At 38.4% G+C, this 281,017-nt stretch overlaps 5 protein-coding genes across 13 annotated transcripts; 2 read left to right on the forward strand and 3 right to left on the reverse strand.

Annotated features, from left to right (window-relative positions):
• Positions 1 to 16,164: 16,164 nt before the first annotated feature.
• PURG (purine rich element binding protein G) lies at positions 16,165 to 25,496 on the reverse strand. Of its 2 annotated transcripts, none has more exons than XM_039333744.1 (2): positions 25,161 to 25,496; positions 16,165 to 24,223 (listed from the first exon to the last, which is right to left on the reverse strand). In XM_039333744.1, exon 2 carries the CDS (start codon positions 24,208 to 24,210, stop codon positions 23,197 to 23,199), a length of 1,014 nt encoding a protein of 337 aa, XP_039189678.1. In that variant the 5' UTR covers positions 24,211 to 24,223; positions 25,161 to 25,496; the 3' UTR covers positions 16,165 to 23,196. The 2 variants fall into 2 exon arrangements, with proteins under 2 accessions (XP_039189678.1, XP_039189679.1); XM_039333745.1 differs by having other exon boundaries at positions 16,165 to 24,096; positions 25,161 to 25,494.
• A 160-nt stretch (positions 25,497 to 25,656) lies between these two features.
• WRN (WRN RecQ like helicase) lies at positions 25,657 to 83,824 on the forward strand. 6 transcript variants are annotated; one of them, XM_039333737.1, is made up of 35 exons: positions 25,657 to 25,758; positions 26,640 to 26,750; positions 27,390 to 27,505; positions 30,364 to 30,509; positions 30,743 to 30,891; positions 32,797 to 32,946; positions 34,839 to 34,911; positions 35,908 to 36,022; positions 37,952 to 38,309; positions 38,788 to 38,862; positions 40,422 to 40,542; positions 44,627 to 44,702; positions 45,916 to 45,983; positions 47,276 to 47,384; positions 51,359 to 51,427; positions 51,631 to 51,713; positions 53,041 to 53,147; positions 53,871 to 54,058; positions 56,716 to 56,890; positions 57,457 to 57,638; positions 59,534 to 59,635; positions 59,919 to 60,011; positions 62,074 to 62,215; positions 64,667 to 64,837; positions 64,922 to 65,016; positions 65,569 to 65,641; positions 67,345 to 67,421; positions 67,884 to 67,968; positions 68,776 to 68,888; positions 70,389 to 70,503; positions 71,766 to 71,900; positions 77,609 to 77,701; positions 80,914 to 81,051; positions 81,745 to 81,909; positions 83,805 to 83,824. In XM_039333737.1, the coding sequence occupies exons 2-34, from the start codon at positions 26,676 to 26,678 to the stop codon at positions 81,862 to 81,864; spliced, it is 3,987 nt and encodes a 1,328-aa protein (XP_039189671.1). In that variant the 5' UTR covers positions 25,657 to 25,758; positions 26,640 to 26,675; the 3' UTR covers positions 81,865 to 81,909; positions 83,805 to 83,824. The 6 variants fall into 6 exon arrangements, with proteins under 6 accessions (XP_039189671.1, XP_039189669.1, XP_039189672.1 ...); XM_039333735.1 differs by lacking the exon at positions 83,805 to 83,824 and having other exon boundaries at positions 81,745 to 82,441; XM_039333738.1 differs by lacking the exon at positions 83,805 to 83,824 and having other exon boundaries at positions 67,887 to 67,968; positions 81,745 to 82,441.
• Positions 83,825 to 83,833: 9 nt separating this feature from the next.
• GTF2E2 (general transcription factor IIE subunit 2) lies at positions 83,834 to 128,748 on the forward strand. 2 transcript variants are annotated; one of them, XM_039333741.1, is made up of 8 exons: positions 83,834 to 83,977; positions 86,981 to 87,147; positions 101,050 to 101,141; positions 102,120 to 102,227; positions 103,148 to 103,330; positions 105,890 to 105,983; positions 125,854 to 125,969; positions 128,251 to 128,748. In XM_039333741.1, exons 2-8 carry the CDS (start codon positions 86,985 to 86,987, stop codon positions 128,365 to 128,367), a joined length of 873 nt encoding a protein of 290 aa, XP_039189675.1. In that variant the 5' UTR covers positions 83,834 to 83,977; positions 86,981 to 86,984; the 3' UTR covers positions 128,368 to 128,748. The 2 variants fall into 2 exon arrangements, with proteins under 2 accessions (XP_039189675.1, XP_039189677.1); XM_039333743.1 differs by lacking the exon at positions 83,834 to 83,977 and adding an exon at positions 84,009 to 84,236.
• Positions 90,614 to 98,711, reverse strand: SMIM18 (small integral membrane protein 18). 2 transcript variants are annotated; one of them, XM_039333747.1, is made up of 3 exons: positions 98,576 to 98,631; positions 93,034 to 93,084; positions 90,614 to 91,204 (listed from the first exon to the last, which is right to left on the reverse strand). In XM_039333747.1, the coding sequence occupies exon 3, from the start codon at positions 91,175 to 91,177 to the stop codon at positions 90,884 to 90,886; it is 294 nt and encodes a 97-aa protein (XP_039189681.1). In that variant the 5' UTR covers positions 91,178 to 91,204; positions 93,034 to 93,084; positions 98,576 to 98,631; the 3' UTR covers positions 90,614 to 90,883. The 2 variants fall into 2 exon arrangements, with proteins under 2 accessions (XP_039189681.1, XP_039189680.1); XM_039333746.1 differs by lacking the exon at positions 93,034 to 93,084 and having other exon boundaries at positions 98,576 to 98,711.
• A 4,173-nt stretch (positions 128,749 to 132,921) lies between the features above and the next one.
• RBPMS (RNA binding protein, mRNA processing factor) lies at positions 132,922 to 216,273 on the reverse strand. The gene is made up of 10 exons (XM_039333537.1): positions 216,021 to 216,273; positions 215,642 to 215,721; positions 197,968 to 198,045; positions 194,507 to 194,545; positions 188,496 to 188,558; positions 168,142 to 168,295; positions 158,096 to 158,226; positions 141,584 to 141,653; positions 136,029 to 136,135; positions 132,922 to 135,394 (listed from the first exon to the last, which is right to left on the reverse strand). Exons 1-8 carry the CDS (start codon positions 216,271 to 216,273, stop codon positions 141,591 to 141,593), a joined length of 861 nt encoding a protein of 286 aa, XP_039189471.1. The 3' UTR covers positions 132,922 to 135,394; positions 136,029 to 136,135; positions 141,584 to 141,590.
• Between the last annotated feature and the right edge of the window lie 64,744 nt (positions 216,274 to 281,017).

Here is a 281,017-nt window from a genome sequence, read left to right on the forward strand (position 1 = left end):
CTAGCCTTCAAAGAGGGTACATTCATGCTCAGTCCACAACAAAGGAGCCAGATTTCTAGTTATCCTGAATGACTGTGCCATAGAATAGTTGGTCTTAGAAGCAATTACAGCAACGGCAATGTTAAATTTACTCCTAAATTTTGACTGTGATAGAATGAGAGAGTAAATATTATGAACCAACTACAAAGCAGTGACTATAATGTTATTAGTTTTAGAATATATGCAAATGGAAATTATCAATAGGATTCAACATAGTCACATAGAGAACTAGTAAAGATTACTAGGACCAATTTTTTTCATAATGCATTTAAAAATCACAATAACTGAAGCTCACCTGGAAAATATTCCACAACATGGGAATGGCTTGTATGTCCTACCAAAGAAAACACGGATTTTTAGAAATATATATGAAACTCCTGCTAAAGCATGTAGAAATAAAATTCAGCAAAGGTTAAATTGCCTCTTTTGAGAGTGCTGACAGGTATAAGGATGGAGATGACTCTCTTGAAATGGTATAATTTAAATTTTTAAAAAAGCCCTTTTCAAAGTACCTCATCAAAGGTTCTTGATTAACCAATATGATCACATGATAAAAGCATATGTTCTTTTATAGATAACTGGTTAAACAACAAAGCAGCAACAATTGTAGGAATAAATCAATAGTATTCTCAATGAAAAAAAGAAGTGAAGGCCTTCAGGAATCTGTATTGAGACTGATTTTTTTTTTAACTTGCCTATCTTATCTAAGCACAAGGGAAGCAGTGATTTTACACTGGTAATAACTGGACTATATCAATTCAAGTTTATGAACACCAACAGTAATTGTGAAAATGGTCACCAGGCTCTGTTTAAAAAGAGTGAACAGTTAACAGCTAACAAAATGATAAATGCAGTTTAAGTAAGTTTAAAAGCAAAACAACTTTTAACTTTGCAGACTGTACATTTATGGGATCTGAGCTGTCCAGCTAACCCGAAAAAAGATCTTGGAATCATAGCAGCTCAATAAAAGTGTCAACTGGGTGGGCACCAGCTGTGAAAACAGCTAATTCCATATTAGGGATTATTAGAAAAGAATGCTGTGTATCATTCTGGTCATGTTTGAGAAAGACATAATAGAACTGGAGAAACGAGAGGAGAGCAGCCAAAGCAAATTGCAAGCTTGAAGAACTTCCTATAAGAAAAGCAAAGTAAGAATCACTAACTGTGATTTATTTTAAAAGGGGTTTGGGTAAATTTCTGGAAGACTGTTATATCAAGAGCTATTAATCTTAAAGATATAATGTTACTTCCAGTCTGGGGACAACATGTTTTCAAATTCCAGCTGCAGGGGAGCAACCAGAGACAGGTAGGTCTCCATCTTCTACTTGTAAGAATTTCAGAGGAATTCTGGTTGACCACAGATAAAAAAACAAAATGCTGAATTAAAATGAGTCTTGGCTTAACCAGCAGAATTTTTTTATGTTCTCATACATTTTTTCAAATCACTACATTAACATACCCAATTAGGTATTTTTCAACAGATATTTTGCTTATTCTGAAAGTTAGCTTTTTGTCTTACAGAGCACAAGATGTTTCCTTCCCATTCTGGACTCAGGATACGTTTGCACAGCAAGAATTAAATTTCCCCAGAATTCTTCACTTTGAGCACAATTTAAAAGTAGTGTTAAAATCCTTCTATGTAGTACAATGGGGAAAAGAGTTAGCAAAGTCACAATTTCACAGTGGCTAAGGTGTCTATACAGTGGTGGGATTCAGTCAGTTCAGGCAGAACTGGTAGCTAATTTTTTGTTGCCCAGGCCCAGAATAGACTTCCGGAAGCAGCATCCACACAGAGAACCAGTTGTTCACATATCTGAATCTCACCACTGTGTCTATAACATAAAAATTAAAAGAACCTCTGTACCGTTTGATTTGTAATGCACTTTCCATACTTGCCTCTATGTAGAATTCTTTCTTTAAAAAAAAAAAAAAAGTCTTCATCGGCCCTTAGAATACATATCTTTCAAAATACTTTGCACTGATGATTCACCGGTTCTCAAATCTCTTTTACTTTGAACAGTTCTGAGCCTTTCCTGTTGAGGAGAAAATGGGAGCTCCTATTGTATAAATTCTCTAAATGCAATTGTAATTTTGGTGCAAATAATTTTATTAAGATTTCTGCCTTGTTACATATTCCTCTGTGTAATGTGGATGGCCATGATATCCTGAAGGTTTCCTTCTGCCAATTTTTCCATTTCCCTTTGTTACCATTGGTTGTTACAGTAGTAGCATAATAACATTGCATTCAGAAGTGAAGTGTCCTTGATATTTTGCATTTGTTCTGTATATTAGTATTAGTGAAGGACTAAGAAGCAATCATTCTTTTGCATTTCAGGTTTAGAAGGAGAATTGCCCTTCTTGTCTGCAGGAATATAGCTATGCAGGTATCGTAAAATTCTGTGGAACTCAAAAACAAACAAACAAAAAAGAAACAACAGACAATGCAGTACCACCTTTGGTAACCCATGTAGATACTTACAGATCTACCAGCATGGCTCAGACAGTTACATGAAAAAACTCTAGGCACGTTATCATTTTTTTCTCTTCCCTGGGCAAGCCAGCTAGACATCACAAGGCCATGCTGTGATTTAGAACTATTTGTTGGTATATAATGTGTGAAGTTAAAAGATTTGCTAACGTTAAGATTGTGTCCTTGGAAATTCTTTACTCAATAAGTAACAGTTATATCAGAAATTCCTGAACTTAGATTCAATTTTTTTTTTATTATCAGGACAACACAATTCTTCTATTGGCTTCACAGTATAATAAGATTACTTTGAAATAAGAAAGAAGGTAAAGAATACTGGATAATTCCAATATGACTTTTTTCCCCCAAAAGAAATACTGTAAGTAAATGCTTAGATAAGACTCTCAGTTTAAACTGAAATTCTATCAGTTGGGAAAAGTAAGTGTGCACTTTTACAATCAGCAGTAAAATCTCTCTGTTCAAACTTAGGCTAAAATAAAAGCTTAAGACTACACAAGTAAGCCATTTATTGTAAGACAGAACAAAGAGTGGCAAATAACAGTAAATTCAGTCAATAATGGGGAAAATAAGCTTCTTGAAGTAACAAATATGCATTATACGAATTCTTGCAAAAAGCAGCTCATTTTTTTAAAAAACAGTAAGATAAATAGGAATTGTTAAAAATCCCAGAGGGCCAGAAGAGACATGAAATGCTATTTTTTAAAGTGCTGAGATTTATTCAAATTTACATGTACACATTTTATTGTATTACACTTATTCATTCTTTCCTCTGTTTTATTTGTTAACTCTGGAGTTCTTGAAGATACGTTCGTTCATAGAATAAAGAATACCGGTATGTGGAAAAATGTAGTTTTGAAATAGTTTCACATAAAGTAGGAAAAACAAGCTTTCACCAAGTACACCAGGAAGAAAGTGTATTCCTGAAATGTTAATCGCTATTGTATACTCAGGGCTTTCTTGATACGAAGTAATATTCAAAAATATTCATGCCAGCTGTATCCAAAATGATACAATGAATAACCTCAGGTATACCATAAGTAAAATGGTTTCTATACCTAGACAGATTCAATTTGTTTGAAGAACATGTTACTTCTTTTCTTTCCTGGAACATGGACCAATCATTTCTTTGCCTCTTCCCTAATTTACTACTGAAAAACTTTGAAATTTCCTTCAATTTTCAGAAATAAATATTTCAGCTATTGAGATAACTATCATACAGAAAAGTTGATGTAGACCATATAATCCACCTAAACAATTGAGATAACATGAATTTATTTATGAGACTTATTTTATTTATGAGACTTATATACCGCTTTAAGTGCAAGCACTCTCTAAGCGGTGTACACCAGTAAGCAATGTATATATATATTTACATTGCCCCAACAATCTGGGTCCTCATTTTACCTACCTCGGAAGGATGGAAGGCTGAGTCAACCTTGAGCCGGTGAGATTTGAACCGCTGACCTGCTGAACACAGTCAGCTAAAGTGGCCTGCAGTATAACAAGCATAAATATGCTTTTTATAAAATAAACTGACAACTAAGGAGTATTTCGGTTTCTTTCATATGCTGGTGAACAATTTCCTTCTTATTCATCACCAAAAGAAAATAATTACCATGTTTCCTTTTTCTCTACTTTGCTGAAATAAGATGAGAAAAATAGAACCATTTTTTTTCTTAGACTACAGCAATTATATTTTGTAGCATTTCCCAAATGAAGAGAAAAACAAACATTAAAGCACTGTTTTATTTTAAATGAATTGAACATTATTTTGTCTCAGACATGTAGTTCTCTGTTCAGTAAAATATCATCTTTGGCTGCATGAAACAGTGATTTTATCTTGATCAGCTTTTCATGTTCTACTGTGAACTTCTTTACATAGCACTTTTTAGATGTGCACTTTAAATTATTGTTAAGCACGAGTACAAGGTAAAACACAATAAGCTATGATTGGACGTAGTTCCCGTGGCTTATTATTAGGTAATAAAGCTACATTTGATTGTATCCTATGAATGTACTTAATTATACAAAAGATTATCAGAATTATGGATACTAGAATACGCGAGATCTTGCTTTCATAAAGACTTTTCTTATAGCCTCCAGGTCTCTTCCAGTTATGACTATGTAAATCAAAGCCCTAAATTCTGAGACATATTTTTTGTACAAAAGCAAGTCCATCATTCAAAAATAAATTTATAGGAAGAAATTATTACAGCAGGAGAGCTGCTTTTTGAAGAAATCAGCTAAAAACTTCAATTAAAAAGTACAACACATAAAACACTGAATCTTTGATGATACAGTAAAACAATTCAAGTTTGTTTGTTTTTCTTCTTTGAAATGAAACACTTCTTAACTTCCCCACATACCCACAGCATGTCAGCAGTTAGCATCTGCAAAAGCACCATTAAATATGGAAGAGTTAGCACCATATAGTTTCAGGATCTAACTGGCAACATGCATTGCTGACAATCTGAAACATGGAAACCTGGGGGGTACAGTCATTATAAACAATACATGGCAATTTATGATTATCCATACAGTACAATACAGTCACTGATCAATGAACCTTTGAATACAGAACAAGTCACATCTGAACACCCTGTTAATACTAGAGCATGCTGTAGATGTTAGAAGCATGGGAGTACCACAATGACCTCATTGTTCGGGTGATTTTCATCCCTCTTTGAAATTCAGGGTCTGATATTTATATGGCCTTGATAGGAACCTTTGTATGGCTGGTTGAAAGCAATGCCAAATAGTCAACCACCTCTAAAACATATATTGATAAAGAAGAAAACAATGGCTACGGAATACAGAATGTCAGATACCCAAGTTCAGGCTTTTATCAATTTTTTCCTTCTTCCCTGTGAAACTGAAGAAATGTGGAAGAATTTAAGAGATGTCTGAACAGTACATAATCAGTTTGATAGCAGTCAACAGAATAGTTTAATATTTAGGAGCTAGCAGTTTTTACAAGAGTAAATATAAAATTGACATATCAGCCTACATATTATCAAAAGGGAGATGGAAATTTACCCTACTTTTCTATTACAGGAAATGGATGAAAATCTATGCATTTAGGATTTAAACGCAAAAACAAAAGCCACAATTTTGGAGTTCATTTTTTTTTTCATTGCAGGAGCCCTGCCAATTTTGCAGACAAATCTATTGTTGAAAGGGGGAGCACAGGAGACCCAAAAATTATTTTGTGTCTCCTTAATATATATTCTGGATGTTAATTGCAGGACTCTCCAGAACAAAGTGGAATATAGCAATTGACCTTCCGCTTTCATCACCAGGATCTTCAAAGAAGGAACACATAAATTTATTAAAGAAGCTTGCCTCCAACCCATATGTTCTACCTTAGTGACTACTGCTAGTATCATAATTCTAATCTTCTGGTTTCTTTCATCACATATTAGTCCCATGCAACCCTCTTCAATTTTCCTATTCCTCTTTATCCTAGGATGTGCACTAGTTCTACTTTTCTTTTAATCTTGTCACTGAACTGAAATGGGAAGCCAAAGGCCAGTATGTTCTTTTTCATTTAATGTTTTTTTTCAACCTTTAATTATATCCATATAATGTAAATAACTCATTGCCACTACTTACAACCCCTTATCTGTTTTGCCTTTAATGTGACACTTGTCGAGCAATAACTTTGCAGAAGATTGGCAGTAAGAGTAGACTATTTTTTCACTTCTACCTTGCTATTGTTTTGCCCCTAATTTCTTCTGAAGATAGCCTAGTAATAGCCTCATATGTTCTGACTGGTATTTCATTTTCCTGATTCCCAGATAAAAATTAATTTGCCTTCAAGTTCCATATTTTACCACACTTATTATTATAATACACCGTTACTGTTCTGACGGTAGATAATTTCTTTGATTTTTCCTAACAACTTTTTAACTGATGTTAATTACATATCAACTCAAGCAATAATCAGTGTATCTGGAAATCAGTAAAGTACTTCTATTTTCAGCAGAAGCAATTCACACTGTATATCATTGCAGTGATTTACTGGGGTCTCATTCAGGAAAAGTACATAATATAGCTATTTGGGGATCAAGGAAGGCAGAATCTCCACACAAGAACATAGTTTAACTGCTTGCAATTTGTAAATACCGATCACTTTTAAGATAATACTAAATGCATGGATGTGTGAGTACATGCTTAAAACTATTTTTATTGCAATATAACCCAAATTGATACAGTTGAATATAAATCTGTCGTGTGTCCTATTCACTTTTATCTTGTTCTGTGGGCAATACATTCCTCTTCTAGTCAGTAGGATCTTCAAAATATTTACTTATTTGCACATGCCTGCTGTTCCATTTTTATAACTGTCAGCACTGAAAATATCTTGAATCCAGTTCTTTCTTGAGAAAACGGAGATAGCAAAATGTAGAATTTACTCATTGGCTTCATTGTTGCTATTACTATTTTTTATTTACATCATTTCCCTCATTATGTCACTTCAATATAAATTTGTTTTGATACATTCAAATATACTTTAATAAGTGCATCTATTGGTTTTTTTTTGAGATTGAGAAACCTTCTCTTGAATGTAGGCCAATTAGCAATGTGGTTGTTCTTGGTAATGCAGTTAGGATACTTTGAATTAATATGATCTGTTTTATATAATAAGGGGCCCCTTTCAAATAGAGACACCACATAAGTAGAATTCCTGTATATTACCATGTTAAAGGGATAATGAATAATCCATCATGAATAAAGAATATAATGACTCAAACTTGTGCCTTAACTTGAACTTTGTGGTGTCTGTTCTTGAACTGCAATTATGTAAAGCAATCATGTAAAGAGACCCTGAATTTTTAAAATAATTCAAAAATAATTCTGGCATTCTATAAGAAAATAATATAAGCCAATAGATAGAGAGGGCTTTCCACTTAAAATGATGTCTATAGAGACAAATCTTGCACATCAAGGAAAGTATATACCCTAAGTATTCATGCAGGCATGATTACATATTCCACACCTATGCCATTTCATATCTCTAGTATATTGAGAGAACAGGGCACATAGGAAAAAAGTGCTAAATTACAGTACATTTGCTTTTGAAATATATATCAACAATAAAACAGCAAAACAGATTGTTTGAAAACAAAGTCAGTATTGTACAGTAAGTTCACATTTAATTCTTTACCATGTCTACAATTGTAACACATGCATTTTATTTCCATTATTTTATTCCATAGGACCAACATTCTTCAGAACACTGATCTACCTTTAAAACAAAACTTTCTAAGGAAAATATTAAGCATCATATAAGTTTAAGAAAATTCCTTTAATTAGTATTACATGTACTCAATTACATTTACAATTTCATGCCATGACTTTAACACATCTTTTGGTTAAGAATATCTACTGAAAAATAGTACCATTCGGGAAGAACACACACAGAGGATAAACTGCTACCTGTTATGATTGATTTTCATTAACTTGATGAATTTGTAATGCTGTACTCTGATTATAGATGTAGTTATGAAAATACCTTTACACATCTATGGAAGAATACTAAAATTATGATTAAAATGACTCCACATGCTGTTAAAAAAACCCAAAAAACCACATCACTGACTATTGTTAAACACTGCCTGTGTGCCACTATATATTTTTTTGAATGTATAAAGGAAAAGCAGCACATTAGTTTTTAGAAATACTTTTACAAGAAAATGTTAACTTGTTTTGAAAAAAAAAAGGATGTAATACCTACTTGAATAAGACTTCCAAAACGTTTAGTTCATCTTCTACTAACACTCTAAAGTGAAATACAATCTGAAGATAATTTAGCTTAACTATAGAAATTACAAAAAATAAGTTGGCAAATTTGTCCTGGATTAAGTTATTTTTGATTGGATCCCCAAAAGCCCATACATGCATTTTTCTGGGTGCAGTACTATGGCATCTTCCAATCCCAGGAACAGCTCTTTACAGGAGCTGTAGTAAGATGATACTATAGGGCAGACAGTCGTATGACTGCTACCATGATTGGCCCTTTGAATTCTGCTCTTTTAATGTGTCATCTTTGTAAAACATATTTTCATGTTTTTATTGTACATTTATGGGCGAAGGAGATGGCTAGTTTTCTAATAGATTTTATGTTTATACTGTTTCACTCAAGAAGCAGCTCTTCATGTATGTGCACGCATCCACATCCACACCCACACACATACATTTGCCACCACAATTAGCAAAGGGACTAAATATGCTATTATGATTAAATATATTTAGCTTAATTCTATGTTGGTAGACACTGATATCCTTATTAATAGAATGTTTAGAAGTTGGAAAAAATATACAGAATTGAGGATTGTTCAGAAAGATATCACTGCTGCAGCTATTCTATGCAACTGGAATATATTTAAATTGAAAAGAAACATTTTGATTTTGAAAGTTGTTTAACTGGGATTATTTCAGTTAAGATAATGGGTTCATTCAAACAGAATGCAAAACGTAAGATCTAGTATATAACAGTAAGCCTCCAATGAACATTTCCTTATCCCTGAAAAATCAGTGCAGGAACATCGATTATTTAACTGGGTCTGCACTCATATTATTTGATACAGGGAAGGTGGCTAAAAAGGCTAAAAAGCTGGATGTTGCCATGCTGCTGTTTGTATGTACATTTCTTAATTCAACAAAGGATGCACACACAGAAGCTAGCTTCAGTATATGCATGGTAATTAGCTAGATCCAGAATATATTAAAGACTAAAAATATTTTGGGGTTCTTAGAAAAAAAACATAATTAGCATTTATAGACTGATATCTAGACAGCATGTGTATTCAGAGGTAAAAGTTATGTCCATAAATTATTTTATTATTTGAAAATTGCTCTGACCTTGATATTTAATTTTTTCTGTGGAATTTAGCAACATGAAGTAAACATTGAACACCATATTAAGATCTTCTAGTCAGGTAGAGCTAGTATACTGATGCCTAATGGCAAGAGTCAACATTAGATAAAACATCTATCAAATTAATTTCTCTTGTAGCCAACTAATAGTTAATGTTAACATTCTCCAGAAACCTCTTCCCTGCCCTCTGAATTTTTCACAGAACAGCATTCTGTAACTGGAGGAGTATATGTAGTGAATATTATACCTGTTCTTCTAAAAGCATTTCAGCTCTTTCCCACTTTAATATGGTTAAGACTACAATAAGTTAAACTAATTTACACGTGTAAATACTATATTATATTGATCTGGCTGAAGCAAGTTTTGTGTATATGCAATTGGATTGCAGCATAAGTTAGAGGAATGACAGTTTTTTACTTTCTTATCTACCTGTATTGACACATTTTATCCATCGTGGTTAAAAAAAACATATCAACACATGATATACACAAAAGTCTACCGCTTAAATCACATTAATTACTTCATCCTCTGTTGCGAATTTAACACAAACCTAAAAACAACCTCTTGTGCTGTTCTGGCCCATTTTAAATGTCCAATGTCTTTGGTGTTTTTCGAAGCCTGTGGATATATGGATTATATATGCACATATTTGTCTTAAAAAACTGTCCAGATGTCAACAATTTAGTATTTTTTAAAGTTAAAAATGGTTCAGATCTATCCCTACCCTGCCATCTTTTCATCAACTTATGTAATTCTTTAGCATATGACTAAATACAAGTTAGGCACCAGGCAGTGGCCACATTCATGAAAATGTATCTTCATACAGCCACCACTTATTTTAAACAAACACCCTGTAAGGACTACACAAAAATGGGGGTCAGGGAACTATATGTTGAAAACTCAGTGCTAATAGTATTTATAAAAGTGCGGTGCTCCATATAGTAAGAAGAAAAGTGACTACAGGTACTTAAAGTGCTAGCTTTCAATCACAATTTAGATTAGTATCCCAAACTTAAACTGTCATGGGACTTAAAGAGAATAAAAATAAAATTCAAGAGCACAGATGCTGCACATGCCATGGCAGAAGTGCTCCACATTACATTTTGCTATGTTTAAATAAATATGTAATGTCATTGTTCAGACTGCAATTATGTACACGCTTACATTACAATATAATACAGATCCATAAACCATCACAGAAGACAGAAAATAAAAGTATGAGGATTTATTACCTTTCTCATATCTGTGCTATTATGAAGACAGACCTCTAGCTGAAAAGTCCTTGCAGTCTGCCAAACATTAGCAAGAGACTATTTACTGGCTTTATCATGTTGTTTGCAGAAAAGCCATTATAAGACTATATGCTATTTAAAGAACAGTCTCCTTACAAAACACTTATTTGCTTATACATTAAGGTTCTTCGTGATGACTAGAATAATGAATAGCTAATTATCACATTACAGGTAGTCCTCGTCTTAGAACCATTTGTTTAGTGACCATTCAGAGTTACGACTGGTCCTCGCACTTGCAACCATTGCAATATCCTCGCAGACATGTGACTGATTCAGACATTTGCATTTACAATAGTTGCAACGTCACACACTCATGTGATTGCCATTTGTGATCTCCCAGCTGGTTTCGGACAATCAACATCAATGAGAAGCTGGGAGAGAATGTTGCAAGTCACAGTCATGTGACATCTAAATGACCACACTGTTTAACAACAAATTATCTGGTCCCTCTTGTGGTTATTAAGTTGAGACTCCTTTCATGAGTGCCCTCTTACTGAACCTAATGCATTTTCGTTCATGTTATATATATATATATATATATATATATATATATATATATATATATATATATGTAGGTCTTTGGTTGTTCGGGTTTTCTCCCGCGTAAAATTGGAAGTGTCTTGGCGACGTTTCGACGAAGTCCCATTCGTCATATTCAGGCTGGTGTTTTCAGCTTCGTGCTTTGCTGCTCGAAGCACGAAGCTGAAAACACCAGCCTGAAGATGACGAATGGGACTTCGTCGAAACGTCGCCAAGACACTTCCAATTTTACGCGGGAGAAAACCCGAACAACCAAAGACCTACATACAAACACCCGCGAAAACCTCAGAAAATATATATATATATATATATATATATATATAGAAACAATACTTTCTTGTAAGCAGATATTTTCTTTATATTTCCTGTCCTTTACTCCATAAATGTATTAGAAGCTGAGCCAGCAAGCACAAGAAATTCTATCAAGATGTTAGTATGTCTCTTTGCTTCTACACACTTCATATCAACATTTTTATTTCTTTTGGAAGGGTTAAATCAGGATGTTATTTCAAATGTAAAAGAAACAAGAGGCCTGTTACTGGAAATGCCAAGTACAATACAAGAAACATCTTGTTGCTCTATGGGCAAATAGATGGATCGTGACATTACCTGTCTATTTTTTCGATAGTACAGAGTACCAGTTACTCATTCAGGTTTTAATCAATATATTAAATTTAATCAATCTAGAGAAATTAAAATCTAAGAATTTCTTGTGTATTTTGTACACCCAAAATGACCACTCCCTACACTGAGCACTCTAAGAATCAAGGCAAGTAGAGTGAGTCTATAAAGACTAGTAACAATTACATCCTTAGAAAATAATTTATGCAGTTTTTCAAATTGCAACAGCTGGGCTCTGCATGCTAAAATTACAGAAATTGTATCTTAAAATGTTTATTTAAGGGTTACTTTAATCATTTTTTTCTTACATCAAACCTGCTATGCTATAAAAGGAAATATTGAAAAAGACTGAGGTTTGCTTTACAAAATGGCCTGATGCTTTAGTCTTATTTGAAAATAAATAATATCTTTAATGTGTGAATGGTCACTGTTTAACACTGTTAAATTTTCAGATTCCTACTAGCTTTTCCATGAAATAGATTTTTCAATTTACACATTCAGCCACTAGTCTTGCAAGGGAGGACACTGTGCCATAGCTGAAGGTGAGGTGCATAGCGGCAGGCCATTTTATTTATTTTTTGTTATCTTTTTATATGTACTTGGCATTTCTGGGTACTAATTTATGCTGACATTTTTATTATTCCCTTTAGGAATGAACAGCATATCAGCCAAGTATAATAAATAGTTTCTTAATTTTTTCTAAAAATTAAAAAAAATTGATGTCATTTATATCATAGCACTCTAGCTTTGATACTTCAATGATCTAGGTAGTACAGTACTACTTTTTATAATCATGGCTCAAGTGTTCTATTTTAAAATTTAAAATATCTCCACATTACAGTGCCCAACTATTTCCCCATTTCTTTTGCAATCGTCTGTTATAGAATAAGATGTCGGAAGAAGGGATTAAGCAGAGGAATTATGTAAAATATAGCATCCTGTACTGGAGTCAGATGTTATGGCTCATGTTTATTTCCTTTTGTCGGGTAAGTTGTTACTCTTCCAGTGCTTAGTTGATGGAATATTAGTTCATTTTTAATTTTTTTCTGATAAAAGATATATTTCTGCATAGAAAACTGAAACCTATGATTTCTGATGGCAGAAACATTTGTTATACTGCCAGTAATAGCAATGATTGTAAATCTTTTTGTCTGCCAGGGTATTCAGTTTCCCAGAAAGGTAGTTAATGAAGGACTGGAAGGAAGATTGTTCAATTACAGTCCATCTCTAACAAAAGAGGCCTAATCTTGGTAGAGGTTTGGTGGCTATTTTATCTTGAAGCATAAACAAAGATTTTCATGAAGAATTGCTGTGGGTGAGAACTTTCAGAAATGGAAATTTTCCATCTGTTGAATAATCTGTTACTGGGCAATTGCTTTTCCAGAGTATTTGTGAATTAATTTGTTTAATCTGCTAAGTACAGCAATAAGCCAACTCTATTTAAACTCAACCAAGCTTACTGTGACAAAGATTTGTGCAGAATAAGTAAGTACTGAATGGTTACAACTCCTTCTGCAGACTTGGTAACTCTCAGAAAAAGAATGTGCAGGGCAAACTGCAAAAATAAACAACTGCATTGTGAATATGATTCTTCCTATATTCTGAAGAAACTTCCAGAAAGGGAATATTGTTATGTTTATAAAAGGTATATGGGGTGAATGTTTTGCTGCACCTCCCCTAAGCAATCTGAAAAAATCTTCTATCAATGCAGCTACCTATTCCAAGTCTTTCTATAGTTGCTATAGAACCATCTTTTATTAGCCTAATGCACATCTAGAGCCATGACAGCCAATATTTTGGAAAGTGGGAAGATTTAAATGTATTGCACGTTGTGTAAAAGAACATACTCTCCTTGGAAAGCCATGACTTAGATTTAAGTATGTTCCTAGTTTCTTTTGCTTCCCATAGTAGCCTGAACCAATATTTTGGAATAAATGGCAATGCTGCAGGGTTAACACATACTCTCTCTTCCCATTCATTTCTTTTCCATAAAGGCTGGATTTTATCTTATTATTACATGTAGCCTTATTTAAACTGGCAAGTTTACCAACTCCCTTTAAGAATATTCTGAAAGTTCCAAAAATTTATTCTGCCTTAAAGGTATTTATCTAGTGATATCTATCTATATATCTAAACTATTCTGATACTGACATAGCTGCTTTTGAGATTATTAATCAAGCGATAGTATAGCAGGCTCTGATGCAAGAACAGCCAATCTCTTCTATGTCCCCAATTACAGACACAGCACTATCATACAGGTAGAAGATACCTTGCAATCTTTGCAATTATTTTGATTATCTATTGACAAGCACAATAACTTTCTACTGTAAGAAAGGTATGTGCACAGTACTGACTACCAAGGAAGAGAATGAATTTTCTCTTTCACTAGGCCTTTTGCCTCATTGCAGCTTTTCTTTAACAGACATTCCTGCACTTTTCCCAAGTGCTACATCAGACCTATTTATGTATTAAATAAGGGGAACTGAATCTGACTTAACACTTGTAAAATCTTGTACACCCTTTTGAAAAATTAAAAATTACTATACTTTTTCAGTACAAACTGAAAAATAAACAGCCGTCTTTCCTAGTCCTGATTGTGTTTCACTGCACTCAAGCGCCTTGCAATATACATTAAAGAAATCCAACAAGGAAAATGTAACGATATTAGTTAACATGTATTCAGTTTACCCAGAAGCAATTGATTTACATGCAAAAGGTACAACCTAGCAAACCTTTCTGTAAATGTCTACTTTTACTGCAAGATTCTTCAAGTAGCAATAATTCACCAATGGTCACTGAAAACCACACAATTGTGGGCATCAACTACTCTTTGTTAAGAGTATTAGCCATGGATTATGAAAGGGCCTCCCTGTTGGAAGCAGTACGATGTTCATGTTTTGTTTTGGTCAGCATAGCCTATGCTGACTCAGGAATTCTGGGAGTTGAAGTCCATGAGTCATAAAAGAGCCGAGGTTGCCTACCCCTGTCCTAGGCTATGCTTATGGTACTTTAATACTTCATACCATATAGAGCAGGAGTGTCCAACTCAATTTCACTGAGGGTCGCATCAGCACTGCGGTTGCCCTTGGGGGGCCAGGTGGGTGTGGCCAGAGTGGGTGCAGCCTACTGGGTGGGCGTGGATGGAGTGGGTGTGGCCTATTGGGTGGGTGTGGCCAGTTCTACATCATTCGCATCAAGGGTGCCTGTGGGGGCCTGGGCAGGAGTGGGACAGATCTGAGGGTCTCTGGCAGAAGGGGGTGGGACCGGGGCAAGTGCCAAGGCATGGTCCACCTGGGCAAGTGCCAAGATGGCCACCACAAAATTGTACATTGGCTCCCGGCTGGCCTGGGCCAGGGCCAAAGCAGCAGGGGCCGTTTCCTCACTGTTTCCAGGATGGCTTCGCGGGCCACATGAAACCACTTCGCGGGCCGCATCTGGCCCCCGGGCCTTGTGTTTGACATGTCTGATATAGAGTGAGCAAATATAGCTTAATCTTTCTTTATAACGAATCTAAGATTATCTAGTTTAAGAGAACTCAAATACTAATTGTGACCAATTATTTTCATTTTCTTTCAGGAAACCTCCACTTTCCTTCCTTATAGCATCACCGTATCTTTTTATAAAGTTACTGATTCTTCTGTACTTCTAATTTTGTGTTTTTTGTTTTTTTGGACCACACACTCTCCTGCTCCCTCATTCCACCTTCTTTCCTTCTGTCAGTTCTAGGTCTTCTATGATACTTTCTTCACTGCTTTTTTTCATGCAACTTTTCCATGTGCTTTTCTCCTCATAAGGTTTATCCCCTTTCCTCCGATCTCAGTTATAGCCTGCTGCTTTTTCTCTCCCCAACTCTTCAGTGAATTAACCAAAAGCTCCTTCTTGCTAAGGCCTTCTCTGCTGCTCAGCGGGAAATATCCTGGTGCTCAGCCTCTTCATCACCATCACTACAGCTCAGCAAATCAGGGTTAGATTTTATCAATGCGGGGGGGGGGGGGACCACCCTCATTAAAAACAAAACTACTGCAATCCAAGGCCTTGGCTGTTATCATATGCTTTGGATCTGAAGCCAAGTTCACTTTATCTTGGTTCTGCTTCGTTAAAACCAACCATTGTTTTTTCTGAAATAAAAGAAATTGAGATGAGAAGCTAAATATTTTGTTTCAAAGACAATTTTTAAATAATTGTGCAGCTGTAACTTAATACAAAGTCCCATCTTTCATTTCTAAATTATCTGTTATCTTGAGTTGCTTTTCATGTTTCCTATGAAAAATACAAATGCTTTCTCAAGATTTGTACTTGCATCCTTTTTTTTTTTAAGTGAATATTTAATACAGGTAGCCCTCGTTTAGTGACCACAATTGGGACTGGCAATTCAGTCATTAAGCCAAATAGTTCCCAAGTGAAAGTGCAACGGTGTTTATGATCTTACTTCAGCTTTCCTTTGCTTTACAGACTTGCAAAGGTAATAAATGTGGGGACTGGTCATGAAGTTATTTTTTTCACCACTGTCTTAACTGCAGATGAGCACTAAACAAAGCAAATGACTAAATGAGGATTAGCTGCCCATGAAACTGTTTTCGAAAGGGCATATATTATTAGTGAAGGAGTTAATGTCTAGAGTTCATCGTCTCCTAGAAATCCCAGTAGATGTTTTAAAGGATTACATGTTTTATTATTAAACTAATATTAAATTAGTTTGTGGCTAAAGCTTAAGATTCAGAAATCTGTAAGAAAAGCTATAACATTTCTGAATCCCTAAAAATCCTATAAAGTTATGGTCCCCATATATTACCAAACAACTCTCAACATCCTTTTCTCTTGGCCAAAATGACTGGGGCTGTCAGGAGTTGCATTCAGCAGCATCTGAAAGGCACTAGGTATCTCAGGTATCACTAGGTCAGGGGTAGGCAACCTTGGCTCTTTTATGACTCGTGGACATGCTGGCTCAGGAATTCTGGAAGTTGAAGTCCACGAGTCATAAAAGAGCCAAGGTTGTCTACCCCTGCCCAAGATTGATTCATCAATATTCCACGTGTTTGTTCCTCAGTTCTTTTGGTACTTGGTTTGGTTTTGGAAAATTACATTGTTTTATACCCCATCCAGTAAGATACAATCTCGTATCTTCAAACCAAGCTCATACCCTTTGCCAGAAATAAGAATTTTGAATAATCAAGCTGCGTTATGATAGAATACTAGCATACTTAGAAGGCTTTTTACTAACCTTTTTTACTAGAACCCTTTTTATTAATTAAATATTAAACAAATTAGTCAAAGAGAAGCAAAATAGCATCTCACTGAATTTTTAGACTTAATCCAACATGGCTTGTCCCCAGTCATTATGGACAAAAGCAGTAATGGGAATTGTGAGCCAAGGTATCTGAACTTATCAGGTTGCCTATTCTTGTTTAAATTATGATTTGAAAGACAGGGAATATTGGCTAAATCCCCAACACACTAAATCCCCAATACACTAAACCATGATTTATTTTTACCATAATGCGATCAAATAATGTGAAGCTATATCATAATTTATAAACCATAATGACACTACATAATTATACTAAGTCAAAATCAAACAAACTACATTATGAATTATTGGAAGGAGGAAATCTGCCCATGATTATATTTAAATCAAGCTTATCTTCTAGCTAAGAGCACTTTAGCTAAAAAGAACAGTAAACTAGCAAAGTCATACTGTTGCTAGATGGGCAACTTTTCAGTTCTGAAAATAGAAATTTGGCATAGAGCCTTCCCAAATGATTTCCACGTTATATAAATAGCATATTTCATTTTATAATAATTTGAACACATTTATAAAATAGAGTTGATGATGAAAATTATGAGATGGAAAAACTGATTTCATTTAATAGTTTTAATAAAACTATTATAATAGCTTTTAAAGTTATGATTTGGGAGTGGGTATATCATATACAATATAGTCATACACATTGCTCCTACCAATTTGCCTAGCTGCCACAAACATCTAGATCCTTAAAATATATTTTTGGAGGGATTATACAGGAACATTGCAAAAGATATGAGAGATATTTTACCAATATCTATACAGGTTACAGGAATCTTTAAAAATATGAAGTATTTAAGTTTCAGCCATGTTGATAATGTAATTCTACTTATCAGTAGAAAACATGAAAAACATTTAAATGTTACATGCTATGTACATGACCAGTCATAAAAGTATGGTGGGACAATACAGAAGTACATTCATTTATCCAAATTGATGGTTTATAATGAAGTTAATTAATAGCCCTAAACTATGCTAGTTATTTTTTTGTGGGGAAATACAATTTTACTACCAAGGACATATTGTGTAATTCCCATTCCAAATGGATATTTAAAAAGGGCTGTTTTATTCTCTATCTATTTGGGGGATTATATTTATTTCACATAACCCAGTATAATTTAACTCTGCAATTAAAGCATTAAAGAAATTGTTTTATCCATCGTTATATGCAAAATAAACTAATGCTTTAGAAACTGAAGGCAGCTGAAGGTTCAGCAGGACTGTTTCAAGGACTTTCCCATGTGTAGACACAGCCATTTTGCTTTGTCTTTTAAGTGAAAAGAGCTGCTTCAATACTTTGTGGAGATACTTTGTCAATGCACTTGGTAAAGCCTGTATAATGTCAAATATTCAGTCTTCATACTGCCCTTTCTATTTTAAGACCACTTTAATTTTTTCTTGCTATTGTATTTTTCAGTTCCACTGAGACTATGGACTCCATGTTTTGTACCAAAATCCAATCATATTTTTAAAAAAACACATTAAAGTCTCAAACAACAGACCACATAGCTCAGTGAACTAAATCTCATAGTTTTGTTTAATAGCAGCCGTTTCAAACATGCCTTTTTGAAACTAAAGGATATGAACTTCATGGAAACTTCTTGAATATATGCGACACGTTTATAATACAGTCAACAATGTTTGTACAAACAAATGTATTAAGGCTTCTGACCAAGTTCACACTGTCCTTTGCTAGATGCAAGCAGGTATAATGACGCATACAGATCAAATTGGCTATTGATGCTAGTTACTGACACATCTAGAAAAACATGCATGAATAGGTATATGTAGGACCAGCTAGCGGTGATTTTAATGATTGGAAAAAAGGATGTTATGACTAAAACAATTATAAGCATGCACTGTATCTTGTATATAGTTTTTTTTTTCCATTTGTGGAACTGAGCAAATATCTCGACAAAGATGGTTCAAGCCGGTCTGTTTGCTAAGCCCTCTCTCAGCCAAAAAGAATTAAAAAAAACCAAAAACTATGGATCTGTTTTACAGATAAATTGAGGTTAAAATTATCTAGGAGCATTGTCCTAAGAATAATTAAGGTACGAATTGCAAATCTACATACCTAGAAGGCATATACTAAACATATTTAATAATTGCTTTTATAAGTGAAATAATATAGGGCTTAGATTGCAGTTCTTACAAATTTCTTTATGGAAAAAGTCAAGAAATTATGTTTCCAATCTTGGACAATCTTTGTCAGAGCAGACTTCAACAATAGCAGAAAAGGAAGTCAAGGGACATAGGCTGTCTTCTGTTAACTTAAGATGGAGTAGTTTCTTCCTACTTCATCTTAAGTTAAGAAAAGGAATTAATAGCACTTCCTATCTACCTGATGCCAAAGGTGAAACTATTAGTGCATAAAAGAAAATAATTGAATGGTATTTTAATAAAAAACATGAAGAAAAAGCTATGTTAACACTAGCAACAATTGTGTATTTTATTAAGGTGAAATAATACCTATGAAGCACTGGTATATTTGCTTCCCATATTTATGAACCTAAATAGTTCATAACCCAATGAACCTAAATGGTTCATAAATAATCTAAATAATCCTTCTGCAAATTTTTCATTTCCTGATAGCTGAATTTATACTATGGAAATTTCTTATAATACGGTAGTAGTCTGTCATAATAGCCTTTAGGTTATGTTATGTTTTAACTGAAGTTTGGGGGAAAGGCTACATTATATGAAGTACAGTCATACACATCGCCTCCTACCAACTTGCTTAGCTGCCACAAAAATCTAGAGCCCTAAAATAATCTTTTTAGGAAGAGAGGAATTATGCAGCAACAGTTTAAAAGATAAGACGGAGTTATTTAACCAATAACTACGTAGGCTGCAGGAATCTTTAAAAATATGTTGAAGTATTTGAGTTTCAGGAATGTTGATTATGTAAATCCAGAGAGAGCAGGACTAAACTATTCTAAAAAAAATACCTGACCTTGATATCATAATTGGTTGTAGTGTAGTGCCTATTCTTCTTGATCACGCCCTTATAATTTGATCTAGTCCTTGTAACAAATCACTGACAGACATGCATGCAGAAGACCATTTTATATTATACTGAAACACACTGTACCAGACCAGTATCAGAAATGTGCTTCTATTACTTTTAAAGTATAAAGTGCATCATTATGAAATCACAAAACTGACAGACTTTCTGTCTGGACCATACAGTTTTAAAAGAGAGGTCAGGGCTTTAACATAAAAATTCTCTTAAGAGAGAAGAAATAATTCAAGAGGTACAAATTGATTATGTCCACCCTGCCCTCCTAGAATTGTTTTTGGCCACGCTTTTTTAGTGCAAATAAGCTAAAGTTTTTTCTCAAGTTTAAGGGATATGGCATTTTTGGGATGCAAAGAATATTTTTTTACATCATAACAGATCCTTCTGCAAGCTTTTAACATGTTATTGCCACTTTCCAAAGAAATGCATGTACTGTCAGATGTAAAGAGAAACTTTTTCCCAAATGACCATTTCAACTATTACCAATATAAATTGGATCATATAATCCTTGGGTTTAAAGATATAAACACATCCAGTTATGTCCAATAATAAGATAAATATGTATATGTATGTATACACACACATGCACACACACACACACACACACTCACGTATATATATATGTGTGTGTGTAATTTTAAGGCTCATGTGTAATCCCTCTCAGATGCTCACATCTGTTTTTAAGTCATTAGTTGATTTGAAAAACATGGCAATCTGTGCCTATATACAGAAGAAAACAAGAATTTAGTGGCACAAGAATACACAAATTTGGGATGGGGAAGACAGCAATATAAGCAGGAACTGCTGATTATCTGGCTCAATACAAAAACAAGATAAAGTAGTGCAAACTTGTACAGGCCAGTGTATTAACTAATACACATTTTTACTGTAGTGGTAAATAACCCTTTATCTATTTGCTAAACAAAAAGATGCAGAAGAAATGCATTTCTGAAACACCAAACATAGAACATGAATATGTTTGTTTCTATTAAATTTGATAAGGTAAAGTTTCCATAAAAATATTTCAATTGATAATTAAAAAAAAACCTGTTACATATGATGAAATAGGGAAAATAGAAGGGCAAGAGATGGGAAAATGTGAGCATCAGGAATTCATACATTCATGGATTCTATGTTGTATAACTGGATGTCACTATTACTACAGGTATTGGGATGTGCATCAGCAAATCAGAAGAATGATAATTTAGGCTTAGATAATTTACTACAAGTCTGTTATCAAATCAACAATAGCACATTAGACCTCTAATTTTCCTCCTTAGAACATATACTTTCATGCCAGTATTTACTTAGAATCTTTCATGACTTGCTCTGGCCCATAGACCATTAGTAATTGAAAAATTAAAACTAGATTTGAGTTTGAAGTTAAACATTATTAGTTATTTCTGAAACAGCCAAACACTCATTAGATCAAATTTCTAAAACAGTGATATTAATTTTCTTTTTCTTTGTCACAATTAGAGCACACATTTCTAATGTTCCTTTGATGATTTTGGTGCAATCTTTTTTTTCTTTCTAAATAAAAGTATTAGGGCAACTTTTCACACCAAATTAAATGCAAGGCTATGATCTCCACTTTCACTAATAATCTTTGAGAAAGGAGGTCACAGCATAATTTTAAAATGGTGCTGAAATGGAAATACCAAGAAGAATACAACTGAAACTAGAAAACCACGCTCCTTAGCTAGCAGGATATGAAAAAGAAATGAATATTGAGCCTGAATCAACCAATGCAGTTCTTTTAAAGAAAAAGTATTAGGTTTCAACATAGAAATAGCTACACAGTTATCAAGGTCAAAAGCAAAAGCTTTGGCACTCTGAACTCCAATTGAAAATGTGATTTACAGCACAATTCTTGCCATGTTGATGCAATATTATACTACATTTCACTGTATTCAGTTGCTTATATTCCCATTTAAATATAGATAATTGAAGTCTTAAATTATGCCAAACAAAATGTATATTACATTTCTGTTTCACGATAAATCTCCTATTATCACATGTTTCTCCAGTCATTATCTTGGTTTTTTTAAAACATGGGTTAATGTTTGGCAAAATAAAAATACAATTATAATTTGGAATAAATATGTAAGAGCCAAAATTTCAAAATAAGATCGATAGCTATTACTGAATATTTCAATTGCACCAATGTGAAATCTGATCTGCGGGATACCAACTAACTGATGCACCAAAATCTCTCAAAGTGTTTTTTTAAGTTAAATCAGAAATTATTCTAATGTTTTTCACACTGTAGACATTTAATCTTCCTGTTTAGAATTTTAATTCCAACCATTGTTCATCTACCAAATTCCCACATCACAGTAACTTGCTAGAACCACTTAACCCCACAAATATAAAAATAGTTTTGAAATTTGTACTATTTAAATAAGCTCTCCTCACAAGATGTCAACAGTCCATTTAGAAGGGATGACATGATCAACATTAAACATAGATATATCTTTTGGAGGGGATCACTTAAATTACTGGATTATCCTACAATTAGGTACCCATGAAATTAATCACTGGCCAATTCTTCCTCCCTTAAAAATACTTTTATCGTAACATAACAAACAGATTTACTTAGTTAAATATACCTTTCCCAGTATAATCATTTAAAATTTAAAGGTCAGTTTTGGTCAAAAATGCTCTTGGTTACTATTACAACACATCAATTCCATCTGGCTTATTTGCATCATGTTACACTGCAACACAAACCTTATACATATTCTTTAAAGATTACAACAGAGTTAGTGGTATTATACATATTTGATAAACTTGTGAGGTTAAGAATCAGAATCACAGGGTAATTAATTGTTCCTATGAGAAACCAGAGAAGTTGCTGGGTGTAATTTAACATGAAAACCAGACCCACATATTGGAATTATCTAATAACAGGGAAGAACTTACAAAAAGAAAGGCAACTTCTTCCAGCCATTACATATCAGTACCTCCTGGCATTTCTCTGCTTTGATTCTTGGCCCATTGAAAAACATTCTAATCAAGACCCTCTTGTTCTTCTCCACTGTCCCCTCTGATATCCATTCTTTTCTCTTTATGGCCGTTGTAAATTCTCCTCATTTCCTCTTCATACTTGATAAAGTTTTCCCCAAATCTTGTCCATGCTTTGTATGGGACAGTTATGGTGTTACGGTATGGAGGCCTCACTTCACTTACCTTCAAAAAAATACCATACCTGTTAGATCCCACATCAAAGTAGAACCTTTTGTTGTCCACCCTGAAGGAAGTCCCCTCTGGCAGTTCAGGAGGATCATCCCCTCCACTCCTCCTTTCTTCTATATCTCCTTCCCCATATTCTTCAATAAGTTGGACCAAAGCATCCCTGAATTCAATCATTCCCTGTGCTGGAAGGACAATAGTCTGTTCCTGCCCCAAACTGTGACCAAAATATCCTATCATGCCAGGTCCTCTAATCAAGGTTTGTCTAATCCTTAAGAAACGTCCACGTTGATTTTCCTTTAGGTCTAGGTAATATTTCCTGTTATCTCTTTCAATATATTCAGTTTTTAAGACGCTGTGAAGATGTTCCTCAGATCCCACTGAAGCTGGAGGTGAGGGTAGCTGATGGTGTTGCCGCCTTCTTGGATCTTGTTCTTTGCCATTAGCATGGTCATTCCTGTGACTCTGGCTGCTTTTCAAGCCCAAATGGGCATAGTGTTCTATGAAATCACCCAGGCAATCTTTCAGCTCAGAAGCCACTGATAAAGATAGAGTCAGCTTGCTTTTTCTGATATTGTCCTGCCTGCCTCTTCCTATCCAGACTTCAGCTATCTTCAGAAAACGACCTCGGGAACTTTGCTTCACATCCAGATAAAATCTCTTTTTTTGGATGTCCACTCTTTTGGATGCCAGCTCCTGGATTTCCATGCAGCCCGCCTGAGAAGAGGAGGCAGGATAATGATACTGCTGCTGGGATTGGGAGTAAATGCTCCTGTGTAGGCCAGAGCCCCCCACACTCCTTCCTCCTCCTCCTCCTCTGCCTCTCTCCATCTTTAACCATCAACTGAAAATAACAAATATATAACAAAGATGCATAACACCATAGACATCCAGGAGATCCATTTTGCTTTCCCGGCAATGGCTCTCTGTGCATAATTAATTTCCCTAGAAAGTTATTTCACTAACACTTTCTAGTTTCTTAGCCTGGTACATAGAAATGGGGGGGGGGGGGGAGGAAGAGGAACGGGGAGGAGTTCTTGTAGAAAATCATGTGCTGAATTGCTGAATGTCTGGCATACGTTAAAGGCACAGAATACATTTTTAAAAGAAACAGGCTTTGCCTTTTCCCACCCTTACTAACCCTGCTCCTGGGTACCCCAAATATAATACCAGCAATATTAAACCGTTGTCAGGGAAAGCTTCTCCTGCCAGGAAAACACAGCTCGAGTATAGGCGACTTATTTCACCAGGTAATGTTTAACACGTCCGTATCCTGCATTACAGTATCAATCCTGTGCCTGGGGATTCGCTTGACAAGCCCCGATTCCACGTTGGAAGCCTTTTCTCAGTCAGTTGCTGAACGTCAGGCTTTCTGCTGGAGCCCAAGCTGCCTTTCGCGGGCGTTACATGCCCTCGCGTGGAAGTGTGAGAGGGGAAAAGAGGCAAGACCTGTCAGAGAAACAGGACAGCACCGACCTTTTCCAAACGGGCCTTCGCGCCACCACAAAGCCTGATCGGGTCAAAAGACCTCTCGCCTTACTCCTGCCGTGAAGAGCATCTCCTGCCCCATTAAACTGACAGCCTAATTCTAAGGGGAGTCCTCCCGTTCTCCACCCATGGCTCCCCCCCTCCCCCCGCACCCTATGATCGCCCGTACAAATTGCAGCGACGGCCCCTCCAGGCGCCATGACACGCAATTGAGCCGGGGCGGGGGGGGGGGAGTTAGCCAGAAGGAAACAAAACAAAACAAAACCCCACAGCGGAGGGCGGTCGACACTTACTCCATTCCTTCCACTGTCTTTCGCCGACTTGCTTCTCAACCAGCCGCGGCCGCTCTCCGCCCTGGCCCCTGCAGCGCTCGCCTTCCCCGCGCGGCCGCCTCCGAGAGAGGGATGAGCGCTCCGCGATCGGGCGGGTCCTATTGCCGCCCGCTTCTTCGCCCTCCTCCGAGGCGCTGGTTCATGTTCGACGCGCGTCAGCCAACCTCAACCGCCCCACCCGCAAGAGAACGAGAAAAAACAGCGTGCCGCGCGGGCTGAGAACAGGAATCCCTTTCTCCCTCCAACTTTGAAGCGACCCGTCTCCCCCCACCTTTCTTCCAAAAATTATAAACTACATCCCCCAGAATGTCCTGCGTTGCCGGCAACTGGCGGGCGCGGAAGCTTTTCTGCGCATGCACTTCACCTCATTTCACCTTCTACAGTTGACAGCAGCCGGAAAGAAAGGCGGGGGGGAGGAGTATGGCGGCTCGTGACGTATTTTCATTGCGACGATAAGTGTTGACTGTGGGTGATGATTTTCTCGTGCGTCTGGCGGGAAAGCGATTGAGAGAGAACTTTTTTCTTGGGGTACTGGGCAGTGGGAGAATTTCGGGGTGAGGTGAGTTTCTTTTACTTCCAGCGCCACTATTAGGATAGTTAGCTTTTGTTTAAACGCTTATATTTGCACGTGAAATTATCTGGCATCACTAGCCATCCATACTCACGTTACATATTCTAAAGTAGCACTTGTTTGTCATTTTCAATGTATTTGTTCAACCAAAAGCAAGAGAAGAAGCTCTTCTGAACAGATTTGTTTTCTTTTTCCTTAGCCACGCTGGCCTAGAAACCAGGAGAATGAGTTCTAGCTTGGCCTTAAATATGAAAGCTGGCTGAATGACTTTGGGCCAGTCACTCCCTCTCTGCCCAACCCACCTCACAGGGTTGTTGTTGTGGGGAAAATAGGAGGAAGGAGTATTTGGTAAATTTGCTGCCTTTAGTTATATATAAAAAAGGCAGGATAAAAATATAATAATAGCAACCAGAACACTCTTTTTTTCCTCAAAGTAGACCAATTTATACCATACCCAGTATTCTGGATGACAGGTCAATAGGTGATTGACCTACTATATATAGCTGCATTCTTTACTTTCTTATCCTTTCCTATTTTTCTCATTCTTGCTTATCGGAAGTGAAAGAGAATATTCAAATAGACGTCCTTCTGCCGAAAATGAATTTACAGTTAGAATAGGATAGAGTAGAGTAGAATAGAGACTGGAATGGACCTTGGAAGTCTTCTAGTCCAGCCCCCTGCTCGAGCAGGAGAACAGGTGGACGTCCAGTCTCTTAAAAATTTCCAGTGTGATGGAGCGGCCATGATTTCTGGGGGTAAGAAAACATGAACGAATTTACAATAAGAAAAATGATTACGAATGGTATATTTTAGCATTTAAGGTATTTTTATTGTTCCAAGAAAGGTAATAAAAATGTCTCTTGTTCCAGATCATGTGCATTTGCAGAGGAATAAATTGATAAAACATGGATTCTCCACCAAATAAACTTCCCCTATGGATGACAGAACCAAACAGAGAAGATACTGTGGATGACAAAAAGGTAGAAAATTAGAATATAAGCTCGGCTCTTATAATAATTTAAAGCATGGGAAATGATAACTCCTCTGGGCAAATTTCCAGTTTGCATGGACATTTTCAGAACTACTAGTTTGGCTCTTTGCAGTTCTGTTTTTAGCTTGATGACATTAAACAGGAATACTTTGAGTTGTAGGAATATCCAAGAGGCCACTTATAATTGGGTTACTGATTTTTGCAGGGACGTTTCAATCATTATGTTTTCAGACTGATTTTTAAATTGTCCTTATGGGGGTATTTGCTCTAGTAATTTCTTTTTTAGCTAAGATAGATTTTATTAGCAATATTTTTACAGTGTCCTTCACTTTCTGATAAATTGAGAACTTGTCTTGGTAGAATGTGTGTGGATCCATTCTATTTGTTAATCTCCTAATCTATACAAGCAACATTCAAAAGACTAATATGCTTTAAAAATAGAATTGTACCCTTTTCATATTAAAATTACTCTCTTATCAACTCTCACTTGGCTACCATTAACTTAACAATCAAGTTGATATTTTCTACTAAGTTGGAAAGGACTAATATGTTGCATGCTAATATTAGCAACCCATTATATATTCTTCAAATTATAAACCAAGTTGTCTTTCACATTTTTATGAAACAGAAAAAGTCATTCCAACCGAGTGTCCTGGAAGATAAGCTTCCATTCTTAGAATACAACGGCTCTATCATCTACAGCTATAATAATAATGATTGTTCCTTGCTCTCAGAAGACATTCTGTAAGATAATGAAAACTTTCATCTTTCCTTTTTTAGTGTAATCTTTTGAAGTAATATATATAGCAGCTTTTTTATATGTATGTTTTCATTTGATTATTTGAATATTTCATTATTCATAGTAATTCATAGCATTTTTATAGCAATTGGTCCATTTATATTTACATTTATGTTCTCGGGGTTATCTACAACCAGGTTTATATTAGGTGATTGGAAGAAGAAATTAACTGTAACTTGTCAACAAGATGGGGTCAACAGCAAATTGTTGACCATGCCCAGGCCAGACAAAAATGTAGAGCTATAAGTACAATTTGTTAAGTAAAAATAAGCTGTGATTTTGATTATTATTATTTATTAAATACATTTATATGGCTGTCTATCTTATGTTGATTCTGGGCAGCTTATAAAATTTAAAATCCACAGTCAAAAGCCCATAAACCCCCAGCCCATACCCCCTGGCAGTAACATGATCCCACTAGATGTATTTCTCTAGAGTATATGGGACCAATAACACACCCTGCTTTCCCGCTCTGATGGCAGATGTAACTGGGGAGGGCAGACCTTCAAATATTTGTTGCTGAGGTTGTACTGATCTCTGAATGACATGCTAAACCTAATCACAAAGTGATTTAGTGTAGCAATATCAAGCAATAGCATTTAGATTTATATACCTCCCCATAGTGCTTTACAGCATTCTCTGGGCGGTTTACAATGTCAGCATATCACCCTCAACAATCTGGGTCTTCCTCATATTGGCAAATACAGTTTGGAGACATTTTTTTATTTAAAAATTATATATTTAATCAGCAACCAAGAGTTCATTAGATCAAATTGTTAAATTAATCTTAGTGCCCCAAATTATGCAGGTTTATTTAAAAGCAAATCACATTGTCTATATTCATATATAATATGTCAGGACCTGTTTGTTTTAAAAAATCTTTACAACTTGCAGAGTCTTGGTTAAATTTAGTAGATGGGTTTTTCTTAAATGTGGTTGTAAGGTCTCCATTCTGACTTGTGTCATATTCCATATGACCCAGGCCAAAATACCATATCAGGATTGTTTTGTTTACTTATACTTTATTTGAAGCTGATTTTCATACTTTAAACTATATTTTAGCATCAAACTACAATTTGAAGCCATAGTTGGATATTAGTTTATATATTTTGTCTTATTTTCACCAGGGCTTATTGCCTCCTAATATGTAATTCTAGTTCATTCCTAGTTTGTATTTATATACCACTCTATAGTGTGGAAATCTAAAGCAGTTTTTTAAAAAAATCCCCAAAGACTGCTTTTTTGCTTTTTCCAGAAATTCTTAATTCTTTTCAACTACGATTTTCTTTCTGTACCTAACTTTTCCCTGAATATAAAGCAGAGGTAACTAAATACATAGAAGAAATTCCAAATCTCATACCCCTCCTGACAGCAAATTTTAATTTAATAAAAGAGATTAAAATAAATGAGAAGAGATGGCCAAAGAAATATATTCAGACATATATGTCACTTCCTGCATAAAAATCGTAACAGTCTCCCCAAATCTCACAAACATATAGGCCAGGCGTGTTCAACTTTTCAGCTTGCCTGGGCCATAGTGAGTGAAGAGGAATTATCTTGGGCTGCATATAAAAGATATAGTTTGTGTATGTATGCATGCGTGTATAAATAATGTTAAAAATTTACAATCTTGTGAAACCATGTTACTAGCTGTGTAGGGCTCCGTGTGGTCTGTGGGCTGCAGGTTGGACACACCTGATATAGGCTAAATATAAACCACAAACAGATTGGGTTGTCTTCACATTTTATTTTCACATACAACCATATCTCCTATCCCAATTCACCACATCAAAAAACCCAGTATAAAAACAGGTAAAACAAAAAGTGCTATGATTTTTGCTTCAGAAAGATATATCACCCCACAGAATATCTACAGCCCACTGACACTATTGAAAATGTACCCTACATACCGATACATACATACATAAAATTTTGGTATTGCTATCTGAGTGTTGGCAAAATAAATGAATGGGGGAAGTTACCCTAACACGTGTTGAAAAAAACATGACTAATTTGCTTGCATGTAAGGGTTAAGCTCTAATTGAATTTCATTTTATTCTTTATGATGAAAACAATAGCTAGAGTGCCATGGCTCATTTATAACAGTAAATCGTTATAGGTTGATTTACACATTCTAAAATATGGTATATGGATGGGTACTTGCAGTACTTGGGAATTAAAACTCATCTACTGCGCTTCCCCAGAGAAGCTTTTGGAATTTCTCATGCATTTGCAATGGTCAGCTACTTTTTAGTTTAAATATTTACATAAATTTATATTACATAACCTTGAAGATCATTAAAAAGTGCATAGAGGAACAGACTTTACAAATCACTGAGTTAAACAAAAATATTGCTTTTTTGACTATAAGATTTCTATTTTAGATTTTTGTTTTATAATCACTAGAGCTGTACCTTTCTACTTATTGCTCTTTATCTAATAATTTGTGATGCATTCTGGGGGGCTATACATGTAAAAATTATTATTTACAAATGGGATTCCAGTCTTAGTCACATTTATTTTCCTTTCCCTTGTTTTACTCTCTAGTCCTTCTTTTCCTTATTTGTCTTAATCTTGATTATTTCATCAGTATTAATTGAAAGTGATAATGTAATTTTAAATAATAGTGGGAGAAAAGAAAGGAAGAGAGAACATGATTATTCAAAAGGAGAGAAAGGAAGAAAATGCATGTTCTTTAATTTAGTTTCTCATTTGACAATGATGGTTTGTAAGAAGCCATTGTTCTGTATTATTGTTTTGTATTAATATATCACTATGCCTCAGATACAATTATGTCTTGCAGCATTACCTTGCCTGTTGGAGCTGTGTTAGGATTTGACATTGAATGGCCAGCCGTTTATGCTAAAGAGAAGGAAGGAAAAGTTGCCTTAGTCCAGTTATGCGAATCTGAAACCAAGTGCTACTTATTTCATATCTCTTCTATGACAGGTCAGTACTATTCTGTTTTATCTCTAAGCGTGATAGATGTTAGGATGCCTTTTTGCATTAATTTGCCTTTGTTTTCAAGTATTTATTTTATAATAAGGAGAAAGCAGATTCCAGGGAGCAAGAGTGGGTTAGGGCTATAAAGTCCTGAGTGCTAAGATCGATATAAAATTAGCCTAGAAGCTGTAAGATTCATTATATGAATAATTTCTGTGCTCGTATTTTATCCCCTGCAGGTTTTCCTGTGGGACTGAAAAGGTTGCTTGAAGACAACGCTATTAGAAAAGCTGGAGTTGGTATTGAAGGGGATAAATGGAAGCTGATGCGAGATTTTGAAATCAAACTGGAGAATCTTGTCGATTTGGCTGACCTTGCTAATGAAAAGGTAATTAGAGGAATAGAATAGAAATAAAATAGAAATAATAGAAATAGAATAATTGGCCAAGTGTGATTGTACGCACAAGGAATTTGTCTCCAGTGCATAAGCTCTCAGGGTACATGCAAACAACCAAGTAATATAATCATAAGATACCATAAGAGAAGGTAGTAGTAAAGATGAGAAGGATAATTTTAATACAGCTTTACTACCTTGTTTCTCCGAAAGTAAGACCCGGTCTTATTTTCTTTTGGGCTCTGAAGTAAGCACTAGGATTTACTATCAGGGAGGACTTTTTGCCGGTACCAGTAGGCCACGAGCGTGCAGGGGTGTGGTGGGGCCTATGCATGAGGTGAAGAAGCAACACAGCAGCAAGAGCATGGTGGTGGACCAGGTACAGTACCAGTGTAGGCAGGGCGTGTGCCCTTCCCGTGCCAGGCCAGCACCTGCAGCCCCGGGGTGGCTATGCTGGGCAGCCAGGCCAACCAAAGTGGCAGGTGGAGCGCCAGAGGCTCGGGGAGGGAGGGAGCGGGCGGGCGTCCTGTCAGCACCCATGCCAGCTGCCCCTTCCCCGTGGAGCTGGAGAGCTTGCCACAGCACCGCCCAGATGCCCTCGCTTCCCCCAGGAATTGCATTTCTTTCCTTACCTGACTTCCAGCCCCATGCCATTTCTCCTTCACGATCCGCCGCCGCTGGGTGCAGGGAAAACAACAGAAGTTTGTGGGGGTGAAAAAAAAGGTCAATCAATTCCAACTTCTCACAAAGTTCTGCCCTCACCCCAAACTAGGCTTACTTTTGGGGGGGGGGCTTATATTAGGCCCACCCCCGAAAATCAAGCTGGGGCTTACTTTCTGGGAGGAGTTACTTTCAGGGAAACATGGTATATGGGTAAATATCCTTAGACATAAGACAGTGCTGTGCGAATTAGGTGCTCAGCAGAGTGATGGCAGAGGGGAAAAAAACTGTTTAGTTGTTTTGACGTGCAGTGCATCTGAGGGGAGGAGTTGAAACAGTTTATGTCCAGGGTGTGAGGGGTCTGTAATATTTTCTCAGCCTTCTTTCTGACTTGTGCAGTATACAGGCTGGTTGAATTGTTTTTCTGCAGTCCTAGCTATCCGTTGAAGTCTGTTCTGTCCTGTTTGGGCAGTCTGGACTTTCTGAGCTGATGCAGTAAGAATGTTCTTTGTTGTGCCTTTTTAATGATGGTTCTAATGTTAGGTGTCCATATCAAGTCCTGGGAGATTACAGAACCCAGAAACTTGAATGTCTCTGGGTTCCAGAAACTTCAGTATGGGGAGAATGCAAAATAGTCAGTTACGCAAGAGAGCAAATGTTTGTTAATCAGAAAAATACATTATATAATGGTAGCAGTATACTGGAAAAGGGAACTAAATATCCCATAGTAAAATATCCTAGATCTGTGTTTTTACTGTGACACACAACATTGATTAATTTTCAATCTGATTATTGCATTCCTTATTTTTTATTTTTGTAATATGTTTTATGATTTTTGAATAGTAAGATAACTTGAATTTGTAGCAAGTACTGTATTGTATGTTCCACCAAATTGAATGGCCTTTATCTAAAACAAGATGTACCTAGATTTAGGTTCTCAACATGATAGTTTTTTGAAAGTTACATTTATATGCTACCGAATTTAGAGGTATGTCACATATTGGTGGACCTTTGCTTGGTATTGCTAATGGACTTTTTGGTGCCAACATTATTATGGAAGCTGTTACTGTAACCATTTAGCAAAATAAAAAAAATGGCTTAAAGACTTATTCTGTGCCCTGAATATAGACTTACTTTTACCAATAAAATGATCTTATTTTGTCAGTTTTATTAGAAATGGGTCAGTATTACTAGGTTTCAGAAGTAATTTATGCTTTATTGTTGCAATTTCATTTTTAGCTAAAATGTAAGGAGATATGGAGTTTAAATGGCCTTGTCAAACACCTATTCCACAAACAGCTTGTGAAAGACAAGTTGGTCCGCTGTGGTAACTGGGAATGCTTTCCATTAACTGAGGAGCAAAAACTATATGCAGCTACAGATGCATATGTATGTATAAAGAAGCTTGTATTTTACTAGGCTATATTAAATTTGAAAATTTGCTTTGGCCTATTTATTTGATTATATCTCAATGTTATAAACCAGTGATGGCGAACTTTTTAGAGACCGAGTGCTGAAAAACCGCCCTGCCCCCGCCAACAGGGCCACCCGCCGCCTATCGCCCAAGCAGCCCTACAGCGCCATGGCAGCCATGCCCTCTGCCCGTGCCCCGCAGATCATTTGCACACGATGGGGCGTGAGGGCGGAGTCTTGTCCCTACTGCCCGGCTGCCATGTCCTTGGCTGCACTGCTCTGCGTGGGCTGCACCTGGGGGCAACTCTTCTCCGGGGGGGCTGCTGGTGAGGAGGGGGCCACGGGGGGAGGCGGGGCTGGGGCAATGGTGCATGTGCCCACAGAGAGGGCTCTGAGTGCCACCTCTGGCACGCATGCCATAGGTTCGCCACCACTGTTATAAACTAAGATATGGAATGTATATTGTATGTATAATTGTAAGTATAATCTGATTGTATGTATAATCTACTTAGTTTTCCATATTTAATATACAAATAATCCCAGAATCTGTCTAAACCAGTAAAGTATAGTTACCAGAAAGAGAAAAACCTGGGGTTTTAAGCAAATGGTTCAAGGTCCAGGCTTGCTTATTTTAGATCAAATACAATAGAGTTTGGGGTTTAATTATAACATATGAACAAAGCTAGACTGTGATATAGGCAATGGCTAATTTAGTTTCTGTTAGACAAAATGCCACTGTTTATAACTTTCTAAGTTTAAAATCTTATTTGGCTTTTTGTTCTTTATTTCAAATTCTTTAAATTTTTATGATTAAAATTTTCTTTCATTCAGGACTGAAGGCAGTCTTACCTCGTGTTGTCAAAGTTGCTGCTCTAAACCAGAGTTCCCCAACCTTTCCGGTTGGCGGCTTGGAGGGAAAGGGAAGAGCAGGGAAATATTTGCCTGCACATGCACAAATGGGCGCATGCATGGTGGCGCTAGCACTTGCATGCATGTGCAAGCGGGCTGCTAGTGCCTATGCAAACGGGCTGCTAGCTCCCGCTCATGTGCGCAAATTGGTCACTAGTGCTCACACGCATGCGCAAACAGGGCTGCTAGTGTTTGCACGGTGGTGCTAGCACGAGTGGGGTGTGTGGGCACACGTGCGCATACTCGCCAGCCATTCCCGCAGCCCAGTGGCCAAGAGGCCGCAGCCCGGTATTGGGCCATAAACCACAGGTTGGAGATCCCTGCTCTAAAGTCAAAGTTGTTGCTCTAATATTTTAGGAGTAGTGAATGAGCAATTTCAAGAACTGATTAGAAAGTGAGGTTTGTCTTTTAATAATCTTTGCCATGGTTGCCCGGCAAAATGGGTAATCTTGTCATCTTCTGGTGTCACCTTAAACCTATGAGGAGCAGCCATCCGGAGCACATGTAGGTGATCTCCCATCCTCTTCTTATCCAGAGAGGTTCCAAGGAATCAGTCTGCTTACCAGTTCCTCAGTCTTTGGAACAGTTGTGGGCTCTGCTTTCACAGAGCTATCTCCAGTTTGCCATGCCTTTCCTGGAAATTCCATGTTTGTGCCATTTTATACTGATTCTCTACTGTGTATATTAGGTAATTTTTTCCCCTGTGTTTATAACTTTGAGGATGTTTTGTCTTTCTTTTAAATAATCAGGATTGATGACCTCAGATTCCCCAGATTTCCCCAGCTATGTTGGGACCATAGTTCCCAGATTTCAGCCATTTTTGTTGGGAATTTGGGAACTGAGGTCGCCAGCACATCTGGAGATTAGAAAATATTGTTCTGGATCTTTTAAGTTGAAAAGAAGATGTCCTTATTGCCCCTATATTAAAACTTATCCTTTTTCTTTTTTTCTTTTTATAGGCGGGCTTCGTTATTTACCAAAACCTAATAAATCTGAGTAATGATAAGCAGATGGATATTTGTTTAAAAACAGGTGAGCTAAATTTGAGAACAGCAACTTTTTCATATAGCAGGCACAATTGCACAGTATTATGGGGAGTAGATGCATATATGCATGTACACATCCATTCAGATGTCTATATGCACACACTATTGAAGCCACATGATGTAGGTGTTCTTGTGCTGAACTAGGAGTGGAGAAATTCAAATTCTTTCCCTCTTTTAAGCATTAGGGGTTGGCTAGGTGGGTCAGTCATTCTTTCTCAGCTCTAGATAGGGTAGATTACAGTCCATAACTTTTGTGAAGAGGTCTTCATCCTGCCATGAATTGATTCCGATGATGAAAATAAACTTTTTGAAAATTAAAGTATGGCAGAAATATTACAGACACATGAGACTGCCTAAATCTTTGAAGACATGATTCTCTCATGAGTTTAGGATTATTTTGCATCTTGTTTTATATGAATTTTCACTGAATTTTCTGAATAATGGAGTAATCCATCACAGAGGTTATTATGACTATTTTTTTAAATCTTCCATTCAGTCGTATCCAGTTCTCAAAGACTGTCTAGATAAGTCCCTGTAGCTTTCTTGTCAAAATTTTGCAGATGTTATTTGCCATTGCTTCCTTTTTAGACCTGAGAAGAAAATGACTAGCCAGAGGTCAGCCAACTGGCTTTGTGCCCGAGGTGGGCCTAGAACTCAGTCTCTTGGTTTCTAGTCTGATGCCTTAACTACTACATCAGACCGGCTCTCGTTATGAATGTACTAATGAATAAATAGAGCAGATGGTGTATAGAGTTCAATGGTAATTACAGTAGCATCTGCAGAAAACACGATAGAAATCCCCTAAAAATCCAAAGGTTGTATAGTCCCATTTAACAACACATAAATTAACTTGAATTTAGGGAGCCAGATGAAAATTTAAAGACAAGTGGACTGATTTAATTCCTTAATTAAGTGCCATTTCAATATTTAAAACCCAGATGAATTATAGTAGTTGGTGAAATGTTCTGTCTTTTTTAAACAGAAGGAATGTTGCTGTCGAGTAAAATTAAAAATGAATTGACCTCTTTGTCTAAGGAGGTGCTAGATTTGGCTCATTGTGTTCCTGCCACTTTTGACCAATCTACGCACATTCAAAGGTTAGATACCGCTTATTTTAATTTATCAGTACCAATGAATAAGAATATTTAATTCAGTACATTCTTGCAGTAACAGAACTGTATTATTTCAGTGGGTATAACCAAACGAATAGTATACAGAGTTTCCATATTTGTAGTGACTTCTGTGCTTGGACTTGAGCCTGGAGCTCTAAATATGTTAAGGGTCCCATCTCTTGGTTTTACTGTTAAATTGGATAATTATCTTTTTTGCTGTATATATGTATCTGTTTTTGTACGTTTTTTATTGGTTTTAAACGTTTTACAGTATTGTTTTAGAATTATAGGCCACCCAAAGTTACCCAGTGAAATGGGCAACCATAGAAATAATAAATCAATGTTTAGGCCTTTCTTTATACTATATTCTATTGTACTTTCAGCCACCCTCTTAAACTCCCAGTCCCTTCTTTTGTACTCTTTTAGAATTGGCTGAAAGTCATGGATAGAGAATGAATGGGAACAGTGGTATTTATCTGAGGGAAGTAGTCCGTCTGTGGAGATTTGGTGTATTTGCTTGCTTTCTGATTTGAGGTTACGACAGAGATCAGCAAACAAGTAAACAAGAATAGGAGTTTAGTGTGATCTCTTGCTTTAAAGACTAAGTTTGAGGTGAGTGAAATAATAGTATGAACTCTTGACTCTCACTGAGCAAGTCCATTCTCCTGAATCCAAAGTGACTGAGGTGGAGATGGTTACAGACCCATAAAGATTTTCGCCAAGTCTTCTGGGATAAAATAGTTTAAATTATTGTTTTAAACAGGGTGAATGGACAAACAAATAATAGATGTTCAGTTTAAGTAAGAATGAAATGGTGCATATTAAGAGAACCCCTGCCCCAATTTCAAATATACACTGATGAGATCTGAACTATCTGAAACTAACCAAAAGTGGGATCTTGGGGTCAGAATGGATAGTTCAGTGGAAATAACAATTTGGATTATGGTAGCTGTGAAAAAGCCAAAATTTATGTTAGGAAACATTAAGAAAGGGGTTGACATGAAAACTTAAATGTTGTACAAATCAGTGGTATGTCTTCATCTGGAATACAGAGTTCAGTTCTGGGTTCTGCATGTGAAAAAGAACTGGAAAAGTGAAAGAGGGCAGATAAATGTGATCAGGAAACCTGAAGAGCTTTGAGCCTCTGCTTAGAAAATGGATACAAGTGTACAATGCAGTACCATTACTGAATGGAGAAAGTAAACAGGGGAAAACTTTCCTTCCTTTCAAAAGGATGGATGGACTAAAGGTCATCCAGTGAAGCCAATTGGACAGTGCTTTAGAAAAGACAAAAATAAGTTATTATAAAAACATATCTTGTTCATCAAAATATTAATTATTATTTGAGCTTTAATTCTACTAATTTTAGTTTTTTAATTGTGGCATTCTTCTTTTGAATATTGTAAATTATCTTGAGTGCTTATATAAGAAATAGAATAGAGCTGGAAGGGACCTTGGAGGTCTTCTAATCCAGCCCCCTGCTCAAGCAGGAGAACTTATACGATCTCAGACAAGTGACTGTCTAGCTTCTTTTTAAAAATCTCCAGTAATGGAGTGCCCACGATTTTGGGGGGCAAGCTATTCCACTTGTTAATTGTCCTCACTGTCAGGAGTTTTCTCCTTAATTTCAGGTTGCTTCTCTTTTTGATCAGTTTCCAACTATTGTTTCTTGTCCTGCCCTCTGGTGCTTTGGTGAATAACGTGACCCCCTCTTCTTTGTGTCAGCCCCTCAAATACCGGAATACTGCTATCATGTGTCCCGTATTTCTTCTTTTCTTTAGATTAGCTAAACCCAAGTTCTGCAGCCATTCTTTGTATGTTTTGGTCCCCAGGCCTTTGATCATCTTAGTTGCTCTTCTCTGAATTTTTTCCAAACTCTCAAATAAAATAACTCATTTCATATTTTTTCTATAGTGCAACAGAACTATTGGCTGATATTTCAAAAAACATTAAGGCTCTAAGGAATATATTACTTACTGAATCTAATTGCCAAATGGAGCTGGAAAAAGCTGCTGATGGAGTATCTAAATTAAATTCCAAAATAATTTGTAATGATATTGATGATAAAATAGCTGGTGTTCAAAACCCCCATATAAAAGATGAAGAAGAACTTGGTAAGAAAGAGCATTCAGAGGATGCTTCAGACGCAATATTTAAAAAATCTACAGAAAAAGAATTCTTAATGTCACTAGACGTAACTGATTATGAACTTCAAATGATGGAACGTCAGGCCGAGGAAGAAATGCTACATGAAGCAACTTATATATCTGAGGTAAATCTGTATAGGTAATTGCTTTTTGTGGAAAAATGTGATGTTTAATTCATCCATAAACTGGTCTTTTTGCAGATTTTGGCTGTGAAACAACAGCTAAGAAAATATTGTATGTTAGGATTGCCAAGACTAGAGAAAGTCAGTTTTCTTCCAGCAGTGAAGAAACAGGTTGTTTCTCCTATCCTAAGAATGTGCTAGGATCAGATAGGCTTTGTAATCCTATTTCTCAAGCTGCTCATCTGCAAAACAGAAGTTTTCCTGTCACAAATATTAATATAGTTTTATACATTATTGTGGTTTTACACGTTTTTATTATGCATAGAAATGTTAATGGTTTATATAGGCTAGAAGGCAAGCTCAGATTACTTGTTAGTTTTTTTCCACTGAAAAGTTATGTTTTCCTGTATTAGAAAATAGGGAACAGAACATTGGGATTAAAAAAGAAGGAAAAAAAACCAATTTGAACTGTTCTGTTTAGGATTTACAATCTGTAGAAGGTGATCATCATGATGCCATGGAAAGTGATGATGAACTTGAAATGGAAATGCTTAAGGTAAATTAAATCCTTCCTCCCTCCTTCCTTTCTTGGTAGTTTCTTGCTATTTATTTATTTATCAAATTTATATAGTCATCAATCTCGAAATAATGGTGGTATACAACAATGAAATAAAACAATGAATTTTATTTATTTTTAAATTAAATTTACATCTCGTATAGGCAGCTTACAAACAAGTAAAAACAAGAAGGAAATTAAAATAATAAATATTGATATTAACATTGATTAAAAATCATCAAAAGTTGGAAAGGGAGGGAAAATGCTCACAGGATGGAGGTGGAATATTATCTCAGTCCATTAACTACCTCCAGTATGACATGTCCCTATCAGGCCCCGGCCAATTGACAGAACCATGTTTTCAAGCCCTTCCAGGAGGCCAAAAGGGTGGACATAGTGTTCCAGAGGTTGGGAATCACAGCAGAAAAGGCTCTTCTGGATCCCATCAGCCAGAATTCTTTGACTGATATGGTCTGCAGCATGCCCCTTCTGCTAGCACGAAAGGGATGGTCCAATCCCATCGGAATGAGACAATTTCTCGGGTAACCTGGTCCTATGCCATATATAAATATGTATAAACAATCATTATTAAAAATATAAGCCATCAGGCACAGGAGAGAATAGATATTAACAATGATGAAAGCATCCTAGCCAGGTCTTAAGGGGGTTACAGAATATTGAAGAGATGGAGCTGACCTCGCTTCGAAAGGTATAAAATATTCCATAAGGCAGGGGCCACAACAGGGAAAGCCTGAAAAGAAAAAGCTAGGAGAGCAGACTTGTATGTTAGAAATAAAAACTGGACTTGTTATAATAAGCTAACACTGTTCACGAGATTCAATAAAAATAGATATTAATACTGTTGTCAGTGCTGCTAACATTGGATGTTCTTGCTTTGACAACAGATGGAAATGCAGCCATTTTTCACTATTGCTTTTAGAGTTAGTTGATGCTGGGAGGGGGAATGTGGATGAGGTCCAGCTAGTCATAACAATAATAACTCAGTCGTGGGAACCCAAGGTCATGGGGTCCAGAGTTGATAGAGTTTTGGCCGGCTGGAGAGCTGGGGAGAAAGCCCGCGCTTCAAGCTAATTGGGGAATGTGATTTATGACTGTTTATTGGAGGAGGGAATTGTCCTTTGATACTTTGTATCCAGGAGAGGGGAATTTAGTTTTTGGTTTCCACTATGTAGTGCCGATACTTTGTTTCTTGAATAAAAGATTCTTTAAGGTAAACAATGCCTTGAAGTTCTTTTGAAGAGTTTCATCTGTCAGAACCATGACAACTGTTTTTAATAAATGCCTGAAATAAAATGCCTTCCAATCAAGGGGGATTACTGTGTAGCTTTGCTTCTCACTCTCCCATGCTTTTTACAGTAATATGGAAAACCTATCGGAGCTATGAGGTCTTCACAAATTATATTCATAAAGTAATTTTACCTTGATGTAGCTAATGTAGGTAGGATCTCTCTCTGTTAAAAATAAAAAGAACTTTTGTCTACCCCTGATTCTTTTAGATTAGAAGATGCAAATATGTTAACTCATTTTCTCTGCTCCAGTCTTTAGAAGACACAGACAAGTGCAATTTGAATTCTAACCTGGGGAGTTTAAAGAATCAAAGTGACCATGTTGCAGAGGATGAAGGAGAAGAGGGCATTGAGGAGGAAGAGGAAAGTTGGGGTAAATATTAAATTGTGATCCGAAGTTCCATATCACCACACTAGAGTATCTGTACTTCTTTATGTTCACATATATGCATACAGATGAAAAAGCATACCTCTAAAGATCCTCTCAAGTAGTTCTCATTGTTGAAGGAGACTTTAAAATTTAGTGGCCAAGGGGAATATTTTAAAAGCAATGTTTTGTAAGAAATGAGGAATCTGCTGTATAGAATTTAAGAGAAAGATAAGCAACCATTGCTAAGCTTGCTATGGCTTGGTTCACAATAAAGTTAACCTGAATGTTTTTTGGGATTTGTGTAATCCGAATCCACTCGTAATGTTTTAAAATAGTTGGTGAAACAGGATGCTGTGTTTTCAACAACCAGAGTTCAAAAAATATTCCAGCTTAGCATTATACACTAACTCAGCCTCTGATTTATTTGTTAATTCTGTTTGCAAATGAGCCTTAGCCAAAACAATATTGTGAGTTAACACTATGGCTTAATGTAATATATGATCCCAGTCACTGTTGATGCTCAATTTTTTTAAAGCAAGTTATGGGTTTGATGCACTCAAGTTAAACCAGTTTTAAATTTCATTTTGTCAGTGAGAAAATTAAGCATGTATGTTGACTTTCTGAGGAAATAATTTTTTTAGTATATTTTATTGATTTTTTTAACATAGTCACCTTAATATTTGGTAAACAGCGTGTTGTCTGAGTTTATATTTAAAAACAATCAATAACAGTTAATTTCTATAATTCCACATAGTAGCTTTCTTTGATTTTCCCTTCTTCCAATAATATTCTCTTTTACCAACCTTAAATTAGTACATTTCTTAGTATTTTGATAGATAACAATTGAATATAAACAGTTTTCTAATATTTAACAACCACATCAATATAAAGCTTCTTTTCTAATTAATAATCTTAATTACCTCATCATAGATCCTGTTTTCAAAGTTCTTTTTTAAAAAAAAACAAATTTTATTGGTTTTTTAATTCTTAAGACAAAGTGTTCGAGACACACCGTGGTGCTGGGGTAATCAAAAGTCCAAAGACAAAACATACAAATAACTCAATCAGTACATCAAATATTCCCTCTCTATTTCCCTCAAATAGCTTAATATATTTAAAATAGCCTATTTCTAACTTAAATTTCTATTAACCGCATACTAGAACCGGAAGTCTCAAAGTTCTTATTTAGATTTGTTTTCCCCGCAATGTTCAAAACATTCTTACCAGTTAAGATTTTCTCAGTTAATTACTCTTAAATATTTAAGTCTTTTTCCTCATACAAGACATCCGAACAATTTTACATTTCTCATATCTTTAAAAAAAAACACCAAAAAATAGAAGAAAAAAAGGAAGGAAACAGTATACTACTTGAGAAACATGTCCTTCTTAAGCTAAAATACATTTATATCCAGAATTTTTCTATTCTTTAATCATATTCAAACAAATGTTTAATCTTTAAATATTCCATCTAATAAATCCAATCATCTAATCTTTTGAATCTATTCAGAACATTTTTATCAATTTTCTCAAGATCAATTACACTTCAGTATCTAAGCATTTCCCTCATATAAACCATCCCAACATCTTTATATTTGTCATATCATAAAAAAAGAAAAAAATGCTATGTTACTTGAGGGGCCCATCCCTTTTAAACTAAAATACATTTATATCCAAACATTTCCTATTTTTTAACCATATTCAAACAAGTATTTAATCTTTAGATGTTCCATCTGATAAATCCCATCATCTAATTTCTTAATTCCAACTTTAGCCTTTTTTTTTTTTTGCCAAACATCTTTCCTAATCAGTATGCTCCGCTGGACCAAAAAGTCTTCCCATAGTCTTGTGGATGTTGTTGTAGGTACAGGAGACAAATCCAGTAAGATGTTTTTGTGTTCATTGAAAATATTTTTCTTTCTTTCTCTCTTAATTTCTCTTATCATTTTTTGTCTCTCAAGTTCTCGTAGTTCTCCTGAAAGCTCTATAATACATTTTGTTGAATCTTTTTTCTTGTTCTCAGACTTATTTTACAGTCTTGAAGTATAGGTTATCTTTTCCATGTCCAATTTTTCCAGCAAGTTTTTCTCTGCCTGGGTTAAGTCATAATTCTTTCCATTGTTGGGTTCCATCTTTAAATCTCTTTCCTCTGGTTCGTGTTCCATTCTCTGCTTTATCTGATTGCTCTCTATTTTTATTTTCTGAGAGTTTTTTGTTGTAAGGTTAAATTGAAGATGTGTTCATTTATATTTTCAAAGTTGTTTTTAATTTCCTCTTGGTTTGAAATCATTGTCGTTTGAATCAGTTGCAACATAGCATACATTTCCTCCTGGAAAGTATTTGTTTTTTCATCATATGTTCTTTCTGCAGATCTCTGATGTTCCATGATAGCCAAAAGTCAAAGTTTTCCTTTTTCTGCAAACAGCTTTAGACTAACAGTTCAATAAGTATTTATAATCCAGGAAGGTCAAGTTTTTAAAGGTTTATAATTCTCACCTTTTAGGTAGCCCAAAATGTTTTCTTTGTTACAGCTGTTCTCTGTTTAGTTAAGACATTGAAGGACACAAAAATAAGTTATCTTTTTCTGGGCTTTCTGCCAATTCCTATATTAGAGCAACTATAGTTGTATATTTTCATTTACCACTAGATGTCAGCATCAGTTCGTTTTTTCAGTTTTCAAAACAATTACTTTCTTTTGTTTTCATCAATCATCTTTTGAAACGAAAATCTTAACAAATTCCACCAGTTTCAAACTTACCCAGATTTAAGTCTTATATTCATTTCATTTCAATATATTTCTGTCCCTCATAAAAGTTTAATTTGCCACTTCCTTCTGTGGGAGGGTGGGGCAAGAGTCCCCTTCCTTCTCACTTTCAGAGGATTTTTGCTTCTTGGGTTTTTTTTTTTTCTCCAGGAAATCAGTTATTAAGTAGAAGAGAGAGAATCGATATTCTTACCCAGTTCCAAACACGTTATTTATGATCAAGCTTGAATTAGTGCTTTTTGGCTTTGGATGCTTGTAGCTTGTGCTAGACTCTAGAGTGAAGCTAGCCTTTCTTCTGCTGGTTTCTGGAAGGCTTTCCCTCAATGATTGGATCAACCGCCATCTCTCCACGGTTGGCGGGGCTCCTCTCCTTTGTTGCCTCTCCGGGGCAATTTTAGGTCCATTTAGGGTCCCCTAACAGAAAAAAATCGGCCATAGGATATGGAGCCCCACAATCCCTCGGTTGCTGTGCTACTGCTTAAAACAAGAAGCCCTCTCTGATGAAAGAATTTAAAAATCTTTAGTTATATTCTTGTATTATAAGTACTGTATCTGGTATTCTTACATACCGTATATTCCGGCGTATAAGATGACTGGGCATATAAGACGACCCCCAACTTTTGAGAAGATTTTCAGGGTTTAGAAAGTCATCTTATACGCCGGAAAATACGGTACAATATTGAATTTTTGTTTGTAGATGAGCACAATAGGAGCTCCATTCCTTTGCTGCTAGAAAGCGAGTATTGCCCACCACTGCTTCCCTAATGCTTCCTGAACTCAGCTGGTATTTTTTTCCCCATATATTTTATTGATTTTTTTTAAACATAAATCACTTAATAGTTGGTAAACAGTGTGTTTTCTGGGTTTACATTTGTAAAAAAAAATTTAAAAATTTAAATGGGATTTTTGAATGCTTTGTCCTGCTGGCTGTAGAATTCTGGGAGTTGAAGTCCACATGCCTTAAAATTGTCAAGGTTGAGAAACACTGTGTTAGTGCTTATTTCTGTAAAAAAATTAGGGCTGGCCACTAGGGGGCAGATTGGTTTTAAATTCAGAGAACAGCTACCCGGTGTATAAGACGACCCTCGACTTTTGAGAAGATTTTCAGGGTTTAGAAAGTCATCTTATACGCCGGAAAATATGGTAATATCCCTGTGAGAGGAAGCTAATATTTTAGTATGCATAACATTTAAAAAAAATAGTTATTTTTTTTTAAATTTAAATCTTTAATACCCTCTTTACATGAACTGTTTTTATAGCAATCTTTTTTTTGGAGGGGGGGATATTTTCTCTATCTCAATATTTTTGTTTTTTGTTTTCCCAAAGATTCCAGCTTGCCTAAACCCAGCAATGAGCAAATTGCTTGTCTCAAGATGTATTTTGGTCACTCAAGTTTTAAACCGTAAGTTGTATGGTTTGTTGTTTTTTTAAAAAAAAATAGGCTAAAAGGCTATTCCAAAAAGAAGACAACTGTGAATTTAAGATAATCCCTTTCATAAAGAAAAACCAAAAAATCTTATCTGCCTCCGTTCTCATTTCATTTTTCAGCTTATTTAAGATATGCTTCTCATTTTAAAGAGAAAATAATAAACATGTCTTTCTTCTAAATAAAATATGGGGGGGGGTTGCCTAAGAGATGTTGATTCTTCTAGCAGATGTATAAATTGCATGGCATAAAACAAAATATATTAATATTCAGGATATATATAGTAGTTCTCACTTAATTGGAAATGCTAGGCAAAGCAGTCATTAAGTGGGAAATCACATGACCACGACAGTGCTTTCCTACTGGAAACAAACAAGAGCATTCAGTTTTACACTTTTCATCTTTGCTTCCTAACCACTTCCAACCCTTTGGAGTGCTCAAGTGCCTACTTACTATCTTGTACCCATGGAAAGCAATGCAATCACAATGCAGCCTGGCATTTGCAGCCACAAGTGCGCTACAAAAGAGCTTATAGTACTGTCTTAAAGTCTCTTTCTCTCCAATCTCTCCACTTTGTGGCGATATCAAAAGCTTTCACAGACTTCTCTTCTGTAAGTCCTTTGTGTAACATGATGCTGGCATGATTGTGTAGGAGAGAAAACTACTTTCTTGCAGTCCTTTTCTCTCCAATCTCTGTTCTGCAAGGGGAAAGGGAGAAAAAACAATAGGTCAGTCATACAACAACACATACTAACTGCAATGGTGATCACATGACTGAGGTACACTGTAGAACAGATGCCCCTAACCTTTTGGGCACCAGGGACCGGTTCCGTGGACAAAGGTTTTTCTGCGAACTAGAGGGGGTCTGGTTTCGCATGCTGCCTGCATCCCACAGATGGGGCTTCACTTGTTTGCGTGACCCAGTTTCATGGACTGGGGGTTGGAGACCCCTGCTGTAGAGATTGTAAATGGGCCCTAATGTTATTTTTTAAATCATTGTAACATTGTAACTTTCATCACTGAATGAAAGGTCAGTAAGTGAGGATTACCTCTATGTGGAAAAGGAATTCAACAATTAATCACTAAAAGAAGCATCTGTTTTTTCAGTCTCCCATTATGAGATTCAGCTTTTGTCAGGGGTTATAGCTAAAATGGAACATTTTTATTATGGTTTTTCCTTCATTTCAAGAGTCCAGTGGAAAGTGATCTCCTCAGTTTTGCAAGAAAGAAGAGATAATCTAGTTGTTATGGCAACTGGTGAGTTATATAGATTTGTTTTGGAATATTATTTAAATGATCCTTAAAAACTTTATAAAGGTAATGTGCTGATGTACTTGTATAAGTAGGTGCTTTTCCTAATAGAAAAGGAACTGCAGGAATATTTTTATATTGTGTACACTGTTGGGTATCATAAAATGTATTGGAGCATAAGCATAAGATAAGGTTCCTTTCACTGCCAGGAAAAATATTGGCAAAACTTCACTTATCTCCCTTTTGCACAATAAAAGTTCTTGGTTGGCCTTTCTGAAAAGAAAAAAACTGCAGTCAGAAATAAACATTGTATAAAATTTAATAGGAAATAATAAACTTTTGGGGCCTGAAAGGATCTTGGGGTGGCACAAAGTTCTGCGAATTCTTTTTTCTCCCAGTTCTCCTTGTTTTTCTTTGGATAGAACATCTTCAAACGCCTTAGGTGCTTTACTTTGTTGGAGAATATGTGGGTATTTGAAGTATTACTACTATTTTAAGTGCCCAGTGTCCTAGTTTCTGACTGCAGACAAGGCATGGAGCAGCCAAGATAAGTTTTAGGTACTTTGGCAAGTGATGTTGTTGTGATGTTGGAAGATTTGGGTTTCTGCTTCAAGTGAGATCTTAAGGGCTAGAGGGCTAACCAGGCAGAATGGAGAGTTCTTGTGCCTGCTGTATCTGTCCAACAAAAAAATTAGTATAGTGTAGCATTTAAAATATTGGAGATAAAAATCTGTTTGACCTTTAGCTATGGAAGCTCACTGAGTGACATTGAACCCATCACACAACATACAGTATGTAATCAGGTCAAGTAAAGACATAAACATGCATTTTACACATCTTGCACAATTTAATCAGTATTAACATAGATAATATTTTTGTAGCTTCATATGTTGTGTGAACTAAGAAAGTGATTAATTTTGTAAACACATTAAAGCATGTTGTACAAATGTAGCCACTATCTTTCAGTCCAACCTACCTCTCAGGCCAGACTGTGTAGTCAAAGGAGGAGGAAAAGCTATTTATGCTGTTTTGTTATCAATTGAAATATACTGTATATTTTGATCACATGACCATGGGGATGCTGCAACAGTCATAAGTGTGAAAAATGATCATAAATCACATTTTTCAGTTCCGTTGTAACTTTGAATGGTCATTAAACAAGCTGCAGTAAGTCGAGGACTGGCTGTAATCCATAATAATCTCTCTCGCACACACATTTATAGCAATTTTGGAAGCTGTGTATAGGAGACGCTGATATATTCTTTGTTTTTATGTTTAAAATGTATTTTGTTTTTAAGGATATGGGAAGAGCTTGTGCTTTCAGTTTCCACCCGTGTGCACTGGAGGTACTGGTATAGTAATTTCCCCTCTTATTTCTTTGATGGAGGACCAAGTACTACAACTCGAGTAAGTATAGTAATACTTTCTAAGTAGATGAGCAGAATTCAAATATAAATGAAATGCTCCCTGTTTGCTCTAGTGTCTTTAGTTACAGCTCTTCCAGTGCCTGAATACAAGCATTTGGAAGCTTGTCTGGTCCAGAATGCAGCAGCTCAAGTAGTTATGGATGTATCTCATGTGGCAGTTCTACTTCGACAGCCACACTGGCTCCTACTAGTTGACTTCTGGGTGCATTTCAAAGTCCAGGCTGTCAATTTTAAATTCATCACGAACAAAGATATAGGCGGGATTGCCTTCTGATAAGATCTATTAGGGTGGGTTTTCTTTGTGCCTCCTTGATTATAGATTATCACTACCTCACTCTTTTGGAATAATATCCATTTCCAGATAGTTAAATGGATCTGTTTTCTGGTTTTCAAATAGTTACTTATTATGCCTGCTCCACTGAATTAAATTTTTCTATTCTGATTGTTAATTCCTGATTTCATAATATAGTAGTGGCCAAAATTGTGGAAACCTTTTGGGAAAAGTGTATTTTTGAGGTTTGATGGCTAATAACACCACTTTGTTTTTGGGATACCATAAAATTATATATCAATGGAAAGATAATTTAATCAAGAATGTAATGCAACATAGTTTGTTCAATTATCTGTACTGTATTCTATGAAAAGTTATAGCCAAATAACCAGAAAGAGGAAACACAACTTGCTTAGGTTGATATCAAGTAGCTTTCCTTCATCTGATTGTAGCCAATGAGCATGAGTGTTTAGAGAGCCAATCAGGAGTCACCTTGTTTTGGCAATGAGCCAATCAGATCACAGTAGGATTCAGTGATTGATGTCATGTACTGAAGCTGAGAGGAGGATATTTGTCAGTGTGTTATGTGATCGCTATGAAGTTGGTTGGGTTTTTGTGTGTTCTTTCATTTAGTGAGCTTGTAAAACGTAATGAAATTAAAGTAATGGTGCAAAGAGTTGACAGGTCGCCCAGAAAGCGATGTAAAATAGTATTATTAAGTGAACAATGCTATAGTTATAAAGAAATTAGAAGAAAAATTGGTGGAAACTTAACCAAAGGTGGCATTTCTACTGTACACTTTTCCCAAAAGGTTTCCACAATTTTGGCCACTATTATATACGATTTTAATTTTAAAATTAGACTATTTATCTGCCTGAATTATTTTAATCCTGAACTATAGACCAAGGGAATTGTATGCGATTCAGACGTGGCCCACCTAAGGTCTGCAAATAAATAATAGGATTCTTTGTCAAGCTACCAAAGGGAAACTTGCATAGAACCAAATATACTAATGTTGCTTTGGACAGATTATGAATTATTTTAAGTAATTGCTTAATGCATTGAAATAGGTTTGGTAATTAGAACACATGTTTCGTTATCCGTGGGCAGTAATAGTTTTATGCTCTTTTCCTGGATCAAGAGACCCTTCTCTCTTCACTCATGCCCTGCTTATCTCCTGTATTGACTATTGCAATGTGCTCTATATGGGGCTAACCTTGAAGAGTATCTGGAAACTGCAGCTGGTGCAGAATGTGGTGGCAGGAGCCACATTTTGGGTTCCCCTAGCAGTGTGCTTGTGCGTGCTTGCACCATTCTCAAGCCTTGCTATGCTCTGGTTGTCTTCCACAGCTACTTGCAATCCATAGCCTGCCTGCAAATCATCGGAGACATGCAACTTCCTGCTGGTTTCCTTACTGACTTTGGTTGCAAGGAGATCTTTCTTAACAACAGCTATAGGGACTGCAGGGACTGCCATTGCTAAGCAATGTGATCATGTGATATCGTGCTTTATGATCACATAGTTTAGCAACAGAAATTCTGATCCAGGGTCGTTGTAATCTGAGGACTTCCTGTAGTAAAATTTCTATGAAATTTTTTTTATTATTATTGCAGAATAAAATGTGACCAAAGTCATTTTGAATGGTCTCAATGGAGCATTTTTATTTTATTTTATTTTGTAACACATGCATATATGGGCCAGGAGAAGGGGACTCTTTGGAGCTATTAGGCACATCTGGAATTTTTGTGTACTGTGAGCTTCAGACATTTCATTGCTAGCTAGGTAACATCACCAATATTATAGACATTTTAATTTAGATCAAATAAGTACTAGAAGCAGCAATATACAGACTGTTGACTCTTGGTGTTGGAGAAGATTCCTAAGAATACAGTGGATAGCCAAAACAAACAAACAAACAAAAAAGGATCATAGTTTTCACTTGAGGCACAAATTACCAGGCTCAAATTACCGTGTTTTGTCACATTATGCAAAAACCCTAGTCTCTTATGAAGTCCAAAATGCTGGAAAAGAATAGAAGGAAAGAGAAAAAGAGAATAGCAGTAGGGTGGATAGACTCAAATATACCAGCAATTGGTGCAAAACAATACCCACATAACATGAAGCTGGTAGCATAAATCAGTATGTATCAACAGCCCCCTAAATTTACTTCATGCCTTACCTCTGATGATGTTATCTAGTCTGATAAAGGAATATTTGCAATAAGAAAACCAAGTTTAGGAAACACAAAGAACCCAACACTCTGACACACACACATTCTCTGTTATTTCATTGTTTAGGCACTCACATAATATCCTATTTACCAGAAGCCAAATTGGTGAATTTGCCTTATGTCAGTTCTTCTTATTCCTGTGTTCTGTGCGAACATGGATGTTCTTATCTTAGCTTGTTTTTTGTGAGTATATTTCAGACAAAGTATTTGAGTCAACTGATTATTTAGAATATTTTTCAAGAATACCTATGGGCTTACATGAGGCTGAGGCATATTTGGAATTAGCGATGATGCTGGTGATTAGAACTGTGTTTTGCAGCACACATGCTTTTTATTTAGGAAGTTTAAATTAAAAATTTAGTTAATTAAAGAATTAATTAAATTTGCAACATTTGGAGCACAGACCCTGGCAATCAGGGTGTCAACCCTAACCCTAACCAGGCTGCAGATCTATGGAAAAGATTTGCCTCAACAAAATGTCTGCATAGCATACAAAAAAATGGAAAACAACATGTTTTTTTCTTTATGCATTGGACCCTAGTTATGTGAGGATGTCTGCCTATTGTGCTTTCCATGAGACACAGGAATAGAATGTAAAAAATAGAGGAATCATTTCTTGCTATCGAGATTTGATGCTCAGATTGGTATTTTGGTTTATTGGGATTGGGAGTTGACCAAAGATTGTAAAAAACCTTGAAAGTATCATTGCATATTTCTGCCTCTTTTAATAATTAAAAATGCATTGGAATATATTTGCTTACGTGGTACTTTGCACATACTAGTTTCTTTAAAACATAAGATTGTATTGTGTGAAATAGTATTTGGTTATAGTAAATTGTAAACTACACATAGGTTTTTCTCTTATACCTTCCTTCCTTCCTTCCTTCCTTCCTTCCTTCCTTCCTTCCTTCCTTCCTTCCTTCCTTCCTTCCTTCCTTCCTTCCTTTCTTTCTTTCTTTCTTTCTTTCTTTCTTTCTTTCTTTCTTTCTTTCTTTCTTTCTTTTTTCCTGGGAAATCAAAAATTTCAAGTTTTTGGCTAGGTTACCAAAACAAAATCACAAAGCAGTTTTGGTGGTAGATTTGAAGCAAGGGTAAAATCTCTTCTTAATTTAGAAAGTAGTCTTTAGTTTCTAAAAACACACTTTTATTATATATAAAAAGTTTTTCCTTGATATATGTGTTATCTATGTTTTGTAATTTGGATGTGCATGTCACTCATTACACTTACAAATTCTTTTTCTGGTGTAATTTTTGAAACGCTTATTTTCTTCTACTCTGAAATATAACATTTCCAGAGCTGTGCAAGATGATTTCGAAGGCATAGACAGAGGAAAAAATTATACTTTACATATAATACAAAATCTAGGGTTTAATTTTTTTAGGAAAAGGTGTACTTAAAAATGACGCAGTGTACATAAAGTAATTTTTACTCTGATTTTTTTTTTCTTGCAGAATGTCAGGAGTTCCAGCTTGCCTACTTGGATCAGCACAGTCAAAAAATATCAGAGAGGAAATCAAAGCGTAAGCCGTGTATTTATAGTACTGAAAAAACACATTTCTCAATAAATATTGTTATATCCTTGGAATGAATCATGCTGAACTCAGTGGGACTTATTGTAGATAATCCTATCATAAAGTCTTAACCAACACTTCAACTGTATGTAATATAAATGTTAGTTTACTTTTTGTCAGAAAGTAATTCTGTTTTCCTTTGCTTTACACAGGGGCCAGTATAGAGTTGTCTATTTAACTCCAGAATTCTGTTCAGGGAATCTCTTGTGGCTTCAGCAAATTGACAAAGCAGTTGGTAAGTGCTGATAGTTGATGTGCAAAACCTTTAAAGTTTTCTTTAAGAGCCACTGGAATTCTGCCTCAAATTCAAATGCGTGGTTGGAAGTCCCTTCTGCCACCATTTTCAGTAAAGCAAAGTGATGGACCTCTCTGGTAGGACTGAAGGAGTCAAGGTAGATCACATCACTTTCTAAGGGTGCGAAGCTACCGTATATTCCGGCATATAAGACGACTTTCTAAGGTGTATAAATTGGCGCTGAAGTTGGGGGTCGTCTTATACGCCAAGCTGTCTTATACGTCGGAAATAATGGTAGTTTCCGGTGTATAAGATGACTTTCTAGGACTGCAACTCGGCGCCAAAGTCGGGGATCGTCTTATACGCCGGGTCGCCTTATACACCGGAAAGTACGGTACCTTAAATAACATCACTCCTTTGATTTAACCTAGAATCTTATGTTTCCGAAAACAAAGTAGTATGGTTCATGCAGGCTTAGTTGATAGCATGAAAACATGTAGAAAAAGTCATAGTCTTTGGAAAGCCCATTTAATTATGTTTTGTGTTTATATATTTCTTTTAATAAATGTATGTATGTATATGTATTTATACCTCAACAAGGACTCATGAGGATGCATAATTCTGCTTGTCAGTGATAAACTAGATTTATGGGTATGCAAAAATATCTATATACCCTTCTTATACTATCTCTTCTTTGCACATTAGTACATTGAATTCTGCTTTTCTCTTTAGGTTGTGGCTTCTGAGATTTCACAGGAATTTCTAGCATATTTTCACAGTTTAACTAACTGTGCACAGCATTACAAATCGTTGGCTTTCTGCATTCCTGCAGAATTGTGACAAAAAGAAAAAAAAAGGTTTGCAGAAGTCAGCCACCTAAAGCCACTGGATTGCATGTTTCTCTTAAACCTCTTTTTTGTCGCCTTCAGAATATCTTCCAATTACATGGAAGAATTTTGATGCTGAATACCAGTGGCATGTTTTTTGTTTACCATTTTCAGGCAGAAACACAATAAAACTATAAAACAACAAAATGCTTATTTCTGCTAAGCATTCTCACAAACTTTGAACAGTTTTTCCAGATTACTGGCAGTACAAGTTCCCCTTTAGAACTAATTCAGAACTAATTTTGTGTTGTGTACTTTTTTAAAATAGTTGTGATCAAAGATCATTAAGAAATATCTTTAATTATCTCTTTGCCACAGATAGTGCCTTATTTGTAGAAAAATAGATAATTTGCTTCAGCTCTTAAATGTTCTGCAGACAACTCTGGTCTAAATTCTGAAATGTAAACAAACTATGCAAGACTATTTTTATTTCTATTTAGGCATCACATTAATAGCAGTTGATGAAGCTCATTGTATTTCTGAGTGGGGACATGACTTCAGGGATTCTTTCAGGTCTTTGGGGTTGTTAAAAAAAACCCTTCCTAAGGTAAAAAAAAAAAGATTATTTATTTATAATGATTTTTTTCTGCACTTTAAATGTTTATGTATGTATGTATATATGTGTATATGTGTGCATACAATGAGCATTGGAATTTCTTTGTTGGTTTTCAGCAAGAAATCACAGATAGTTTAAAGGATGGCTAGTTCATCATACTATTCTAGCCTTAGCTATGTATTTTATAGATGTCTTAGACTGACTTGGCTAAATGTTCTGCAGATCTCTTACACATCAACTTTTCATATTGACTAGCCATTGTTTTTATAAATGTTTGTAAGCTGCCCAGAGTTGCCTCTAGATGAGATATACGGCACACAAATTTAATAAACAAACAAGCAAGCAAACAAATAAAAAAACAATCTTCTGCCCTAGATAACTAAACTGTCTTCCGGTTTAAACTATATGGGAATCTGGTTGAATCTATTAACCCAAGAAAAGACCATGGCTACACACGGTGATTAAAGCTAAAAGTAACATCACTGGGTGCTTGGATTCAGTTTGATTTGCAAGAATTAGTGAATATACTCTGTGTGTTTGTGGGACCTTAGTTGTTTATAGTCAAGATTTCCAGGATGTATGCATGCACACTAAATACTGTACTCAAATCAAAGGCTTCCGATAACTTTCCATTGCTTAATTTTGTATTGTCCTATAAAATAATTAGTAAATTCAGTTTTTTATTCTGTCACAGTTTTTTTTTCTTTTTTTTAGGTTCCTATTGTTGCGTTGACTGCAACAGCCAGCCCTTCAATTAGGAAGGATATAATAGACTGTTTGCATTTAAGAACTCCTCACATTACTTGTACCAGTTTTGATCGACCTAATCTATACCTAGAAGTTAGACGAAAATCTGGAAATATAATCCAGGATTTATTGCAGTTCCTCATTCAGAAAGACAAGTAAGCACGTTCTGAGATATATTGACAACTTGTTCTTAACCAGAAGGTTATTTTCATGGAATAAATCTTTTAAACAGTTTTTCGATCCCTGTTTGGCTTATTTGAGGATCAATTATTATCTTTCAGCTTAATCTACCTCAGAAAATGTTCTTAGGAGGACAAACTTAAAGGGAGAATATAGTGTATATGCCAGACAGACATGCAATAAATCAATAAACTAAAGCTTAATTGTGGAGGTTGGAATGGAGCTTGGACATGAAAGAAACAGCAAAAGATGGATTGGCAAACAGGCCTGCTATAAAGGTCTGTTGTGTAAATACAGTGTTACTGAGCATTGCAATCCTTTTCTTTCCACTTTTAAAACATTGATACAGAAGCCAGATTGGGTAGTAAAGCTATATATTCATTTCCTAAATTATATCTGAGCCCCACATGAGCAAGGAATTATTTGTATATTTGTTGGGGAAGATTGACTAAGGTGGTTTGAAGACATCTACAGTCAATATAGTATCTGGTAAGAGTTTAGGTTTTTTCTGCAAGGCATTATGTTTGTGTTCTTGTCAGGATGGAGTTTAAATTGGGGAGAAAATACTATTGAAGTAGAAGGGGTTCAAATTAAATGTTGAATTTGTCAACTTAAATGTTGAAGAGAGAGAGATCGGTGTTACATTATATCATGCCTCTGTGTACGAGGTTTTACATAAACTGTACCCCTTATAGGGGCAAATTAGTTTGTTTTTTTCACATATTTATTGCTAGTCCCATTTTTTCCCCACTTTGCTTTTTGATTATAGTAATACAGCTTGCAGATTTGTTACATTTTAGGCTATCAGGATGATGTCATTAACATGGTGTCTTTTATTGGCGTTCCTTCCTCAGAGTTTAAAACCACACTACTCTTCCAATCTAGTTTCCTTTAATATATATTCTGCATATAGTTTGAATAAGGAAGTGGAAAGTATGCAGCCTTGTTGTACTACTTTGTCAATCTGGAGTCTGTCTGTTTCGCCATGTTCTGTGTGTACTGTGGCTTCCTGACTTGTATATTTATCTTTTATGATTTTAATATTTTTAATCAGAGTCACTTCAAAACAAGATGGGTGGCTAATAAATTTAATAAATAAAATAAATAAAAGTGTAAGTTAGGACAATGAGATGTTCTGAGATTCCTATTTTTTCTGAACACTTCCCACAGCTTGACATGAGTGACACAGCTGAAAGCAAAAAAGAATAAAAAGTAGCAAGCAAAAGAAATAACTAAATAAATAGGGAAATAATAAGGAAAAAATTATTTTCACTAGCACTATTCAACATATCTGATTTCTATCTTTGCAAATCATTGTTTCTTCCACCACAACCATAAATTCTTGACATTGCCAAAAAAGGGCGTGTCCCACATTCAGAAGCTTTCATTTTGTATTCTTCATGTTTTGTATTCTTCACCAGTTCTTTCAATTTTAGTCGTATACAAATTTTGCTCTTAGTTTTATACTTTTGTTCTATGTTTTCAGTTTTATTTCTTTGTCTTAAGCATTCCTTGACCCATGCATAAAGCCATATTTGAAACAGAGTTTTCAGCAGATCTTTACCAAGTAGCATTTTCATTCATTCTTGGGTTTCCAAATGACCTAAAAACTTTTTTGTACTTTGATATTGTTTTGATCCATGCACTGACATCATATAACAGATTAATCATCGCTCTGGATTACATTCCTCAGTATTTTGGATAGTTTCCCCCAACTCTTTCCAAATTCTTTCATTATCATACTTAGTAAAGTTTAGCTTGCAATGATCACCAACCCTATATTGCTATTTTCAAAGAACAATTAAGATGACGTTAGTTTATACTTTCTGACCTTTAGCTTTGCTTTCCTGCATATATTTATCAGTTCTGCTTCATAAAATCAGACTACCTTCATCCATGTTTATTACATCCTTCACCTTTCTTAGTTTCATAGCGTATCTATTTAATGTTTTCATTTGTACTCTTTACATTCATTACAATATATTTCTTCTCTTTCCACTTATTTCTCTTAGATTCCAAGTTGTAATCTTTCATGTATCATAAATCATCCACAGATGGATCTATATGTTTTGATTTCAAGCGACCATCAAATCTTTGTCAATTGAAGCTTCCACATAATGCTTTTTAGTAAAATAAGGAGTAATTTAGTTCTACAAATGCCTTGCAAATATTTAAGTCATATAATTAGTCGGTATTTTTCCCTGTGATATGGAGGGAAAGGAATGGCCTTGAGAGACAGGAGAAAGAGCTGCTGCCAAGGCAACAGTCAGATAAAAGAAACCCAAGTCTGGGGACAGGAATGCAGTTTATGCAAATGTCTCAGACAAGACCCTTCCTAGTTCACCCATAAATAAAGGGAGGGAGGAGGGAGACACTGTTCAGACTTGCAGGATTCTGTTGCTATAACCTTACAATAAAATTAGTGATAGCTGACATGAATTTGGTTTGCTAGTTGGGCCTATTGAAGGCCTGATATGTGAACCTGTGTTTGAGAGAAAGGCAATTTTAAAGTAGGAAAACTGTAAATTGACATTGAGATTTATCATAGAATAATCAGTTTATTAGCTATTCTAAGAATTACTGGAAAAAAAACTTACATTAAAATGATTTCTACTTATTTTTCTAATTTTAGGTCTACATATGAATTTGAGGGCCCCGCCATTGTTTACTGTCAGTCAAGGAAGATTACTGAACAAGTAGCTGCAGAGCTAAGAAAATTAAATCTAGTTTGTGGTATATACCATGCTGGCATGGGAATCAAGGCAAGAAGAGAGGTCCACCACAAATTCATGAGAGATGATATTCAGGTATGGAAGAACTTCACTTGATATCTAGTTTAGGCAAAAAAAAAAAAAAAATGACAGAAGAAGCTTTCCACATTACATATATGGAACAACATAAATATGGGGATCTTGGTGCAAATTGGCGGGAGATAAGAATCACTGGAATTCAAGGTGGGTTGGACTTACAGCTTTGGGGGCACGAAGGAACTCGAGACTGATGATGCGTTTGATTCACACACATCCCCCCCCGCCTTGGGCTGAGCCTGGTCATCTCCTACAGGGACCAATTATTATAAAAAAAATGTGTAATTAACATCACTGGATGTGTTTTTCTAGAGGATGAAACATTTGGAGACACTTTAATTTGGATTCTTGTTCTCAGCAGTGGCATTTTAACATATGTATTGGGTTTAGTAAATAATATAAATGACCTGGAATTGAAACATTGTATTTCTAAGCTGAGTCTGACAAAACATTGACAAATCATAGTATAAAAATACCTTATGCAGATCAAACATTAACACTGAAAACTGTATTAGTATTGAAATGAATGTAATATTGATATTGGGGATTTTGGTTATTTTCTCCAGTGTATGGTCGCTACTATAGCCTTTGGAATGGGCATTAATAAAGCAGACATTCGGACAGTTATACATTATGGAGCCCCAAAGGAAATGGAATCATACTACCAGGAAATTGGAAGGGCTGGCCGTGATGGGCTTCCAGCCTCTTGCTATGTATTGTGGACTCCAGCCGATATGAACTTCAATAGGTATTTGCAATTCTGGCTTGCTTTGTATGTATAAATACTAAAATAATAGATATAAAACCATACTGAGTATTTTAAACATTTGCAGGTAGCCATTGTTTAGTGATTGCTTTGTTTAGTGACTGTTCACAATTTTGAATGTGATGAAAAAGTAATATTGTGACCAATACTCATATTTACGCCATTGGCAGATTTGTAAAGCAGATGAAAGCTGAAAGCTGAAGTAAGACCGTACACACAGTTGCAGTTTCACTTAGTGACTGCTTCACTTAACAACTGGGTGGCCATCCCAATTCTAGTCACTAAATGAGGACTACCCATACATAAAAGTTGGTTGGCCATGTTTAATATTTCATTGATGTTTGAATTTTACAAATTCAAATTATGAGTTACTATAGCTCTATCTATAATTAATTTCCCATATATTAGACCTGCACAGTGAGGAAAACAACAGTGAGCGTTTTCTAGTATTTTAAAAATGTGATACATACAGTGATTGCCATGGATGTTTTTTTTCCTATATTGATCTTTAATACATCAAAGTTTGGCCCATATGCCTTGTAGCATATTACAATCTGTCATGTTGTGAGTCATTCAGGATCTTAACAACGCAACAACATTGTATTCAAGCAGAAATGCACTCTTCGCTCATATATTAAGTAAGTTTTATAGCTTCTTCATTAGCAAGCCTTATTTTCACATTTCTCCAGTTGTACTATCTAATTGTACAGCCCTATCCTTTTTTAAAGCATTCTCACATACTTTGTGTCTTTTCATATTTTTCCCTTGATACTAAATCTTAGGAATCATTTGAATTCTACTACTTGACATATCATACTCCTTCCCATAAAAATCACCAATATATGTTCCTGAGTGTGTTCCCATTTCGTTTTCATTCCAGATCATTTCATAAATTTAATTCTTAATTCCATTGAACTTGTGAAAACTCCTTTTTTCAGTCTTTTTCACCCACATCCAAATGTTTTTATTTCAGTGGAAATTACTCTCTTTTAATCTTAATTTTGTGACTGCTTTTTGCGCAAGTGCATCTTTCTTTGCTTATACCTTATATCGTATTATTATTTTAGCATTTTTGTAATTTTATATGTATTTTTTTCATCCAGAGATTCTTTTTCTACTAAACATTGTAGAATGAGATATTAATGAGGTATGAAACTAAGCAGTTTTACACCTCATTAACATAGCTCCTTACATTCCTGTAGCATTCATAATTAATTTTTGTGGCTCAAGTAGCTTCCATTTCTCTTTCTGTTCATTCTAATGAGTTTTTTCTGTAGTTCAGATACCATTAAAATATGATTTATAGAACATAGCTAATTTAACCATTAGTGGCTATGAATCTGTGGTCAGAAACAGTAGATCTTTGACAAGTGGACACTTTATTCTTGACACTATGAAATAATAATCTGTCCTTTGTTCAGAGCCTCTTATATTTCTATCCTTTACTAATTAACTTAATCATAAACAATAACAATTAGACTTTTAAATTTATATTTATTCTTTTCCCATGAATGGGGAAGAATATGCCATAAATGGACTTCAGTTTAAAATATATATTTAAAATAAACTACCATTATTTTAAGTTTCACAAATGTACAACATAATCTGTTTTTCTTTCCTTCATTTCATTTCTTAATTCATGCTCTTTATTATTTATCCCTCTCTTTTTTCAAGTCACAATCTTCCATGTGCTATGATCACCAGTAGATGGGCCCATAAATATTAACCCCTTGCACCCAGTGGTGGGATTCAAATATGTGAACAACCGGTTTTCTGTGTGGATGCTGCTTCTGGAAGTCCATTCTGGCCTGGGCTGCTGAAAAAATCAGATGAATTACCAGTATTTCAGGTTTTTTTTTATTCTTTTTCTTTTTAAGACATCTAATCAGTGAGATACGTAATGAAACCTTTCGCCTGTACAAACTGAAGATGATGGCCAAGATTGAGAAATATCTAAGCTTAAACAGCTGCAGGCGAAGGTAAGTGTTTATGTTGTATATTTTAGCAAGGGACAAACAGTAGTTTTCGGTAAAGCTAAGTGAAATTTTGAAAAATCATAGAGGATTCTGGTGGATTTTTGCACTAGTACCATCAGTTTCATACTTTGAAAAAAGTATGTCTGTCTCAGGATGATTCAAGGACAAATAATTAGCTCCTATGTGAATTAATTAATGATGATGATTTCAGCTCATTGTTTTCTTCAATGAATTTAACATGTACATTCTTGTTCTTTTATTTAATTCCCAACGTTCTCTTGGGCAGAATCATCTTGTCTCATTTTGAAGACAAACAACTCCGAAAGGCATCGACAGGCATCATGGGAACAGGAAAATGTTGTGATAATTGCAGATCAAGGTAAATGTTGCACCCAAAAGATTTAAAGTTTGGAACCATCTTCCCTCAGCAGATAAAGGGATAATGGCTCTCTGCTAATGAAGTATGCTTTAAAAATCATTACTTTTAACATAAAGAATGTATCAATATATGGTATGCCATTCAGTCATTCACTGCCAAAAACTAATTCACAGAATATAATTTTATTTTAGTTTCACTATTGTCATTTTACATTTATAATCTAAAGAATAGATTTTTCTCTATTTTATTCTCACAATAAATCTGTGCGATTGGTTAACATAAGTCAGAGCCAGAATTATCTAGGGATTTTCATAGATGAAAATTGTTGAACCCATATTGCTGTTATCTCATCTGACATTGGGTCACCTACCCCATTTCATTCAAGCTAAAGTGCTTGGATTTCCTAATTTAGGGGAAATGCAGCTGAGGTACAAGAGACCAGAGAGAAAACAAGATAAAAGTTTGTGAGGCTGCCTCAATTAAACCAGTCAGGCCTGGCAACCATCAATCCATGTATTAATAGCTTTAGAATTAGAATATTGCAAAATGTTCAGTTTGAAGTGTCCAGATGCTTTCATTGGCACGGAATGAAGTGAGTGGACATTCAACCAGTGCAAAATCACTGGGTCCATACCCTGCCCGGATTGAAATATCATTACCTGATTTTCAATTGTTAGTGCTTCACTATTTACAGCCCTGAGTGCTTTAGGCTTTGTTGTTTGAGAGACAAGCAGAGATCGGTTTGGAAACCATTGGGCAACATTCTGCATCACTGCAATCATGGGGCAGAAGGAATTTTTTTATTATTACATGAATGTATGAGTAGGAATGAGATGAGAATTAAAAAAAAGTGATTGGGCTATTTGGAGACTAGTGACAAATATGAAAGATGTCTGCTTATAAAAATGTCTGCCTTCAACAATTTAACCATGATCTAAGAGCGATGAGACATTTAAATGTTTATGTGCATATGTGTGTGCGTTTGTGTTTGAGGGCAAATTGAATAAAATTTAACATTTGAACTTAGAAATAGAAAATATAGTAATAATATTCTTTTTCCCCCCAAAATTTTATTTATAATACAGTTAAAAGAAACATTGGATATAACGTGATATTCCAGTATATACATTCTTATCAAATTATTCCACATTTTACAATCAATTCTTCATCTCTGAATATACATTTAAATTTTATATACAATACTTAATCTATTTCTCTATTTGCTAACCTAAAATTACATATATTTCTATCTTAATGCTAGCCTATAATCCCAACCGTCCTCCTCAAATCCCTCCAGCAGTAAAATTTATCCCAGGTTTCAAAATAAACTGATCTACATTTGTCTTTCAATACCATTGTGAGCCTGTCCATTTCCGCACATGATAATATTTTATATAGTGTCTCTTCCCCTGTGGGAATTTCTTTGCTCTTCCATTTTTGTGCAAACGCTAGCCTAGCTGCAGTCAAAATATATAACAACAAATAGATTGTTCCCTTATTGTATTTCTGTGTAGTTATTCCCAACAGGAAAAGTTCAGGTTTTAATTCTAAGTCCAACATTAATATATCTTTCAGCCATCTTCGTATCCTATTCCAATACTCACAAGCTTTTGAGCATTCCCACCACACACACACATATATATAGTAATAATATTCTTAAGGATAAAAGGGAAATGAGAGAACATTGAAAACTGTAGAGAAAGATAATGGGAAAGATAATGATGCATCAACAAATGAAATTGAAACAAATATACTAATGTCCATAAAAAATGATGAAAAGGGAGTCATAGTATTGTGAGAATATTGAAAAACATAAGATTGAAAGCATTTTACTAATACTGTTGTACCAGGAAGCATAAATAGGATAAAGACTAATTTGGCCATTGACTTCAATCTTTAGAAAAGAAGTATTTTCTAGGATGCTTTTTGAATCATGCGAGCTTGTAATGCTCATGATTTGACTGTGTGTACATGTAGAAAAAAAATGAGAAATATATTCCCTCCCCCCCCCAATTTTTTGGTACCAGTTATAAACAATGTATACATTTTTGTGCACTTCTAGGAACATTCGTTTTGCCCCGGTAATTGACACTCAGGACAGTTTTGAAGATTTTGGTCAGCAAGCATACAAACTGATGTCTGCAATATGTGCTTTAAATGAGAGATTTGGCATGGGGGTTCCCATACTGTTTCTGAGAGGATCTGTAAGTATGGTAAATTGATTGAAATTTGGTAATGCTATTTGCATGGTAATGGGGCAAATGGTGGGTCTGGGAGTGCCAGCATTCTAGGGTCTTCTAATTCTTATTGTCAATTCAGTACTATTCATTACATATGAAAGAACAAGCTCTGTGCTACTTATTGTGGTAACAGAAAGTTTGTGAGCTAAAGGCCACCTGTTAGATTGTGTCCTATTTCATTCCTCTATTTGCTAAATATTCACAAACTTTCTTTCACAATTTTGCGCATTCTGTAGAGCTTTCCTGTTTGACTAAACATTGTTTTAATATTAATAAGGTAAATACAATTTATGTTTTACTTTTCACCTTTTTATCTGCCCTGTCCTAGGAAGATTAAATGAAATAAGGCCATCATCTCTCATGTCCTCTCTTGGCATTCCATAATCCAGCATTCCCCCCCCCCCGTGGGCAGTGGGCATAGTTTCAAATAAAACCCTCTGCAACAATTTCCTGCCAATTTTCTTTTCTAAAAATATTTTGTATGACTGAGGGCCCTTTCTATTTTGCAGTACTAAAAATGTATAAAAATCACTTTGAATATCAGAAAGTGGTATGGCAGTATTTCCTTCTATTAGTTAAGGTAGGTAATTCAGTGTGTATGAAATTGGCTATTTTAAGAGCTATTCACTGTTTCATTCAACTGACATTGAAAAATGCCTTAGGAAAAGAATTAATTTTCAGTTCATCTTCTGTATTAACTGTAGAATATGTGAGAAAATTTCTTCTGCTGTTATGGTTTAATAAATTCTTTAGCCATTTTTCTAATTATTATAAAAGGAGAGTATACTCTTTTTGCTTTTTATGGTTTACTGCATATTTATTGTAATTAACAGTATTTCAGCTGTAGAGGTCTAATATTCTATGTACCTTTTATTTCAATGTGTAACAAGTATCTAATGGTTTGGTAATAATATTAAGATGGTTAGAAATGTCCTTTATTAAGCATACTTCCAGATATAAATAGTTTACTTTATACCACATTCACCCATAGTTGGTGAAGAATTGTTTTATTATAAGCTTTGTTCAACCTAGTAGACTTTGGGTAAAAATAAGCACAGGTGTGTTCCTAAACAGATTTCAAGTGAGTCACCAGAGAGATCAGATTTCACCTGTTATTTGAAATTTGAATCCATCTTCAGTGGTGATCAAATTCTCCTGGGAACTTTCAAATTAAAAAGTTGCCTCAACTGAAATCTTACACTATCCCTATTAAAACAAAGGAAGGTTTTAAACTTTCAAAATATGACTTCTGCAGTTGTGAGGTTTTTGTTGTTGTTGTTTCATTTTGAGGTTGCCAGTTTCCAACACTTTGTGTCTGTGGACACGTGAAATGATGCATCCTATTCTATTACTTTAAAAGGCCCCAAACTGGGTTATAAACCAGAGCAAAAGTAAAAATAATGAAACAAGGCCAAGAGAAACATATTAACAGAGAAAATAATAACTACATGAAAGTGATACTCATTTGGCATCTCTCCAGCAACTAAATGCTCTTTGTTCCTGCAGAAACATCTAATGAAGGTAGAAAGGAAAGAATTTGTCATGCCCAATGCATAGCCTGATCAAAGTCTGCTCTTAGAGCAGTTGGAGAGATGGTGCAAAGGATTGATGGGAGAATAGGTCATCAAACATACCTAGCTCTCACTACTGCTTTTTAACATTTCCTCAGTAGGTTACCAATAGGATATAACCCATACAAAACATGAAAGAACATTAATATACTTTGCCCATACCTAAGAGATACTGGAAACTTCAAGTCAAAGTGATATACTTTCTGAAAATGAAATTTAGGTCATGATTTCAAATGCCTATAACACATAAATTAACATTTTTAGAAGGGGGGAAGGGAGAAAGAATAATGTGGCATTTGTAATAGTCTACAAATTACCAAAGGGATTTTTATAGTGAAAATGTTGCAGTACAACGTTGCTTCTGGTAGCAGGATTGAGATATATACCATACTGTCCTGGCCCAAAGACATTAGCAATGTCATTAACAGTCCAGGCAATGAAATGAAGAGAGGCACATGGGGTTGAATAGACAACGTATTTGCCCCAGTTCAGTCCAAAGTCTGAGATGCAGAACGTTCTTTACCTGGATACAGTTGAGTAGGCAACTGAAGATTTGAGTCTTCCATTCCAGGCAGTATCAACATAAACATATAAACCTTTGTGCAACTCCTTTTTCCAATAGGACTGTAATATAGAGTCCTTTTATTATATTTTTTCTCACATCTATCATACTGATTCTCCTTGAACAGGCAGTCATTTTCTGTATGCATATTTCCTAATGGGGTAATGGAAAGGCTGCATTGTTAAGTAATGGTATAGAGTTGTGCAGAAGCAATATAGACTCGGGTCTTTTAAAAACTGTATTCTTGGGTATATTACTAGCTTTTTTTTTCTTTTAAATCAGTCTTCTCAGCGTCTCCCAGACAGATTCCGGACTTACGCTCTGTTTGGAAGTGGGAAGGATTGGCCAGAGCACTCATGGAAGGCGTTGGGCCGACGTCTCATATTTGAGGGTTTTCTTAAAGAAGTTTCTGGTCAAAACAAGTTTTCAGTCATGTGCATGCTTACTGAGAAGGTAGGTTTGTGGTCATCAGACAAGGTGCTCAGTTAAGTGACAACTGGGGGAATCAATGTATTAAGTAATTTGTTTTGCTCTCAGGGTAAAGATTGGCTCAGTAAATCAAGAAAAGAGCAGAGGCAAAGTCTTTTACTTCTGTCTGATGAGGAACTATTCTTAAAGAAATCTACTCCAAGGTGATTATGTCTTCTGATTCTGAAGTGTGTGCAGTGCAAGTCATATTTTCAGTCTGTCTGGGAGATCTTTTCTGTTTCTAGACTAGTCAAAATTTCTGGATTCCACAATTCCCAGAATCCTTTGCCAGCCAAAGAAATGTATTTTGTGCTTTCAAATCTCTGGATATTTAGGGTTGAATGCTTTTCCAAGGCTGATAGTTCAGAATTAGTTTCCATTTGTAAATTCTGTGATAAAACATTAGGTAGTCTAAGTAGCTGCCACTTGCTTTAACATGTTTAGCCATATATTGTGTGAAAGTAGTACATTTAAACCCATAGCTCTTTTGACTGTGTATATGCAGAATTGGTTTGATTGAAACCTTCTGTTTTTCTGTTTTGAGCTCAGAATGGCTTTTGTGTTTTGAGCTTTGCACTTGCTTCCAAGTTGCTTGAAATAGTATGCTTCAAATTTGGAATTACTCGAATCGGAATGCTTTGCACAGCAGTAATGTTTACTGTGGGATTAGGTTTTGCTTTCAGGATGCCTAAACTCCCTTATCATCCCCTTTGCAGTTATAAACAAATCTTTACAGAAGGAGGACATGTTTCCAGTGCTGGATTGCCTCAGTCAACATTGAAGAAACAGGTTTGTGTTATTGTATTAAGTGAAAGCGATATTATATCTTAGTTAGAGTCAGTAACAGCACAAATAGCATAGAGCAGGGTATCAAACTACCGGCCCGTGGGCTGGTTTCATCACCCCATTGCCAGCAATGCAAAAAGAGTCGCGATATGTCGTAACATGTCATGTGACGTAGCGAGTTTGACACCAGTGGCATAGAGTATACATAACAGATCTATCAGCCCTCATTAACAGAGGACTCATTGTTAGACAAGTTCCATATGGGAACCAAATTTAGAAATGATTGAAAGAGCTACTCTGAAACTACTGTATTTTCTTGATAGCTAGATGTGTCCTATTCCAGTTGGAGGAAAAATCTATCAGCATAAATTAATCAATTGAAATCAATGTTCAGGAATCTGTCGTCTGTCAAATCTGTTGTTAATTTTGAGTTAAAATTGATGCTACCTAGTAAAATGAACCATAGCTCTGAAAGATAACTGTTGAAAGAAGAAATGTTACTTGTGATAAAAGAAAGTAAACAACAAAGTTCTTGTGAAATTCATTACAGAACAATGTTTCATTATAAAATCAGGACTGAGCCTATATTACAACTCTGCATAGCTCAGAGCAAGCAATAATGAGAACATAAAGGAAATAATTAAAAAGCAACAGCCAACATTTCCCAATCACCGGGCTATAGCCTCACTTGATCACAGTGCTTGAGGAAAGAACCAGCTTTTTAAGGCTTTCCAAAAGAAAGAATTGAGGCCTGCTGGATCTCGGAGAGGGGAGGAAGGATATTTTTCAGGGCAGGCATCAGAAAGCCAGATGAAATGGTACAAAATCCAGTTGGTCTAATGAAAGTATTTGTACATGCTTATCTATTTCTGCTTCCTCGATAAAAGGAGTGGAAAAATTAATAACATGTCGTAATAAGAATTTGCACTCAGAAATTTAAACTGGTTAGGTTCTGAAATGATGCTGGCTTTCAAATCTTACTCAAGAAATCAAGAGCTGAGAATAGGCCTGCTTGCTTGCCTCTTTTCCTTCCCTAGCAAATTTTATTTTCTCAATCTAAGCAATGTATGGATACGGATATCAAGACAAAGGAGTTTCCATCTAACCAGAATTTGATAAATTACTGGTCCTTACGAAAGAAGCCCTAATTAAGAATGAACTAACTCTTCACTGCAATTGAAATTGAAGTAGATTAGGTTTGGGAGAAGGATCTCTAGATTCCTGGGGCTGCTTCCTTCCTTCTGTATTTTGGCTCAGATGATGCCAAAAATGGCTACATTGGCATTTTTGCTCACCTGTAATATAATTAGCTTCATATTATCTTATTTAGTTCAGTATTATCTTGACATTTCTCCATTCTTCAGAGTTAATGCTTCCTGTTATTGAAACCTGAGCAAACTGTAGTAATATGATTTATTCCAGTGGTTTCCAACCTTTTCTATACCCCGTACCCCTAGAACGCTTCTCATATATTCTCACACTCCTTACAAAAGTTCGAAATAACGGCAACGAATTATGCATATACACTATAATTTTTAAAACCCAAGTTTTTGCACCCCCTGGAATATCATCTCGCACCCCTGATTTATTCTAAACCTATTAAATTACTTGTAAAATTATATATTTAAAAAACTTTTGTATTAAATGTATTCAAAAGACATTATAAGGATATCCATTTTTTCTTTTTTTCTTTTATGTTACTGAAGAACACTTCTCTGCATAAAATGTTTTCCTATTCGGAAGTTAGTAAGATGTCCAGCTGGAGTAGACTTTCAGATAAAAGGTATTTCTGAAAGTAATATTAGTATGTTGGGGGTTTTTTTGGTGGCTTTTTTGTATCTCTTTATATTAATGTTTGTTGAGATTTTTGGGTGGATAGAAGTTGTTTGTGGAACTCTTTATTTGGAATGCTCTATAATAGCTTTGTACGATATTTGCTGGTGCTACTGTCACCAATTTAAATTTAGGAATTGTTTTTTCACTTAAAATCTTTAAAATGTGGCAATTTTTCCAGAGAAACAAAACATGTAGATGCCTTTTGGAAAGATTAATAGCAGAGTCTGTTCCTCCAGCTTGTGCCATAAGCATGTCTTTCATACTCGATCCAATAAGCATTTCACAAGGCTTTTGGTCCCTGTATTCATTGGCTCCTTTAGAAAAATGCAAGCATTTGTGTTCTTTTATTATTTGTCAGTTACTACATATACTGGCTGAACAGAAGTTTTAACTATTTTTCTTTCAATAGTAGTGCCTCTGTGCAGTTGTCACTGCCTAGTACTCCTCTGAATGCTACAGAAACTGCTATATCTGAAAGGGAGAAGGAATTGCAGGTTAGTATGCCAAGTATTTGGTGATTAGATTCATATGAGAACCAGGTTTCTTTCATGATTATAGAAATCATAATGAATGGACTGATTTAGTTTTAATCAAAGTGAAAACTAAATCATACCTCACTGGGCATTTGTTGGTCCCTGCTTCTTTTGTCGAAATGCAGAAAATATTATTACACTGTTGTGCTATGAATTCTGTTTTGGAAGTTTGTTGCAATATCGTGGCACAGATATAAAGGGACTTGCTTTCATCATGCTGATCTGTTTGACTCCCTCAGACCGGCATCTGTGTAAAACCTAGTTTAGAAGAGAAGAGAGTAATGTTATTGATTCTGGATGATGTACCCACATCTAAGAAAGATAGTTTGGCACAGTGGTTAAAGGCATCAGGCTAAAAACTGAGACTGTGAATTCTAGTCCTACTTGAAGCATGAAACCATTTGGTTGACCTTGGACCCATCACTCCCTCTTAGTTGTAGGAAGAAGGATAAAACACTTTTGAAAATATTGCCAAAAAACTCCAGGGACTTGTCTTGGCAGTTGCCAGGAAGCAAAACTAACTCAGAAGTCACAAAGCCCTACATTTAAAAATGCCATCCTAGATGCAACATTCCATTCTATATTTTTAAAAAAAGGGTAACGCTCCTGGTAGATAGCCTACTTCTTGTTGCTTGTTTATATTTGTATCCTTTTTTTAAAAAAAGGCATCTTTTAAATGGAGCAGCAAGTTTGTTTATTGATATTCTTAAAAGAATGTTGCCTTTCATCTCAGTGCAATAATTTGTAAACATTTTTTGTTTCCTTCAGGCAGTACTGTATGGCAAGTTAGTGGCAGCCCGGCAGAAACTTGCCAGTGAAAAAGACATCCCTCCAGCTGTGCTTGCAACAAATAAAGTGCTGGTTGATATGACTGTGATAAGGTATGAATTTCCATTGAAGTGAGTGAATGAACACCATTTAGATATATGTTGGAGAACAATAGGAATCATTTGGCTGGGAAAATGACAGGGGTTCTCATCTCCTAAAATGTTAAATGAATTTGTATGAATTCATCTTCCCATTCCACCCTATAAATAAACTAATAATTTCATTGGAGATAGGATTGGGTAATAAATTAAACCACTTGCTTCCGTCCTGATTCAAACTTATAATCATCAAAAATGAGGGATTTTTTTTTTTTTTTTAGTTTTTCTCTTGCCACAAAACAATCTTCATTTACTTAACAAAATTGCTATCTTCCTTTTTCTTGACCTGGGAGTGACTTGTCCCACAATTTGAGAATTCCTGAACTAGGTAATTGTCCCTAAAAATTAGAAAATCTGTTTGACCACAATATAGCTGAAAGGGGAAAAAATGCGTTTATATTACCACAAGTACTGATGGTTTGTCTTATCATTTTCACCTTTAACTCTACAGAATTTCCTTCGTTATTACAATGATTTCCAAACATTTTAGACTTTTCATGCTTATGCAATTGCTCCTGGCTAATGACAATTTAAATCCACCTGTTTTGATAACATTTCAAATCATTAGAATGTTTTTTTTTTAACGTTTCATCCTTCTAGATGTATTCAGATGATTCACATTGACTCAAGTTTGGAAATTTTGCTTTACTTTAGCAAACGTGCTTGAGATCAGTAGCCTTAATTTGATGCCAACTGTACACCATAACTACATTTATTAAATTTACCACCTTGGGATTTGTTCTCAAAAGTAAAAAGATTTAAATTCCATAAAATAAATAATAAAATATATAAACGATCCTAAATATGAATTTAAATTTCATTTTGCAATAATATTATTAGTAAAATAAAGGATGGTCAAGCAGATCAGAAGCCAGTAATCTCTTTACACCAGTGGGTCGGGACCCCATTTGGAGTCGAATTACCATTTCACGGGGGTCGCCAAACAACGCAGTCCGCCATTTTTTCCCCCCTTTTCCTTAGCTGTGCTACTCCCTTTTAATCTATTGGCTTTTGAAAGCCAATAGAATAGACTTCTTGAATAGAGTCTAATTCTATTGGCTTTCAAAAGCCAATAGGAATTGTCCAGGCTGTCTCTGCCCTTCTGAGCCCGCCAAAAGTCCCATTCTGCAAATGGTGCTGCACCAGTTGAGTAGTCCTCGACTTACAACCGGTTGAGTAGTCCTCGACTTACGACCAGTTGGGGGTCGCGGCATTAAAAAGGTTGAGAACCACTGCTTTACACTTACTGGTAGTGACAAATTGCACTGATGGATTGTAAACTTTGCTAACTTATCTAGGTTTTAATTTCTGTTTTCGGGTTCTTCAGCAAATACTTTCCTATTCTCCCTCTTTCTGTACTTATAAGAGTCTTTTTTTCCTTTCTACCTTCATATATCAAACTCAAAAGTAATGAAACCATAGAATGTCTGTAACATCTGTAACATTTTTTTCCAGGCCTACAACTGTGGAAATTATGAAGAGAATTGATGGCATTTCTGAAGCAAAATCTACCGTGTTGGCTCCTCTTCTAAACATAATCAAGGAATTCTCCCAGACAAATAATTTACAGGTCAGATATCATTAAATTCAATTAACTATTGTTAAGTTTTAAGAAGGTGAGCCAATGTCACAATTGGCAGCATGCTCTTCTAACGTCTTGCCTACAGATAATCCTTGCTTAACAACCATTTGTTCAGTGACTGTTCAAGGTTACAACCGCATTGAACAAGTGGTGGTCATACCTGCTCCTTGAAGTTAACAGCCATTGCAGTGCTCCTGGGGTCACGTGAACAAAATTCAGTCTGCCTGCATTTACAACTGCAGGGTGCACTTCAACTTTCCCCCCACTCACCTTTCTCTGCTGTTTTGACCGCCTTGCACGCCACTGGCCTGAAGAAGTCTTCTTGTATCTGGTGCTCCTCGCCTTTTTCTCCTCTTCTTTGTGCACTGGTCCACCTGTTGATCTTCCCTCTGTTTTCCTTTCCTGACCTCCTTGTAACTATCGTCAATGTCTCTGACTCCAATCATGGCCTATGCAATCATTCCACCAGGGCTTCCTTTTCCAATTTTTCTTTATTGGGAGCATTGGGAGCTGGTGGAGAGGGGGATATTTAGCACTGTCAGATATACCATGTTTGAAGCCGAGGATGTCATTGGTGGCTGAAGGGATGTAGAGCAGTGAAGATTTTGGAAGTTTGAAGGGGTTGATTTTTTTTTTTTTTTTGACCGGACACCCCTCTGTTTGGAACATGGGTGTTGTAGTCTATGCCCAGATCAATCACAGATGTTTTAGTCCAGACAGATAACCTGGAACTAGCTGTTCAGTATAAGGATGTTTTATATATGGGTAGTCCTCACTTAACAACCACAATTGAGCCTGGAGTTTTGGTCATTTCTTGTAATTGTTAAGGGAGTCACTATATGACCTGCCTGGGCTTTATGACCGTTTTAACAACAGTTGCAAGGCGAGTCACTGTGGCTGTTAAGTGAATCATGTGGTCATTAAGCAAATCCATTCTCCTGAATGGGTGCGTTTTGCCAGAAACCAGCAAAAACATTGCAAATCTCTCTGCAACCAGTGTAAATGCAAGCCTGTTGCCAAGCGCCTGAAATCTGATCACGTGACTGCAGGGAGGGGTTGATGCAGGAGTGACACATTCAAAGACAGGTTGTAAGTAGCCTTTGGGGGGGGGGATCATAACTTTCAACAATTGTTAAGCGACTGGTCCTTAAGTGACCACCTTCCTTCCTAGCGTTGCTTATTCCTTTGTTCAGTGATGTTCTTCAGTGTTTAGATTTTTTCAAAATAGCAGTTTCCTTGATACTCTGCAGACAGACATCTTCAAGAATTCTGGAATGAGAGATCAGCCAGATGCAGTCCTTCAGGTGGACAGTGAGTACAACATCCCGAGAGAATCAGAAGAACGTAAAACTTATGCATTGTTTCAAGATACGAGTAGGTCCCTGGTAAGCTTTTTAACGTTTCCTTATATGCAAAGCCACACTTCTTTATCAGATTGCAATCTATCAAAGTACTTTAATTTAAAGGAATAAAAAACTGACCACTGCTTATGTGCTACATCTTATTGGCTCATGATGGTCCTTACTGAAACTTACTTTGAATTGGGCTTATTTTGCTGTTTCAAAGCAGAATGATGAGTTAAATGAAGTTCTGCTTGTAAGCTAGCAAAGAAGACCTTAATAATAATAATGATGATGATGATGTTGGAAGGGACCTTAGAGGTCATCTAGTCCAACCCCCTGCTCAGGCAGGAAACCCTATACCATTTCAGACAAACGGCTGTCCAGTCTCTTCTTAAAAACTTCCAGTGTTGGAGCATTCACCGCTTCTGGAGGCAGGTGGTTCCACTGGTTAATTGTTCTAACTGTCAGGAAGTTTCTCCTTAGTTCTAGGTTGCTTCTCTCCTTGATTAGTTTCCATCTGTTGCTTCTTGTCCTGCCTTCAGGTGCTTTGGAAAATAGCTTCACTCCCTCTTCTTTGTGGCAGCCCCTGAGTGGCTGTCTTCTGTAGGAGGCAACATATGAGGGAAGAGACATGGATGGGACTACTTCCTTTTGTTTTTCATTTCTCTCTCCTTTTTATCTTTTTATTTTATTTTCTCATCCAGTATACTGGATTTCAGTGTAGGGATCGAGTACTGGAAGTCCGAATTAATTATGAATAATAATAACAAAGTGTAATACAGGCAGTTCTCAACATGCAATCACAGTTGGGACCAGAACTTCCATTGCTAAGCAATTGTTAAGTGAATCACGTGGTTATTAAATGAATCTGGGTTCTCCCATTGCTTATTGGAAGTCAACTGGGAAGGTTGCAAATGGTGATCACATGATCCCAGGATTCTACAACTGTTGAAAATACATGTTGGTTGCCAAACATCCAAATTTTAATCACATGACTGTGTGGATGCTATGATGGTCATAAGTGCAAAGCCCAAATATAAGTCATCCTGACTACACAGATAAACCTCCAGGTGCCCTCAACGACTCTCTTAATAGAATGCAAATGACCAGCTGTCTGCAAGGAGTATAAATCCTTCCATTCCCCACCATCCAGGCAGAGCTGAAGAAACCTCTTGGATGAGAAGTGAAATGTCTTCAAAGAAAAAGAAAAATCAGTTGCCTTGTGAAAAAGCACCTTTGGGATAATTATGACCTGGTTGACTGAGAATCTCCATAGATTTTGACTGATTAGTGTCACATTTCCAAAATATTGTGACATATTCATTTATTAAAGCTATGCCATGTTTTGTCTATATTATGTTTGAATGAGGGATAAGTACTAAAATAGTTAACCAGTCTTTTAAATAGTTTGATGTACTTTTCCCCCAATTAATTATTTCATTTAATTTCTCCCCCCATCTTCGATATTTTCAATAGTTGCATATATTGTATTTGCTAGTCAGCAATTGGGTAACTGATATAATGGCCTCATAGTGCTATGCAGTCAATCAGATTTGGTTATAGAGTGATTTAATTGAAGCTAAGTTACATAAGTTCTTCTGGTATCAATATTATTGTCAGTCTAATTAAATAAAAACTTTTGCTCTTTTCCAGAGCAGCTGTCCAAAATTTGCCCAGAAAGGAACATATCTCAGCATTGCTGTTTTTTTTAAATTAAAAATATTCAAATTTTTGACAGACTTTATTTTTGTTAATAAAAAAGCAACTGTAACAAACTGCTTCTGTATATTGATGCTAGGTTTGCTTCTCAGTTTGCTGCTCCCAAGAGCATATGAAATTAGATAGCCAACAAATTTTAAAATACCCAAGGACTAATTAGCAAGGAGCAATAATACAATTAAGACTTGGTAATTTGATGCCGTGTATCAAATGACTATTGATTATAATGTGCACTCTTGTGTCTGTTGTCTGAGAGAAAGTCAGCAAACATAATATGCAGTCATCATCTCTATGTGAAGAAAATAATTGGCAAAGTTACAAAGATGTATTAAAAAGCCACTTGATATGATTAGCATAGTAGTATAAAAAACAATATTTTTTTCCCATTCATAAACTGTACTAACACTTTTATGTTGTGCTAGTAACATGTTTCCCCGAAAATAATCTTTTTTTTTTTTTTTTTTTTTGGCCTCCAAAAGAGGCATCAGGTCTTATTTTGGGGAATGTCTTTTATACTCACCTCCGGCACTGACAGCCCCAACCAGCTGGTCCACTTCTTCTGCAGCCGAAGGAGCAGCTTCATTCTGCAGCTGCATTCCGGTCTGCATTTTGCAATCAGGCCTTTCCGGAAGGCCACTGCAGCCAAGTTCCGAGCTATGGATTGAATCCATCTCGGCTGCAGAGATCTTCCAGAAAGGCCTGTTAGTGAGAAAGGCAAGCCTGGCTGCAGAAGACACCGCAGAAGAAGTGGGCCGGCGAGGAGAAGCCTGGCTGCCAAGTAAGTGGGTGCAGAGTGCATGAGGCAGCTCCACCCCCCTATCCCTGCCCAAGTTTGATTTTTAGGTGTGTGCCTTGCCCCCAGACTAGGGCTTATTTTTGGGGTAGGGCTTATATTAGGCCCACCCCCAAACTCAAGCTAGGGCTTATTTTCAGGATAGGCTTTATTTTGGGGAAACAGTATTTACTGTGTCACTCCATACCTAGAATGGCAAAAATACCTTACTTCATTCACAGGACTATTGCTTCTCTAAGTATTTAACAAAAGAACTTATTGCCATTGTAGCACAACCTAAATGGCTTCTAAAATAAGTATGCCTTTGATTTATAGATTGAATTGAATAAAATGAGTTTTGTCAGAGTAGTAATCACCTAAGTGTTTAGTTGAGTAATCTGCTGATTTAATCAGTTGACATTCAGATGTGTTATTTATACAGTACTATTTACATAACATTGCTCAGTTGCTAGTGAAACACCAAAAGGAAGGAACCAGAGCTGCTTTGGTCTTTATGCACATGTAAAATATTCACAAGTGGATGTCAGTATGTTCAGTAAATTGGTACTCTTTCTATCTACATTTTTTAATTATATCACTGTCTGCATGAGGTATGCAGTAACAGAGATGGTGATGATCATTGATTTCCTAGGTAAAGAAAATGAGTTAAAATGAGCATCAAGTATCATAGAAACTAGTTATTCAAAACTTGGGAAAAAATCTGGTGGATTTGATCTTGGATGAAAGCAATAATAAGATGGTTAGGTTACAAATTTGGTACCATCACTGAGAAGATCTCTCTGTTAGTTACTATGACCATGGTAGTTCTTATTAACATATGAAGGGTCACTTTTTTCTGGATAAAAACTTCCCTATAAATTCAATGGTATTTGGGGGGGGAGCCTATGGGAGAAGGATGCTCAAAGCTAGTAAGAGCTTTAAGAATCAAAATGAGCACTGTATACTGATTCTGGAAGTGAACAAGTAATTTATTAAAGCACAATGTCATGGTTGTGCTTTGATACTGTGTGCTCAGGGGAGGGGAATTTAGTTTTTGGCTTAATGTCATGGTTCCGACAGATGGAACTCTTCAAAGACTTTCAAGGCATTGCTTAAAGAATCTTTATTTTGAGTAGCATAACATCGGCAGTGCATAGCATAACATCAGCAGTGCATAATCGAAGCCAAAAACTAAGTTCCCCTCCCCTGAGCACATAGTATCAAAACACAATTCCCTCCTTCAATTAACAGTCATAAATCACATTCCCCAATTAGCTTGAAGCGGGCTTCCTCTCCTGCTCTCCAGCCCGCCAATTGTTTATCAGCTCTGGTTACAATAACCTTGTTTCTCACGCTGGGTCCAGTGTTTTATGTCTAGCTGGACTCTCATTCACATTCCCTCTCCCAGCATCATCTAACTCTAAAAGCAAAAGGTAAAAGATGGCCACATTCCCATCTGTTGTCAATGCAAAAACATCCAATGTTAGTGTTGACACACAATATGGCACTACATGTTCACGTTAAGAATAAAACCATGCATGTACTGTAAAATTACTATATCATGTATAGTAATTAGTATAGGGCTAATGCTTTAAGCTGATGCAAAGGAAAGATGAGCTGCTGCTGTCATGAGCATTCACATTTTCTCTCACACATACATGATCACCCAAACTGATCCTAAAGGGAGAGTATGGCCTGTTCTGAAAAAACTCTGAACATCACTTCTCAAGATTACAAAATATTTACCAGTTTACACAAGCCTTGTCTGACCTCTAGCTTCTTGTAATTCATGGATTCTACTACTTATTCCATAGAGCAAGTTTAGGGCATCCATGGCATCGATGGAGCTAAAATACATCCTACACTTTTTCTTCTTTAATATATTTTTATTTGTTAAAGCAAACAGCTAAAATACCATCAGGATATCAATAAAGGATCAAAATGAGGTTATGATGATGATATATAGATAATACATTTTGAATTCTTTGGAAGAACTGTAAAACATGATTTCAGAACAACAGTATCACCTATTGGTAGGAGAAGGAACTCCAATTTTACCTTCTAATATAGCCAGAAAAATGCTGAGTTAGCAGTTGGATATAGGATTGCAGCAGTGGCTATGTGTTTTTAGCTACATAAGGAAAACAAAATATTAGGAAAGAAACAATTTTTACATTGACTGCTTATTCAGACATGCACACACATGAAAGTCTGTGAGAGATAAGTATATTGACAGAGAAAGGAAACTTCTTTTTCTCCATTGTCGACCCAGAAATTAAATGAGACCATTTACTGCCTTCATATAATTCCTTATTGCCTTTGAAAACCAGCTAAGATTTTGGACTAAACGACATCCTTTGCATTGATTCATAATCTGCCAACAAGTGTTTTTTTTTACCCCCAACAACCATAGATAGATTTTCTCCATGGTGATGTGTCCCTAACCTGGTTTTCAGGTCTTCCAACATTGCACCTACTGTCATTGTAACTTAGTCCATCTATATTGCTGCTAGTCTTTCTTTCTTTCTTTCTTTCTTTCTTTCTTTCTTTCTTTCTTTCTTTCTTTCTTTCTTTCTTTCTTTCTTTCTTTCTTTTTTTCCTTCCTTCCTTCCTTCCTTCCTTCCTTCCTTCCTTCCTTCCTTTCTTTCCCCAGCATTAGAACCTATGTCAGAAATTATGTTATATGTGTGAAGTAGGATAATTTGAGCCTGGTCATTTGTGCCTTGAGTGAGAACTCTGGATTGTTTTGTTCAATGATCCATTACAATATACATCTGTCGTCTTTCTCTCTCTCTCTCTCTTCCTCCCTCCTAACCTACCCAAGTAGGTAAAACATAAAATGAAAATGTTTAGTAGCCACAATTTTGAAACAAGATTCTGAGCCAGCTCAAAACCCAATCTGAGTGCACAGATTACAATTCAGATGAACCTGTTATCCTATCCTAAAAATATCCTATTGTTGAACTGCTTTATTTCTGGCCTTTAGTTACAGCAAAAAAATATTGAGCTTCCTTCTGTTTTATTCATTGCTTAGTAAAATAGTTTTTGTGATTATATGACTTTTAATCATATTATATGAAAAGATGCATATGTTATTGCCCAATTTAAAACAAGTGCAAGATACGAATATAGAAATAAAAGTAACTGCAATTTTAGTTCTCAAATCTTCTCTTCCAGTTGATGCACTGCTATTTATATTATAGTTAATAACAGCTAATTTTAATTTGATTTGTCAATGTAATTCGCCTTAATCTTTCAGGAGGATTCAGTGAAGCCACTTATTCAGGAATCCAGTTCTGAGTCCTATGGAAATATAAAGCAGAATGTCTCATGTACAGATTCTTTATCCTGGGTAATTATGTAGTACATCATCTATTGATTATACCAAACAAACAAATACTAAAAATATTGCAGAGTCTCCATCAATGAATTTGTTTTAATGATAATATTGGAAACATTCTCATTAATATCTAAGTTAAGTATGTAATATAGAATGCAGACTTAAAATCATAATTTTTTATAGTGGAAAAATACATTGGAGATAATCTAGTCCAGTTCCCTGCTCAGTGCAGGATTCATTGGAGTCGGGGTTGGCAAACCTTACAGCCCATTGGCCAGATATGACTTGCCACCCAAAATCATCCAGCCCATGGTCTCAGAAAGGAATATATTCACCTGATGTGTATATGGGTATGTGTGTGTGAGAGAGAGGGGGAGGGAGGGAGAGAGAGAGAGAGCACCCATCACTTCCTTGGGTGGCCATTTTTGTAACAACTTCATAAGCCACAAGCACAGGCAGAGCAACAAACCTCCACACAAACTGTGAGGTGGAAGTGGAGCTATAGAGAGAGCTGGAAGATGACTTTCTAGTCTCTGGCGAAGACTTATAGTAAAAGGAAGCTCAACACTTAACATGGCCCATAAGATAATCCTCTTGATATCTAGTATTAGTTTTCCAGTGTCATGCAGGGTATAGTGTTAAATCATTGAAAAGGTTTCTTGAATTGTACAATTAAAGCATTGGTATTAATTGCATTAATAGATTATTGCAAAATGCATTGCATTATTTTGTAATATAAGGATTTCTATCTTGAGCTTGATATTTGATAGATATTTATTGATAGATATTTATTGTTGCTTATAAATATTAAAAACAGGAAAAAAGAAGAATAATATAAACTGCTTAGAAAAATAGCTAACTTTCCCCTTTATACTCCCCAATTTGCAGTATTTATAAGCATTTCTTTTTTTATTATTTTTTTTTTATTTTTTAAACATACAATCATTTATAAAAATACAATAAAATTTTAAAGTAGAAGAAAAAAACAAACAAAAAAAAGAAACAAACAAACCCCCCCCTCCCTCCCACCCCAACCCCCCTCCCTTCACTTCCCAGAGCAGAATACAGGGTTAATAATAAAAAAAAATTTATAATAATTAAGAAAAAAGAAAAAAAAGAAAAGAAAAAAAGGAAAAAAAATATCATAATTAACCTTTAACTCCATAACCTATAAAACAATTCTCTATAATATTTAAAATTCATTCATAAAATAAATGAAACTTTTTAATTCCATACTTTTTCTGAATATAATCTATCCACCTTCCCCATACAATAATATATCTTTCTTGTGTATGATCCTTTAAATAAGCAGAAATTTTTGTCATTTCTGCAAAACTAGATACTTTAAATATCCATTCTTCTAAAGTAGGCAAGGAATCTTTCTTCCAATATAAACCTACTAGTAACCTTGCTGCAGTTAATAAATTCAACATCAAAGTAGTTTCTTTTTCATTTAAGTCAACAAAAATACCAAGTAAAAATAGTTGAGGAGTAAACTTTATCTTTTTCTAAAAATCTTTTGAATGTTCCACCAAATCATAATCCAAAAAGCCTTTACTTTTTTACAATTCCACCAAATATGAAAGTATATCGCATCATTATTGCCACATCTCCAACATTTGGGCTGTATATTGGAATACATACAAGATAATTTTTTAGGATCTAAGTGCCATCTATAGAACATTTTATAAAAATTTTCTCTCAAATTTTGAGCTTGTGTAAATTTAACATTTCTTATCCAAATTGTCTCCCATAAATCCAATGAGATCGGCTCCTGTATATTCTGAGCCCATTTAATCATACAGTCTTTAACCAATTCTGTTTCCGAATCTAACTCTAATAAAACATTGTATATTCTTTTTATATGAGCCGGACTTTGGTTTTTAGTCTGAATAACCAATTGTCTATCTTCTAGTGTTATTCCCTCTTTCTTGTCTACAGTCCATCTATCCATTATTTGTAAATATTGAAACCATGATTGTAGAATATTTTGCTGCCTTAGTATATCTAGGGATTTCAAATGCCAATTCGAACCAGAACGAATTAACAATTCTTTATACGAGATTTTGTCAAAATTTGTCCCCTTAGAAGTTCCCTCAATTGCATGTCTGGGAATCCCCCAGATAGGTATTTTATAATTTAATCTATAATAATACTTCTTCCAAACACGAAGTAAGGCATTCCTCAAAATATGTGATTTAAAAGTCCGATCAACTTTCTTATTAAAAATTAAATATGCATGCCAACCATATATTAAATCCCAACCTTCCAAAAAAAGAATATCCATATTTGTTAAATTAAGCCAATCACTTAACCAAGTTAGGGCGGCTGCATCATAATATAATTTCAAATTAGGTGCCTTAAGTCCCCCTCTTTCTCGAGCATCCTGTAATATCTTAAATTTAACCCTTGGTTTCTTCCCGGCCCATATAAAATTATTGATACCCTTTTGCCATTCCTCCAAATTTGCCTCTTTTTTAAGAATAGGTATCATCTGAAACAAAAAAAGAAACTTTGGTAGAACATTCATTTTTACAGCTGAAATTCTCCCCAACAATGACAATTGCAATTTTTTCCAATCTCTTAAATCCTTTTGGACTTTTGCCCATAGTGGTTCATAATTGTTCTTATACAATTTTCCATTTGAAGCAGTTAAATATACTCCCAAATATTTAACTTTTTTTACCATCTGGAAACCTGTGGCTTTAATCAAACTTTCCCTATCTTTAACTGGCATATTCTTAGATAATATCTTAGTCTTATAATTATTAACTTTAAAACCAGAAACATTCCCATGCTGTGTTATAGTTCTAACAAACCATCAATCGCCTGATTCGGTTGTTCCAAAATTAAAACCAAATCATCCGCAAATGCCCGCAATTTATACTTATTCTTCCTTATCTTTACACCCTTAATTAACTTTGATTCCCGAATCTGAATCAATAAAATCTCCAATGTTAAAACAAATAACAATGGGGATAATGGACATCCTTGCCTCTTTTGGAGGCAAAAAAAAAAAAAAAGATTATTTTCGGGGAAACATGTTACTAGCACAACATAAAAGTATTTATAAGCATTTCAACCTCCTTAGAAACCATACTTAGTTTGTATCTGCCTTGCTATGTGAGAACTAAGCTTTTAACTATAATTATAATCTATTTTGTCAGTCTTTTGTATCCAGAAGATTAGTAGAATGATTATAACTGGTTCCTCTTTTTCCAAAGAAACAATGTAATAAGGAAGAGCAAGTCCTTAATCCTAAACAGGATGCCCAGAATCATCAGAGTGCTATCCAATTGGCTTCATGGAACCAGCACTCAGCTAACGTTGAGGAAGATCTGTTTACTGATTCCCAGTCAGAGGTAATTGTTATTCATGTCATCCAAAACAGACTTAGGCAAACTTAATGATATGTTGATTATATTTTATTTGATTTTACAGCTAGGTTCTAGTACCTTTCTGTGATCATTTAATATCAAATAACATGTAAGTTCTTATCCCAAGAAGCTAGCAAGAATTATTCATGTTTATATTTTTGGTTTCCTTGTGCTTTCTAAGCTGCTTGGAGGAAAAAATAATCTTGGAAAGCACATATGAGAAAGAATGTCTTTTTTGATATTGTTGTGTCCTGAGCCTGCAAAAGCAGGCTCGGGATGTTGCATTGGTCCTGGGCATTCTAAAAGCTGTCCGGGACCAGACAGAGCGGCGCTAGCCTTGTGCACATGCGCAAGGCGCGAAAATGCTGTTCCTATTGGTTGACACTGGGCTTCTGGCCATATAAAAAGGCCTGTGTGCCTTTTCTTTTTGCTTGGTTGTTGTAGAAGGAGAATAAAGTGTTTGTTCAGCATTGCCATGTGTCTTCATCATTCGCAAGCGAACGAAGGACTTAACAGATATATACATATCATACTCATAAATCCATCAAACAGGTTAAAAAGTGGAATAAAGTATTGTAAAGATGCCACTATTTGGCAAAATTGTCTTTTGATGTGTATCTTGCCTGAGTAAAAATTACATAGTTAATGAAAGAATAAATGTATGATTTTTTTTCCTAGCTGTTAAGTCAGCCTTCAAAGAGGAAATTACCAGAGTGGTTTGGAACATCAAAGGAAATAATTCCTCATGTTAAAGTATCTAAAAAATCCAGAGGAGGAAGTAAAGGACTCTTCAGTTGAAACTGGAAATGGCACAACAATATATTTACACATAACTTCATGAAGGTGAGATTCTTCTACTTTGTTCTGTCTCACTTAAGTGAGTTTTCCATTAATACCTCTTCCAGAAAAAAATATGGGACTGATTAAACTCTGAACGTGAGCCCAGACAAAGAAAGAAGAAAATGAGTAATAGTTTAAATCAGAGTGCACATTGCACAGAATATTCTTCACAATATATGTGTTATGTATTGATGTGGTGAATTGTTCCTTTTCAAATTTAATCACCTATTAAGGAACATATCTGAACTTATATTCAGAAACAGCTGACTTCTCAAAATACATGTAACGTATGGTTCCTCTTCAAATATTATGTTGACATTTAGGAGAACTGTATTTTCATGAAATGAGCATGCCCATATTTGTTTATTTGTAATACACTATTTTTAAGAAAAACATTCCGGTGAAAAATATTAAAAAACAGGATACCATGTGCAATGCTACTTAATTTTTTTTAAATTGTTAACTTTTTTTTTCTTCTCTTGCAATTAAATTTTGGCACTTTCCTACAAAAAATAAAATTTGTTTATAATTAAAAGTTGTGATTCAGTTCAGTGTTTGTGTTCAAAAGAGATTAGCTCTTGATGACTAGATGGACATATAGTTTTCTTGACAAAATGCAGAAGTAGTTTGCCATTATTGCCTTCTGCAATATTTTTTGACATCTGCATCTACTGTAGTACCCTTGGATTTCCTGGTGATCTTAGCTTTTTTGAGGCTAGATCTTTTGTTTGGGTAAAGTAAATAGATGTATGTTTTAAAATTCCTAGCCTTAAATGATAAGACTCCTAAAAAAATTCAAGCTTGACAATTCATCTTCATTCTTCTCTGACTCCCATAATTATAGTTAAAATTTATCCTGTCTGGTCTGTATATGGCTCACAGATAAACTATTACAATTATTTATAGCTCATTTTTCTGTCTGAAAACAACTTTATAGAAGTTGGCTTAAGACAATCTAGAACAGGGGTGTCAAACTGCCAGCCCATGGGCCGGTTGCATCATATGGAGGCCACACCCATCCGAGCTCAGGCAATGGGAAAGAAGTTGTGACACGTAACCTGTGACCTAGAACATTTAGAAATTCTTAGTATCTGACTAACCATAATACTATGAGAAAAATCAGTTACAGTAAAGTGGGGTGCAGTCAAGATACATATGTGGGGTGTCTTGTAAGGAAACTTCTCTACAAAGTTATCCCATTGAATATTGTGATGGATTTCTAAAATGATCGAATGCTACCAACTAGCCTTCAAACCCTTGCCAATCCATCATTGCTTTACTAACATATTTGATTACAAAGATTATCTAAAGCTTTCAAACGATGTAACTTAGGTTCAGAGAAGTTTTATTTTGCTGATTGTTTAAAAAAAACAGGCAAGATTTTTCAAACAGAGTCTAATCACTTTTCCCCAAATTTACATAGCTTTGGAAAAGGTTTAGATAAAAGCCTCTATGTGCGTTTAGCATAAAATAGTATGATAGAGCACTCATGGAAGTGAATGGGATCAGCAGAAAGCAGACTAAAATTTAAGTAACAACAGCCAAGCAAAATACAGTTATTTTGTACAGAAGCGTTTTACTAGGTCTAGCCCAAAATGCTCGCGCTTTGGGGATTTTTCCTGTGGAATTTGCTTCCCTCTGAGATCTAGAGCCCTGCATCAGCACTCTTACTATCTACTTCTCTACTGCTTGTAGAGCAAGTACTTTCTTTATTTCGGCAGGCTATGCAAGCTTTTGCTGCCCGGGGGATTCTGGGAGTTGAAGTCCACACATCTTAAAATTACTAATGATGAAAAACGTGGCTAAATCCCAGATTAAAAATATAAATTCAACAAGCTCTAATTCTATGGAGAGAGGGAGCAGTATTTCGCTCCGCAAATGACTTAATGTTGCCATAGCAATTGTACTACTTCCGGACCTTTACTCTGACGCTGACGCAAAATGCAGTCGACCAGCGACAGGAAGGATGGGCGCTCTTAAGTAGGAACCAAGCCAATCGGAAAGCAGGAGCCGGTGGACTCCGTGGATTCGCCTGCCTTCCTCTTGCCGTTGGAGTCGCCTCATGCGCGAGGTGAGTGGCTTTGGCGCGCGGTCTCGGCGGGATTAGAGCCGTTTGGGAGGAGAAGGGGAGAGCGACGACGTTATGCCGCCGCCTTGGTTGCGGAGTTGCGAAGCTCGACTGCCTCGGGACCGAAGAGCTCAGCAACCCTCTCGGAACAGAGGCGGTCCAGGGGGAAAGCGGAAGACGGGAGAATTCTGGGCATATCAACAAGGAAACGCCACTTTCGCATTTTAAACACGGCGGTTCGCGGGAGCCTTTGAACTGAGCGGTGTGTAGTTTCGAGAGGGGAGGCCACGAGGCAGCGGAAGATCCTTTCCCGGCGGCGTCACCGAGTCGGGGGTATCTTGGTGGAAGTCCTGATTATAGGCTTGAATGGATTCTCATGCACTGGAGCTGCCTCTCCTTAGAGAATTCCCGACAGTCAGTGGCTCAACCCCTGCTTAAATACCTTTTGCGAAGGAGGATTTGTTCTCTAGCTCAGTGGTTCTTAACCTTTTTGAAAGAATCGCCCCCTTGAGCCAATGAGAAATTTGTCATCGCCCCCCTGCCCCAACATAACCTCTCAATCACAACATAGAAATAATTCTTCAATTTATGCAAACACTTGTTTTATTTTCTTTAAAATTGTCATCAGGACATATTGATGCAAATAATTTATTTCCAGTCTCTTTGCCATATCTCAACTGTTTGAAAAATTTTGGTGCCACCCATCACTTTATTCCCAAACTTCGTGGTACATGTATTTTATTATTATCTTATTTATTCAAGACACTTAAATGTAATGACCTCTGAAAACAAAATTCAATTGCAAGAAAGTGAAATGCCTGAAAAGAAAAACAGTAACGTTTAATGATTGAATTACAAGTAAAATTTAAGATGCAAAAAGAAATATAAAAAGGGTAGAGGCTGCTGCGCAACACGCATGAAGATAAGCGAAGCGTATTCACATAGTACAGTGTTCTGTACTGAAGCTAGCTGGAGGAACATTTGAAAACAATTCAATCCACTAATAGTGAGCGATCTGATGTTTTTGTACAAGAGATATGCAGCGATTCACTGTACGAAAAAGTCTCAAAAGTGTCCCCAAAACTTCTCGCTCCATCGCCCCCATATCGCCCCCTTTTTGTTCCTTTGCCCCCACATCACCCCTTTTTGTTCCATCGCCCCCCTGAAGAACAAAATCGCCCCCTGGGAGGCAATATCACCCAGGTTAAGAACCACTGCTCTAGCTGAACGGCTAGGACATCCAGCCGAAATTAAATATCCATCCTTTATTTCTTGTCCTTTCCCCTAGACTCGAGCAGCAGATGTTTATGCAGGACAGTCTTTCAGATATACTACAGATTTTAGCTGTTCCTAAAATAAGTTGCCTAGGTACTATGACATTCTCAATACTCAAGAGTAGAATGTAAACAGACCTTCTGTTAACGCAGCTTAAAACTGCATCCATGTTTTGTAATAGTTGTGTGGTATTGCCAAGATAATGTTCTCCTTGATTGCCACTGAGATACGAATGACATAAATACTGTACAAATAAAGTAAAACTTGTTGCACTAAAATGTCTAAACTACATGCACATGTACTTCTCAAATCAAGTCTTGCCTGTGTTACACTACTGCTTTTACCAAAATACATTTGCACTTGTTTGAAATGTGGATTCCTGAAAAAATTCCTATGCACTAGTGTACTTTGCTGTAACTATCTTTCATGGCAATCCTTTATTTTTGGGAAAGCATGTTCATATTCAAAGTTTGCTATCCTCATTACAGGTGGTCCTCTGGATATCATTGCACATATCTCCCAGCTTCACTCACTATTGTTTATGCTTGCTAGCCTGTTGGAAATTGCTTAATTATCACCTTTAAGGCTACAATTTGTGTACCCATTATGAATCTATGTAGCAATGGAAATCACTCAACGGGTGTTTTGCAGCTCTTTTAAATTCTATAAATCAGCTTTATCTTCATAAACTTCTAGCTATCACTTGGTTTTCCCACCAAGAGAAATGGCTATGCATACAGATAGAGCCAGCCAAGGACAATTTATGAAGTAGGATAACAACAGATTTTGGAAGGTTCTATGTCTGAGTCAGATTTAGAATGAAAAACATACATAACTTGAATTTACAGATCATGTTAAAGCAAGTTTAGCATCATATATGAACTCAATCATATGTAAAATATGTTTTATACCATAATATTTTATGTCTACTGTAGGTTTTTTCCAACAATGTTTTAATGCAGTATATTAATGCAGATATTTTCTTCTGAATCTATGCAACAATTGCTTAAAAATATGGAAATATGATCATATATGCCTTAAAAATACAGTAGATGCATTGTATGTTTAAGGAAGTAACTCAAATGGCTCCCACTGTGATGCTGCTTTCAACTTCACTGAGATTATTGCAGACCTACTTTACAGAATTGTTTTAAGGAAAAAAAACCCTGTCCAATCCAGAATTTTCCAAATATGTTCATAAGTTGTCTTTTTCTAAATATTAGGAAGAAATTTTTGCTTGTTTTCAAATAATTGATTTTTATTATGTGTGATGAAAACGTAATACTCAGTTTAGAGTCAAAATTATAATAAGCTAAAATTTGAAGTTGATGTTTTCCTGAAAATTGGTTAAGCATTTGTTTACTTTAATTACTATAATTTTGTATTATCTTTCTGAATGTGCAAAGAAAATGGGCTAGTAAAAACATTTGCCTACCAAATATATAGGTTTCTTATTGTCCCCAATTAATGTAACTACCTTGTTTGGAGATAATGAAGTAAAGCACCACTTGTTTCTCTCTCTCTCTTCATTCTATTTTGTATTAATGTGTAATTACATTTGGAGAATGCTACAACAATTCTTAAGATGGCATATTCAATTACCTTTTTTGCAAGCATAGATTTGTCAGGGTCTAAAAATAAAACATTTTTGTTTTGAGTTTCAGACCTACAATATTAAATTAAGAATGGTTTTGGTCTGTTAATAATTATGTTTCATTTTTTCTGTGACAGAATTATGGATCCAAGCTTGTTACGAGAACGAGAACTTTTCAAGAAACGAGCACTGTGTACACCTGCTGTAGAGAAACGTCCAGCACCTTCTTCTGATTCCTCATCTTCTAAAAAGAAGAAAGCCAAAGTAGAACAGAGTGGTTCATCAAGTTCAAAACCAAATACAGGTTAGTGGGGGCAAAGGGAAATTTAAAATAAGCAATTGATGCATGTACCTCTTGGCTGATAGGCACAGGTAATGGAACCTTGACTTGCATAGATAGCTGGCATAGAATAAGGTGAACATATTGGCCTAAAACTGAATTTTGGATGTGGCATGCTGACCAAAACGCATGTGAAATTGCTCTTACTGTTAGCAGGGAATGCTGTATGTAGCATGACTGTGATTATGGCTGGTAACTTAGTCTAGTCCTATTCTAGTCATTTAACATACCTAAAATCATTATGTGAAAGTCTTAATTGGCCATGAGGGGTGATAAGGATAAATATGTCATCAGTTGGCAAGTCTAACATTTGAAAGATTACAACTAAGAATGTATGTAAATGTAAAGAGCATGAGTTAATGAATAAATTGTATAAAAATAAATTTGTTTTGTATTGAAACTAAGAGAGAAATGAAGGATGTAATAATCTGAATGAAGGTAGTTAGATTTTATGGAGTGGGGTTGATGAACGCTTGCAATGAAATGAAGATATAATTTTAATTATGAAAGAGATAAAATGTATGTCAAAAGGATGAATGTCATCTAAATTATGGATACAAATAGAAGTTGTAATCCATGAATTGCTGATAATTGTATGTTATGCTCCAGTGTGTAATGCTAATGGAAGAACCAGAAATGAGTATGGAAATATGTTCATCACTGCACATGGATCCAGGGGAAAAATTATTCTGCAAGGTGACATGAATGGATGGGAGAAAAACAAGTAGAGAAAAACTGGACTATTCAGAGAACTAAGAATAGCAATAGCAATAGCACTTAGACTTATTTACATATATTTACAGCACTCTTGAGTGGTTTACAATGTCAGCATATCGCCTCCAACAATCAGGTTTGTTTCTGCTTTAAAAATACATTTGTTTTAATTATATAAATATTTAGCCATATATGGCAAAAAAATATAAATGTACAAACATGATTGGTTTGAATATGATGAAAATTGAAAGACTAAGTGAAGGATGTAAAGTTGATTGGAGGTTCTGAATGATGAATAGAGCATTTCCTGAGTAGATCTTGTAAAAGAGGTATCCTGAAAGAAAAGGAAAGAAGTGAAAGTATAATAGCTATAGGAGAGCGAATATGATACTCTATAAAAAAGAAAAGGAGTGGCAGGGAGCAATAAAGAAAGTTTATGTGGAAATTCTGTAGAATAATAAGAATTGTGACATTGAGTACCATGAAAGAATGTATAGTTATACATAATAGGAAGTATGGAAAAGGATTCTTGTGGAATGATGAAAGAGGCTATGTAAGAGCAATCACAAAAATAATACATTTTGGAAATGTGTGAAGAGAGTTAAACATGGAGTTTCCAGTGAATACAATTTAAAAAATTAAATGATGAGATGATTTGGATTGAAACTGAAATCAATACCATAAGTGAATTGTGTGGGAATAACAATGATATATTGAAATGTGGAATTGAGCTGAATACTGTACATATAACTAACCAAGACAAAAATAATGAAAAGGATGTCAAATTCATAAGAAAGTTGAAAATGGTAAGGCTACAAGTCTGAAGAAATGTTAAAATATGGATATGATTTGCTCATGGTGTAGCTGTGTTTAATATAAAGGTGAAGAGGGCATCTGTATCTGGTAGTTGGGGAATGCTGCTAATTGTTCCTCTACAAAAGGAAAAGTGCCAATAATGCTAAAATTCTGCTTGAAAAGGTGCCACAGGTGACAAAGAATTTGGGAAGTACAGTGCAGTTTTATATTGAACAGGTGTTTCCATAGCAAACCTTTGCTCTTCAGTAGGAAGAAAATTTACTGTATATTTTGAAAATGCATGCAATTGTGATAAAATCAGTAGATTTGAGTTATGGAATATTTTGCATGAAAGTAAAGTTGGAAAGTAGTTGCTGAATACCACGTAAGCAGTATATGATGAAAATGGATATTGTCCCATTGGTTCCTTAAAATATTTATAGATAAATATAGAAGAAATTGTTGAGGGTCTTTGGAAGAATATTAATTAGATATACAGACATTAATGTACATTTGCAGCCAGCTGGTGCTGTGTTGTTAATTGAAATTCTGAATACTTACAACCAGCAATAAATCATGTGATATAATGAGATATATGGAGTTTATACATAAAAGGTGAAAAATTAAATCAAATTGATGAATTTGTGTACACTGATGAGAATGTATACTAAAGATGAGAAAATGGAGAAATTTTAACAAGTGTAAATGTTCATAGAAAGATAATGGGTAACGTGCTCTGTTGAAAAATTGTTTGACAAAAGGAGTAAAAAAGAGTAAAAGGAGTAAAAATGGCTGCTTACAAGATCATGCATCTGCCACTTTGTTATATGGAATTTGAGGGGACTTGAATATGCTGAAGAAAACAAAGGAAATTAAATTTAATGGACAGGAATTATTTAAGTGTATTTGTTCAAACAGGAAGAAAGTCCTGCTAATTTTTGCACTAGCACAAACTAGCACTGTTATATAATAAAAACAATCTTTACCATTCTGTCACTTCTTGTTGTATAAATGTGCTTGCTTGGTTTCTCCTTCCCTTTTTTAAACTTCATGCTGATGATCTTATTGTTCAGGCTGATAAACATAAGTGGTAGATATGATGAAGAATAACGTGGCCAAGGATTATAATCCTAAACTGGTTTGGCAAGATTTGTGTTAGCTGAGATTGAGAAAAGACTGCTGTCCTATTTTATGATCCCAAATGTTTCATATCCTATATAGCACAGATTTTGGCATGGAGGGTTTGGTGTACAGTTGCTGTTTTATGGCAGTCCCATGTTTTTGATATTCCCTTTAAATTAGGGGTGTCAAACTGCCAGCTCGTGGGCCGGATGTGTCATGCCAAAACCACACCCACCCCATTGATAGCAATGGAAAAAAAGTCACGATATGTCATGACATGTCACGTGACGTTGTGAGTTTGACACCCCTGCTTTAAATCAAAATAAGGAAACAAGGTTATTGTCATATTTGCTATATGTTTTTAATGTATTGGATTAAATATTAAAAATGAAAAGCTGAACTGGATAAGAAAGCATAAACATTTCCTTTGGCTCTGTTTCTTAGCTGACTTTATCAGTACTTGTGAAGGTTGACATGATCACTGGATAATTAATTATAGGAAATATAATTACTGAGAAACTAGGAAGTGCCTAAGCACTGAGAAACAGTGTTTTGATGTACAACTAATAATAATCCGTATCTTTTACATATCTCATATTTAACAGATTTGTAGAAGATTATTTTGAACCCTTATGTTGGCATAGCCCCTTGTTTGAGATAATGGAGTATCAAACTACTATTTTGATACATTAAAGATATCAAATTGATTGCATGGCAAATGATACTTTTATATTCTGTGGTATCTTAATATGCTTTAATTTATTTTGATTGCATTTTAAATAAGGCAAAAAGCAATTCATTAATTGAACAAAAATGTATTTAATCAGTACTAGTCAACAACAGTTCATTATAAAAGGAAACAACCCTCTTTTTTCACACCACATTGTGATATTACCCATTAGCAAGTATTTTGTAACCTTTTCAGGTTTCTATTCATCAGCAAAAAAGGGAGTGCTAATAGTGATATTTAAGGCTAAGCAGCATCTGAATTGCTTGGTCCTAAAATACAAGAGGCTTCAATATAATGTTGAACATCTGTTTATTTCTGGTGCTGAAGATCATTCCACCACTACACCACTTCCGTTTCATGCTTTCTGAAGCTGTTCATCATAGATCTAACAGGATTGGGTTCATTTTCTAAGTCTTTCATGGTCTTGTTTTTAACGCAGCAGCAACAGTCGAGCAGCTCATATAAAAAAGCTAGTACCACCAAACATATTACAGTAAATATAAATATGACCAGGATGATAAAACAGGCAGTGTTCCAGTTGTCATGGAAAGGGTAAATTTTTTGCACTTGAAAGCCAAGATATTGATAGAGGGATGTGGTTTCATTCCAGCGGCTAGTGTTGAAAGTTGCCATGTTTGGAAGTTCCTCTGATTTCTCTCTCTGCAATAAATTAAAATATATAAATAGTTAGATTCTTTTCTCCTTCACCAACTAAAACTGAAAAAGCTTGTTGTTTTTAGTTTACTAATTGTAATCATAAATGTTTCTTTATAAAACACAACTAGAGAATTTTCCTAGGGTCAATGTCCACGATTACCTTCTAGTTTTCAGGTGATATCACCAGAAAGACAATGACAACCCTTAAAGGGGCAAAATTGAGTTTTTTAGCCATATTTCAGGGAGTTTTAGAACTTTAAGGTTAGAAATTAGTGTAATTTACCTTCTTTTTCCTTTGAGAAAGTTATATTTTGGTATCAAATTTTGGTAGTGTAAGCTTCCCAAAGAATAAACAAATAGAATACAGCCATTAAAAACACAAAAACAAAAGCCCTGCTTTTAAAATAGTACTAAAAGGTCAGCAAGCCAATTTTTTTCATAGTTCATCGTCGGTTTCCCGATTAAGTAAGCTGGGAGTATGCTGTTTCAATAAATACCAGTAGAAAAACTTTTGCCCGAAGAACAAGATAATAAACAATAATAAACACTCTGCTTCTGTTCTTTTTTTTTTTTACAAATGGCATCATAATAAAATTTTCAAGCTGTCCCCTGCATTCATTTTGGAATGTTTGACTGGCATGCTAGTCATACTCATTCTGAATAATCATTTGCAATTCAGTTCCAGTTGAGAATGTGATTCTTTATAGCTCACAATGTAAGTGTATATGACTGCACAAATGCATTGAATTTATTGGGATTACTCCCAGATAAATCACTATGGTGTAGAATTATGTTTTCAAAACATTTTTTTGAAGAAGCATTTGAAAACATTTGCTGATATAAATTGACTTACCAATGCTGCAGAATTGCAGTTGTTGATTTCTGATTTTATCTTTATTGATGAAGCCAATGTGTTTGGCATTGATAAAGCTAAATGTTCACTATGCTGATTTTCTGAAAAATCTCAGTTTGCCAGTCACTGGATCATACAGCAATGCTCTAAGGCTGCTATACTGAGAGGATGCTATGTTGCTGGGCTTGCAGAAACAGTGCCTTTCAGTTCAGAGCTGGCAACATTATAATATCAGGAGGGACAGGCATGTAGGAAGAGAGATGTTGTGGGTACCAACAAAAGTCACATAAAAGGTTATTGGGAGGATGCATATAACTTGCTCACCTCAGCATAAACTACAGTGCTTAACTTTTTATGGACTCATTGCTAGAACAATAACACCAGCGTTAGATCAATGTCACTCATTGAATTACATAATTTCTCCCCTTTCCAGCTACTATTTAAATCAAAACTACAAAGAGGAATAGGAAAGGTAAAATGGTAAAACGTTTATCTCTGAAATTGGGAAAGCAGAATTTAATTGAATCTAGAAAGGGTTTTCTACTCAGTTCCTAGAAAACCTTGTAATTTATGGGAAACAATTTCTTTTTACAACTAGGCTACAGAGCAGGGAAAAGAACTGGGTGGAAGTAACAAACCTTGCTCAAATCATACTGTCTTTGAAAGCTATGTACAAGCCTCTTAATTTATTGTCCATGAAAGAAAGTATATAGAAGAGGTTCAATAACGACGCTTTTTCTAGCAGTATTTTACTTTTCATATATAATTCTGATCCCAGATATCCAGATGATGCCGTGAGCATTAGCCCTCCAAATGTCCTTTCCCAATGTTGGTCATTATAGGAGCCAGAGGATGTCTCACCTGTCCTTTACATATCAGCCATATTGTTATAAGACAGTAGAGAGTTTTAAGCAGTCCATTTCCTGAGGAATATAATAGAATTCACAATCTGGTTCAGTGCCCTATTAACCACACCTACCCTGCTGTTTCATTTTCTTGTTTCCACGAGAACCTTGGAGAAGTCATCTCTCTGAGAAAAAACAACACGGAAAAAGCTGCTGCCCACTCACAGTAGAATGAAAAGCCATGTAGGATCATGGGATTGTTTCAAAGGAAAAAAAACTTATCATAGTTGATATTTGCCATTTCCTAGAAAGTTTAGATTTGAATTACAGACCATGGAAGTGTTTTTCAAAACAATTCAAAATCTTGGAAAGAAACAGAACACTACTTTGTAATGTAAGTAGATTTCTTCCCAGCTTTTATTATTTCCAGTTAGTGTATTAGGCAAGAATTGCAATTTCCTAAGGGAAGAATGTTTTAGAGCAGATGCCACTTCTGTTCTACTTGTATCTTAAATTGTTTTTGCAGTCTAGGACAGTAATTCCCTTCATAGGGTAGCTCTAAAGTCCATGCAAACCTGAAAATAGGATGGTGGGAAAGCAACCTATGACAGAATTTCTTCCCAGGAAAGCCTCCCTGGTCTCAGCTATAACTGTGCAACTCCTCCATTTGGGTCACGAAGATAAATAGGATATATGCATAACATGATGGTTTAAAGCTTTAATAATTATGTCTGCCAACTGATACCATCTATTCCACTCATTATTTTCTCAGGTGTCAAGTTAATTCCTTCAAAAGAGAATGCCAGAAAATTTCTAAAGCTTTGTTTTATGTTTTATGGTCAAGTCAGTCTGCCAGACAGTGATAAGAATTCCAGCTAAACTGTTACAAAATCATCAACTGGGGACTGACAAAACTGTATGTCATAAGCATCCTACACAGAGATGCTTCTGTTGTAGCTTTGTTAAATTCTTAGGTCAGTGATTCTCAATCTTTTCTTCACGATGGACCCCCTTTAAATACCTGTTGTGGGCACAGACCATGGCCACAGATCCTCAAGGCTTAAGATTTAAATCATAACATTTCTTCAAGTCTTCCTGCACCCCCCCCCCCCATGATGACATCATGGCTCCCAGAGACCACAGGTTGAGAACCACTGTCTTAGGTGTAAATTTATCCTTTACTAGTGTAATATTTATCTGGATCAAGTTGAACAGGAATTTACAGTTTAAGTAATACAGCTATATATATCTGTAACAAAAAGAAACTAGATTCAGTGTGATGACCAGAAGAATCCTTTGGATGTCAAATCCAAAGTAATGGCTTTGTTCAGAGCTTCTTCTGAATCATATTGAATAGAAAGAATGAATGGGAAAATCATCACAATGCTACATTTCATGTATTTATTTCTTTTTGAATCGGGTTTTTATATGGCACCAAAAGAAACTGAAGATAGTTTTTTATATTTTCCTGGGAAGAAGACCAGCTCCACATGATTACTAATCTCTAGTCCAAGATCACTGAAAGTGCACTTCTGGAATGACACCAGTAGCCAATGTATTCTAAACTAATTTTCCAAAACTATAAATTAGATTTCTAAACAAGTAGAGTATTTGAAGCGGACTAAGGAATTGTTCCATTCAAACGACGTGAAAATTAATGAGCTATCATATCTGGATTGCAAAAGGGTAGAGAATCGCTACATAGCAAAAAAAAGTATAGAAAACTTAAAATTGCTTCTATCTAGTGGTCATTCAGGTTTCTGCCAGATAAGGTAACCCTAGGTTTGAACTTATTTAAAATTGGATATGAAGAAGATTGTTGTTTTTTCTCCTTTCCCATTCACAAGTGACTACGATATATTGATTTGGCTCAGAATTCTACATGGGGGTAGAACACTCATTGAGATCTGAACAGACTGAACTTTTATATGAATTTTCATGGCATTTATGTTTCTAGTTAAGTCACTCTAAAATATTCCTATTTTCTTCATAACATTGGTCTCACTTCAAGCCTTGGAATCCAGCTGTGGCCTAGTGGTTAAAGTATTGGACTAGGTGTAGGAAGATCCAGTTCAAATTCAAATTCAGTGAACACTCATTGAATGAAAGGAGGATCCACCTTATACTTTAAATTTTAAGAGGGGAACAAAGAGGAAAAAAACCTTACAAGAAGTAGAATGTTTAGAAAAGCCCACAAGAAGATTACATTTAAACAGCCCTGAAACAAACATAAGAATTGTTACTCTATTTTTTATTTAAATTTTCTTATAAGTTTAAAAGAGAACAAAACACAAGCTAATGCACAATATAGAAAGCAAACAAAGAAAAAGACAAAGAAAAGACAAAAGTGAAGAATGAAAATATTAAAATAGAAAGAAACAGCTTCTGATTTCCTCTACAGTAAATATGATTACAAAATTAACTCTTACTATGATTAAGAATCAAAACCATACATCGTAAGTGGAATTTTTCTGTTTCACGCAAAAACATGTATAAGGGCAGCCATAAATATAGATACTGTCTTTTCTCTAATCAAGGAAGTCAGTTTAGCCATCTCTGCAAGTTTACCAACAATCCCCTTATTGTGGCAGTGTTAAATTTTTCCACTTTTGACCATATAGTAATGTTGCTGAAATTGTCATATATAAAAAGCAATCTAATCTAAAAGAAAAATCTCTTGTTTCAGTTGAATTGTTACAGTATAAAAGGATATATAAAAATTGTATAAAATTATAGGACAGGAGTAGCGTGTATCTTTACTTGTAACTCCCTAACTGGTTCTGTCCCTCTTTGGGATCAGTAGTATGCAGTGAAAGCCATGTGTTCCATTTAGCCACAATAGTTTCCTTTAAGTTTACTGCAGAATTGACAGAAGAGCTGCATATGTTCCAGATATAGTTTGCATTTACTATTAGAGGCAACAGCGATAAGAGTCAAAATATTTGGAATACATTTAAAGTAAAATTTGGATCAGGGAATATAGAAAGGTATTAAGTTAGCTAATGTAAGATCTCCTTCAAGTTGACTTCTACAGCTGTGTTGTTTTTTTGGCAACAGTTGTCTTCAGGTATGTTTTGCCTAATAAGAGAAACCAGTCTGTTTTTCACGATACAGGAAAACTGTTAATATTCAAAGTTTTTTCTGGGAAACAGATCCCTGAATATTGAAATTTAATTTGGGTTGAAAAGGTGGAGTATATTAGTTTTTGACAGTGCACAATTTTTTGACACAGATATTTGGTGATAATATGACTATACTGTTAATTGCAATATTAAGCTCTGCAAGTGTGCAAAAGTGAAAATACAACACAATTTTGGAATTTTTAGTATTTAAGAAGGAGGAAATATAATATTTCCTAGCTAGGCAGTTTTCTATAAAAATAATCGTTACTTGCTTTATTTTAACTCTTACTTTGATAAGAAGATGAGACATGTATTATAATACTAATTAAATTCATAATATATTTCTATATCCATGGTGGCCATTTTTGTACTGGGAGGTTTAAAATTTTGAAACAAACCATGTTCTGTCAGTTGCTTATCAGAAGAATAGCTCTATAGATCATGCACTTTCCTGTGTGCTTCATCTTAGTTTGGTGCACCTGGAGGAGAAGAATACTCATGTGTGAATGCTGTTTGTTGATTTTAGTTCAGCGTTCAACATAATCATTCCTCAGCATTTGGTGAACAAACTGAGCCTATTATATTTTAATACTGCTTTACATAACTTGATACTTGACTTCCTTATTGATAGGCCTCAGTTTGTGCGAATTGGAAGAAAAGTTTCCAATTCCATCTTTTTGAGTACAGATTCCCCATAGGACTCTGTTTTGAGTCTGTTACTGTTCATCTTGATGCCTCATGACTGCTAAGTCTGTTACAAATCATATTGTGAAGTATGCAGATGACACGGCAGTGATGGGTCTTATCCAGGATGATAACGCAGATTCTTATAGGAAGGAGGTGAAATCTTTAGTCGACTGGTGCAATAAAAATAACCTGGTTTTGAATGTTAATATAACAAAAGAGATCATTGTTGATTTTAGAAAAAGCTGGCGTAGTCATATACTTTGATTCAAAGCTGCAGCTATGGAGGCAGTATTTTAAGTACCTGGAGGTGCAGATAGCTACAGTCTGACTTGGTCTTTTCATACGTTATTTTTAGTGAAGCGTGCAAACCAGTGTTTCCATTTCTTGCGCTGATGAGGAGAGCACATCTTTCTCCTTCTGTCCTGGCCACTTTTACAGAAGCATGATTGAGAGTGTTTTAACAAAGTTCATAACTGTTTGATTTGCTAGTAGCAGTGCCTCAGATAGAAGGTCCATACAGAGAGTTGTAAGGACAGCTGAGAAGATTATAGGAAGCTCACTTCCTGTTATTCAGGATCCTGCTTATAAGGGCTATGTGCTTGGAGCTCGAAACATTGTTAGAGACCCCACATACCTACTTCATGATCTATTTCTGTTGCTCTCCTCTGGGAGGAGGTTTTGAAGTATTTATAGCAGAACTACTAGATTCTGTAACAGTTTTATTCCTTATGCCGTCCGTCTTGTAAATTTGCAAGATTCTTTTTTCCCCGATGTATACATTAGAACTAGCCTATGATGTTTCTCTGTATCGTGTGTGTATCGTATATGCATAACGGTATTTTTTTTTGAGAGATGAATGCAACGAAATTTGCTGATTAGTGTATATTTAAAGTGACTAAAGTTTTTATTCTGTTCTTATAAATTTCAGTATCATCTATGCAGCTGAATGCTATCTGAACATATGGTTTGAAATAAAATATTATTTACTGTCTGGTTATTATAACAATCAAAATTTACTTCATTATACAAACAATAAAAATAGCCTATTTATAAAGTTCATAATCCTCATTAGAATTCTTAGAAGAAAGCTTTGAATAAAATTAGAAACTTCTTTAAATTTGGTTGCAGTCTTACATCATTTGTGTGTGTGTCTGTCTGTGTGTGTGTGTGTGTGTGTGTGTACTGGGGCAAGCCTCACTAAACCTGTGTCTTATCTCTGAATACATAACATTGCCCTATTATCAGATGATATGAAACAAATCACTTGTATATATAATAACCTATATATGTAAATATAAATGGCTAGCTGATTGAGTTTGGGGAAGTTTATTTATTGCTCAAACTGTTACAAACCCAATTGGTTTTCTTTAAAGTGGTGTCCATGTTAGCTATTTACTGATTCATCTTATACAATTGCCAGATGGCAAAGCTAGATGAAGAGATCAGTTTACTGGCTTGGTTTTGCAATTTAGTGATTGTATAAATTTGGAAAAAAATTAAAATCATGCTAACGTTTAAAAATACACTTCCCTATTTATTAAATTTTACCTCCCAAAATGAAATTAATTATTAGGAAACACAGAACCTCAGAAAGATGTAGTTTACAATTATTGGGTATGTTAGTCTCTTTCTAAAATGGATGGTCATCAATTCTTCATGAATGCACAGATGGCAAGATTTTCTATTAGCACAAGACAAGCACCTCTGCATTTAACCACCATGCTCATAGGCTTCAGAAACAAAAACAACTATAATTTTAAAAAATAAGAGATCTTATGTGTTTTGATTTTCTGAGATGTATTCATTTTTTTGCAAGTAAGACAATAATTATAAGGCATTAATATTTTTATAAAAGATATAGACGTACCTTTTTTTCTGAAAAGATGCTGGAACAGTGCTGATCTGCTGTTTAATACAGCTTCTGGTACAGCTAAGATGGAGCTTTGCTACTATTGGCTGAAGCAGAATGCAGCTGACAGCTTCCTTTATGCTTATTTGCATTAGACCCCTACCCAGCGAGGAAATCATTCATAAATCTGAAATATATAAAATATCAGATTATATTCTACCTACTTTCTTAGCCTCTTTAAAAGCTTATTTAACAATGAAATATATTTAAAAACAATGTGCTCTTTTTTTGTTTTCATTTGCTTTGATATTTATTGTTTTAATATCTTCAAGTTTCTTTTCTGATAGCAGATTTAAGCTGGTGTAAAACATACATGTACAGTCAAAATCTTAATAGAGGAGAATTACACATATGCACATTGGAATAAACACGTTCATATGTTTTATACATGAAGATACCTTTTGATTTAACATTATTTTTTGTCTTCCACTTTATGATATAAGCTATTGAAATCTGTGAAATTAAAGCAATGATTTCTGAATTGGCTTCATAAGATTTCTTTTTCCATTTTCAATTGTCTTCAAGTCTACTTCTTTAATTCCAGTTTGTCATTTAATCAGATGATAGTTGTAAAAAACACAGTATGTTTAAACATTTTGTTCAGATTGATATATTTCTAAATCTGTAAACTGCTTTTTAGTAGCTCAGCATAACTGACAAAATGACAAGCACAAAATGTATATGCAAAAGTCATATAAAATATTATAAAACAGAGTTGGAAAAAAGATACTCTGATTTTTTTCAGTATTCAAAATTATTTTCAGTGAATTTTCTTGACCAAGCAAATAAATTGGTTTTTTTATGTGTTAAACCTATGAAAGAAATTTCAAATTATCTTATAAAATGAATTTAAGAGAATATTTGTCTTGCTGCTTGAGCCTGGAATAAATGTAAACTTTCCTTCAAATCAAGCTCAATTCCTGAATACTGTATTATGTAATACATTGACAAATTCTTGTCAACTGTATGGGAGTGATATGCCATTACCTTCTAAGATTTATTTTTTCAGTTTCATTGTTTAGTTTACAAATCTGGCATTTCCTCATGATCTTCCATCCTAGTACCAACCAGGCTAAAAACCCTGTTTAATTTTTTCAAGTTCCAGCTAGTCAATTAGGTATTACTATTTATTTTTATTCAATGCATCTTTTCAACTAGAACTAGAATGAAGCCAATATAAAATAAACAAATACAAAGTTATGATCATTGCAATTTTCTTCCTGTTGACCATCATTTTTTCCAGAAATAGTTTGTTATATAATATTTAAAATCATAATCTATCCAAACCTTTTTTAAAGGGTCATTTTATGTTCCTCCTTTTGTCTGAACACTGTAGTAAAATAGCTTCACTGATTTGTATAGAACAGACATTTGCTTTTCTTGTACAATACTGATTACTTGGAATCTTTTGTATTTTCATTTAATTGCAACTGTTTTAACCAAAAACCATTGAGACAGTTTGAACATATTCCTTTTTTTCAGTGAAGCTTTCAGTACTTCAAAACCCAACATCCTTCCAGATTATCTCACCACTCTGTTATGTTTCCAGTTCTTTTTCAGGCTAAGAAATTGGAAGATATTATAGTTTGAGCTGATTCCATCTTAAGTCACCTGCAACCATGATAGTGTACACTGTACAAATTTGCCAGAAACCTCTTTTCCATTTTGTAGGTGTCTTCTATATCCCACTCATTTTCTTAAATTACAATGTGTGAGCTTGAAGGGAGGGAGGGAGACAGAGGGAAAGAAAGAGAGTGAATTTCTTTGAGGGACACCAAGCATAGATGCTTTCCTTGACACTGATTTTATTTCAGTGTAACTTTAATAAATTGCTTCTTGCATTTTTTTATGATTAACCAATTGATTTAAATTCTGAATTATCCTGATAGCAGTTTCCTATCAGTAAAAATACTTACATTCTTGTAATTCAGAATAAATCGAGAAACAATTTTCACACAAAGCTATTTTTGTGATTCTGTTTTTGCTTAAAATTAAAAAAAACACTTCCGTTATTATGATAGAGACTTTCAGTTATCTGCATACGTGTCAGATCTGTTGTGTATTTTTAACAGAGAGTATTTTTAGGATGCTAATTTTGATTAAAGTGCATTAATTCATTTATTGAATAAATATTTGCTGGTTTAAGTCCAGACCAAGGGATGTATAACAATACAGAAAACAATAAGAAGACATATGTAGGTTTATATATTTTTTAGAGTAGCATGTGCTTTAAGAAATCCCGATTTCTCCCAATTTTTTTAGGATTCAATAAAATTCTAATAAATTTATAACAAAATAAATTTCCCAATTTTCATGGAATAGCCCAATAAAGTATATTGGTCAATATTTTCATAGGTTTGGTTACAAAAGTATATATTTCACTATGCCTGACCCACAGAATGAGAGTTTGTACCATTTTTTTTCCTTTACAGACCACAGCAATGGAACTTTTAACTTGAAAGCTCTTTCTGGAGGCTCTGGCTACAAGTTTGGAGTGCTTGCAAAGATAGTGAATTATATGAAGGTATAATTTTGCTACCAAGTTTACTATGTTCACCTTTTATGGTTACCATATTTCAGCAACAATAGTTCAATATTGTGTGATGACACAAAAAGTAGGTACAAAGAAGAATTTCAGGCCTGTGTTTGCTAATGGAGCCAATGAACACTCAGATTGGGATTTGACATTTTTTATTTTAGAACGGAGTACATTTAATATTTATAATTAACTAAAATGGTACACTTTATGTGAATACAGCATTTACATTATAGTTCCCCTGTGGTCTGTTTATTTATAGCAAATAAAAGTAATGCAGTACTATACATAGCTTTTGGATTGAATATTTTCTTAATAATTACTTAGTTAATCTCCCTTTATTCATGAACTTCAAACTCACAATATCAAAAAAGGCTGGATGGGATTGCTGTGAGGAGCAAGTTTACCTAGGGTTAATCTTCCTATGGTATTGTGGGCATGTGCTGAAGATGAATAGAGCTATGTTATATGTTGCAGTCCTGCAAACTGTAGAAAGAAAACCCAAGTCTGAATTGTATGGCATGATGACATACAAATTGAATAGACTTCCAAAAATGTGACTCAGTAGTATGGTTCAAACTCATTTGTGCCAAGAAGCCTCTCTTACTTTACACAGTGAAAACATCTTAGTGCATGTTGGTTGGGATAAAAGCTACTTGTGATAAAGTCCTTTTGAATTATTTTGATTTGTGATCTGCTGTTTAGTAAGTTTTATATAACATTGCTCTAATACTGTTGTAATTTATTGTAAATTGGCATTGTAGGTAGTTCACATCATTTTCAGTATCTGGATTAATATTGAAAATGCAGCACAGGCAGAATTAGAAAAGTAAACTATTGAAATTAAAGTAGTTGAAGTGCTTCAGCTATTTAAGCAAAAATATTTTTGCACATATTTTGTCAGTATCTAATTTAACTAATTTTATAGTTTTGAAAAATAATAAAATCAATTGGTTTTTTGTCTAGACACGACATCAACGTGGTGATACCCATCCATTAACTCTAGAAGAAATATTAGATGAAACTCAGCACTTAGACATTGGACTGAAGCAGAAACAATGGTTAATGAGTGAGGTAACGAAAGTAGCTATTCAGGGTACTAGTTTAAATAAATATGATAATCAAATAGTAAATAATAATTTATTAATAAGAAACTGTTGTCTCATGCCCCAAACTGGACATAATGGCAGATGTATCATATATAACTGTATTGCTTTCTGGTTATACAATTTATATGTTATTTAACTTTAAGGTTACTTTGCCCTAAAAGTTTGTATTCTATGTATATATAATGTCAGTGAATTACATGAAGAAAATACGTTAAAAGATTTGTCAAGGAATAGAAACTTCATAATCTTTCATTTGTATAGTATTATATAAATTATTTTTAATGTTGAAATTATATAAACAAATAGCAGTGAAGACCATTATATTTGCACGCATGTGTGTATAGATATACATACAGACACACAAATAAATATATGTATACAGAAACACACACTTTTTGTATTCTCAGATATTTTTATATGATGTTTTCCAAATGTAAAATAGTTGTTTTACCCTTTTTAAATTAAAATTTATTATTTTACTTTCACACATGCTAAAAATAAAATTTAGAATTTACAACATTTAAAAAATATTTAAGTTAATAGATCTAATAACTGAAAGTAAAATATGAAAATAGCTCTGTTTGAAGAATATCAATACGACCTACCCCTACACTGAGGGTGATGGACTAATTAGGTCATTTATGAGACACAGATACAGCAAAATATGCTATTCTAAGGAGACTGATCAAAGATGATTCATAAAAACATGCCCCAGGCAGATTCTGTTTTTGCTTATTAATTTCTCAAAATGATTCATTCTTCTGTTCATACTAGGATAAACAGAAGCACAGAGTTCAATCATTATTAATTTTACAACGTCCGTATATAAAAATGACATAGCATTTCCTATCAGCTGAGTTCCTTTTTGTTTTGTTTTCATTATAGGCCCTTATCAGCAATCCTAAAATAGAAGTTATAGATGGGAAATATGCTTTCAAGCCTAAGTATAACTTAAAAGATAAAAAGGCCCTGCTGAGGCTTTTGGATAAGCATGATCAACGAGGATTAGGAGGAATACTTTTGGAAGATATTGAGGAAGGACTTCCTAATGCACAAAAAGCAATTAAGGTAAACAATAGTTATAATTTCATATTTCAAGTTTATTAAATTGTTACAAGGCATTTGGGTTAGCAAAATCTCTTTCAATTATAATGTATAGCAACTTTTCTTTTTTAAAATCCTGATGTCAAATTTGCAAGTTTCTTCTTGAACAATTTGGCAGTTTCTGAATCTGGAAAAAATTGCTCTTTGAATTGCTTTGAATGCATTTATTTATTTACCAAATTTATATATTATTGCTTAACTTCATCATGGTCATTAACCAGCACAAGAAAATTGGTATTAAAATATTTAAAGTGTCAAAAACTAAATTAACAATATCAGCATAGTTAAGTTCATACAGATCAAAAAATTGTCTAAAAGGTAATATTAAATCAGATTATGTTAAAAGGCTTCCTTAGGCTACACACATACAACAAGAAGAAATTAAAATTAGCAGTCTAGATAATATAAACTTGGAATATGAGTATAAAATACAAATAACTATACAAATACATAATATATAGAATGGATTCCACTTTATAAAACACCGTCCACAAAAGAGGCGTAAATGAAGATGGAGCAATGACATCAGCAAATATTGTGGGCCCAACTAACAAAGGAAAGCTCAAGACCCTACTGGTTGGAAACATGCAGAAGAGGCCTTCATCCTGCAGTGGATAGACAATGGCTAGAAGGATGATGATGATGATACAACATATACATATGCATTCCCCTCCCCCCTCCCACAGATACATGTGTATTCATAAATGAAGCAATAATGTTATTCAAAAGGGATTTAAGAATTATAAACTTGTCTTACAGACCCCTGTCATAATGAGAAAATGTAGCATAATACCTAACATAGCATGTTCACCTCAAAGCTAAGACTGAGCCATTTCTAGCTACCAATATCAGGCAGGTTCGTTCTTAATTATTATTTGCCTGCTTTGCATGCAAAATGTGGCAAACGTTCATGATTGATGTCAGAAAGTAGAAATTGCTTATAGTATTGATTATTGCATCTTGTTTTTCTAGTCAGCAGTGATGTAATTGGAGCTTTTCCAGGTTCTATATAAAACTGGCAATACAGAAGAAATGCGGGAAGAAATTTATGTAGCTGCCCATCTTATGAGAAGTGACTCTGGGTAGCATAGTCACTAAAAAAGAATACATATATAAAAACAGATACTTAAAAATAAAAAAGTCAGCATTAAAATGGAGATGATTAAAATTGCAGCTAGTGCCTTAATGTTAGCAAATCAGTATTATACTGGTGAGCTATATACTGTACATCTTGTCAAAAATATATATTTCATTCAGTGAAATTTATATCCAAACAATTATAGCAGTACAGCTTAAATATAGAAAATTTGAAAATGGAAAACTGATGCTGACAGTAGTTCCTTAGGGGTTCTACAATTGAGAAGTTTCTCCTAATGGCTGCAAAGGATTTTGAATTTTGGCTTTTCATATCTAAGATGTATTTTTGATTAAAGCCAAAAGTTTAGAATAACACGTTCTTTCACAAAATGCCAGATACTGAATTGCAACAACAGGCCTACTATTTTGTGCATATTTGCTCACTTTAGGCTAGTTGGCATTGAGAAAGCACTGACTAATTTACATAATAGTAATTATATTACATAAAAAGTTTATGAGGAGAGATTTTTACTTAATTTTTTAAAACATATTTCTAAATTAGTTGTTCCCCAATGGCACAGTTTCTTAAAGCCATTTGAAGCTATTACATATATTCAAAGGGTAATTGGCAAGGCAGTAACCTAACCCTTGTCCAATATAGCAAGGGAAATATTAGCTCCTTCTGGAGCCAATCTTTGCTAAAAGTCTTGATATCTATTAGCTATTCTTCTAGAGATAATGGCAAAGCTATGTTCAAAATCTAAAGCAAACAGTCACTTTCATAGTTAGTTTTTCCTAATTTGCTAATCTGTCCTTCAGTGGTGGAGAAGCCCAGATTCTAGCCCATCCTCAGCCATGGAACCTAATTGGATAGCTTCAGGACAATCTTCCTCATAGAGGAAAAACAAATAAACAAGAGAAAGAAATATAAGATATATAAGACAGTTGGAACAATTAATCAGTGGAACAACCTGCCTCCAGAAGTTGTGAATGCTCCAACACTGGAAGTTTTTAAGAAGAGACTGGACAATGATTTGTCTGAAATGGTATAGGGTTTCCTGCCTTAGCAGGGGGTTGGACTAGAAGACCTCAAAGGTCCCTTCCAATTCTACTACTATTACTACTGCTGCTGCTGCTGCTGCTATTATATCGTCTTGAGCAGGATAGAAATTAATTAAATGTTTAAATATATTGGAGAAAAGTATGAATATGTGCCCAGTATTTTCATTCAATCTGTCTTAAAATTTTGCAAATGATAACAGATTTGTTACTTGTATACATGTAGCAAATCAACTGCAGGCTTCCACTATAGTCTCTTTCTAAAATGGGCTGTAGGTGCCGAACATTTTGCATACCTATATTTGCAGATAAAGTTGTACAAAATCTTGACATTCTGGAAATCACAATTGATATACACTTATGTTTTTGTATTTATATTTGAGGCAGGCTTTAGGAGACCAGATCATCTTTGTTACTCGTCCTGATAAGAAGAAAATTCTATTCTACAATGATAAGAGCTGTCAATTTACAGTGGATGAAGGTTGGTTTTTTTCATTGAAACTGTAACTTTGCATTTGTGTCATAAATATATATGCTAAATGTGCTATTGTTATTGTTCGAAATGCCAAAAAATATTCTTTGGTTATGTCTCAGTTCATTTAACATTTAATAACTTGAATTTGAATATGCTATGAAAATAGTGTATACAGTCTACCTTTCTTTAAATTCTATAGAGAGATACGATATTGTATTATGTTATCCTCCCATAGACAGAGTTGTACAAGTAGTTCTCCAGTACAGGAGATGGATAATCCATGGATGGCTTTTCTCTGTCTGCCTGCTCTTGAGACCAAGTAGCCAAAGCTTGACACGCCCCCACTTCCTGTGGAGTCCATTCTTAACTTGGTCTCTGCTCGGAGAAGACTCGTTTTGGCGTGGCTCTCAGCTTATCAGGTTAGACAAGAAATCCATTGATTGATTATCCCTTGATAATTGGCTTCCCCTTCCCAAAAAAATTTTCCACCTATAGGAATTTAACCACAAAATTTTCTGGGGATCAGTCCTGATCTCAAACCTAAAATTAAAAAGGGGATTGGTGGGGAGGGAAATTTCCCCACAGATATCAGCCAGCCCCAGGGCTCTGGGGGGTGAAAAGGGGGGGAAGAAGGCATCAGCAGAGACTACTTGCTGAACCTTTTCCCCAACCACTAAGTTTTCCTTGGGATCATCCCTGATCCTATATTAAAATTGAAAAAGGGGGTGTGGGGGGGGGAAAACTCCCCACGGATCCCAGTCAGCCCCAGGGCTCTGGAGGTGAAAAAGGGGGGGGGGAACAAAGGCATCAGCAGAGACCACTTGCTGAGCTTTTCTCCCCAACCTTCCAAGGGATTTTTTCCTCAAATTGGGGGAAAAAATAACAATCTCCAGGTCCGGATTCAAACTTGAATTCGGATCATCGGAGATTCCCTAGCAGCCCAGGGCAACCGCGGGCGCCATTTTAGTTGCCGTTTTCAGACAACAAAGGCAATCCCTGGCTGGGATTCCCTTAAAACGTCACAGCGCGCCAAATTTAAATCCCCGGGCACAAGCAGCTTCTGGGAGGCTGCGGAGCTTATCTTCAGAGGGAAACGAAGCACAGGAAGGGAGTAAGCCCCAACCAAGAAACGGAGGCTAGAGAACCCTCCTGGGATCTGCAAAGCCCTTTTTCAGGGAGAAACGAGCTGTGGCTGCCATCTCTTGCCAGAGAAAGGCAAACCGAGCTTAAGGAAGCTCTACATCATATCTGGAATCACTGATAGAGGCGGAATAGGAGCACACAACCAGCGCTCCACCCCCGATACACACATATAATAATAGGACAAAATATAATAATAATAAAAATAGATACATAAATTTTAAATAATAATAATAATAATAATTAAAAAAAATTTTTTTTTAAAGCTAAAAATTAAGCGACTGCAGGGCCAACAGGCCTAAAGACAGAACACACAATATTATCATCATCACCATTATTGTTGTTGTTGTTATTATTATTATTATTTTACTATTATTGTTGTTCCTATTATTAGTATAATAGTAATAGTATTAATAAGAATAAATTCCGCTCTAGGTGACCGCCATTTGATACCTGCTGTGTATTAAGTCAGGCCTACAGACCCTTTTGAGGTCGCCACTGATATTTTTTGCCTCCCTTTTCCTTTTTCTACTGGTGCACGTTGCCTGGTCACCTAAGGCCTCCGGGCGGAACCCAAAGAGTGGTTCCAAACGTGCCTTCGGTACCTCCCTCAGCTACCGTGACCTTAGCCCAGAGAGAATATTTTTGTTGTGGTCGGGTGATCAGGGGAACAGTCCTGGTACTTGTTCCAATTTCGCTCCCGCCAATACTTGCCTGCCTGAGCGTCTTCTCAGTTTTTCTGGGACTGCTCAAGCGGAATGGAGGGACCCTCGTTGCCTCAATCCATGAGCATGACCCCTCCACCTCCCAATTACGGCTGCAACACACCTTCTGACTAGAAGGCGGCAGGCAAGTGCAAAGCGAAGACAAAACACTCGCTCAAGAGGCCCTCCAAGTTGGCGGAAAAGCAAGCCAGCCGTAGGCACCAGGCCCTGGAGAAGGAGTTCTCCAGAGCGCAGAGGCAGGCCCAATTGGAATTGGTTCAAATAGCGGCCACCGAGATGGAATTACCATTGGGTCCATCCACATCAACCCAGAGCGCGTGGTCCATTCCAGGAACACCGCAACCACTGGATCCGCCATCTACATCAGCCCAACAAACAACCACGGCGGCAGGCACAACCACTGAGTCCAACTCTCCACCTGCGGTCACCACACCCAAAGGTAATGACATAGGGGACATCTGGGCAGATGGACGGCTAGAGGCCCTATTAACCAAAGTGGTGGACCGAGCCCTAGCACAGCGCTCCGCCCACCACGACCAGGGGCCCTCCATCTCAGCCATGCCACACTCGGAACTCCCCTCAGAGTCCTCAGGCATTCAGGAACCCGTCTCCCCGGCCCAGTCCTCCATGAGTGGTTATTCTTCACCACAAGAGGAGGATCAACCTGGGATCTCTATGTCAGAGGATGAGGAACTTCCCCCTGAGCCCCCCTCAGGGGGATTATTTAATCCCAACCGCTTCCTCACGATACTACGCAAGGCCACAGCCATTGCGGACATGGGGACGGATCAGTTTTCTCAGCCGCAAGCGACACCGGCCACCACATCCAGACCCGTATTCGTAGAAAAGGTGACAACGCAACACCATATACCTTGCCCCGCCATTTTCCTGAAAGGGATCAAGAAGCCATGGGACTCTCCCGCTTCCTTCCCATCAGTGAGTGGTACGGACAAAAAATTATACAGCACTGCCACAGACCTCAATGAGGCCTTAGAAATTCCTAAAGTAGATGAAGCCTGGACCCCCTTGGTCTCCCAGACAGCCATGGCTGGGGACCTAGTGGAGGCCCTTAAGGCAGATGACAAAAAGTGGGAACAAGCCTTTCGCAAAACCCACCAGACAGCGGCATGGGCCATCAAAGCAGCCACCTCGGCCTCCTTTTTTGTCCGGGCCACCCTCATCTGGTTGCAACAACTACAAACCATAGTTCCTATGGAGGACATACGAACACACCAGGACCTGGCTAAGATGGTAGCAGCCACGGAATACGCTGCAGACGCAACGTTCCAATCGGCCATTTTTTCATCCAGATCCATAGCATCCAACATAATTGCCAGGAGAATGCTATGGCTAAAACACTGGCAAGCTGACACCAAGGCTAAGTGGCGGCTAGCGACCGCCCCTTACTCAAGCAACGGTCTGTTTGGGGAGGCCTTGGACCCCTATCTTGTAGAGAACAAAGACAAGCGGAAGGTCATGGCACACTTGAACAAAAGGTCAGACAAACGTACCACACCTTACTTTCGTAGGCAGTCCTTTCGTCAACCGACAACCACGCCTATCAGTCAGGCACCCAAGCCATTCACTCCCAGGCAGAACAAACTGTACGGCCGCCCCTACGACAGACCGGGGTTCCAGCCCAGACAACAAAACCAGTCGAGACGACCCTTTCGTGGAACGGGTCGTCCGTACCGGAAGACAAAATGATTCCTACATAGACCTACCCATTGGAGGAAGACTAGCTCACTTCTTCCACCAGTGGGAGCAGACCTCCACGGACAACTGGGTACTACAAACCATCCAGTCCGGGCTGTCCCTGGAGTTCCTGGTCACACCCCCAGACCGACTCATCAACTGCTCGGTCTCCAGGAACCCCACCAAACGCAAACTCATGCAGGAGGCCATCCAACACCTGTTGGACATTCAAGCAATAGAACCGGTCCCAGCGGAATACAGAGGCAGAGGATTTTACTCCATCCTCTTTGTGGTTCCAAAGACTTCAGGAGGATGGAGGGCAATCCTGGACCTAAAAAACCTCAACCGCTACATCACATACAAAAAATTCAAGATGCAATCCCTTCAGTCCATCCTGGGAAGCATCAGAGAAGGAGACTTCCTGGCATCGATAGACCTCACGGAAGCCTACCTTCACATCCCCATCCACCCAAACCACCGCCGGTTCCTACGTTTCTGTTACGGGGGAAAACACTTCCAATACAGAGCTCTCCCCTTCGGTCTATCTTCGGCACCCAGGGTATTTACCAAGATACTAGCAGCGGTAGCCGCCAAACTGAGAAAAATCCCAATACGCGTCCAATGTTACCTAGACGACATACTAATCCAAGCAACATCCCTACAGACAGCTCAGGCGGACGTAAGGACCGTCATTCGCGTCCTCCAATTACACGGATTCTCAGTAAACTTTCAGAAGAGCCAGACAGTTCCCTCGTCCAGGCTGCTGCATCTGGGGGCCATGATAGACACAACCAACTGTATGGTCTATCTCTCCCAAGACCGGGTGGCCGGCATCAGGGAACTGGCTCGCTGGGTTCACAGGCAACGTTCAGTTCCGATACTAACACTTTCCCAATTATTGGGCAAGATGGTATCGGCCATAGCCATTGTACCCTGGGCCAGGCTCCACCTACGGGAACTACAGTGGTTTCTGCTCCCGTACCAACGGCAGAACACCAGCGCATCCAACCACCTAGTCAGGGTCACGGCACAAATCCGCAGGGCGCTACGCTGGTGGTGCTCTCGGGCCGTGACCAAGGGGTCACCCTTCAAGGAACCAGTCAGAGTTACCATCACTACAGACGCCAGTCTGTATGGTTGGGGAGCCCATCTGGACTCCCGGTTTGTACAGGGACGTTGGTCCGCCACGGATCTGAGAAACAACATCAACTGGCTAGAACTCAGGGCTATCCACCTAGCCTTGCAACAATTCAAAGACAGAATCAGAGGCCACCACGTTCTAGTCCTAACAGACAACGTAGCAGCCAAGGCGCACATCAATCGGCAGGGGGGGACCAGATCAAAAACCCTGATGACAGAGTCACGACTCCTATTCAGCTGGGTAGAGCCCAATCTGAAGTCACTAAAAGCGGAACACATATCGGGGGTCAACAACCAGCAAGCGGACTTCCTAAGCCGCACCACAGTGGACCCTTCGGAGTGGGGGCTACACCCGAACTTGTTCCTAGACATCTCCCGCAAGTTCGGGTACCCGATCCTCGATCTGTTCGCATCATCAGACAATGCCCAGCTCCCCAGATTTTACTCTCGTTACTTCAACCCGCGAGCAGAGGGGACGGACGCTCTGAGAACTCAGTGGCCTCAGGGTCTGCTTTATGCCTTTCCCCCACTACCACTCATACCGGCGGTCATCCGAAAGCTGATTCAGGAGCGGGCAGAAGTGATCCTAGTAGCACCATATTGGCCACAGAGACCGTGGTTCGCCGACCTGATGAACCTGTCTCAGTCGCCCCCATGGAACATTCCCCCTCATCAAGTGTCCCTACACCAGGGAACCATCAGTCACCCGGAACCCCAATGGTTACAACTGACCGCCTGGCACTTGAGCGCCAGATAATGGCACAGGAACTATTCTCTCCCGGGGCCATTACCATAATTCAAGCTTCACGCCGTCCGGCAACAAACCGCATTTATGACTCCACTTGGAAAAATTTTTGCCTTTGGTGCAGGGAACGGCAGTTTGACTTACACAAACTCTACATCCCTCAGATAGTAGATTACCTCTTGGAGGGACTAGACAGAGGCCTCGCCCCCGCGACCATCCGCAGGCAAGTGGCGGCCTTGTCCACCCTCCTCACCTGCACGGATTCGGTTCCCTTAGCTCACCACCCCAGGATCCGCGCCTTTATCAAGGGCGCCTATAACACCAGACCTCCAGTAATTCACAGGTACCCGTCCTGGGAACTACCGCGAGTCCTTCACGCACTCACTCGGTCACCATTTGAACCATTGGCGACCGTTTCCTTGCGACACCTGTCGCTAAAGGTGGCGTTCCTGATTGCCATCACATCGGCCAGACGAATTTCGGAACTGGCCGCACTGTCAGTCAGAAACGACCTATGCATTTTCCACAAGGACAGGGTGGTCCTTAGGTTAGATCCTGCCTTCATACCGAAGGTGAATTCACTCTTTCACAGGACACAGGAAGTAATTCTCCCAAACTTCTGTCCAAATCCAACACATGACCGGGAGCGGCAGTGGCATACATTGGACGTCCGCAGAGCCTTGCGGCGTTATATAAAGCGTACAGAACCCTTCCGCAAATCGGAGGCCCTATTTGTGTCCTTCCAAGCGGGCACCTTGGGGCGGAAAGTTTCCGCGGGCACCATTGGAAGGTGGATCCGAAGCTGTATCGCAGAAGCTTACAATGTATCATCCCTGCCGCCCCCAAGTCATCTCACAGCCCATTCCACCCGAAGCGCTGCAACTTCGGCGGCATGGGCTACCCAGGCGTCAATCGAGGAAGTTTGCAGGGCCGCGACATGGTCCTCGCCTTCCCCGTTTATACGACACTACAAGATAGACCGCTTTGCATCGGCGGATGCCTCCTTTGGTAGGAGGGTCCTCCAGCAAGTTGTCTCAGAGATCAATCTACCGGCCTTATCTGTTTCCCACCCCTTGGGACAGTGAGGCTTTGGTACGTCCCATCCGTGGATTATCCATCTCCTGTACTGGAGAAGGGGCGTTGGTCTTACCTGAACGCCTTTTCTCAGTACGGAGATGGATAATCCACACCCACCCCAAGGCCAGCAGGCCGCTAGTAGGGAGCTGAGAGCCAATACCTCGTCAATCATCAGCCAATTCGCCCTCGTTAAGAATGGACTCCACAGAAAGTGGGGGCGTGTCAAGCTTTGGCTACTTGGTCTCAAGAGCAGGCAGACAGAGAAAACCCATCCATGGATTATCCATCTCCGTACTGAGAAAAGGCGTTCAGGTAAGACCAACGCCCCTTCTCAACTTATGACCACAATTGAGTCAAAAATTTATGTTGCTAAGTAAAACATTTGTTAAGTAAGTTTTGCCCCATTTTATGACTTTTCTTACCACTTTTGTTAAGTGAATGACTGCAGTTGTTAAGTTAGTAACCTGGTTGTTAAGTGAACCTGGCTTCCCCATTGACTTTGCTTGTCAGAAGGTTGCAAAAGGTGATCACATGATCCCCAGGGACTCTGCAACTATCATACATATGAATCACTAGTCAAGCATCCAAATGTAAATGTTGCAATGGTCATGTGAAAAATATCATAAATCACTTTTTTAATGCTGTTTTTGATGAGCTAGTTTCTAATGTCTGAATACTCTCTGTTCTTTGTGACGAAATCACTAACTGTCAAAGTCAAACTGACAAAACTTTGAGAGATTCTTTTATTTGATTTTCTAAATTTCTAAGTCTTGATTTAGGAATTGTAATTTATTTCCTTCCCTTTGAGAGAATCTTAGATTTCGCCTAAACTCCTTAAACAATTGTTCTGAATTTAGATTAGATTATTTATTTTCTTCCTTTGATCTCCAAAAACATTAATGACTCTAACTTCTTTTCTAAGTCACTCCTTAACTGAGGTATAATGATATATATTGCCAGTGATGGGATTCAAATACCTGAACAATCAGTTTTATTATGTGATGCAGGCCTGGGCCTCCGATGCCTAGAACGGACTACCGGAAGTGGTCTCCATGCACTTCTGGTGGGCCGTTCTAGGCCTGGGAGGCGTCCGAGGCCTAGACTGGACTTCCAGAAGCCAGCTGGTTATCCAAATTTAGGTAAATTTAGCTACCAATTCTCCTGAACTGGTGCGAACCGGCTGAATCCCACCATTGTATATTGCATTCAGGAAGGGAAACATACTGTCACTTTTGTTATAAGGATGGGTATAAGGATGTCAGCTGTATCTTACAGAATATAACCAAAATGGGGGGGGGGGGAATGCAGCAATCTAAAATAGCCCAATAAGGACTGAGGATGATCAGCAAGAACAGAATGATAACTTGTGGAAGTTTTCTGTTCATAAAGTTCTGTTGCGATGAAAAGGAATGAAAGCAGTTTCTAGACAGAAGTAGTTGGGATTTTGAACAGAAAAACACAGCCAATGAGTGTTGAAAGGGGGGGGGGAGGAAAATTATAGTGACAGAGAATGAAACAGAATGACTTGACTCTGGAACAGAAGCTTATTTTACATTATAACATTTTGTTGTACTGCCCCACTTGCTTGTGTACAGAATGTATACAGGTAACCCTCAACTTATGACCACAATTGAGCCCAACATTTCTGTTGTTAAGTGAGTTTTACCCTATTTTATATCTCTTGCCACAGTTGTTAAGGGAATCACCGCAGTTAAGTTAGTAACATGGTTGTTAAGGGAGTCTGGCATCCCCACTGACTTTGCTTGTCAGGAAAGGTGATCACATGATTCCAGGAGATTGCAGTTGTCATACATATGAGTAAATTTCCAAATGTTTGAGTTTTGATCGTGTGATGATGAAGTGATTGTGTGAAAAATGGTTATAAATCACTTTTTTCAGTACCATTGTAACGTCAGATGGTCACTAAATGAACTGTTGTAATTTGAATAGTGCTTATTTGTTTTCTTGCTTATTATCTTATTTTTCCAGTACCGTGTTTCCCTGAAAATAAGACCGGATCTTATATTAATTTTTGCTCCAAAAGATACGTTAGGGCTTATTTTCCGGTTAGGTCTTGTTTCCAGGGAAATATGGTATTAAATGTGTAAATACCGTAAATGCCGGCATATAAGACGAACCCCGTCTTTATAGCCGGGCCGCATTCCTAGAACGTCGTCTCATACGCTGGAAACTACCAGTATTTCTGGCGTATAAGACGACTCGGCGTATAAGACGACCCCCGTCTTTGGCGCCGATTTCAGCGCTCGCGGAAGTCGCCTTATACGCCGGCATTTACGGTATATGAGTTGCCCAATCATAACTTTTTATTTTTCATGATGAATGCTAATTGTCCAAAGTTGCATGGTGAGTGGAGACCATTCAAATTGAATTAATATATAATAAATAGCAAAATAATACATTTGCAGATTAATTTAAAACTATGCTATTAAAAGAATATCACAGCAAAGGTAGGAAGATCAAATTGATCTCTAGATGGCAGAATTATCTTACAGATCCTCTGTGTTGCCTGTATACCAGTAGTTATTTGATTTTTAGTATTTACATTTTATATTTAATTATTTTTATTTACTTAGTTATATTTTTATGGCAATTTATAAAAATATATTTTCTAGTTAATTTTTATTTTAAATAGTCACTTATGTCATTTTATATTTACACATTGTTAAGTCTGAGCTCATGATGACTAGGCATGTAAGGGATCTTGAAGGTGAGGTAAATAATATTGCATGGGAAGATTTAAATTCTCTTAGTCAATTTCTATTGATGAATCCCTAACAGAAGAAGAGCTGCTACAATTTTTGCATGGTTCAGAATTAAACCCTTCTGAAATTTGTACACATGCTTAGGGATTCACATAAAATTTGACCGGAGTGGCCAAACATTTTCATGCAATTTGTAAATCTGCAGTAGTTCTTTAAAAAAGGTGAATTCCAGGTAAAGGTTTATTAAGAAAAGCATGAAAATTAGAACTGCCAGGATCCAAAGTGCCTTTTTATAAATCTGCAGGGCAAATGCATTTTGAAAGTATGGTTGTTCAGAAAGGGCTATAGGAAGGTTAGAGAAAAAAAATACATTGGAACTATTTACTTTATGAAAATGGTAACAGGGAGAATTAATTATGCATAGTGTGAATGTAACAGCAGGATTGAACCCATGGTCTAAGAGATTTAAGATCTCAGACTGCATTTCCCTGAAAATCTCTGGGATTATACACACTGACTCCACTTTCTGGGTTGGTATTAGTGCTGTTACTACCCATTTTCCTGGGGAATTTCTTCATTTAATATCTTCCCCACTGGGCCCAGTATGTGAGGCAGATAAGGAGTCCATAATCCAGTGGTGGCGAACCTTTTAGACCAAGTGCCGAAGCTGCAACCCAAAACTCATTTATTGCCGGGTGCCAGATGGGCGTGGCCCACTGGGTGGGCGTGGCTGTGGTAATCATGGCAGACTGGGTGGGTGTGGCCAAGGTGGATGTGGTCACTTTGATTTTGCTCATGGGGAGGGACGCCTGTGAGGGCCAGGCAGGGTTGGGGGAGATCCAGGGGGTCTCTGGTAGGTGGGCAGTGTGCAGGAGGCTCATCCTGTGGAGTGAGGCGAGGCAAGGCGACGCAGGCCATTGTCGCAGGGCAAAGTGAGGCAGGAGCTGGGGCGGCTGCTGCCTGACACCGTCAGCCCCTGCACACAGAGGCCAGCAAGTGCATGTGGGCCAACAGTGTTCATCAGCAGCCACAGCCTGCCGGCCGCTTGACCAGCGCACTCTGGGGCTCTGCAGCCCGCCGCCAGCAGTTCAGAGAAGCCGCCTCTGAGCTGGACAGACAGCCGACAGCTGAGGAGGCGATGCATTGGGTCGTGCCCGGGAAAAGGAGAGCATGCGAGGCCAGGAGAGACAGGACGGGGGGGAGGGAAACCAGCTGTGCTGGGATGCAGCCGGCCATGTGGGACCTCAGGTGGCTGGTTGAAGAGGGACGATTGCCATCTCCGGGGCATGGCACGCGTGCCCACACAGAGGGCTCTGAGTGCCGCCTTTGGCACGCGTGCCATAAGTTCGCCACCACTGCCATAATCTATTCGTGTCTGGTAAAGAGAAGGAAAATTCAAAGCAGCATTAAAGGAATTTCACATAAAAAAACATCAAGGAAACTATACATTTGGGACAGATACAAAATATGAAGGATCTGCTACTCAGTCTCCCAATATATAATATCTATAAAATAACTGGTTAAACTGATATAATGAAGTTCACAGACAATAGTTTTCAAAGACTAGGCAAGTTATTAACTTGTATACAGATCAAAGATCTAATTTAGACTCTTGGCTAAAAAATTTCCCTACATCCTAGAGGCAAACAGAATTTCTTTTTGCTTTCATAGAATTCACCAAGCAAGATCAATGGGAAAGCCAGCAGGAAGTTGCTACTTTGCCCCCACAACTTACTCCTGCTCCCACTGCTTTTTCCCAGTGGCATAAGGATCTCATGTTCTGTAAAGCCCGTCTATGGCACTTAACCACCTGTACATATACCATAGTACTTGCCCCTGCATCTATGTAGCACCTGCCCACAACACCTTGCCATCCACTTATAGCACTTGTCCACCTTCTTATAGCTTTTGCTTGCTGACCTGCTTGCCTGGGAGAAATTTTCAGTAGCATAAGTGAGCGCTTCCTGATTCATGCCTCTTCCCACATCGCATTCATATGGAGTCCTCACTTAACAACTACACAGTCTTCACTAAATGATGGCAACTGGGATTGTCATCACTAAGCAATGTGGTCGCGTGGTGTTGCACTTTAGCAATGGAAATTCCAGTCCCAATTGTCATCATAACCCAAGAATTAGCTGTATCTTTATGCCTTTTCTGTCCCTTGGTGATCTTAGCAGAAATTAAGCAAATACGTGCTTACTGCTGTATATGTATAAGTTGTCTCTGCAGAAAGTTGTGCTGAATACATGATTCCTTGTAAGAACTGATACGATTTGAGCACTAGTGATAATAAGACTTAACTGTAAATTCCAGGGTCTGGGAAAGACAAGGATAATGCTATTACTCTCATATTTGTTTCTTGTATTTCTGCAGATCTTTCTCTCTTTTGCCTCCTAATAATGATTCTTCTATATTTCACTTCATTTCAATTTTTAGATTTGTTTCCTGGCACAGTCAAATGACTCTCTTCGTCCCCTTTCGCTCTAGCTGTAGCATTTCCCTTTTTTCTTCATTGGCATATGAATGTTATTGATATGAAAGATGGAACATTTCTCAGAAATGTTTCTATATGGATTATTTTTTATCCCCAACCCAAAGTTCAAAAAAGGAAAAGGAGGAATTTATTTGCTACAAGAAATGTTGAGGAATTTTGGTTGGTTTAGTAAATAAATGGATTTTATTACATGGGTGATCATCCAAAGGAGCTCTCAACTCGACTCATAACTAACTGTTTTCCTAACTTTTTATATAGTAGTTTTGCAAGCCAGTTCTAATTGCAAACTGAGCACAAAAGAAGGACTACAGTTCTAGAACGTAAAAAAAAAACAAAATATACCTTGTGTAGCATTTATTTTTTCTTGATCTTGATCTGATTTCCAAAGTACAAAAATGTTTTTTGAATCTATTTTCTGTTTTAGCAAATGAAGCTCAGAAACAAGTAAGTTTGCTCAGAAGCTGAGTACAGAGCTGAAGTGCATATCTTCCCAAAAGCACAATAAAATACTGGTTTCACAGATGTCAAAATATCAATGCATATATTCATTAATGGTGCATACTGCTAATGAAGTTCATCGCATGCAAAACATGCACTGCATCAAAACAACAAAAGTTATTCTACATTTTAAATAATACAAATGCACAGCATATCAAAAGACCACTCTTGTTTCCCACAACCTGTTCCAGCACCCCTAAGGCAGTCCCTATTATCAGGTCATCCCATAGCTTTCCTTAGTTCAGTGATGGCGAACCTTTTAGAGACTGAGTGCCCCCACTCTACCCCCACCTGCTCCCAGCCCTGCCCACCCACAAGACCATCCACCACCTCCATGGCCCAGCACAGCAGATTGCCCAGACAGCCCTGTAGCACCATGGCAGCTATGCCCTCCGCCCGCACCCTGCAGCATCATCTGCACGCTATGGGGCAGAGGGCGGAGTCTTGTCCCTGCTGCCCGACTATGTCCTTGGCTGTGCTGCTCCGTGCGGGCTGTGTCCAGGGGCGACTCTCCTTCAGGAGAGCTGCTGGTGAGGGAGCCGCGGGGGGTGGCAGGGCTGGGGCGACGGCACATATGCCTACAGAGAGGGCTCTGAGTACTGCCTGTGGCACGCGTGCCATAGGTTCGCCACCACTGCCCTAGCTAAACAAACATTGAATTGTAACTACCGTTCATTTTTCTATTCTAAGAATAGTTCTGTGGGGTTAGAGCAGCGGTTCTCAACCTATGGGTCGTGACCCCCTTTGGGGTCAAACGACCATTTCACGGGGGTCGCCAATGTCCTGGAGTTTTTCCTCATAGAATCCTTATGCAACGCAGTCCGGCATTTTTTTTTCCCGTTTTTCATGAGCTGTGCTACTCCCTCTTATTCTATTGGCTTTTGAAAGCCAATAGAATAGACTCTATTCAAGAAAGTCTATTCTATTTGCATTTGAAAGCCAATAGATTCTATTGACTTTCGAACGCCAATAGAATAGACTCTCTTGAATAGAGTATAATTCTATTGGCTTTCAAAAGCCAATAGGAATTGTCCAGGCTGTCTCTGCCCTGCTGAGCCCGCCAAAAGTCCCAGTCGGCAAATGTTGCTGCAAGTTGTCTGCAGCTAAGGCGATCAACCTTTCCCTGCTGAGCAACTACTAAATGTAAGTAAAAGAGGGCCAGGGTTGGGAGGGCTGCCCAGGAGTGCCTGGGCCTGCCTGACACTGCAGCGAACAGGTGGTGGCCAAGGTAAGGCTAGCGGGGCAGCAGCGGGCGCAGGGATGGTAGCTGGTGCACGTGGGGTTGGTGGGTGGCTTACCTCCCTTGGGCTGGGCCAGCTGGTGGTCCAGCCGGTGGTCGGCCTGTGCCCTCACTGCCGCTTGCCATGGCCACCCAGGAGCGCCTGGGCCTGCCTGCTGCATGCACGGCGATCCCGGGCCGAGGTGGTTGCTGGGCGATGGCCCACGTGCGCCCTCGGCCTGCGCGGCATGTGCTCCAGCCGCAGGAGAGGAGGTGGAGCGTGCGCGGCAGAGAGAGAAAAATAAAAAGTGAGAGAATGAGAGCGAGCAAACCCCGCCCCTCCTGTCCCCGCCTGCAGGGAAATACAGGTAGTCTTCGACTTACGACCACATGGTTGGGGGTCGCGGCATTAGGAAGGTTGAGAACCACTGGGTTAGAGCATCATTTCTTTGTTTCTTTACCTTAAATCACAGTATTTAGAAATGCTTCGAAATAGATAAGGACTCACTGGAGAGAAAAATAGTATAAACATTCTTCATTCTGCTGTAGCTTCAGCAATCCACAGTATCTTTACTTTTTATCATTACTTTTCTTGGCAGTGTGCAATGCCTTGGGGGAGTGGGGGGAGGAGTCTTCCACTAACCTCATATATAGCTTATTTATTAATATGTTTTAATCTTGTTTGCCCAAAAACCTGATAAGATAATGTTGAAATGTAGGAGGAAGTTAAAATAGGAGATGAACATTCACAGAAGCAGGAGACTGCGTACTTGATTGTACAGTGTCTGTTTTTTCCCTTTTGGGAAAATATGAGGGAATCCCTTTTCCAGCAATTGACAAATGAGTTACTGAATAAAATATCTTTCTTCCTTTCTTAGCTAATTTAAGGAAATGGAGATTATAAACTGGGTACTGTAAAGAATCATTGAGTGGTTCTTTTTTTTTTTTTTTTACTTAATTTTGCAATCTCCTTTTCCTGAAAATAAGTGGGATTCTGATAATCCTGAATGTCTCTATTAGTTATTATGTTACACATTTAAATCGGTTAAAAGAAAGTCTGCTGCTCTGCTCCCTCTTTGAAACAGTTACAGTCATCAGGCCAGGTAGCAGATACATTTATTTCATAACTGGGCTACTTCAAATTGGTTTAAAGTACATGGTAAGTATCCAGTTCTGGGGTTTTGTTGTTTTTACTTTAATAGTTAAAGAACTGTCACGGAATCTTTCACCCTCCCTCTGGAAGTAGAAACTTGGGATTTTTGGGCCAGAGATTCTCCCCCCCCCCCCTCAACCTGCAATTAGGGTTAATCAGCCAAGTACTGTGGGAAGGTTTTGCAGAAAAAAAAATTGCTTGAGCAAATGTGATGCAGTTGAAAATATATAGGAAAGGATAGGTAGCAAACCAGATTTTATTGGGCTACCTCTGGCTTCAAGACATTAAGTATGATTTGGCTTAATCGAAATGCTTAATTGGGTAAGTTGAGAGCCACCTGAAGTTGCTAATGTTTTGACTTTTAAGTTAAATACTGCCGACTTTTTACTGAGACTTTTACATCTTGCTTATTCCATTACAATAGTATGTAAGATCAGAGCCATTGTAATATTCTGAATGTTAGGATATTATGGATAGAGTTTCCTGCTCGAGTAGGGGGTTGGACTAGAAAACCTCCAGAGTCCCTTCCAACCCTGTAATTCAAGCATGTTAAACTCACAATGTCACATGATGTTGCGCAATGTATTGGGCCGGTTTTGCCATTGCCGGCAATGGGGTGGGCGCAGCTTCCACATGACGCGTCCGGCCCACGGGCCAGCAGTTTAACACCCCTGCGTGTAATTCTTCTGGTATGTTCTCTGTTTGATGTTTCATTTCAATGAAATGCACAGTTTGCAACCCATTAAAGTACTGTTTTGAGTCAATAGGACAGTTAATTGTTTAAATTGCTTATATTCACCTTTGTTTTGCATGTTTGAGGTGGTTTTCAAGTATTATACTTCCTCTTATGCTATTTGTGTTTTTAGTAGCACTACCATAGTAATGCATCCTCTTAAAGGGCAGCAGCAGCTTTAGTTTTTCTCAGTTATTAGGGGACAATGCAGTAATTAAGTTTTCTACAGAGACTATTCAAGCAGTATAATACTTTTTATATAGTGCTATTGTAATTACTTTAAAATATGCTTCTTTTGCAATATTTCTATTTTGTAATGTGGATTTGCGTACTCACAGTGTATCTGAAACCATAAGAATACAAGACTGTGTACAAGAAATATGCAAGGATGAAAAAGAACAAATTCTGTGTAGTGCGTGATGGATGTTTGAGCCAGATGATCGATGGGATCAAAATTGGAGCCCTTGTACTTGCAGCTCCCTTGGGTACCTCATCTTTCTTGATACAGAGACTATGTTTTGCCAACTCTAATAATAATAATAATGATAAAGTTGGAAGGGACCTTGGAGGTCGTCTAGTCCAACCCCCTGCTCAGGCAGGAAACCCTATACTATTTTGGACAAATGGCTGTCCAGTTTCTTCTTAAAAACTTCCAGTGTTGGAGCATTCACCGCTTCTGGAGGCAGGTTTTTCCACAAAAACAAGCACAACGACGAAGATGGGATTCGAACCCACGCGTGCAGAGCACGAAGACATTGGAGACTCATTGGTGTTCTCTAAACTCATAAAATGCATGGTTATACCAGGATTTGCTTTTAAAATCAAGAGACAGTGTAATATTAATTCCACTAGATTGCTTTTGGTCCTAAGTAGTTTTGAAGTCTGAACTAGTAGAATTGTCATGACTTGAGAAGAAATATTCAAGAGCTGGCACAAGTGTCTTGAGCAGAGCTCTGTAAAACCAATATAAAAGAAAGAATGTTATGGATTATTGCTTTGGTTAGCACCAGGCTGCCCAAATTATTTATTCAGTATACCAAAACAAATCTTTGCATAGGTAGAAATACTTGAAAGGACTTCCTGAATGTATACTTTACATTTTATTTATGGCTTGTGAACAAGGCCCATTGAGTCTGTCTGGCTTAATCAGTATGGAATGAAGGGAAATGAAATTGTACCAGCTGCAGCCTTGATAAAGGCATTCCAGGAAAGCACTTGAAAAGATATATGGAGGCAGGTTGCCTGCAGTTTATCGGAGTTTTGCTGCTCGTGTCCTTTTTATTTTCTGTGATCAAGAGGCAAAGTATTTGGCTTGAGGAATTTGGGAGTTATTTAAAAGTCACTTTGTATTATAATGCAATTTTAAAAACTTGAATATAGTACAATGAATCTTTTATACTTTGAATCCAAAACAAATGATATAAAGAGCATGTGGCTGCCGACGGCCCATTTTTTTCCAGTTTGGTGAGGTCATTATATTCAGGGTTCTCTGGCTTTGCTGCATAATGGTGCCATTGGGGATCAGGAAGCATCAAAGATAATGATGTTATATTTTCTTTTGATGTTAAGGAGAAACAGTTGGATGAGATATTAATGGCAGTAGTTGCCTAGCATATTAAAACTGTCAAGTGCAATGGCTGTTTAATATTAATCATTCAAATACACTGAACTAATATTCACAAACATATCAAAGGATGCATTTATAGTAAGAGGTTAAAAAAAAAACCCCAAAGTTTTGTGAAATAAATTCCTAAACTCATGTAAAGTTATTATTAGGGCCTTATAAAAGAATGATTTGATGAAAATACAATCCACCAAAATAAATAAATCAAAACCAGTATATTAATCATAGAATGCATATCAACCGAGAAACAGCAGATGCTTTTACAGGTAGTCCTTGACTTATAGCCATTTGTTCAGTGACCTTTTCAAATTATAATGGTGCTAAATGAAGTGACACACTCTCAAAGTTCTCAATATTGCAGCGCTCTGCAGTCATGTGACAAAAATGTGGGCGCTTGGCAGTGCGCCTGACCTTACTACCATGGGAGTTCCTCACGTTTTCCCCATTGCAGGGTGGGAGGCCTCAGCTGGCTAGACCCACCCGTATATGGGCCTTTTACCTCAGAAGTATTGTAAGAACAGGTACACGTCTCAGCTGCAATGGGGAGAGCCGGTATTGCAATTATTGACCAAGGCAGTCACACGGTTGCCACACGATCCAGATTGTGGAACTTAATTGTGGTCCTAAGTTGAGAACTACCGGTATATCCTTCATCGACTTGAATAGTGTGATTAGGTTGAGAGACTCCATTTGCCCAAGTGTCAATGAATTCATTAGGCAATGAATTTGATCCATTCGGGTTGGCTTAAAAAAAAACAAAATAGACACTCAATAAGCTAAGTTCTCCTTCGAGCAAGAATGCACTGTAGGCTTTACCAGTCCACAGACTATAGCCACTCTCATGGTTCAGATTATCCTTGGATGAATTGCAACCACTTGTTCAGTGACAGTTCAAAGTTATAATGGCACGAAATGTGATCACAATTTAGGCACTCAGCAATTGACCCTAACCATTGCAGCATTTCAACGGGCATGTAATTGCCATCTTCTGTTTTCCCTCTCAGCTTCCCACAAGTCAAAGTCAATGGGAAAGCTAGGAGGAAGTTTCATTCCTGCTCCTGCTTTTTTGCTGTGTCCATCATTCTGCCCACACTCCATTGTGCTTGCCTGTAGCATCCACCCTCACCCCATAGAGCCTGCACATAGTACCTGCCTGCCTATGCTCTGTAATGCCAGCTTTGGCACCGGTCCATAGCATCACCATCCTGCTTATGTCGGACTCCTGCCTCTTCCCAATTCACAATCACGTGTGGTCCTCCCTTAACAACAGTAACCAGGACTGCCAGGATTGCCATTGCTAAGGGATGTGGTCACTTAGTGCTGCATTTTACATCCACATTGCTTACTGATGAAAATTTCAGTCCCAATTGCCATTGTAATCCAAGGACTACTGCATGGTCCTTAAGAGAAAATAACAAAAGACCAAAAAAAAACAAAAAAAAAAACCTCTTCCAGCGTGAAGGCATATCTCCCATAAGACTACACCAGTTGCAGGTCAGCTTTGGACAGCTATCTAAAAAACATAGAAGGCTGGACTTTAGCGACTATCTGAGATCACCAATCTTCTCAGCCCCCCCCAAAAAAGTAAAGCTGCTCTGAAATTTCAGCATCAGAGTAGAGTAGAGTAGAATAGAATAGAATAGAATAACAACTTTATTGTCATTTTGAATGTACACTAATTGGCCTACAGCATCAGAGTAGAGTAGAGTAGAGTAGAGTAGAATAGAATAGAATAGAATAGAATAGAATAGAATAGAATAGAATAGAATAGAATAGAATAGAATAGAATAGAATAGAATAGAATAACAACTTTATTGTCATTTTGAATGTACACTAATTGGCCTACATTAAAATGAAATTTTGTTGCATACAGCTCTCAAAGGGTCAGCACCTCCAATATACACTACATAAATATGACAAAAATAAATAAATGCAGAATTATGCATATACTTAACATATATTATATGACCCAGAGAAACAACACAGTCTAGTTTAGATTATGTATACATGTGCATGGAGAGAAAAATGAATCTATTGATCGATGGGGCTCTAGTTTTGGCTAAACTTATTCACATCTATGCATTGCACATTTCAAATATCAACTAATTGGTATAAATCTGTTATAGTTCCGATCTTTGAAAATAACAACCCCCAAAGTCCAGCAAACTTGCCCAGTCAGTATTGTGAGCAATACCTAGCAATGAAGGGCATTTCCTGTCTCCAGGGAAAATTTTGGTTTTTTTTTTCTGCATTTGACTTAATTCTCAGAAATAGGTTATGGGGAAAAAATATCTACCTTCTCAATCAGCCAGATACATTTTGCTTTAAATATGAAATTGAGCAATAACAACATTCTGCAGGTTTGCTGTAACTTTCAATGGCCTTTTGTATTTGCTAGTCCTACATCCATTCAGGTGAGGGTGAACCAGGACTGCATTTAGGCTCCAATTCTCTTTAGCTTTAAAGTAAATTCACTGAATCAAACCCTTCTTCATTAGGTAATAAACATGACCACTTTAACAAGGCCTCCACAAACATACAGACGCAAGTGTGGGAGCAGAGGCAGTCCTCAAGATGGAACTCTTGAGAGTGGGAATTGAACGTGTTTACTTTGCCCTTTTTTATTCACTATGGCACAAATACTTAATAGTAATCTGGGACTGCATATATTTAAAAATTAAATCATTTTGTAATTATATAATTGTAGTTCTTCTATCCTAGAATTCTTGAATACTAATATCTCCGTGTTTATAATACCTTAGCCTCTTTCTTATTCTGCACAATTCATAATAAAGGTTATGCTTGTTACTATTTTCTATAGCATTGCCGTCAATATGGGACATCCGTTGAGCAGTATAATTATGAAAGGAGTAAGGAAACTAATTAGTATTTGTTTCGGGATTTTAGAATTTCAAAAACTTTGGAGAAGCGTTCCTGTGGATTCTATGGATGAAGAGAAGATAGAAGAATATCTGAAACGCCAGGGCATTTCTTCCATGCAAGATGTAGGCCCAAAGAAAATAGTAAGCAACTTTCTATAAGCCTTTTCTTTCATCAGAATTAATATAATTAATTTACATGAAATGGAGATTTTAAGCAGACAAGAGGGAAAAATGAATAGATTGCTTAAGACAGTGGTTCTCAACCTTTCTAATGCCGTGACCCCATAATACAGTTCCCCATGTTGTGGTGACCCCCAACCACTTATACATCACCGGGTGCCAGGGGCGTGGCCAAAGAAAAGGGGGAAAAAATGGCGGACAGCCTTGTTTGGCGACCACCATGAAATGGTCGTTCGACCCCAAATGGGGTCCCAACCCACAGGTTGAGAACCACTGGCTTAAGACAATGAAATTACAAGGCAATAGATAGAATCCATTTTCCTAACATTAAATGAGGCAGTTCTCTCATTTGGGTCTTGTTTTAGTTTAGAGGCTTCACTTGTACCCATTTCAGTCCTTTAGATAGCAATCCATTGCCGCTGCAGAGAAATGACTTGGCTGCTTGTTTTGGGCTGGATAGTTTCCTAAGATCAAACAACATTGACCCATATGTGTACTGCCCTCAAGAGAGGAGGGAATGTTAAAATGCACAGAAATTCAAAAATGTCCTGAAATATGGTTTTGCACATAGATCTGCCTTTCTCCCACTGTCCAGCATGAAGAAAAGTCCCTAAAATTCATAAGGAACAGAATTAGAAATCACTTCAAATACTACCATGTAATTTCTTTAGCAAGTGCTTAATAAACTGTATAATCTAGCCGCTGTGTATATTTGAAACCACAGGCAGCTTGGCTGCACAAGAGGTACAAGAACAAACTTGGATCATAAAGCCATTTTTAAAATAATTCTAATATGGGAAAAATGGGTACATTTGCAGGATGTTCAGATAATATCTGTAATGTTCAGATAATATCTAGTCTGGCCTTCAGTCTTCAAGAATGAAAATATACTAACCTTTTGAGATTGGAATGGGATGCACTTGTAAGTCCTATAGAGCTCTAACTCATCCCTATTTCACAATAAAGACAAAGAATTAGCTTCTCCCTTTCGAAAAAAAATATGCTTAGAAAGCGAGCTGAGTGCTTGGCAATACAAGAGTTATAAATTATGACTTAGAAAGAGTGGTCAGGGAAATGCTGTTCACTCTTCCTCTGTTTTTTGTGCCTTTGCTCAGTACTACCCATCAGTTTTTTGCAAGAATCCATGACTAGGATGTGTGCTCTCAGTTTAAACACTTTGCTCCTTACAACTGTAGGGCTTGCATACATCTTAGAAAGCTGAGCTCCAATGGGAGGTTAGTGTATGTAGCTTTGTGTAGACTTGGATTTGTTTAACAAAAGCATTGCAGTTCTGATAGCTTACTTATTTGCTTCATTTTTATATCAAAATCTTTTGACTATTTTGGGGATTGGACGAAAAGAAAGTAGATGTCTTAAACTTTCTAATTTAAGATACTCATTTTGTCCCTTAATCCCTTTATGGAAAATTTCAGTCTTGGGACAGGGTGGGATTGCTCAGGACCTCCCTAGAGCATTTTTTAATTCATGCCCTCACTTCGCCGCACTGCTTCAAAAACAGTTTGGATCTGCAAAATGGATATTGGGTAACTTCCAATTATTTCTGGATCAAACATCTGTGTATTAGTAGATGGCTTACCGGTATAATTTATGTTCTACCTATTTAAAAAGCCTCTAAAGCCTCAAATAAGTTTCATTGTTTATTTCTGATATTTCTATGCTGTCTACTCTAAGTAGAGCAGCTGTGATACAGCAGGAACCAAAACTTTACACATGCTTTTACGTTTAGATTTTATTTGGCTTTAGGTCACAATTTAATCTCTCCTTTTTTAGTAATAATACCCGGAAGGTCAGATGGTTATTATGCAGCCTTTCTATTAACCAACAGGAATTTTCAGATGACTTACAATGTACCAGTTCCATTATCTAGCTTAAAGAATGCAACAGATCATGTCTCTTGAAATTTAAGCTGTGTTTATTTTTTCTTGCTGGTGTCTGGCCGTAATCAAATTGTGATTCGATTTGAACAGAATGAACAAAAAAAAAGTATTAACCATAATTGAAACATTCCAAAGAGGCAGACTCCAAACTTAAGATTCCTTTCCAGTGTTCTTTCCCTGAGCCAGTTTTCACCTCTCTATGGCAGCTCAACACGGAAATATTGGAGAGCAAGATATTCCACATGGGGGGGCTACAATTGAGAAGCCTGTACTATGGGATCCCTGCCTGTGAAAATACTTAGGGGAACACGGCTCTCGTGAATGTGACTTATTTCTTCTTTTAGATTCCTATTCAGAAGAGGAGGAAGCCAGCTTCTCAGAAGAAACGGAGGTTCAAAACTCACAATGATCATTTGGCCGGTGTATTGAAGGATTATTCCGATGTAGCTCCTGCCAAATAAATTGGTCTTCTGAACTGAACTGTTATGTTGATGTGGATGCTTAGGACGCAGATGTCCTTTGTATATCTGATGTGGTTCTTTCCTCTTCCACTTCTGTAGCGGATGAAAAGTAACAACTTTTGGGATCAAGAATAAACTATTTGTCGTAACATTTACTTTACTGGTTAATATAAACTTGGATCAGAGCCATTATTATCAGTAGACTTCTGATATTGAATTATATTTAGCATGTAATGCTAAGGTTCATGTTCATCAGTTAAAATTTCTTTGAAGAATTCTTTGGCATTCTATGGGAGTTTTATTCAGCTGGGTTAACCTAGATAAATCTCAGATTTTTGATGTCAAGAAAACATGTTTATAATAAAATCATTCAAAAAAGTTGATTGTTTTCACATGTTTTCCTTGTTTTTTGACTGAAAAAAGGCGGCATGCCATTTAGATATAGACAGACAGTATTTTAGGTAATAATTTAAGATGAAACCTTTATTTAGAAATGTAAACTCTTTTTTTATATTTATTTTTTTTCCACAAAGTGACATTTCATGCATTATCCTGAAGATTCAATTTTAATTTTCAAGACTATTTCAGTTGGTTATTTCTGGTTGTTTCATGGTGCCCATGCAGTATCTTCTAAATTGTGCAATTTGTGTTAACATTCCATTTATGTCAGGAATCCTTGAACTGAAATATACCTCCAAATAAATCATTAAACTGTTACAAGAAAACATAGGATTTGGAATGGTCTTCCCAGGTCCTAGATATTATTGAAGATCTGTGAGGAGATCCCAAAGTACAATGCATGCCAAGAAGTCTCAGAATATTTCTGAGTTGGAAGAGCTCTGTGAGAATGAAGAGTGAGAATAAATCCTAAAAGTAAAGCTAGAACGACTCAGCTGGCTACCGAAAATGTCTGCCAAAGGAGATATTACAAAATATACTGCCTGAAAGAGTATCCAAACCTCTGCCCCTATGTATCTTCTTACCTTGAATCTGTAAATAACTGCACGTAAATTGTTAAGTATGGATTGAAATTTGTAGAACACTGTTGCGTGTAGTTTTGTATCATGTAGAAATTTTGCCATTTTCTATTCACTTAAGGATTTATTGAAATGTACAATTTGACCAAGGGTGCCTAAATTTTGCACACAAGTGTATTTGCATTGTTTTGAATTACTTTAGAATTAAAAAAAAAATAAGACAAGCCTGCTTCTTTATATATAGTGATAGTGTGACCTTCCATTATATAACTGCTGGCTGTGATGAAGGAAAGAAAAGGGCATGAGTTGGGGGAAGCGAAGGTAAGAGTATATTTTTCCCAGAGATTGGAATGTATAGTTGATTTAATATGGGTAATTGATTTAATCTGAATAAATTGTGTATTTACACCCTGTTCTAGAGAAATGAAAGATAATGAAACAAAAAATTGCTGCTCTAGAAATAGTTTGAGTAATTGATAATGATGTTATTAATCAGGCAGTAAACCCATGAACTTATCAACTGTGGAGAGGAAATTTATGTTTATGCACTCAACTATGCATTTTCTTTTGGCTTTAAAGATGAAACTAAGCAAGGAAACAATGATGCTTGAGCATAGACAGCCTCACTGAAAAGCCTGGCTTTAAAAACCGAGAGCATAATTTTTTAATTAGATTAATTTGGTGATAAAAATATAGATCTGTTGGATGTTACTGAGCAAATTAGTAAGGGTAATTTCATTTCTTCTGCTAATATTTTTAATTTTATGAAGTAAGACATGAAAAGGAAAAATTACTGTAGCAGGATTTTGTATGTTTGCTAGAGAGCACTGATAATGAAGCTGTTTGTAATGCATTTGATATATAATTCATCACAGTCCTTCCAAGCTTCTATCTAGAGCAGTGTTTCTCAACCTTGACAATTTTAAGGCATGTGAACTTCAACTCCCAGAATTCCACAGCCAGCATTGCTGGCTGTGGAATTCTGGGAGTTGAAGTCCACATGCCTTAAAATTGTCAAGGTTGAGAAACACTGATCTAGAGAATAGAGAAAAGTAAGTGAATTTGGAGAAAATAGGTAAAGAATGTCCATTTGGTTCTTCCTGTCACTTTCTGTAGCACAAGGAACTCGGTGGTAGGACACGAGAGGGTGCCAGGCTTTCAGAACTGATGATGGAAAAAGATTTGAAGATAACAATAATCACAAAGTCATAGTGGTGACATTGTTATCTTGAGACTGAGTCAGGTAGTTGCAAATGTGTTGGCATGAATCTTTTATTATCCTACTGCTCAGAGACAGCAGAGGCATATCCTATGCTTGGTTAAAGTAAATGTATTTTCACCATCAGGTACTTTAGAATTCCTTTTCCTATTACAGAGCCAGGTAGAAGAGGATTATATCTTGTTTTCAGAATTCAGAAATCAAAAACGCCTTTTGTTAATTATTACTACTTCAATCATTTTCCTTTAAATATGGGGAACATAAATAAGAGTTATTCCAGCAATTGAATCTCAGTTTCTTCACCTAGCCAAACTTCTATAAAGTGTACCAAAGTGAAAATGGTCTGTGAGCCTTACAAGCTACCAAATGTTACACGAGTGTTTGCAAACAAGAAAGAAGCAAATAATCTGCATGGAGATTTGAATAGGATGAATCCATTGTATTTATGCTTACTGATATACTATACATATACAAATAATCCTCCACTTATAACAACTGAACTCAAAATTTCTGTTGCTAAGTGAGACAGTTAAGTGGTTTTGCCCCATGTTACGACCTTTCTTGCCATAGTTAAGTGTTGTTAAGTTGTTAAGTGAATCAGGCAGGTGTTAAGTATTTGTTAAGTGAAACTGGTTTCCTTATTGATTTCTTTTCTCAGAAGGTCGGGAAAGTGTCCACATGATCCCAGAACACTGCAACTGTCAAATATGAACCAGTTGCCAATCATCAAAATTTTGATCATGTGACCATGGGAATGCTGCTAATGTGCTGCATGTGTGAAAAACTGAAAAATCACTCTTCAGTGCCATTGTAACTTTGAACAGTCACTAAACAAAAGATTGTTCAGTTGAGAGCTCCCTGTGTACATGTTTTTCTATCTGTAGGTGCCCTTTTTATCTTTCATGTAGCATCCTTAAGCATGGGATTTCATTTCTGTGCCAATCTGTGCCTGGTAGTGATTAATTGATAATAGAGTCCTTGTCTTAAAAGGCAGGATTCGAGGATCCACGTGGAATGGGACAACTCACCATGGCCAACTCACTGCAGCCAACTCGCCGTGGCCAACTTGCTGCAGCCAACTCATCGCAAGACAATTTGTCATGGCCAACTTGCTGTGGGACAACTTACTACGGGGCAATTTAACAAATCAATTTAACTATTTCAAATAAATATTTTAAATTTTGTCATTCACATGTCATTTTGTCCATTTTTGCATCCCTTCTTTAATGATTCTATTCCATCATTTCTTTGATATCAGTGTAACTCTTGTCCCGTGGCAAGTTGTCCTGCAGCGACTTGGCCATGGTGAGTTGACCTTGGCAAGTTGGCTGTGGCTAGTTGGCCATGATGAGCTGGCTGTGGCAAATTGTCATAGTCCTGGATCTATGCCATGCCTCATCTCTTCCCTCTTCCACAATAAATGCAGTTTGTTGGAAGAACAGAGTCTAGCTCTGTTCAATATCAAAGCTACGATGCTCTTTCTAAGAATGTTAATGATTTCAATCCATGAAGGATACTCATGTGTAGTTATTCTCATTTATTATCAGTTGTAAAACAATTATTTCTGTATTGTGGGTCTTCTTTAGTGTATATGCATACCCATGCTGTCTTTAACATTTTATATAAGATCTGCGTAAGCTTGTGACTCTTGCTCTTACCTTGTTGAGTGCAGGAGATCAGTGACTAATTATAAGTGGTTAGCTTGGGAACTAATAATTTGGATTCTCTCTATTTGTATGTCTGTGGAGATTCTCAGTCATCCAAGTCATGGTTGTCCCAAAGGTGTTTTTTCAAAAAGCAACTGGACTTTGTTTTTCCTTGAAGACATTTAGCTTCTCATTCAAGAAGTTTCTTCAAATCCTCTCCAATTGATTTGGGGCAGGGCTTCTACCATATTTTCTGTCATGGTTAATAGGATGGGGGTATTTAGTATAGGCCTCTTTTACACTGAAATTGAGACTCTGGAGTGGTTCTTCTTAGCCTCTCCTATTTAAACTTCTCTCAATCTCCTAACAGAGATGGTTGGGTTTTTTTCTTCTTTTTCCTGATGGTTTTCTTGTGATTTTATTCTGTAGGAGTCAATTGCAGGATTTGGGAGAAGGTTAAGGACAGGTTCTGAAAGGCTGAGCTGTGTAATTTGTGCAGACTACACCCCGTAATGAGTCTCAGAATCTGTGGTAATCTTTAGGAGGTACCTGAGCCAATACTGACTTGTAGCTGCTATTTTTCCAATTTACTATCGAAGAGGGAAGTATAAATGAAAACTGGGTTGGGGTGAAGTATTAAAACTAAGTATTAACACTGATTGTCACCGATTCTAATTTCCTCAAATGGGTACAAGTAAATAAAGAGACATGGTTTTTATTTTATTCATTACTTTTATTTTTAGAAAATTATAATAGAAAAGTATCTTTGAACAATTTTTTTTCTTTTAAAAAAATCAGACAAATTGGAAGCATTGTATAATTCAGTCACTGCCAGTAAAAGGCCGTAGAGAAAAAGTCAAATGTTTTGTGAAACAATCCAGCACAAATATTTTTAGGGTTGTTTAACCACCTACAGTTACATTTTAAATTTGTTCAATTTATCCATATTGTTTGCTTAATAATGGGCATTTTTCAGTTCCAACCTGGGACTCTTCTGATGTGTTCAGAGTACAACTCTCAGGAGTAGCAGCTGCATCACATTGAGAGGAGGACATGCCAAGCAACCCCCTTGCAATTACATTTTTGATGTATAATTTATATTTCTTACAAAATAATTTATCTTATTTCAGGATAAGCGATAATAATCCTGGCAGAGAGGCTGCTTCATGAAAATTTGATCCTACTTAACCCTATGGGCTTCTCTACTGAGCAAGCCAGCAGAATCACTATTGTAAAATCTCTGGGCTAGCAGAGCTATACTATGGGCTATACTATGCCCTAGGTAACTGCATTCCTAGCTGCCCAAAGAACTGCAGGGTGCACTCTTATGCACCCAGAAGCAAGCCCTATTCAATTCAACAGACCACATATCCACGTAAAGTGGAAACAGGAAGCAGATTAGAAAAACTTTAATAATTCAGGTCATTAGCTTCTAAGAGGTGCAGCCTTTGGCTACAGCTGAATTTGTGAGTCACACCTGAGCTAAAGCTGATCTATGGGAGAGTTTTTTTTTCTCTTCAATAGAAAGAAAGCAACCTTTAAAAAAAAAAAAAGCGGTTCTAGAGTCCCATTGCAGCACTAAAGTCCAACCAGACTGGGTAATGTCATATGTCTATAGCCATTATCTGGCTCCTAAAGATAAACTTCAAGAAAGTGGAAAGTTTGAAGCAGCTTTTCCTTGGCAGGTTGTGCCTGAAACCATTCCCAGTATTGCTTTGTTCCTAGAGAGGCAGCTTTATCTTTTCTTCTCTTTTTTTCCCAAGAGCCCAGATTTACAGTAGGTGAAGCTGAAAAGTTATTTAAAAATGGGCAGCAGGAAGTTCAGGCCCTGAAGGCAATTCTTTACCTGGGGCTGCTACTGCTGCCACCTCAAAAACCACTATCTGGAACCAGTGCATAGATTTGGGGCTGACTACATATGCCAGCTACTGAGATTACCTGGGAAAAAACAAGAATAGCTGGCAAGCCAAATGCCCCAAAGGTGGCCATTTCATTAGAACCAGATTCAGAAAAAAAAAACAACTTTGGCATTTTTTATAGGCATGAGGTGCTGGGATCAACAACTGAAGTTCAGTTTTCTGGATCAGTGCTCCAATCACCTCTTACCTTCCCCAAGAATATGTTTAACAACAATTTGCTTTACATCTAGAACAAAAAAACACAAAACTAACCTACCTTCCAAAGATACACATACATACACACACGGTGTATACGTTCTTATAAAAGTAGATGGTATGTGTTAGAAACTTGATTTAGAATACATAACTTCCTGGGCAGCTTTGCCATCCAGGATGGGTTCTCACAAATACCAGGCTTTTTTTTCCTTTTTCCAAATAATACACACAGTTGCATGAGATATATTTATCTGAAGAGAAGTGGTATACTATGATAGACACAGTTGCAGAAATGTTCATAATTATGACTGCACATTTTCATTCATAATATCCTTTCTACTTTCTACTGTGTACTACTTATTCCCACGCAATTGCGTATCCAAATATAGAGGGGGAAAAAATACAGCAGGAACTAGCGATCAGGCACCGCTAATGTACAGCGCACCAACTGTTACAATCATGAAAAAGCTATTATATTGCTGATTGTCTTGCTCAATATAATTTGGCACAATTAGGCAAAACATAAAAATAAGTACTACAAGAATACACTTCATATAGTTAAAACACACCATCTCAGGCACCAAAACCTGATAACCAAAATGTCTGTGCATTTCAAACAATACACTTTTTAAAAAATCTGAACCAGATTTAAAAACATGCCTTGAACATGCATCTTAAAAGGGTAGGAAAAGGAGATTACACATATTTAAAAGTCAAACATATACAGTAATCAGTTCTTCCGCCGAAAGTAAAGTCTTCTTACTTAAAATGCTTGGTATAAAAAAATACTTATTTGCTGCTCTGCTTGAAAATAATTTTTTCAAACCAGAAATTCATTCATGCTTATAGAATTGAAACTCTTAAGCTTTTATACAATGTAGAAGAACATATTATTATTATTATGGTTCATCGCATAGTCAACCAGATGTTTTTAGACTGGATTTGGCGTTTTTATCATTACCATTATTATTCAATACTTTCTATTTTATTTTTAAGAAGATGTGTGATAGAGGCTGTGGCAAAGTCTTGAAGGAATCCACGCTCGTGTGAGGGTTTTGTTTTTTTTTAAGCCTGTAAAAAGAAAAGACATGCTTATGAGGAAACAACAATACAATCAAAAGTTCCAAATGGCCAGAAAGCCAAGAACAGCCTTCCCAAACCTGGAGGCCATTGTTAGTGGAAAATCCAGAGAATGACAAAATATAGTGGATGCTAAAATGGGAAAGAGATAATGAAGGCTAATATTGGATGGAGATAAGGAGGTGGTCTATACTTCCATGTTAAACTGCTGGAGTACTTGCCGTGAAAATGCAGTAAATTAAGTCACAGTCTAGGACTAAAATATGTAAAGCTTTAACGTGTAAGGCACAATAGCAAAAAAAACCCCCAAACCCTTATTGATCCTTACTATTCCTGGTAGAATACAATGGTGCTTGAAAGTTTTGTGAACCCTTTTGAATTTTTAATATTTCTGCATAAATATCATCTAAAACACGAGCCCAAAAACTAGATAAAGAGAACCTAATTAAACAATTGAGTAAAAAATACTTGTCCACTTATTTATGAAAACAAAATGATCTAAAGCTACATACTGTATTTATGGTAGAAGCTTGGTCTCTGTTTCCAATGCTGAAGAGGTATTAAAAGATTTTTGGTTCACTCAAAATAAAGTGTATTTTTATGACTGCAGTAGATGTTGACTTACCGACCACACTGCAATTTGGAAGATGAAGGTAAGACCCCAGTAGCGACTTTGGAAGAATGCATTAATACCCACAAGACAGAGTGTAGCCGCCATCACACACCTGATACCTAAGGCAGAGATAAATGTGTCATCAGAAACTCCATTTATTATATGCTGAATTTATAAAGTATCACTGATTAATATATGCAATACATTTCTCCTCTCTCCTAAATGATTATCTCCCAATCTTATTTCTGAAAATGGAAGCCAAACGAGAACAAATTGCCTCACGCCACTTAATAAAAATCTCTTGTCTTACACAATCTCTTAAAAGTCAAATACGTTTCAGCTTAGGGAAGAGCCCGATCATTGTAACTTTTATATAGCATCGTGAAAACAATTTTCCCTGCTTACATACAGGGTTTGGATAATAGATAAAAATAGAAGTAGACTGATTTATATACCCATGAACTCACACAATGTTATTTATTAATCTGTAGCCAACTGAAATATAATACACAATTATGACACAAATAGCTATAATAGAACTTAGTTATTCATCAAACTTTATATATTGGGTTCATGTTCTTATCTAATGTGCAGAAATACTATTTTTGGCTTTCTTTTCCTGACTATATATTTTATTTTAGTGTTACCAATACATGCCTTAATTCACTGTAGTGATTAAGGCATCAGGCTAGAAACCGGGAGACCTGAGTTCTAGTGTCTTAGGCATAAGTCAACTGGGGCAGTTCCTCTCTCTCAGTCCTAGGAAATGGACAAGGGCAAATCACTTTTGAAAAACCTTGCCAAGTCAACATTGATTCCAAGGCACAGATACAGTTCATGATTAGACACTTCAGTCACTTTTTTGCTTGTTTATTTATATTATTTATATTTTACTTGTTACTAGGATTTCTATACTGCTTCAATCACGTATTTCCAAGCAGTTTATAGAATCCAACATGGTACCAGATGAATATAGCAAAATATAAACAGCAAATGCGTCAATACATCTCCAATAACTGAGCATTCATAACTCAGTATTTTATCATATGGTTTCCCAAAGAGTTTTTATACTCCACCATTAACCTCTGAAGGCTCTGCAGACAAGTAGCATCTTAACTGCTTTTCCAAAGACATGAAGGCTATAATCCTGTTATTTCCCAACATTTGAACTGCAGAAACCTCTTCAACTCATAGGAGATAGGCCATTTTACTTGGCTATTAGAGCAATAAAGGAAGATCTTGAGGATAAGTACATCTATTCCCCCCTCAAGACTAGGAAATGATAACTTGCTAAATATCACACTGAATCACAAAAATGTGAGTTAACTTATCTAAAAAAATTCATTCCTATTTATGGATGATGTGATTTCCAATGATTGAAACAATTTGGAGAATCTACTAAGCAATTATAATTATATGATATCTATTTGTAAATTGAAAACTGTAATCAATGGAAATGCTGACATTTAGCTAGATTTTATAATGATTAGTCAACAATGTAGCCGCCCATGTTTTTGTCCAAATGTGGAATAGGATCAAAAAAAAGAAATCTCTGTTATCCTCATAACCAGCCTAGAGAGATAGGCTAGGATAAGGAATAATTACTTGCCCAAAGATGGGCACTGAAATCAGTAAAAGGCAGCTTTCCTATTGGCAAAAGTTGGATGGGTGAAGTCCAAGGATCTCTTCCTCAAAATGATCTAAGCCAGCAAGAACGGTGAACTTGGAAGTATTGGCTCATTGTCCAAATAGGAACAGGCTGTTGTAAAATACTGGCCCGAAGTAGGATCAACCCATGTAGCCATTTTCCAATTGCTAGGCTGCTTTGCCAGCAGGTGTGTTTTTAGTGTATGAAATAACCATTCTATGGTCTTGATTTTTTAAAAAAAGAGTCTAGTTACTTTTTTGATGCCTCAAGATTCATATGCGTTATGGAAGATGAACTTTACATACAGATGTTTCGCGGTTTTGCTGTTGCAATAACTTAGAGAATTGTTCCCAAATATGGTTATGCTTGCATAATGTTTTGGAGAGAAAAATCTGTAAGTCCTCCAATCTTATTTTTAAATCTCTCTCTCTCATACACAAATATGCTAGTATGAAAATAACTTACTGCTGCACTCATTGTATCTGTGCTTAAAAACACCGGCCAATTCTCATTTAGTCACCGATGATTAAATTATTTAGGCTTGGGAAAAGAAAGTTGCTATATTAGGAAAAATACATTGAGTTTGCAAAGAGAACGCCAGTGTAAATCATTATATTCTGTCTAATGAAGCTGTGATGCGATTTTCAAATGTGACAAGACTAAGCTGAATAGATTGGTGGAGGGAGAAAAGTTTACTGGAATTAGAAAGTTATCTTCATCAATCCTTTGTGTATTCACTTTGATTTACTCTCTTCCGAATCTTAGCAATTTCAAAACTCACTTTGGGATAGAAATTGCTGGATTTAAAATGAAGCACAAAAATAGGTCAATAGCATCTCTTCTCCCAATGTAATACAATACTGGACTAATCATGATTAAAATTTAGACATATGAAGATCAACTTGTTCTGAGGTGCTTAACAATTTCATACATGACCAAAATAATAATAAAAAGCCTTGGCAAACTAAAAGGTTGAGTAGTGAATTTCCAATGAAGACTGGTCTCCTGTTGCGTGCTCATATGCACAGCATGAAGAGACAGTCTCTCAGAACTCAGCTGTACTCTATGATGTTCAACAGACTGCCACTGAACATCAGAGCTTCTTCAAAACATCTCCAACTGCATGACCATCAGGTATGTTGGCCTTCAACTCCCAGATCCCCTGCCACACAGTTACTTTGTCACATAATCCGATACCAGCCATATTCTTAGATGTAAAGGAACAGGAAATGAAAGCGCACTTTTGCATCAGCAACAAAATTTTTTTTTTAGCATTGTACTACTATATTTTTCCTGGTTGGCTCTACTGAACCATTACCATTGCTGAAGTTTGCTCAACCAGGGTTTGTTTTTTTGTTTTTTTTGGCTTCTGACTAAGCAGAAACTGCATCAGAAATGCTCTGATATTGTGGTTTTGAGATTGTCCCATAGAATCTGAAAGTGTTCTTAATGGGTAATACTAAGTGGGATCTGCAACAAAGACTGGGTTGATATGTCATGCTAAGTCATGGCTCAGTAATTAGGGTTTAAAAGTATATTAAGTCATAAACCACAGTAGCTGGATTTATATAACACACTAAGCCACAATCAACCAACCATATTTTGACAGCACAGCATGTGATCTCCGTCACAACACTGTTCTTCTTTTAAGGTTCCACCAAGCTGCCAAGACTTTTTTCACAATACACTGCATTACATTCTCACACCCAGCAGACGACTGTTTTTCCTGCAGACGATCAGCATCCTATCTTACTGATGATGTTAAGAGCTGTTTTGCTCATTAGGGTTTTTCTTTCAACCTAGTTATGTTGCCGTCCCTGTAAATCTGGTGTGTTCCTCTGAGCATGCTGACACCTCCCTCTTTCAAGTCCAAAACCATTCTCTGCAACTGTCACAACTGTGTATCTGACATCACTCGTGGCACCTTTTCCTGAACAAAGAGCTTGTATTCGGTCACATGTCTTCTGCCACCAAAAGATGCAAGAAAAGCAACAGATCCATTTTGGAGTGCTGCCAAACTACACCATGAGATAATGAAGCCTAATAGTTACAGCTCCCAAGGCTGAAATTGAGAATACGCATAAGTTCCCAAATCCACAGGGCTTCAGGGGTGAGAAGGAGACATAGTATACAGAAATATATGCTATGTAGGAAGTCTGAAAAATACAGCTCCAAAGGAGGGGGGGGGACTTTTGAGTTTTGACCACTGCCTGACTCAGACCAGCAGTTCCTCAGGAGAAAATTTTCCTCCTCCTTTCGGCCCATCAGGGCCAGCCACACTGCTTTGCATTCTCAAGTTGTCCCATTTTGTTTACAGAACTAAATTCAGCTTGCATTTTTCTTCTTCTTTTTTCTTTTCACCCCGTGGCTTCTGTCCTTCCGTAACCTTGTATGTACCCTTGATTTACAGCTTTCCAACCCTGAAGTGCAGCCAGTGAAGTTTAGCTTTTGTTGCTGGTGGTTTTTAAAAAAAAAACAGATTTGTTTTATTTGGCTAAAAATAATTTAAAAATAGACAAAGGTAACTGGTGAATCAATTCTCTTTGGTTCAGAAACAAAAAGCTGCAAAAGTCAGAGAGGCTGGCTTGGGTTCGTTTTATCTAGAGGGGAGATGGAATCTGTAGTTTGGACATGAACCCTCAACATTGTAGTTATATCACTTGTCTATTCTGACATTCACCTAAGAGCCACGGTGGTGCAGTGATTAGAATGCAGTATTGCAGGCTAATTCTGCCTACTGCTAGCAGTTCGATTCTCACTGACTCAAGGTTGATTCAGCCTTCCATCCTTCCAAGGTCAGTAAAATGAGGGCCCAGATTGTTGGGGGCAATAGGCTGACTCTGTAAACCGCTTAGCGAGGGCTATAAAGCACTGTGAAGCGGTATATAAGTCTAAATGCTATTGCTATTTCAGATCATCTACCAGTCCTGAACCAGGCAAAATAGCACTCCCTCCTTCCTGAGCCACTACCCCAGGTATTACAGGGGTCTCATATACACAGGGAAGGGATTATTTACATCCCTAAAAGAATGGGGGATAACTAATCACTGGCAATATGAAAACATCATGAGGTCTTCATGTTGGAATGCAATCTTTACAAAAGACCTTGCTTGGAAAGCTCCCACTGCAGGCAAGGTGGGAAGTTATAGAAAGTAACAGACTTTGTCTTTTGTTGCGGTATCTGAAGAACATCAGATTTAACTCATTGCAATGGCCTTAAAAATTCCCCAAATACCCACTAGCCTACATGATTAGGGCCTTTAATTTATAATGTCATAATTTATTTTTTATATTTGTTTATTACTGCTAGCAAGCTCAGCTCATTCCTACATCCATTTTTAACTGATTAATAACATCATATTAAAATAAGGTTTAGTCCTGTCCCCCCCCCATATTTTTTTTAACCGTGAGAAAGAATGTACAAAAACGCCTTTTTCTTACATATGTCATTTCGAAGGCATTACAATTTCTAATTTCAGCCAATTCATTTAATTTAAATCAACTGTTAAGGTGTGTGTTGGGTCTTGGATCTGAAGAGATGCAGAGCCCAATCCCCAATTGACCATCATGATTTTCAACCACATTCTGTCCCAGCCCAGTTTCCTGATGTATGCTGATTTGAGCTTCCAGAATATTAATATTAGTAGTACTGTTACTACTGCTACTAATATTATGCCACAGAACAACAAATCTGTCCCCTCCAAATTGCATAAGAGAGTTCTCCTTCTTTGTCAAAGGGTAGTTTTTCAGAGAGAAGATATATGGAAATAGGGGAGAAGGGAACAGCTGCACGGGGGAGAGTAATCACAGGTTCAGACATTCATTCTACACACACCACAAAAAACAGAAGCCACAGCCCTTGCACTTTCCCTGGTGATCGGCTGGAGCCTCTGGCGAGTGATGCTTGTGCTCTACTCACACAGGATTCAGCAGAACTGACGGGACTTCCAGCCCTGAGAAGTAGCCTCTGAGGGAGGGAGCCAGCGGATCTGAAAAAGACCAAAGATCACAAGTGAGAAATGGGACTCGGGCAAAAATGAGCAATGCTTTTTGCACAATGCCCTCTTTCTAGTTCCTTGGAGCTAGGACTCATCCTTGTGTTTCAAACAGCAAGTTGGATCCATTTTTCATTTGTTTCATTTATTAGCTTTAAATTTTATATCCTGGGTCTGCTGCAAGGCAACTAATGAAGGGAGTACCATAGCTACTTAATCATTACACATAGTGAAAAAGCAGATTAAAAACAAAACTGAATCAACAAGAAGAATGAGAATGCAAGGAGCATTAAAAGAGGGAATAGATCTGCATTACCTGATTAACCTACTGAGATCACTTATGAATCTAGCTGTTTTAAAGAATTTTACTTTTAAAAAAAAACTCTGAGCAGAGAGCAAATTTTTGCCCTACTGTACTCTGCTCACATCAAAAAGTACTATATAATTCAGTGGAGCATTGAGTATTGAGAGCAGGAGATTAGTAAGCATAAACTTATTCCTGCAATTTGCAGATCCCACTTGAGATTAGTGGTCATTATCAATATATGCACTGCCTCCTTTCATATTTCAGAAGGGACTATTTCATATTTAAAAACTAAGGAGTGCCTGAGACACCTAGAGATTTAAAAATCAAGACATTATGTGGTTGTTGTTAGTTGCGAAGTCATGTCCGACCCATCGCGACCCCATGGACAACATTCCTCCAGGCCTTCCTGTCCTCTACCATCTTCTGGAGTCCATGTAAGCTCACGCCTACTGCTTCAGTGACTCCCTCCAGCCATCTCATTCTCTGTCGTCCCCTTCTTCTCTTGCCCTCCATCTTTCCCAGCATTAGGCCCTTCTCCAGTGAGTCCTTCCTTCTCATTACGTGGCCAAAGTACTTGAGTTTCAACTTCAGGATCTGGCCTTCTAAAGAGCAGTCAGGGTTGATCTCCTCTAGGACTGACTGGTTTGATCGCCTTGTAGTCCAAGGGACTCGCAGGAGTCTTCTCCAGCACCATAGTTCAAAGGCCTCAATTCTTTGGTGCTCAGCCTTTCTCATGGTCCAACTTTCACAGCCATACATTGCACCTGGGAAAACCATGGCCTTGATTATGCAGATTTTTGTTGGCAGGGTGATGTCTCTGCTTTTTAGTATGCTTCTAGATTTGCCATAGCTTTCCTCCCCAGGAGCGTCTTTTAACTTCTTGGCTGCAGTCCCCCAAGAAAAACATTATGTGGTGGGGTTCCATAATCATATTTACATAATAATACAACATAATGAATGTTAAGTTATAGTAAAAGATGCCTCACCCTTTATTGTATGTAAAAATCTAAAAGGAAAACAGAATGTAAATTTCCTAGGTATATATGGCAAAAAGTAAAAAGCCAGCCTTCACAACAAAAATCACTTCAAATTCTGGCTCACATTCAAGAGAATAAATTGATCCTGAAGAATACAATGGTTGGCCATTTTATCAACCATTACATTCTTAAATAGAGTCCTCAGTCTATCATAATTATAACAAACCATCTTTTTAATTCTGGCAGTTGAGACTAGCTATTCCAACAGATTCAAGTGCTGGCATTGCTTGAGAAGTTCTCCATCTCTTTCTCTCCCTCTTCCTCCCTCTCTCTCTCTCCTTAGCATGATATTATGCTAGTTAAGGGGTCATACCCCGTCATCAGGATTGCAGAAAGTGAGAGAGACCATAGCACTTCCATTTCTCATTCTGTAACTCATGTTTTGTTATATAGTATTTCTCTTATTGTAAAGATATTCAACTACAGCTAATAATCCCTACCTAGTCCAATTTCCATGCCACACGAATCCATTTGAATTACACTTTTAGTATGTGACCAATGGATTTTAGTTCTCTTGTTACTATCTAATCAATGAATTTTAGTCCTCTTGTTACTAGTCCTCTTGTTACTATCTTAACCTAAGTTTTACTATTTGTAAAATATACCATATTGGAGCTCATAGATTTTATAATTACTGCCTTTTGCTGTGTCACAATTTGTTTTTCTAGTTTTCTGAGCGGGTCAGTTACTGTAATAAAGTGTTCCTATGATTCTAAGGACAGAGCAGAACAATTAGAGACTGTTAAATACTCATTCTGGATGTTTATCAGCACTAACCAGTCAAAGGAAACTCTACCCAGCTATCAGGTAAGATCTTCAATCAGGAAGGATCATATCTGCTGGGACTGGGGGAATGGTCACTATTATCAGAAAATAAACTACCGGGGAAACTCCTTGCTGGAAATACAGCACAGAAGAGATTGAAGAGAGACTGACGAGAGAAATGGCAACTAGCAGTGGAAAGAAAAAAGAAAAAAGTTACTCGGTTCCTGCCCTACAGGTCAGTGGCTTGAAGTCACTAGCAGGCTCATTAACTTATTGTGTCATTTCATTCCCAGCCCTCCCTCATGGATCAAGAAGCTATTTTTAAACTTGTTGGAAAGATGGGTGGGCCTGAAGCCAAACAGGGAGAAGGGAAAGTTAAAAATTCCTGCTAAGTTGATCTTTTCTTGTCTCACAGATATCAATGTGCAGTCATGAGACAGACATGAAATATTCTATCTTCACTGCACATTTAACATTTAAAAGCTTAACTGAATATGGAATATATTCAGAAACGACAGAGTATAAAATATTTGTGAAAATGCTGGTAGAACCTAGTGCCTCCATCACTGGGGTCTTAGATGTTCCCAGAAGAAGCAGCCTGGTCCTCCACAAGAGGGAGTTCTCTCAGTCCATTCCTCACCTCATCCCTTTCTTTTCCAGCTGACATGAAAATGAAATTTCCTCCTCCAAGATGAATTCAAAACCACACTGCAGTTTGCCAGCTAATTATCAACACAGAGATTATAATATTACTGCTATAACAATAAGGATCACAGACAAATACAGGAGAACACTATATAGGGGACGTGATTTATATCCTTGAATTCTGCAGCCACAATTCATTGTTGACATGCCTTCCAGATAATTCCAGATGAAGCAATCATGTTTTAGTAAACAATGTTTTGATTCCCTTTTGCAGAGCATCTGTTACATCCTTGGTGTGACAACAGATATTTCTCTAGCATTATTAGAGATGCAATAGAGTTTCACAAATGTCCAGATAATTTAAAAAGGAAGAAAAGTTATCAACTGACATCTATGTATTGGTCAGTAGTTGGTTATGAGTGTTTTGCTCAGTTGAACATGAACTGTATGTGAAGACGTGATATTTGGTGCTTCTGGCAAAACAATGCATGTTCATTTACTTTATGTGGCGTTACATGAAGGTCATTACATCAGTACATATATCTTGCTTAGAATCTTCCTGGACCACTTTAAAAAACTTACCCAAAACAACAAAGAATTCAACCAACGCCAAATGAAAACAAAGAAGCCAGCAGATGAAGCAATTTCACACTTTCCATCAGATAAAAAGATAAACCACTACATTGCTGCTAAATGTTATGAAAAACTCAGATTAAATCAATTGGATTCGAGTCACTCATGTCTGCAGAAAGTTCTGGACAAGAGAGTACAAAAATGAGTAGCTCTTCCCTGTTAACATGCAGTGGTGTCTGCAGGAGAATCTGAAGACAGCAAGATGGGTGATGGTGGCAGCACAAAGACCCACCCCGTTTGTACTTGTATTGTCACCATGATATGCACGGGTAAAGGGACAGGGCTTCACTTTCACTGCTACGGCTGCCATGTTTTCATCCTACCTGTGAATAATGTCCTACTGCTGATGCCAGGCCATACCTTTTTTTCCCTCTACTGCAGATGTATTGCACTACATTCCCCTCAACTCAGTACCAAAGCCAAGGAGACTGGAAAAAGCTCTAATACTTCACGGTATTTAGATGAACCCCCAAAGCAGCAGGATAGGAGAGCAGACTTATCACAGTAATCAAGTGAAAGACCTGAAAATCAAAGTTGTGCAAAAAAAGGCATCCTTGTAACTAAAGTGAATGTGCTACCAGATTTGCACTCCAGGACAAGGGCAAACTTTTTAGATGAGATAGGTCAAGTTTTAATTCTGAGGAGGGAGGGAAGGAGGGAGGGAGGGAGGGAGGGAGGGAGGGATTCCATTCAAAATAAACTAACTCCTTGAAAAACAGTGACCTTCTTCATCATCTTAGAAAACTATCTTCAAAGGCCTTAATTAAGAAGCTGACAGAATCTGTCACTTCCTCCCTGATACTAGTCTAGGGCAGGGGTAGGCAACCTTGGCTTTTAAGACTCATGGACTTCAACTCCCAGAATTCCTGAGCCAGGAATTCTGGAAGTTGAAGTCCACGATCATAAAAGAGCCAAGGTTGCCTACCCCTGCTCTAAGGTTATCCTACATTATACATTGCAACAACCCAATGCTTGGCAGTCAGCATACTGCATCAACCTGAATAAATGCAACCGCACAATCCTCTTATGTGTCTTATTCACGATTTTAAAAATGTAAAAGGCAGGCGTAGGAAGTATAATGCATGAAATGATCCTACTAGAAATGAATCCATCTAAATCATAACCGTTTTATGAGCTTCAGCCAAAACCCACACAAAAATGAGACATCTTTCATTTGCTTTTTGCTTTGTCCCTCTCGGGGCTTTTCCCCCACTGACACCTAACCACAGCCTAAACGTGTCTTGTCATATTTTTAGGCCTGATTGTGTCTTCGTTTCATCCCCAGCCCATGAGTGAAACAGCATTAATTCATCCTTCACTGTACCAGTATTAAATTCAACACCATCTAAAGATAGCTTTAATTTATATAAAATATATCACCATAAACTTTGGGGGAAGTCAGGAGGCAGCAGTGGCAAAAGAAATTGAAATTTGTTGCCAACTCAGCAATGGGCAAGAGGGGTCTTCAATGCAATGGCGGGAAAAACCCTGAGTCTGTCAAACTGTGCATTATCAGAGAGACAAATGACACAACTTGCATTATGTGACTTACGAATTTGCAATTGATGTTGGGACTCTAGCATAAAAGGCCAGGATTTGTTGGCAGTGTTCCAGACATGTCATCATAAAAAACAAAATAAAATCCTGATGGTATATTCTGCCTTCTTGGAGTTAACAGGGTATTGCTCCAAGGAGAGAACATGTAAATAGGAAAGCTTCAGAGGCAAGAAATGGATGCAATAGGTGCTCCGAGAAGGTTCCACACCCATTTGCACTCTGAAGTGACCCTGAGGGTACAGATAAACTTCCAAGTGGTCTCAATGTCTCTCAGAGAGCTAGCAGTCTTCAGAGTGCAAATAACCAGATGACTATAAAATATAAATCCTTCCATTCCCCACCATTCAGTCAGAACTGAAGAAGCTTCTTTTTTCAAAGAAAAAACCAAGTCGCCTTTTGAAAAGCACCTTTGGCACAGCAATTGGTCCTTCTTGTGAATCAAATCCTGGACTCTTCAATTCAGCATTGACTCCTGGCAACTGCCTGGACAAATCTCTGTAGCTTTTCTGGCAAGATTTCAGAAGTGGTTTGCCCTTGCTTGTTTCCTAGGGTTGGGAGAGAATGACTGGCCCAAGTTTACCCAGCTGGCTTTGTGCCTAAGGCAGGACTAGAACTCATTGCATCTTCCCAGTTTCTAGCCCAGTTCTTTAACCACTAGACCAGTGGTTCTCAACCTGTGGGTCGGGACCCCATTTGGGGTCGAACGACCATTTCACGGGGGTCGCCAAACAACGCAGTCCGCCATTTTTTTCCCCTTTTCCTTAGCTGTGCTACTCCCTTTTATTCTATTGGCTTTTGAAAGCCAATAGAATAGACTCTCTTGAATAGAGTCTAATTCTATTGGCTTTCAAAAGCCAATAGGAATTGTCCAGGCTGTCTCTGCCCTGCTGAGCCCGCCAAAAGTCCCATTCTGCAGACGGTGCTGCACCAGTTGAGTAGTCCTCGACTTACGACCGGTTGAGTAGTCCTCAACTTACGACCGGTTGGGGGTCGCGGCATTAAAAAGGTTGAGAACCACTGCACTAGACCAAACAGGCTCAAAGTTAATTTTAAATTTGTTTTTATCTTTAGCTCAGTTTAAATGCTGATTATATTTATTTATTTAGGATATTTATATGGCTGTCTATTCGCTCACAGTGACTCTAGGTGGCTTACAAGCAATTTAATCATGTTTTCTCCTGGTATCTTATACTAGGCACTGAAAGGTCAAGTAAGGTCCTTAAACTGAAAAAAACAATCTTAGCCAATTAATTTCATGACAATTAATCTACACTAATTAAATTTTCAAGAGAAGCACTATCTGCACAAGAAAGGGGAATAATGTAGATGGTTTTATCAGTACTTGTACTTAAGTACTTAAAACATCTTTAAGTTCAAATAACGTTTAAATGTGACCCTTTTAATTAGGACACATTTTAATGAAAGTTTTAATTAAATATATTATAGTCCTGATATTTGAATGTTTTTCAGGAGGTACAATATGGGGGGAAAAGAAAAGACAAAGAGGCAGAGAGTTGTGTCAGTTGAACTCTTAGATCTGGAGTAAATCTGCCCATCTCCATTTTAATTCTTACAACTGCCTGCCACTCACACTTTTCCAAAGTCAATTTTTATTTGCTCCAAATTCCACTCAGCATTAGAATCTGAATGTAAGAGTTTGCACTTCCACTTCCATGTCAATCAAATAATTGCCTGCAAGCTTGGATGGAACAATAGAATACCACAAAAAAAAATCTTTGGCTCATAAAGCATTGGATTAAGTTCAGATACGGAGCAGCAAACAACATGTTTACACTTGCACACATTGGCATGCTAAAGCAACACAGGAAATGGACAATCTTAAATGTTCACAATGTACACATTCCACAGGGGTTAATGGCCTCCTCTTTGCAGTTCTGTATTCCTTCAGTACAGAGGGTTTTGAAATAGAGACGGCCAGTATATTTCAGAAAGCAAATAAAATCCTTTTTTCTACCAACTCCTCATGACATTATATTCATCTTGTCTCCAGTGCAGTTCTGAGAGTTTACAGTCATCCTTAGTTGTTCCCACATTAGAGCATTGCTTTCCCCTTTCATCAGGCAATAAACCACAACAGTGTTGTCATGGGTACAAACTGATGTACTTTTTCAACCATTCAGATGGTGTTACAATCAGGTAGCCACTTGGGGTGGTATCAGCTAGCAATTATATTGTAGTATTGTCCACTGCTATGGGCATATAGTTCCTCCTCTAGATCCGTTAATCTAGCTGTGTTTCTCAACCTTTAAGATGTGTGGACTTCAATTCTCAGAGTTTTCCAGGAAGAATGCTAGCTAAGGAATTCTGAAAGTTGAAATCCACACTAATCTAGTCATTAAATTGCCTCTCAATCCGTCTCCATCCACAGTAAGTAAATCATTCAATACACATTTTCTTACTAGCTGATATTTGGTGGGAGGGGAAAACATTATTCCCTGCCCTCAATGGGTAAATGAGAACATCATTTGTGGGCATCATGCCTGTGGCAAGACAGGGATCACTAGCAAATTTTAACATGTTTGTGCTGAGGAAAAGCCCTACAGCATCCATATGAGATAACCTGTATATAGAAGCAAGACGTTAGAGCTTTTTGTATGTACCCCGTGGTTGTTTGGATTTTTTGCAAGTCAGATATTGTTACTCTACAGATTGTCAAGCATAAGCACCATGTTGTCAATAAAATAAACCAAAGAAAAATGTACTTGGTTTGTTAAATTTATATAAATTGCATAATCTAGGCTGAATTATACCAATCACCGAATTGGTTCAACATTTTTCTCCATTGGTGACCAACCGACATCTAGAAAAAGTAATATACTATACATCATCCAGATCCCTCATTGAGGGAGATTTGCAGTCTAGAAACAACAAACAAACAAACAGAAAATCAAACAGGACATGAACCTTCTCAAGCTTTTGCCTTCTAGCTAAAACAATGAAAAAGTATTATGTCAAACAATCATAATTTCTCAGTCATTGTGTGAAAAATCTTCTTTCATCTCATCTGATTTTATTACCCATTCATAATTTTATAATGTATATGTCACTCTCTTTCAACCCAATTCACCTTACAGGGTTATTGTTGTGGGGAAAATAGTAGAGGGAAAGCGTGTCGGATATGTTCACCACGTTGAGGTATTTGTAAAAACAATAAAGGCGGGACACAAATATTTTCAAGTAGCTTAGTCAGTATTTTTCAGAAGTCTGAAACATGTTGCTGTTGCTTCAAAGAGAAACTCTTGATCCTTCTTAGTTTTCTTCTAAAAGAGAGATTAAGGACAATGTAATCAGAATTTTTGAAATAGGGTCATCAGTACCACAGACCGTATTCCGAATGTAGCCACATCAAATGAAGATACTGGATTTTATTTTAAGTTCTGTTCATTATAATACTTAGCACAGAATTTGCCCTTTTAATTTACCATTATTGTGAATGGTATTTCCAAAAGAATTATGTACCAGAACCCTAACATGTTTTCTATGGTTAATCAGTCCTAGTTCGGAATGAATACACACATACATGCAGACAAAAACACAGCTTTTATTGCTTTTATAAATAACTCATGGCAGTCAACATATCTAATATTCCTATGTCTTCCTATTTTTCCACATAAACCACCTTGTGAGGTTATTGGGTTGAGACAGAGTGACTGGCCGGCTTTCATGCCTAAAACGGGACTAATCTTGCCATACGGGGAAAGAAACTGTCATTGTTCCTGGAATTATCCTCAGTGATTCTTACCTCCAAGCCTGCAGTCCAGTGGAGGCACATCAGAAAGAGGCATAAAACCTGCCATCTTTGGAAGAATATGCCTGCAGTGGCTGGTGTGTGGCCCTTTATTTGTAATTGGAGAGGGTGATTCTCTGCCTTGCTCCCTGCCTTGCAAGCCGACTGAAAATAACGAAAGTGAGAACAATATAGAGGATAACAGGCCAGATATGTTTAGCTCATACTGGGTAGGGCTCATTAACACTGACAGTGTGCTTTGAAAGCACAAAATACAATAACCTGTTCAGCAAGGCCAAAGTAAACTAGACAACTCATCGACAAGAAAGCAGAACATAAAACACATTAGAGAGAAGATGCAGTTTTAATTTATGCAGGTCAGAAAACATTTGCAGATTTCTTGTGATGATGAACATTCTCCAGGGTTTTTGACTGCAACATGATTTAATCCACTGCAATCAATGGAAGTGAAGTTGCTGCCTAACACCGATCAAAATCAGGTTTCATGTTTTAAAACAGTCACAGCGACCCAGTGATGCAACTGACTAATTGATCCAGCTTATGAATATGCTTCGTCTTCACACAATGACATACTCGGTCCCAAGGCTGGAATGAAGGCATGCATTTACTGTATGATACAGACTTTTTTTGTCCATCCTTCAATTCAGGAAGGAACTAAGGGCAAGGACAGAGTCCCTCCTCTGTTCTCAACAACATAGTTTCAGTCCAATCTTGCACCTCTACCAAATGCTAATCACCATCCAGTCATTGATCCATCTTAATATAGTTCAGGGACCCGATAATCCTTTAAATAAAATGATGAGGAAATAAACCTATCACCATCTACATTTCAAACATGGATTGAGCTACAGGAAGTCCTTGACTTACAACCATTTATTTAGTGACCATTCAAAGTTATAACGGCACTGAAAAAAGTAACTTATGACCTTTTCCACACTTTAAGACCGTTGCAGCATCCCGCTAGTCACATGGTCAATACTTGCCAACTGGCATGTACTTATGATATTTGCTGTGTCCCGGGGTCACGTGATGCCCTTTTGCGACCTTCTGACAAGCAAAGTCAATGGGGAAGCAAAATTCACTTGACAGCCAGGTTACTAACTTAACTGCTGCAGTAATTCACTTAACAACAGTGGTAAGAAAGGTCGTAAAATGAGGCAAGACTCACTTAACAATGGTCTCACTTAGCAACAGAAAGTTTGGGTTCGATTGTGATTTTAAGCCAAGGATTACTTGCATAGCTTTTTAATTGGGAAATATCTTAATCCAGCAACTGGACTGCATTTTTTGTTTTGTATAGCCATAATTCTCCTAGAGGCAGAAGATTTATTATTTTATTATTTCAGCAAGTTTATTATACCTGTCTACTCCGGCAGACTGCAAAATTTAATACTAGGTCAAAATAATTAAAAGTATTTGATGTTTAAGTTATTCAAGAGTCACCCATCTTATGAAAGATGCCTATACTGAGAACTTTATAAAGGATGCCCAACGCAAATTAGTCTCAATTAGACCTGCTTTGTTGTTTTGAAAGGGAGTTAGTCATGATCAACTTTGGCTGGATTTACTACCTCAGAATTTTCTTACATCTCAAACAGACCTTCATGTGCTTCAGATATCCACTCATGGTAAATTAAAGTGACTTCGCATGGACAAATCCTACTGTTTTTTAACGTTTATCAACAAATTAAAACATTAATCCTTTAGGATACTATCTATTTTTAATCTAGGCCAGTGGTGGCGAACCTACGGCATGCGTGCTGGAGGCGGCACTTGGAGCCCTCTCTGTGGGCACACACCGTCGCCCCAGCCTCACCTCCTCCCACGGCCCCCTCACCAGCAGCCCTCCCAGAGGAGAGTTGCCCCCGGGCGCAGCCCACATGAAGCAGCGCAGCCAAGGACATAGTAGCCAGGCAGTAGGGACAAGACTCCGCCCTTGCACCCTGTCGTGCACAGATGATGCTGTGGGGCATGGGTGGAGGGCGTAGCCCCTGCTGGGCTGCCTGGGTGATCTGTGGCAGGCTATAGAGGTGGTGAGTGGCCCAGTAGGTTGGGCGGAGTGGGGACGGGCGTGGGGGGGCAGTTTTGGGGCACTCAGGACTTGAGAAAAAAGGAGCTCTTTTAAAAAAGAAAACACAATGGTGGAACAACAAAGAAAACTGGAAAACATTAAAATGGGCTAAACAGACCTTTGTATTAGGAAAGATTTTAAATCTTAAATAATGTATCCTTGTGGCAGGACAACCACAGTTTAAGGAAAAACAAAAAGACGTTCATTCTATCATGGCTGCGAACACAATTTCCAAGAAAGCAGATAGGAACAGTGTACCATGACAGCTCTCCTCTTGAGCAAAGACAACACAGACAAGCACATCTGCCCCCTGAATTCCTCAAGCAAATTCCACAGAGCTAATCAGCATTCCATTATTCAGGAAGTCTGCACCTCAGAGATCTCCTTGCATCTTCGGGAACATTTGGGCCATTCCAACCAGCAGAAAGTTGTGAGCCAGCAACACTTCCAGCAAAAGCTCACACCAATTCTTATAAACTTGCTAAATGTTCTTGGCTACAAGGGAGCATCCAAGCATGCAGGATTACAGACCAGACATGCTCCCCAGGCAGTCCCCAGGGATTAAAGCCATCCATGTTTCATTACTTTCCCCCCTTGTTGGTTAATTTTTAAGTAGATTACACCAGCTTTCAGAAAACATTAGGAGTTTCAGGCAGCAAAGTTCAAGGAGCAGGAAAAGTGTTTGTGACAGAACATATAGTACATTACTGGGCACTGTGATCTCCCACTTGGCCAGATGGATTTGGAGATTTTTCACATGCAATCTGCCCTGTTGTGACTCGTGAATAAAAGATAGTTTCCCACTCCAACCTAATTCCCCTTTTCCTGTCCTGTCACAAACTGTTTTCCTCAAGTTTATGGTTTGTATTCTCAATCATTTCCCGCAAGTCTTCAGACAATAACTTTTAGGAGAAATATTGGCAACAGTGCATTTGCTAAGAAACATTAACACACCCCATTCTGTGTGTTTCACTTTTTATTTAATAATAGCACTATGTTAACTGTGAAATATTTAAGAAGAATACATGTCAAGCATCCTGTATGCCTCAAGATATTTCTCAGGAAAGATGCTGTAATGACTTCATAGATAATAAGAAGATAAAAAATAGTGGTCCTCTCTTTAAAATTTAACTAAACCTGTAGGAAATAAAAGAACGCATGTAATCTGCAGGATAGGTCTTTCTGAGACTGCACAAACTGATATTTTCACAGCAGTCAGGATGGATCTCTTTTGCCAGGCATTTAATTTATTGATATTTGTATTGGTATTAAGCGATGATGTTGGATTTTTATTTTTGCACATTGAATTTTATCAATTGTTAATTGCTCCGATTGTATAGAAAGGCTGGATATTGAACAGCAAAATAGTTATTTGTTGTTTCATTATGTTAAATAACCAAATACCAACCTGTAATACTCATTTTTACCGAATTTTTAACATACAAAGCAATCATTTTATCACAAATCTATTCCACCAATACTATTTCTCATTCCACCCAGAACATGGAAGACAACCACACCCCATTTAACTGTTGCAAGTAAGAAAAAAAGACAAAAATCCAGATTAAAGGTATTTTGTAAAATAAGCAGGCACTGAAATATAAATAATGTTTTGTATCTATCTCAATTTTTTTTCAATAGCTACCTGTCCATTGCTATCCTTGATTTATTTTCTTCAATTCTGCCTACCGTGTTTTCCATGACTCTTTCACATGACTCTTGAGATCTCACCTTGGCAGCTCCTGGAGTCTCAAACATCCTTTGAAAACACTTCATGTTTTCTTCCTTTCCATTTCATATACTTCTCTCTCTCTGTGTGTGTGTGTGAGTGTGTGCTGAACACATGTAGTCTTTGGCTGAACATTCTGTTCTTGATGTCCTATAATAATACTATTTCCCCTCCCCAAAATTACTGTTCATTCCATTTACCCATACCTCTACCTCACTCCTTCTTGCTTTGTTCTTTTATATTGAATGATAAATAATATGTTTCCAGGTATTACATTTTCTCCTTACTCCTGTAAAATACCATAATAACTTATGATTCAATTAATCAATAGTGTTATCTGATTAAGCTAACTTGGCAAAACTTCAGTTTTCTGACCTGCGTGCTTTCCATGCTTTTCCCAGTTTGCTCAGAAGAGCACATGAGAGCTTTCCATCCAGCCCACCTCACTTCGCTTAAACACTTACCGGTAGTGCTGGATGTTTTCAGACTGTGTAACATTCCTAAGAGATAACGTCTACCTGGATTACACGAAGCACTCATTGATATTCTCATGGCTGACTTGTATAAAAGACATGTGCCTTTCTGAACCTGGCCTTTGTAAGTGTAGCACAAAGGAGTTTCTGATACAGAAAGCAGAATTTTCATTAGACTAAAGAATTAGAAGCCACTCTGGATGCCAGAAGAAATACAACCATTATCTAGCTTAGATTTAGTCAGCATAATATTCTTTCATGGAGAAGCGGTATTTGATTTCATATAACAAAAGCAGCCCAAATTTCCAGTGGATGTTGGACCAGTGTGAATATTGTTCTCAGTTCCTATAACAGTGGTGGCAAACCTATGGCACGGGTGCCAGAGGCGGCACTTGGAGCCCTCTCTGTGGGCATATGTGCCATTGCCCCAGTCTCGCCTCTCCCCACGACCCCCTCCTCACCTGCAACCCCCTTGGAGGAGAGTCGCCCCTGAGCGTGGCTCACATGGAGCAGCGCAGCCCAGGACATGGCAGCCAGGCAGTGTAGACAAGACTCTGCCCTCACGCCCCATCATGCACAGCTGATGCTGCAGGGCGCAGGCAGAGATTGTGGCCACCATGGTGCTGCCTGGGCGACCTGTGGTGGGCCCTGGAAGTGGTGAGTGGCCCTGAGGGCAGGCGGGGTGGGGGATGGTGTGTGTGGGGGAACGGGGGCACAGCAGGAGGTGGAGTGGGGGCGGGGCCAGTTTTTGGACACTCGGTCTCTAAAAGGTTCGCCATCACTGTCCTATAATAACTAGTTGCTATTAGAATTTTATGCTACTAAATTGGGAGGGGGGGTTACAGACATTTAAACAAAACCCTGTCCTTTTTATATACATTGACACATGTACAAAAGAGGTGATACCACTTTCACCAGCTTTCCTGTTTGGACATTCTCCAATGGATCCTGCCGGCCCAAGCTATCTTGCTAGGTACCTACTGAACTTATTGCATCATCTGATTCTTTTTAAAATGATTCTTTTAATGAAAATGGAATTACAAACCTCCCCCATTGCAAACAAAGCAACACACTAACCTCTACTTCTGCTATATTTCTGCAGAAAAACCCTTGCTCGACTCCTCTCTGTCCCCTTGCTCGTTATATTAGCGTGGTAAAGAGTATCCTGTGGGACTTGTCAATTTTCAGATTAATTTGTATTTCATGAGTGGCCAGGCTGACCATGACAGACATTCTGTGAGTGCCTCTGACATATCTTTTCAAATTTCCAGCCATACGTCTGGAAGTCCCCCAAAGGTAATCTGTCTCCCCATCTAAAAAGTGTAATTCTTAAGTTAATGTATTATATATGACACTTTTTCTTCCCAACAAGACCATCAGTGGATTCAACTAAGCATTTATCAAGTGTAAATTTACCAAAGTGCAAGAAAATCCTACAAGGAAGAGGCTACAAAGATTGACTTAGCAAGTGGCAGAGAAATTTCCTGTGCTGCTGCTTTGATTTTTGCCTGCAAATAGTTTGAAACAAATGTCCTCCCCCACTGCCTTGTGCAGGGTGACTGGCTTACTCAACTCAGTCAGGCCCTTGAAGCGGCTTACAATCAAGGGATGCCCACAACACAGAAGCCCAATCTTTTGCTGCTTTAAAGAAACAAAAAGGGCATCTAAACAGGCTAATCTTCCTAAGTTTTCTTAAGGCTTAGGGAGTGTCAAAGAGGCAGAGAGGTTGGCCATGGTCCGTGCCTCTCCCAATAGTTTCACAGAACATGCTGCATGTATAGATTTACTTCACCCTCATGCAGTAGGAGAGGTTTGCTTTGCAAAACTTCAAATAAACTAAGTCCTGGCACCATAAAGGTCAACACCAGCATTCTGAAATTGGCCTAAAAACAAATGGACAACTACTGCTGCTCTTATAAAAACAATACCACTTCTGCTTCTACTTTATAGCAGTTTACAAAGTGCATTTTGGACAGCTAAAGCTTTCAGATATTCATGCAAAGGTAGCTCTATTTAGTAGCTTTATTTAAAACACACAGAGATATTCAGTCTAGACATTGCCCCATTGAATCTCAGATTGATAAGGACACTGCATCTCCCATCAGGCCAAACCAACATTTCTCAAAAAAAAAAAAAAAACATAGCTAATGCATCAGAACTGGATAGAAGGCCCTCCTTATTACCCCAAACAATTAAGAATTAATTAACTATCACATAATTAAAAGAGTATACAGGTGGTCCTGGTTTAACATCATAACTGGGACAACAACTCAGTTGTTAAGCAAAGTGATCTAAAAGTGAAACAATGATTGTGCTTATGATCTTACTTCAGCTTCCCTTTATGGTACAGACCTGCAAATGTCATAATGTGAAGATTGGTAGTAAAGTCACAGTACTTTTTCATCATTGTCCTAACTGTGAGACTGTGAACAGTCAATAAACAAGGCGTAAAGTGAGGACTACCCATATTTGCTTTCACACAATTGTAAACCTAAAAAACAGTCTAGATCTATTTTTGTTCAGTTCTAATGTTTCAGTTCATTAATGTTTATATAGATTATCACCTTTGCCAAACATCTATTCAACATTTTACTCATCACTAGAAAGTACACAAACAACTAGAATAGCAAATAATTACAAGCACATTTTCACTTGGCGAATGGTGGTTAATACTCACTTTGTTAGGGTAAGAATGTCCTCATAAGCAGCCAGTTTAAAGCTCACTACCAAGGCTACTGAGACAAAATGGTGACTTCAGTGATGGATATGGTTGTTCACTGCAACCAAGATGCACACACTAGGATGACCTGCATCTAAATTACTACTGATTGGGGACAATGATATGTCAATGGGGAGAATCATTTAATTGTTGTTATTAAACAATTTGCTGTTGGCAATCTTCTCAACTCACCACTCATCATCATTACATGTATATTTCCTCTGTCACTGAGTATTGTTTTGCTTCCATGTCTCCTCTTAAGCTACAAGTACATGTACATATATATATATATATATATATATATATATATATATATATATATATATATATCTCAGTATATTCTTACATACTTTGCCTGGATCCACTTCAAGACCTGTGAATCTTGGAAGTTAAAACCATTGAAAGGCAAGTCTGGGAAGCACAGTCCATATATACAGTATATAAGAAAATATATGTGTGTTCAAAGACCCAGCAGATATTTCTATTTGCCTGAAGTGAATGGAGGTGAAATTACTCAAGAAGAGAAAGGTGTTCTATCAGGCAGAGGGGTGCTGCCATTTTATCAAGGATGATTCCAGTGATCCCTAGAGGATGGATCAGCTTGATTGAGGAGTGATCATTAATTTCGCTCTTGTGACCCTATTAGGCAGACAAGTGTTAGTTGTATGGTGAGCTCTGAAGAGGATCAAGGAATAACGTGGGTGAAGATGTGACTGATTGATATAAATTACCTGGGCATGCAGTGAAGCAGGGTAGGTGAAAGCAGGCGGAGGTAGAGCAGGTGCTAACTCCGCTGGGTAGAGAGGGTACGGCGCCCACACTTCAGGGCTACTGGGGTAAAGTGCAGGCACTGTGAGTTCATCTGCAAGAGAAGAATAAGGAAAGGTCATCATTAAAAAACCCAGTAAATGCAGAAAACAAAACGGCAAATTGTCTTCACCGCCAAACTAAGATGGTCTCTCTGACCACTCCTCTTTCTTCAAAAAGCAAAAATGGAGAAAATCAGGGGGGGAAGTTTGCTCTGAGACAACCTATGAAAATCAACATCTATATCCTACATTAAAAAACCAAGGATACTTTTCAACAGGGGCATAACAGGAGACAGAGAAAAATCAAACTAAGCTACTCTACCAACTAAGAGCAATCAAAGTAAGCATTGATAATATCAGTCAGGTTGACTGGTGATGATGGGAATCATAGTCTAACACAGCCATAGAACACCAGATCAGGAACAACTGTTATACATTTTTTGAATCAATGAATACAGCTGAAACTATGCTTGATGCTTCAGCTGGGAAACTCTGAAAGAAAACAATCGACTATTTGCTTCATTACATATTTAAAACACAGAACAATGCACCAATATATGTAATCACATCTTCTAATATTATTTCATAAGTAGCAGAAATATATAGGTTCCTAAAGAATTATCATAGACCTGGAAAGCTGGGTAAAGGGAGCTGACTGCAATCCTTTGTAAACCATCTTACCCTCACTCACCATGAATTTATATCACAGCCTACATCACATTATTCATAATATCAGAGCCTTTGAAAACACATGATCAAATAATTAAAAGTAAACAAAATGACATATGAATATAGAATGAATTCAGTTAAGCCAAAAACAGCAGCCAATATTCAATGTGACAGAAGCTAAACATTTCTTCAGAACTGTTTTTCATAAAACAGTGATGGCGAACTTTTTAGAGACCCAGTGCCCAAACCCACTTATTTATCACTGGGTGCCGGGTGGGTGTGGCTGCGGTGGTCATGGCAGACTGGATGCGCGGGGCCAGGGTGGTGGTGGCCAGTCCCTTGCCATCTCCAGGGCACAGCATGTGTGCCCACAGAGAGGGGTCTGAGTGCCTCCTCTGGCACGCGTGCCATAGGTTCGCCACCACTGTCATAAAAGATATCAAATTATAGGTCCTGGCATTTTGTATAAAATGTATTTCTCAATTCCTTACAAAATTCTAGGCAAATAGACCAATCAGCTTACTAAAGTAACAGCTACTATAAGAAGACATGATGGGAGATTGAAACCTTTTAAGATAAAGCTGCTGGCTGGCCTCTCTTCTTTTGTATGGCAGTTTAGGAAGTAAACGAATCAAGGAAATAATGAATTGGACTTGCATTCTTAAAGTTGTGCACTTCACAATTTTATGTATTATCCAAGATTTAATCTCAGATGAAAGTGCTAATCTGACTTGGTGTATATCACTGAGACCTGGATTAGGAAAAAGAGGGAAGCGGTATGCACTGGCTACTCTGTGCTCTGAAAAACTCAGAATGGCAGTTAAGGAAGAAACTTGACCTTCATCTTTAGGAATTTCGTCTTGCTTACTAAACATTCTATCCAATAGTCCTCCAGTTCTGAGTGTGTGCAGCTGTCTTTTTGCTAGGAATTAAGGCTGGGGGTGGTTGTGGGAAGTTGTTCTGTTTCTCAGCCTTAAATCCATCCCATAAAAGGCCCACAATTTTTGTTGTTGAAATTTGACCATTTTGCCACCGAATTTCTGCAATAGGATCTCATACTGTGGGACAGCTGCAAATGGATTCCACTTCACCTACAAACAGTTGAACAATTATATAAATTGTTTGGAAAGATAATTAAAAGTTGTTCCTTACCATCTCATTCCAAGGAAGCAATCAGTAACTTTGAATGTTGCCTAACTTCAATAATGAACTACATGAGGGAGAATAAACTGATATTAACTTAAATAATAATAATAATAAAGTTGAAAGGGACCTTGGAGGTCATTTAGTCTGTCCAGTCTCTTCTTAAAAACATCCAGTGTTGGAGCATTCACCGCTTCTGGAGGCAGGTTGTTCCACTGGTTAATTGTTCTAACTGTCAGGAAGTTTCTCCTCAGTTCCAGGTTGCTTCTCTCCTTGATTAGTTTCCATCCGTTGCTTCTTGTCCTACCCTCAGGCGCCTTGGAGAATAGCTTGACTTCCTCTTCTTTGTGGCAACCCCTGAGATATTGGAATGCTGCTACCATGTTATCCCTAGTTCTTCTTTTCATTAAACTAGACATACCCAATTCCAGCAGCCTTTCCTTATATGCTTTAGCTTCCAGTCCCCTAATCACCGTTGTTGCTCTTCTCTGTACTCTTTCTAGAGTCTCAACATCTTTTTTACATTGTGGTGACCAAAACTGGATGCAGTATTTCAAGTGTGGCCTTACCAAGGCATGGTAAAGTGGTATTAATACTTCACGTGATCTTGATTCTATCCCTCTGTTAATGCAGCCTACCATGTGTTGGCCTTTCTGGCAGCTGCAGCACACTGCTGGCTCATATTTAAGTGATTGTCCACTAGGACTCTGAGGTCTATCTCACAGTTACTACTATTGAGCAAGGTACCCCCTATACTATACCTGTACATTTGATTTTTCTTACCTAAATGTAGAACCTTGCTTTTTTCACCATTGAATTTCATTTTGTTAGATAGTGCCCATTGTTCAAGTCTGTCCAGATCCTTCTGTATCTTAAGCCTGTCTTCTGGAGTGTTGGCTATTCCTGCCAGCTTGGTGTTGTCTGCAAATTTGATGAATTCCCCATCGTCCAAATCGTTGATGAAGATGTTAAAGAGCACTGGGCCCAGAACAGAGCCCTGGGGCACCCCACTACACACTTCCCTCCATGTAGATGCAGTTCCATTGAGGACCACATGCTGAGTACGGCTGGTCAGCCAGCTACGGATCCATCTGGTGGTGATTCTGTCTACCCCACATTTTTCTATCTTGTCAAGTAGTAGGTTGTGATCTACTTTATCAAATGCCTTACTGAAGTCCAAGTAAATTATATCCACAGCATTCCTCTGATCCACTAATATTGTCACTTGGTCAAAGAATGCAATAAGATTTATTTGGCATGATCTGTTTTTGACAAACCCACGTTGGCTTTTAGTAATGACTTTGTTTGCCTCTAAAGTGTTCACTGATTCGTTGTTTGATTATCTTTTCCAGAATCTTCCCAGGTATTGAGATCAGACTGATAGGTTTGTAATTTCCTGGGTCCATTTTTTTCCCCTTTTTTGAAGATGGGAACTACATCAGCTCTTTTCCAGTCCTCCGGTAGTTCCCCAGTGCTCCATAATCTTTGAAAAATATAGTTCAGTGGTTCTGAGATCACATCTGCCAATTCCTTGAGAACCTTGGGTTGTAATCCATCTGGTCCTGGTGATTTGAACTCATCTAGGCTGGACAGGTGCTCACTTACCATTTTCTTGCCTATTTTAACCTGTGTTTCTATTTTGTTTTTTATGGCACTATTTTTGATAGGTCGGTCTGTTTTTTCCCTTTGTGTAAAGACAGATGCAAAAAATGAGTTAAATAGTTCTGCTTTCTCCGTTACTTGTCACCTTCTTGCCACTTTCACCCACTAATGGACCAACCAGTTCCTTCACTTTTTTCTTGTCTTTTACACGTTGAAAGCTTTTTTTGTTATTTTTGACTTTGGTCGCAAGCCTTAGTTCATTTTGAGCCTTGGCTTTCTTCACTTCATCTTTGCAGGCTCGGGCTATTTGCTGATCTTCTGACTTAGTTATGTTCCCCTCTTTCCACTTTCTATACTTGTCCTTTTTATCTTTCAATTTGTCAGAGAGTTCTTTATGCAGCCATGCTGGTTTCTTTTGAGAGCTGTTGTTTTTCCTCTTTGTTGGTATTGTGCTAGACTGGGCTTTTATTATCTCATTTTTCAAAATTTCCCAAGCTTCTTGAGTTGTTTTCCCCTTGATGATTCTCATCCATGGAATCCTTCCCAAGCCCTCTCTAAGTTTATTGAAATTAGCTCTCTTGAAGTCCAAGACTCTAGTTTGACTGTGTTCTATTGCTTGTGCTTCTATAATGTTGAATTCTAATATTGCATGATCACTTCCTCCCAGAGTTCCTATGGCTTCAACACCTTCTATCATTTCATCTCTGTTAGTGAGAATTAGATCCAAAATGGCTAATCCCCTAGTTCCCTTCTCTACTTTTTGGGAAACAAAGTTGTCTGCTAGGTTTGCCAGGAATCTGTTTGATCTTCCACTTGGTGCAGAGTTTGTCTCTGCACCAAGAGACAAACTCTAATGGGGGACTTTAACTCCCAGGGTAGTTAAAGTCCCCCATTACTATTGTGCTTCCTACATACCTTAGTTAGCTGACTAGCAAAAAGTTCATCTATTTCCTCTGTTTGGTTGGGTGGCCTGTAGTATACACCTATGACAATGTCATTCCCCCCCCCTTTTATATCGACCCAAATGCATTCAAGACAGTTTTCATCATTGTTGTGCTCTATTTCTGTAGAGATGTAGTCATTTCTTATATAGAGAGCAACTCCACCTCCTCTTTTATTTGGTATGTTTTTTTTAAAATAATTTAAATCCCTCTAGCTGTGTGTTCCATGTGTGGGTTTCATCCCACCATGGTTTCCGTAATGGCAACAATATCATATCTGCTTTCATTAACCTCTAATGTTTAACTTATTAAACATTAACTAAGATAGAGGTTAAATTAATAATCAAGAAACAGGACTCAGCCTGTTTGGGACTGGACTTCATTCCCCTTGAAGGGCAGATCCATGGTTGAGAGCAGTTCTCAGTTATCACTGGATTTATCAATAATGTTTTGGCCAGTTGTGATCCTTTTTCCACTAATCAGATTATCTAACCTCAGTTACAGCCCATTTTGATTATTGTAATTTGTTCTACATGGATACATTAGGAAACTCTTTAAAAGTTGCAGTTGGTATAAAATGCAAAGATCAATGACACCTAGACCAAAACGTTCTGCACTATTTTTCAGGAAATATTTTATTAAACATTTTTAAGAAGAGAAAAAAGGAAAAAGGTACACCCCAACAAAAGAAGAAGAAAAAATGTACATAAGATGAATAAAAAGGGAAATTGTAGGCATGAGAGAAATAGGCTAATTTTTATATTTCTTTGATTAGTTTTAAATAACAAAATATACTATAATATTTTTAAAACTTGCCAAAACCCAAGTATCAGTACCAAATATCTACATTAAATATCAATACCAAAAACATGTCAAAAATCATAAAATGGTATTAAGAATTGTAGGAATTTCTATTTAGGAAGCATAAAATATCCATGCAGCAATTATCATGCACAAAGTTAGTTCAATGCATTTTGTGGGAAAGTAATGTGTAATTAAAAGTATTAATTTGAAAAGGAAAATCAGCTTTTAAACTTTGTTTCATTCTGTTATTTATAAATCACTTTCAGAAACTGTTGAATTTTGCAACATTGCAAGCCAATAGAGAACATGATCCTGCCTGGTCATTACATTTCCAACAATTGTTAGACAATGAACTATTCCTTTTAGTAATCAATACTAATATGCCAGCAATAAAACCAGATTTTTTCCCTAATATTCAATGTGATACATTTTTCTTCTATTGAAATTCCTGTCATTGTTTATCAATTATTGTATTATATCAAAAATTTGCATCCATTTAAACAAGCAGCTTTAATACATTTGGAATCTGGTTGTTTATTGTTTACTTGACATAATTTAACCTCTAAAGCCCCCAATAAAGGCCTGGACTAGCTAAATCAGGGTTGTCAAACTGCCGGCCCGCGGCTGGTTTCATCATACCGAAGCCGCATCCACCCCATGCCGGCAATGCAAAAAGAGTTGCGGTACATCATAACACGTCACGTGACATGGCGAGTTTGACACCTGTGATCTAAATGACTGGCTTTGTCATTGTAAACCTGTTCAGCTGAACTTTCATTCTTAATCAATAATTACATTGTGTGAGCTATCTACATGAAAATAACCAACTACTGTATTAAGAATCTGGAGGAAGTGGGGAGGAATCTACATCTATCAAAACAATGCATACAAAGTGCTAATCACAGAGCAAGGAGCACATTTATGTGGTTCTAATTTTCAATATTAAACCTTCATGCTCAAGCTATTTATCAGGGCCAACTAACCAAAACCGCTGCTTCTTGACTACAGCTTTGTTTTTCCCTAAGAAACAAGGACACAAGTAGGCACAATGAATCACGATATCAGCTTCATTTTTTTCATTCTTTCCTTGAACAGAAGATTTTATAACCAACTCATCATTGTAACTGCCCTTTCCTGCAACCTTTCCAATTCTATGATGTCCTTTTTGACATGGGTCAAACAATATCTAGTAACTCAAATGCAATTTTGTCAGTTATGATAGTATCCCTGCCTATTATCAACTCCTTCCCTAATAATCCTTGGCACTAATTTACCCTTTCCACCACTGAGCCTGTCATTTTCAGTGCACTATTTAACAATCATCTCTATCAAATACCACAAGCAAGGATGAAAAACACATAAGATTTTTTTTTTACAGCAGCAAAATCAGCACATCAGGATAGAACACATACGTTTGCTTGTCTTTTCTGAGAGGCACTAAGGGTTTTTTTTTTCTTTTGTAATCTGTTGACTAGAAAAAGAATCTTTACTTAGCTTTAGTTCAATCTCAATTTTGCTTATAACAAACTATTGGCATTTCTGAGCTGATACAAAACAGTGGAACACGACTTTATCACAAAATTGCCATTAATGACTTATGCAGTGCAGCATCTATTGAAGCCCTCCAATAAAGAGAGATCCCAAGAAACAGGACAACTGAGAGAAACAACAGTAATAGGAAGCAGCAGATGGAAAAAACTGCTTTACAAGTACAACTCACACTTTTGAGAGCAGCAACCCAAGAATAGGGTATTGGCCTGTGGCAGGTTCTCCTCCTTTTTGTTTTTCAGACAGAGCTGCCTTCCCTGACCCTTCTTAATAGCATTGCTTAACAGTTTGTGTATCCCTAATGCGGTGGCAAGTGTCTTATCTACAAACAAAAGAGAAACTCACTGAAAGAGTCTGCGTTTGGAACCAGTTCTATGCCACTTGTTTAAAATCCTCTCTTTTCACACCCTACGCCAACAGCAGAGAAACATTCAAGAATAGCCTGAAGAGTTTCATTTCAGTGGAGCTGACAAAGATGCATTTTAATTATATAAAAGACTAAGTGTGCATGCTGTCAATTTGAAAGTAAGATAAACAAGAAAAGGTTGGCAAGAGCTAAAGCAAACAACCTTCCCTTTATCATCCATTCCTAAGGCCTGTGGTCATTCCTAAGGTTGGGAAGGGAACAAGCTTATAAATACACTCACAGCATTCCCTAACCTCATCCGTAAGATGTCACATGGGAGGAGTTTAACAAGAAAGCAACGCCAAGGAGCATTTTTGTACATCCAAGCTCCCAGTCTCTTCTCTATTCCAATAAAACTTTTGGAAACTTTCAAAACAATACAGCTGTACTTACACTTTTTTCTATTATTTTTGTCTCTAGCATTTCATTCTTTCTCTTTTGTCTTTCCTCTGCTGACATTTAAGCGGTAAGCTTCTGGGGAAACAGAGAATTCATCCAGTGCAATATACAAAGATGGAGTAAGATATGGATGCTACTACAATAAACATTAATTTTAGGCTTCTTAAGGGAACTTTCTAACTAAATTGTGAAATGAAGAAGCAAAATAAAAAGAAATTGGGTGTGCAAATTATCAAAGCTGTTCCGGAAAAGTTATACTGACTTATTAACTAAGCCATAATTGTCAGATCAAGGTGCATAGTCTCTATTATGGTTTTAAGCTACATGGATCTACTGAAGACAGAAGATAGTTTTAAGAGAGTTTAAGACAGCATGATAAAACTCATCATTATTTATGGTCTGTTCCCTTGTTTATTTTGTCCTACTGCTGTTTCTGGCAAGACTAAAGTCATGCAAAATTCTACTTGTTGAGGGACAATTCTGAAGCAAAGGAAACAAACAACCACATTGTGAGCAAGAACTATTTTTGATTCCAGTTACAAAGATAACAATTCAGTCATTCCATTAAATACTTTACCTAAACTGGAAGTCCAAAATGTCTGAAATGTTTCATTTGCTCTTTCAAGCTACTTCTTTCACAATTCTAACAAGCAAACTATAAAGCTGAAAAATATGCAAAATTACATAAACGTATGCCAGATCTATTAGCTTAGTTTCAAATTTTCTTTTCAGAACTCCCATAATTCCATACCATATGACTGTTATGCTCTATAATATTCTATACACAGCAGCAAATAGCCAGCCGAGGAACATATGGGATATGGTTTTATAGAAGTTTTTATTAGCAAATTTGGTAGTCCCCAATAATTGTCAGAACTGTTCATAAATCAGTATTTGTAATACAGAATATGTGATTATGTTAGGCAGGAGAAAAATAATAGTTTCTAATAAAACAAGGAAGAATAAAATAGAGAAAAATGCTAAATAAATTTTAGGAAGGAGGATAAGTGACAAGCAGTGAAACCACATCTGAAGTAGCTTCCACAGTTCTGGGTATCACATTCCAGAAGGATATTGACAAGTTAGAAAAGGTCAGTGGAAGACACCAAAGATTAGAAAGGACATCTGGGGACATGCCTTATGTGGATAGGATGAAGGAACTTGAGTTCTTCAAATTGGAGAAAAGAAAAAAAGACTGAGGGATACATGATATTAATATTTAGGTACCCAGAAACTATTTTCCAATGCTACAGAGTGTGGGACCAGAAATAATAGGTATAATTACATTGAAGACCTCATTTAAATCTAAAGAAAAATGTTTTAGCTGTCAGTTCTGAATAACAGTAGAACAAACTACTAATAGAGGTTATGAATTCTCCATCTTTGGAAGCTTCTGTGAAGAGGATTCAATCAGATAGTTTAACTAGTTTTCATATACTGTATATTGCAGAGGTTTGATCTAACTCCACCGTTCTGTTAATTCTGTGAATTGATGTGTAACATCACACCATAGCATCATTCTTATTTTGCCATTCTGAAGCAAACAAAAATGTTGTTGGTGCGCTGGATGTAATTTTGTTGCTTGCCTGAAGCAATAGCTGCTCCATCTTAATAAGCTAGTATAGCAAAGTGAAATACAGTGTGTACATGCTCTCTTTGCAAGTCACGCAAATTTGCAAGCCTGTTTTCATAAGAAACAATTTCCCATTTTGAATAATTTGCCATCACTGGCAAGCTTGGTCACATACATTCTGACTGTAGATAATTTGTGAGCAATGCCTTACTGCTCTCTTTCATATTCTTCTCGTATTCCCTGACACGTGCACTAGGTGTCTAGAAGAATAAGCAATCTGAACGAAGATTTAAAGGAAATGCCACAGCTGTGAATAGCAGCAATATCCACAGAAGGAAGGTGAAACTGACAAAGTCTGTGTCGCATTGCAAGCCTGACCCAGCATTTTTTATGAAAGTAAGAAACCTCTGTGGACACCAATGACTGGGAAAACATACACATCCCACTCAAATGTACACATTTCCATCACACATCATGGTGCAATTCATTCTAAGACACAGATTGTGGCTGCAACTTACAGTTTTTCCTTAGAAATGCTCCATAAATATTACCCAAGTTTCAGAATTTGAATCATTGCCTGATGAAATGACAAGATTTCTTCAGAGAACCAAAGCTTTGTTTTGAGCCTGGGGTTGTTTTGAGGAGCTGCGTGCCAGTGGCCCACATAGGCATTGAGAAAAGCATTCAAATGATCCATCGACTGAAAAAAAAAAAAAAACCAAACCAAGATCCCCATATTCATCCTTTTCCTAGCAACAAGGAAAACAGAAATAAACCTCTGTTGAAAAAGCTAAGCGTGAATATGCAGCTGTTTGGTAAACATTCTGCTCGTGAAGATGCATATATCAGTCTTCTAATTTAACAATGAAACTACATCACTTACATGGCTCTCTGGTAATGAACTGAGGTACTGCATTGGGGGTAGCAGGAGTGCTGGGATTAGGAGTTCCCACTAATTTGCTCTTAGCCATCTTCGTATTGGCCTTTGCAAACTCTAGTCGGAGCGTCTGAGGGATTTCTGGGTCAAAACGAATTCCCTTTTGCAGAAAGAAAATAAAATAACAAGAATCATTTGATGTATCAACTGAACTGAATTGCACTAAAGGTACACTCAATCTGACTGACAAGGCTAGCAACAGCATTTCAACAAAGCAGAAGCTTCAAAGTAAAGATATCCAAGATGAAAGAGATGCCATTTTTCTGAGCTCTACCAAATAACAGCATGCCTTTAAAAGCTCTGTAATCTTTGCCAGATAAAATGCTTGATAGACAGACTGGCTTCTTAACAGGTTCATGGTTTACAAAGGAGCTCGGGAGGATAAAGCACCTATAGGGATGCCTGTTGCAATGGTGGCGAAAGACAAGGAAGAACAATGGCCAGACATGGTTACAACCCCATACTTTGGCCTACACTCTGGCTCCAGGAGTGGTGTGTTGGACTTCGGAAGGTTGACTTCCCTCTTTCATACAGCTTTTCCGGATTGAGTTTGGAAGACAGAAGCATATTTCTTATTATTTTTCAGATGTTGCGTTTTGGATTTGGAGAAGTTTTTTTCCTCTACTATTGAAATCTGTCTTAAATCTTTAAAGTAAACAACATATAAATGATTGTAATAAATGTCACGCGATGTCTTTGCAATATATTTTACATATTGTAGATTCAAAAGAATAAAATAGTTTTTCCTTCTATATCTGTTTTCTGGTTCTTTGGAGATTAACTCTCTTGTTTGGCTGACAAGAGTTATGTTGGCTGTTCTGTTGGGCTGAGTTCATTGTTGAGAGATAATATCTATGTTTTTGCCCTTGGATGAAAGACAGGAATGCAGTATTTGAAGTCTCTGGAGTAAATGAAGCTTAGGTATCGTATCCCTTTACAAAATATGGTTCATCTAATTATTATTGTGTTTCATTTAATGAAAATAGTTACTTATTTGAGCTTATACCATAAAAACCATGTACGTACAAGATACTCTTACTAGATTAACCCATTTTGTGAGTTTGCACAATACATTGGACCATAAAGTAAGGTAGAGGGCTGCATTTACCTATACAACGGACAAACGACATATATAATTAAAATTCACTACGCTTCGCACATTTTGCAGAAGCAGCCAGGAAGTCTTGATTGAGCAATTTTGCTTTTCCCCTTCTTCTTCCTCAAACAGGAGGTGGAGGAATTTTCTGTGCTTGGCTACAAGCCAGATAAGAAAAGAAGAGCCATTACGTTAGAAATTTGGGTTGAGTTCCAAGAAATGAGACCACCAATTGGTATTAGTGAAGTCAGATGCAGTATAGGTTTTGTGCTGGAATGTGGGAATGACCTTGGGAGTCAGGTGTTAATGTACAATAAAGTTAGTACTTCTAGGTGTACCTCTTGTCTGGACTGCCTTATAAAGCTGACAGATTTTGCTTTATTTTATGAACAGTGATCTCAGCTCCAGCATTATGTTGTATATTGTGGGAGATCCTAAATTGACAGAGCTGATTGAGATCTGTCTCTTCAGATGCAACTGATCATTCCCTTTCTCCTTTTTAACTATGCAAAAGAAGTAAGAGAAGAAAACAAGAGCAGTAACATGTAAATCATAAGGAGGTTGGGGATCCTCAAAATGAAATAATTAGAGAAAGGATGAAGAGGGAATAGAAGCAAGCAGCAAATTAAGCTTGAATTCCTCTTCTTCATTTTTAATTAAAAGCATATCAGTTTAGTCAACTGCATTTTAAATCCCCTCAAAGACATTAAAGACAAAAATTAGAATTAATAAGGTTGTTTAAAATGGCAATTATAAGGCTTTGAAGTTTCACTTGAGAAACAGAAGCTCATGGGCTAAATATCCAGCCATCAAAACTTAGGCTAGACATCCTCTGATCCTCAGATTTATCAAGCCTCAATAAAATGTGTGTACTTTATTGTCAACTGCAACCTCCCATCTCCAAGACGAGCAGAGCTAATCCTCAAAGAGGTTATCAAGGCCACCTATCTTGGGAAGAAAAAGCGGACCATAAGAGAATACCATTTCCCTGTGCTGAAAACTCTCCTTCCTTACAGAAGCCGCTGGGGATTGTTTCCCTGTGATGATGACAGGGCCATCTTTTTTTTTTTTTGAAGTTATGCCCTCCTCTTGTTTTTCAGGAATGACAATATAAACGAAACATGAAGCACTGATGTGTAAATTGCTTTGCTTACCTTTACCCTCCCCACTTTCTTTGCCACCTGGTTCATGTCATACTATATATTGTAAACCCAAGAATAGAGTTTGGGGAGGAAGAAACTGAATACGACCTTACTGAAAATCTTAGTCACAAAGAGAGGATCGTCTTTCCTGTGATTTAGAATTTTGGAGTATAAAATAATGTCAGCCTCCATCTGCAGTCAGAAAAGCTGTATACCTGCATGAGATTTACATCTAGAATAAACAATTTAACAAATTGACTGTGCTGGCAAGGAGCATTTTCAAACTACAGTGAATTCTTATTATTTATGCTGGTTAGAGTCTCGGGTCACATATTTTTGTCAACCGATCAATACTTAATCTTGTTTTATGTGTCTTTCTGCTTAAAAGACAACTTATTTAATGCATATATTTCTTACAAATATACCCAGTACTGGGGAAAAAATCTTAAAGTTTAAACATTTAAAGTTTTATAAAAACTTATTTTATTTTTCAAGGAGCTGTAGGGATGTATGATGGAGCAGTGCTCTGTGAGGTTAAGTCTAGGGCAGGGGTTTGATGGAACCTATTCTGCAGAAGATACTGTATTGTATTTTCTCTGTAAGGCACAAAACAGCCTTCTTGCACACAGGACCACTAGGCTTGGGGGCTATTTAACCAGCCTGACCATCAGTATGAGAGAAGGAAGAGCATTTGACTTGTTGGACCACAACTGGAAATGTGTACATTAGCTGACTCAATTTTGTTTTTACTATTCTGCACATGAATATGAAAATGCTACAAATGCTATTGGCTTTGAATTTACAAATAAATGTTACTGAATAGGTGAGTTAAAAAGTACAGAACCAGTGAATAATGAAGATTTTCTCTATATTCTGAGAGTTGGCGCTATAGGACAAGGTCGACTTAAACAAGCAGCAGAATACACTTTTTAATGCAAAAGGCACTGATATAAATCTGAGCCCTCCAGTTTAAAAACGGATGAAGTTGCAGAAACTTCATCCAGATCAATTAATATGGAGCCTTTTCTGTCATGGCAACTACCTTTTAGAACACCATCCCCCAGAGCAATGCTTTTCAACCTTGGCAACTTTAAGATGTGTGGACCAACTCTCAGAATTGCCCAGCCACCATGGCTGGCTGGAGAATTCTGACAGTTGAAGTCCACACATCTTAAAGTTGCTAAGGTGGGAAACACTGACCAGAGAGTAGATTAGATTGACACTCCTGGGGATCCAGTTTTGATGCAAAGCCTATTAAATGGTTATGCTTAAGGCTGTGTTTTCTATCTCGCCTGCTGAATATGTTTTATTTTTTATATAGTTTAAAAAATATTTTTTTATGTTTTGTTGGTTTACACATTCACTTATGTGAGATGGGTATATGTATATATATGAATCAAATGAACCAACCAATCCTTATGTGGATGGTTAAATAATCTGACCTGATATAATATTTTCGTATACTAGGGACATTGTAGGAGAACTTTGTTAATCTATTGGAAACAAACAAACAAACAAAACAAAAAAAATCAGGAGAGTCTGATGCTGCTTTTTACAACAAATGAAAGACACAAGGCTTTTGGTGCTGCAGCATAAGATCAAAAAAGTTTATGATTTTGAATAAACTTGTTAGGCAGAAAAACCAGACTCTTCCTGAGTTTTTTTCTATACCATGAAGATCCTAGCACTACTTTCATTGCAGGCAAATACTGCAGGCCATGAGATAGGAAAACACAGCCAAAATATAAGCATGTGACATTTTTTAATAATGGCCATTTCAGACCCTGCTGGCTTTCCCCTGCAAATGCCCAGCAAGTTTCTCAATTCAATGTACGAATGTCCTTCTTATTGTCATCCTTGTCCTCTCTGCTTCCTTGATTCTGACTAGTCCTCCACTGTGGTAGTCGATGGGGGATCACATAAGATGGCAGCAGCCAGTGCCCTCTTCCACCCTTGCCCTTTCCTCCTGTGCTTGTTTTTGTAGAGACAACGTAATTTTAAGTACTTCAGTTATGTGCAAGAGAGTGACCAAGTTGTCTCTCAGGACAGCCAGGAATGATGGTAGAAAAGAGATCAAGTGCTAAGGAGGAAGTCTACATCTCTGAGCAGATGACAAGGTATTCCCATTGCTGAGAAACTGTCCTCTCTGTACCTTCAGAACAAAAGCTGCCAAGCAATCTGTGTGACATTTCTGTTGCAAGAGCAGAAATAAAACATTGATGGATTAAGCTCCTGATTATATTCACAAGCTCCCGAGCAAAGTAGGGGTATACATGTGTAGGGCCACTCTAGGTTTAGGCAGCCCTTTCATGTGCAAAGAGCCTATAAGGAGCATATAGAAGCACACTGGCAATGTTCAAGGCCCTTAAGCAGACAGAGTGAGACAATACTTAGCAGAGTGTTGCTAGCTTTTGTTTCCACAAAAACAGGCTAAGAACAGGAAATGGCAAAGCAAAAATACTGGGTTATTAATTATACAGTACTATACAAGGCACAAACACTGATCCATAAGAGTTTCTCCGCTGAAAAAGCAGCAACTGAAAGACATGTAAATTGTGGGGGAGAAAAACACTGAAATTCCTATTTGGTGTTTTCTGATGTAACCTGAGCAGGTTGTTTTTAGTCCCCAGCCAGAATTCTTGGCCATGTTTTTGAAAGAAATTTGTCCAGTGCTTATCTGATAGATGCTTTAGCGAGTCATCAGTTAAATTCTCCACAGTTCAAGGAGGGTTCTGGGATGTGCAAAAATCAGGACTGCTAATAATGTCAAAGAAAGAAACAACTTGACATCAGAGTAGCTGGATAGGATGGATATTAGTAGGCTCCCAAAAAGAGTAAACTGTGACAGGAAGTTCCAGTCAGACTAATGAAGGGGCATCTTCCCCCTCCGATTGACTGTAGAACACCTCTCTCCATGAATTGCTGACTTTCTAAATGCATGAAGTCCATACCATTATCCCTATCTCTTTCAAGAAAGATATACTTGTATAACATAAGATGCATACAATACATAATTCATTCAATATGATTTAAAAGCGGAACTGTTTCGATGAGCTTCTGAGTCCTCATTACAAAAAAAAATCTGGCATCTTTTTTTTTCTTTTGATCTGTTGACATGGTGAATTATTTTAATGTGGCTATTAGGGGGTTATTTTTAGATGTTTTAATTGTGGTTTTATTGTCCAAAGTTGATATGATCAGTTGATATAGAAATAATGTAAACAAAAATAAATGAAGTGGTAGAGTGTGGGGAGAAGTTTTACTTTCTGATCCTGCAGAATATGACTAATGCAAAGATCTTTTAGTCCAGTGGAAAGAACCTTGAAATAAATTGAGAAGAAAACCTGCATTTCATGGTGTTAAAATTCACTTTCAATTCATTCAACCCAAGTTGTATTTTGTGCACACAGTAGGGCTGTACATTGTGATATTGTACATTGCATCTTTCCAGTTAATTTTAATGCAGAAAAAAAATTGCACCTGGAAATGTAGCATACTTTTTCAAGTCTTTCACTAAACTGTGTGGGAATCTGAGCCATTGAACAACAACAACAAAAAATCAACACAGAATGTCTTGTTCCAAATTAAAGTCTCAACATCCTTTTAAAACCTCAGAAATTTAAATGACCTAATTTGTTTGGTAGTAAAATCTGGGGCCATAGGCTTTACAGCAAGTCACATTCTTAAAACATCTTTAGCATCAGCACCATATAAGGTAGTCTGTATCCTGCTCTGTTCCCTCAGATCCCTGGAGATTAGCAGAGCCAAACAGAGATTGTACATTAAAAATGAAGATAGAAATATAGACTAAAAACAAGAGTCCTTACCGTATGCTTTTATTCTAGTAGGAAAAGATTACTTTCTGTACTCAAAAATGAAAAAGAACCGTCTTAATGACCATCCATGTCGAGGTTAACTCTGTACACACAGATGTTATTTTCCAGGGGCTAATTTGCAGATTTACAAAGCTGTTTTACTATACTCCATCTCATCCCAGGGAATCATGCTGCTGCCCTAAAGGGCTCCCACAAAATGCCCTTGTTGTATACCCTACTATCAATGCAGTTTTAATGCATAACATTCTATGTTTCGAAAGATCGTGACTGATAGTCACGACTGCTGAAATTCCAGCCCCACCAAACATCAGTCATGTAAAAGAAATCTCCAAGCACAACCTGTTGTCTGACACCTAGTAATTGTCTGAACTAGTGCGGCTGCTGGATGAGTGCTATTGAACAGCTGAAGTTTGAGAAAAGAGTTTAGTTGGGGCAAAGTGTGGGAATTACAAAGGGGGCGTTGTCTTACCTGAACGCCTTTTCTCAGCAGGATGATGTAGAGTCCAAATGGATGGGGTTCTATGACGGCCTTCCTGCCTGGCAGACTGGGTAAAAACTTCGGCCACACCCCTTCCTTTGGGCGTGACCCCAGTTTTGACTTAGGCGAGAAACTTTGTTGGAATTAACCTTGCAGCTCTTTATTATATCTTTATTATATCCCTGCCTAGACCTATCCTCTGGGTGGGCTTGGACTCTACATCATCCTGCTGAGAAAAGGCGTTCAGGTAAGACAACGCCCCTTCTCCAGCAGGATGACTGTAGAGTCCAAATGGATGGGACATACCAAAGCCCTCATGTCCCCCTGGGAGGGAATGTCTAGGCTACCGAACTCTGAGCAGATACGACCTGTTGAAGAACTCTTCTGCCAAAAGCCGCGTCTGCTGCTGCTAGGGAGTCTAAACGGTAATGTCGAATGAAAACCGAAGGTGAGGACCAGGTTGCGGCCCTGCAAATCTCCTCCACCGGAGCTTGCGTTAGCCACGCCGCAGATGTGGCTGCGCTCCGAGTTGAGTGGGCAGTCACCTGATTGGGTGCTGGCAAATCCTGTGAGACGTAGGCCTGCGCTATGCAGGCTCTGATCCACCTGCCTATGGTGGAAGAAGATACCTTCTTTCCCATAGTTGATGGTTGAAAGGACACAAATAATGCTTCAGTCTTTCGGAAAGCCGAGGTGCGTTTCACGTAGAAACACAGTGCTCTCCGTACGTCTAGCTTGTGCCATCTGTGTTCTAGCTTATGTTTGGGTCTTGGACAGAAATCAGGAAGCGTAAGTTCCTGAGATCTGTGAAAGGTGCTATTTACCTTCGGGATGAAGGTCGGGTCTGGTCTAAGAACGACCCTGTCTTTGAAAAAGGTACACAGATCCTTCCTTACTGACAGTGCTGCTAGTTCTGAAATTCTCCTTGCCGAAGTAATTGCCACAAGGAAAGCTACCTTCAGTGATAGGTGATGGAGTGAGCATGTTTCAAGAGGTTCGAAGGGTGCAGATGTCAAGGCTAGAAGGACCCTAGGCAGGTTCCAGGACGGGTACCTGTGTATGACTGGGGGCTTTGTGTTAGACGCCCCTTTTAAAAAGGCATTAATCGCTGGATGTTGTGCTAGGGAAGTTAAGTTGTCGCAGGAGAGTACGGTTGAGAGGGCCGATATCTGTCTGCGGATGGTATTGACTGATAGGCCCCTATTAAGACCCTCCAATAGGTAGTCTAGGATATTGGGGATAGATACTGCGGTCGGGTCTAGGTGAAGCGAAGCGCACCACCTACAGAATCCCTTCCATGTAGCGTCGTAAATCCTATTGGTGGACGCCCTTCGTGATGCCTGTATGATCGATATCACCCCTGCAGAATAAGATTGTTTAGTTAAGCTTTGCCGCTCAAATGCCAAGCGGCTAGTTGTAGCCACTGGGGATCTGGGTGTACAAGCTTGCCCTGACTGAGTTTTACCCTGTCCGGGGGAATCCTCCACGGAGGTGATATCGAAAGGTCCACGAGGTCGGCAAACCACGGGCGCCGTGGCCAGTGAGGGGCAATGCAGACCATTTCTGCGCCCTCCAGGATCATCTTGCGTATGGTTGCCGGTATTAGTGGCAGCGGTGGGAAGGCGTACAGGAGTTGCGCCGGCCACCGGCACCTGAGAGCATCCGTTCCCTCCGATCCCGGGGACGGGAATCTGGAGAAGAACCTGGGGAGTTGTGTATTCTTGTGGTTGGCAAATAGATCTAGGTGCGGTTGTCCGAACCTCCGGGAGATCTCCTCGAAGAGAGCCGGGTCCAGACGCCATTCCGACTGGTCCACCTTGGCTCTGCTCAGGGAGTCTGCCTGGGTGTTTGTTTCCCCTGAGATGTGTTCCGCTCTGATGGAACTCACATTGGCTTCTGCCCACCGAGCCAGAGCCAATGCTTCTTTCATTAGTTCCACTGATCTCGTTCCTCCCTCCTTGTTTACATGTGCCTTGGCTGCTACATTGTCTGTAAGCACGAGGACGTGCCTCCTCGTTACTAGGTGTGAGAAATGACGGAGGGCCAGGTGTATGGCCCGGAGCTCTAGCCAGTTGATGCTGTGTGACAGGTCCTTCTGACCCCACTGGCCCTGTGCTATCTGGGTCCCCAGATGGGCTCCCCATCCGAACAGGCTCGCATCTGTCGTGAGCGTGACCCTGTTCGGTTCCCTGAATATGCTCCCCTTGAGTGTCATGGGGGATAGCCACCATTTTAGTGATTTCATCACCTGTGCTGGTACCAGCACACTCCTGTTGGAGGTGCTGAGGTTCCTCCTCTGGTAGGGTAGGAGGAACCACTGCAACTCCCTCGAGTGGAGCCTTGCCCATGGGATGATGCCCATGCAAGATATCATCTTTCCCAGGAGCTTCGAGAGTTGTAGCAAGGGCACTCTCCTGATCTCTTGAATTTGGTGGATTAGCTTGGATATGTTGATCAGTCGCTCCTGGGAAAGGAATACCCTGCACTGTGACGTGTCTATCACCGCGCCCAGGTGTTGCAGTCTCCTTGAGGGAATGAGGTGGCTCTTGTTTAGATTGACCGAGAATCCGTGCCCCTGTAGGGTTCGGATTGTGGTCTTGAGGTCTGTCCTTGCTTGTTCCCGAGATCTGGACTGAATCAAGATGTCGTCCAGATAAAACTGGACGCGAACCGGAATCAACCTGAGATGGGCCGCTAGTACAGCTAAGATCTTTGTGAATACCCTTGGTGCTGACGACAGTCCGAAGGGTAATGCCCTGTATTGGTAATGTCGCCCCGCGTAGGTAAATCTGAGGAATTTCCGGTAGCTGGAGTGGATGGGGATGTGTAGGTACGCCTCTGTGAGATCTATTGAGGATAGTAGATCGTCTTCCCTGACGCTGGCTAGTATGGACTTTAAGGAGTGCATTTTGAACCTCCTGTACTTTATGAAATAGTTCAGGCCCTTCAGGTCCAAGATTGCTCTCCACCCTCCTGATGTCTTTGGGATAACGAAGAGGATAGAATAAAATCCTCTTCCTTCCTCTTCCTTTGGTACCTTCTCTATTGCTTGAATTGACAGGAGGTGATCTATGGCCGAAGTTATCAGCCTTGTCTTGTGTGCTCTTCTGGAGATGGGACATCTGATGAACCGGTTTGGAGGGGGAGAACAGAAGTCTAAGGTCAGGCCATGCCTGATCGTTTCCAGGACCCAGGCGTCGGTAGTGGTCTGTTCCCAGACCTCGGTGAAATTTCCTAACCGACCCCCGATGGGTGTATCCTGTTTGGCGTCACTTGGTACGCTTAAAGGATCTGCCTCCCGCTCCTCTATATGGGCGTCTGGACTGGAACTGGCCCCTGGCTCCCGGGCTTTGGCGATCCTGGGTTCGATCCTGTCTCGGGTAGAAGGATCGTGAGCCTCTGGGCCAGTCCCAGGATTGCCCTGATCGAAAGGGCTGCCTCCATTCCCAGGGGCTTCCTGGGCGGGAGCCCTGCCTCCGGAAGTCCTGACTGCCTCTCCTGTCTAACTTCTTTGATGGATGTACTAGGATTTTTTTCTTGTCTCTGCCTTCGCTGACATGTGGATCCAGAATGGAACCAAATAGGGCCTCTCCACTGTATTTGGACGTCGAGAGACGCCATTTGGACCTCAGGTCTGTCTTCCAGTTTTTGAGCCACAGTAGCCTACGCGAGGCCACTGTGGCCGCAATGGATCTTGCCGCATACTTTGTTGCGTACAGTGAAGCGTCAGACATGAACTGAGAGGCCGCGAGGAGTTTGGCCAATGTCTGGTGTACTCTGACCTGGTCTGGAGGCACCGTGCCCTGCAGTTCCCTCAGCCACATGATGCAGGCCCTCGCGAAGAATGATGATGAGGTGGCTGCTCTGGCCGCCCAGGCTGCAGCCATGTGGGAACGCCGGAAGGAGTGTTCAAATTTCTTCTCCTCAGGTTTCAAGACCTCCGCCATGTCTCCTGGAATCGCGGAGGTAGAGAATAATGAGATCAAGGGGTTATCTACAGTGGGAACCTCTAACATGTTAGAGAAGGAGGGAGATAGGTTGAAAAGCTTTCTTTCCGCGCTGTTAGGAGCCGGTGGGCTTGCAAGTGAGGACCATTGTTCCTCCAGCGTGGTCATGAAGACCTCCGCACATGGAATGTACTTGTCCTGTGGGACCTTTTTGGCAAACAGAGGGTTGGCCTCCTTGCTAGTCGATGGCCTCTCATCCTGTACTGATGTTAGGCTGACTGTGGAAACTGCCTTAATCAGGAGTGATTTTAGGAGCGCTGGGTTAAAGAGGCCAGAGCTCGTCTCCTGCTCAGGTGCGGTTTCCTCGTCCTCCGATAGGGGCATGTCTGACATGTCAAGATCTACTGAGTCACCCTCTCCTAGTTGAGAGGAAGATTCAGAGATGTTGGTAGGGGGTGGCCTAGCTCGTCCCTTACGGGGTGTGTGAAAGGCCACTTGCCCTTTGGAGGCCATGAATTGGGAGAATGCATCCTGCATGAATGCCTGAAATCGTGCCGACCATATGTTCTCCTGCGCTTTGTCGCTGGGGTGAGGCGCTGGAGTGTGGTCGGGTGAGGGAGAAGAAGCTGGTGAGGAGGGATTGGAGGAATCTAACTGTTCAGTTTCCCCAGGAGGAGACCAAGTCTTGAGCACTTCCTCGGCAGTAGGTTCTGTGCTGGTCGCCACTGGGACAGGGGAAACCAAATTTGTCCCATTGGCATTGGATCTCTGTGCCTGCTAATTTGTCTTTCTAAAGCCAAATGTCTCCTCAGAGCCTCTCGCTCAGCCGTTTTAGACTGTCCCTTCTGAGTAAGGTGCTTTGTTTTAGCTTTCTTCTTCCCCCCCACCTCTGATTCAGAGGATCTGCGTTTTCGCTGCTGTTGTGGGGGGGACAATTGAGGGACCTGTGTGACTGAATACGAGACATTGTCTGCCATTGTGCCAGACACCCCGAGTAGGAAATGCCTGGGATGGGGGAATGAGGTACGCAGATCAGAGGCAGATGCTTGGGACTGTGCCCTCCTCTGCCTATACAAACAATGGCCGGACAGACAGGATTCTTTGGACCGAAGATCCTGCAAGGCAGTGACTAAAGGCCACTATGGGAACAGTTAGGGAAGAATGTTCCTCCTCACCTCCTCACCTAGTCCAGACAAGGTGCAGTTCATATGTCTCTCTCTCTCCCCCAGTCTGTGGCTGTGGCAACAGACCACGATAGGAAACGGTTATTTTACTTTCCCTCTTCCTTCCTCTGTCTCAGTTTCCTTGGGTAACCTCAGATCCTTGCAAGGGAAAAAGCCCTTTGTTTGCCGGAAAATGGAGTCCGGGTGAAGGCCCCGCCCCCAAGGGGAAACGGCGGGAAGATCAAGTTCCAAAATGGTGAATGGGGAAGAAGCCACGCCTCCCAATGGAAGCCCGGGAATCCACGAGGTTCAAGAGTAATGGCGGATCCTGATTTTTGCAATCAGGAAGACTCCTCTAGTCATGAGGGGCTGCGCCTTTCCTCTGGGTATAGGGGAATTCAGCGCCGGCTTTGCTCTTGCCGCGCTGTTTATCGCGCCGCTCAGCTGATCGCAGCCGAGCGGCGACCTGGTTTGCCGCTTCCCGCGCGGCTCAGCTGTTTCGCGCCGTGGCGCTCAGCTCCCTCGGCCAGGCTGCTCAGCTGTTGGGAGGGCCCGGAGGGCTACGCGCAACCCGGTGAAAACCCCCCCCCGCGCCGAACAGCTGCTCGGCGGGCCGGAAGAAAGCGAGCGATCCGGCCCGTTCCGAGCCTCCCCGGCTAGCCCCACTCACGAGTCCGCCGATCCTGTTCTAATCGCTGCCGGGAAGTTTCTCTTGTCAAGGGAAGAAGAGGGGATTCCTTTTTTTTTTTTTTTTTTGAGTTTAAATTCGTTTGTTTCTGAGAGCTGCCTCTCGCACTTGTACCAGGCTTCGAGACTGAGTCAAAACTGGGGTCACGCCCAAAGGAAGGGGTGTGGCCGAAGTTTTTACCCAGTCTGCCAGGCAGGAAGGCCGTCATAGAACCCCATCCATTTGGACTCTACAGTCATCCTGCTGGAGATGTGGGAAACGCACAGAGCATTGCTGGCTGTGGAATTCTGGGAGTTGAAGTCCACATGCCTTAAAATTGTCAAGGTTGAGAAACACTGGTCTACAGGAAACTATCAGAACCTATTGGAGCTACAGGTTGGTCAACATGGAATATATCTTTTCAGGCTACCTCTTCCATGAGCAGCTATGTATACCACACCTGCCACCACATTCTACAGATGAGATAAGAGGAAAAGTACCATTTCCAGAATAGAGCAATCAAACCCAGGCTGCCTCTAATTTAGATGGATGATAAGATACAGTTGATGACACATGGATACGTCCTCTGACTGATTCTCATACTGGTGCAAGGGTACTATGTAGATTTGCTCAAACTATACAATTTTTTTTTACAATAAGCCAAAGGGGTTATTGGAAATAAAATTGATGTTAGAGACATGGCTTTGCATCTTCTCATTTAAGAAGGTTCTAAAATAAAAACATAAATCAGCTGAAGCTGGAAACTTAATGGGCATAAGAGATGTTCAGAAATGCACTAGTGTGTCTGGGTACCATGATGCCTATCCCTTCCTTAAACATGCTCAGTACTATTAATCAAAAGAATGAAATATATATTTATTTATATCTCTCAGTTGATCTGTTTATGAATTATTCTGGAGTCTGTTAACAGCAACTACTTTTTCAGAGCATGTCAGCTGCATCTTATCTGTCTGGATTTGTAATCTGATGACAGGATGAATGAAACATCTCATTTCTTGATAGCAAAATGTCTACATGGCTGTCTATTTGGAACTAATGTTCCCAGTGTACCATACTAATGTCTGATACACTTTTCATGTGATATTCAGTGGCACTATGCCAGAGTAGCTTAACCATGCATAAGCCATATCAATACCCGTAAGTCTTTTCCTAGTCATACAGCAAGCTTGTCTCAACTTGAGCTGTATTTCATCGGTGGTAATGAGTCTCCACGACAAACATCATATGTGTCAGCCTGGGAGAAGAAAGATAAGCAGTACAAAGGTAAGGAGAAGGAGAAAAAGACACTATGATTTAGAAATGAAGGAGTAGAAAAGAGAGTTGTTACTCATTTGTCTAAAGATTTATAGGCTACCAATGATCAAAGATCTCTTTTATAGAGGAGAGGCTTGCAAATAAACTTCACATAGCTCTTACTCAAATATCTATATCGCCTTGGTTGCCCTTCTCAACTATTTTTGATATAAAAAAGAGAAAAGAAAAATGTGCACAATTGCTATCTCACTCCATAGCTACATTTTTACTGGCACAGATCTAGGATATAAAGGATAAAGGGCAATTTCCTACAGAAAAACAGCAGAGGAAAGAATCCCTACAAAGCCTTCTGCAGAACCAGTTAATTCTCATCCCTAAATGATAAAAAAGCCTAGAAATTTAAACTGTAGTCTAATTCTAATTTTGAACTGCAATTCATTCTTTTTTTGGCCTCTTCCCATGTGTTTTGGCAAGGTTTAGACTAACTTCTATAGAATAAAAACTTCTCCTTTTATGTTATTGTACAAAATTCTACCCATATGAGGGTGAATGCATATATAGTACTAAGCAAAATATAGCAGAAAATGTATGTGATTTTAATATGCATTATGTATATAAAAGCTCTAGAAGTTGCCATTTGCAATATTTCTTTTATTCACTTCATACATCACACATTTTTTGGTTATGCAAACCTGAAGACAAACAAATTTGGGACTGTTTGCAAAAAGGATTAAAACATCAATGTCTGCTTGCTTAGGCAGACAATTTATTTTAGAAAAATATGGTGTACTAAGTCAGAGTAGCATGTTTAGATAAAAAGATGAGGCTTCTATTGTGCAATAATGTAATTTTATAAGAATTCCATATAACTTTCACTTGTAATTTTCTCATGTTTTCTAACTGCTTTTTGAACATAAATGTCTTTTGATCAATAATGCTAAAAGCCATCTGTTTGGAAGAATGTAAGAAGTTTCTGAAAAATTCATCACCATTGATTGTGCCCATTTCTTTTCTTATTTGAATGTATTTATTCTGAATGCAGAGAGGCTGTTTAGAATTTGGATGCACTTTATTACAGATTCTCCCATTCTCAAGTGGGGAGATCTTGTATTCATGTCTCTCAAGTCTCAACAGTGCAAATAACTGTATTCTTAGCAATACCATTTCTATAGGATTCTGAAGTACGTGCCACTAAAGTATTCCATTCGATCATTATATTATATAGAAAACAAATGACATCACATAATTTAAATTGTAATTGTTATTTTCCAGTAGTGTACTAAGATTTATACAAGTAGTCCTTGACTTATGGCTACAGCTGGGACTGGAAATGCTGTCACTAAGCAAAAGTAGCTGTTAAGTGAGTTGTACCCCATTTTCTAACCTTTTCTGCTGTGGTCAGTAAGTGAATGAATGTGGTCATTTAAATGAACTGTGTGGTCATTAAGTGAATCTGGCTTCCCCATTGATATTGCTTTTCAGAAGCAAGCTGGAAACAGAAGTTGCAAACCGTAATCACATGACCGTGGGATGATGCAACCATGGTAACTATATGCTGATTGCCAAGCAATCGAATTTGGATCATGTGATAATGCGAGGATTGTATGACCTGTCACTATTCGCTTTTTTCAGTGCTAACATAATTTTGAATAGTCACTAAATGAACGGTCGTATGTTGAGGATTGTCCAATTAAAAAATCAGAATATCAACAGAAAGCAATTTTCTTAACTGTGCTGAAATGAATTTTTTTTTATTAATTCCTTTTTAAATAAATTTGCCAACAGAATTAAAGGTGTTTCTGTACTAAAAGTATTAGGAATTTCCGTGAATGAATATAATAGACAATTTTTTTTAATTAGGTTATCTATGTATTAGCCTTTTCCCAACCTGGTAACAGTAGTTGATAACTTTATAACACTGACACCATTGAATTATCAGAATCTGAAATCCCATGGTATCACCCACTGGAAACAATCATACTGTTTCTGTGGAGGACTTGTTGATACAACATGCTTTTACAGAGTTGCTAACCACTGATGGTATGATTAGGACCTGTATGTAACCTTCACCTAAATGGAGCTATTAAGAAACCTTAGACTGGTCTTTTGTTTGGAGTAGACGGAGTGTATGGCAAGAAATGCTCAACAATAGCTCTTAATAACTGAGCTTGTGATTATTTAACCATCCAAGTTAATGACTAACATTGTGTCTTCCATCAATAAACATACTTGTGTTAAACTGCCTATTGGGAATACAGGCAGAATTTAAAAGTGGCCAGTTCTCACTTTATATACTGTTTTGCTATGCCCATTAAAAAGGTGGGGCTTCAATTGCCCAGTCATGCTTGTCATTTTAATGCTGTTGATTTCTCAAAAATACCCCTGCCCTCTCCCCTCTTTGGAAATAAATGTTATTTATTTATACAGGCAGAAATGAAGGTCATTGCTCTTCCATTCTCTGCATATCACAACAGTGTTTGAACTGTATGTTCTCCACTGCATCTTTCCCCCTGAAATCCAGTTATCTTGCTGTATCATGACAGGAGATGTTGCTCAGAAGGATGAATAAATAATTCTTGGAGTATACACCAAAAGCATACACTTCCAAGAGAGTCACATAAAACATGAAGTTCAACTTAGCTGCTCAGTTAAAGGAAATAGGTACCTATATCAGGCAGCAGCAGCAGTATAGGAAGATACTGGAGTAGCTCATCCCCTTAGAAACAATCGCAAAAATATCATTTCATATAGTGCAAAAGATGGCAATGGTAAACCACTCTTGTATTTTACCAAGAAAACCATATGGATAGATAATATAAAATAATTGATGACACGGTACCAGATAATGGGCCCTTCAGGTTAAATGGCACTCAACATGCTGTGGAGGAAAACTGAGGAGCTTTCAAAGTACTAATGGTTTTTATGCTGCAAGTTCATAAAAGCCCTCAGGATGCTGAGTTGTTAATGTTGAAATGCAGACAGGGAGATTCTGTAGCGGCAAAAACATAATCTTCATGGAACATGGGAGTAAAAAGCATGAACATGGGAAAACAAAACGTAGCAAAAATTGAAATGAATCAACTGCACATTGAAAACTCAGGTATCAGAGAATTAAAATATAGTGGAATTGGATACTTCCATTCAGAAAATCGTAATTACTTACTAATGAGAACATCAAAAACAAAAAAGAAATAGTGTTGCTCTCATAGAAAAAAATATAGCAAGGATCTTACTTGGGTATAATGCAGTAAATGACCAAATAATATCAATTAGACTTTGCAGACAACTATTTAATATGATGGTTACCCAAGTTTATGCTCCAACTACTGATGCAGAAGTTGATGAGTTGAATAATTAAGGTCAATCTGAAATTGGTAGAACAAATAAGCAAGACATATAGCTTTTTCTTATAGGTTGGAATGTAGAAGTTGGAAATAAAGAAGAAAACCCATAGTTGGACCATATCGCCAAGGAAACAGAAATGAAGCAATGTGCAAATTTCTCCATTGCTAATACAATCTTCATTGCTAACACAATCTTCAAACAACCAATGCTATATACATCACCAGGTGGTATATACAAATATTAGACTGACTATATTACTGGTCCAAGTAATATAGAGGAAGATTTTGTTATAATGGTAAAGATGTGGCCAGAGACTTACTATGAAACAAATCACATGAGCAAGATCCAAGTCTGGCTAAAATGGAGGAACAAAGCCAACCAGTTTCAATGACACATCTTTGCAGGAATCGCATTGAAGTACAGAACTTCACTGATAGGGAACTAGAAGAATTGTGGAATTATATCAAAGATGTTATTAAGGATGAATGTGAAAACTTACAGCAAAGACCATAAAACCAGAAGAAAGCAAAGTGGATGTACAAATGGATGGTGGAAATTGCCATGAAGAGGAGAAGCCAAAGCCAAGGGGGGGGGGGGAAACGATTTCAAGAAGGAACTTATCAAAGAATTTCAGAAAACATCAAATATGGGAACAGATACAGAAAAACAAGGAAAATTTTCTAAAAGATCTCATACTTAGAAAGAGGTTCCAAGCTCAAATTGATATGCTAAAGCAGTGGTTCTCAACCTGTGGGTCGGGACCCCATTTGGGGCCGAACAACCATTTCACGGGGGGTCGCCAAACAACGCAGTCCGCCATTTTTCCCCCTTTTCCTTAGCTGTGCTACTCCCTTTTATTCTATTGGCTTTTGAAAGCCAATAGAATAGACTATCTTGAATAGAGTCTAATTCTATTGGCTTTCAAAAGCCAATAGGAATTGTCCAGGCTGTCTCTGCCCTGCTGAGCCCACCAAAAGTCCCATTCTGCAAACAGTGCTGCACCAGTTGAGTAGTCCTCGACTTACGACCGGTTGAGTAGTCCTCGACTTACAGCCGGTTGGGGGTCGCGGCATTTAAAAGGTTGAGAACCACTGTGCTAAAGGATGCTAATAAACAAATAGCAAGTAATTCAAAGAAGGTCAAACAAAAATAGGAAATTCTTTACAGTAGAGATTGTCAACATTCACGATACCTTAGAAGATACTCCCTATTTACAAGAACCTCTGAAGTTACATTAGTGTTCCGGTTATTATCAAGTTGGAAAGCAACAGGAGTTAGTGAAACATTTACAGAAATATGGCAAGCAATGGAACAAGAACCAGTGAAATTCTTACCATCCTATGCCAACAAATCTGGAGAATGACACTTGGTCAACAGATTGAATTAGCCTACATATAAATATCAAAGAAAGGCGACTTAACAGAGTATGCACACAATTGCACAATATTCTTAATTTTACTTGCTAACAAAGCATTGCTTAGAATTATCCAACATAGATTGAAAAACTGCACACGGAAAGGAAAATGCCAGAGTTCATGCTAATTTTAGAAAAGGCCAAGAAATAAGAGATATTGTTGCTACACAACAAAACAAGCCAAAGAATACTAAAAAGAAGTCATCATGTACTTCCTTGATTATAGAAAGGCTTTTGATTATGTTGATCATGTCAAGCTGTAGAAGGGGGTTAGAAAAATGGGAATCCCATATTATCTAATGCAGAACCAATACACAGATCAAGAAAGCACAGTACAGACGGAACATGGCAAAACAGACTGGCTCCAGGTTGGCAAAAGAATGAGACAGAGTTGTCTATCCTGCCATTTATTCAACCTCTATGCCAAATTGAATATTGAGAAAATTTGGTTTTGAAGAAAATGTGTGTGGTTTTAAAATTAGAGGAAGAAAATGAATAATTAATAACCTGGTTTATGTTAACAATGGACTTTGATAGCTGAGTATGCAAATAATCTGGAAGCTCTACTAAGGACAGTCAAGGACTGTCAATGGAATTACAATTAAATATAAAGAGGACCAAACTAATGATAACAAGTACAACAACCAGCAACATTGAAGATAATGAAATTGTTGATAGCTTTCTATGTAAGACCAACTACATAGAAAAGGAATCATCAATCAAGAAATATTTTGCAGATTAGCACTTTAATAGGCTGGTAATCACCATCAAAGCTGACACCAGCCAGAGCATAGAAAAATTGAAAGGAACAGTGCAAGAATGGAAGATATGGAGAGACATGGCCCACAAAATCGCCAAGAGTTGGACTTGTCTGAACAGGTATTATCATCATCACCATCATCATCAGGCTGGTAATGAAGACCTTCGAAAAGATATTCAGATGCTACAATATGTCTACACTTACAGAGACAAGAATTGTGCAAGGAATGGCTTTTCTTGTGATGGCTTAGGGAAGTTAAATTGTGGTATGTTAAAAAAAGTGCATTCAGACTTTTGAACTGTGGTGTTGGGAAAGATTACCAAGATGACTATGAAAAACTAAGAAAACGGAAAATGAAAAAAAGACGTGAGTGAACCGGCTCAAATTATCATATTTTGACATTTTATGTAAAACACAGCTCCCTTGAGAAATAAATTTAAATAAACAAACAAGCTGTAATGCTGAGAAAAATAGAAGAAAGCAGAAGAGCAGGATAATCAATCTCCAAGGGAGATGGGCAGTTTAGAAATAGGAAATATAAATACCGGTAAATAAAAAAGATAATAAATTAAAAAACAGAAGTGAGCTGGATGAACTTGATTACAGTCATGGAAGTGCACTGTGGGAAAGCATGAAGAACCAGACAGATCATCCTGTCTATTTATAAGTTTATCTATATGTCACTAAGAGTTGACAACTTGGTGACCCATAATCAACCATCACTGCACTTGGCAGCTCAAAATTATTTGATTTATTCCATGGACACTTGACAGATAAAGTATAGCACCGAGATATAAGTCAATCCTGTATATATAGCACATTGTATAACTCTATACTATCTCCAGTTTGGTTCCAATTCTATTCTGCTAGTTGGACATTTCTACATGCAAGGGCATTTTTGTAAGTATTCAAAGGAACAATCCCATTTGAAATTTCAATTCAAATTCCCATTTGAATTGTAGTACATGACTGTTGGCAATAGAGCTCCATTTTAATATAGTCCAGTGCCTCTTCCCTGTATGTACTTATGTATTTAACCACACTTAGAAAGCAACCCAGCCACTTGAGATTAATAGTTTCCTGCCTGAGCAGGGGGTTGGACTAGATGACCTCCAAGGTCTCTTCCAACTTTATTGTTACTATTCTTGCTATTATTATTATTATTATTATTACTTACATTCAAGGCATTCTTAGCAGCTTCTGCTTCTGAGCGACTATCAAAGCTAACGAAACCTACAGGCTGAAAGAAGAGAAAAATTAGAATGTTTCTGGAGTGTTAAGAGTCAGAATTATCCATGACTTCATTTGCTACTTTTAATTCAAAAATTAAGTAGAAAAACCTCATTTGAAATTTTGATGATACTCCAAATTAAACACAATTACATTGTTTTTAGTATCTTTAGTTCATAAGGTGGAATTGATTTTTGTTGATTAAACTTTGTTCTGTTCTAGGAATGCCCAAACATTTCATTTCTCATTTTTTCAGCGTGAAATTTCATAAAATATCCCTTGTCAAATGCTGGATGGGACTTTCCAAGCATTTTGGAAGCATTTCAGTTTTGAAAGTCACTGTCTTGAACTTGGAATTCCTCTTGTTTCAAGCTCAAGCTTCTTCCAAAATGCTCAAAGCATCTTGAATTTCACATTCAAGATGTCTGTTTTCTCAACATTTCATACTTGACATATTTAAAAATAAATATTTTGGACAATTCTATTTGATGTTACATTCTACATATTAAGTAACAATTTTAAAAGACCATGGTTAATTTTATTTATTTCACATTCTTGGAAACTTTAGGGGATCGTGCCTCCAAAATGAATCTTAAAGACCGTGAAATTTCCCATCTGTGGAAAATCATTTATCCAATATCAAAAGAATCAGAATATGAAAACAAAAGCAAATTAAACAAATTAAAAGGAAGAAGTGATTACTTAATTATTTCAAAATGCTTCATCTACAATCTGCATTTACCAAGAATTAAGACAGGAGTGTTGTGTTAAGACTAATTCATCAATAAAAACATTAAAGCAAGGAAGTATTTGTACAAGAGCACTTAATTTAGCAGAAACTACAGAACCAATCTTACTTCTGTTCTTGCCTTTTTACTTTCATAGTATTTAAACAGATTTAACCTAACAAGTGAAAAACAATCAAAATATTTAGGCTAGGTTTCTTATAAAGATTTTTAGACAAATTATATTTTTAAGTATTCTAGGACACTGGCTATGAAGAATGGCCTTAGATAATATAAATATTTATCCTTCCCTAAATGTGTCATACTGAGAGACTTGTCCCGGTGGAGAGTAAATACAGTTGGAGAAAATAATCAAGATTCAGCTATTCTGTTTTTATACCTAAATATTAGAAATAAAGATTTGGGTTTTATTGGCCAATAATGTCAAATTATCTATTTCTTTAAAATTTGGATTAGCTATCAAATGGACAACCCAAAAGGTCTTTATCCTTTTTTAAAATCATAGCAGCAGCAAATTCCTACATGTATACATTCCACTGCCGTCGGTCCCGTTCATGGAATTAAAACTATAAGAAGAAAATCTGCAGCCCTATGACAGCAGCCCCTGGCAGCTGCTGCTAGCAGCACCTTGACAGTTTCACTTTTAAACAATAGGGGTTCAGTCTGAACTCAGTCCAAAAAGCAAGAGACTTTCTAGGAAAGTTTAAAGATGAACTGGAAGAAATGCAAATGGAAGTGACAAAGGACGCCAACACTCTGGACCTTAAAGAGCTAAAACGAAAAAACTGAGGAAGAGGCAACATTAGGTAATGGCAGGTAATGCGTTTTCTAAGTTTTTGGTATAAACATCAATTTTAAGTCTAGTGTGAAATATAAATGGAGCAAATGCTCCTCAAAAAGGAAAAAAGTCATCTCAAAAAATTCAGACAAGACACAGTTTGTCTTTTAAGAAATGCGTATCAGAAAAAAGGATATAAAATATTTTATCTGCAAAAATGTATTTCAGTCAGAATTAAAAAGAGAAGTTGATTGTTTTATATGTAAACCTCAATTAAAACCTGAACTGATATTGACTGATATTTATGTGTTTATTTGTTCAATTTCTATAGCCACCTGTCTCAACCAATGACTCTAGGTGGCTTACAGTATAAAAACTATAAAAACAATTGGGCAATATGTAGGGTAGATATGTGGGATTGGAAATGATTTCCATGGAGTCAAGTCTTTGATCATGAAAATTTATGCTCCAAATGAGGATAAGGTAAATTTTTACCAAGAAGTTATGAACAAGCTAACCAATATGAAAATTGGTATTTAAGGGAAATTGGAATGGAGTAATTTGTTGTAGGAGATCAACAGTCTGAGCTAGAAGGCAGGGTTAGACATATCATGAATTTGCACAGCCACGAGGGATTCAAGTCCAGCTCCCCATGAATTCCTTTCACCCTTATTTACCACCCAATTAGCCTTGACCTTTAGATTTGACTGTTAGACCAGCACCAGAAGGCAAGACAATAACGGATGGAACCAAATCAAGGAGAAGCAACCTGAAATTGAGAAACTTCCTAACAGTGAGGATAATCAACCTGTGGAATGGTTTGCCTTCAGAAGTTGTGGGTGCTTCATCACTGGAGGTTTTTAAGAAGAGACTGGACAGCCACTTGTCTGAAATGACATAGGGACTCCTGTTTGAGCAGGGGGCTGGACTAGAAGACCTCCAAGGTCCCTTCCAGCTCTATTCTGATTGATTCTTGTGTATAGGTAACAATAATAAACTTTTCAGTGTTTTGAAATTAGGAAGTGTTACTGGTTCTTTGACCATGACATTTATCCACTGCAGGACAGTACCTCTGAGAAAGTTATTAAAACAGATAAATGATCAAAAATTTGTTTTTACATGATGAATAATCTAGAGCTTGTAAGTGCATGAAGATACAAAAATAGTGATGCAAAAGAATACACATTATTCTGAAAGACATAGATCTTTCTCAAGAATTAATACGTTTTGGATATCCAAGAATTTGGCTACTAGTGTGGATATACCGCCAAAGATATTTTCAGACCACAATACAGTGACTTTACTATTTAAAAGGAAAACTATCCATCTTTCAGATGGAAAGTAAACATTACTGCAAAAGAAACAGTAATGAAAAATTGTAAACAGAAGTTAAAGGCATTTTTATAGTAATTTTAATAAAGGTAGAGACTTAAGAATGGTTTGGGATGCAAGTACAGCTTTTATGAAGGGATATTTTATACAGCATAATAGTAAACTAAAAAAAAGAGACAAGAAAATGTGATTTTAGGTCAGATAAAAATGAAAGAATTAAAGCAATCCCCCCCAAAAAATTATTTAACTCCAAATTAAACTTTTACAACAGCAGTGTTTTTTGTTAATAGTAAGAGAAATGGAAGTAAAAATAAATTATACAAAAAAATTTGAACTTGCAAATTCGGGAAATGATTGACATATAAATTGAGGAACGTGAGAAAAATATTAAAATATTAAAATTAAAAGATAGAAATATTATATTAACAAAAAAAATGTCATCAGTGCTATTATGTATGATGATTTCAGCTGAGAAAATGAAGATGATTTTACACAACTATAATCAGTTTGGATTTTCACCTAAAAGCTGAGGGACAATATTAGGAACATATAGGATATTTTGGAATACTCACAATAACATAATGAAACGTAAACAGCATTGATTTTTTTTATGCAGAAAGTCCTCTGACAATTTTGAATTGGGCACTTTTGTTTAAAATTTTGAAATATATGGACTTCAGAGATAATTTTATCAAATGGGTAAAATTTATATCCCACAAAAGGTACAGTTAATTGTGAACTGAGAATAAACAAAACTTGTGAGTTACAGAAAGGGACTAAACAAGAATGCTCCTTGTCACCATTGCTATTTATTTTAGCTTTGGAAGTATTGAAGAGAGATAAGATAAGATGAGAGAAATGCTGGAATGAAGATTAAAAGAAAAAGACATAAATTACTAGAATTTGCTGATGACCTGCTGATAATTTTGGAAAACCTCCTGAAAGGAGCAGAACTATTTATAGAAAAACTAAAGCACTTGGGGTGTTAGCTGATTTTAAAATAAATAAAAGACAAAGATGTTAACAAAGAATATGAAACTGGAAAAACAAATGGAACTGATGGAAAAAGACGGTTTTAAGAATAAGAAAAAGTGAATTACTTGAATACGAAACATGAATGTAATAGAATAATTCTCGTTAAGACATGAAATGAAATTAAGGACATGATAAGATTTGTCATTTTGGGGAGAATTTATATGATAAAAATGAACATTTTGTTTAAGAATAATGTTTTCTGTTTCAAATGGTATCTATTATGAAAATTGATTGCTATTTAAACAATGACAAAAAGATATAACTAAGTTTTTATGACAATGAAAAAAGAAGAATTAAATATAAAATATTTCAACATGCAAAGGAAAGAGGATGGGACTCCTGATTTGAAATTACATTTTGTAGCCTGCTGCTTAGTCAGGATGAAGAATGGATTTTGCTAAGAAATAAGAGAATTTTAGAATTAGAAAAGCACGATTTGAGCTTTGGATGGTATGCTTTTTTTATGGTATGATAAAAGTTAAGGTTAATGTAGATTTTGAGAATTATTATGTTAGAAATGCCATAACGAGACTATGAAATAGATATAAACCCAGGCTCTGCCTGAAAATGCCTTTATGGGTCTCAGCATAAGAAGCGTTTTACAGGAAGGAAACAGTAGATGGAGAAAAATGGTTAACTTATTAAGAGCTGTTATAACAGGAACGTGGAGAGTATAAGATGAACTCAAAAGAGCAATTGACTCAAAAGAGGGATTTAGTTTTTAATGTTTTTTGCATGCATGGTTAAGAGAAAGATTTAAAGTAGATAATATGACATTTGGAATTGACAACAGAGGACAGATTATGAAGTTTAACTATGTACAAATGATGAACATGTAATTGCTAAAATGTAATTTAGCTGAAATTTAGAAATGGAAAAAGAACAAGTGATATACTATGATAAAACGGGCTAAGAACTTAGACACAATGCACTGATGGAACCATAGGAAAATACATGGTTAAAAGGACTGAAATTTACATTATGTTGTAAGCTAAAATATATTTTTGATAAAATGATGTAACTTTGGTATATGACTCCAGAAAAATGATCTAGAATGCAGAAAGGTACTTTAAATGCATGTTGAACAACAAGTATCATTTTTATCATGCCTAGTGAACTTGTAAAAAAGCCAGAAATTTCTGGGTTCAAATACATGCAATGATACAACAAATTTTAAAGATCAATATTCAGCCAAAACCAGAACTTTTCTTGCTGGGATTAGTGGACAGTCAATTAGAAAGGATACAAGGAAGATTATTTTTATATATGATTATTGCTACAAGACTATTATATGTGCAAAAATGGAAAGACTCTGACATGCCCACCATGGAGGAATGGTTGGTGAAGATGACAGAACTTGTAGAAATGATAAAATCAGCTTGTTTGATTAAAGGTCAACAACTACATTTATCAGTGATTGGAAATTCCTTATGGACTTCTTGCTGAAAAAAAAGGAAAAAAGCTTGTTTTATTGGTTTGAAGATTAGATATGGTAGCTTATGGAAAGAAGGAAATTATGATATAGCTTTAGAGACAGAGGGTGGAATATAAATGTATTTATAACTGCTGTCAAAAAGATGGGAAGTCACTTTTTCTTTCCCCCCTGCTTTTTTCTTTTCTATTTGTATTTCTCTTTCTATTTTCTTTCTTATTTTGTTTCTTTTCTAATATGTCTGTATTTTTTATCCTGTTAAAATGTCTTCAATAAAATTATATTTTAAAAAAGTGAGATTTGTATACATAACATAATCACAATCATACCTTCTGTATGTCAGTGGTCACATTTTGAAGATGGGCAGTGGGCGGGACACAATTTTAATTGTTCAAGTACATCTAACATACATCTCTAACACATCTTTAGCTCTTACTAATACTAAATCAACTAGAAAGACAGTAATGGGTTGAAATTGTGAGTTCAGTTATTCTGATTATTTTCAGTGACTTTTGTCACTGATATGTAAATCTCTGTGCCAAAATTTCATACCAACTTTACTGTTTATAATCTACTGCATCTTAATAACTTGCTATGATGTTTATGATGATGCATTTGTTCAATGTTAGCCTTACCTGCTTTGAAGTGAGTTTAATAAGAGAACCTTCATACCCCTGGAGAGAAAAATAAAAACAATATATGTACAAGATAATATACAAGTTCTTTAGATCTGTACATTTGAATATATCAACACTTTGTCACACAGTAATATACAGCATTCTTGGCTTTAAAAGAGCAGCTACAATAATTCATAAAAAGACCTAATTATTTCATAAGTCGTTAAGGCAGGCAACTTAACTTAAGGCAGGAACTTAACTTCATATTCAATATTAGGATAAAAAATGAGTTAAACTATTAAAATTATATACCATTACTTAAAAGTATTCATTATTGTTGGAACTACAGATACTTCTAACTTACTGACTGCAACTGGGATTGTTACCAAGTGCAGAGTTGTAAAGTGAAAAATGACATGATTGTGCCCAGTGTGATCACATCTGATGACAATTTGGCAGTTCCAGCCGGGGTCACATTAAGTGGATCACTGTGCGTTATTAAGTGTGACATCATGTGATTGCAAGTTTTGACTTCCTGCTGGCTTCCTCATTGGCTTCGCTTGTCAGAAGCTGCCTGTGAAGCTCACAAACGGCAAATCACAGGATTGCAGAGCGCTAAGATCTTTATAAATGCATGCCAGCTGCCAAGTGCCCAAATCACCACGACTGAGGGGGCGCAACAGTTGCAATTTGAAAACCTGTCATAAGTCTCCTTTTTCAGCACCATCATAACTTTGAACAATTGCTGAATGAGTGAGGATTATCTGTACTGTATTTTGAGTAAAGCATAGAGGAAAAAATCCTACAAGCAAGATCAAGTTTATCCCAAAGGTACTTTTTCCAAAAGACAACTTGACATTCTTGGGTTTTTTTTCTTTGAAAAAGTTTCCCTTTTCATCCAAGAAGATTCTTCAGGTCTTTTTGGATGAGAAGGGAAACATTTTCAAAGAAAAATAACCAAGAAAATCCAGTTGTCTTTTGGGATGATTGAGAATCTCCATTGATATGTTTGCTTTGGAGTAAGTTATTATACCATAGTGCTTAATTAACATGGGCATCCATTCCTAACAACTAAAAAGTGCCAAAATGACATCATGTGTGCCATGCTGTCATGAGCTCCACCATTTTGTACTTACATCATGATGCAATGCACAGGAATTTGCACTGCAACATGCTCATGTATTCAGGACTGTTCTATAATGCAAGGACTCTACTGCTCTGAAACTGTTGCTGCCCTGGGTTCTCTCCATACTGTGGGCTTGCCAATTAACTATTGATTCAGTTCCATTCCAGAAGAAATGCTGTGTAGAGAGTTTTGCAGTCTTTTCTTTCTAGATCTAGGGCAAAGATTTGCCCGCTGGTGTAAACAACTCCTTTGCCATGTCTGATAGCTCCCTTGTGAAGTCAAGCCACTATTTCACCATTATTAGGTATGATCAGTTGGGCACTTTTACTGCTGTCCACTTGGACCCGATGACCTTCAAGGTCCCTTCCAACTTTATTATTATTATTAAAAGTACCTAAGGAATCACACACACACACACACACACACACATTGCAAACACTGATAATAAAACAGCTACAATGAGGCTAAGGGCACAAGCGAACTGCCAGTTCTTCTGCATTTCGACAGCTATCTGGGTAGCCTTTCCCTTTACCCCTTCTCTCCTTTGTTGAAACAATCTAATATTTTCATTCTTACTATGTAATTCACTGGTGTTGCAAATTGTCCCCAAGTGTAAAGGCATGTGGGAATGACCTTGAGAGACAAGGAGGAAGCTAAAGCCAGAAGAATGATCAGATAAGACACAGCTTAACCCAAAGAAGGAATGAGGGCATGGCAAATGTGTCAGAAGGGATCCTCTCTAGTGTTTTGAGCTGTAAAGGTGACAAGGAGAAATGTACTGTCAGATTTGCAACATTCATTTCACCTTATGAAATTTGCAACACTCATTTCACCTTATGACTACCTTATGAGGTAGTCCAGACACCCAATGAAACTGTTCTACTTTATTGGTATTAGAGTGTTACAGTGTTATTAAAATTATTAACAGAATCTTGCAAGTCTGATTCTGTTTTCAAGCCTTAATAAAAAGGCTGTCCGCTAAGAATACCAATATTTTTTATTAGATTTATCTTACCTTTATTACTTTATAAATAGCTCAAGTCAGCAAACATACCTAACATTCTTTCCTTCTCTTATTTTCCGCACAACAACCCAGTGGTGTGTGTTAGGCTGAGATAAAGTGACTGGCCGAAAGTTACCCAGTCAGCTTTCATGCCCAAGGCTAGAACTTAGTGTCCTGGTTCCTAAGCCTGAGTTGAGGATGAGTACTAGGGTTAATAGCTGATGTAACAAGGGCACCCATGTTTTTTTAAAAAAAGTTGGCAAGCAATGCTACTACAGGAAAAAAAACATTTGGGGGCTTCCCATTAATAGAGATTGTTAATTTCCATCTTTCCTGAGGCAAACTTGTAAAAGGCATGTTTAAATGGTTTAGAAAGTACCATGTGGAAGATACAATGGAAGATACCTCAAGTATTAAGAAACTACTAATGGGATATATATTAGGGATTTGCAAAGCATTCAAAAGAGATATTTGACAAAGCAGGGGAGCATAAGCAAACCACTTCCCTGTGAAGTGTTAAAGAAACCAAGTCTTCTGCAAGGTAAAAGGCTTGCAAAGCATCTGGCAGTTTTAACATTTCAAAGAGAGGTGCTTTGTTGTTTCTAACACATTTGGTGAAACACTTCTTTCAAATGCTTTGCATAGTCATAATAGTATGCGTATTATGAAGATGTCAAACAGAAATGACACAAAAAAGAATTTTTTTCCCATGATACTCACTCGAAAGGGGGTGGTAGGGAAATGTAATGAAGTGGATTAAAAGATTTCATTATCAAGAAAGATGATTTTATACATATATAGGCTAATATTATGCTTTCTATAAATGAAAATGAGATTTATCAACCCAGAACACACCAAAAATTGTGTTAGATTTGTATGATTCAGTTGCCGGTATTAGAAAATAAAAAAAATAGTAGAATATGCACATACACCTTTGAAGAATATATGGTAGCACATAAAATATGTGACATGTCATTTACAGACATTATGAACTCTACCTAATCTTTATCATCGGTAGAGGCTCATATGTGTAACTTGGAGCCTTCCTCACAGCACTGTTAATATTTATAGTCATTTTGAGGGGGGAGCGTTTGGCCAACTTTCAGTCTCTTTGAAAGTCCTTCTAGCCAAGTTTTCAACTGAAATAAGATATTACAATTAACTGTATTCCAAACTTTTTAAAATCCAGATACCAGGAACATTGTATTCTCCTGCAGGAGAACCCTGTCAGACATTAACGTGGAAACATGCCATTTATAATAACAACACAAATCACAATGTTTCTATAAATAAGCACACTGACTCTTGGGCTCAGTTTTTTCTTCCAAGGCTGGTAGTCAAAGAAAGTACCTTGAATGGCCTGAACAAGAGATAGAGCTCTCGAGGTTTGATATCCAGGGGCAGACCACTGACAAAGAGTGTCCGTACCTTCAAAAAAACAAACAAACAAAAAATCAAGAAAATGAAAGCAACTTTCTGCAAATTTACTCCATATAAATCAACAGTAAGGTGTCAATTCTTCCAGATTAAAGCTTCTCTCTCTGCAATTATACTTTCTTACTATAAATGAATGCACAAAGCTGAATTTCTTTCTGAAAATGATTTTCACTTGTTGACTCCAGTAGACAAAATCCAACCAACAGATTTGCAGTCACTGCTATCTCCAATTCTTATGATTCTGTTACATTCTCTTGTGTTTCTATAGCATTTCACATAAGTAAGCAGGTTGAAAAAATTGAACAAACTCTCCCCATCGATTGGGGACATATATGTACTTAAAGCTATCTTGGCTTATCAAATGATGTTTCCGCAACTTAATTCAATAAATTTTCACAGAACTATTAAGCAGACTTGTTGAATTTATAATAGGCATATTGAATATATATTCCCGTATGTATTCACTCTCCTTCTTACATTTTTTTTCTAGATTATTTGAAGCAATAGGTTTTTTTTCTGAATATTTAGAAATGACTTTAACTAGCATGAATATGGGAATTTGTGTGGCGCTGCTGCATATTACTGAATACTACTGTCATTACAATAAGTCTCTATTTGGATAAATAAATAGAGATGTCCCTATTTATTATTTATTTATAACATTTTTCAATAATACTCTGCTGCTTTCTGCAATGATTTTACTCTACCTTACAGAAAAGATGTGCAGCTGCTTTAAGAAAAGAAATTGTCAGGCTTCCAGTTCATTTCCTGACTTATGATTTCTACTGTTAGCAACTGATCCTCAGAATCTGTTCTAGTATCTGCCTTAAGTACATTCCAAACTCCTAAAGGGCCTCTCCAAACTCTGCTCATATCCAACTGTGCAAGCTGAAATGCCCCGTTTGTACCCTGTTTCACCAATGTCCTCCAGCATTAGGAAGGTGCTTCACTTAGTACATATCTACACATTAAGTTGAATATTTTGACCTAATTGGTGCTGCTTTTTTTTTTTTAAAGATATATGCTGGTTTCAGTATCATGAGAGAAGTAATTTCAGCCAGGCCAAAACATTCTTCCTTTCAGCAAATTGCTCCACATGAAATATATTTGCTTGCTTAGCCTTCCACCTCATTCTTCCATATTCTCATATCTCCCTCTGCTGCAACAACAACAAAAAGCCAACAGCAACTCTTTCTTAACAGGGTAGTAATTAGAGAAAGACCCAGGTCTACAATCAACACAAAGGAGTTCAGAAAACAATTTATTACCAAGAAACTCTACATTCCTATCGGCCTAGATGTCTATTAATCAGATTTCCAGCACAAAAGATGTCTGGAATAGCTGATGAGGATTGGTGCAAACAAAGAGGCATAAAAACATTCTAGATAGACGTTTAAATGCAAATCTAGATAAAAGTATTTCTTTTGACAACTTTAAGTTAACTTGTTCAAGACTGAGGAAGGTATTACTGAACTCAGAAAGCCAATTTACTGGCTAAAAGCAACTTGTGTTGCTTTTTCCCCAGAGAAAAACAAAGTTTTTTTTTTTTTAAACGATTAGTCCTGATAGCATGTACATCCAACTAGGTTATCTCTGCCAAGACAAATTTGGCAGTTCTTAAAATGTCTCCCCTCTAATTTTACAAAGTTGTTTGACCAAGAACAACAACAACAACAAAAAACCATCCCAGCCTCCAGTCTTACAATTAGCCAACTCCTTCAACTAGGGAGTAACTAAAATATGTAAACAGTAGAAAAGACAGGCTTATTTAAACAGAAAAACTCCACTATAGCTGAAGACATTGTTTCCTGTTGAATGCTTTCATCTTCTTTATTTTCTACGAAAGTTAAACAGGATATTTACTTTTAACTTACTTATTTCAATCAACTAATACATAAAGCACTTAAATTAGGCAACAAAGCGCTTGAGTCATCTAATGTGAGATAATCTTGGTCTAAAGAAATTACTCAAATTCTCTTTTCGGTAAATAACAATAAATGTCAAAGATCAAATTTAAACTCCATTACTCTTTATGACTTGATGTCTATAGTGCTAAAACATTCAATGAAGCATTACTAAAAAGAAATGCAATTAGCAATTCAACCCCCTTTATGTGATCAAAAACTGCACTCCACTCCACTTTAGTATCATACTTACACAAGCTTTCTTATATTTAATGAATGTTCAAAAAGATTTATTCTTGGATCAAATAAAGAAGGCTTTTAATCTAGCATTCTGTTTTCATCAGTAGTCAGCTAGATGTCTATAGAAAATATAAAGATGGCAGAAGTATTCTTTGTTGGGGTCCTAGCAAGTAGTCTGCCTCTCTTTACTAAAGGGCCATTAGATATAGTGAAGTATAATTGCAGTTCCTTCATTTAAAAAAAATTCAAATTAGTTAACCTATAATAGATATTAACTCCAGAATAAAGAATAAAACTTTATCACAGTTAGTGATCAATTATATATATATATATATATATATATATATATATATATATATATATATACACACACACACACACACACACACACACACACACACACACACACGATAAAATAAATAAATTCGAATACCAGGATAATATCAAACTAAATTAATACAAATGCTGAGCTTTCGTCAGCCAGCACTGCCGACATCATCAGAGCATAAAAGCAAGTAAATGGGAGTTCTCTTTATGTTACTAGCCGGCTTTGCGCCCAGCTTTTTGGCCTGGTCATTAGTCCACTCGATCTCTCTAATTTTTTATTTTTAAAGGGCACGCGTTTGCTGCTCCCTTGGTAGTTTCCAAAACTGCTGTATTAAACAGCTTTTAGTTTGATATTATCCTAGTATTCGAATTTATTTATTTTATCACATGGCTTAATATAATTAAGACACACACACACACACACACACACACACACACACATATATATATATACATACATACATACATACATACATACATACATACATACATATAGTCTCTAATTATACTAAAAATGTGAATCTTGGGTATATTCATGTTGAGAAAAGTAGTCGAACTAACAACTGTTTGATAAACTTAGCTTTCGTCGGCTAACTGCCGACATCGTCAGAATTGAACGCCGGAGGTTTGAAAGCCTTCTCATAAGACCGGCAGTTTGTGCACTCTGCTCATAGAACGCATCACCGGTCTACCCGCCCCAGTTGACCGTATTGCTTCTAATAGTCTCACATTCATCTGTACACTTGTAAGCTCAGGGATCACCGCCTCTTATTGTCGCTCTCTTTGCCCAGTTTGGACGTATCTGGGTACACGTTGCTATAGAATGGTCCCCCTAGGATCCATGAACATGAGCTGGCCATTAGATGACATGAGCAATGCTCACAAGTGTGGATCCATATGGCCAGCAACAATCACACATTCGACCTTGCCGGGGCGGAGGCCATCGCCCAGGATGTCACCAAGGGTGGCCAGTTACTGGAGGAGGTTTGGCTGTCGGATGAACACTCAATTAATCGCCACATAGAGTTACTGCCTACTTATCAGACACTAAGGAAGTGGGAACAACAGCGTAACAACTCACAACGAGTGCAACGGGCGCAGCCTATGCAAGACCAGAACCGCTGTCTCATGCAACAGCAAAGAAATACTGGATGGATCCTAGTTCCAAGCCATTTGATCGTTTTTTTTATATTTATCCCATTGTTCGACTACTTTTCTCAACACACACATACACATACACATACACACACACACACGACTGTGATAAAGTTTTTTTCTTTATTCCAGAGCTAATATCTAATATCTACACTGTCTATCTGTATCTATACACCTACATCTACATCTATGTATATATTTATACATATAAAAATATCTGCATACATACAGGTAGTCTTCGACCTACAACTAAATACATACAGGTAGTCCTCGACCTACAACTAAATTCAGCTCAAAATTTGTTGCTAAGCAAGGCTGTCAAGCTACGAAATCTACTGCCTTTAGGACTGCTTAGTTCTTCTTGCTTGCCAACAGAACTGAGGTTGGGATTCAGGAGAGTTTGGAGTCTACAGGTGTCTCTTATCGCTTTCAGTAAAGGTTCTTCTCATAACAATTACCAGAAGATGTATTGGACAATGTGACCTGAACAGTCAGAGAGGGGAAGAAAGGTCTTATTCTTTTAATTATCTGCTTCCCACCATTTCCTCAGAGGTAGCTTTAATTCAATTATGCTGGTTTGATTCTTGCCCAATAAAAGAGAACGCAATGACTCTGGTGTTTTGCTTGATTGGGTTTTTTCATCCAGGACTTAACAAAGGCAGTATTAAATCAGTTTTGCCCCATTTTACAGATTCTTTTGCCACAGTTGTTAAGTGAATCACTGCAGTTCAGTGATTATTAAGCAAATCTGGCTTTCTCCACTGACTATGCTTGTTGGAAGTCAACTGGTCATCATATGATCATATGGGGATCATATGATCCCAGGACAGTGCAATTGTCATAAATACATGCCAGTTGCCAAGCACTCAAATTTTGATCATGTGACCATGCTGTAATAGTAACTGTATAAATATAAGTCAGTTTTTCAGCGCTGCTGTAACTTCAAACAGTCACTAAATGAATGATTGTGAAAGACTACTTGTATACCTATATGAATAAGATTAATTTAAGATACTAACATAAAAATTATATACATAAAGCATATAAAACTTACTGAACTGATCTACAGTAGCTAACTATATCTATAAAACCTATTATCTATAAGACCTATCCATTTTATTACCTATTTTACATTCCTTGGTTATGCTATGCGTAAATGAATTTCTTAAGTTATGCATTTTCTCTGTTGTTATCTGTTCTTGTGGGTTTTGCTTATTTCCATTAAGAAAATAAAGCTGATGTGGTACTGCTAGATAATCTCCCATCCATATTTCCCTGTGTGAAGTAATCAAAGCACATGAATCAGAAACCTACATCTACAACCCAAAGTGTCTACACAGGAATTTACTTGCCCCCACTATCGAAGAAAAGTGCATTGTTCCAAACCATGGTATAATCAGAGATACGCCAGCAGCTAAATCTTACACTTCATGGTATTATACACAGTAATGAAGTTTAAGCCCAAAGGTCCTGGTAACTAAAAAGAATTTCAAAGCCTTCCAAAATGACTTTGTAAAGACTAATGACTTTCTTTACATTAAAAGGCATTTTTGTTCTTTTGCACTTCTTTCTGGTATTCATGAAGTACTTTAAACACAAACTACATTCAGATCTAGCACTCTGGAATTCCACTAGAGTTTTGTACAGGTAAAGGTAGTCCTTGACTTACAACCATTTGTTTAGTGACCATTTGAAGTCACAACAGCACTGAAAAAAGTGATTTGTGATCAGTACTCACGTTTAAGACCATTGCAGCATCACAGTTATGTGATTAAAATTTGGGAGCTTGGCAATTGGCGTGTATTTATGATGTTTGCAGCACCCTGGGTGGGGTGTGTGTGTGTCATGTGATTACCGTTTGCTATCTTCCCAGCCAGCTTCTAAGAAACAAGGTCAATGGGAGAACCTAGATTCCTTTAACAACTGCAGTGATTTTAGGAAAAAAGTTCATAAAGTTGGGTATGACTCATTTAACAATCACCTTGCTTAAGTAATGGAAATTTTGGTCTCAAATATGGTTGTAAATTGAGGATTATCTATAGTCAATTTATGACCATTTGTTTGGTGATCATTTTAAATTATGGTGGTGCTGAATGAAGGGATTATAATCCTTGCTTGAACTTTGAAAATCCTAACATCTCTAGAAGAGTAAGAAAGAAAAAAATCAGCCACCACTGATATTATGTAGAAAATTACTCCTTTAGCTTTTAAGATCCTACCATTATTCAATTTACACCTCACTAGTCACTGATTCCTGTTAAGTTTCCTATATGCATGTACATAAATATCTGCCTAGGAGCATAGCATTTACTAAGCACATTTTTTGGTATTTGATTTGGTTTCATAATCCCATTATTAAGGTTTTTTGTTTTGTTTTCTTTATTTTTATAGGATTTTTTTTATTCATAGTTTTTACATTCCTACTCTATTTATAGCATTATAGCAAGCTATTTCCTTTGCTTTTATTTTTAATTTGAACTTTGTAACTTTTTGTATTAATTGTACAAAATGCTGGTCAGGGACTATACTATAGCAATAAAGATTATCTGATTTAAGTCAGGCAGTGTCAGATGGGGATTTTAAAAATCCCTCCTCTTTGCTCTTTCGAACAATTGAGGAATCTTACTTCAAAGATATTTTCTATTAGAACCTTGAAAGTACTGTAGGCAATAAATTAATTAGAGAAAATATTTTTTTCTTTCAGAGCTAATAAAAACCATGCTGAATGTTGTTCGCTTCAAAGAGATCTGGATTTTGATAAGTTCATTTCAACAATTTATTGCAAAAGGATTCTGGATCTATTTAGGCACCTAAGGAAAGTTCTTCCCCATAATTTTCCTTCTTTCTTCTTGCACACGAAGACTAACTATTTTTTTAATGCTTCTTGGTTTGTTGAAACAGAAATAGCTAATGGGGGGTGGTGGGGGTGGAAGCAAGTAAGGCCATCCTAGGAGGACTCAAGGACTTAGCAAAACCAACCAGATCTATATATCTTGCCATCCTGAAAACTCCTAAAGAACCTTAGGGAATCTCTATTTACAATTATACAGCATCTCAGTAAAGAGTTGTATAAGAAGGAAGGAGTGATCCATAAGATATCAATGTCTTGCATTCATTTTTTTCTGATACAGAAACAAAGCATCCACTGGAGACAATTAACCCTAAAATGCTGACCAGCGTGGGCTGTAGATACAACCCAAATAACATTGTGTATTTCTTTCCTTAGGAAAAATGTTTTCCAAGCTACAGAAAACTGCAGAAGAGGGGCTCTACACAAATGGCATATGAACACTTTTAACATCCAGTGCCCACTGTGCTTTATAGTATCATGAGCTGTTTCCTGAATCATTCTGAGCTGTTTACCACAATTCTGTGGGAACTGTGAGATTGACAACCAACCTATCTCATCAGTTGCCTGTGTACCAGCACTTCCACATAAGGATTGTACGTAAGGTGACCAACTGTCCTCCTTTAGGGAGGACAGTCCTCCTTTTGTAAGTTCTGTCCTCCCTCGAAAAGTGTCCTCCTACATGTCCTCTTTTCGATATTTGAAGACTAATCTGCAAGGCTTTTTTTCTCTCATAGAATGCTCAGAACGGCATTCCGGCATCTTTTTTGAAGGTTTTTTTTCAACTTTTGTATGAGCTGTGCTACTCCCCCTATTGGCTTTCGAAAGCCAATAGGAATTGCTGCTGAGCGTGCCAAAATACCTGGCCGGCAAACTTTGCACATGTAAGTTGTCTGCAGCGAAGGCAAATTGGCAGGAACTTTGCACCCCTCCCTGCTACCCAACTACACCATCTCCTAGTTAGTCCCGAAGATACCTGGAGGAGACTGGAGCGGCGACACCACAGTAACTTTCTCTTGATCTTCAGCCCTGCTAGGGAAATAATGGCTGCGGGTGCAAGAGGCAGGGGCGGCGGGGCTGCTGCAGGCGGGGGTATGAGGGGCAGCAGTGGCTGGTTGCCCCCGTGCTGTGGGAGCCATGGGGCCTGCTCTACATGGGGCTGTGCAGGGGGGCTGCAGGCAGGGTGTATTGATGGCGGGCTGCCCCCCGGGGTGGAGCCGGAGCCGGCACAGCTGGTGCTTTGGGAGCCATGGGGCCTGCTCTACACGGCGGGGCAGCAGTGCTGGTGGGGCGGCTGCGGGCGGGGGCGCGGCATGTAAGCATAGTTACAATATAAAATGTTATTGTTACAAATGTTTTTATTATGCATTGATCATATTATAGTGTATTCTGTATTACTGTTGCAATGAATAAAATATTTCTTTTTTTTACGATATTTTTTTCTTCAATTTATTTGTGTCCTCCTTTTCATTGAAAAAAAGTTGGTCACCTTAATTGTACGGCTTTTCAAAAACACCGCCTGGTCTATCTGATCAGATGACACTGGCTTACTATGAGAGATGTACTGCCTCCCCACCTTCCTGGTTTTGCACCACTTTGAAAGTGAAGTAAAGCTGATCTTTTCTTTCTTTCTATTCCCTGCATCCTTCAATGGACAAGAATTCAGAAAGTCACTTGAGGAAAAAACCAAAAACAAGCAGCGTCCTGATGCCTTTAGAATGACTGCTAAAAAAATACAGAACTCTTGTCATTTTCGTCTCCAATCTCTAACTGCATTGCAAGAGAACAATTTGGACCAACTTGTCCATTGTTGTCCATGAAGAAAGGATGACATAATGAATGTCACAAACCAACCAGTAATTTTAGCAAGCAAATTTTTGACAAGTGTAGATAGTTTTTAAGTGAACTATTTTCCTCATCACCCTAATAATAACTTAATTTATCATTTTCTTCCACCATTTCATAAGTAATGAAAAATAAGCTAAAGAACTTAGACAAACTGGGAATAGTGAGTTAAACATACAGTATACGTATGCAGTAAGTCTCTACCATCATTCTTATACTTTGAACAATAAATAAGTATTGTTTTCTTGTGTTTACCCATGTATTTTAGATGCTTTTATTTTTAAGTCATATCTATATTCCACAACGATAATAGAAAGTTGGCAAACATACTTTCACTAGCATAAAACAGAATTTATCCCACATACGGCCAGGAAAAGCTGGTGGAAAAAATTATCAATAAAGTTCAGCAGGGGACAATGGAAACAAACCCCTAGCAGAAAAATTCCTGGGACTAAGAGAAGCTGGAACTGCATAATATCTTATAATTTATTTGGCTAGGGACCAGAACATTAGACCAAGATGTCAAAATCCCCATAAATGGAGAAAGAAACCAGTGCCAGGGCATCTGTATATCAGCACTAATCTGAAATGCTGAATTTCCAAGAGTCATAGGCATGGGGCCAAATCAAGCTAACTTGTTGCACTCCCAACACTATGAGAAGTGATTCCTGGGGTCTCATTTTATCTGGATTATTTAGATGTGTTTTCCGTTTACACTGATACTCTATATACATGGAAGTTATTTCTTCAAGCAGTTCCCTTAATGACCTACAGTTTGCCCACAATATTTGCAGAAAATCTTCCACTATTCACTATTCATTCTCTACAGCCAGTCTATCTGAATGAAATAGGGGAAAGACTTAACACGAGGAACACAATTTTGTCCAGTACTATAAGCAAGGAAGAAAATGTTTAAAGGTGTTTTTTTTTGTTAAGAACAATTTATAAGGCTACCTAATAATCAATAGAATTCAATAATCAATATACATTTTGTATGTTACTGCCCACATGACAGGTAACAATTTGTGATTTCAAAGAAAACAAGAAGACTAAGATCTGAACTAGTTTTGAACTCATCCATAATCCTTGTATCAAAGAACACTTAATCTTTCTAAGTGGGGAGGAAGGATTTTCATCTCTTTGCTTTCACTTTTATTCCTTTCAATTACATGTATTCCCCTTAATTTGATTTAGCCTAGCAATTCTTCTTTTGTGCCATATCTGTTATCCACCTTTGGCGATCATGTTGGCGATCCTGTTTTTATCAGCAACTGCATGAAAAAGTAATACATGTATTCCCCTTAATTTGATTTAGCCTAGTAATTCTTCTTTTTCTTGTGTGCAATATCCAAAAGTAATACATGTATTCCACTTAATTTGATTTAGCCTAGTAATTCTTCTTCTTCTTGTACCATATCCGCTATCGGATGTTGGCGATCCTGTTTTTATCAGCAGCCTCACGCAAAAGTAATACAAACTCTTTCTCCGTATGAATGAAACTACTTCCTTGGCTGATAGTTATTTATCATTGTTGGCCACTATATTATCATGTGACTTGAGGTGGCATCTCAAAAAAGCTAAAAGCACTATATAGCAATAACTGAAAAACAAATTGATAAACAATCACAACAATCATGGAGCATGCTGGATGGCAGGAACAGGCAAGTGGTGAAAGGTGGTCTGCAAATAATAAGATCCTGAGCTTTGAAAAGCTTTATCATTACTCTTAACTGTTCTATATCCAGAAACCAAATGGCAGTTCTTCAGCTTGGGAAATAAAAGCGTCAAATGGGCATATTGCTACAGTCTGAATCAGCTTTAGCTCTCAAGCTATGTTGAGGATATCCCCATGTATACAGCAATGCAGGAGTCCACACAAGGTGGAATGGCTTGCTGATCCAGGAAGTAGCATCTCTGAAAACTCTCTCCCATATAACAATAGCCATTCTATACCCTCACCCAAAAAACATAAGGCCACCTCTGATATGTCACTTAAAATCTGGTTGAGTTTAACTCTGAGAGGGAATAGATGCCCTGTTACCTCTTCTCATGGATGAAGAAGGGCTTATTATTGACTTGAGCAACAACAGTTAGAAACCAAGCTTACTGAGGATCCAATGCCCTTGCATTTAGAATAAGCCAGGAGGCTGAAAGGTAGGATTGATACAAAACTTTGCCACTGTCTTCTCTTAGTACAGCCCAACTTTACCACATTCTGCCCAATGCACTATTCCTACTTGCCCCCATTCCTCCATTAGTCCAATCTCCTAAACCCTGCCATCCATCCTCAGGCTTTAAAAGTCCCATCCTTCACAAACATATTCAGCTCCTCCAGCCCTCCTCCCAATATATGTCTACAAATACTGCAAGGGTCTGCCTGGCAGTTCACCAGCTCCTGCAAAATTTGCTAGCCATACAGTCTACCACATATATTTGCAAACCAGCCATCTTTACTTCCTCCTGTCACTGGGACAAATTAGTGGCATAAAAATAAATCCGGTCCCAAACCACAATCTAAGGCCAATTTGAAGGAAAAGCTATAGCTACTTCTCTGATTCTCACCCAGGAGTGACCCACCAGGAACAATTTCCTAATGGTCACCACTGTTAAACAGAAGGTGATTCTGCCTAGAACACTGGTGACCTTTCCTTCATTATGTTTTCAGACTGGGACTGGATGACTTGTTGGGGATGGCTTACTGGATTCCTGCAATGAACAAATATTAAATTATGATCTCTTAAGTCCCTTCAACTCATAGTTTTTTTGATTCTACGAATGACCTTAAAGCAACATCCATAAATGTTATGAGATCATTCAGCTCAATAACTGTTTTGATATGTTTGAACAAGTCACATCCCCATGTTTGAATATACATATCCCAAAATTATTATTAAGGAAAGTTTGGAATTATATGTATTTCAAAAAAAGAAAAGATATTTAAGAAAGAGGGGGCTAAATCCTTCATTCAACCAAGGCCTTCCTGAAAATGCTTCTTTGTAACTTTTGAGAATGTCCAGAGGACAGTTTAGAGGTTAAGCAAGTACAGGAGAAAAATCAGTGATCACCTCTCATCCAACTTTACAAACTTAAAAACCAAGTTATTAGGCTATGTCAGTCTTGGTATCATATGCTTTTTCTATTTCTATAGGATTCTATTCCATAACCATTCTATGAGAGTGGAAGGAAGCAATTCCACCTTAAACTGATGAAGTTCAATGAGTTGGAAGCAACACTTGTTTCAAACAGATTTCCCAAAGCATCCAACTTTTTATTGAAGATATATTAGATTTACTGTTGATTTTAGATAACAAGTGGTTTCTGTGATACAAAGCTTGTCCTATCATGATAACCTCTGTACAGAAATAGTTCTTCTATGTACCACAGTTAGTTGGGAGGGAACATAACTGGACATTCCTTTCATATTAAAAAAAGATTATGCAGAGGTAGCTAGAGCCAAGCCACTTGTAATACTAAACACTTTGACATTAAATATACATTTGCTTCAAAAAATAACTCCTTGTTAGGATAAGGAGAAAGTTTGAAGCTTTGCTCTCGGCTTTAAATAAGAGCAATTTTTATTACATTAATAGCACTGAAGGAAAGGATTAACCCTTCTGCCACACATGCATCAATTTTAATTATGATATCCAATGGCCCTGTTAGTCTGTCTCTAATATATCTCCAACAAGGTTCTCAGCCTAGCATATTACCCAATATATTAGCTTTCCAAATACAGAAAATGTATTTTGATGGAACGGTAACCCAAATATACACTTCCTTGCTAACAATATGACAAGAACAGTTCTGCTAATCAGACAGTGTGTTTCTCATTCACTCCAAACACTTCTTAGTATGTACAATTTTTCCACATGGACATAAATTCACTTGGGGTGATAAACTTGGTTATCGAACCTCTTATGAATGCAGTGTATATCAGAACCTTTGTATGTGTTGTCCTCAAATTAGTGTTTAGCGATTGTTCAAAGAAGTTACAGCAGCACTGAAAAAGGTGATTTGTGCTTGATCAGTCCTTGTACTTGCATTTACAACAGTTGCAGCATCCCCACAATCCCATGATCAAAATTTGGATGCTTGGCAACTGGCTTGTATTTGCAATGGTTGCAGCATCCCAGAGCCACGGGGTTGCCATTTCTAGTCTTCTAGCCTTCCCAGCCAACCAGCAAAGTCACCAGGAGAAGCCAGATTCACTTAATGACCACACAATTCACTTAACAACCGCAGCAATTTAAGAACTATGATAAAAATCAGTCATGGTTTACTTAACACTGCTTAGCAACAGAAATTCTGATCCCTATTGCGGTCATAAGTCGAAGAATACCTGTCATTTTTATCATTCATATATTAAAGTAAATTAACTAGAAAGACTTGTTACCACGATGTGAGCTAAATTCTGTAAGTTTAATTCTGCCAAACAAAGCCCAATAGTCATAAGTTAATAAGAAATCCAGATTCAAAGCTATTTCAAGAATCCTAGGTTGTTTGGGCACAATAAATCATAATCACAAATTCAGATAACACAGTAAACTATAAACTGTATTCACTGATTTCCTGCTTGTTTATATGTAAGCTAGGAAAGTAGATAGCATCCAGATACCATTAGGACAACAGGTGCAGAAGAAACATATGTTAAGCGGGGGGGGGGGGGGGACAGAAGTTATTATAAAGAGACTCAGACTGCCTCCCCCAGTCCCTGGGCTGTAAGAGGAAAGGAAGGAGAACAGAGACAGACTTGTAAAATTCTGTTTCTGTAGCAGAATAAAGTTTCCTAATATGGCCTATGTTTAGAGTTGACAGAAAGTCAGAAATCCTGATTAATAGTTATATGGAAATACTGCCATGGTCTTCCATCCCAATCAAGACAGAAAAAAAATTCTAGAAGCATAGACTTAATTCTAAAACTCAAGTGCAACAATGATGTGTTTGTATTTGGGAAGAAAACAGGTACATTAATTCTCTAAGGAGTCACCAGAAACAAGCCTCAATAATAAGAAATTACTTTTGTTTTCTTTAAAGTTCAATCATAGGTCAGCCAATTCTTAAACTATAAAATATTACTGCACTTATAATCAAGTCAAGGGTGAGCCAGGGCATAAGCCAGAAGGAAAGGACATATTACTTTTTAATTTCTCTAACTATCTTCTTCCTTGCCTTATGTTCTGTTTTAGAATCAGAGACATCGAAGCAAGGCAGGAGTAACAAAACACAACTTCTTCATTAAGATCACAAAAATAACAGAACAGCAAACAAAATGGTGCTGGCCCTTTTATACTCCCTTTGCAGGGACAGCATCAGCCTATCAATGCAAGGCTAGTCTCCCACCTTGCACTTGCTCACAAGGCTGGAGACAGCCTGTCTGGTCCCAGGCAACCACATGGTCTGCCCGGGCCTTCCACCTGCTGAGTCATTCAGCAGGCCCAGGACATAACACCTTATTTATTGAAAGAAAAGTTATTTCTTCACAAACAAACTGTCCAGCCCTGTAAAATTGCTTTGGAGGGATGTGAATGTAGCTTCAGTCTCCAACACCAGCAATCAAGGCTTTTCCCAAGGTTTAGAATGGTTGCCCCTTGAAACAGCAGCACAAACCCTAGGAAAAAAACACTTTGGTTTTAAGAAGTTTGTTTCAAAAATCTAAATCATTCTATGCTTATAATATTTCACAGGAAGCAACAAACTCCTGTTTGCTCCTATAATTCTTCATTAATAATTTGAAAAGTGTTCTCTGGCACAACTATAGATTTAATAGGCCTTTGCAATTTCCATATATGAACACTGAAGAGAACTTAGAATGTCTTCTTATTTCCAAGCAGATTAAGGAAAATTGTTTTGTATTATTTACAAGAGGAATACACAACAAAGATAATGAAATAATAAAAGAATCTGAAGAGTATCTTTAAAAGCTTCCTCCTTTTTTTTCCTGCTCTGAGATACTAATAAGTCAAGAAGTAAACGCAGAAATCACAGCCCCCAACTCAGTTTCTACTTTCCTACACTTCACTTTTCTGAACATTACTGGAGGTTTATTTATTACTATAGAAACAAAGAGATGGTTTTTAAAAAGCATTCCCTTATCAATCAAATACTCAAAGATCCAAATATGTCTTTCTAGCCACAGCCCAGCTGAGTAGAGGTTAAAGGCTCATTCTCTCTTTTGCCAAAAGCAAAACAAAAGCTAATAGGGAAGTAATGCTTATCTGACAGAGGATAAAAGATGGCTGGTCAGTTTAGCAGGTCACAAACCATACACGCCTTTCCTAAGGCAAGACAACTTTTCTTTACAAAGAATACAATGATTCATAGAAGCAAGATATACGTTTACTTCTTAGTACCAACTGAGGTTCAAAATTTGACAGGTCATCGTGGGAGTCATAGAGAACTCTTCCATATTAGGTTGTAAGTGCTTAGTTCTTAAAATTAACAAATGAATCCAATGATATGAAGTAGAGTTTGTTGTAATTCTATTTTGCTTTAGATATTGTCTTGGCATATTGGACATATGTTTATGTTGCAGAAGCTACAAATATTCTTGCTTAATAACAAATCATAGCAAGCTTTATCAGTAATATAACAAGATTTGTATTGTTGTGTACACAACTACTGTACACATTTTTGGGACTGATAAACAGCATATCAGGTACTAAGTAAGCATGATAAGCTTTGAATTCTTCCCAGGCATAATTAAAATTCTCCTTCTTCCATCCAAGCTCCTCCAGGTCCAGATTTTCCAATAACTAGACTGAAAGATTGTTAGTTAAGAAAGCAGATATATTAGGCCTAACAGAATAACTTAATATGACCTTGATGTTAAAAAAAAGTGCTGCTGATGCCTTAAAGATGTACATTGGCTGCTATTGATACTAGAAGTTGCAATTCAATACATGAGAGAATTGTCGTTGCAGATGATTACCCCATATAAGTTATGTACATGACCAAAAAATAAGGACAACTAGTTTTCTTAATTATAGTAAACTAGAAATAAGTAGTACATTTTCCTGTCCTCCAACCTTTACATTAGCTATATGGCAACTGCTGAAATTTCTGCAAATTAAAATCATATATCTGGAGGAAGCTGTAAAAGTTTTACTTTAACACCTCTTCTGAAAAAAAAATACTGGTTTATATTTTATTTTATTTCAAGAAAAGGATAAATGAATTTTCCTGTTGATGTGCTATCAAGTTGGTGTCAACTCTTAGCAACCATAGAGATATATTTTCTTCAAAGAGATCTACCCTAACCTGGTCCTTCAGGTCTTCCAATGGTGCACTAATAGACACTGTAACTAATTCCATCAATGCTGGTTGTCATCTTCTCTTCCTTTCTAACCGTCCCAGTTTTGCAGATTTCTCCAGAGAGTTAGGTCTTTGAATAATGTACTCAAAGTAGGATAACACTGGACAACAATGATTTTGCTTCCTGAACACTTTTGGGTATATCTTATAAAATGTTGGCTGCACAAAAATAACCTGTAATTTAACCTATTATGTACTGTTTTATAGAAATCATCTGTTTTTATACAATGTCAATGTACACACCCTTTAGTACTAGTTGGTTTTGCTGCACACATGAAAGAAACATGAAAACATGGAACTGTTACTGAAGCACATCCAGTACACCAACTACAACTGGAATATCTGTGGAGATGTAAAAGTAGTGGCTCCACTGCTTGAAATGCAGCTCAGAAATACCAAGTGCTGTTGTTACACACAGCCATGCAAGAAAGTTGCATTATATTAAAAAGAAATGGCCACTCCAAAAGAATTTGGTTCCAGGACAGAAAAACAAAAATGACTTGTTCACCTGACAAAGATATTTTTGCCTTGGCTCACATAAAACTCAGAGTGATGAAAAAAATTGTGAAAGAGATAAACAAGGAAGGTAAAGGTTTTCATTACTTGAGACAGACGTTTCCAAAAATAACTGATGCCAAGACTAAGGAAGGCATTTTTGTTGGTCCATAGATCATGTAATTTTTTTATTTATTAAATTTATATACCTCCTATTTCACCAATAATGCAAATCCAATTAAAACTAGCAACTCTGTTTTAAAAGCTTTAGCTCTACATCTCATATATTGCTTTCAATCTTGAAATGAAAAATAAAAATATAATAACTGAATGACAGACAAAAGGAATTTACATGCCTAGTAGAGGTTTATACATTTCCTCCAAAGAAACTGCTTGATTATTCTGGAATTCTACCAGTGTCACTATCTACCAACATCACTACTAAAAACAAACAAAAACTTTCCCTTCAGATCTTCCTTGCATTTCCAACAAAGTCCTATTTTTTATTCCTTCGGGCCTTGTTTTACATAAGACTTCCTCCTGTTGAAAGAATCTAATGCTCTCCTATTTATCTTATTATTTTGTTGAACATCTGGTAAGAGTTGCCGGGGCTGGGTTCACAATCAGGGTTATGCTCCCTTACAACTGCTGCTTTATTCTAGTAGCAGGCACATGCCTTTGAAAACACCAATGTCCAGAACTCAGATCATGATGGAAATCAAGAAGATTGTGTGTAAAGAATTCCAAAGCACCCTTTCTTCATTGATTGTAGCGGAAACCCACATAGGCTATATGATGAGGAAGAACATGAATGTTGTTGCTAAGCTTAATAGTAGTAATTGTATTATGCCTCTGCAGCCTGCAAAGGGGATGTTAGTGATGCCACAAAGAAATATTTTTAACTCTTTGGGGAGCAGTCTGGTAAGTTTAAGAGAACATTTTCTGCTTGTCATACCTGAAGTAAATTAACCTGCTGATAAACTGTGATTTGATGCTGAATTGTCACAATACAACCTGAGTGGTTTAGGAGTTACATGCAACCAATGGACTATGCTGCAACATCACCAATCTAGAATAATTAAGCGGTAACGTTGCTGCTACTGTTCAACAAACTATGAAAACTATCCAAAAAAGAAGGAATTTTAAAGTCAGTTTCTGTTGTTAAATGGCCCTGATACTCCTGCCCCTACATTAATAAATAGCATATTAGCAGATCCATACACAAAAGGATAGATTATTTTGGACATATGCCAACTTGAAAATTTAAAAATGGATTTGATAAAAGTCTTCAATTTGTACCGCAAACTTATAATCCCAAATGAACAATTTATTTTCAATTTCAATCAATTTACAGTAACTATGAAAAAGAGGCTTTGGCATCAATGTACAGTCCTAAAGTTATAAAGTTTATTAACGATCAAAGGCCAAACTAATTCCTAAATTAAAAGGGGCATTGTCTTACCTGAACGCCTTTTCTCAGTACGGAGATGGAGAATCCACCAATGGGTTTTCTCTGTCTGCCTTCTCTTGAGATCAAGTAGCCAAATTAGCCACGCCCCCTCTTGCCAGGAGATCCAGTCTTAACGAGGGCGAAGCAGCTGAAGATGAACTTGACGTTGGCTCTCAATTCCCTAGAATGGCCTAACTGACCCTAGGGTGGGTGTGGATTCTCCATCTTTGTACTGAGAAAAGGCATTCAGGTAAGACAACGCACCTTCTCTAGTACAGGAGATGGAGAATCCACCAATGGGACATACCAAAGCCTCACTGTCCCGATGGGTGGGAAACAGGTAAGGCTGGAATATCGTCCCCAGATATCACTTGCTGGAGGACCCTCCTACCAAAGGAGGTGTCCGCCGAAGCAAAACGGTCAATCTTGTAGTGACGTACAAATGGAGAAGGCGAGGCCCATATCGCAGCCATGCAAATCTCCTCAATGGATGTCTGAGTGGCCCAAGCCGCAGAGGTTGCAGCACTGTGAGTGGAATGGGCAGTGAGATGACTTGGAGTCGGCAGAGAAGAAGACTGGTATGCTTCCGCTATACAATTTCGGATCCACCTGCCAATGATGCCCAAGGAAACTTTCTGACCCATGGTAGCTGATCGGAATGACACAAAGAGGGCTTCTGATCTACGGAAAGACTCCGTGCGCTTGAGGTAACGCCTCAATGCTCTACGGACATCCAGTGTATGCCACTGCCGCTCCAAGTCATGTGTCGGATTTGGACAAAAATTTGGTAAAATTATTTCCTGTGATCTGTGGAACAGAGAATTTTACCTTTGGGATAAACGAAGGATCTATACGTAGGACAACCCTGTCACTGTGGAAAATGCATAGGTCATTCCTGACCGATAATGCAGCCAGTTCCAAGATTCGTCTGGCCGATGTAATGGCTATCAGAAACGCCACCTTTAGGGACAGGTGTTCCAACGAAATGGTTCCTAAAGGTTCAAATGGTGGTTTTGTGAGAGCACGGAGGACTCTCGGTAACTCTCAAGATGGGTACCTGTGAACAACAGGAGGTCTGGTGTTACACGCCCCTTTGATAAATGCACGAATCCTGGGATGGTGAGCCAAGGGAACCGAATCTTGACATGAGAGAAGAGTGGACAGCGCCGCCACTTGTCTGCGAATAGTCGCAGGGGCAAGGCCTCTGTCCAGTCCGTCCAACAGGTAATCTACTATTTGGGGAATGGTCAATTTGGAAATGACAAGTTGTCGCTTCCTACACCAAAGGCAAAAATTTTTCCAAGTGGAATCATAGATGCGATTGGTCGCAGGACGGCGCACAGCCTGAATCATGGTGATGGCTTAAGAGGAAAATGATTCTTGTGCCATTATGCTGCGCTCAAGCGCCAGACGGTCAGTTGCAACCACTGGGGATCCAGATGACTGAGGATCCCCTGATGTAGTGACACCTGATGCGGGGGAATCCTCCATGGAGGTGACTGGGTCAGGTTCATCAGGTCGGCAAACCACGGTCTCTGTGGCCAGTAAGGGGCCACGAGTATCATTTCCGCCCGTTCGTGAATTAGTTTGCGGATGGTCGCCGGAATGAGAGGTAGTGGTGGAAAGGCGTAAAGTAAGCCATGTGGCCACCGGGTCCATAAGGCGTCCGCCCCCTCCGCCTCCGGAAGGAAGTAACGGGAATAAAACCTGGGGAGTTGGGTGTTGTCCTGTGAAGCGAACAGGTCAAAACTGGGCGACCGAACCTGCAAGAGATGTCTGAGAACAAGTCCGGATGTAGGCCCCACTCCGAAGGGTCCACCGTGGTACAGCTTAGGAAGTCCGCTTGCTCGTTGTTGACCCCTGAAACATGTTCCGCCCTGAGTGACTCCAGGGTGGACTCTGCCCAGGTGAACAGGAGCCGTGCCTCGGTCATGAGGGATTTGGACCTGGTGCCCCTCTGCCAGTTGATGTGTGCTTTGGCCGCCACATTGTCTGTGAGGACTAGAACGTGACAGCCCTTGATCTTGTGTTTGAAGTGTTGTAGAGCTAAGTGGATGGCTCTGAACTCCAACCAATTTATATTGTTTCTCAGATCCGCGATGGACCAACGTCCCTGAGCGAAATGAGAGCGTAGATGGGCCCCCCAACCGTACAGACTGGCATCTGTTGTGATGGTGACGCCTTCCGGTTCCTTGAAAAGTGACCCTTTGGTCACTGCCTGAGAGCACCACCAGCGAAGCGCCTTTCGAATGTGAACCGGAACCTTGACCAGGCGGCTGGATGCGCTGGTATTCTGTCGCTGATATGGGAGGAGGAACCATTGAACGTCCCGCAGATGGAGTCTGGCCCAGGGAACTATGGCTATGCAGGAGACCATCTTGCCCAGTAACTGAGAGAGTAAGACCAATGGAACTGTGCGTTGCCTGTATACCTGGCGAGCCAGTTCCTTGAAGCTGACCACATGCTCCTGGGAGAGATAGACCATGCAATTTGATGTGTCTATGATGGCTCCCAGGTGTAGTAATCTGGATGAAGGAGTTGTCTGGCTCTTTTGGAAGTTGACTGAGAACCCATGTTGCTGCAGAACGTGAATGGTGGACATCACGTCCGCCCGAGCTATCTGGAGGGATGCTGCTTGGATTAAAATGTCGTCCAAGTAGCATTGGACGCAAATTGGGATTTTCCTCAGTCTGGCTGCTACCACTGCCAGAATCTTTGTGAACACCCTGGGTGCTGAAGATAGGCCGAAAGGAAGGGCCCTGTATTGAAAGTGGTTGCCCTTGTAATAGAAGCGTAGGAACCGATGGTGAGCCGGGTGAATTGGAATGTGAAGGTAAGCTTCTGTGAGGTCTATTGACGCCAGGAAGTCACCCTGTCTGATGCCTCCCAGGATGGACTGAAGAGATTGCATCTTGAATTTTTTCTATTTTATATACCTGTTGAGATTTTTCAGGTCCAGGATGGCTCTCCATCCCCCTGAGGTCTTGGGGACCACGAAGAGGATGGAGTAAAACCCCCTGCCCCTGTAACCTGTCGGAACCTGTTCTATGGCCTGAATGTCTAGTAGATGTTGGATGGCCTCCTGCATAAGCCTGTGTTTGATGGGATCCCGAGATATCCTTATTTTCGACTAGGTAAGGTGTGAGGGCCTCTCCAAACAAATTGCTGCCTAAATAAGGAGCAGTTGCTAGGCGCCACTTGGCCTTGGTGTCAGCCTGCCAGTACTTTAACCACAACATCCTCCTAGAAATTATGTTGGACGCTATGGATCTGGAGGAAAATATGGCCGACTGGAGTGTTGTTTCTGCTGCATATTCTGGGGCTGCTACCATTTTGGCCAGGTCCTGATGAGTGCGCATGTCCTCAATTGGGACCCTGGCCTGAAGTTGTTGCAACCATAAAAGAGTGGACCGGACAAAAAATGAAGCACATGTGGCCGCTTTGATGGCCCATGCTGCAGACTGATGTGTCTTGCGCAATGTTTGTTCCCACCTCTTGTCGTCAGCCTTTAGTACCTCCAATAAGTCCCCCGCCATGGCAGTTTGGGAAACCAAAGGAGTCCAGGCTTCATCCACCTTGGGGACCTCCAGGGCATCAGAGAGATCCATGGATGTGGTGAACAGCCTTTTATCCGTTCCACTTACTGAAGGGAAAGAAGATGGAGCGTCCCATTATTTCTTGATCCCCTTCAGAAACATGGCAGGACACGGAACATGATGTTCAGTAGCCACCTTTTCAACAAAAATTGGCCATGATGGGGTACCTGTTGTCCCCTGCAGCTGAGGGAACTGGTCTGCCCCTATATTTGCCGTAAGGGTGACCTTGCGAGGTATTGTTAGGAACAGGCTGGAACTAAATAAACTCCCTGAAGTGGAAGGCTCCGGGGGCAGTTCCTCATCCTCCGAGAGAGTAATTTCCGGTAGCTCCTCCTCCTGAGGGGATGAGTATCCACTCATGGAGGACTGGGGTGCTGAGGGCTCCATAGGGAGCTCATAGGGTGGCATGGCCGAGGTGGAGGCCTCCTGCTCAGAGTGGACTGAGCGCTGAGCCAAAGCCCTGTCCACAACCTTGGTTAACAATGCCTCCAAGCGTCCGTCGGAGAAAATGTCTGCGATGTCCGGACCCCTGAGTCCCGCAGCCATGGGCGTAAATGTGGACTCAGGGACAGTGCCCGGGACAGGTGTCGCTTGCTGAGCCGATGTGGAGGGAGAACCCAATGTTACCGGCATTCCCAGGATGGACCACACCCCTTGAGTTGATGTTGATGGGCCCAAGGGAAGTTCCATCTTGGTGGCTGCCATATGACCCATATTCAGTTGGGCCTACCTCTGTGCTCTGGAGAACTCCTTCTCCAAAGCCTGGTGCCCACGGCTGGCTTGCTTTTCCACCAACTTGGATGTCTTCTTTAGCGTATGTTTGGTCTTAGTTTTGCACTTGCCCGCTGCCTTCTGTTCAGAAGATTTATTGCACCCGTAATTGGGTGATGGAGAGGGCGTGTCCAAGGTTTGAGGCAACGGTGATCCCTCCATCCCACTTGAGCAATTTCAGTAAGAAAAACACTGAGAAGAAGCTCTGGCAGACAAGTAGTTGGCGGAAGCGAGATTGGAGCAAATACCAAGACTGCTCACCTGACCAAAAATAATTCTCTCTGGGCTATGGTCACGGTAAATGAGGCAGGTACCGATGGCATGTTTGGAACCACTCTCTGGGCTCCGCCCGGAAGCCTTAGGTGGCCAGGCAATGTGCACCAGTAATAAAAAATTTTGCAAGCAACCTCAATTAAGGAAAATATTTTTGAACAATTGGAATTAATTTCAATTGGCAGCTAACCGATGGAGGAAAGGCCTGTGATGATGGCTTGCTCCCCCCTTTATCAGTGCTTCACGTGCTATTTTTACCTATGACCAGGCCTGCTAGGCCTGAATAGGCCTCCACGTGAGATCTAAAATGGCCGCCGCTGTTAGAATGAGGCCTATTCACTCGAGGGATGCAAATTGACCATGAGGGGAAAAAACAAGGTTTGAGGAATCCTGCTGCCAAAACTGGGTGACTTTCCCCCGCTGGCTGTGGATTTCCCCCCCCCCTTGCTTCCCAAGCCGAAAAGGAAGCTGATTCTATCTCCCCGGATCGTTTGGACTTTCAAAATGGCGGCCACGACCTAATTCAGCCAAATTTAGGCTCCGCGGACTCCACGAGGAGATCTGGGTTCCCTGAACGATCAGAATGTTCTGGGGGCATTGCGATGCGATCGCACCAGCCCCCGACTGCTCCCTGTAATGTTAGCTGAGCAGGGAAAGCTAAGCTCACAGCCAAAAATTCGGCTGTGAAAAAGGTGTCCGTGAGGGCTCTGGGTTGCTTATGCAGACTCCGACAGACCGGATTCAAGTTGAATCCGAGGCAGGAGTCTGTAATCCACTCCCAACAGGAGAAGGAAAGCTGGGAGGGCAGGAGAAAAGGCGCAGCAAGCAGTCTCTGCTATTGCCTTCTCTCCCCCCACCACCCAGGGCCCTGGGGGAAGGGAGAAGGGGATGTGATGGGAAATTCCCCCCCAAGCACCCCCACCTCTCAATTAAGGTTGAGATCAGAGCTGATCCCAGCCCTGGTGGGAAATAATAACAGGGATGACAATTTAGAGTTTCCAATAAAAAAAGGATAAGAATCCACCAATGTATTTCTCTATCTAACCTGCAATTGATGAGAGCCAAGTCACAGAAGTCTTGCAAGAGCGGAGACCAAGTTAAGACTGGATCTCCTGGCGAGAGGGGGCGTGGCTAATTTGGCTACTTGGTCTCAAGAGCAGGCAGACAGAGAAAACCCATTGGTGGATTCTCCATCTCCTGTACTGGAGAATTCCTATTTTTTATCAAAATAAAAATTTAAAAAATTTGACAATGCAAACCAACGATGAATTAAACTAATAACCCTAAATTATTTTCCAAATCCTACTCAGTTTTAATTCATTTAATCATCATTATTAATAATCAATTCAAAACAAAGTCAAAATAAAGTGTCATAATTCCATTAAAGAGATTTAAAAACTGGGACAAGATCCAAAAAAGTGTCAAGAAAGATTGGAAATAAGGGACACTGTATTTTCTTTTTGTCATTGCCCCAAAGAGGACAATTTTTGTTAATACATACATGTTATCACTATTTTATACATAATGTCATCAAGCAATGAGCATTATGTTTTAAATCAGCCCATAACTACACTTGGTTCATGGAACAGTATGGTCTCTGATCAAAGTTCAGAGACATTTTTGAATTTGTTGATTAATAAGTTAATATAGCTGCAGTTTAATAGCTCCCAAGGATGGTCTAGTGCTTCCATGCCACAGATCCCCTTTGTAACACAATTTTTCTCAGCACATTCCGATACAAAAATAAGCTCTGTCAATTATTTTAGTGTCCTTAATAAGCATAGCATGTGACACCTGACTGACCCTCTAACAAAACTCCCTTGTGTCAGTCACTCTGCATTTTCAGAAACTTAAGTTTGCTGCCCATAATATTGTCGCATTTTTGTAAGTTAAACACTTTTGGATGGCTCCCATCACAAAGAAGTATTAAATACAGTAGTAATACACTTAACAAAGAAGTTTAAAATTCTCAGAATTGTTAAAATTACTGGAAGAAACATCAAGTTTGTCAGAATGAAACAAATACAACCTATTCTTACAGTATATTATACATATAAGGGTATTTTATTGATTTAATACCACATGATTTATCAAGGTTAAAATTGTAAGTTCACTCAGAAGTGTGACCCACACTTTTTCATCACATAAAACAAAATTCATTTTAAAAAGTTGGGAAACAAAACAGATTTAATTTTCATTAAATAGTACATTATATTATGAAATCTGCCATTTATCAAAGCAAATCACAGATATTTAAACCTTTTCTAGGATATTGGGCACAATTAAAACAGTAAAATAATGTTAATTCCTGGTCCTAGTCAACTTCAATGGTTTAAATTTTGGAGATTCATCTTAAAATATTTATTTTCTCAGTTCAAAATATGCTGCCTAGAAGTCTTTCTAGGCCTCTCATAGCCTAGATAGCAGGAACTCTGATAGCAGTTTTCCCATAATGGCCTTAGTCCAAATTATCAAGCCAGCCATCTGGGAAAAAAATTAACTTAAAGCAGTAGTTTAATTTAACATAAATCAACAGCGGTAGAATCCTTCAAGTTTAGGGGTTCTATAATCTCCAAGGACTTGAAATGGATGCCTAATATTAGAAAAGCACATTAAAAAAGCACAACAAAAATTTTTTTCCTGCCTCAACTCCGAAAGTTCAGACGGCTCCAGGAGTTATTGATATATTTTTACACTACTAGAACTGTCTGGTTTAGTACAACAACCAAACAGGATAGGTACAAATTCCAATGGATAGTGTTGAGTCCGTGGCGGGAAAACAGACACGAGAAGCAGCTGGAGTTCTCAGTTTCATTTATTCAGCGTTCAGCTTACAGGAAGATGGCTTCAGCCTCGCCCAAACGCCTCGCAGCCTCTTATATAGGCAACTCCCGGGTAAATGGGTTACTTTTCCCGCGCCAGCACCCGCGCATGCGCACGGCGCTGGCGACAGCCTGTCTGGTCCCGGGCAGCTTTGCACCTGCCCGGGACTGCCTGCAAACGCCCGAGCCGTTTGCAAGGCTCGGGACATAACACCCCTTTCCCCCGGGCTAAAACTACTACCAACATACAACATTTATTTTATATGACATTTTGCTCCCCAGTGCTCCCACTGATTACTGGCTTTTGCCTTGCCAGCAATGTTATGTAATCTTCTAGATACTTAGGAGATTTCTTTGCTCTCTGTGACCTTCTTAGCTCTGGGTTACTGGCATAAGTCCCCTGACTGGAGGGAGGCGTGAGCCTGTTCTCTCTATTGTGCCCTGGTGTCTTCCAAGGACTGTGCCCCGATGCCTGGCCTGCTTGCTTGCCCACCGGGCTCGTCAGGCCAGGGCTTCTGTTACTTTGTGACCTGGTTGACCTACCTAGCTGTAGACCCTCAGGCCCCTTGAAGTGATAGCCGCTGCTGGGCGTCTCTGTAGAACCTCCTAGGTCAGTCCAAGACCTGTCAGGAGGCTGTCCATTCCCTGAACCCCATTCTGTGTTCGGGCTCGTGTGGGTTTCTGTACTTTCCCAAAACTCAGGTGTTCCCTGATTTGTGCTAGGGTTGTTGTAGTCGGGACTTGGTTCCTCGACTAACTCTGTGTATGTTTGACCCCCTGTAGGATTTGGGGTAAGGTCAGGCCAACCTTGGGAATTGTGTGCCAGTTCTCTTGCGGGGAATGATTTGTTGGGATGCCCCCGGGTATCCTCCGTTGCTGGAGTAGGCGTGAGTGCCTGTTGTGTGGGTAAGCTCCATGACTTTCTTTCGGAGCAATTGCAGAACCTTGGGACGAGCCGTTTGTGGCTCCTCAGTGGAGATGGGCAGTAGCTCTTGCCCTTCCTTGCTCCAAAGGGTCCCCCTCCCCCCCTGGAAAAGACCCAGGAGTCTCAGCAGAAAAGTCTCGCCTAGAGCGAAGTTGGTCGATGTGCCGACGCAGGACACGACCGTTGTCCAGGGCAACCTCGTAGGAGAGAGGACCTGTGATCCTGGACACAGAAGCGGGGACCCATGTATGACCAGGCCCGTAATTGCGAGCCCAAACCGGGGCACCCACAAGTAGTTGTCTAGGTGCCCTAGGATGTGAGGTAGATGAAGGCAGTCTGTCCGGATGCAACCGGTCAAGTCTAGTAGTAAGTTGGCGCCCCCAACGAAGTTCAGCTGGACTTCTCCCTGTAGAAGTGGACGGTGTGGTGCGATAAGAAAGGAGAAAGTCAGCCAACCTGTGATGCCAGTCCCCGTAGGTGAGTCTCTTCAAGGCGTCCTTTTGCGCACCATGCGTTGCGATTGTTCAGCCATACCGTTGGTGGACGGGTGAAAAGGCGCAGACGTGGCATGACGAATCAGGTTTGCCTGTAAGAAAGCTTGGAATTCGGAGGAGGTGAATTGAGGGCCGTTGTCGGACACAATGACATCTGGCAGCCCGTGTGCAGCAAAAATCCCCCTCAGTACCTGAATAGTCTTTGCAGTGGTGGTGGATGAGACAGGCACAACCTCAAGCCATTTTGAATGGCTGTCAACAAGGACCAAGAAGAACTGGCCCTGAAAGGGCCCAGCGTAGTCAATGTGCACCCTAGACCATGGGGACTGTGTTTCCTCCCATCTATGCACAGGAGCTTGGGGCATCTCTGGGCGAGATCGTTGGCACAGGTGGCATGCGTGTACCTTAGCCTCAATATCTTTATCTAAAGCAGGCCACCACAAGTGGCTGCGTGCAAGAGCCTTCATACGAACAATGCCAGGATGACCCTCGTGGAGGGATTCTAAGACCCTAGTCCTCATTGAGGTGGGAATGACAACTCTGTTTCCCCAAAGCAGACAACCCTGAGAAAGGGACAGTTCGTTTCTTTTGGACCAGAAACTCTGAAACTCAGGACTAGGGCAGTGCTCAGGCCACCCGGACAGGACCCAGGAGCGGACACGTGAAAGTGTGTGATCTGTACCTGTTTCAGCGGTAACATCCCTGGCACTAAGAGGAAGCTCGGGCAAGGCTTGGATTGATAGAATGTTGACAGCTGGCGCGGGGTCAGCTTCTACTACTGGCAACCAGAGGCATGGCCCATTTCTTTCCCAGGCTGAAAAATCATATGCAGACAAAAAATAGACCACCTAAGCATTCGAGGGGAAATGATGTGGGGAGTCTGCTTACGTGTGGTAAACAGTCCCAGCAGAGGCTTATGGTCAGTGAAGACCGTGAAATGCCTGCCATATAGAAAATCGTGGAATTTTTTAATTCCAGCAACAACAGCCAGAGCCTCCCTGTCTATCTGAGCGTAGTTGCGCTCGGCAGAAGACAATGTTCTGGAGTAGTATGCAATAGGAACCTGAGTTCCATCAGACCTGAGGTGACTCAGGACAGCTCCAACCCCGTAGGGGGATGCATCACAAGCGATGCACACAGGGAGAGACTCGTTGAAATGTGCAAGAACACTGTTAGAAGGGAGCAAGGCCTTGACTTCTTTAAAGCAAGCCTCATGCGCTTGTGACCACAGCCACACAGCCTGTTTGTCTAGTAGCCTGTGAAGAGGCTCAGCTACACTAGCTTTATGTGGAAGAAAAGAATTGTAGAAATTCAGGAGGCCTAGAAGGCCTGAAGTTCGGCCTTAGACTTTGGCCTGGGTGCTTCTAAAATAGCAGTTAGTTTGGATTCAGCAGGATGAATCCCAGCAGCATCAATTTTGAATCCCAGAAATTCAGTAGAAGGCACCCCAATCTTGCATTTGTCTTTTCTGAGCTTGAGGCCTGATTTCCTGAATCTTAACAGGACAGCCCTAAGCCTTTCAGCTAGAATGTGTGTGGAGTCTCCTGCAATCAAGACATCGTCAAAGTAGGGGCAGACCCCTGGTATACCTCGTAGTGTGTTTTCCATAACGCTTTGGAAAATCCCAGGAGCGACATTCACTCCAAACTGTAGCCTTTTTACTTTAAAGGCTCCCCTGTGGGTCACAATGGTCTGAGCTATGGCAGCATCATCATCAACAGGCAGCTGTTGATATGCTTGAGCTAGGTCAAGCTTTGCAAAAACACGCCCCCCCTTGAGAGAGGCCAGGATGTGACTGACCACAGGAACAGGATAGGCATGTTGCTGCAATGCCTTATTGAGTGTGCATTTGTAATCAGCACAAATGCGAATGTCCCCATTTGCCTTTAGAGGCGTGACAATGGGGGTCTCCCACGGGCTGGAATCAACAGGTTCTAGGATTCCCTGTTGGATTAGTTTGTCTAGTTCAGTGTCAATCTTACTTTTTAAAGCAAAAGGGACCCTTCTTGCTTTAATCCTAATGGGAGTGACAGTGGGGTCTAGCTTTAAGGACACAGGTGGTCCTTTGAATGTGCCCAGCTGGGGGCTGAAAACATCTGCAAATTCTTTGCAGACTTCCTGTAGGTCGAGTGTTTGTAAGCTATTGAGTCCTGTGACGTGTATCCCCAGGGCCTCAAACCAATCGAGTCCTATGAGACTCGTTCGTTCACCCCCTACTACTAATAAGTCTAGTGGACCTTCAAAACTCTTGTATTGCACGTTAAGGGTGGCCTCCCCCTTAACACACACTCTTGAGTTCTGAAAATCTGTTAATACAATATCAGAAGGCCTTAACTTGGCCTTAGACCCACTTCTGGAACAAATCTTCCTAAATGTATGCAATGAAATGATGGACAGGGCAGACCCTGTGTCTAGTTCCATAGATAATGGAACCCCTTGTAGCTTCACGTTGAGTGACAGCTTTTTCTTCATGGGCTTGTGTGTGCCTGTTCTACAGATGCTTCTTCGCGAAGCGCAAAAACCTACCCTATTCTGGCTGGGGAATCTGGTACCCTTCAGGCGTTCTTCTTGGGGTTGTGCCTTTCGTCGGCCCAGGCACACAGCTGCAATGTGCCCTTGTTTACCGCATGCCCGGCAGGTAGCGGAGCGGAACTTGCAGTCGGTTCTCCTGTGGCGACCTCCACAGCCGATGCACTTGGGCGGAGCCGAAGAGCTTCCCTTCTGGTTCTCTTCCTTCGCAGGGTGTAGACGGTCGACTTCCTTGTCCGGATCCTCCTCGGAGTTTCGTCGGACGTCTTCCTGGTGCACGGACGCACCCTCTGCACTGTTTCTGATCGGCCGCATGTTTTTGACGGCGCCGCCTGCTGCTTCTTCTGCGGTGACTTCCCTTAAGGCGTCTTGGAAGGATAATTCTTCCTTTGCGAAAAGTCTCTGTTGTAGCTCGCGATGCCTTAACCCGCACACGAATCGGTCCCTCAGTCGTTCCTCGAGGTCCTTGAACTCGCAGGGCTTGGCGGCCTTCCGTAACGCGGCGATGTATTCCTTGGCTGACTCACCAGACCGTTGATCCCTTTGTTCGAAGGTGTGGCGCCATGAGATAACGGACACCTTGGGGTTGAAGTGCTCCTTCAGCAGCTTCTTCAGGTCTGCGTAGCTTACAGACTCTCCTGGGACAGGTGCTGCAATGTTTTCTGCGATTTTCGAAGGCGTCTTGGCCGCAAACGCAAAGCAGGGTGGCCGCCTTCAAGCTATCTTCCCTCACTTGGTTTGCCTTGAAGTAGTTCTCCATTCTGGATACGTAGGACTCCCACCGCTCTGGATGTGAGAGGTCGCAAATTCTTCGATCTTCAGGAGACGGGTCTATCAGCCAGCCTACCCCCGAATGCGCACCGGAATGGCGGGCAGCTGCCGAGTCGACGCCGTTCCTCTTTCGCCGCTCAGGACTCCTTGGGTAAGCTTACACTTCTTCCTTTACAGGTAGTGCAAGGCATCCCACCCTCGTCGCCAGTGTTGAGTCCGTGGCGGGAAAACAGACACGAGAAGCAGCTGGAGTTCTCAGTTTCATTTATTCAGCGTTCAGCTTACAGGACGATGGCTTCAGCCTCGCCCAAACGCCTCGCAGCCTCTTATATAGGCAACTCCCGGGTAAATGGGTTACTTTTCCCGCGCCAGCACCCGCGCATGCGCACGGCGCTGGCGACAGCCTGTCTGGTCCCGGGCAGCTTTGCACCTGCCCGGGACTGCCTGCAAACGCCCGAGCCGTTTGCAAGGCTCGGGACATAACACTAATGGTTTTATATTTGCATTTGTATGAGGCTAGCTCTTGCTTGGGACAAAGAAATTTGGGGCCAGGTTTGGTTTCTGCTTTCCAAAAAATCCTTTTAGTGAAAAATATATTTTCCTTTTTAATATTTCCTTCTGGAGGGGCTAACTTCCCTCAGTATGACCACAATTGGCACCCAATTTCTGTTACTAAACAAGATGGTTGTTAAGTGAGTCATGTCCAATTTTACAAGCTTTTTTGCCATCATTGTTAAGCAAATTCTTCCACTTGTTAAATAAATCACACAGTCTTTAAGAAGATGTGGCTTCTCCCATTGACTTTGCTTGTTGAAAGTGGCTGGGAAGGTCACAAATGGTGATCACAGGGCCCCAGAATGCAACTAACATTGTAAATACAAGCTGTTTGCCAAGCACCTAAATTCTGATCAGGTTGCCATGGGGATGCTGTTGTGGTCATAAGTTACTTTTTTTTCAGTGTTATTGTAATGTCAAACAATTGCTGAATTAATGCATTAGTCCTACATGCAGGAATCTGTATGAAACACCTTTTTATTGTTAAAGCAGCCATATCTTTTTCCAGGCTCATGCTTTAGAAGCTGCTTGCAATTATCTGCACAAGCATGTCCATGCACAAACCCTTTGCTTTGTAAAGTGCTGTAGTAAAGAGCAAAGCGTCTATGGATTCACTTGCATACCAAGACAGCCTGGAGCAGAGTCCCAAAGAGCCTGGGAAATGATTTTGTTACTTTAACAATTCAAAAAGAAGTGCTTCATACATACTCCTATGCAATCTGAAGAATCACTCACAATTTGCACAGCCCTTTGACATTAATTAAACCAGGACTGGGGAGACCCAGTTCCTAAAGCCTATCCACTTCTGGAGCATACTGGGACTATGCAGCTCCAGTCATCATTTGTCATTTTTCACAAAACTGGTATGCAACTAAAAAAGAGGGCACCGCAGCCGATGATCTGTAGCGCATCTATAGAAACTAGTGGGATGAAGTTGTACATTTTAAAAGATTTTTTCAGAAAGGGATTTGCTGAATTGGAGAGTAAAAATATTACTCTCTTATCTCCTCTCTGCCAGCACAATTCAACAGGTTTTTGAATACTGGCAGTTCTCCACTTATACCTTTCATTTTACAACTGTTCAAAGTTATGGTCACTTGATTGCAAATTATAACCTTTCCAGCTGGTTTCTGACAAACAAAGTCAATGGGGAAAGCCAGATTTGCTTAATGACCATGGTAAAATAGTCGTAAAAGTGGGTCTGGTCACATGATGACTTATTTATGACTGCATCAACCTTACAACGGAATTTCCAGTCCCAATTGCGAATCATAAATCAAGGATTACTCTAGAGCCATTTGTTTATCAATTGATTTTTTTCCTCACTGCAGCATGTATCATCCTGTAAATATCTGTTTGGAAAGAGTCCACAAAATTCAGTGGACCTAATGCTTATCTCAGTGCAGGGGTGTCTGAAGGATGTGGTCAAAAAGTCAAGATGGTGGCCATGATGATGCAATCAAATCTTTGCTTGTTTTTCATGTATAGTAATAATAATAATAATAATAATAATAATAACCCCCAGTGAGGCACTACCTTGACGTGGTTGTGGGGCTTGTGTACTCTGAGGAAGATGAGAGCTATGCCAGAGGTTCAACCATACTGGACAGGTCTCATCAGAGGAGTCAGACAAAGAGTGTCTCTCCCATAAAAAAATATGGTGAGACGTAAATTTCAGAATGCCATACCGGCTCGGATGTCGCCCGGGTTAACAAGGTCCGCACTAGATATTGGAGTTCCTGGATATCTGGTGAAAAATGGGTTACAGGACTCAGGACTGTTGGCTGAGCAACCAGGGCCAGCAGCTGCAGAACTACTGGAAGAAAAGGTGTTTACCCGTCGCAGATACACAGTGATGGAAAACAAAGAAATAATGATCTGTTACTACAGATCAAGTCCAACAAGACGAGGATATCTAAAACGAATGCACCAATTCTGGAAAGAACAACATCCAGAATCAGAAATAACAGAACAGAGACTAGCAGATCAACGCCGATTTATAACACGACATAAAGTATTTACAGAAACAGAATTAGACGAACTGCAAAGGTTTACCCAGGGCAAAGAAATCAAAGCCTTACAAGAAGTAATTCAGAATGTAGAGGCAAACCAGGGGGAGTTGGCATTGAAAGAATCCAGTAGAGATATACAACTGTTCTCATTTGGAAACCAGGCACCTCTTCCTCAGGAAGAACAAAACCCTCTAACTAAAGAAATAAAAGAATTGAAACAAAGAATAATTGAGCATCTAAAACAGCACAAAAACAACAGAATAAGGCTACCTGCATTGAAGCTTGTTCCAAAGAAACAGCTAGCACAAGCATTAAAAGATTCAAATACTGCAATAGCAAGTATAAGCACCAATTCACTGCAAGAAACAAACCAATTAATGTACAGCACAGCTGCAGTTATAACAGAATACCTGGGATGTAAAATCAACAAAAAAGAAAAACAAACAAACAGTGCACCACAAAAATGGAAGGTTAGACTAGAAAATAAGATCAGCAAGTTAAGATCACATGCAAGCAAGCTAGAACAGATGAAAGAAAAGAAGCTGAAGAACAAGAGACCAAAGAATACCTAATCAAGAAATACCACTTAGAAACAAGGAAGATCAAGGAAGCACTGGAAATAATAAAGCAACAAATAACAGCTATAGCCAGGAAAATCAGTAGATATGAAGCTCGAATTGCAAACTATAGGCAGAACTCCAATTTCAATCCAATCAGAAACGTTTCTACCAGTCCATCAATGGAGAAACTGCAAGGAATCAGTCAGTACTTGACAAGGAAGAAACAGTGCAGTTCTGGAAGCAGATATGGGATAACCCAAAGAAATACAACAAGGATGCGGCTTGGTTAAAAGAGGTGGATGCAAATAAAACAGAAGTTGAAATGAAAGAATAGTAATAACAACAAAAATGGTAGAAAAAAGAGCAAGGAAAATCAAAAATTGGTCAGCACCAGGTGAAGATGAACTGCATGGGTTTTGGTTGAAACATCTAACTGTTATACACCCACTCATTGCCAAGCAGTTCAACAAATATTACCACAGGATGAGAAATTGCAAAAGGGCTAACCCGGGAAAACCTACTTAATAATGAAAATCCAGCAAGAGGGGCAAACACCAGGTAACTACAGGCCAATTACCTGCTTAACAACAACTTTCAAATTCACTAAACTGGTGTGGTAGCTGAGCAGTACAACAGCATCTGTTGAAAACAATCCTCTTCCACCTGAGCAGAAAGGAAACGCACAATAGCAGAGGAACAAAAGATCAACTCCTAATAGACAAAATGATCTTGGAAAACTGCAAGAGAAGGAAGACCAACCTGAATGTGGCATGGATTGACTACAAAAAGGCATTGGACTCTCTGCCACATGATTGGATAATCAAGTGCCTAGAAATAACAGGAGTCAGTAGAAACATCAGAAAATTTGTGCAAAGATCGATGGCACAATGGAAGACACAGTTGCAGATCAATGGTGAGAGGCTGGGAGAGGGTAATATCAAGAGAGGAATATTTCAAGGAGAGTTCATTATCACATTACTATTTGTTCATGCACTGTTTCCTCTGTCAACAATACTGAATAACTCAGGCTATGGCTATCAAGCATCCAAAACATCTGCCAGACTATTCCACCTCCTTTACATGGATGATTTGAAGCAGTATGGAAAAACACCATCTGAAATAGAATTGCTGTTCAACACTGTCTGTTGAGCCCAGATTCACATTGGAGTTTGGGCTGGACAAATGTACCACTATCACCATCAAATGAGGTAAAATAGTGAAACTGAAGGAATCAAGATGGTTTTATTTTTTTTTTTTTGTTTCCCCCACGAAAATAACATTAAGAGTCGGAGGAGGAAGAATATACAAATACTTGGGTATCCTTCAAGCTGACAACATCAAGCACACTGAAGTCAAGAAAAAGATAGAGGTGAATATATCAAGAGAGTGAAGAAGATCTTAAAGTCCAAACTCAATGGAGGAAATACCATAAAGGCAATCAACACCTGGGCAATTCCAGTCATTAGATACACAGCTGGAATAGTGCACTGGACTCAAGCAGAACTAAAAGCAATGAATAGGAAGATCAGAAAAATAATGACAATGAATCATGCCCTTCATCCACAAAGTGACATTGACAGACTTTATCTACCAAGGCAAATAGGTGGGCGTGAAATGCTGCAAGTACATCAGATGGTTGAAGAAGAAAAATGGCTTTGGAAGAATATCTGAAAGAAACAAATGAGTGAAGAGTGCCTGAAATTCGCTATCAGAAGGCTTACTAACTACTGGAGAGACCAAACTGGCATACAAGAAAGACCAAATGAAGAACAGAATAGAGGCATGGGAAGACAAAGCACTACATGGCAAATACATGAAAAAAATAGCTGGGAAAGCAGATAATAATAAAACCTGGCAATGGCTAAGAGCAGGAAAATTGAAGAAAGAGACCGAGGGACTAATTCTGGCTGCACAAGACCAAGCCTTAAGGACAAATGCATACAAAGTCAAATTGAGAAGACAGCAACAGACAGTAACGTGCCGCTATGAAAGAAGTGAAGAAACAGTGGACCACGTAAGCTGGTGCAAGGAAGATTGCACAGCCTGAGTAAAGCAGCGACATGGACACAAAGTAGCAGCAATGGTGCATTGAAGATCTGCAAAAAATATCATTTGCCTGTAAGCAAAAACTGGTGGGATCATAAAATAGAGAAAGTCATAGAAAATGATAAAATTAAACTGCTCTGGGACTTCAGAATTCAAACAGACAAGCACCATGCAACATAACACCCCAGACTTAACAATTGTCGATAAGAAAGACAAAAAAGTCTGGATAGTGGACGTGGCAGTGCCTGGAGATAGCAGAATAGAAGAGAAAGAACTGGAGAAGATCACAAAATACAAAGACCTACCAATAGAAATAGAAAGACTGTGGCAAAAGCAAGCAAGGGTAGTACCAATAGTGATAGGCTCCTTGGGTGCAATCCCAAAACAACTGGAGCACCACTTGAACACCATTGGCATTGACAAATTCGCTATTAGTCAATTTACAAAGGCCGGCCTTATTAGAACTGACTTCAGCCTGCGACGAAATACCTCTGTAATACCATCAAAATCCACATCCTGCCTATCCCGGTCCTGGGTAAGGACGCGATAGGTAGACAAAATGCCAAATTCCAGTCTGAACATGCTTGGCTGACTCGTGCGATGATTGAGAATAATAATAATAATATAAGATGAACTGCATGGGTTTTGGTTGAAACATCTAACTATTATACACCCACTCATTGCCAAGCAGTTCAACAATATACTACAAGGAGGAGAAATTGAAAAGTGGCTAACAACTGGGAAAACCTACCTAATAATGAAAAATCCAGCAAAAGGGGCAACACCAGGTAACTACAGGCCAATTACCATGCTTACCAACAACTATTCAAATTACTAACTGGTGTGGTAGCTGATGCAGTACAACAGCATCTAGTTGAAAACAATCTCTTTCCACCTGAGCAGAAAGGAAACCGCCCCAATAGCAGAGGAACAAAAGATCAACTCCTAATAGACAAATGATCTTGGAAAACTGCAAGAGAAGGAAGACCAACCTGAATGTGGCATGGATTGACTACAAAAAGGCATTTGACTCTCTGCCACATGATTGGATAATCAAGTGCCTAGAAATAACAGGAGTACGTAGAAACATCAGAAAATTTGTGCAAAAATCGATGGCACAATGGAAGACACAGTTGCAGATCAATGGTGAAAAGCGGGAGAGGTTAATATCAAGAGAGGAATTATTTCAAGGAGATTCATTATTATGTAATCATCTTATATATTTGTTATTGCCACTGTTTCCTCGTTCAACAATATGAATAACTCAGGAACATGGCTATCAAACCATCAAAACATCTGCTAGGACTATCCCACCTCCTTTACAGGATGATCTGAAGCTCGTATGGAAAAACATCAATCTGAAATAGAATCGCTGCTCAACACTGTCCGTATATATAGCACAAGATATTGTAATGGAGTTTGGCTTAGGAAAATGTGCCCAACTTACTATCAAACAAGGAAAATATAAGTGAAACTGAAGGAATCAAGATGCCCCACGAAAATAACATTAAGAGTCTGGATGAGGAAGAGTACTACAAATACTTGGGTATCCTTCAAGCTGACAACATCAAGCCCACTGAAGTCAAGAAAAAGATTAGAGGTGAATACATCAAGAGAGTGAAGAAGATCTTAAATCCAAACTCAATGGAGGAAATACCATAAAGGCAATCAACACCTGGGCAATCCCAGTCATTAGGTACACAGCTGGAATAGTGGACTGGACTCAAGCAGAACTAAAAGCAATGGATAGGCAGACCAGAAAAATAATGACAATGAATCATGCCCTTCATCCACGCAGTGACATTGATAGACTTTATCTACCAAGGCAAATAGGTGGGCGTGGAATGCTACAAGTACATCAGATGGTTGAAGAAGAAAAAATGACTTTGGAAGAATATCTGAAGAACAATGATGAAGATGCACTGAAATTAGTATATCAGGAAGGCTTACTAACTACTGGAGAGACCAAACTGGCCTACAAGAAAGACCAAATGAAGAACAGAATAGAGGCATGGGAAGACAAAGCACTACATGGCCAATACATTAAAAAATAGCTGGGAAAGCAGATAATAACAAGACCTGGCAATGGCTAAGAGCAGGAAAATTGAAGAAAGAGACCGAGGGACTAATTCTGGCTGCACAAGACCAAGCCTTAAGGACAAATGCATACAAAGTCAAAATTGAGAAGACAGCAACAGACAGTAAGTGCCGCCTATGCAAAGAAGCTGAAGAAACAGTGGACCACTTGGTAAGCTGTTGCAAGAAGATTGCACAGACTGATTACAAGCAGCGGCATGACAAAGTAGCAACAATGGTGCATTGGAAGATCTGCAAAAAATATCATTTGCCTGTAAGCAAAAACTGGTGGGATCATAAAATAGAGAAAGTCATAGAAAATGATAAAAATTAAACTGCTCTGGGACTTCAGAATTCAAACAGACAAGCACCTGCAACATAACACCCCAGACTTAACAATTGTCGATAAGAAAGACAAAAAAGTCTGGATAGTGGACGTGGCAGTGCCTGGAGACAGCAGAATAGAAGAGAAAGAACTGGAGAAGATAACAAAATACAAAGACCTACAAATAGAAATAGAAAGACTGTGGCAAAAGCAAGCAAGGGTAGTACCAATAGTCATAGGCTCCTTGGGTGCAATCCCAAAACAACTGGAGCACCACTTGAACACAATTGGCATTGACAAATTCTCTATTAGTCAATTGCAAAAGGCAGCCTTATTAGGAACTGCTTCCATCCTGCGACGATATCTGTAATACCATCAAACATCCACATCTGCATATCCCAGGTCCTGGGTAAGGACTCGATAGGTAGACAAAATGCCAAATCCAGTCTGAACATCTGGCTGACTGTGCGATGATTGAATAATAATAATAATAATAATAGCTTCCTGCAATAACTTCAGCAATCACCTGAATTTCTAGTTCACCCTGTTTACTGTTCATATCTGTGCATTGGTGTATTTGAGTCCTTTATGATGAACCCTGTGTTTACTTTCTACATAACCTGTGTGGTGCCTGAGTTCCCCTATTTTCTTACCACCTATTTGGTTAGTGCATTTTGTGTGGCACTTGCCATTAAAAGCTTGATTTTGCTTAACAGCAAGATTGATATTCTTGTCCATTCACACATCTATGTTGGGTCTGCAATGCACATTAAAAAAACAGATGGGGTTGTGATTTCATCATTATGGCTGGGTCTTGGATCTTCAGATATTAAACAATCAATAATTTTACTCAGAACAGATTGTTTAGTTCTGTGGATTTAAAATAAATAGGCAAAACCCCCAAAATAGGAAAAAAGCTAAGAAATATGTATGTATTAAGGAAATAATTATTGTTTATGAAAATAGCTCTCATTAATGTGGTGCTAATTTTCACATTAACTTGCTTTTCTAAAAAATTAAGTCAGCAGATTTTGGGAACATTTTTTATTTTTAAAAATCGCATCATGAAGACATAGCTATTACTCATGTGTTACTGAAATTCTGGACATTTTTTTCTTTCTTTTTTTCTTTTTTTCCCCCTTTTTGAGACAGTGATCCTACTGAAGGCATATCTTATTTTCACAGTTTTCAGAGCTTTAGCATTTTGCTGCTCGGAAAATAAGATTCTTCCGTCAGCTGCTGCTATCATTGCTAATGTAATTACTCTGCATACAGTAATTGGGTAAGTGTCACCAGCAAAGGGGAGGGGAGGACTGGCAGCAAATATCTCTGCCTTCTTCCATCTCATTATCTGACTTTTAAACAACACCCCCTCCCAAAAAAATATTAGAAAACAATTGGTGAATAAGTCCATTGGGTGCTCCACCTGTTTGTGTTATTGGTATTTAACTTTTTCTTTTTAAAAAAATCAATGCCACTTTCAGTAATACAAAAACATTAGATTACATGTGGGTTATACTAAGATGAGGGAAAGAGAGGGATGAAGGAAGGAGGAAGGAAGGAGGAAGGAAGGAAGGAAGGAAGGAAGTGAGGGAGGGAGGGAGGGAGGGAGGGAGGGAGGGAGGGAGGAAGGAACAATTTATGAAAGCTAATTACAGTATCACCAAAAAGAAAAAGAAACACATCTCCAAAATAGAGGACAAAAAAAATCAAAGAAAGGGTTGCATTAAAAATACAGGTGATAATTTATGTCTTCAAATTCAAATATAAAAACTCATTATCATTTAAACATAAATATAATGCCCTTCAACATAGTAAGCAAGGCTGGTCAGGTAAGCTGTTTTTCTGATCAGCCTGCTGTCCAGGTGCTCACTCTTGATAGGCAATTTCAAGGTTCCTACCTGTCGCTCTTACGTTATTTATTTTTAAATTGGTTTGGACTCACAGTTCAAATAGAGAACACTATCAAATAGAGGGTTGTTCTGTGACAGCCCTTCTGATACAGGACCATCCTTTGTAAGTAGGAAACAAGTCTAATCCTTCTGCCCCATATCAAAACTTCAAAGAGAAATAAATCCCTGATCTGCTTCTCTAAAAATGGTAGCCTGTTTCCTTTGTTCCCTTTAACAGATACACATGCAGAACAGTACTACATCAGGGACTTTCCCAATGAGAAAAAGAGGGGGGGGGGAATTAATTTATAAAAAAAAGCAACCAAGATAGAACTTGGTGTATAAAATTGTACATAGCATGAAAATAGTGGAAAAAATTATCCAATGAAGTCAACTGGAAGGAAATTTAGAGCAAAGGAAACATCATTAAATTGAGATGATGGCTACTAACATGGATGGTTTAAAAGAGGATTGGATAAATTCATGGAGGACATATCTATCAAAAGGTGTTGGCTTAAGATTCTCTGAACTGGAAACAACTGGTCTCCAAATTCCAGCTGCAGGAGAACATTGGCAGGAGAGGTTATGTTTCCATCTCCTGCATATGAGCAACACAGAGGCATCAATTTGGTTACTCGAAAGAAAATACTGGACAAAGAATTCTTTCAATAATCTGTTAATAACAACAGAAAGATACCTGGCAAAAGAATCTAATGAATTAGGTTGACTCCATTCACACGTCTGCCCAACCCATTAAGAAGGCAGCCTAAACATCTTCCACCCGCAAAGCTTGCTAAGATGTTTCAGAATAATTCGCCAACATGTTGGAAATGTAAAAAAGTACATGGAACATATTATCATCTATGGTGGACATGCCCAGTTGCAAAAAAATATTGGTCTACAATAAGAAAATGGATCCAAGAAATAATAGACCAACCTGTAGACTGGAAACCAGAAATCTTTTTGTTGGGTATTTTAAATAGAAAATATAGTAAAGAAATATGGTACTTAATTTTACATATAATAACAGCGGCAAGAATAGCATATGCACTCTTGAGTCCGTCGCGAAATGGTAAGACACGAGAAGCAGTTGTAGTTCTCAGGAAACCTTTATTCTTCAGTTCAGCTTACATTGGAATATGGCGGCAAAAGCCCACAACTCGCAGCCTCCTTTTTATAGGACTTTCCCGGGTCAATGTGTTACTTTTCGCGCGCCAGCACTTGCGCATGCGCACAAGCACTGGTGACAGCCTGTCTGGTCCCGGGCAGCTTGCACCTGCCCGGGACCACCTGCGACGCCCCGAGCCCGCTTGCAAGGCTCAGGACATAACACCCCTTTCCCCCATGCTAAAACTACGACCAATGCCAAATAATACACAACCCACTCTTAGTACAATGCTCTGCTCCCCTCCATGTTCGGAGTTCCCCCGTTTCCATTGCCTCAGTGTTTCTACCCTTCTACTGGCTCTGTTTAGCCAATAGTGTTATGTAATCCTCTAAGTACTTAGGAGATTTCCTTGCTCTCTGTGACCTCCTAAGCTCTGGGTGTCTGACAGGTACCCCCTGACTGAGGGGTGATGTGTGTCTGTTCCCCTTGTTATGCCTTGGTGACTCCCAAGGACCATGCTCCAATGCCTGGCCTGCTTGCTTGCCCTGGCTCGTCAGGCCAGGGCTTCTTCCAGTGTGTGACCTGGTTGTCCCGCCTAGCTGTAGGCTCTCTGGCCCTTCTAAGTGACTGTCACTGTTGGGCATTTCTGTAGAACTTCCTAGGTCCGTCCAAGACCTGTCAGGAGGCTGTCTATCCCCTGAATCCCATTCTGTGTCCGGGCTTGTGTGGGTTTCAGTACTGTTCCAAAACTCAGTTGTCCCCTGAGTGTAGTCAGAGGTGTTGTAGTTGGGATTTGGTTCCTCGACCACCTCCCTATGTGTTTGCCCCCTTCTAGGGATAGAGTTGAAGTCAGGCCAACTAGGAGGAGTGTGTGCCAGCTCTCTTGCAAGAAATGGATTGTTGGGATGCTCCCGGGTATTCTCTCTGACTGGAGTACTGAGTGATGCGGGTGAAAAGTAATCATGCCCCCGGGGTGACTCCCTGGCTGGAGTAGGCGTGAATGCCTGATAACTGGCTAAGCTCCTAGAATCCCTGTTTGGAGCACTCGTGGAATTTTGGGATGGGCCGTTTGTGGCTCCCTCATTGGTAATGGGCATCATTCCATGCCCCTCCCTTTGCCCAAAGGGCTCTCCCTCCCCCCCTGGAAAAGACCCAGGAGTCTCAGCGGGAAGGTCCCGTCTAGGGCGAAGTTGGTCAATGTGCCGACGCAGGACACGGCCGTTGTCCAAGGATACCTCGTAGGATAGAGGACCTGTGACCCTGGATATAGATGCAGGGACCCATGTATGACCGGGCCCGTAATTACGAGTCCAAACCGGGGCACCCACAAGAAGTTGCCTAGGTGCCCTGGGGTGTGAGACAGAAGGAGGCAGTCTGTCCGGATGCAACCGGTCAAGCTTGGTAGTCAGTTTGCGCCCCCAACGAAGTTCAGCTGGGCTTCTCCCTGTAGTGGTGTGGTGCGGTAAGAAAGGAGGAAGTCAGCCAACCTGTGATGCCAGTCTCCGTAGGTGAGTTTCTTCAAGGCGTCCTTGGTGATGCACACCATGCATTCAGCCATACCGTTGGTGGACGGGTGGAAGGGTGCAGACGTGGCATGACGAATCATGTTAGCCTGCAAGAAAGCTTGGAATTCGGAGGAGGTGAATTGAGGGCCGTTATCAGACACAATGACGTCTGGGAGCCCATGTGCAGCAAAAATCCCCCTCAGTACCTGAATAGTCTTTGCAGTGGTGGTGGAAGAGACAGGTACAACCTCAAGCCATTTTGAATGGCTGTCAACGAGGACCAAGAAGAATTGACCCTGAAAGGGCCCAGCATAGTCAATGTGCACCTAGACCATGGAGACTGTGTTTCCTCCCATCTATGCACAGGAGCTTGGGGCATTTCAGGGCATGAGCGTTGACAAAGGTGGCAAGCATGCACCTTAGCTTCTATGTCTTTGTCTACACCTGGCCACCACAAGTGGCTCCGTGCAAGAGCCTTCATGCGTACAATGCCAGGATGACCCTCATGGAGGGAATCTAGGACCCTAGTCCTCATTGAGGTGGAAATGACAACTCTGCTTCCCCAAAGCAGACAACCCTGAGAGGTGGACAACTCGTTCCTTTTAGACCAGAAACTCTGAAACTCAGGACTAGGACAGTGCTCAGGCCATCCAGACAAAACCCAAGAAAGAACACGTGAAAGTGTGTGATCTGTGCCTGATTCAGCGGCTACATCCCTGGCGCTCAGGGGGGACTCGGGCAAGGCTTGAATGGAGAGAGTATTGATGGCTGGCGCGGGGTCAGCCTCTATTACCGGCAGGGGTAATCTACTGAGGCCATCAGCATGGCCCATTTCCTTCCCAGGCTTGTGAAGTAGGGAAAAATCATATGCAGACAAAAAGATAGACCACCTGAGCATCCTGGGGGAGATGAGTTGGGGAGTTTGTTTACGTGTGGTAAACAGTCCCAGCAAAGGCTTATGGTCAGTGAAGACCGTGAAATGCCTACCATATAAAAAATCATGGAATTTTTTAATTCCTGCAACAACAGCTAAGGCCTCCCTGTCTATTTGAGCATAGTTGCGCTCAGCTGAAGACAATGTTCTGGAGTAATATGCAACAGGAACCTGAGTTCCATCAGCCCTGAGGTGGCTCAGTACAGCACCCACCCCATAAGGGGAAACATCACAAGTGATGCACACAGGAAGGGACTCATTGAAGTGAGCAAGTACACTGTTAAAAGTGAGCAAGGCCTTGACCTCATTGAAACTAGCCTCATGAGTTTGTGACCACTGCCATACTGCCTGTTTATCTAATAGCCTGTGAAGAGGCTCAGCTACACTAGCCTTGTGTGGAAGAAAGGAATTGTAGAAATTCAGAAGGCCCAGAAAAGCCTGTAGTTCGGCCTTAGACGTTGGCCTAGGGGCTTGCATAATGGCTTTTAGTTTGGATTCAGCAGGATGAATCCCAGCAGCATCAATTTTGAACCCCAGAAACTCAGTAGAAGGCACCCCAATTTTACATTTGTCCTTCTTGAGTTTGAGTCCCGTTTTCCTGAACCTTATTAGGACAGCCCTTAGCCTTTCAGCTAGAATGTGTGTGGAGTTTCCTGCAATTAAGATATCATCAAAATAGGGGCAAACCCCTGGTATACCCCGTAGTGTGTTTTCCATTACGCTTTGGAAAATCCCAGGAGCGACATTTACTCCAAATTGAAGTCTCTTTACCTTGAAAGCCCCTCTGTGGGTCACAATAGTCTGAGCTATAGCAGCATCATCATCAACAGGCAGCTGCTGATATGCTTGAGCTAGGTCAAGCTTTACAAAAACGCGCCCCCCCTTGAGGGAGGCCAGGATGTGACTGACCACAGGAACAGGATAGGCATGTTGCTGCAATGCCTTATTTAGAGTGCATTTGTAATCAGCACAGATGCAAATGTCCCCATTTGCCTTAAGAGGCGTGACAATGGGGGTCTCCCATGGACTGGAGTCAACTGGTTCTAGAATTCCCTGTTGGATCAGTTTATCCAATTCAGTGTCAATTTTACTCTTTAAAGCAAAAGGGACCCTTCTTGCTTTAATTCTAATGGGAGTGATGGTGGGGTCTAGCTTTAAGGACACAGGAGGTCCTTTGAACGTGCCCAGCTGGGGGCTGAAAACATCTGCAAATTCTTTGCAGACTTCCTGTAGGTCCAGTGTTTGTAGGCTGTTGAGCCCTGTGACGTGTATTCCCAAGACCTCAAACCAATCGAGTCCTATGAGACTCGTTCGTTCACCCCCTACTACTAATATGTCTAGTGGACCTTCAAAATCCTTATACTGTACGTTAAGGGTGGCCTCCCCCTTAACACACACTCTGGAGTTTTGAAAGTCTGTTAACACAATATCGGAAGGCCTCAGCTTGGCCTGAGTTCCACTACCGGAACAGATCTTCCTAAAAGTGTGCATAGAAATGATCGAAAGTGCAGACCCCGTGTCTAGTTCCATAGTTAATGGAACCCCTTGTAGCTTCACTTTAAGTGACAGCTTTTTCTTAATGGGCTTGTGTGTGCCTGTCCTGTAGATGCTTCTTCGCGAAGCGCAAAACCCCACCCTATTCTGGCTGGGGACCCTGGTACCTTTCAGGTGCAATTCTTCCTGAGGTTGTACCTTCTGACGGCCCAGGCACACAGCTGCAATGTGTCCTTGTTTTCCGCACGCCTGGCAGATAGCGGAGCGGAACTTGCAGTCGGCTCTCTTGTGACGACCTCCACAACCGATGCACTTGGGGAGCGCTGAAGAGCTTCCTCTTGGTTTTCCTTCCTTTGTGGGGTGGAGACGGTCCACTTCCTCGTCCGGATCCTCCTCGGAGTTTCTTTGGACTTCTTCCTGGTGCACGGATGCAGCATCTGGACTGTTTCTGATTGGCCGCATGTTCTTGATGGCGCCGCCCGCTGCTTCTTCTGCGGTGACCTCTCTCAAGGCATCTTGGAAAGACAAGTCCTCCTTGGCGAAAAGTCTCTGTTGCAACTCTCGATGCCTTAGCCCGCATACAAACCGGTCCCTCAATCGTTCTTCGAGGTCCTTGAACTCGCAATGTTTGGTGGCTTTCCTCAGTGCGGCGATGTACTCCTTGGCCGATTCTCCGGATCGTTGATCCCTCTGCTCGAAGGTGTGGCGCCACGCGATAATGGACATCTTAGGTTGGAAGTGCTCCTTCAATAACTTCTTTAGATCTGCGTAGCTGACAGACTCTAAAGGAACAGGTGCTGCGAGGTTCTCCGTGATTTCGAATGTGTCTTGACCGCAAACGCACAGCAGGGTGGCAGCCTTCAAGCTCTCTTCCCTCACCTGGTTCACCTTGAGGTAGTTTTCCACCCTGGCTGCGTAGGACTCCCACCTCTCTGGATGTGAGACGTCGAATTCCGAAAGCCTTCCAATCTTCGCCATTTCGTATCAGGAAGAGTTTATCAGCCAGCCTACCCCCGAATGCACGCTGGATTGGCGGGTAGCTGCCGAGTCAACGCCGTTCCTGCTGCTCCGGACTCACTCGGGTAAGCTTACACCTTCTCTTTTCCGATGTAAGGCAATCCCACCCTCGTCGCCAGTGTTGAGTCCGTCGCGAAATGGTAAGACACGAGAAGCAGTTGTAGTTCTCAGGAAACCTTTATTCTTCAGTTCAGCTTACATTGGAATATGGCGGCAAAAGCCCACAACTCGCAGCCTCCTTTTTATAGGACTTTCCCGGGTCAATGTGTTACTTTTTGCGCGCCAGCACTTGCACATGCGCACAAGCACTGGCGACAGCCTGTTTGGTCCCGGGCAGCTTGCACCTGCCCAGGACCGCCTGCAACGCCCCGAGCCCGCTTGCAAGGCTCAGGACATAACATGCACAGTGCTGGAAAAATGAGAATATACCATCAGAGGAAGAAGTAATAAGAAAAATCCTGGACTGTGCTGAGATGGACAAATTAACAAAAGAGATAAAAGAAAAGGAAGACACATAGTATTATATAGTATGGAACAAGGTATATGTCTGGTTGGAGACTAGAAATAATAGAGGAGAATAAATATGGAAAGGTCAAAATTGAAAATATGTGTACAATAATGTATAATAATAATAATATGAATTATTCTTAGTAAGAAGTAGAACATGAAGGAAGAAAAATGTAAATAAGAAATAATGGGGCTATAAGGACAAATATTTAAAGAAGAATAAGGGGGAAATGTAAATATTAGATTACCATTACGTAATTGCTGTAAAAAAAAGGAGTATATATTGTATGTGTATGTGTGTTATGTTTTGCTTTGTTCTGTTTTGTCTTGTTGGTTAAAAATAAAAATCAAAAAAAAAAGAAGAAGGCAGCCTAAGAAAATCTTTTCTGGCACAGTTTAAAGAAATATATCTCATTGTATGGACTATTTGTGATGCCTTTTAACAGGTTTCAAACTAGTTTAAAAATAAAGTTCTGAACTGGCCAAGTCTAATAGCCCATGCCCTTAGTCAATCCTGCTTTGATTGCCTCATCATACTCTATTTGGGGCTACCATTAAAAATTGTCCAGAAGTCACAATTGGTGTAAAATGAGGTGATGAGGATGCTAATTGTCATAAGATACATGAATCCAAGAGAAATGAAGGAGGTGTATTGGTTGTCCACTACTTTGCTAACACAGTTTAAATAATCTACTGCTCACTTTTTAAAGCCCAGCATAGCTTAAGATCTAATACTTGATGGACCACCTCTTGCTTTATCAAGTTATCAGTATTAAAATTTGCAAGAGAGAATGTTTGAGGATGAACCTACTGTCACACAGGCTATGGAGAGGCAGATCTCAGGATTTGGAATAAGAACTGGACTTCATTGCCTCAGTATTTAAAACAGTATTCAGGAATATTTCTTTCACCAAACTTTTATTGCATTACATATTTTATTCATTTGAATTGGGGGGGGGTTTACCTTAAACAGGCTTGAATATTTTTTCTGAACCAGAAGGCAGTACAGGTAGTCTTCAATTTATGACTGGTTTTGGGGTATTTGTCAACCAGCCTGCTTTTACAGGCATTTGCCATGTCCTGCAGTCATGTGACTGCATTTTATGATTATTATTTTTTTGCCAAAAACTAGCATTTGCTTCTGGTTTTGGCAAAACTGGCCCATAGCAAAAAATTTGTTTGCTTAATGACTACTGTGCTTTCTTTACAACCACCATGTTCACTTAACAACCACCACAAAAGTGGTCCTAAAATCAAGTCAGTTTTGTGGGTGCCTTGTTTTATGATTGCCACAACTTGCAACCACAATGGACAGACTCTATTAAGATTGAAAGTCAAGGACTACTTATATATAATGTAATAAGGGGGTCTTTCTGTAATGATGAATGATGAGACCCAGCCCTATGCTTAGTTGAGAGATGGGGGGGGCACATTTTAAGTTTCCCACAATATCCTGGATGCTATACACACAGCATGGAAACGGGGTGAGGAAAATAAATCTGAGTAGAGAATAGAACATCGTTGGTACATAACCAATAGGTATGTAATAGATCAACAGATGTTCTATTCTCTGTTCAGATTTCTTTTCATTACTAAGTTTCAATTCAGCCTTTCACTGCATATATCTATAGATTCCCTGCTATTTCTCAGATCTTCCCCTCCTCTCCCAGTTCCTTTAGTGGCATCTTCTTCCATCCCAATGGCAGATTGGGGATCGCATCCAACAAAGAGTAGTTCTTCTCAAGCAGAAAATGGACTTTCAAGAAGCCAAGGGGAATGAAACAAGATACAAGCCTTAAGCAATCTACCCACCAGCTGCCTGCAGGGTGAGTAATGCACTGTGCTTGCTTAATGTGCCGAAAGAAGGGCATAGTCATTCAGACAGTCACAAAGGTTCGTGGTCCTCCCTTGAGAATGGCTGGGATGAAACCTTTTTATACACCAGCCTTGAATACAACTCTGGGTCTTATGTTTCCAGAAGAATGAGCAAACTGAGAAGCAACTATAAGGAAGGAGAAACCATGGAAAAGGAGAAGTGTAAAATAGAAAAAAGATACATTTGCTGGAAATGTAACAAGGATGAAAGAATATGGTAAATTCATCTATTTACTGGTAGGTGATGTAAATTTATAAACATATAAATCAGGTGTCCTCCTCTGGAACAATGTTGTTGTTGTTGTTGTTGTTGTTAATTGCGAAGTCGTGTCCGACCCATCGCGACCTCATGGACAATGTTCCTCCAGGCCTTCCTGTCCTCTACCATCTTCTGGAGTCCATTTAAATTCACACCTACTGCTTCAGTGACTCCATCCAGCCATCTCATTCTCTGTCGTCCCCTTCTTCTATTGCCCTCAATCTTTCCCAGCATTAGGCTCTTCTCCAGTGAATCCTTCCTTCTCATTAGGCCAAAGTATTTGAGTTTCAACTTCAGGATCTGGCCTTCTAAAGAGCAGTCGGGGTTGATCTCTTCTAGGACTGACCGGTTTGAACGCCTTGCAGTCCAAGGGACTCGCAGGAGTCTTCTGAGAAGCCATCCGGGAAACAGTGAGGGAACGGCCCCCACTGCCTTGGCCCCAGCCGCCTGGGAGCCAATGTACAATTTTGCGGTGACCATCTATGCTGAAATGCATTCAGTCTTAGCTCCACAAGGCCATCTGGAAACAGCGAGAAACAACCCCCTGCTGCGTCGGCCCTGCCCCCTGTTGCATGCTGGGGAGCTGTCACCCTTTGGGAGGAATGAAGAAATGCACCATCGTCTGGAAGTGGGCAGCAAATGGCCCTGGCCTACTTCATGTATCTAGCTTGATGGGCTCCGGGGGAGGGGTTTCAGCAGGCATCGGGGGCTCTTCTCACAGCGCCGAGAGGCTGAGGCAGGTGGCGCGAATCTGATGAGAACTACAATGCTGTCTAGCCCCCAGCCTGTCCAGTTTCAGCAGGCAGCAAGGTGCGAAGCTGGCAAGCTTTGCACCATCCAGCTCAACCTCTCGGCACTGTGAGGAGAGTGCCCCGCTGCCTGCCAAGATTGGGCAGGCTGGGGGCTGGGTGGCATCATGCTTCTTTTCGGATTTGCACCACCGGGCAGACTGGGGACTGGGCGGCATTGTGCAGGTAACATTGACTCTCATGCTGCTCATGGCATCCCCTCCCCCAGAGCCCACCAAGCCAGATATGTGAAGTAGGTGAGGGCCATGTGCTGGCCACTTTCAGGCGATGGTGCATTTCTTCATTCCTCACGAAGGGTGACACCTTCCCAGCTGCGTTTTTGCCTGTTTTTCTCTATCCCTCATCTCAAATATTTTCCCACCACTCTGTACTTAGGAAGGAAAGAAGAAAAGGAGAGGGAGGCTCTGAGGGAAGTCCTGCCTTAGTCCTGCCCTGCTGCCCTTTCACCATCCTCTTGCCCCCTCCTCCTGGCCTATCCTGGGGGTCTCCCATCCTATTGCTAAGGAAGCTTTGGATAAAAGCTGGGTCTCCCCCCATGGAGAAGGAATGGGCCTCCCTCTGACTTTGCCCTCGTACCCATCATGAGCAACCTGGCTAAGGAGATCAAGCACAGCAGCAGCAGCCTTGAGGAGGAGGTAAGTGCAGCTGGGTGCCCCCTTGGGGAAGTGGGGCTGGGCTTGGTACTGCAGGTGTTTGAGGGCCAGGCTGGGCGTTTGACCTCTGTTGCCCAGGGCTCTGGGCAGCCCGCACCACCATTCAGTCCCCCCCTCATGGCCTGAGAGGAACAGTGAGGCTCCTCCAGTGGACCATGCCTTGGCACTTGTCCTGGTCCCACCCCCTTCTGCCAGAGACCTTCAGATCTGTGCCACTCCTGCCCAGGCCCCCACAGGCATCATTGATGCGAACAGTGTAGAGTTGGTCACGCCCACCCAGAAGGCCATACCCACTCCATCCATGCCCACCCAGTAGACCACACCCACCCTGGCTACCACCCCCGATCCCTCCCCAATGGCAACTGCAATGCTGATGCGGCCCTCAATAAAATTGAGTTTGACACCCCTATCTTAGATGGTTAGATCTTAGATGGGCAATGTATCTGATTATTTGGAAACTGAAAAGAGTGGCCCTGAATCTCCAGCAAATAGTGAGCAAATAGGATCAACCATGTTACATGAGAGACAGTGCTGTATTGTAGCAAAAGGTATTGAATCCCATGTTTGTAGTTGTTCCAGAATAGAAGCCCTCATCAGTTAGTGACTAGATCAGATGTCATAGCTTGCATAAAACAGCATGTAGATTTCCTTAGGTTAAAAGTACCATTTGATTTCACTTGTGGGCATGTGGCTCCAAGTGTGTCAAAACTGTCTATTATCCTTGCCATAGCAGGGAATGTGGTAAGTGACATGAGTGTAGCTAAGGTTGGTAGACCTAGGCCACATCTTCTTTATTGTACTAAAAAGCATTATGTGAAAGTCTTGATCAGCCAGATTACAAAATAGGTGGTGGAATGCAATATCTATAGATCTATATTTTAATGATGGTTGTATTTGTGTTTTAGAATTAAGTTGTAAAAAGTATGAATTAATGAAATATATAAATAAAAGTTGACAGGTTGCAAGTCTGTGGAACTAAAAGAAAGAGGAAGATTTGAATAAAGATAATCTGTTCTTGTTCAGGGAACAGAAGATATAAGTTTAAATTTAAAAGAAAGTGCTACAATATATTTCAGAAAGTATGAACTGGTATCATATGGCTTTTGTGTGTACATAGAAATATAGGAATCTATAGATTAGTGATGGTTGCATGCTTCATGTCAGTCAATAGTGATAATGGAGGAAGGACAGGTAAATTTGAGGAAAAAATTATTACTCTAAATTAATGTGATTCCTGGAGGGAGAGATTATACATCTGTTAGATGGCAGGAATGGATGAATGAGATGAGAGTCTAGAGAAAATGTTTTTAGCCTATTTGAAGATCCAGCAATAAGAAAGAATGATGATTAGTTTGGAAGTATTTACTTAGGTTTAATTCTCTCGAAGAAGAATTTACACATGTCTCTTCTTAAGTAGAGATGACAAATATAAAATAATGATTTGATGATTTATAATATAAAATTGAGAGAGTTTTTGAAGGCCTCAAAGACGATGAGAGGCTGTGATCATTTTGGGTAATGTCAGGTATAAATGGACGGTGAGTTAACATAAGAAAAATATGGGGGTGGAGTGGGAGGAAGGAAGGAAGAAGTTATACATGAGAAGGAAAGTACTAGAAAAAATATTAGAAGACAGATTAATCTCCCAACAGAATGCATAGATGTAAGTTTTATTTATTTATTCATTTATATTTATATGGCTGCCCACCTCAAAAGGTAACATTGGGCACTGAACAAAATTAAATAACAGTTACAAGCATTACAAAAATTAAATATTAGGTCCTCCATCTTTGGATCTCCTTCCTCTAATTTTCCTTCTATTTTCTGGGTTACTGGTTCCTTCTTTATAGTCATTTTCTGAATTTTTAAGTTTAGATTAGAAAGTTGTTCTTTATCTCATTTGCATTATTTTTAGTCTCATCATGAGCTAAGATAATTGTCTCTTGTATTGATTTCAACATAGAAAAAAATTCTGAGATTCATCAACATTTTCTTATTGGTATGTGAACCTGGGGGTTTTGGAGACAAATGTTAGAGATGTTTTTTTACCATGTAAAACTAAGTGTGGAACATCCATTTTTTTTGTATATGGTCTTTATAGTCCAATCTATTTTGAGATTTAAAAAGTTTCAGTCAATTGTCGTTTGAACTCCAAATTATTCAGCTAGCCTGTCAGTCCATTCTTAGGCCTCCCCTAAACAAATATAAGCAAAGTCCAGGTTTTTCTGTTCAAATGAAAAGCATATCCTTTCTGTCCAGTGAGAAAAGAAACAAAAGTTATTCATCAATCAAAAGTTATTAATCCAAAGTGTTTCATTGTCTCAATCAGTCATGCCTGTTTCTTCTGCAGGGGAATAGTTCCACAACACAGCTCTAAAAATCAGTTAGTATTTATATTCATAATCCAAGCAGGCCAATTTCAAAATAGTTTATCATCTCTGCCACGCAGAAAAGCAGCCCAAGATTTTTTTTTTCCCTTCTCCAGCTGCAATCTTCAAAAGTGAAAGCTTCCAAGAACACCCAAAGTCTTATCTGAGTCTGGGCTTCAGGCCAAATTTCCTTTACACATAATAAATTGTAGTGCTATGGTTCACCATTAGATGTCATTAACCCCTTCTTCCAGCTTCAAACTTATATTGCAAGCTTTTCAAGTCTCTTTTCTAAAAAAGCCTCAAAAGCTCTTTTAGTCCCCAAATTTCAAGGCTATATGTCTATATTGATTCCAAATTAATCTTATAATTTTCTCTGTTTCCCCCAAACAATTAGTTTGCCGCTTTTTTTTTCCCTGAGGGAATGGGGTAGAAATTCCTTTTTCCTCTCTCATCAGGGAGGATTCTTTGTTTTGTTTTTTCCAGGAAAATGTCTTAAACTTTAAAAAGAGGATAGAGTCTCACCCAGTTTTATCTATGTTGCTCAAAAGTTGCTTGTTAGTGCTTATTTCTTTTGGTTGTCAGCAGTTTCTGATTGGCTACACCAGGGGTGTCAAACTACTGGCCCACGGGCCGGATGTGTCACGAGAAAACTGAGCCCATCTCATTGCTGGCAATGGAGAAAAAGTTCCAATATGTTGCACAATGTCACATGATGTCACAAGTTTGACATGTCTGGGCTAAACGAATGTAGCCAGTCTTTCCCCTGCCAGTTTGGAGGGCTTTCTCAGATCAAACGGAAGGGCCACTTCCCCTCCGCAATCAACAAGAGTCTCCTCCTTCATCATCACCTCTCTGGGGCAACCTTTGACCCTTTTTAGGGCCCCCAGCAGGGCAAAATCGAATGTGGAAGATGGAGCCTTGTCCTCCTGCATCTGTAATGCTGTAACATCAAACTGAAAGTCAATAGGCCAGCAAGTTCAGGGCCATCCTGATCCCTGGAAAGAGAATGTTCCATAAGGCTGGTATTACAGCAGAAAAGACGTGTCTTCTGCCAATAGACACTCCTTAGCCAACAGAACCTGAAGCATGCCCAGCCTGCTTGACCAAATCAGGTAGGGAAAAAACAATGGTCCTTTAAATTAAAAGGATATCAAAGCCACCTGGAAAACTTATATTGCAAAATGACACAACTCCACAAGTTTGTGTAGTTACACTAACATGAAGAATGGAAAAGGTTGGTGGAATGGTGAAAGGAGCTGTGGCTGCATATAAGAGAAAGACTCCTACAAAAAATGAGGATGAGAAATATTTTATAATGCACATCTATAGAGAGAGATGATTACAAACAGTGTAATCAAAATGCAAAGAACTGTTAGGATTACAATAGGGAGAGAGATTTAAATGAAAAACAAATGAGCAATTTAAATGAAAAACAAAATTGTTTGGGACATAGATGAATAGGGCTAAATAACAAGCCTCCAGCAAAGTGAATACAATTAAAAATAAAAAGGGTGAATTTATTTGAGATGAAACTGAAATGAGGGGATGGTGGAATTTGCATGGAAACCGTAGCAATATGTCAAAGAGTAGAATTAAAATTAATGCTATAAGTGTTATTTTGTAAGAAAATATTAATGAAAGGGAAATCATAAACACTGAAAATGTTGAAAAGTGATAAGGCTGAAAGTATAGTTGTTGTAAATAGTAATTGGGGAAATGTTAAAATATGGTAATTGTTTGCTTATGGAATGACTGTACAACTAGATTGTTGTTTGTTTGAAGTTTCCTTCAATGTCCGACATCTGGAAGAATGCTGTTATTTCTCCATCATGAGAGAAAGTTAGCAACAATGAATGCAAAAACTACAGTGGGTTTAGTATATTAAGCATGGGTGGGAAGGTTTTTTGGGAAAATTTTGGTCAAAGTAATATGAATTGTGACAATGAGCACAATTAGGGAAGGGCAGTTTCAGCTGACAGGCTTAGCAGGTATGATTCAAGGCCACTGGTTCCTGATAATTTAATTTATTGCAAGAACTAAAAAACGTACCATTATAACAACATTCCAAGTATAAAACGCAAGCAATAGCATATAGTAATGTTAAAGTTTAACAACTACTTCTACCAGCTCTATTTTTACCACTTCACCACACTGCCCACAATCAAATAGCTGGCTGGTACATCAGCTGTAGTGGTTCAATTCAACTCAACCTGCTCGTAAAATTCCCGAAAATTTAACAACTGGTTTTTATAAACTGGTATGAGCCAGCTCCAGCAAACCACTGAATGTGAACCATATTTATGATGGAGTCAAGGTTTAACTTTGCACAATTCCCTGCCTGCATAGGAAGACTTTGCATTTGTTCCTTGATATGGTAATGGACTAATCTGATTTCAGGCCCTGCTCCCACATTGGAAAATTGGTATACTGTGCTTTTTCTAGGCAAAGCATATGTCCAGATGATTGTTCTTTAAGCAGATCACTGAAAAATGTTTGAACCTGTGAAGTATTGATTGTATGTGTGTTGATTTAGTGAAATTATGTAACAAAGTGAACAAGCTGGAACTATGGAATGTATTGCAGTGATACAGTGTTGAAAATTGCTAAATAAATGTGATCAAATCAATATATAATGGAAGAACAACATGCATAAGACCTCCAAGGTCCCTTCCAAATCTGTTATTCTGATATTCTGGAATACTTATTGAATGATTCAATATGGAGCAGGAAGTGAGACAAGAACATTAGTTGTGTATTTATGGATATTTGGTAGCCTCAGTTTTGCACATAATCTATGTATATTTTATGTGCAAATGATGGCACATTGTTGGCTGAGAACCTGAACAATTTGCAGCAAATATTTGTACAATGTATTCATTTTCAGATCCCTTCTCCTCTCATAGTTGTTTTTAACAGAGAAAACAATAATCTATTACAAGTTGTATACAAATGGTGAAAGAGTAAGTAAGTGATGGTAGGATGCTTACTATGGATGGGAAAATGGAGAGATTTTAAGACATCAAATTCTGATAGAAAAGCAGTCAGATATATGTGGTGTGCTTCAAGAAAAAATGTTTTCTAAATAAGCAAAGTTGAAAAATTTCCTTTTGCCCACTGTGTTATATATGTGAGTGAAAGTTAGGCATCTTAGGAGAAACATAAAAGTTAAGTTGAATACAATAAAAATAGATTATTTTAGAAAGTGTAATAAAACAAGAAGTGATGACGTCAATATGAATGTGGATTGAATACAAAGGTAGTGATTAGTACCAGGAAAAGAGACATTGCAGTGTTTACATCATGTAAAGAGAATAAGGACTCAATCACAAAATAAATACATGACCAAAAAGTGAATAGGTCAATAGGATGCAAAAGCCCAAGAAAAGACTCTACAAAGAAAGAATAAGAAATTTAATGAAAAAAATATATAATGTACAATGAAGTGTGAGGATGAGGTAGAAACAATGATGGTTTGCAAGGATAGAAACAGTTACCTTTGTTGTTGTTGTTGTTGTTGTTGTTGTTCAGTCATATCAGTTCCCAGAGATAGCCTGGAAAAGTTCCTGCAGTGTTGTGGCAAGGTTTTTAGAAGTCGTTTGCCATTGCCTCCTTCCCAGGGCTGAGACAACATGACTCCACTGGTTTTGTGTCCAATGCAGAACTAAAACTCAGTCTCCAGTTTCTAGCCTGATGCTTTAACCATTACACAAAACTCTCTTTGATTTGCAAATATATTTTTTGCCTATATTTCCTTTTTTATACCCTTAATTTCTTTGCCTTATCAATTCTTACGCCATTCTGCAATTTCCATATCATTGCTTATCCTATTGGATATATATACACTGTATAAATATATACATGAATTAATAAACTTGTTTCACACAGTGCTTAAAGCAATCATGGATCAGACACAGAGTCAAGGAATAGCCTTTCCATCACCAGTTATATGGATCTATATAGAACTTGAATACAGAATCCCCTTAATGAACACAGCTTTATGAAATACGATTTTCAGTCGAGTTTCAGGCCTGGACATGGTAGAGAAATAGCATTGGTCATACTTTTGGATGACTTCTGGTCAGGGCAGAATCCATTTTTGCATCCATCTTTGCTCTACTTGACCTCTCAACAGCTTTCAGTGCCATTATCCATGGTATCCTTTGGATCAGCTCCACAGGTTGGGATTGAGTGTTTGGGTTGGGAGTGGGCAGGACTGTATTGTGCTGGTTCTCTTCATTCTGCTAAGGCCAGTTCCAGTCAGTGCTAACCTACTGGGATGCTGCAGGATTCAGGACTCTTTCTGCTCCCATTTAACATCTACATGAAGCCACTGGATAAGATCATCTGTCACTAAGGGGTAAAGTAACAACAACATCCTGCTGAACCCAGCTGTGTATCTCTGCCCCTAATGAATTAAGCAATGCTGTGGGTGAGCTGGCTTGATGTCAGGAGGCTATAGGGGCTTGAATGGGGAACAATTCCTGCCCAAAGAACAGGTGGTAGTCATGACTAGGAAGATCTTTGCACAACTGCCTGTTGTATGCCCATTATAAAGGTTCTACTCTATGTGACTCTTGCCCTGATCATCCCCTGAATGGACTACTGTCATACACTGTACAAAAGACTGCCTTTAGCTGAAGCTTTAGCTGCTGCAAAATATGGTGATGTAGACAGTTATGTGTGCCCCTAGCAATGAGCTCCTCTTCTCCATGACCTGCACTGGTTGCCAGTCTGCTTCCAGATTCAATCCAAGGTTATAAGCGTTAAGGCCATACATGGCCTGGGGAAAGGTAGTGAGTGACCACCTCTCCACATTACATCTTTCCATCCCATCAGGTCCAGTAAAAGGGGAATGTTATAAATCCTATCTGCTAAGAAATGTCACCTGATGTGACCCAGGAGGAGAATTTTTTCTGCTGTACCACCTGCTCTTTGGAACATCATCCCCGTTGAGATGAGATTGGCCTACAGACTTTCCAGAAGGCCCTTGAAAGCTGGTTTATCATCGGGCCTGGGGATCCCATGGAAGTATGGAGCCCACAAAATGGTTGTGCTATTTGTAAGTTTTGGAATATACTCTTCTATGCTTTTGCTTGCTTTGTTTATAGTTTTTAACTGTTTTAATTTCTTAATGGTTTTATTTTGAATTGTTTGGTTTGGGTTTTGTTATTTTAATGAAGTGCATCATCTAGAGTTACATATGTAAGATAGGTAGCTGTATAAATTTAATAAATGTAGTACAGCACATTCTTACTTATGTACATCTAAAAAAATAGGTGTGAAAAACCCACAGAGAATATGTGTTCTGAAAAATCAGGTGTTCTCTTTTGTCTGCTTCGACTAACATTTGGGGTCAGTGGTATATTTTCAGCAGAGCTACTCATACAGAGTTGACAGATGTAAGTTGTTCATGCAAATCTACCTTAGTGAAAGCTGTAACTGGCCTAGTTATATGGGTTTATTGTGAAAATAGCATAAAAGAGTTTGGAATGAGAAATAGAAGTGAAATAATGCATCTGTGGGGGGAAAATAAAAGTAGATACACAGGCAGTCATTGACTTATGATCACAACTGAGCCCAAAATTTCCATTGCTAAGCAAGACAAGTGATTTTTGCCCCCTTTTATGACCTTTTTTGCCACTGTTGTTAAGTGAATCACTGCAGTTAAGTTAGTAACATGGTTGTTAAGTGAATCTGACTTCCCCATTGAGATTGTTTGTCAGAAGATCCCAAGAGGTGATCACACAATCCCAGGACACTGCAACCATCAAAAATACATGCCAGCTACCAAGTTTTCAAATTTTGATCACGTGACCATGAGGATACCACAGTAGTCGTTAAGTGTGAAAAGTGGTCATCAGTCATGTTTTTCAGTGCCATAGTAATCTTAATGATCACTAAAAAAATAACTGTAAATTGAGAACTACCTGTAACAAAGGGCAGATTCATCCCGTATCTCCCAAAGACCAAGCAGCAGGAAGACCTTGAACAGACTTTCTCAACATTACACAGTTCACAATTCTCATGATTTTTAAGCTGCGCAGACATCCTGAATGATGGGACTTGCAGTCCATCTCATGTGGAAGGATCCATGTTGGACGAAGCTAGGTGGAAAAGTCAAAGCTCAGCAATGCATTCCTTCTCACTCCCCACCAAACCTCTTCAGATCAATGTGATTCATTCTTTCTCCTTGTTTTCAGTTCCACTGAGACACTAATGTTATTTTTCTTGGGTAAAATGAAGTGATGGATGAGACAGTTTACCAGTAGGATAATGAGCAGTGAAAGCAATAGAATATTCAAACAGCTACAAATCCATGAACTTGCCATGGAAGATATTTGCTTGGCATCTGCATCACACGTGTCTAATCAATTTCTCTATTTAGAGGGAGAAGATTCAGATTAAAGCCCAGGCCAGGGGCAGAAATCATTTTGCTACAATAACTAATCCTTCTCTCAGTGGCCAAGCTCTCAAATATACTAATATAGCACCATCTAGCAGCAAGGACTGCATAGGCATGCAGCACCTGCACTCAAGGATTTACTAGAGCAGTACATTCAAAATGCAAATGACTTTATGGAATATCTCTTTCTTTTTACACAGCAGAAGAACTGTGTCATCAAGAAGATTACAACATATGTTTTGACACACAAGGTGACAAGTGTAGTGCTTTGCTTCTCCAAAAAGGACTAAAAGGATAAATCTATCTAGGATTCAGAAAACCCACAACTGTTCGTCTAATTAATACTATAGACATTTTGATGTTGTAAATAGTTTGAATTCTGCCAAACAATAGGCACATCTTGATTAAAAGCAGGTTAGATCAGAACCTAGGATCAAATGAAAATTAACTGAGGACTCTTGATTTAAGGCATATTCTTCATGTGTACTTTGCTATCAGCTTGGTGCTTCCAACCTTGAGCCTTATTCAGCAGAAGTTTATGACTTTCACTCTCTTGTACATGAGATGATTTTAAGGTTTTATGATAGAGTAGCTTTCTTCAGCCTGGTGTTCTTTAAATGTGTTAAACTATAACTCATGTCTAGAGGGCACCAGATTGAGAAAGCTGTAAAAAGAGTCTGTAAAAAAAAACTTTGAATGTTTCCAATTCCCAGTTGCCAACTACAGAATTATGTGTAAGTTAATATAGATTTGTTGTGCTATAGAAAAAAAAATTAAACTAGGTTTATCTGCTCCAGAATGTCTTTCTATGATGTTTCTGCATGAAAGCTAAAACATTAGTTTATGTTTTAGTCTTGCATGATTTTACATGAAAAAGATACTATAAGTCATATACCAACACTACATTTCTCTGTCTAAGGTCTATGACATCTGAGCTAGACCAGGTATCCCAATTAGCTGTTGGCATGAAAACACCTTTTTTATTTTACTTGCAATGATAAAGCAATGATAGGATAAATTGACCCATTCTCAAATGTCCACATAGATCAATATCATATTTTGTTCTTCAAAAAACCTTTCCCACCTTTCTCATATACTTCTCATATAACATCGTAACTGCTATATATTAGAAGACTTATTATTCAGCCATAGAGTTATTAGAAATGTGGAACCACAGACCAGATAATTCACTGATTTGTTAATTAGTCTTATGACATCACAAATGGAGCAAAGCTTGATTTAGTGAAGCAACAATCAATCTCCACAAAGAGACTGGCTTTAACTTAAGTCTTCAACATTCTATAAATGTAAGTAGAACGCAACAAAAAAGGAAAAATGCAAGAGAAGATATCAAGGAGAAATAAAAAGAAAAAGAAAGGGCTGCCAAACAACTTTCAAACAAGAGGTCAAGATTGTCTTTCATGGACCATCTGTTAGGGATCAGTCTACGTTTTCAGATTCAAGAGCTGAAGTGCTTGACCCAACTGAACCTTTTCATCCCACACCATGGTAATTAGGTGAAGAAAGCACATCTGAGGAAACACCAGAAGAGGCTGAGTCAGCTGATCCAGTTTCTGACCTAGGCAAAGTCTCTAGTCTAGCAATACAGGTAAATAGCAAATGAGTCGAACTAATAGTAAGGGCTGTATTAAAGAAATTGCACCTTAACTGATTCTTTGTGGCAATTAACTTTCATTGTTGCCATTTGCTATGACCTGATTTGTATTCTACTTTGGATTGCTTGCTGAATGTTGGACTGCAACCTGACCACTTTGGGGTAATTTCTGAGCAAGTGTTATGTCATTCCAGACAATCAATCCAGACTATTTTAAAAAGTAAGATTTCACTTTTCTATTGTCTAAGTAGAAAGTGTGTAGTTTCCAATATGTTTGTTACCAAAAATAAAGATTTAGAAACTACAATAAATATCTTGTGTATTTGTAATTGGCAACACAAAACAGCTTCCCCACATACATACTCACACTGTAGAGAAGGGGTGTCAAACTGCTGGCCCATGGACTGGATGTGACACGACGAAACCGTGCCCATTCCATTGCCAGCAATGGGGAAAAAGTTCCAATACGTCACACGATGTCACATGACGTTGCAAGTTTGATATGTCTGCTGTAGAATATCCTTTTACAGTACTTGCCGTAACTGAAGTGGAGCAATTACAATCTGAAAATAAAGAAATACAAGTACAGCTTTCCATTTGACCATGTGAGGTAGATGGAATGCACCAGTTGTAAATGCCCTGGAGTAGTACCTGAAAATGTTGGTGGGATTTGGATTCTGTTTCAGTCTTTCTGGCCTAATGCAACCTATATGTGAGCTTTCACCCTGAAAACATTTCCACAACCTAATTTAAATTTGGGTTTCTATTTGACTAAGTGGTCAAATAGGCTAATCCTCTGTTGTTTCAACAGAACCCACTGCTGTTTAATTATGATGAGGCTTTCAAAAGTTAAAAAGTTGATATTTGAAGACCCAAACTAAGTCAGTTGTAGCCAACTGATGTATTAGAGCACGGGTGTCAAACTGCTGGCCTGCGGGCCGGACAAGCCACACAGAAGCCACGCCCACCTCATTGCTGGCAATGACAAAATTGTCCTGATACGTTGCACGACGTCACGTGACATCGCGAGTTTGACATATCTGTATTAAAGAGATATAGCAGGTAAGCCAGGTAGTATGTAAGTGACATTGCATTCCTGGCACAAGACTTGGAGTGGAATTGAAATATTGGAGTAGGATTCATATATTAATGCAGAAAATTCTTAAAGTGAACATAAAGATTAAACCAGAAACTTTCCTTCTGGGTCTAATGGAAAGAAAGCTGGGGAAAAAAATTGGAACTCTGATTTTATATATGGTGACAGCAGCAAGATTGCTTTATGCACAAAAGTGGAAGGACACCTTGATTCCTATCATGGACAAATGGTTACAAAAGCTGATGGAATTAGCAGAGATGGCCAAATTGACTGTGCTGATAAAAGAAAAGAACAGAAGAACTTTTGTTTCTACTTAGAAACCACTTGAGGTGGAAAAAAGTGATATTATGATTTTAGGTTTTTACCAGTTAGACTGATTTGCCGATACAGAAATGGTTAGTGCATGTTACTATAGAAATGTAAAAAGTTGAGATTTGATTTTAATGCCTGATTTTATTGCAACAGAAAAGAGTTGGAAGTCAATGCCTTTTGTTTCTTCCCCTCCTCTTCTTCACACCTTTTTTGTTTTCCCCTTTTCTACTGTTGTCCCCTACTATTTGCTTTTGTATTTTCACATTTTATGTTATAAATGAATAAAACTAATAAAAAAAAGACTTGGAGTGGAATTTAGCAGTTCTGATGGATCAGAACTGCAGAAAGGACTTCTGAATAATTTCATCAGATTAAAATGCTCTGCCTTTCTGCACAACTTGATCCATCAATGCCTGCATATTGATGGATCCTCCAAACACACCAAGGTGTATCTCATTGCATCCCTATTTCAGACCCACAAACCAAGATCTTTTGCCACATTGTCTCAACCTGCAGAGCCTACGAAAATAGATGGAATAACACCACATTTATCTCTGGAAGAAAAGACTAAATGCAGGTGTCTAGGAGCAGAGTTATGTTGTGGAAACAACATTAGGCCACTACATATCCACCTAAAAATCACGCCAAGAAAAAAGGCTATAGAACTCCAAAGTATGGCCACCCAGCTGATAGGAGATCCTTTATATCTGGGGCCAGTGGCCTGGGTTGAGATGGAATTTTAAAAGTGCATAGAGCACCTGATCTTTGCCCTTCGTCTGCCAGTGACTTGGGGCACTGGGTAGCTCCATAACCTTGTCTCGCAGATCATCCTTTTGAAACGAAACATACTATACAATCCACCCAGTTACACAAAGCATTTCCCCACCATGCCTCCAATTGGAGTAGAAGAAGGGATGTCCAGCCTTCAGTGACATGTTCAGTGAATACAAAGTTGATGTCACTATAGCACATCCTATTTCTCTAAGATGCCCTATTTCCCTAAGATTGATCCCTTGAGTCAAGTTCCTGGTAGGATGGATTTACTCTGCTCAGAACCTGATCTTACAGCTCTGCAAGACTTCATAGGAAAAAAATCTGGAAAACAAACTCATTTGTTCCTCTACTTTTTCCACAGGATGAAATAGAGGAACTGGAATTGGGCAATCAATATATATATAAATCATAATAATAATTTATGCAATGCCTGCATTATTTGTGAAGAAAAAGTCAGGATAAGAAACTTTGCAACAATGATTACTAGGACTTTAATCATTATCTGATTTTTGAACATCTGATGAAGGCCAAAATTTTTACAAAATTTATTCTCTTTTCATACCCATATGGCCATTTTGACTATACAGTGATGACATCTGGTTTATGCAATTTTCTCACAACAATTCATCACTTGAACAATATTTTTCAGGATTTTACAAACAAGTTTGTCATCTTCAACTTAGATGACATCCTGATTTATCCATTCTTCCTTCAGGAACATAAATACCATGTATAACAACAGCCCCGTATGGCTCAGAGAATATCACTTACTGTATATGCAAACCTTGAAAAACACAAGTTCAGAGCAGAAATTTACAGTGTGTTTATGTTATTACAGTAACATTTAAAACTGGAATAAATACCTTAACATACTCTGAAACTCAATACTTTAAGTAGATTAATTTGTAATTGATTTAATTAGATTGACTTGAGTGATTTCATTTAAAATTCTCTGTGTATTATTGTTACCTATCCTTCCTTTACCTATAATATCTTCAATAAGCTCTTTTATATGTACAAAGGCTTGACTTCATTCATTTACAAAGGTAATTTTCTAGAACTTTCATACTTGCAAAACTGCTTGGTTACATATTTACTGTTTTGCTTTTAGGACGTGTACAATTTATTTATGTCATTTGTTGTTTATGTTCTTCATTCTTTGGCCATTGTATTTTTCCTTGAGCAAATCTTCTTTCTAGCTTCAGTGTCTGCACTACAAATTCTGTTTTCATATTTTCAAAGAGGAAATTAATAGGTGAGGCTTGAGTATGCAATACTCATAAAATGTGGAATAGAACCAAATGAGATTGTAAAATTTTTAAACAATGAAGTAATTACCAAAGAGCCCTGTTTCATCATTCTCTCAGTTAAGAGTCGCAGGAATTTGGGTAGCATGCCTATCTGTGGTATGACAAAGTAAAAGTTAACCCTAATTTTAAGATTCATGTCATTAGGCAATTAATTGCACATGTATGGTGGAAGTACAAAAGAAGAATAGCTGATAAAGTGCCACTTTGGCCATCACCTCATGAAATACTACATAGAACAGAGATGATATCAGAATGTAAATGGATGACATATCGAGACTTGTTGATATTTGAAAAATGGGGATTCAAGATAAAGACAAGAGAACAATTAGCAAGTGAAGGATTTGCTTCTGATTGGTTTAATTATCATACAATTTCTGAAAGGTTTAAATTTGATAAAAAAATTGTTTTCACAGAAACTAAATCTCAACTGGATGTTAATTTATGCTCTGGAGATGACCACTTGATTTCTAAAATATATAAAATGTTACTCATGATGAATCTAGATGATGAATACGTTAAAGATTGCATGGTAAAATGGACAAATTTTGGGGGTATACAGGTAGTCCTCGGCTTACAACAGTTTGTTTAATGACTGTTCAAAATTATGACGGCACAGAAAAATGTGACTTAAGATTGTTTTTCACAGTTATGACCTTTCCAGCTTCCCATGATCATGTGATCAAAATTCAGATGCTTGGCAACTGGTTCATATTGATGACCATTGTTGTGTCTAAAGATCATGAGATCACCTTTTGCTACCTTCTCAAAAACAAAGTCCATGGGGAAGCCAAATTCACTTAACAACCTGGTTACTAATTTATCAACTGCAGTGATTCACTTAACAACTGTGCCAAGAAAGGTTATAACATGGGGAAAAACTTACTTAACAAATGTCCCACTTAAAAGTAGAAATTTTGGGCTCAACTGTGGTCAGTGCTAGATAAATGGGAGAATGTATGGACGAATGGACTAACATTTACATTAAATTATAGCTTGAAAGAAAAGTTATATAAAATGATGTATCATTGGTAGTTGACCCCAGATAGACTAGTGAAAATGTATAAAGGGATTTCTTATAAGTGCTGGAAATTTAGTCAAACTTCAGGTTCATTGTTTAAATATTTAAGATACAAATATTAATGAAACCTGAAGCTTTTCTTTAGATATGATGGACAATTGAAAAACAATTTTGGGTGCTGTTACATGTTAAATGTACTTAATGTATTTGATCACTTTTTCTCTTTTTTGTACACTATTTTTTTCTTTTTTGTTGTTGTTAGTGTTAAATATATGCTTTTGTTTTGTTTCATTTTGTTTGTTTTTCTGTTTTGTATTTTACTTTTTATGATAAAGCAATAAATAATATAAAATATAAAAATAATAAATAAATAATATAAAAAAAGAGTTGCGGGAATTAGGAAGACCCCAAGAACACTGGGATAAAATATAACTGGCTAACAGGTGAGAAACCTATGCAGTCTAAGCCAGGATGGTGATGTTGATGTTGGTGATACCTTTGTCCTGGGTCTCTTTGAATTCACATTGCAAAATAATTTACAAATTTTGGGCAGAAAATCCCTGAGTTGCCAAGAGAATACTCTCTCTCTCTCTCTCTCTCTCTCTCTCTCTCTCTCTCTCTCTCTCTCTCTCTCTCTCTCTCTCTCTCTGTTTAAAAGCCAACGCAATTTGCCTATGACAAGACAAGAAGGCTGAAAAAGAAACTGCTGTTCTCCAGTCTTGCCAATCTCTTTTCCTGCTTGGTTTTATTTGGGCTGCAAAGGGCAGGGTCCACCTTTTATGAATTCGACAGCCTTCATTAGGGCAGTCCTTGTTTGTCTCCAGGGAAATCTCCCCTCTCCCAGCCATCTGCCTCTCTCCCAGGTCTTTCAGCTTGCCAGGCAATAAAAATGATCCCATTCCTGATGAAGAACTCAACTTCTCGGTAATGAAAAATTACAGGGATATTGCAGATGTTATCCCTGCAATGCTGATTTCTCAAGCTTACTTGTATATAAATAAGAGTGTTTAATTGAAGAGCTCCAAGAGTAAATTATAGCTTTACTGTATGCAGATGTAGTTGAAAAAAGTAAAATGAACTTTTCCTTTGTTTCAACATTCTCAAATGCAGGGTGATTTTAAGAACAGAACCAGGGTATAATTTATATTTTTAGGAATAAATTCCATTTCACTTTATTTACTGCAAACTGAATTTCATAGAGGGGACACACTGAATCTTGGCCCCTGCTTTCAAAGCCTTGCCTCCAGAGCAATTGCAACGCTTCACACAACCTGCAGCAATGACAGATACCAGAGCAACAGTCAGCAGGGCAGAACTTTCTCCCATTTCCAGGTTTATAGCTGAGGTAGGGAAGAAACTGGACTATAAGAAAGGCTGAGCACCAAAGAATTGAAGCCTTTGAACTATGGTGCTGGAGAAGACTCCTGCAAGTCCCCTGAACTGCAAGGCAATCAAACCAGTCAGTCCTAGAGGAGATCAACCCTGACTGCTCTTTAGAAGGCCAGATCCTGAAGTTGACACTCAAATACTCTGGCCATCTAATGAGAAGGAAGGACTCACTGGACAAGAGCCTAATGCTGGAAATGATCGAGGGCAATAGAAGAAGGGGATGACAGAGAATGAGGTGGCTGGATGGAGTCACTGAAGCAGTAGGCGTGAGCTTAAATGGACTCCAGAAGATGGTAGAGGACAGGAAGCCCTGGAGGAACATTGTCCATGGGGTCGTGATGGGTTGGACATGACTTCGCAACTAACAACAACAGGGAAGAAATGTCTGGATACCCCATCCCACTAGGGTCCAGACTTGCTTCCCTGGGCAGAAGCTCCACCCTTCTGTTACAGCAAGAATCTATAGCCAGGGATGTCTCTGTCTTGTTAAATGTTAATATCAGAAAATGTGGAATTTTTGCCTTCATTCATATTCCTCTCTACAAATCTGTGGTCGTAAATAATAATGCATAGGATAATAAACCTATATCTTAGACTATAATAGTTCAGATTGCTGTTTGTCAGAAATCCCATTGGATATTTTGTACTCATTGAAGGACCACAATATTTCTTTCTAAAGAGCCATTTTGCCCAGTAACCATTACCTGAGAATGATGCTCACTCAGCATAGATGTTAGTTCCCAGATGTCTTGGGAGGCATGTTTGTCTCACTACTGGTACTCTTTAAACTTTTTTGTCTCTGAGGAGAAACTGGGAGTGTCAAAGCAATATCTTTCATTCTTTTCCTTCCTATCTCTACCCACCACCACTTTTCTCATCCAAAAGCTTCAATTTCAAATGCAACATTCTCAGATTAACAAACTCAAGATACCAGTTATGTCTTTGACATTATTTTTATGAGATCTTCCTGCCTTTTTCATGTTTACTGGACTTTGCATATGATCCTAATTCCATTAATATATTAAGAATTTCATGTACTATATGATTCTAATTTTTAATGGAGGAGTCTTTGCTGCAGCTGGCCAACCTAGAATTTCAGAAAGATGATCAAAGCTCCATAGTAGTTTGGAAAAGTAGTGTAGCATATTGTACTGTATGTTTTTGTGATAAGTAGTTTTTTGCAAAATAATGGAAATCTAGCAGTGCTAGCCTACTAAGAGAAGAAAATGCTGATTCTATATAAATATTCTCTTTCACACACACACATACAAATATAAGCTAATTTTACACAACACCTTACAGACTGGTTGCTACAAGTTGGCATTTTTCCCCATCTTTTAAGTATCTGTCTTGTATTATATTCCACTTCTGTTCTTAAGCTCTTCCCCATAAGGGACTGTCATTCATTTCAACCAGATCACGCTGCTCTGAATTTTATACACACTCTTCTTTTTCTTCTGTGCTTTGATGAGCAAATGACCTGATTAAAATCGTTTCATTTTAGAATATTACCAGTAGCATCTTAAGATCAAGAAAGATATGTATATATTGTCATTTGACCTGGATTTTGAAATTCCTTCTCAGCTTTCAAATCCCTTTTGGCATCTCCAGTTGTGAGCAGCTTTATCCACCCATTAACTGTAATGCAAGGTGTTTCCCTCCATTTCATCAGTTGGTATATCTAAAAAGAATAGCCACAATCTCACCAACTGATCATAATAATGCTGAACATAAAGGCACCCTGATACACAAGAGGAAGAAATTGACATAATGAACTGTTGTAATAACCTTTAGATTCCTATAGCAGAATTTTGTGGAGATCATACTTTGCTCAACCTTTTCAAGGATTCCTTTACATCCTTTATCTTAATTTTACAGGGAAGATAGCAATTGCATCAGCATTAATTTGTACATGTCTTTACTCTCCAATTTCCACACAATATTTGGTAGCTCAGTGTCCATCCAATGAAATGGTCTTGTTTGGCAATGTCACTTAAATAGTACAATATTTCAAGAACATGTTTATGTAAAAGGTGCTACTCTTCAGAGTCATCTCTTTTGCAGGACCCTCATTTCTCAAAACCTAAACACCTGTAGCAGGAGTGATATAGAGAGGAGTCTAGAACTAAGATTTTAATTTGTTTATTGTAATTTTGTATCATTTTCAATTCTCAAATTGCTCATATTCCCTTTTATTGAGAAAGGGCAGCTATAGAAACAGTCATTTCAGCAGATAAAAATGACATGCAAGGGAAATGCAACATCTCTGAGGTTATTCTTCTTTCTAGAATAACATAAAACTGTACCATCTAATCTTTAAAAAAAATCCTAAAAATAACTTGACTTTATGATTATAGGAAGTTACCCTGGTCTTGTCTATCTAGCAAAGTAGTGACAGTTGTTTTGCCCACAAAGCTGCCTGTGAGATTGAATGGAGCATGGGAGCAGATTCTTGGAGATGCCAGTGGGTAAGACTTGCAGTCATAGAAAGTAGAGCTTGGGCCATTATCTCCCTATCCTGCAACTCCTCTTCAAAACACAAATAAATACAATCACAATTCAATTATTGCACAAAGAGCATTAATGGAAATGGCAAACAGAGTAGGCCATCAATATAACTAAATAAATCACATGCCTGCTCATATTTCACATTTTTTGGTGGGCTGATGGATGTATGATTTATTTAGGAAATAAAAATGACACTTAGTCACGAGCCTTTCAGTCTTTTGTCTGTTACTGTGATCAAAGACAGTGCTTAGGAAGGGATATTGCTGCATCCTCTTTTCCACCCACTACATTCCTTGCAGCTTGCCAAACAGCTGTGTCAAAAGCTCACTGGAGAGGTGATAAAATGTGGCAATAGAAGGAGAATTCAATACCCGGTTTTGAATATCATACTTTGCTCATATGGAATCTATCTCAGAATAACCCATCCTGTATGCAATGGATTTTGTGGGGGGATTTATTTATTTTTTAAATATGTTTTATTTTTTAACATAATTGCCTTAATATTTGGTAAACTGTGTGTTGTCTGGGTTTACATTTAAGAAAGATTCACTAACAGTTGATTTCTATAATCTATAATCCACATAATAACTTTACTTGATTTCCTCTTTTTGCCATAATGTTCTCTTTTACCAACCTTAAGTTAATACAATTCTTGTTATTTTAGTGAATGATAATTGAGTGTAAAAATTTTCTAATATTTCTACAGATAATAATCACATCAATATTGTTGTGTCCTGGGCCTGATGAGGAAACTTAGCAGGCCCAGAAATGTTGCAAATGGTCCCGGGCAACCTAAAAGCTGCCCGGGACCAGACTGGCTGGTGCCAGACTACTGCACATGTACAAGGTGCGAAGAAAGAAGGATTATTATTGGCTGGACTGCCTGGGGATTGGAAAACTATAAAAGGCCTGCGTGCCTGTTTGCTTGTTTGCTTGGAATGGAGTTAAGGAGAAATAAAGAAGTTTGCTTTACGATGAGTCGTGTTTCAATGCCTCGAATCCCGAAACACAAAAGTGGTGACGAAGGTGGGATCGCTGCAAGGAAAAAGGCAGTAAGAAGAGGATAAGCCTTATCTGAAAAGCCTAAAGCCTGAGAATCGGCATCCAGCTCTGCACTCACCTGCCAGTACAGCATTACTGGAGGTGAGCTTGGCAAATGGGCCCTTCCCCTCAACAAAGGCTTGCAGCGAGGCATTTGAAGCAGAAGATATCAAAGATTGGACATCTGTCCAAGTTCGACGTCTCTCACCCGAAGCGCTGAAACTCCTATGTGGCCTGGGTGGAAAATTACCTAAGGGTTAACCAGGTTTGGGAAGACGGCTTGAAAGCAGCAACCCTGCTGTGCGTCTGTGGTCAAAACACTTTCGATGTAGCCGAGAACCTGGTAGCCCCGGCACCACTGGAGTCTTTCACCTATACCGACCTAAAAAACATGCTGAAGCATCACTTCCACCCAAAGTTGTCTGTGATCGTGTGGAGGCATGCTTTTGAGCAGAGGGATCAGAATCCAGGCGAGTCCGCTGCTAAGTTCATTGCTGCATTGAGAAGAGCTGCCAGGCCTTGTGAATTCAAGGACCCGGAAGAACGCTTACTAGACTGTTTCGTCTGCAGCCTGAGAAGCAGGGAGCTACAACAAAAAATCTTTGCTAAAGCTGAAGTCACCTTCCAAGATGTCTTACATGAAGTTGCAGCTGAAGAAGCAGCAGGCGGCACTGTGAAGGCTCTGCGGCTTGCCAGAAATACTCCAGCCATCGCGACGGTACATCAGGAGGTCGCTCGCGAAGTCCAAGACTCGGATCCTAAAGAGGAGGTGGACAGACTTCACCAGCCGGCGGTGAGAAAATCGCGAGAAACCAGGCAGCCCTTCAGTGTCTCGGTTGCAGAGGACGCCACAAGCACACAGACTGTGGGTTCCGCTCCGCCATTTGCCAGGCATGTGGTAAGCAAGGCCACATTGCCACCGTTTGTTTGGGTCACCAGCAGGTGCAACCTCAGGAAGAATCCCTTCGGAAAGGTACCAGGGTCCCCAGCCAACACAGGGTGAGTTTCTGCGCATCGCGTAGAAACATCTTGCAAACGGGGACACACAAGCCCCTTAAAAAGAAGCTTTGCATTGATGTACAATTACAAAGGGTTCCCTTATCGATGGAGCTGGACACTGGGTCCGCTCTATCGATCATTTCACACAATACTTTTAAAAGGATTTGCTGCAGTAATGGCCATCGAGTCAAACTCAGGCCATCAAACCTAATTCTTACTGACTTTCAAAATTCAAAGGTTAATGTATTAGGAGAAGCCACACTCAAGGTGCAGCGTAAGCCTTTCCAAGGCCTCTTAGATGTGGTGGTTGTTGGGGGTGATCGTACGAGTCTAATTGGACTCAACTGGTTTGAGGCCCTGGGAATTCAGGTGACTGGTTTGAATAGTCTGCAAACTCCAGGACTTGCAGAAGTCTGCAAAGAGTTTGCGGATGTGTTTAGTTCAGAGCTTGGTTCATACAAACGGCCTCCCATCGCACTGCGATTAAACCCAAACATGCACCAGTTAGGATTAAGCCTAGGAGGGTGCCATTCGCCCTCAAAGGCAAGATTGATGCTGAACTGGACAAGCTGCTCCAGCAGGGCATCTTGGAACCTGTGGACTCAAGTCCATGGGAAACCCCAATTGTGATGCCTTTAAAGGCTAACAGGGAAGTCCGAATTTGCGTGGACTATAAGTGTACTCTGAACCCAGCTTTGCAACAGCATGCATATCCTGTACCAGTAGTGAGTTATATTCTGGCCTCCTTAAAGGGGGAACACTGTTTGCAAAGCTTGATTAGCACAGGCCTATCAACAGCTACCTGTTGATGAGACAACTGCTGAAGCCCAAACAATAGTGACCCATAGGGGCGCTTTTAAAGTAAAAAGGGGTGAATGTTGCTCCTGGCATATTCCAGAGCGCCATGGAGCGCACGCTCAGGGGTATCCCGGGGGTCTGCCCCTACTTTGATGATGTCCTCATTTCAGGGAAGTCATTGCAGAATTTGGCTGAAAGATTAAGGGCTATGTTGATGAGGTTCCGTCAAGTGGGCCTCAAATTAAAAAAGGACAAATGTAAAATTGGTGTTACTTCTACAGAATTTTTAGGCTTTAAAATAGATGCTCAAGGCATCCACCCTCCAGAGTCTAAACTGAAGGCCATTCAGGAAGCCCCAAGTCCCAAATCCAAAAGCGAGCTTCAGGCTTTCTTGGGACTTCTTAACTTTTATCATGCTTTCCTTCCCCATAAGGCTACTGTGGCTGAGCCATTACACTGGCTCTTGGACAAGCAAGCTCCATGGCAGTGGACTAAAGTCCATGACAGGAGTTTTAAGGAGGTCATGGCCTTGCTCTCATCAAATGCGGTATTAGCCCATTTTAATTAGCAACTGCCTGTATGCATCGCTTGTGATGCATCCCCTTATGGGGTGGGTGCTGTACTCAGTCACCTGAAGGCTGATGGGACCCAAGTCCCTGTGGCCTACTATTCAAGGACTCTGTCGTCTGCAGAGTGTAATTACGCTCAGATTGACAGAGAAGCCTTGGCCATAGTGGCTGGCATAAAGAAATTTCATGATTTCTTATATGGCTGCCATTTCACGGTCTACACAGACCATAAGCCTTTGCTGGGTTTGTTTACCACAAACAAACAAACACCACACATTATTTCCCTACGTATGCTGAGATAGTCTATTTTCCTGTCAGCATATGACTACACTTTAATCCACAAACCTTGAAAGGAAATGGGCCATGCAGATGGCCTGAGCAGATTACCTCTAAAACAGATAGAGGCAGCTCCTGCTCCTGCTATTAATATTCTCTCCATTCAGGAGTTGCCTGAATCTCCCCTCAATGCTAGGGATGTGGCTGCAGAAACTGCCACTGATCACACGCTTGCACACATGCTGACATGGGTGTTGTCAGGATGGCCAGTTACATGTCCAGATGCTGCATTTCAAAGTTTCTGGCAAAGGAGACACGCACTGTCTACCTTTAATGGGTGACTTTTATGGGGGAGTAGTTATCCCTGCCTCACTGAGGTCTAAGGTCTAGGGTCTAATGTCTCTGGCCTGGGCTTGATAAAGCTATCGAAGCCCAGGTGCACAGATGCCAGGTGTGATTCCCGGCCTGAAATGCCTCAGGCCCCTGTACACAGGTGGGAGGAGACACAAACCCCTTGGTTAAGGGTACATTTAGATTATGCTGGGCAATTCTTCCTTATACTTGTGGATAGCCATTCCAAGTGGCTAGAGGTTGTACCTGTCTCCTCCACTACTACTGCTAGGACCATCCAGGTGCTTAGAGGAATCTTTGCTTCCCATGGCCTTCCTAATATTCTCATTTCTGACAATGGTCCTCAATTTACATCTTGTGAGTTCCAGGCTTTCCTTCAGGCCAACTTGATACAGCATGCAATATCGGCTCCCTTCTACCCTTCCACCAACAGGCAAGCGGAACGAATGGTGCGCACCACCAAAAATGCGCTCAAAAGACTAACGTACGGCAGCTGGCATCACAGGTTAGCAGACTTTCTTCTTGCACACCGCACCATACCTTGCACTGCCACGGGGAAGAGCCCAGCTGAACTCCGCTGGGGCCGCTGCCTCATCACGAAGTTAGACAGATTGCACCCTGATTGGGTGTCTTCCCAGGTGTCACAGCCACGGGCTTCTTGGAGACTTCAGGTGGGCAATTCAGTCTTGGCTAGGAACTATGGTCCTGGACATCTCTGGGTTCCTGCTGTCATCTGTAAGATCTCTGGACCTCTATCATACGAAGTGACCTTGGGAGATGGCCGCATCCTGCGGCACCACATCGATCAACTGCGCTGGCGGTTGTCCCATATTGATTCCACCCCTGCCTCTGCTCTCAGGGGGAGGGGGCCCAGGAACTACGTCACACTTCAGGTCAACCTTCTGAGACACAATCTCACTGTTCCTGGGAATTGCCACAGGTCGCTAGGGATTTCCCAGGGGAAGAGCAATGGCATCCTCAGAATTCAGCTATTAGGCCAAACAGAGAGTCCGGCGCATCAGCAATTGCTCCCAAGAGGAAGTCATCCCAAGGGGTGGCCGGCATATCCACAAGAGCTTCAAACAGGAATTCTCCTGAGGAGGGGTTTGCCATAGAGGCGGCTCCTGACTCTGGAACCTCGGCCACAGGGCACAGGGAGTATTGGGGCACACCTGTAATGCAGGTCAAATCCGAGACTGGTCGCGGGCTTGAGGGACTAAGTTCCCTGGAGCCATCCAGGGAAGTTGGGGAGTCCTCAACCACTCAAGCGGATTGGGGAATTTCCTCCACTCTCATGGAGCCTAGAAAGAGCCCTGGCAACTCTGCCAGCACGCCTCACCAGGGGTCACCTGCAAAATTTGTGCATAAAAGTCCTGGTCTAGTGAGCCCACCAGACAGACCGGTAGGCCAGGTGCTCTTAAGTACAAGTCCTGGTCTGCCTAGCCGGGCAGGTGAGCTGACAGGCCAGGCACCCTCCCTGACTTTGCGTAGGTCACAACGGGCTAAGGCCCCTCCTAAGCATCTAGGCAAATATGTGAGTTTCCTGTCAGTACGCGGGACCTTACAGGTCTAGGATGAGGAGATGGGACCTATATTGGGTAGAAGATAGACACATTAAAGGCTGGGTTGTTTAGCTAACCCTATTAGTTATAAGAAGGTTGCCTGCATGTGAGCAGGAATATTATTTTCTTTATTATTATTATTATTGTAAAGAAAATGGGAATTGTGTGTGTTCTATCCAGGGGGGAGGGGTGTTGTGTCCTGGGCCTGATGAGGAAACTCAGCAGGCCCAGAAATGTTGCAAATGGTCCCGGGCAACCTAAAAGCTGCCCGGGACCAGACTGGCTGGCGCCAGACTACTGAGCATGCACAAGGCGTGAAGAAAGAAGGATTATTATTGGCTGGACTGCCTGGGAGTTGGAAAACTATAAAAGGCCTGTGTGTCTGTTTGCTTGGAGTGGAGTTAAGGAGAAATAAAGAAGTTTGCTTTACGATGAGTCGTGTTTCAATGCCTCGAATCCTGAAACACAAAAACTATAATATTCCTTTTCTATCTAGTCATACTGGTTGTCTCATCATATATCCTGTTTACAGTTCTTGTTTATATTTGTTTTTCCCATAATGTTCAAAACATTCTTACTAGTTAAGATTTTCTCAAAGTTAATTACATTTAAATATTTAAGTCTATTTTTCTCATGTAACCCAACCCAATACTTTTACCTTTCTTAAGGAATAAATAAGACTAAAAAAAGAAAAAAGAAGAATAAGAATAAAAAAATAAAAAGGATAGTATGCTACAAAATCCCTATTTCCTATAAGCTAATACATATTTATTTCCAAAACTTTTTTGTTTTTTTACCATAATTAAAATATATATTTAATCTTTAAATATTTCATTTAATAAATCTAGTCCCTTAGTCTTTTAACTCTTATTCAAAACAATTTTTAATTCATTGTAATTTTCTTAAAGTCAATGACCTTTAAATATCTAAAACATTTCTTTTATATAAGCCATTCCAACTCTTTTATATTACTCATATCAAGAAATAAAATAAAAAGAAAGAAGAAAAAGAAAGTACTATGTTACTTAAGGGGCTCTTCCCTCTTGCAATAAAATTCATATCCAAAATCTTTCTATTTCTTTAACCATATTTGAACAGGTGTTTCTTTTTTAAATATTCTCTCTGATAGGCCCCATCATTTATTTTCTGAATTTTCACTTTAGCCTTTTTCTTTTGCCCAGTATCTTTCTTAATCAATATGTTCTGCTGAATTAAAGAATCTTTCCATATTCTTGTAGGTGTTACTGTAAATATAAAAGATAAGTCAAGTACAATATCTTTGTAAGAGGCATTTGCCCATTCATTTTTGTTGAAAATCTTTTTCTTTCTTTTTCTCTCTGCCTCTCTTATCATTTTTTGTCTCTCCAGTTCTGGCATCTCTGCAGTCCATTTTGTCCAATCTTTTTTCTTATCCTCAAATTTGTTTTGTGGTGTTAAAGTATAAATTGTCTTTTCCAAATCCAGTAGTTCTTGGGTTAAATCATACTTCTTTGTTTTGTTAGGTTCCATCTTTAAGTCTCTATCCTCAAATTTGTATTCAGTTATCTTTTCCTTCTCTGTTGTTGTTTCCTGGGATTATTTTTATTGTTGTAAAGTTAAATTAGAGATGAGTTGGTTTATATTTTCAAATTTATTTTGGATTTCTTTGTGGTTTGAAATCATTGTTGAATTAGTTGCAACATATCATATGTCTCCTCTTGAAAAGTACTTATTTTTTCTTGATAAGTTCTTTCTATAAATCTCTGATTTTCCATGATGACCAAGAATCCAAATTTTCTTTTCTCTGCGAATAGCTTTGGGGTCAGAGTTAAATAGATACTTATAATCCAGAAAGTTCAAAAAAGTTTTGTTTGTTTTTTGTTCCCTGAAGTTTATGAGTCTCAGTTTGTCTGCAGCCCAGATTGTTTTCTTTTTTTTATCACAGCTGTTCTCTATTGTTAGAGCTTTGAAGGTCACAAGTAGAAATTAATTTTTTCCAGATTTTGCCAAGTCCTGCACGAAGGCCATAGCTGTCATAATCTCCATCCATCACTAGATGTCAGCACTGGTTTATTTTTCAAATTTTCAAAATGAACAAATTGCCTTTAAAATGAGGATCTTAACCTTTCAGTAATTTCAAACTTATCCAAATTTAGGTTTTATAGTCATTTCATTTCATTTCAATATATTTTGGTCCTCTATAAATTTAATTTGCCACTTCCGTTAGTAAAAGGGTGGGGCAAAAATCCCCCTCGTTCACTTTCAGAGGTTTTTTGCTCCTTGGGATTTTTTTTCTTCAGGAAAGTTGATAAGTAGAATAGAGAAAATCAATATTCTTACCCAAATGCACTGTTTACAATCAGCTTAAAATGGTGCTTTTCAGTTTGGTTGCTTGCACGTTGGGCTACACTCTGAAGTTAGGCTAGCCTTTCTCCGGTTGGTTTCTGGGAGGCTTCTCCTGGACTGATCGGGTCAACCACCATCTCTCCATGGTCCCTGGGACTTCCTTCCTTCTTTGCTGCCTCTTCAGGGTGGCTTCTGGCCCATTTAGGGTCCCCTAGCAGGAAGAAACTCAGCCAAAGGGCACAGAGCCACGAACCCCTTGACTACTGCGCTACTGCGCAGGACCGGAAGTCCCTGTGGGGGAATTTCTTTGTCACTAGCTCCATGATCCCTTTAAAAGGAGATGCAGGATATTGACATTTGAAAGTTCTGCATGTAAACTATGTATGTATGCTGCTATTAACCTACAAGTCCTCCCTATATTATTCCTAGACATCCCTATGTCCAACATGCATGGATCTCCAGAATTGTAACTCTGCGAAGTGTGTGACACGTGACTTCAAATCTTGTGGGAAAAGCATGGAACTTTGGACTATTGCACTGTTTGTAGCACAAACAACTTCCAAACAACTCTTTGCATGAACTATAGGACAATCTGCATGTAATCGATGTTGATGTATAGATGATGTCAATTTGCCCTTCCAGAATGACATAAAACTATGAGTCACTTCCAACTGTCTCTATAATTGGCATTAAGGCAAAATTACATATTGAGGAAAAAAAGAAACAATAAACTACTACCACCACATTTGTCTGGTTTTGCTACTAAGCATTCATGCAAACTAAGAAAATATTCAACCAACAACCACCATATAGCAGAAAAATTGAATGCAATGTGTTTAATATAAATTCAACTTACTATATATTGCAGAGCATGACTAATGCACAATGGGATCCTAACTAGAGCTTCAACATTTAATCAATATACCAGACAAATGAATCAATTAAAAACTTTTATTAGACTAAAAATGTTGTCTATGAAGCATGTCCCAAGTTTTTTTAAATCATTAGTTTAATACAAGTGCTGATAATTGCTGCAGACAGCAATTGCTGTATTTAAAATTCATTCTTCCTTTTCTCAAAGTATCGCTTATGAAAATGATGCTTGTTGTAGTTCACATTTTCTATTGCCCTGGTAAGTAGAACCAGAACTAATTGGTTCAAGTGACTAGAAAGGGACACTGATCAGACATTTGGAAGACTCTCCTGTGACAGAAGCTGTTCAGTGATGGAACAAATTGCTTTGGAAGGAAATGGACTCTCTGTATTTAGAGATTTTTTTAAGCAGAAGCTAGTTGCTGTTTCTCAGGCAGTAACAGTGGATTTCCTCCACTGATTTGACATTAAGTATGGATGGCATTTAAAAATACAGCATTCTGCTTTCTGCAGAAACAATGTTCCTATTGTTATGCAAATGCAATTGATAGATCACTCCTGGGATCAATCAAATAATCTTTTTAGACACATTTCCCTGGGAGTAAATCTCATGGAATTCAATATGTAAAGGAGTTCATTATTCATCAAGATGCTATCTTACATCGGACATCAGACATCAATTGAGAGTCCAAATAGAGAATAGGTACATGGTATAGTTAGTCCTTGACTTACAACCACAACTGGAATTGGAGCTTCCATTACTAAGTGATGCAGTCACTTGAGGAGCCATGGTGGCACAGTGGTTAGAACATAGTATTGCAGGCTAACTCTGCCCACAGCCTGGAGTTCAGTCCTGACTGGCTTAAGGTTTCACCCACAAAGCTGCATATGACTTCCTTCCAAGGTTGGTAAAGTGAGCAGCCAGTTTGTTGGAGGCAATATGCTGACTCTGTAAACTGCTTAGAGAATGCTATAAGTCTAAATGCTATTGCTACGCGGTCATTAAACAACTCATGCCCCATCTGATATGATGGAATGTAGTCATATAGGAGGGAGGGGTGCATTCCAGATGAATAAGAGGCAGCTCAGTCCATATATTTTGTGAGGGAAAGAGGGCAAAGACAATTCCCTCCCTAATAGTTCTCAGACTATATACTTGATATAGATAGTAGAACGCTTCAAAGATTCTCTCTATGGGTATGGAACAATGAAGAAATCTGCTTGGAAGAAACATCACTTGCCTTTTTTGGTTTGGGGCCTGAATTTTTATGACTTTTCTTGCTGCAGTCATTAAGTTAATCCAGTTTCCCCCATTGATTTTGTTTGTCAGAAGCCTCCTGGGAAGCTTGTAAATGGCAATCACATAAGCCCAGGATGCTGCAACCACTGCAAATACATGCCAGTTCCCAAGTGCCTGAATTCTGATCATGTGATCATAGGAATATTGTGAAAACCAGTCCTAAATCGCTTTTTTCAGTACTGAAAAACTTTCAATGGTTCTTAAATGAATGGCCATAAGTCAAGGACTTCCTGTATAGTAGTCTTGCTAAAATATGGCAGACCTGGATCTGCTGGCTTTTCATTTTCTGAAACACTAGAATAACATCTAATTGAAAATTATGCCTACCGCAACTATTTGCTGGGGGATAGGCTGTTTAGAAATTCTGATATTGTCTAGGACTCACAGTAGAAGAAAGATGCAGTATTATAAAAAATAATAAAATTATTGAAAATCACTAAGTAATCATTAATAATGTCCTGTCTCAAACTCTAAGCAGAAAAGTTGGGAACATATTTTTTTGATTGCTCCAGATGCTGCCAGTTGATAGGCAGCTGCAAGCTCCCATTTTTTATACTTCTTATAGATCTTCACCTTTTAATTTTACTTCAGTTGGGAACTAATTTGTTGTTCTTGTTTTTTTTAACTTTTGTACAACACTAATTTAGTCAGTACACATAGAGAAATGTTAAGATGACTTTGATAAAGAAAAGGATGGACTGTTAAGGGGCTAGAAGCACTAACTGAGTCTTGAAAAAGTGGCAAGCATGAGAAAGAAACTCAAGGTCCTACAGTAAGATAGAGAGAAGCTGGCCTTGTACTATTCCACTACCTCTTATGAGCTATATTTAATTTTAAAGGTCTATTTATACCAAATACTTTCCATCCCTATGATAATTGGATGAGTATCCAGATTTTGTTTTTCTGGAGTGAATCCATTTCTTTTGACACTTTTTCCCATCACTTGGTTCTCATCTGAAAGCAGCCTTTGATGTCTTCCCAGGTAATTTGTTCATTTACTTCAGGGATGCTCGTTATATATGAAAACCTACTAGCGAATATGTCCTTAGGAATATGGATCTCTTTCTTTTTCTGCCAGCTTAATATCATCAGATTGGATGTATTCTGCTTCTTCTTAAACTGTTTGGTCTCTGAAATTCTCTTGGTTTGCATTTGTTGACATACTCATTGGCACATATATTTTGGACTTTATTTTTCCATGATTTACTTTATCCTGCCATCCTCCTATATGTATCTCTGTCCCTCATCTTTAAGCATGTTTCATTTGGCAAGTATATGTAGATCTTGCAACCAAATATTCTTAGGTGGGTTGTGGCTGATTTTGTACCCCACTATAATTCACAGAGTATCTTTGCAATGGCTAATTTTGTAGATAAATATAGCTGTCATCATGACTTCTCTGGAGAACTGAATGAATTGGTTGGCACACCAGTATTATTCTTACCAGCTGTGTCAGAAAACAATGTTTTAAAAAATAAGTCTGAGAATTAAGAAAATGGCGATTAAAGTGAACCCAGAACAGATTGATTGTGTGAATAGAAAATGCATAGTAAGTAAAGAACTCCAACAGCTTCTTGGAGTTTCCTGCAGTAATAGGTCTTCCTTGACTGATGTTGAACATTCATAAATATGATTCAATGGTACCCCCCCCCCATCTGTACCCTAAGCATTTATTCCTAGGATTTGGAGAGCACAGCAGTGTGCACCCTCATCCATTGACATTTGCAGATGTATGTTGTGGAGGAATTGACTTGGAGCCAGAAGCCTGTGCAGGATTACTACCAATGTTGGTAATTTAGTATATCTGCTGCCTATTTGATTTACAGACAGCAAACCTATTTACTGTATTGTTCTTTATTGATTGTTCAGCATCTAGTTGTTTAAATGAGTAATAAATTATTATTATATTACTCTTCCAGCATAACATCATCTGGATTCTTCATTCTCACTGCTACAGTAAATATCCTTCAAACCTTTCCAGTCAAATTCAACTGCTGTCTTCCAAGCTTTGCTAAACTCAAGACTTGAGTGTAATGGAGTACTTTAAGAAGAGCAACACTTGGGAGACTAGAAAAGCAAATTTGTGCAGGATGCCACAGCCTGTCTCCTTGTGCAATTAAAAGAAAACTTCTTTTTTTGCATTATATTTTACTGATTTTTTTTAAACATAAATCACTTAATAATTGGTGAACAGTGTGTTGTCTGGGTTACATTTGTAAAGCAATAACAACAATTGATTTCTATAATCCAGACATGTCACGTGGTGTTGCATGATGTATCAGAGCTTTTTCTTCATTGCCAGCCATGGTGTGGGCATGGTTTCGTCTTGATTCATCCGGCCCGTGGGCCGGCAGTTTGACACCCCTGCTATAATCCATAATCCACATAATAGTTTTAGTTGATTTCCTCTTTTCCCAAAATATCCTCTTTTGCAAACATTGAGTTAATACAATTCTTATTGTTTTGATAGATAACAATTAAATATATTTTTCCCAATAGTCCTAAAAACAATAATCACATCAATATAATATTTCTTTTATATCCAATCATTCTGTTGCCTTATCATAGATCCTGTTACAGTCTTTCTTTATTTTAATTTGTTTCTCCCACCAAATTCTAGATATTCTTACTGGTTAATATTTTCTCAAAAATTAATTACATTTAAGAATTTAACTCTATTTTTCCATATGAACCATCTCACACTTTTACATTTCTTAAGAAATAGATAAAACAATAGAAAAAAGAAAGAAAAGCAAGAGTAAAGAAGAATAAAAAATAACATACTACTTAAAATATATATCCCTCCTAAGCTAATATGTATTTATTTCCTAAATTTCTTATTCTTTTTAACCATAATTAAAAATATGTTTAATCTTTAAACAGTCCATTTAATACATCTAGTCATCTAGTCCTTTATTGTATTCAAAACATTTTTATCCATTATAATTTTCTTAAATTCAATCACATTTAAATATCTAAAACATTTCCTTTATCTAAGTCATTTCAACTTTTTATATTACTCATATCAAGAAAGAGAACAAAAAAAGGGAAAAAAGCATACTATATTATATTTAGAGAATTCATCCCTCTTAGAGTGACATATATATTCCATAACTTTTCTATTTCTTTAACCATATTCAAACAAATGTTTCTTTTTGAAGTATTCTCTCTGGTAAGTCCCATCATCTATTTTCTTTAGTCTTTTTCTTTTGCCCGGAGTCTTTCTTAATCAATGTACTTTTCTGAATCAAAAAGATTTTCCGTATGTTTGTAAATGTTGCTGTAGATATAAAAAGTAAATCAGGAGAAATGTCTTTGTATGGGACTTCTGCCTTTCCATGTTTGTTGAAAATCTTTTTCTTTTTCTTTCTCTCCGCTTGTCTTATCATTTCCTTTCTCTCCAATGTTCCTGACATCTCTACAGTCCATTTTATCCGATCTGTTTTCTTATCCTCAGATTTATTTTGTAGTCTTAAGGGATAAGTTGTTTTTTCCAATTCTTGTGAATTTTTTTCCGCTAGGATTATATCATGTTTCCTTATTTTGTTAAGTTCCATCTTTAACTCTCTATTCTCAATTCTATATCCATTTATCTGTTTTATCCAGTCCTTCTCTATTGTTGCTTTCTGGGAATTGTTTTGTTGTAGAGTTAACTTGGAGATAGATTGATTTATATTTTCAAAGTTGTTTTGGATTTCTTTGTGGTTTAAAGTCATTGTTGTTTGAATTAGTTGCAGTATACTATATATCTCCTCCTGTGATATATTTATGTTTTCTTGATATGTTCTTTCTACATGTCTCTGATACATGATAGCCAAGAATTTGAGTTTTCCTCTTCCTTTCTTTTCTCTGTAAATAGCTTTAGAGTCCCAATTAGGTAGATATTTGTAATCCAAATAGTTCAAAAAAGATTTTTTTTTCCTGAAATTTATAATTCTCTTTTTATCTACAGCCCAGATTACTGTCTTTTTTGTCACAGCTGTTCTTTGTTGTTAAAGCTTTGAAGGTCACAGACATAGATTAGCTTTTCCCAGATTTTGCCAAGTCTTATATTAAAGTCATAGTTGTCATAGTCTTCATCTGCCACTAGGTGTCAGCAACTATTTGTTTCTCAATTTCCAAAATGAACAATTATGTCTGAAAAGAGAGTCTTAACCATTAAAACAATTTTAGATTTATCCAGATTTAAGTTTCAAGTTTCAGATTTTATATTTATTTCACTTCCATATATTTTGATCCTCCATAAAAAGATTAATTCACTGCTTCCATTAGTATAAGGGTGGGGCAGAAATCCCCCTCCTTCCCTTTCGAAGGTATTTTGCTTCTTGGAGATCTTTTCCAGGAAATTAAATGTAAAATAGAAAAGAGGAGATCAAATTCCTCAACCAGTTTCAAGCACGCTGTTTACAGTTGTATGCTTAGTGCTTTTGGACTTCAGTTGCAAGTAGCTTGGGCTGGTCAATATGGCCAGCCTTTCTCCTGTCGGGTTAGAAGGCTTTCCCCAAGTCAAACAAAATGGCCACTGCCATTCCAGAATCGCTGGAGCACCCTTCTTTCTTTATTACCTCTCTGGGGCAACTTAGATCCATTTAGGGTCCCGTGGCAGGGTGAAATTAGCCGTGGGGATGTGGAGAATACACAAGCCTGCAACCAGTCGCTACTGTGCAAAACCGGAAGTCCATTAAAAGA

Source organism: Crotalus tigris, unplaced genomic scaffold, assembly GCF_016545835.1.
Source record: "Crotalus tigris isolate CLP2741 ecotype Arizona unplaced genomic scaffold, ASM1654583v1 scf7180000024506.7606697, whole genome shotgun sequence".
Classification (NCBI taxonomy): domain Eukaryota; kingdom Metazoa; phylum Chordata; class Lepidosauria; order Squamata; family Viperidae; genus Crotalus; species Crotalus tigris.

Excerpts from the sequence above, each read along its gene's own strand:
- PURG (XM_039333744.1), bottom strand. The coding sequence starts at position 24,210 with ATGGAGAGAGGCAGAGGAGGAGGAGGAGGAAGGAGTGTGGGGGGCTCT.
- WRN (XM_039333737.1), top strand. The coding sequence starts at position 26,676 with ATGGATTCTCCACCAAATAAACTTCCCCTATGGATGACAGAACCAAAC. Across the intron at positions 34,912-35,907 it reads GGATATTTGTTTAAAAACAG|AAGGAATGTTGCTGTCGAGT; the intron begins GTGAGCTAAATT and ends TTTTTTAAACAG. Across the intron at positions 57,639-59,533 it reads GCCGATATGAACTTCAATAG|ACATCTAATCAGTGAGATAC; the intron begins GTATTTGCAATT and ends TTTCTTTTTAAG.
- GTF2E2 (XM_039333741.1), top strand. The coding sequence starts at position 86,985 with ATGGATCCAAGCTTGTTACGAGAACGAGAACTTTTCAAGAAACGAGCA. Across the intron at positions 87,148-101,049 it reads AAGTTCAAAACCAAATACAG|ACCACAGCAATGGAACTTTT; the intron begins GTTAGTGGGGGC and ends TTTCCTTTACAG. Across the intron at positions 125,970-128,250 it reads ATGTAGGCCCAAAGAAAATA|ATTCCTATTCAGAAGAGGAG; the intron begins GTAAGCAACTTT and ends TTCTTCTTTTAG.
- SMIM18 (XM_039333746.1), bottom strand. The coding sequence starts at position 91,177 with ATGGCAACTTTCAACACTAGCCGCTGGAATGAAACCACATCCCTCTAT.
- RBPMS (XM_039333537.1), bottom strand. The coding sequence starts at position 216,273 with ATGGGTCAGAAAGTTTCCTTGGGCATCATTGGCAGGTGGATCCGAAAT. Across the intron at positions 215,722-216,020 it reads TTCGGCGGACACCTCCTTTG|GCTACTTGATCTCAAGAGAA; the intron begins GTAGGAGGGTCC and ends GTGGCTAATTTG. Across the intron at positions 168,296-188,495 it reads CTGCTAAGAATGCCTTGAAT|GGAATTCGTTTTGACCCAGA; the intron begins GTAAGTAATAAT and ends TTTCTGCAAAAG.